The sequence below is a fragment of the Mytilus trossulus genome, unplaced genomic scaffold (genome assembly GCF_036588685.1).
Source record: "Mytilus trossulus isolate FHL-02 unplaced genomic scaffold, PNRI_Mtr1.1.1.hap1 h1tg000244l__unscaffolded, whole genome shotgun sequence".
Lineage (NCBI taxonomy): Eukaryota > Metazoa > Mollusca > Bivalvia > Mytilida > Mytilidae > Mytilus > Mytilus trossulus.
In genome coordinates, this window is record NW_026963317.1 from 2,665,468 (window position 1) to 2,939,266 (window position 273,799).

The 273,799-nt window shown below is 32.0% G+C and overlaps 17 protein-coding genes across 19 annotated transcripts; 6 read left to right on the top strand and 11 right to left on the bottom strand.

The window, feature by feature from the left end:
• Positions 1 to 5,635: 5,635 nt before the first annotated feature.
• On the bottom strand, positions 5,636 to 43,228 carry LOC134701354 (uncharacterized). Its single transcript, XM_063562490.1, has 7 exons — positions 43,145 to 43,228; positions 41,280 to 41,355; positions 40,700 to 40,801; positions 39,897 to 40,025; positions 38,839 to 38,925; positions 12,568 to 12,743; positions 5,636 to 7,274 (listed from the first exon to the last, which is right to left on the bottom strand). The coding sequence occupies exons 1-7, from the start codon at positions 43,223 to 43,225 to the stop codon at positions 7,140 to 7,142; spliced, it is 786 nt and encodes a 261-aa protein (XP_063418560.1). The 5' UTR covers positions 43,226 to 43,228; the 3' UTR covers positions 5,636 to 7,139.
• LOC134701355 (collagen alpha-2(VIII) chain-like) lies at positions 14,029 to 15,708 on the top strand. The gene is made up of 3 exons (XM_063562491.1): positions 14,029 to 14,141; positions 14,306 to 14,359; positions 15,274 to 15,708. The coding sequence occupies exons 1-3, from the start codon at positions 14,066 to 14,068 to the stop codon at positions 15,690 to 15,692; spliced, it is 549 nt and encodes a 182-aa protein (XP_063418561.1). The 5' UTR covers positions 14,029 to 14,065; the 3' UTR covers positions 15,693 to 15,708.
• Positions 16,970 to 18,249, top strand: LOC134701359 (collagen alpha-2(VIII) chain-like). Its single transcript, XM_063562494.1, has 3 exons — positions 16,970 to 17,129; positions 17,293 to 17,346; positions 17,834 to 18,249. Exons 1-3 carry the CDS (start codon positions 17,054 to 17,056, stop codon positions 18,247 to 18,249), a joined length of 546 nt encoding a protein of 181 aa, XP_063418564.1. The 5' UTR covers positions 16,970 to 17,053.
• Positions 30,234 to 31,748, top strand: LOC134701356 (collagen alpha-2(VIII) chain-like). Its single transcript, XM_063562492.1, has 3 exons — positions 30,234 to 30,319; positions 30,682 to 30,735; positions 31,324 to 31,748. The coding sequence occupies exons 1-3, from the start codon at positions 30,244 to 30,246 to the stop codon at positions 31,740 to 31,742; spliced, it is 549 nt and encodes a 182-aa protein (XP_063418562.1). The 5' UTR covers positions 30,234 to 30,243; the 3' UTR covers positions 31,743 to 31,748.
• Positions 33,128 to 34,589, top strand: LOC134701357 (complement C1q tumor necrosis factor-related protein 2-like). The gene is made up of 3 exons (XM_063562493.1): positions 33,128 to 33,211; positions 33,551 to 33,604; positions 34,174 to 34,589. The coding sequence occupies exons 1-3, from the start codon at positions 33,136 to 33,138 to the stop codon at positions 34,587 to 34,589; spliced, it is 546 nt and encodes a 181-aa protein (XP_063418563.1). The 5' UTR covers positions 33,128 to 33,135.
• Positions 43,229 to 43,236: 8 nt separating the features above from the next.
• Positions 43,237 to 54,884, bottom strand: LOC134701521 (uncharacterized). Its single transcript, XM_063562670.1, has 9 exons — positions 54,733 to 54,884; positions 51,853 to 51,966; positions 50,206 to 51,419; positions 49,567 to 49,697; positions 48,743 to 48,869; positions 45,683 to 45,782; positions 44,811 to 44,959; positions 44,157 to 44,394; positions 43,237 to 43,311 (listed from the first exon to the last, which is right to left on the bottom strand). The coding sequence occupies exons 1-9, from the start codon at positions 54,841 to 54,843 to the stop codon at positions 43,237 to 43,239; spliced, it is 2,259 nt and encodes a 752-aa protein (XP_063418740.1). The 5' UTR covers positions 54,844 to 54,884.
• Positions 54,885 to 55,150: 266 nt separating this feature from the next.
• On the top strand, positions 55,151 to 79,826 carry LOC134701425 (dihydroxyacetone phosphate acyltransferase-like). Its single transcript, XM_063562575.1, has 14 exons — positions 55,151 to 55,327; positions 58,256 to 58,452; positions 59,010 to 59,186; positions 60,004 to 60,133; positions 60,474 to 60,677; positions 62,353 to 62,504; positions 63,255 to 63,385; positions 63,753 to 63,973; positions 65,832 to 66,086; positions 66,353 to 66,432; positions 67,087 to 67,227; positions 78,394 to 78,605; positions 79,104 to 79,165; positions 79,633 to 79,826. Exons 1-14 carry the CDS (start codon positions 55,291 to 55,293, stop codon positions 79,713 to 79,715), a joined length of 2,082 nt encoding a protein of 693 aa, XP_063418645.1. The 5' UTR covers positions 55,151 to 55,290; the 3' UTR covers positions 79,716 to 79,826.
• Positions 70,710 to 72,429, bottom strand: LOC134701493 (uncharacterized). The gene has a single exon (XM_063562647.1). The coding sequence runs from the start codon at positions 72,411 to 72,413 to the stop codon at positions 70,710 to 70,712; it is 1,704 nt and encodes a 567-aa protein (XP_063418717.1). The 5' UTR covers positions 72,414 to 72,429.
• A 6,253-nt stretch (positions 79,827 to 86,079) lies between the features above and the next one.
• On the bottom strand, positions 86,080 to 86,904 carry LOC134701522 (uncharacterized). Its single transcript, XM_063562671.1, has one exon. It carries the CDS (start codon positions 86,902 to 86,904, stop codon positions 86,080 to 86,082), a length of 825 nt encoding a protein of 274 aa, XP_063418741.1.
• Positions 86,905 to 87,029: 125 nt separating this feature from the next.
• On the bottom strand, positions 87,030 to 87,841 carry LOC134701489 (E3 ubiquitin-protein ligase TRIM45-like). Its single transcript, XM_063562641.1, has one exon. The coding sequence runs from the start codon at positions 87,821 to 87,823 to the stop codon at positions 87,143 to 87,145; it is 681 nt and encodes a 226-aa protein (XP_063418711.1). The 5' UTR covers positions 87,824 to 87,841; the 3' UTR covers positions 87,030 to 87,142.
• A 14,911-nt stretch (positions 87,842 to 102,752) lies between these two features.
• On the bottom strand, positions 102,753 to 112,862 carry LOC134701439 (uncharacterized). Its single transcript, XM_063562593.1, has 5 exons — positions 112,453 to 112,862; positions 109,735 to 109,807; positions 108,183 to 108,248; positions 106,317 to 106,450; positions 102,753 to 104,127 (listed from the first exon to the last, which is right to left on the bottom strand). The coding sequence occupies exons 1-5, from the start codon at positions 112,559 to 112,561 to the stop codon at positions 103,919 to 103,921; spliced, it is 591 nt and encodes a 196-aa protein (XP_063418663.1). The 5' UTR covers positions 112,562 to 112,862; the 3' UTR covers positions 102,753 to 103,918.
• A 4,145-nt stretch (positions 112,863 to 117,007) lies between these two features.
• Positions 117,008 to 145,740, bottom strand: LOC134701527 (ethyl acetate hydrolase-like). Its single transcript, XM_063562675.1, has 8 exons — positions 145,414 to 145,740; positions 126,609 to 126,747; positions 123,590 to 123,711; positions 122,867 to 122,964; positions 122,061 to 122,155; positions 121,131 to 121,267; positions 120,660 to 120,746; positions 117,008 to 120,079 (listed from the first exon to the last, which is right to left on the bottom strand). Exons 1-8 carry the CDS (start codon positions 145,637 to 145,639, stop codon positions 120,012 to 120,014), a joined length of 972 nt encoding a protein of 323 aa, XP_063418745.1. The 5' UTR covers positions 145,640 to 145,740; the 3' UTR covers positions 117,008 to 120,011.
• Positions 145,741 to 148,711: 2,971 nt separating this feature from the next.
• On the bottom strand, positions 148,712 to 160,234 carry LOC134701453 (ethyl acetate hydrolase-like). The gene is made up of 8 exons (XM_063562609.1): positions 159,888 to 160,234; positions 157,140 to 157,272; positions 156,258 to 156,379; positions 155,499 to 155,596; positions 152,885 to 152,979; positions 151,986 to 152,131; positions 151,505 to 151,591; positions 148,712 to 148,917 (listed from the first exon to the last, which is right to left on the bottom strand). Exons 1-8 carry the CDS (start codon positions 160,114 to 160,116, stop codon positions 148,850 to 148,852), a joined length of 978 nt encoding a protein of 325 aa, XP_063418679.1. The 5' UTR covers positions 160,117 to 160,234; the 3' UTR covers positions 148,712 to 148,849.
• A 2,239-nt stretch (positions 160,235 to 162,473) lies between these two features.
• On the bottom strand, positions 162,474 to 171,456 carry LOC134701420 (JNK1/MAPK8-associated membrane protein-like). The gene is made up of 7 exons (XM_063562567.1): positions 171,361 to 171,456; positions 168,800 to 168,867; positions 168,210 to 168,373; positions 167,313 to 167,516; positions 165,743 to 165,912; positions 165,004 to 165,080; positions 162,474 to 163,236 (listed from the first exon to the last, which is right to left on the bottom strand). The coding sequence occupies exons 1-7, from the start codon at positions 171,416 to 171,418 to the stop codon at positions 162,949 to 162,951; spliced, it is 1,029 nt and encodes a 342-aa protein (XP_063418637.1). The 5' UTR covers positions 171,419 to 171,456; the 3' UTR covers positions 162,474 to 162,948.
• Positions 171,457 to 171,532: 76 nt separating this feature from the next.
• On the top strand, positions 171,533 to 213,842 carry LOC134701472 (transmembrane protein 62-like). The gene is made up of 14 exons (XM_063562627.1): positions 171,533 to 171,703; positions 176,257 to 176,368; positions 177,311 to 177,448; positions 177,955 to 178,000; positions 183,176 to 183,323; positions 184,505 to 184,635; positions 184,917 to 185,039; positions 185,895 to 186,047; positions 186,495 to 186,654; positions 187,677 to 187,787; positions 188,477 to 188,570; positions 210,951 to 211,076; positions 211,721 to 211,839; positions 212,728 to 213,842. Exons 1-14 carry the CDS (start codon positions 171,545 to 171,547, stop codon positions 213,031 to 213,033), a joined length of 1,926 nt encoding a protein of 641 aa, XP_063418697.1. The 5' UTR covers positions 171,533 to 171,544; the 3' UTR covers positions 213,034 to 213,842.
• Positions 213,843 to 217,588: 3,746 nt separating this feature from the next.
• Positions 217,589 to 225,526, bottom strand: LOC134701448 (D-aminoacyl-tRNA deacylase 2-like). The gene is made up of 3 exons (XM_063562605.1): positions 225,327 to 225,526; positions 218,974 to 219,043; positions 217,589 to 218,035 (listed from the first exon to the last, which is right to left on the bottom strand). The coding sequence occupies exons 1-3, from the start codon at positions 225,438 to 225,440 to the stop codon at positions 217,722 to 217,724; spliced, it is 498 nt and encodes a 165-aa protein (XP_063418675.1). The 5' UTR covers positions 225,441 to 225,526; the 3' UTR covers positions 217,589 to 217,721.
• Positions 225,527 to 237,863: 12,337 nt separating this feature from the next.
• Positions 237,864 to 256,044, bottom strand: LOC134701372 (protein phosphatase 1A-like). Of its 3 annotated transcripts, none has more exons than XM_063562511.1 (7): positions 255,923 to 256,044; positions 246,078 to 246,938; positions 243,333 to 243,450; positions 241,618 to 241,723; positions 239,948 to 240,002; positions 239,021 to 239,093; positions 237,864 to 237,961 (listed from the first exon to the last, which is right to left on the bottom strand). In XM_063562511.1, the coding sequence occupies exons 1-6, from the start codon at positions 255,992 to 255,994 to the stop codon at positions 239,040 to 239,042; spliced, it is 1,266 nt and encodes a 421-aa protein (XP_063418581.1). In that variant the 5' UTR covers positions 255,995 to 256,044; the 3' UTR covers positions 237,864 to 237,961; positions 239,021 to 239,039. The 3 variants fall into 3 exon arrangements, with proteins under 3 accessions (XP_063418581.1, XP_063418583.1, XP_063418582.1); XM_063562513.1 differs by lacking the exon at positions 255,923 to 256,044 and adding an exon at positions 249,463 to 249,802; XM_063562512.1 differs by lacking the exon at positions 239,021 to 239,093.
• Between the last annotated feature and the right edge of the window lie 17,755 nt (positions 256,045 to 273,799).

The window sequence follows — 273,799 nt, forward strand, 5'->3', positions numbered from 1 at the left end:
ATAGCTAGCTAAACCTCTCACTTGTATGACAGTCGTATCAAAATCCATTACATTGTCAACGATGTATGAACAAAACAAACATACTCAAAGAGTAAAAATGTCAAAAATAGGGGTACAGCAGTCATTATTGTGTTATCATCTTAATATCACTATAAAAACAACAAATGTAACGAAGAATCACTAAAAGGCATACATCAAATTTAACATACTCATTTTGCTTTTCTTGTACCACTTAATTTATGTATATAAAGTCTACCCGTCAAGGAAAGAAGGTTTTCATTGCTGGTGTAAAAATGCGCGTTTGCAATTCGTACAGGTAGACATAAAAATAATTTTGTCGTTAAAAGTATGAACAAAACAAACATACTTGCATCACTATAAAAACAACAAATGTAACGAAGAATCACAAAAAGGCATACATCAAATTTAACATACTCATTTTGCTTTTCTTGTACCACTTAATTTATGTATATAAAGTCTACCCGTAAAGGAAAGAAGGTTTTCATTGCTGGTGTAAAAATGCGCGTTTGAAATTCGTACAGGTAGACATAAAAATAATTTTGTCGTTAAAAGTATGAACAAAACAAACATACTTGCATCACTATAAAAACAACAAACGTAACGAAGAAGCACAAAAAGGCATACATCAAATTTAATATACTCATTTTGCTTTTCTTATACCACTTAATTTATCTATATAAAGTCTACCCGGAAAGAATAGAAGGTTTTCATTGCTGGTGTAAAATTGCGCGTTTGAAATTCGCACAGGTAGACATAAAAATAATTTTGTCGTTCAAAGTATGAAGTTATACATACATGCATAGTCAAGTTGATATAACAAACAACAGACTCAACAGTAAATGTAATAAAAATAAATAAATAAGATGTGGTTCAAAGTATGATGGGATACATACGTATAGTATCACGTCAAATGTATAAAATAAAAAAACAGACTTAACAGAAATTTAAAGTATATTAATGAATGAAATAATTTTATCATTCATAGTATGTAAAAATCCATAAGTAAGAGTAATTTAAGTAAATGAAATAATTTTGTCGGTCAAAGCATGATGTTTTTATATAACCACAGAGTCAATTCAAAAGAATATCTCAAAAATGTACAAGCAATATTAATAAAGACTAATAAAATAACACTATAACGCGTTATTAGGATGATAACCAACGTCAGTACGCAAAATCTATACTTCAAGACCATCTTGTATTATTTGTGAAGTTGATACGGAATATTTATCAACAAGTTCTGGGTATCTTCCGATGAACTTTTTTAGAAAAAGGACTAGACGTTCTTTGACATACCCCTGGTTCATCAACTTTCTGCTCAGACACTGGTGACGTTGTACAAAGTCTGAATAGGAGCTGCAAGCTCTTGAATACCTAATAAGTTGGGAAATGTATATTCCATATGCAGGTGAAGTTGGTATATTACTACTAAGGTGGGGGAAATTGATAATTTCAAAATTGAAATCGTCTCGTATGTCATAGATTCTGGTACTGAGATGACTGTGTATGTCAAATTCGAGGTATAAGTCTAAAAATGAGGCGGAGGAAGCCGTGTCTGTGGTCTCTTTAATTTCTAGTTCTGGTGGGTATATTAATGGAACCCAATCAGAAAAGTTCGGATTGTTAATGGAAAGAACATCATCAATATATCTGAAAGTGAAATTAAATAACCTGGCTTCTTTGATCTTCTTGTTTTTTACAAGTGTCTGAAAGAACTCCGATTCATATGAAAATAAGAAGAGATCGGCAAGGAGAGGCGCACAATTCGTTCCCATAGGAATGCCGACAATTTGTTGAAAAAGTCTACCTCCAAATTCAACAAATATATTGTCAATAAGAAACTCTAGCATACTGATCACTTGTTCCTCTGTGTAGCATGTTTTACCCTTTTGTTCCTTATTAACAAAATATGCCTTATGGTATCCCAACGTGATAAATTTATAGCGTATGCTACCATTTTTATGATGAAAAGCATTGTGGATTATTTCTTTTAGACGATTTTTCAATTTCACATGGGGATTTGTTGTATACAAGGTTGAAAAATCAAAAGTTTTAATAGATCTAATTTCAGAAAAAGATCGAGATTTAAAATTATCCAGAAGTTCTTTAGAGTTTTTAAGAATCCACATATGATTAATACCACTGCGTGAGTAAACAGTTTCACAGTATATCTGAAGTCCCTCTTTAACTGCTGACAGAATTTTAGTCAATCTTACGGACAATTCTTTAGTAGAACAAGCAGATGAGCCAGCAATGTACCGTTGTTTGTACGGAATTTTGTGAAGTTTAGGTATCCAATACAAACAAGGTAAGTCCTCCGATTTGTTGTTCAATGTAATGTTCATAGAAGCCATGAAGGACTTATGATTCGCTAAAATCTCATCCTTGTCAAATGATATGTTTTTGTATGTGGGATTACCTGAGTGCTCATTTATTCCTAATTCTTTTATAAGACATTCGTAGTAATACGATTTACATACAAAGACAATATTATTTGAAGCTTTGTCCGCAGGAACAACAACATACTTATCCTGAAGAGATGATAGACATTTTACAGCCTCTTTGTCACTAAAAATGGACTTGGGTCGATCATTCACACAGTTCTTCTTAAATTAGCCCAGTAGTTTCAGAGGAGAAGATTTTTGTAAAAGTTAACGACGCCGGACGCCGGACGCAAAGTGATGAGAAAAGCTCACTTGGCCCTTTGGGCCAGGTGAGCTAAAAACCAGACGAGAAATTGTTCTATGGCCTCATAAGAGGGTGAAGCGAATGGAACATCATATGACACTTATTTTGCTCATCTGGCCTTAAAAGTCCAAATGAGCTGTTCTCATCACTTATCGTCCGTAGTCGGTAACTCTTTACCGTGATTCTGAACTTTTTCTGGAGAACCTCTATATGGAATGAAACCAAACATTGCATGCATTATCCTTGTGATGTGCTGACCTAGTGTTGGTATTTTGAAGCTGATCTATCACCAAAGATTGCCTCCAGCAGGGACTTAGTTTAACACCATATGGGAAATACATACAAATGTCTTCTTTTAGAGAACCATGAAACCAAACATTGCATGAATAATCCTTGAGATGTGCTGAACAAGTGTTGGTACTTTGTAGCTGATCCATCATACACAATGGTCGCCAGCGGGGACCTCGTTTAACATATGACCAATATGGACAATACACACAAATGTCTTCTTTTCGAGAACCACTAAATGAAACGGAATGGAAACGTTGCAGGCATGTTTCTTTAGAGTTGCTGACCAAGTGTTGTATCTTTGTAGGCGATCAATCATCCAAGATGGCCCCCAGTGTGGACTTAGTAATAGTTAACATAGGACCCTATTGAAAATACATACAAATATTTTATTTTATAGAGAAGCTGAATGGAATGAAACCAAAAACGGCATTGACCTATAATGGTTTACTTTTTTAAATTGTTATTTGGATGGAGAGTTGTCTCATTGGCACTCACACCACATCTTCCTATATCTATGAATATCTTTAATGAGGTGCTGACCAAGTGCTGTTTCTTTTTAGGGAGCTACCATTTGATTTTTATGGGGGGGGGGGCAACGATTTAGGTAAAAAAAAGTCAGGACAAAATTTTTCATCCTAGCCCCCCCATAAAAATCAAATGGTAGCTCCCTTAGCCAATAAATTATCCAAGATGGCTGCCAGCAGGGAACTTAGCTGAACAAAGGAGCAACTAATATATTGAATATATACAAAGTCTTCTTTTGAAGAACCAATAAATGGAATGAAACAGAACAAGGCATGAATGTTCCGTATGTGGTGCTGATCAAGTGTTTTTACGTTGTAGCCAATCCATCATCCAAAATGACTTCCAATGTGGGACTTAGTTTCACAAAGGACCTTATGGGAAAACGTAAACAAATGTCTTCTTCCAAAGAACAGTCAACCTTTGAGTAGATTGAAACCAAACATGGCATAAATGTTTCTTTTGTTGTGCTGGCCAAGTGTTGTTACTTTGTAGTTCATCCATCCTCCAAGATGGCTGCCATCATTGAGATTAAAGTTTAACATAGGAACCTATGAGATACAATAAATGCTTCCTTCTAGAGGATCACTGAACGGAATGAAACCAAACATGGCATAAATTTACCTTATGAGGTGCTAATGACGTTTTGCTACTTTGTTGCTGATTTACTGTTCAAGATGTCCACCAGGAAGATATTAGTTTAACATATAACACTATGGGTAAATATGTAACCAATGTCTTCTTCTAAAGAACCTTTGAATGGATTGAAACCAAACATTGTATTAATGTTCCTTATGAGGTGCTTGCCCGGCACTAACCAAGTTTTGTAACTTGGTTACCGATTTGTCATCCAAGATGGCCACCAACGGCAAGCTTGTTATAAGGAATGACATAACAATGTTTTCTCATATGAACCATTGAATGGAATGAAATCAAATATGTTTTGGAAACCATGTAAAAATAGATGTTTACATGATTCGAAAAACGCAAGTAGAACCAGGTTAGCCACACATGCTCTTACAAGTCTCTTGTTCTGTTTTGCCTGAATCAGTTGTTTAGATTTTTAATGAACATTCACATTAAAAAAGTTTTACTGTCCATGTTGCTGTGTGTTTTTTTCTACATCGGCTAAAGGTGCAGGGGAGGGTTCAGATCTCAGTAAGAATGTTTAACCCCACCACATGTTTGTGCCTGTCCCAATTCAGGAGCCTCTGGCTTTTGTTAGTCTTGAAGGATTTTTTTTGGAAGTCTTAGATCACATTATGGTAGAAGCACATTGAAGCTATGAACAATATGCTTTAAGTTTATCCTTGTAGTTTGTTGATTTAACATTATATGTCTTGGATTTTATGGAATATTGATACCTGATGACCAACTACAGTCAATTTTGTTTGTACCTTGTTAGCTATCTAGCCTATATGTTGCTTCTTTCTGTTTTAGTTTAACATAGTTTTTCTTGTATTGGATGGTTGTTTGAGACACAAGTATCTATATTGAAGAAAATAAAGGCTGAAAATGCACTATTTACTTGTATTTCAATATGAATATGTACACTACTTCAGTTAACACATCAAATTCAATTATAAATGCTCCATGAAATTTGGAAAAGTCTCAACTGTATGACTTTCAACAATTTTGTAAGTGCAAGCAATTAAAATGCAGATTTATTTTAACTCTCATGTTAGTTAAATCATTCTTCATAATCATGGCAAATATTGAGAGTGCTTACAATGCAAATTTCCATACGATTGAATATTTTTCAGGGGGCATAACTCTTTTAAAAATAATTTATCAGCATTGATATTCATAGATTTTGAGAGATATGCTGATATAAATCTATTATATAAGTTTCATAAAAATCTTGCAACATTTGTACATGTGACAGGGTTAATAAGAACAGACAAACAAAAAGATGGAAGGGTGCCAAGTATTTTTTAGGTCTCCTGCAGCACAACATTAGGGGACAATTACTGAATAAATCAGACAGCATATAGATATTTTATTAAAGCAATAACAATGTATAACAATATAAAAATATATAATTAAAAAATAATTGAGAAAATCAACATATTCACATCAATTGTTTCAGAATGTAATTTTTTTCATCGTTAAATAATATCACAAATTAACATAATCAAGAAAATTAACACATTCACAATAATCATTTGATTTCATCATCTAATAATCTTAATCAGTTATCAATACAAATTTGTCCCTCTAAATAAATTATTGAATAAAAAAAGCAATCTGAACTATATTTAGTAAAATGACATCAACTTTGAGACAACAGTAACAAGAATGTGTCCACAGTACACGGATGCCCCACTCACACTATCATTTTCTATGTTTACTGGACCGTGAAATTGGAATAAATTCTCTAATTTGGCATTCAAATTAGAATGATCTTATCAAAGGGAACATGTATACTAAGTTTCAAGTTGATTGGACTTCAACTTCATCAAAAACTACCTTGACCAAAAACTTTAACCTGAAGTGTAACAGACGGACGAACGAACAGACGGACGGAGGAACGAACGCACAGACCAGAAAACATAATGCCCCTCTACTATCGTAGGTGGGGCATAAAAACTAAATGCTATAACCCAATTCAGATCATTCAATATATATTCTTAAAGTATTAGGGAGGATATAAATCGAGACTCTACACTCTTAAAATGTCCAAATATAGTTAAGTGTAGTAGTAACTGCTGAAGGGGTAGGGTTTTGTCAGACAATCCTGTAGATATCCTGTAAAATTTGCTATTTGTATGCTCTGTTGCAACCCCTTCCCCTACATCCATTAACAATATGTTTAAATCAACTATCGAAACTTTTACTTTTTTCAATCTAGGAGGAAAAAAATTTAAAAATAGACAGAGCTTATATACATGATGATGGCACTGAAAACCATGATGTATATATACAAACACAAATCAAAAACTGGACTAGAAAATATTTGACTACACAACAATTTACAAGTGATAATCATAACTTGTACGTGTATTTCTCGTTTCCATTCTCTATTTTCTGGTGAAATTATTTCTCCTATAAATTGAAGCTTGATAATGCCAAAAAAATGTATAAATGTAATAAAAAAAAGCTTGCTGTGCTTAGAAATAAAAGTATGTATCAAACCTACAAAACACAAAATACTCTGAAAGTTAAAATATTCAATGTCAATGAAAAAATTAAAAAGGTCAATAAACAGGACAATTGAAAAATGAAGAAAGGCAATATGAGGATTATATTAACAAGGATCCAAATATAAAATTTATTCTTGATTTGTGAAAGATGACTTTGGATGAAAAAGAAAAGGGGAAAAAAGATGGATAGTGGCTGAAATGTTTGAAAAATGGATTTCATTACAATAATATAAATCTTTCTGAATTATTAAAAAAGAAAATGGCCCACACAATGATACCCCCTGATCCTATATATAGGCTTGGCAAATTCCATGATATCTTTAGAACAAAAACTTAAACTGGTTTGATCAAACAAATTGGAGAAAGATTAAATTTATCATATATAATACATTTCTTAATGAGGATAAAAATCACAACTAATTATCTATTAATGGAACAGTAAATGACCCACCACCATCCTAAAATAAGTAAGTATTAACAAACACAAGATGAAATGTCCGTTCTGTACTCCCAACTGTTCCCCCAAAATCCAGTGCACAAAAATCCACCAGGACCTTTCAGACCATACTCTGGACCAGTCACTACATAATCTGGCAGCAGGTTAGAAAACTATAATAAAGAAAAAATCATCACAATACATTTAATCTGACAGAATTTGTATTCACATAATAGCAAACTGGTTGTTAAAATGAAATGAAAAAAAATAAAAAAATTTGATCTTGATACATCAACTGGAGGCTCTAAAGAGCCTGTGTCACTCACGTGCACCTTAGTCTATGTGCTGCAGTGCATATTAAACAAAGGACACTATATAACATTAAAGACATGACAAAATTCTCTGTTTTCACGACAGTGATTTGTTTGTAGATCTTACTTTATGGAACATTCTTGCTGTTTACAGTTATCTCTTAGTATCTATAATGAACTTGGTCCAGTTGTTTCAGAGGAAAAGATTTTTGTAAAAGATTACAAAAATTTACAGAAATTGTGGAAAATTGACTTTAAAAGGCAACCAGATGCTCCGCAGGGCGTAGCTTTATACGACCGCAGAGGTTGAACCCTGAACGGTTGGGGCAAGTATGGACACAACATTCAAGCTGGATTCCGCTCTAAATTTGGATTGTGATTAAATAGTTGACACAGCATAGGTTTCTGACACAGAATGAATGTATTCAAATGAACTTAAAATTTTTGTTTTCTCTTAGAGCAATTCACTATGCTGTTGAATATTAATCCTCTCAAAAAAATGTTTGAAGAAATTTTCTTTTTATTTATGAAATTTCAAATGAGAAAAATTGAACCCAATTTTTTATTCACATCCCCCTTTCCCTTATTCCAAAACTAATTTCAATTAAAATATTCTTATGGAGTTTGCAACAAATACTACTCATTTAAATACATCATAAAATATTAAGATGTAAAAAAACTGCTTGTTATCACTGAATGGTAAAGATTATTTAAATTTATCAGTTGGTAGTAAAAAGTGAATATACATTGTATATTGTATATATATAACAAAGATTTAAGTTGATTCTGGACAAAGAAAGATAACTCCAATTAAAAAAAATTCTTGCAGATATTTCTTGCTTACTATACTGGACAAAGAAAGATAACTCTTAATTAAAAAAAAAATTGCTATTTCACAATATTGTGAAATTAAATATTTCTTGCCATTGCACAATACTGTGCAATTGAAAAGACTTGCTATTGCACAATACTTAATATAATAATTTTAGATCCTGATTTGGACCAACTTGAAAACTGGGCCCATAATCAAAAATCTAAGTACATGTTTAGATTCAGCATATCAAAGAGGCCCAAGAATTTAATTTTTGTTAAAATCAAACTTAGTTTAATTTTGGACCCTTTGCACTTTAATTTAGACCAATTTTAAAACTGGGCCAAAGATTAAGAATCTACATACACAGTTAGATTTGGCATATCAAAGAACCCCAATTATTCAATTTTTGATGAAATCAAACAATGTTTAATTTTGGACCTCGATTTGGGCCAACTTGAAAACTGGGCCAATAATCAAAAATCTAAGTACATTTTTAGATTCAGCATATCAAAGAACCACAAGGTTTCAATTTTTGTTAAAATCAAACTAAGTTTAATTTTGGACCCTTTGGACCTTAATGTAGACCAATTTGAAAACGGGACCAAAAATTAAGAATCTACATACACAGTTAGATTCGGCATATTAAAGAACCCCAATTATTCAATTTTGATGAAATCAAACAAAGTTTAATTTTGGACCCTTTGGGCCCCTTTTTCCTTAACTGTTGGGACCAAAACTCCCAAAATCAATACCAACCTTCCTTTTATAGTCATAAACCTTATGTTTAAATTTCATAGATTTCTATTTACTTATACTAACGCTATGGTGCGAAAACCAAGAAAAATGCTTATTTGGGTCCCTTTTTGGCCCCTAATTCCTAAACTGTTGGGACCGAAACTCCCAAAATCAATACCAACCTTCCTTTTGTAGTCATAAACATTGTGTTTAAATTTCATTGATTTCTATTCACTTTAACTAAAGTTATTGTGCGAAAACCAAGAATAATGCTTATTTGGGCCCTTTTTTGGCCCCTAATTCCTAAACTGTTGAAACCAAAACTCCCAAAATCAATCCTAACCTTTCTTTTGTGGTCATAAACCTTGTGTCAAAATTTCATAGATTTCTATTAACTTAAACTAAAGTTATAGTGCGAAAACCAAGAAAATGCTTATTTGGGCCCTTTTTGGCCCTTAATTCCTAAAATGTTGGGACCAAAACTCCCAAAATCAATACCAGCCTTCCTTTTATGGTCATAAACCTTGTGTTAAAATTTCATAGATTTCTATTCACTTTTACTAAAGTTAGAGTGCGAAAACTAAAAGTATTCGGACGACGACGACGACGACGACGACGACGCCAATGTGATAGCAATATACGACGAAAATTTTTTCAAAATTTGCGGTCGTATAATAATTCCTGAAGGGGTCAACTGACCATTTTGATCATGTGACTTATTAGTAGAGCTTACTTTGATGAACATTTTAGCTGTTTACAATTTATCTCTATCTATTAAAATAGTCAAGAAAATAACCCAAAACTGTAAATTTCCTTGAATAACCAATTCAGGGGCAGTGACCCAGGGATCGAATTTAAGCTTTTTTGTGTACTGGCCAGCCGGACCAGTGGCCTAAAAATCTACTTGTCCGGCTCCAAATCTACTGGTCCTGCAAAAAATGACATTCCTGTAGATTTTTTGTGCATTCTGATTGTTCATGAGTAAGTACAGAATCTAACTTAAAATTTGAAGATCCCATTACAAAAATACATTTCTTTTATAGGTCTGTCACTGCAAATTTTTCATATACAATTCATGACATTGTGATGCAGTATATAATTTAACCATTCAAGATCTGTTTCCCAGGATTTTTAATATTAGTGTTTCCTATGTGTCAATTTTATAAACTTTATTCTGATCTTCCTTTTGAATGTCCCTTGTTTTATTTTTTTTGTTTCAAAGATATAAGCTGAACTGCATTTAACTCCACATGTTCTATATTTAGCCATGGCGGCAATCTTGGTTGATGGGCAGGGTAATAAGATACATTTTGTAAAGCAAGATACCCCAAGGATGATTTAGGCCAAGTTTGGTTTAATATGGCTGAGTAGTTTCAGAGGAGAAGATTTTTGGAAAAGTTCATGGACGACAATGACTACAGACACCAAGTGACGACAAAAGCTCACTTGGCCCTTCTGGGGCAGGTGTGCTAAAAAGTACTTTTTTTCGTGCTTTTACCCTCCTTTTGCATTTGCAACAGTGAATTCAGCAAGAAACCTTCTTTTTATAAGGTTGATTAAGGCATAGATAAAGTTTGGTGTTGTTTCTTTTTGCAAAATATTCTACAACTGGAAACAAAGCCAGTATTTTATGTAACTAGTACTACACCAAGTAAAATAATGATTAAGTCATTATGCATTGTTTATCTCCCAAGGCTGTAAAATTCTCTAATTGCTCCTAAGCATGATACTCATACATGACCTAAAAATTGGCAAGACAAAGTATTTTTATTTATAGGAATACTTACAGGTGACCTTGTCATTGGTGGTATAGTGGGAGTGGCCAGTGATATGTCATCATATAGTCCTTCATAAGAGTTTGACATCAATATCAATACAATATAATGATACTTACAGGTGACCTTGTCATAGGTGGTATAGTGGGCGTGGCCAGTGATATGACATCATATAGTCCTTCATAAGAGTTTGACATCAATATCAATACAATATAATGATACTTACAGGTGACCTTGTCATAGGTGGTATAGTGGGCGTGGCCAGTGATATGACATCATATAGTCCTTCATAAGAGTTTGACATCAATATCAATACAATATAATGATACTTACAGGTGACCTTGTCATAGGTGGTATAGTGGGCGTGGCCAGTGATATGTCATCATATAGTCCTTCATAAGAGTTTGACATCAAAATCAATACAATATAATGATACTTACAGGTGACCTTGTCATAGGTGGTATAGTGGGCGTGGCCAGTGATATGACATCATATAGTCCTTCATAAGAGTTTGACATCAATATCAATACAATATAATGATACTTACAGGTGACCTTGTCATAGGTGGTATAGTGGGCGTGGCCAGTGATATGTCATCATATAGTCCTTCATAAGAGTTTGACATCAATATCAATACAATATAATGATACTTACAGGTGACCTTGTCATAGGTGATATAGTGGGAGTGGCCAGTGATATGACATCATATAGTCCTTCATAAGAGTTTGACATCAATATCAATACAATATAATGATACTTACAGGTGACCTTGTCATAGGTGGTATAGTGGGCGTGGCCAGTGATATGACATCATATAGTCCTTCATAAGAGTTTGACATCAACATCAATACAATATAATGATACTTACAGGTGACCTTGTCATTGGTGGTATAGTGGGCGTGGCCAGTGATATGTCATCACATAGTCCTTCATAAGAGTTTGACATCAATATCAATACAATATAATGATACTTACAGGTGACCTTGTCATAGGTGATATAGTGGGAGTGGCCAGTGATATGACATCATATAGTCCTTCATAAGAGTTTGACATCAATATCAATACAATATAATGATACTTACAGGTGACCTTGTCATAGGTGGTATAGTGGGCGTGGCCAGTGATATGTCATCATATAGTCCTTCATAATAGTTTGACATCAATATCAATACAATATAATGATACTTACAGGTGACCTTGTCATAGGTGGTATAGTGGGCGTGGCCAGTGATATGACATCATATAGTCCTTCATAAGAGTTTGACATCAATATCAATACAATATAATGATACTTACAGGTGACCTTGTCATAGGTGATATAGTGGGCGTGGCCAGTGATATGACATCACATAGTCCTTCATAAGAGTTTGACATCAATATCAATACAATATTATGATACTTACAGGTGACCTTGTCATAGGTGGTATAGTGGGCGTGGCCAGTGATATGTCATCATATAGTCCTTCATAAGAGTTTGACATCAATATCAATACAGTATAATGATACTTACAGGTGACCTTGTCATAGGTGGTATAATGGGCGTGGCCAGTGATATGTCATCATATAGTCCTTCATAAGAGTTTGACATCAATATCAATACAATATAATGATACTTACAGGTGACCTTGTCATAGGTGGTATAATGGGCGTGGCCAGTGATATGTCATCATATAGTCCTTCATAAGAGTTTGACATCAATATCAATACAATATAATGATACTTACAGGTGACCTTGTCATAGGTGGTATAGTGGGAGTGGCCAGTGATATGACATCATATAGTCCTTCATAAGAGTTTGACATCAATATCAATACAATATAATGATACTTACAGGTGACCTTGTCATAGGTGGTATAGTGGGCGTTGCCAGTGATATGACATCATACAATCCTTCATAAGAGTTTGACATCAATATCAATGCTAGATTGTCTTTACTGTTCGGTGCTAATGTAAGAAGGCCTGATCGAGGATGACTGAATTTACATTTTGATAATGAAAATGAAGAATCTGCAAAAAACAAAAAGAAATATATTATAAGAAAAAACAATTGTCTAGTGATATTTCAAGCTCTGTTAACTGGACAATATATGCATTTTTTTCTTACTATACACTTCAGCTTATCAGGAATATTTAAAAAAAAAATAAATATAGACATTAAAAAGGATCAAAAACATTATTGCTCTACTTTTATGCAGGTGTTTACATAATTTTTTTAAAGGGAGAAATCTTAATTAATATGATCCAAACAAGGACTATAAGATAGAGCTCCTCCTAAGTTTCTAGTCCTTTAATTTTAAACTCTTAGCTTTGAGCATTCCTGATTAAGGTTAACCTATACATGACGCTCTTTAAAGCATGTATTAGTCCCAAAGAATTTGTTTGTAAATCTTGCATAAATTGTTATTTTTGTTTTTTACAATTTACTCCATCTATCATTGTTCTTAAATTATTGGCAAAACATGGAAACATTTAATACTGTTAATTTAGGACAATAATTGTTTTAGCAGTTATCCAATGGTTTCAGTCAACCACTATTTAGAAAGGAAATCATGCATGTTTTCTTATAAAATCATCATTTAAGGATAATAACTCAAAAAGGGAGACAATTCTGAAATAAATGGAAACATTGGAAGGCATGTTGATTGTTTTCAATCATTTTTTCCCCTTAATCTCTTAATTTTTTTTTTCAATACCTATATCTATCTATAAAAATTTGGTGATGGAACAAAATGTAACAAACAAGATACTCAAATGAACAGGCAAGCCCAGCAGTTTGTTAAGTTAACGCATGACAAAGATTACAGAGCAGGGCAAATAGGTATAAAGTGATGGCAAAAGCTCACATGTACTTTGTGTTCCCTATATCACCTAGAAGTCAAGTAGAAGTAGTCTGTAGAAGTAATTTATAATATAAGTATATAATAATATAATAATATATCTATTTAGAAATATATCTATTTATAATCTATTTTATAATATAAGTATACAATAATATATCTATTTAGAAATATATCTATTTATAATCTATTTTATAATATATAAATATTGGTAGATTTTATTCATACATTATTTAATGTATTCTAAAACCTTTTGTCATATTTAATTTGAACATACCATGAAAATTTCAGCAAAAAATGTAATCTAAGCTGTTAAAACCGTTGTCATGTTAGAGTGCATGATAAAAACTCATTAACCATATCCATTACATATTAATTGACAGCTGGTTTTCTTCAAGTCAGGCAATGGTACTATTACTAACACTATATAATAGAGTCACACCACAGAAACAATCAGTCTGTTCTTAGTCATCATCCAGCATCCAGATCAAGATGAGTTACTACACCACAGTATTGACACTATTGTTCTTGGCAGAAATAGTTATGGGATCATGTGACACAAAATTAGGTAAATAAAATTATATTTTTTTTTACTTTATAAAATAATTAAAATAAAGAATTATTGAAATGAAATCAAAATATTACGCATACATGTTGGATTATGAACTTGCAAAAAGAATGTTATCAAAGATACTCAAATAAAACATTTCATAATGCAATATTTATTTTCAGGGTGTTCGCTTCTTAGTGATCTCCTCGAAATGGCAATGAAACATAAGAGTCCAGGTAAGTTTCATATAATTACATTAGATGTATGTTTCATTATAATTAATGATTCTGATTGGCTACTCTGATATCTTGCCATATCTTTCAGCAACTTCATTACACAATAAAATTTTATCATTCATGATGACACTAGGTTCCACAATGAAGTGCACAGGTAAATTAAATTAAAACTTGATAAAAAACATGTTTTCATGATCATAGCTAAAAAAGTAATTATAAGTATTGAATGCTTCTTTTTGTAACTTCATAGGGTTGCAAAAGCTTTGACCGTGTGCACATTTTTAGAATGAAATGCAGAAGCGCTTCATACAAAATGTACTTCGGTCAACGCTTTTACACCCCAATGAAGTTACAAAAAGAAGCATTAAATTCTTCAATATATTTACTTTTAGGCTAAAACTGTGTTATTTGTACATTCAAAATGCTGCAAAACATAAACTTTGGTTTTATATTTAATCTATACATATATTTTCTTCTTTTATTTAACAAGTTTACAAAAAATGTAGTAAAACCTTTTTACCACAACAAACATGAATAACTGTATACTGGTGAATTCAATCATTATAACTGCATTAAAGGAGATGTTATGTATTTGTCAATGAGAGCCAATGACAGAATAAACTGAGTTGACTGCATTGAAAAAAAAGTAACTTGATGATTGATAACATTTCCCTCATTCTGAGGCTGGTACAAATATCATGCGAACATTTACAATAAAATCACATTCTATGTTTCATTACACCTTTTATTTCATGTCCTTCCATGTATATTTTCAGTTTTTACACTAGCAATCATAATCCATTAAAGTTGACTTATAAAAAATGAAACACTATAAGGCTTACAAACAGCAATTTTGATAGCTTTCAAGTTTCGTACATACATTTTATTTTTATGTTCTCATACTTTCATTTTAGATAAAGGCTGTCAGTGTCTGAGTAGAACCACAATCCCAGCCTTTCAATCAATGCTGACTCAACCACAAACCCCTGGAGACAAAGGTGTTATCAAGTTTGATAAAGTTGTCACCAATATACGAAAAGGCTATAACCCAACCACTGGTATTTTTACCGCTCCAATTGCTGGAGTTTATCAGTTTTCTTATACTGTAATGACTCAGCCTGGAAAGCATCTGATTGTCTACCTTTCTCATAATAATATAAAGCAACAAACCACATGGCTGAAAGGTACTAGTCATGAGACTGGAACAGCAATTACTATTTTAAACCTGAAGAAAGGGGATCAAGTTGATGTAAAGGTCCTGGGCAGGGACACTATTAACAGTAATAGTGCTGACATACTTAGCTGGTTTTCTGGCTATCTCATAGCACAATAAAATATAATATACCTTGTTTTTTTCCATTTTAACTAGACTCTTTGAAGAGTCTGAGTCTATGACAGATATTACTTTAACATCTTATCGATTGCATTACAATAACTTTTCTAATTTAATGTAATCGATTACATTACAATTACACCTAATTTCAAATGTAATTGTTTACATTAGATATTTTCTTTAGATAACTAATGAATACATTATATACTGTGGTATAGACTCTATGTACAACAATAAACATCAGTCAACCACTATTTAGAAAGAAAATTATTCATGTATTTCTTATTAAATCATCATTTAAGGATGATAACTCAAAAATGGAGTCAATTGATTATTATTCTGAAATAACTTGAAACATTGGAACAGCATGCTGATCCTTTTGATCGAATTTCTTTTTTTCTCTTCCATCTCTCATAATTTTTTAACATAACCTGTAAACCAAAAATGAATCCTGACACAATCTTTTCTATATCTATCTATGACAGTTTGGTGATGGAACAAAATGTAACAAACTAGAAAGCAAAATTGAGATGATGAGGCCCAGCAGCTTCAGAGCAGACAAATTTTAATAAAGCAGGGGGAGATTACAGAGAAGAAAAGATATAAACAGATGAAAAGTGATGGCAAAAACTCATATGGACCTTTTGATTCATATAATCTTTAAAGTCAAGGGTTCAATCAACTAAAAATAGTTAAGTGACACTTTCATTTTGTGATTCATCTGGGTATTTTTGTCTCTGGGCTGCTGTCACATTGACATAGAATCCACATCTAAATAAAATGTATTCCAGCATCATTTATCAAGGACAAAACTTGTATACTTCCAAAGTAAGTTCTGTAATCATACTAAAAACAAGAATGTGTCCCCAGTACACGAATGCCCCGCTCGCACTATCATTTTCCATGTTCAGTGGACCGTGACATTGGGGTAAAAACTCTAATTTGGCATTAAAATTAAAAAGATCATATCATAGGGAACATGTGTACCAAGTTTGAAGTCGATTGGACTTCAACTTCATCAAAAACTACCTTGACCAAAAACTTTAACCTGAAGAGGGACAGACGGACGGACGAATGCACGGACGAACAGACGAATGGACGCACAGACCAGAAAATATAATGCCCCCCCTACTATCGTAGATGGGGCATAAAAATCAGCAGAAAGTAATGTAATCTCAACTGTTAATATTGCTGCCATGTTATAGTGCATGACAGAAACTCATTAACCATATCCATTTCATATTAGTTGATAGCTTGTTTTCATCAAGTCAGGCGATTCTACCATTACTAACACTATATAAAAGAGTCACATCACAGAAACAATCAGTCTGTTCTTAGTCACCATCAGCATCCAGATTAAGATGAGTTACTACACCACAGTATTGACACTGTTGTTCTTGGCAGAAATAGTTATGGGATCATGTGACACAAAATTAGGTAAATAAATTTATATTTTTTTTTGCTTTATAAAATAATGAAAATATAGAATTATTGAAATGAAATCAAAATATTAAGCAGACATGTTGAATTATAAACTTGCAAAAAGACATTATCAAAGATACTCAAATCAAACATTTTATAATGCATTATTTATTTTCAGAGTGTTCACTTCTTGGTGATCTCCTAGAAATGGCAATGAAACAAAAAAGTCCAGGTTAGTTCATATATAATTACTTTTAGGCTAAAAATGTGGTATTTGAAGTCAAAATGCTGCAAATGCGTAAACTTTGGTTTTATAATTAATCTTTACATAATTTATAACATAATTTATTCTTTTATATTACAAGTTTACAAAAAATGTAGTTTAAACCTTTTTACCACGACAAACATGAATAATTTGTTGCTGCTGAAAAATGAATTAAAGGAGATGTTATGTTTTTTGTCAATGAGATAGCAACCCAAATGACAAAAAAAACCTGAGTAGACTGCATTGAAAAAACAGTAACTTGATGATTTATTAAATTAAATTTCATTTTGAGGCTGGAACAATTATAATGTGAATGTTTACAATAAAATCCCTTTCATTACACATTTTATTTGCTATATTCTATGTACATTCTTTACAATAGCAATTTGAATATTTTTCAAGTTTTATTCATAACTGTTATTTTCATTTTCATTTTCTCTTTCTTACATTTTAGATAAAGGCTGTCAGTGTCTGAGTAGAACCACAATCCCAGCCTTTCAATCAATGCTGACTCAACCACAAACCCCTGGAGACAAAGGTGTTATCAAGTTTGATAAAGTTGTCACCAATACACAAAAAGGCTATAACCCAACTACTGGTATTTTTACTGCACCTGTAGCTGGAGTTTATCAGTTTTCTTATACAGTAATGACTCTAAAAGGAAAACATCTGGTTGTCTACCTTTCTCATAATAATATCAGGCAACAAACTACATGGCTGAAAGGTTCTAGTTATGAGACTGGAACAGCAAATATTATATTAAATCTGAAGAAAGGAGACCAAGTTGCAGTGAAGTCTGAAGGCAGTTATACCATTCACACTGATAAAAATTACCCATATAGCTGGTTTTCTGGCTATCTCATAGCATAATAAAAGATATTATACTGCTACTTTTCTTTTTTATTATCACAAGATGCTAGAAAGAACCTTTGTCGCTCACCTAGGTCTATTTACATCTTCAACAATGGATACTCTTCAACCTCGTCCACAAGGAAAATAAACAGCTGTGCCATGAGCGCATGATACGCCCGACGTCTGGTACGGAAGTTTAATGCAATAATCATAAATAGTTTCTGAGAAAAATTTAAGCAATAACCATATATTGTTTTTGAGATAAGGCGGGAAATGTGAAACCCCCCCCTTTTTTTTTTTTTTTTACAAAAAACTAAATATCACTAAAATAAAATTTTGAAACATCACCAAAAAGTATACAGATCTTAAGATTGATATAACAAAGAAGTGTGTAGGTGTAATGCCACCATTGATTTTCCCCTATTAGTCTTTATTAAATTTGCACTTTTCAAAAAAATGTGCAGAATTTATCTTTGTTTCAAATAAAGAAATACTTGGCATGAGTAAAGTTTTATCCTGTCCAGTACTATAGAAAAAAATTCACATAACATTTCATTGCATATAAGAAAATAACCATCATTGGAAGTTAACCAATCAAATGTCTCCCCTTATTTTATCTGTGTACAAGGTTTAGTCACCACGTAACCTCAAGATTACAAAATTTTCTATAGAAATCCCAAATAAAAAATAATGGTGTTTTGAAATACCCAAGACATATATGTTTATGACACAGAAATGTTTTTACTGCAATAAAATGTAGGATTAATTACCAACAACTGTCAAATTCAAGGGAATATATTTTTAGACCTACTTTCGTATACAACAGTATGTGACGTACCATGATTTGGTTGTATTACATCTAAAGAAGACATTATTGTTCAATAAACTGAATGTAATTTTTTCCTTTGTTATACTGGTTATTTCAAGCATTTCTGTCAAGTTTTGACATAATCAGTTCAATAGTTTGAGAAAAAATCTAGTATAATGAAAGACGACATCTACAGCGATTCAAGCAAAATTCTTCAATAAATCCAAACCAAGCCGCATCAAGATAGAATAAAGGGTGGACCAATAAATGATCAAATATCTATCTTATCAGCCTACAAACAGTTAAATATGAAACACAAGATGATTTTAGGAAGATAATTACCACTAATGTGTTTTGGAGACTCGATCCACTCAGAATATTTCATTTTTTGTAATATTTCACTTAAATAGCAAGAAATTTTAACACATGAGATTACTCACAAGGTCAAAGGTGTATGTACAGCTTCCCATATTAAAGACATTATTGTTCAATAAACTGAATATAACTTTTTTCCTTTGTTATACTGGTTATTTCAAGCATTTCTGTCAAGTTTTGACATAACCAGTTCAATAGTTTGAGAAAAATCTAGTATAATGAAAGACGACATCTACAGCGATTCAATCAAAATTTCTTCGATAAATCCAAACCAAGCCGCATCAAGATAGAATAAAGGGTGGACCAATAAATGATCAAATATCTATCTTATCAGCCTACAAACAGTTAAATATGAAACACAAGATGATTTTAGGAAGATAAATACCACTAATATGTTTTGGAGACTCGATCCACTGAAAATATTTCATTTTTTGTAATATTTCACTTAAATAGCAAGAAATTTTAACACATGAGATTACTCACAAGGTCAAAGGTGCATGTACAGCTTCCCATATTAGGTGTAATACCACCATTGATTTTCCCCTATTAGTCTTTGTTAAATTTGCACTTTTCAAAAAAATGTGCAGAATTTATCTTTGTTTCAAATAAAGAAATAATTGGCATGAGTAAAGTTTTATCCTGTCCAGTACTATAAAAAAAATTCACATAACATTTCATTGCATATAAGAAAATAACCATCATTGGAAGTTAACCAATCAAATGTCTCCCCTTATTTTATCTGTGTACAAGGTTAAGTCACCACGTAACCTCAAGATTACAAAATTTTCTATAGAAATCCGAAATAAAAAATAATGGTGTTTTGAAATACCCAAGACATATGTTTATGACACAGAAATGTTTTTACTGCAATAAAATGTAGGATTAATTACCTACAACTGTCAAATTCAAGGGAATATTTTTTAGACCTACTTTCGTATACAACCGGATGTGACGTACCATGATTTGGTGGTATAACACCTAAAGAAGACATTATTGTTCAATAAACTGAATGCAACTTTTTTCCTTTGTTATAATGGTTATTTCGAGCATTTCTGTCAAGTTTTGACATAATCAGTTCAATAGTTTGAGAAAAATCTAGTATAATGAAAGACGACATCTACAGCGATTCAAGCAAAATTTCTTCAATAAATCCAAACCAAGCCGCATCAAGATAGAATAAAGGGTGGACCAATGAATGATCAAATATCTATCTTATCAGCCTACAAACAGTTAAATATGATACACAAGATGATTTTAGGAAGATAAATACCACTAACGGACCTCTTTGTCTTCTTTATAAGGTCTCTTTTGGTCTATTTATACCTCATATTTCCTCAAATTTCAAATTTTCAGGCCAATAAATAAAAATAATGGGGTAACTTTCACTCATTTATGGTAGAAATGTTATAAGAAATGAGTAATTGAAGCATTTTAGCAGAATGAACAATCCATATAAAAGTTTACTGTCTCTGCCGCGTTCCAGACAGCGACATAAAAGGCTTCTCTGTTAGTGAATAATTTGTTGTTACAGCTTTAAAAATAATTTCATGTACTTATAACTATATATTTATTTAAGTATTTCCAAGGATAATGTTCTATCATAGCAGAATATAAGAAATAAGGAGAAAAAGCCCCCCCCCCCCCCCAAAAAAAAAAAAAAAAAAAAAAAAAAAGACTATCAACTTAATATTCATGGTAGAGTCCTATTTCAAGACAATTTTCTCATAAAATGTGTTTTGGAGACTCGATCCACTGAGAATATTTCATTTTTTGTAATATTTCACTTAAATAGCAAGAAATTTTAACAGATTACTCATAAGGTCAAAGGTGCATGTACGGCTTCCCACATTAGGTGTAATACCACCATTGATTTTCCCCTATTAGTCTTTGTTAAATTTGCACTTTTCAAAAAAAATGTGCAGAATTTATCTTTGTTTCAAATAAAGAAATAATTGGCATGAGTAAAGTTTATCCTGTCCAGTAGTCTAGAAAAAAAATTCACATAACATTTCATTGCATATAAGAAAATAACCATCATTGGAAGTTAACCAATCAAATGTCTCCCCTTATTTTATCTGTGTACAAGGTTTAGTCACCATGTAACCTCAAGATTACAAAATTTTCTATAGAAATCCCAAATAAAAAATAATGGTGTTTTGAAATACCCAAGACATATATGTTTATGACACAGAAATGTTTTTACTGCAATAAAATGTAGGATTAATTACCAACAACTGTCAAATTCAAGGGAATATATTTTTAGACCTACTTTCGTATACAACAGTATGTGACGTACCATGATTTGGTGGTATTACATCTAAAGAAGACATTATTGTTCAATAAACTGAATGTAATTTTTTCCTTTGTTATACTGGTTATTTCAAGCATTTCTGTCAAGTTTTGACATAATCAGTTCAATAGTTTGAGAAATATCTAGTATAATGAAAAACGACATCTACAGTGATTCAAGCAAAATTTCTTCAATAAATCCAAACCAAGCCGCATCAAGATAGAATAAAGGGTGGACCAATAAATGATCAAATATCTATCTTATCAGCCTACAAACAGTTTAATATGATACACAAGATGATTTTAGGAAGATAATTACCACTAATGTGTTTTGGAGACTCGATCCACTCAGAATATTTCATTTTTTGTAATATTTCACTTAAATAGCAAGAAATTTTAACACATCAGATTACTCACACGGTCAAAGGTGCATGTACAGCTTCCCATATTAAAGACATTATTGTTCAATAAACTGAATGTAACTTTTTTCCTTTGTTATACTGGTTATTTCAAGCATTTCTGTCAAGTTTTGACATAACCAGTTCAATAGTTTGAGAAAAATCTAGTATAATGAAAGACGACATCTACAGCGATTCAATCAAAATTTCTTCGATAAATCCAAACCAAGCCGCATCAAGATAGAATAAAGGGTGGACCAATAAATGATCAAATATCTATCTTATCAGCCTACAAACAGTTAAATATGAAACACAAGATGATTTTAGGAAGATAAATACCACTAATATGTTTTGGAGACTCGATCCACTGAAAATATTTCATTTTTTGTAATATTTCACTTAAATAGCAAGAAATTTTAACACATGAGATTACTCACAAGGTCAAAGGTGCATGTACAGCTTCCCATATTAGGTGTAATACCACCATTGATTTTCCCCTATTAGTCTTTGTTAAATTTGCACTTTTCAAAAAAATGTGCAGAATTTATCTTTGTTTCAAATAAAGAAATAATTGGCATGAGTAAAGTTTTATCCTGTCCAGTACTATAAAAAAAATTCACATAACATTTCATTGCATATAAGAAAATAACCATCATTGGAAGTTAACCAATCAAATGTCTCCCCTTATTTTATCTGTGTACAAGGTTAAGTCACCACGTAACCTCAAGATTACAAAATTTTCTATAGAAATCCGAAATAAAAAATAATGGTGTTTTGAAATACCCAAGACATATGTTTATGACACAGAAATGTTTTTACTGCAATAAAATGTAGGATTAATTACCTACAACTGTCAAATTCAAGGGAATATTTTTTAGACCTACTTTCGTATACAACCGGATGTGACGTACCATGATTTGGTGGTATAACACCTAAAGAAGACATTATTGTTCAATAAACTGAATGTAACTTTTTTCCTTTGTTATAATGGTTATTTCGAGCATTTCTGTCAAGTTTTGACATAATCAGTTCAATAGTTTGAGAAAAATCTAGTATAATGAAAGACGACATCTACAGCGATTCAAGCAAAATTTCTTCAATAAATCCAAACCAAGCCGCATCAAGATAGAATAAAGGGTGGACCAATGAATGATCAAATATCTATCTTATCAGCCTACAAACAGTTAAATATGATACACAAGATGATTTTAGGAAGATAAATACCACTAACGGACCTCTTTGTCTTCTTTATAAGGTCTCTTTTGGTCTATTTATACCTCATATTTCCTCAAATTTCAAATTTTCAGGCCAATAAATAAAAATAATGGGGTAACTTTCACTCATTTATGGTAGAAATGTTATAAGAAATGAGTAATTGAAGCATTTTAGCAGAATGAACAATCCATATAAAAGTTTACTGTCTCTGTCGCGTTCTAGACAGCGACATAAAAGGCTTCTCTGTTAGTGAATAATTTGTTGTTACAGCTTTAAAAATAATTTCATGTACTTATAACTATATATTTATTTAAGTATTTCCAAGGATAATGTTCTATCATAGCAGAATATAAGAAATAAGGAGAAAAAGCCCCCCCCCCCCCCCCCCCCCCCCCCAAAAAAAAAAAAAAAAAAAAAAAAAAGACTATCAACTTAATATTCATGGTAGAGTCCTATTTCAAGACAATTTTCTCATAAAATGTGTTTTGGAGACTCGATCCACTGAGAATATTTCATTTTTTGTAATATTTCACTTAAATAGCAAGAAATTTTAACAGATTACTCATAAGGTCAAAGGTGCATGTACGGCTTCCCACATTAGGTGTAATACCACCATTGATTTTCCCCTATTAGTCTTTGTTAAATTTGCACTTTTCAAAAAAAATGTGCAGAATTTATCTTTGTTTCAAATAAAGAAATAATTGGCATGAGTAAAGTTTATCCTGTCCAGTAGTCTAGAAAAAAAATTCACATAACATTTCATTGCATATAAGAAAATAACCATCATTGGAAGTTAACCAATCAAATGTCTCCCCTTATTTTATCTGTGTACAAGGTTTAGTCACCATGTAACCTCAAGATTACAAAATTTTCTATAGAAATCCCAAATAAAAAATAATGGTGTTTTGAAATACCCAAGACATATATGTTTATGACACAGAAATGTTTTTACTGCAATAAAATGTAGGATTAATTACCAACAACTGTCAAATTCAAGGGAATATATTTTTAGACCTACTTTCGTATACAACAGTATGTGACGTACCATGATTTGGTGGTATTACATCTAAAGAAGACATTATTGTTCAATAAACTGAATGTAATTTTTTCCTTTGTTATACTGGTTATTTCAAGCATTTCTGTCAAGTTTTGACATAATCAGTTCAATAGTTTGAGAAATATCTAGTATAATGAAAAACGACATCTACAGTGATTCAAGCAAAATTTCTTCAATAAATCCAAACCAAGCCGCATCAAGATAGAATAAAGGGTGGACCAATAAATGATCAAATATCTATCTTATCAGCCTACAAACAGTTTAATATGATACACAAGATGATTTTAGGAAGATAATTACCACTAATGTGTTTTGGAGACTCGATCCACTCAGAATATTTCATTTTTTGTAATATTTCACTTAAATAGCAAGAAATTTTAACACATCAGATTACTCACACGGTCAAAGGTGCATGTACAGCTTCCCATATTAAAGACATTATTGTTCAATAAACTGAATGTAACTTTTTTCCTTTGTTATACTGGTTATTTCAAGCATTTCTGTCAAGTTTTGACATAACCAGTTCAATAGTTTGAGAAAAATCTAGTATAATGAAAGACGACATCTACAGCGATTCAATCAAAATTTCTTCGATAAATCCAAACCAAGCCGCATCAAGATAGAATAAAGGGTGGACCAATAAATGATCAAATATCTATCTTATCAGCCTACAAACAGTTAAATATGAAACACAAGATGATTTTAGGAAGATAAATACTACTAATGTGTTTTGGAGACTCGATCCACTGAGAATATTTCATTTTTTGTAATATTTCACTTAAATAGCAAGAAATTTTAACACATGAGATTACTCACAAGGTCAAAGGTGCATGTACAGCTTCCCATATTAGGTGTAATACCACCATTGATTTTCCCCTATTAGTCTTTGTTAAATTTGCACTTTTCAAAAAAATGTGCAGAACTTATCTTTGTTTCAAATAAAGAAATAATTGGCATGAGTAAAGTTTTATCCTGTCCAGTACTATAAAAAAAATTCACATAACATTTCATTGCATATAAGAAAATAACCATCATTGGAAGTTAAGCAATCAAATGTCTCCCCTTATTTTATCTGTGTACAAGGTTTAGTCACCACGTAACCTCAAGATTACAAAATTTTCTTTAGAAATCCTAAATAAAAAATAATGGTGTTTTGAAATACCCAAGACATATGTTTATGACACAGAAATGTTTTTACTGCAATAAAATGTCGGATTTATTACCTACAACTGTCAAATTCAAGGGAATATTTTTTAGACCTACTTTCGTATACAACCGGATGAGACGTACCATGATTTGGTGGTATTACACCTAAAGAAGACATTATTGTTCAATAAACTGAATGTAACTTTTTTCCTTTGTTATACTGGTTATTTCAAGCATTTCTGTCAAGTTTTGACATAATCAGTTCAATAGTTTGAGAAAAATCTAGTATAATGAAAGACGACATCTACAGCGATTCGAGCAGAATTTCTTCGATAAATCCAAACCAAGCCACATCAAGATAGAATAAAGGGTGGACCAATAAATGATCAAATATCTATCTTATCAGCCTACAAACAGTTAAATATGATACACAAGATGATTTTAGGAAGATAAATACCACTAATGGACCTCTTTGTCTTCTTTATAAGGTCTGTTTTGGTCTATTTATACCTCATATTTCCTCAAATTTCAACTTTTCAGGCCAATAAATAAAAATAATGAGGTAACTTTCACTCATTTATGGTAGAAATGTTATAAGAAATAAGTAATTGAAGCATTTTAGCAGAATGAAGAATCCATATAAAAGTTTACTGTCTCCGCCACGTTCCAGACAGCGACATAAAAGGCTTCTCTTTTAGTGAATAATTTGTTGTTACAGCATTAAAAATAATTTCATGTACTTATAACTATATATTTATTTAAGTATTTCCAAGGATAATGTTCTATCATAGCAGAATATAAGAAATAATATATTTATTTACGTCAGGCGTATGAATTTTCCAGTTCAGGTAGCGGGCTAATTGTAATAACAATAGAGTAAGAAGTTCCGTTAGTATTTAAAGTCGTGCGTGCACGAGAAAAGTTATCGACAAGGGTGGAGACCATCTGACGAGTAGTGTATTTGTGTATAGGAAGATTAATCTTCAGTATAACAGTTCATGCCTTATATATATGTAGAGTTCATATTTTAATTATGCGCATTTCTTTTGTAGATCGTATGTTAATTGAATGAACTGATGCCATTGTGTATTATTTGAATGAACTGAAACCATAGTGGTGAAAACTATTTGAGGACATTTGTCTTGTGTTTTATTTGTTTAATAAATTATGAAGATGGTCACCGCACCTGACAGTCCCCCCCCCCCCCCCAAAAAAAAAAAAAAAAAAAAGAAAAAAAAAGACTATCAACTGAATATTCATAGTAGAGTCCTATTTCAAGACAATTTACTCATAAAATGTGTTTTGGAGACTAGATCCATTGAGAATATTTCATTTTTTTGTAATATTTCACTTAAATAGCAAGAAATTTTAACACATGAGATTACTCACAAGGTCAAAGGTGCATGTACAGCTTCCCATATTAGGTGTAATACCACCATTGATTTTCCCCTATTATTGTCTTTGTTAAATTTGCACTTTTCAAAAAAATGTGCAGAATTTATCTTTGTTTCAAATAAAGAAATAATTGGCATGAGTAAAGTTTTATCCTGTCCAGTACTATAGAAAAAAATTCACATAACATTTCATTGCATATAAGAAAATAACCATCATTGGAAGTTAACAAATCAAATGTCTCCCCTTATTTTATCTGTGTACAAGGTTTAGTCACCAAGTAACCTCAAGATTACAAAACTTTCTATAGAATTCCCAAATAAAAAATAATGGTGTTTTGAAATACCCAAGACATATGTTTATGACACAGAAATGTTTTTACTGCAATAAAATGTCGGATTAATTACTTACAACTGTCAAATTCAAGGGAATATTTTTTTAGACCTACTTTCGTATACAACAGTATGTGACGTACCATGATTTGGTGGTATTACACCTGTAAAGTTTTAAGCAATAACCATAAATTGTTTTTGAGATACGGCGCGACATGTAAAAAAAAACTCCCCCTTTTTTTACAAAATACTCAATAACTCAAAAATAAAATTTTGAATCATCACCAAAAAGTATACAGATCTTAAGATTGATATAACAAAGAAGTCTGTAAAGTTTTAAGCAATAACCATAAATCATTTTTGAGATATGGCGCGACATGTAAAAAAAACCTCCCCCTTTTTTACAAATACTCAATAACTCAAAAATAAAATTTTGAATCATCACCAAAAAGTATGCAGATCTTAAGATTAATATAACTAAGAAGTGTGTAAAGTTTTAAGCAATAATCAAAAATCGTTTTTGAGATACAGTGCAACATGTAAAAGAAAAAAAAAAACCTGTTTTAGTTACAAAGTGCCATAACTCAAAAAGTTTTAATTTTATTTTCACTAAAAAGTATACAGATCATTTGACCATCATAAGAAACAACTATATTAAGTTTCATTAAATTTGGATAAGTCATTCTCAAGTTACGGTGCGACATGTTTACGCCAGACAGACAGACAGACAGACAGCAGACAGACAGCAGACAGACAGACAGACAGACAGACAGACAGACAGACAGACAGACAGACAGACAGACAGACAGAAAGACAGACAGACAGACAGACGGATGGACACCGGACATTTGTATACCATAATACGTCCCGTCAAAATTTTGACAGGCGTATAAAAATTGTGACACATTTTTTTTTTTTTATCTTGTAAGGCACTTTTTTTTTTACAGTTAGTTCCTCTCTATCTTCTTTAGCTTTTGTCCAAAACACAAAAAATAAAAGGTTAAAAAAGTCATTTGAAGGCAATTATTCCTAGAAAGATTCAACAAAATTAGACTCATTTGTAGATCTTGTCTAACTGATAATTTTTGCTATCTAAAGTGTCTTTTTATCTATTATAAGGTTCAGGAAAATGGACAAAACACTAGAAATAGATAAACATCATCATTATAGAGCAATAACTCTAATAAAGATAAAGAGTCTTTCTGCCATTACCTATTTATAGTAGGTTTTGCTGAATATTTTTGCTAATTCAAGTTTCTATCTATCCACTGGTATTATAGTTTTAGATAACACCTAACAGACAAAAACACAAAGAAAATGGTAAAAATCAGTATAAAAGGGTAAGAACTCCAATAAGGAAGCATCAGACATTTTAAGCAATTGTGACATCAATATCAATGTGAGATTGTCTTTACCATTTGGTGCTAATGTAAGAAGACCTGATCGAGGACCACTAAATGTACATTTTGATACTGAAAATGAAGAATCTGCAAAAAACAAGAAATATGTTATAAGAAAATATAATCATCTAGTAATATTTTTAGGATCATTTATTGGGGAATATATGTAACAGTTTTTTTTCACTATTTCATGCCTGCCTGCCAACTGTCACTATTTGCGGGGGATTTCCCCCATGGAGGCTCCCAAATTGAAATTTTGAAAGAGCAATTTTGTCCACAATTTTAAACAAAACAATTAATTTTACAATGACTTTAGGCTTACAAAAGTATGAAGAAGCCAAACAATAAAATTAAAATGTATTTAAAGGCCCCCTTGAAGTTTTTTTAGGACTATGACAGCCATCTTGCACGTAAAACCCCCATGGGCATTTTGAAAAGTTGGCAGGTATGCAGTGAGTAATTACCTAAAAAAAAGGTGACCAAAAACATTGTTTCTCTACTTATATGCAGGTGTTTACAATTTTTGTTTTTATGGAAGAAATCAGTCCACACACATATTCCTCAACAATCAAGGACTATGAGATAGATTTCTGCACAAGTTTCAGGCCCATACATACTTCACTTTTAAACTATTTGTATCTGAGCAATCTTGAGGAAGAATAATCCAAACAAGAGGCTCCTAAAGGCCTGAAAGGCACACTTACACATTTTTATGCAGGTCTTGCATTAATGATATTTTTTGTTGTCACAGTTTACACCATCTTTTCAAAATTAATTGGCAAACAACATGATTATGTGAATACTGTCAAAAAAGAAAATAATAACTTTAGCAGTAGTCCAATTATTTCAGTCAACCACTTTTTTGAAAGAAAATTATTCATGTATTCCTTAAAAAATTCATCATTTAAGGATAATAACTCAAAAATGGAGTCAATTGATTATTCTGAAATAACTTCAAAACATTGGAAGGCATGCTGATCATTATGTTTGATTTCTCTTTTTCTCTTCCATCTCTCATAATTTTTTAATATACCTGTAAACATAAAATGAATCCTGACACAACCTTTTCTATATCTATATCTATAACAGTTTGGTGATGGAAAAAATGTGACAAATTAGATACTCTAAAGAACATACAAGTTAAGTTTACATGATTAGGACCATCAGTTCAAAGTAGAAGAATTTACGGTAGGTAATGCATGGCAAAGATAACAGAGCATTGCAAACAGACATAAAGTGATGGCAAAACCTCATATGGACCTTTCGATCAATATGAGTTCAATCAACTAGTTTGTAGAAGATATTGGTCTATTTTATTCATTTGTAAAGCAATGTATTCCAGGACCTTTTGTCAAGGACAAAATTTGTATATACATCTAAAGTAAGTTCTTTAATCATACATAAAAATTTCAGCAGGAAGTAATGTATTCTAGGCCGTCATGTTATATAGCATGATAAACACTCATTAACCATATCCATTTCATATGAATTGACAGCTTGTTTTCATCAAGTCAGGCAATTCTACCATTACTAACACTATATAAAAGAGTCATATCACATATATACAATCATTCTTGCCAAAGTCAGCATTGATATCAAGATGAATTTCTACACCACAGTATTGACACTATTGTTATCTGCAGAGATAGTTATGGGGTCATGTGACACAAAATTAGGTAAATAAAATTATTTTATTTTCAACTTTATAAAATAATAAAAATAAAGAATTATTGAAATGAAATTAAATTAAAATGAACTAATAACTGGCTAGAAGCTATTGTTTTGAAGAAACTTTTTTGGCTTATAAGATAACAAACATATGTTTTCTTCTTATTTTGTTACATGCAATACAGTGGGTAAAAGATATTGCTTCAAATTATTTTTTTCAAATTAAAAGAAAAAAAATCTTTTACTAGTAGTTGGTTCACTACAAGAGTAAGGGAAAATATTAAGCATACATGTTGAATTATGGAGTTGCAAAAAGAACATATTAAATATACTTAAATCAAATATTTCATGATGCAATATTTATTTTCAGAGTGTTCACTTCTTGGTGATCTGCTTGAAATGTCAATGAAACAAAAAAGGCCAGGTTAGTTCATATTTGATTACTTTTATGCTTCTAATGGGTTTGCACAGTCAAAATGCTGCAAATGCATAAACTTTGATTTTATATAGACAAATACTAAAATATTTTATTTGTTACAGTTTTCAGAGATGCAGTATAAAGAGAAGAACCATACATTTTCTCAAAATATATTATTTTTTACTTGGTTTGAAACAGGATAGAAATTTAAAAGCTTGATAATCAATTTCACTCCCTGTCAGATTTCCTCTAAATGCTTTGGTTTCAGAGTTATAAGCCAAAACCTATATTTTACCACAGTTCAATCTTTAGCCATGACAGTCATCATGGTTCGTTGACCGGGTCACATTTCAAAGCTCGATACCCAAATGATGATTGTGGTCAAGTTTAGTTAAATTTGGCCGAGTAGTTTCAGAGGAGAAGATTTTTGTAAAAGTTAACGATGAAGCCTGATGCCAAGTGATGAGAAAAGCTCACTTGGCCCTTTGGGCTAGGTGAGCTAAACATGACACACTACAAGGCTTATAAACAGCAATTTTAATAGTTTTCAAGTTTCCTACATTTTATTTTTATGTTTTCTTACTTTCATTTTAGATAAAGGCTGTCAGTGTTTGAGTAGAACCACAATCCCAGCCTTTCAATCAATGCTGACTAAAGCACAAACCCCTGGAAACAATGGTGCTATCAAATTTGACAAAGTTGTCATCAATACACAAAAGGGCTATAACCCTACCACTGGTATTTTTACCACACCACTTGCTGGAATTTATCAGTTCTCTTATACAGTAATGAGTCTAAGTGGAAAACATCTGGTTGTCTACATTTCTCATAATAATGTCAAGCAACAAATGACATGGCTGAAAGGTTCTAGTTTTGAGACTGGAACAGCTAATAATATATTAAATCTGAAGAAAGGAGACCAAGTTGCAGTGAAGTCCGAAGGCAGTTATACTATTCACAGTGATAGTACTAATCTGTACAGCTCATTTTCTGGCTATCTCATAGCAAAATAAAATATATAATACCATAAGTTTGGTGTTTTTCTTTTTCACTTAAACTAGAGGCTCTGGAAAGTCTGAGTTGCATTCCTAGGTCTATGACCGAGATGGAGTTGATTACTTTAAAATGTTATTGATTACATTACAATTACTATGGTACTTTAATGTAATCGATTACATTACAATTACATCTAATTCAAATGTAATTGATAACTGCTACATTAGATTACTTTTTTTAATAGATAACTTTAAAATGATTACAATATATACTGTGGAATACTCTATGTACATCTTCAACAATGGACACTCTAAAATATTGTGGTCAAGAATTGAATTAAATACAAAAATATTTGTTTTCATGATCTTCTTTTGATATTTTTTTCTGTATTAAGTTTCTTTCTAACTTCTTTACTTATTTTCGAAAACACAAAAAAAAAAAGGATGAAAATAAGATGTGGAGGAACAACACAAATGGTCCTGCTCGCAAAATTACAAAGACCAAAGCTAATAATAAATAAAATTAAAAAAATGTCACTTGAGCATTCCCGATTAAGGTTAACCCATACATGAAGCTCTTTAAAGCATAAATTACTCCCAAAGAATTTGTTTGTAAATCTTGCATAAATGATTATTTTTGTTTTTTTACAATTTACTCCATCTATCATTGTTTCTTAAATTATTGGCAAAACATGAAAACATTTAATACTGTTAATTTAGGCCAATAATTGTTTTAGCAGTTATCCAATGGTTTCAGTCAACCACTATTTAGAAAGAAAATTATTCATGTTTTATTTATAAAATCATCATTTAAGGATAATAACTCAAAAAGGGAGACAATTCTTAAGTAAATGGAAACATTGGAAGACATGTTGATTGATTTTAATCATTTTTTTCCCTTGATCTCTTTTTTTTTCAAAATCTGTTCATCTATACACAATTTGGTGATGGATCAAAATGTTACTAACAAGATACTCAAATGAACAGGCAAGCCCAGCAGTTTAATAAGTTAATGCATGACAAAAATTACAGAGCAGAGCAAATAGGTATAAAGTGATGGCAAAAGCTCACTTTTTGTTCCATATATCACATAGAAGTCAAGGGTTTAATCAACTAGTCTGTAGAAGTTAATTTTGGTAGATTTTATTCATACATTATGTATAAATGTATTCTAAAAACTTTTGTCAAATTTAATTTGAACATTCCATGAAAATTTCAGCAAAAAATGAAATCTAAGCTTTTGAAACTGTTGTCATGTTAGAGTGCATGATAAAAACTCATTAACCATATCCATTACATATTAACTGACAGCTGGTTTTCATTGTCAGGCAATTCTACCATTACTAATACTATATAAAATACTCGCATCACAGATACAATCTTTCTTGCCTAAGTCAGCATTGATATCAAGATGAATTTCTACACCACAGTATTGACACTATTGTTATCTGCAGAGATAGTTATGGGGTCATGTGACACAAAATTAGGTAAATACAATTATATTTATTTTTACTTTATAAAATAATACAAATATAGAATTATTGAAACGAGGCTAAAATGAACTAATAACTGGCTAAAAGCTATTGTTTTGAATAAAAATTTTTGGCTCATAAGATAGCAAACATATGTTTTTCTTATTATGTAACATACAATACATTGGGTAAAAGTTATTGAGACAAAATGAGAGGAGAAAAATGATTTTAGTGCGTTCACTATAACAGGTAATGGAAACAATTTTAAGCATACATGTTAAATTATGAACTTGCAAAAAGACATTATCAAAGATACATAAATCAAACATTTTATGATGCAATATTTATTTTCAGAGTGTTCTCTTCTTGGTGATCTTGTCGAAATGGCGTTGAAACATAAGAGTCCAGGTTAGATTCATATATAATTTATTTTTGGCTAAAAATGTGCTATTTGTGCAGTTAATATGCTGCAAATGCATAAACTTTTGGTTTTATAATTAATCTTTACATAATTTATGACAGAATTCATTCTTTCATATTACAAGTTTACACAATTGAAGTTTAATAAAATTGAGAAAGGAAATGGTGAATATGTCAAATCGACAACCACCTGACCATAGAGCAGACAACAGCCGAAGGCAACCAAAAACCTTTTTACCAAGACAAACATGAATAATTTGTTGCTGTTGAACAATGAATTAAAGGAGATGCCATGTTATTTGTCATTGAGACAGCAACCCAAATGACAAAAAAACTGAGTTGACTGCATTGTAAAACAGTAACTTGATGATTTATTAAATATTTTTTATTTTGAGGCTGGTTCAAACATAATGTGAATGTCTACAATAAAACCCCTTTCATTACACATTATTTTTGCTATCTTCTATGTACATTTTTTAAAATAGCAGTTTGAATATTTTTCAAGTTTTATTCATAACTGTCATTTTCATTTTCATTTTCTCTTACTTTCATTTTAGATAAAGGCTGTCAGTGTCTGAGTAGAACCACAATCCCAGCCTTTCAATCAATGCTGACTAAAGCACAAACCCCTGGAAACAATGGTGTTATCAAATTTGACAAAGTTATCATCAATACACAAAAAGGCTATAACCCAACTACTGTTATTTTTACTGCCCCTGTTGCTGGAGTTTATCAGTTTTCTTATACAGTCATGAGTCTAAGTGGAAAGCATCTGATTGTCTACATTTCTCATAATAATATCAGGCAACAAACTACATGGCTGAAAGGTTCTAGTTATGAGACTGGAACAGCCAATTTTATATTACATCTGAAGAAAGGAGACCAAGTTGCAGTAAAATCTGTAGACAATTATACTATTCACACTGATAAAAATTATCCATTTAGCTTGTTTTCTGGCTATCTCATAGCATAATAAAAGATATTATACTACTAGTTTTCCTTTTCATTATCACAAGATGCTAGAAAGAACCTTTGTCACTCACCTATGTCCATTTACATCTTGAACAATGGACATCTTCGACCTCGTCCACAAGGAAAAAATAAAAGGGACAACAACTCATTTGAAGGCAATTATTCCTAGAAAGATTCAACAAAATTAGACTCATTTGTAGATCTTGTCTAACTGATATTTTTTCCTTGTTTTCAAAATTCCAATAGGGAACATACTTTATATAATTGTTTAAATAAACCAATTTTTCAAGACGTTTCGGCCAATGGCCTTCTTTAGTTCTTTATTTTTCCTCTCAACTACATGGCTGACATTACATTCAATCATTGATAAGATGTTTTAGCTAAATGTCCTTGGAAACGTCATGACGTCATAATACTTTAACGTCACAATAACATGACGTCACAATACTTTAGCATGAATTAAAGTTAAATTTTATAAGTTTTGATCAATTAAAGTCATTCCTTTTTAACGTTAACTCCAAATGGTCTAATTGTATTAAGTTTTTGCATCCATTTTGCCTCAATATATCTCCTGTAATTTGATGATTTATCATAAATCTGTTGCAGAACCTGAACTGTGATGTCCTCTTTGCAATGATCCTCTTGGTTGAAATGTTCTGCCACAGCTGTTTCTCTATTATGTCTGATATCTGCAAGATGTTCTTTTATTCTTTCGTTGAGTGATCTTTCTGTAACTCCAACATAAACATAGTGGTTACATTTTTCACAGTGAAGTCCATAAATAAGATTTACTAGTTGACATCCATGAATGTTCTATTTGAGGTTGAATGTTTTATCTCTGAGTATAATTTTTTCTTCATTTCTTTCAATATCGCAAACTTCACATTCTTCTTTACATGTTTTGTTGTTGCTGTAGTTGGTACTTTTTTTGGTGATCTTATTTAGTTTTCCATGTACAATTATGTCTGCTAAGTTTCTATCTCTTCGATAAGCTACTAGTGGTGGTTCTGGAAATATTTCTTTCATCAAGTCACAGTTATGTAAAATATTAATTCTTTTTTTCACAATGTCATGAATATCAGGTAATAAATCTGTAAAGGTTACAACAAGAGGTATGCGTTCTGATGTTTTTTTAATTTTATTTTTTCTCTGTAATAGCTCTTTTCTATTTAAGTTGTCTGCTCTTTTTAGTTGGTTTTCAATAAATTTTCCGTTGTAGCCTCTTTTTCGCAGTTGTAATTTCAGTTCTTGTCTATGTTTTTGATAGTCATCTTCATTTTCACAAATTCTTCTTAATCGTAATGCTAAACCATATGGAATTGCCCTTTTTACATTTTTTGGATGGCATGATTTGCTGTGAACATATATATGTTTATCAGATGGCTTTGTATAAAGGTCTGTCGTTAATTTACCATTTTTTATTTTCACAAGTGTATCCAAGAATTCAATTTGATTGCTGTTGTACCTAAGTTCCACCTTTATTCTGTCATTTATTGAGTTTGCAAAGTCCATAAATTCCTTGAGTTTTTGTTCGCCATGAGTCCAAATTCCAAAACCATCATCAATGAAGCGTTTATAAAACAATGGTTTCTCTTTGAATTTTTCCAGTGCTTTATCCCATTGTCGCATATAAGTACATGCAAATTTTTTTCCTAGTTTTGACCCTATAGCCACACCTTCATTTTGCAGGAAATCTCTGTCAATTAATCTGAAGTTATTTCCCTCTAAAACTAATTTTATCATTTGTAGAATATCATTGGTTGGTATTTCTTTATTTTTCCTGGTGTCAAGAGCTTTTTTACATGCTTTTATTCCTTCTTCTCTAGGAATAGATGGGTATAATTTTACTACATCAAAACAAAACAATATGTTGTTTTTTGGTATTTGCTGTTTTACTTTTGAAAGTTTATCTAAAAAATCGGTAGTATCTCTAATATAACAGGCCTCTACATTATCATTTTTTCTTACTTGTCCCTTCGGACAAGTTGCAAGAAAATCAACTTGTCTGAACTCATGACTCACTTGTCCGAATTTATAATTGAAAATTCTCCATATTGATTATACATGTTATATGCAATAATAACACTTGCCCTTTGGTTGTACCTAATAAAGATCAATAAAGGGAGCATTTTGTTATGTTATATGAATACTACATCAAAATTCATTTTATTATTTCAGACTGAAGGCTTATTTGCAAGACTGAGCTCTCTAACACATTGTCACTATCATGTGTCGTTCATTAAATCATATCTCTTCCCATACCACCTAAGGTTCTCCTATTCATTGACCTATATTCATTCTGAAGTGGTGGTATGGTTTAAATATACCTGGCACCTTGTAAATAAACCTTTTTAATTTATTGATGGTGCCAAACAAGATTTTACAATTTGTCTTGATTTTTACATACATTGATATATGATCATGAAGTACATAAAACATTTTAGTAAAAAATCTGCCTTTTTAGATTTTATCTAATTTTTCCATCTTAACTTATTATTTTAACTTATAGATCTTATTAAATAATACCTTTTTTAATTTAATATTACTGTGGATTCATTAATATTCGTTGGATACCAATTTTCCTGGATTTCGTTGAAACAGGAGAACCACGAATCAAATGTTCAACAAATTACAAATTTTCTAAAGGAATGAGTGTAGACTTTGCCAAAAACCACGAATATGTAAGTTTTCTTCAAACCACGAAAATTGATACCCACGAAAATAAATGAATCCACAGTATGCCTAAAAGCAAAATCAAATGATACAAACTTTAATTTAAAATTTTAAAGTTAAGGTAAAAGAGGCTTATACTAAGAAGAAACATTTACATTTGATTTCCTTCCCCTTACTTATTTTCCCCTGGTCAATGGCTGCCAGCATGTTCAAATACGTTCAATCAGAGACATCATATACAAGTTTATATGTCTCTGGTTCAATCAATGAATATTTATTTCATTTTGTATGATCAATAAAACAATCATTCATATTTTTAGGAATGCATAAGTCTTGAATTTGATCTATTAACATCTGACATCGATTTTTTCACTTGTCCCATCGGACAAGTTACGTATGATTAATCTACTTGCCCGACACCTATTTCCACTTGTCCCGGACAATTGGACAAACGGTAATGTCGAGCCCTGTATAACTTGGTGAGTTGATAACATAGTTGTCTAGTTCCTTTTCTGCTATTTCTGCAATTTTTTCAGTGGCAGTACCTATCCCGTTAACTATTGTTCTGTATGGTTTGTTTTGTTTGTGGATTTTTTGGTTGCCTTTTAATTTTGCTGGATGTGGATGTTTTGGTATTAAATAAGTTTTCATTTCCCCAGAAATTGATCCCTCTTTTTTCATCCTATTTACTAACGATTTAACCTTTTTTGTAATTTGATGTGTCGTGTTTTGCTCTGTTTCAGAATAAGTATCATTGTTTGTTATTTCCTCTTCTAAGTTTCTTAAAATATTCTTCTTTGTTGATAACTACTATTCCTGATCCTTTATCTGCCGAATATTTTTGCTAATTTAAGTTTCTATCTATCCACTGGTATTATAGTTTTAGATAACAGACAAAAACACAAACAAAATGGTAAAAATCAGTATAAAAGGGTAAGAACTCTAAGAAGGAAGTGTCAGACATTTTAAGAAATTGTGACCTATTTGTATATCTTGCTGATAATTTTTGCAATTCAAATGTTCTCTTTATGTTACATTATTTTCAAGATAAAACAAATGTAATTGTTAAAAATGACAACAAATGGTTAAATATGTAATTTAAGGGCAATAACTCCTGTAAGAAATCGTCTGACAGTTTTGAAGAAAAAGGCAATAGGTAGATCTTAACATTCTAAACATGTGTACCCTATCAGATAGATTTTTCTACTTATAGCTGTTAGACAAATCTTGCATTACCCCTATGTTCTATTTGTAGCCAACTCTGCCATGTTGGTTGTAAAGTGGGTCATGACACAAAATATATATACCCTAATGATGATTGTGTCATGTTTGGCTAACTTTGGTCTCAGAGATTCAGAAGACAAGAGCATTATTCTACAAAAAAACAAGAAACAACGATGTTGACTGACGATAGGTGACAACAAAAGCTCACTTGGCCATTTGGAAAATTTGAGCTATAAAGTGCTTCTAACACACATTAGTCATTATTCATTAAGTGTTATTTCTATATTCTGCAGTCCAAAAAATCACATTTGTTTTATCGCTGGTATATTATATCTAAGTAGTGTTCTACTTACCTTGGACCTTTACAGGTATTTTCTTAAGGTACATCTCTGTCCTTGAATTCTGTTTTGGTGATCCAATAATTATCAAATTATAATTTTCTATAAAAAGGGAAAAAATACATTATTTAGGTGTTCTCAAAATAACCTATTTACATTTAACAATTGCTATCTAAATTTTGTTCATTTAAATATTTGCTATAGATACTAATATATACCGGTAAGCGATGGCTGTTCCATTATAAAAATATCAATAACATATCAGATGTCAGAAAGAAAAGGTCCGCTATGTAAACAGCAAGACCCTCCATACATATCTGATCATTCTCAAGGTACTCATTCCTTATTACTACAGTTGGTGTATCAGATGTTTAAAAGAAAAAGTTGGCTATTTGAACAGCACCTCACCGTCCCCATATGTGTAAACATTTATCTATCTGATCATTCTCAAGGTACTCGTTCCTTATAACTATAATTGGTGTATCAGATGATAAAAAGAACAAGTTGGCTATTGAACAGCACCTCACATACTCAATATGAAACATTTACCTATCTGATAATTCTCAAACTACTCGTTCCTCATTCTCAAGCTTGTCATCCTTTACAACTACAGCTGGTGTGTCAGATGTCAGAAAGAACAGGTTGGCTATGTAAACAGCAACCCCACCCACACCTATTTGTGAAAACAGTTACCTTTCTGACCATTATCAAGCTCGTCATCCTTTACAACTTAAACTGGTATATAAGGTGTCTAAAAGAACAAGTTGGCTATTTGAACAGCACCCCACCGTCCCCTTATGTGTAAACATTTACCTATCTGATAATTACATTGAATGTAATGTCAGCCATGTAGTTGAGAGGAAAAATAAAGAACTGAAGAAGGCATTGGCCGAAAGGTCTTGAAAAATTGGTTTATTTAAACAATTATATATCTGATAATTCTCAAACTACTTGTTCCTCATTCTCAAGCTCGTCATCCTTTTTAACTACAGTTGGTATATCAGCTGTCAAAAAGAACAAGTTGGCTATTTGAACAGCACCTTACTGTCCCCTCTATTTGTGTAAACATTTACCTATCTGATCATTCTCAAGCTCATCATCCTTTATAACTACAGCTGGTGTATCAGATGTCAGAAAGAACAGGTTGGCTATGTAAACAGCAAACTTCTGAATGTATACTGCTGCTTTAGGATCTTGTGTACCTTCAATATTAAATTATATTGTATCATTTTGTATCAACAATCTTTGTATTTCTGTTTATTTTGATGAAAAGCTAAAAAAAAAAAGACAAAATACATGCATATATATTTTCAAGGTTACACAGACACACTTTCTTTGTCCATATTCCATAATGATGCACTAATAACGAAAATGCAGCATTCACTATAAATTCTTCGGTTTGGCCATGCATGGGACTGAAGTCTTGATCACCTAATTCAAGGCAAGTACAATACTATGACATATTTTGTACCTAGGAAATGGTTGATGATATCTAGATATAATGTATTTTGGATTTAACGTGTCTACTGATGGGCTGAGGTTATTTTGTTATCAGCCCATAGACATAATTTAGTCATGTGACTGTGACCCTTCCTTAAATAATGTATATTTGAGTCATTAGGTTGCTCAATCATTTGTATAAACCCCTAAACTCTGTATTGATTCCCTTAAAGGAAGAAGCATCCTTTTTTTTAACACTTTATTTTTTATATATTTTTCTCAATAGTTAAGATATTAATTCACCCTTTCAGCACCAATAACTAACCTTTTCTGGTATCAATGTTATGATTTATAAAATAACAAGCCTCTGTAATCTTAGATCTAGTTTAAATATTATCAATTGACTGTCAAACTACTAATTTTCTAAAAAGCATACCAATAACAATATAGAATTTCTTTTCAGCTACTCTCCTAGCAGGACCATAAGATGAAGGTCCTCTTGAATCTCCCAAATCTTCTGTGCAGACTTCCCAAGCATCTATAATAAATTATAAACAGAAATATATCAAAAGCCAATACTTGATCATTTCAATCAATAATTACTTTGCGTCATAATATTATTTTGATAAATGCATGTCATCCAAGCAAATATACCACTTTTGAGTTATGTCCTTCAAAAATATGTGCCTTTGTGATGTCATTTACCAGATGGAGAGGGTTGTCTCATTCTTGCATGTTAATGTTCATCAAGTGTCTTCCTGATTGTCATTATGCATTATAAACTAAAAATAATGTTTGTTTTGTAGGTACTTAATCATAATTCCCTAATGCCAGCAGTGCTGATTATCAATTATAAGAATTTAATTTGGCGAATAAATAGTGCAATATACATGAATCATCAAACTTTTTCAACACTCGCTCATCATGGGAAGTGATGATATTCCTGAATGCACCAATGATGTTCTCTAAACACAAAATTTTTGATGCAAATGCAATAAACACAAAAGTGGTCATACCTGTATTTCTACAAAAGTAAACAGTAGAAGAAATTTTCAGTTTGTCTTCTAAATTCTTCACTGAAGATCCATCCACCTATAAAGAATCAAAACTCCATTACAGTACAAATAATATTTTATATACTTCTGTAAATAGGTTTACTTTGAATATCTTGATCAATGCTTTGATATCATACTGCAAATAGACTAAACAAAAATGTGTCCCTAGTACACGAATGACCAGAAAACATAATGCCCATAAATGGGGAATAAAAACATCCTAATTTTTCTACATAAAATACAACTGCTTGAGCAACATGAAAGGTGTGTAAACATGAATTGCTTCCACTTCCTGAGCAGATGAGGTCACCCTTGGCTTTTTGTATGGTTTGTGTTGCTCAGTCAAAAGTTGTCTGTGTAATTTTTTGCTATTACTGTTTTTATTAATTGTTTGTAGCCACTGTGTTATCTTTTTTTATGAAAATTAAACGAGCCAAATTAATTAATAAAGGTGCCACCTTAAAAAGTTAAGGACTAACAAAATAATATCCAAAATATTTTATTGAGGAAAACAGAACACTGCATATAAATGCACTCTTACTAGCAATTTGGAATAAAACTGTCAAAGCAGAAAAGGTAGTTGTAGTTTTAATGTGATTTATTTCATGGAAAAATTTCTCCACCAAATTAAAATCCCTACTAAATTTTAACCTACAAAGAATATTACTTTCTCATACTGGAATCTATGAAAATTAATAATCATGAAATTAAATGTAGAAAAACTAGAGGCTCTTAAGAGCCTGTGTTGCTCACCTTGGTCTAAGTGCATTTTAAACAAAGAACACAGTTGGATTTATGACAAAATTTTGTTTTGGTTATGGTGATGTGTTTGTAGATCTTACTTTACTGAACATTCTTGCTGCTTACAATTTTCTCTATTAATTATAAAGTTGGCCCTTTAGTTACATAAGAAAATGTGTTTTTTAAATTTACAAAAGTAAACCAAATTAATGAAAATTGTTAAAAGTTGACTATAAAGGGAAATAACTCCTTAAGGGGTCAACTGACCATTTTGGTCATGTTGACTCATTTGTTGCTCCTTCTTTGCTGAACATTATTGTTGTTAACAGTTTATCTCTATCTATAATAACATTCAAGATAATAACTAAAACAGCAAAATGTCCTTAAAATTACCAATTCAGGGGCAGCAACCAAACAACCAGTTGTCTTATTCATCTGAAAATATCAGGGCAGATAGATCTTGACTTGATAAACAATTTTAAAGTTTTCAAATTTGCTCTAAATGCTTTGGTTTCAGAGATTTAAGCCAAAAACTGCATTTTACCTCTTTGTTTTATTTTTAGCCATGTAGCCATCACAGTTGGTTTGCCAGGTCACTGGACACATTTTTTAAACTAGATACACCATTGATGACTGTGGCCATGTTTGGTTAAATTTGACCCAGTAGTTTTAGAGAAGAAGATTTTTATAAAGGTTACAAAATTTTACGAAAAATTGGTAAAAAATTACTATAAAGGACAATTACTCCTTAAGGGGTCAATTGACCATTTTGGTCATGTTGACTTATTTGTAGATCTTACTTTGCTGAACATTATTGTTGTTTACAGTTTATCTCTATCTATAATAATATTCAAGATAACTAAAAACTGAAAAATTTCCTTAAAATTACTAATTCAGGGGCAGCAACCCAACAACTGGTGTCCGATTCATAATAGGTAAAATAGGTAAAATTCTGTTCAGAAGAGAAAGCTTAAAAATTAATTTTCCTTTATCTTTATCAATAACATAGAGGAAGAAATTCTAACTGCAGATTAGGTGCTAACATTGCAAAAGATTTAAATGAAAGACTATTACTTCGTTTATACCTGTAATGATTTAAACTGGGGCAACCTCAAGTTATTCTTTTTATATGAAAATCTCAGTACATTGTTTGTATCAACTTTCATTGTATCTTCTTTCAAGGAACCCTGAAAAATAAATTCAAACTTGTTGTTATATTATTGCAGGTCACATTACCATATGTACACACAATCTTTAACAAAGGTCAAAGCATAAAATATAAAGAATCTAAATTACCAAATGCGAAGAATCTCATACCACTGGGTAATTCTCCAATTTATGACTCCAGACAAGGATTGTGATTTAAGAGATTTTATTTTTTTCTCTCTTGGAAGTGCTTTGCTTAAACATTTTATATCCTAATTTTAAACATTTTTTAAATGCATGAAAAATGAGTAGAACATAGTGTTTCTGTAACTTCATCAATTAATAATTAAGTTTTCATGAATCAAAATGTTTTTATCTATGAGAGAACCATTGAAATCTAAAGCATTTTCACATTGTTTTTATTTATTACATTGGGTGCAATGAATAATATTGATTTCCCAGTTAAATAAAACCGATAATTTCACATGTGAAATAAATGTGGTTATTTCACTCTCTGACGTCGTACAACAATAGGCGTTGTCAAGACGTTGAAAACGCGGATCAAAACAAATTGTGAATGCGTAGAAAAAAGATATAGTTCCTTACATGTTTTACATTAATTTCTTTAAAAAAAGCCATTTGCCAATCTAATAAAAAGAATAACTAATTAAAGAATTCACATATCGAAAAATATTCAAAACCTGACCGAACAACACTGATAATTAACTCATGCCCTATGCACATTCATGAATTAATGTGTTGGTCGGTCACTCGTTGAATATTTTTCTCTATTTGATTTTTTCAATTAGTCATTCTATAATTATCAAGTGTTTTGTTCCTTAACTTATTCATCTTGAAAAAAATTATGGAATAAAAATACAAAAGTTTTTGTTTCCTATGTTTAAAAAAAATATTGTAATAATAAAAATTCACTACACTGTTGGAAAATACCTTTATCTGACTGAGTCTGAAAGGTGTAACTTGCTGAATGATTTGAAATCCTTGCAGACCTTCTCCGAACGCTGGATTCACACATGTGTAAGTAAAACTGCCATCTTGTTTCCTGTATTTATTATCACTGGCTTGTTTACAGTTATCGTCATGACAGTAACCTAACTTCTGTTCCAGAGCTTTAGCTGTGAAATCTCTGATGTACTTGTCATTTACTACTCCTCCATCATTTGTCTCTCTGAAAAGTAGAAATCAGCATTAATCTGATTATGTCATACATTTAGTAGTGGGGGTACTTAAGAGTTTACAATAGGGAATAGTTTTTTTTCAACTAATCAAAACATGCATAGATTTATTTCAATTTTCAAAAATGACTAATGGTCATTAGTTTTCAATTTTTAAAATGTTTAACATTTATTGCCATGCTTGGTTAAGGTCTTTTATAGTTACTATAGGGTATGTGTTATGTTCATTGTTGAAGTATCTGTGACCTAAAACTTATTGACCAGAAAATCAAAAGGGCTCTCCCATACCTAAACCTTCTATTTAACATGTTATTCCATAAATAAAAAAACCTCAAATTGTCAAAACAAATTTTTGAAATGATTTGTTGTAACTGATTCATACTTAACACCAATAACTAATATATCCTACTTAGTATCCCACCACCAATGCTCCTTTCCTTCTGGTTCTGTATAATTAACCATAGCCCCTATCTCCCTTAATAGTCGATACATCCTTCTAAGGTAGAATGGAGGTACTGTCTTGTCAGCAGCACCTGTTCTGATCAACACAGGAACATGCTACAATATAATTGTAACATGACTTATAGATAACTAGGTTTCCTTATAAATCTTCTTTAATGATCAAAACCTTTTTCTAAGATGGTGGAAAAGACAATTTAATCAATCGTCAAGTTACCGCTTTCCATCATGGACAAAATTATATTACAGTCGATTCCACTTAATTGCTCATTAGTCATTTCGGATATAAGCATACTCCGCTTTATTGCATAATTTCGTCTGACAAATAGGCTATGCAAATAACCGGAATGTACTGTAAATTCTATTCAACCCAGGAGGTCAACAAAATGTAGATCTCTGTAGCCTAGATCTTGTGCATTGTCAGCATGGAATTTATAATTTGGTCACATCAGATCCTTATAGTGTTGGATTTGAATACATGTATTAAATAAGTAATATGGATATTTTAAGAAATGAAAATAATTTCCTGTAATTTTAAATGTACAATTATATTTGACAGAAGTCTGATTTTAGGAGTTAACTTAAAAGAACATTCTTCATAATAACTGATCAAATTTTAAAACTAATGCTCTTCTATTTAGGTAAATATTTATAAAATATTATTTTGTTAAGATAACATTGGCCTTTCTGTTTGACAAGTCAAAATCAAACACCAATTGTGCATTGTGTGAAATTTTGGTAATAATCTTATAATTTTGCATTTGAAACCAATATAATCTCTTTAACCCTTCCTCTTTACACCTATATTTTTATCATACTAACCTTCAAGTTAGAAACATGTCTATCAACATCATTTTCTGTGATAGAGGATTCCATGATAAACTTGACACCTGGGTCTACATGGCTTGCAGCTATGTCATGTCTGAAGACAAAAATACAAAATACTTCAATAATTATATATCATGAATCTGACAAATAGCAAAATGTTTCATATATTTTAAATAATTCTATTGGGTGAAACATTATTCACATGACATGAATAATTCAGTTGTTTTTCATTCAATTGCAAGGAAGGACAAATAACCTTAAAAAAATCCACCAGTGGTGAATAACCCTATTAATAACCCTATTATTCACCGGCGAATAACCCTATGAGTTTGTTGATTTGCACTTAAGTTACCTCCCATGAAAATGATGTCACAGACGTATATAAACAAAATGGCAGCGTTCACGTTTCCTGACTGGAAGCCCATTGCGACCCATCTGCACCCTTAATGAAATAACCTTCTAGTGTTGACAATTTTGGATATTCACCTCTTCAACGGGCCATAATTAAATATTATATCCAGTGCATTTGTATGATTGAATAACCATTTTAAACAAAAAATTAGCCCTCAAATTGTCAGCAAACTAGGTTTTCTGTTTATTAAAATTAACCAGATGCTCCGCAGGGCGTAGCTTTATACGACCGCAGAGGTTGAACCCTGAACGGTTGGGGCAAGTATGGACATAACATTCAAGCTGGATTCAGCTCTAAATTTGGATTGTGATTAAATAGTTGACACAGCATAGGTTTCTGACACAGAATGAATGTGTTCTAATGAACTTAAAATTTTTTGTTTTCTCTTAGAGCAATTCACTATGCTGTTGAATATTAATCCTCTCAAAAAAATGTTTGAAGAAATTTTCATTTTATTTATAGAATTTCATTTCAAATGAGAAAATTGAACCCATTTTTTTTAATCACATCCCCCTTTCCCTTATTCCAAATTAATCTCAATTAAATTTCTAATGGAGTTTGCAACAATAACTCATTTAAATACATCATAAAATATTAAGATGTAAAAAAAACTGCTTTTTATCACTGAATGGTAAAGATTATTTTAATTTATCAGTTGGTAGTAAAAAGTGAATATACATTGTATATAACAAAGATTTGAGTTGATTCTGGACAAAGAAAGATAACTCCAATTAAAAAAATATATTGCTATTTCACAATATTGTGCAATTAGATATTTCTTGCTTACTATTCTGGACAAAGAAAGATAACTCTTATTAAAAAAAAATATTGCTATTTCACAATATTGTGGAATTAGATATTTCTTGCCATTGTGCAATACTGTGCAATTGAAAAGACTTGCTATTGCACAATACTTAATATAATATTTTAGATCCTGATTTGGACCAACTTGAAAAACTGGGCCCATAATCAAAAATCTAAGTACATGTTTGGATTCAGCATATCAAACAACCCCAAGATTTCAATTTTTGTTAAAATCAAACTAAGTTTAATTTTGGACCCTTTGGACTTTAATGTAGACCAATTTGAAAACAGGACCAAAAATGAGGAATCTACATACACAGTTAGATTTGGCATATCAAAGAACCCCATTTATTCAATTTTTAATGAAATCAAACAAAGTTTAATTTTGGACCCCGATTTGGACCAACTTGAAAACTGGGCCAATAATCAAGAATCTAAATACATTTTTAGATTCAGCATATCAAAGAACCAAACCGATTAATTTTTTGTCAAAATCAAACTAAGTTTAATTTTGGACCCTTTGGACCTTAATGTAGACCAATTTGAAAATGGACCAAAAATTAAGAATCTACATACACAGTTAGATTCTGTATATCAAAGAACCCCAATTATTCAATGCTTGATGAAATCAAACAAAGTTTAATTTTGGACCCTTTGGGCCCCTTTTTCCTAAACGGTTAGGACCAAAACTCCCAAAATCAATACATACCTTCCTTTTAAGGTCATAAACCTTGTGTTTAAATTTCATAGATTTCTATTTACTTGTACTAAAGTTATGGTGCGAAAACCAAGAAAAATGCTTATTTGGGTCCCTTTTTGGCCCCTAATTCCTAAACTGTTGGGACCTAAACTCCCAAAATCTATACCAATCTTCCTTTTGTGGTCATAAACATTGTGTATAAATTTCATTGATTTCTATTAACTTAAACTAAAGTTATTGTGCGAAAACCAAGAATAATGTTTATTTGGGCCCTTTTTTGGCCCCTTATTCCTAAACTATTGAAACCAAAACTCCCAAAATCAATCCCAACCTTTCTTTTGTGGTCATAAACCTTTTGTCAAAATTTCATAGATTTCTATTAACTTAAACTAAAGTTATAGCGCGAAAACCAAGAAAATGCTCATTTGGGCCCTTTTTGGCCCCTAATTCCTAAAATGTTTGGACCAAAACTCCCAAAATCAATACCAACCTTCCTTTTGTGGTCATAAACCTTGTGTTAAAATTTCATAGATTTCTATTCACTTTTACTAAAGTTAGAGTGCGAAAACTAAAAGTATTCGGACGACGACGACGACGACGACGACGCCAACGTGATAGCAATATACGACGAAAAATTTTTCAAAATTTGCGGTCGTATAAAAACTTAAGGGGGCAGCTGCAACATATTATGATTGAAATTAATTTGTGTTATGTATGACATTTTCAGGCTAGTTTAACAATTTTCAATATCAAACTTGACCTCTATTTAATCACCAGTAATAATGTATGAATAAAATTTGAAAAGCATTGCTTTATAATGGTAAGTTATTGCACTAAAACAACAGAAAGTGCCATTTTCCAGCCCATAAAGGACCAGTGGACATATATTTCCTGAACAGTAAGAGTGAAAAATGTCAATTTCAAACTTGACCAATTCCAATTTTTATAAGTATCCACAAACTAAAACAAGAAAAGCAAGGATTAAAAGGTTAATAAGTTACTGCACAAAAATGTTGGCAGCCTTTTACAGTATGCCATTTCCCAACACTGGGAATTGAACCCAGCTGCAGAAACAGATATTTTAAGCTATAGAAATTACTTCCAAGTAGGGATTTAAATCATCCATAGATATAATTACCTAAAGAACAGGTTACTATCCCCATATTCTTCTTTTTTTATCCAACCAGCAAGAGAGATGAGTGCTAATGCTCTGTCTGGATAATGTGTAGCTAAGTTAAGTGCACCATGACCTCCCATGGAATGACCTTAAAAATATAAATGTATAATTTCTGAACCTAAATGCACCAGCATACTTCATATCACATCTTCATCAAAAATAATTTGTGTTAGGAACAAAAACTTTATCTTCACCATAATTCAAATCAGGTAAGTATTTAATGGATAACAGCAACTTTTGTACAATAATCAGTGCAATAACTATTACATAAAAGTCGTCATGAAAAAAATGCAAGAAATATTTTCACTGATTATTCATTCTTCCCCTATTAAGTGAAACATAATATCAGACAAGTGGCAAGTGAAATATATTTACAGTTACAAATGCGGAATTCAATTTACTTTTTCCTTTTTTTTCTTATTTACAATCCAGCAAGTAGGGTAGAATAAATAGGAAGGCAGAGCTTACTTATTCCTTATCCTTAAAAAATGATAAAATATCAAAATAAATGATTTAAGAAAACTTGTAGAAAAAATTTTAACAACAAAAAATACTGTAAACCAACTTATTTTCACGAGCAATTTATTTTCGCTATTTTTGCAAGTAAAAAACATTCGCGAATATAAATTGTCGGGAATATGTAAAACTTGATTATTTCTTAGTTAAGTTCCTCAGGTAAATTTGAGAATCGCGAATTTTAATAGCCGCGAAATGAACTAAAAATGGCTAAACCCGAAATAAAGTATCCACGAAAATAAGTTGGTTTACAATAAACTGGTAATTACCTGCAAAAATAACTCTTTCTTGATCAGCTTTCATTGTTAACCAAGAATACTCCTCTGTGAGTTTGGAGAGCGTGTCTAAAGCCGTCATAGCGGTCAGTACTCCTGGACCTTCCCAATTATGAGCGCCATGCCTAAAAAGCAAAATATGAAATATTAATTGTTATTTTCCATAATTTTATTGGTATCATTAACATATACCTACAAAGTATGAAAATTGCAAGTCTTATATAAATTTTTAATTTATTGGCCATATTTTTTCCAAACACTGTAATATTTTAACACTTGCAAGAACTTAAAATATATTTAAAAAAGAACAATCAAAATAAAGTTAAGATCAATCAAAAAAGCACTCAATAATCATTTGAATTGGTATAACAGTATACCATAGCACAAATTTAAAACAGTATTAAATTCATAACTAGAGTGATATAAAACATGATCCTGTGAAATACATAAATCTTCTAGAACTAAGTATTCACAATAGATTTCCCAAAGTGCACTGCACAATTTTTAACATAAAATACATCTAAGATATTTAACTCTATAAAGCGCCTTTTTTCTGATTCACTTCTAGATATCTTTCCTTTATAACATACCGTAGTTATCTTTCCAATTTTGTTTTTGTAAATATAATTATACCTTGTAGGAGCCAACAACCATGCACCGTTAACCCCATACACAAACTCTTTATCAACCATGTATTTATAGCTATCTGCCTGGTTCTGTGGTGGTACAGTTGTTCCATGTAGAGTCAACACAACAGGACAAGATTCTCCCATACAGTCACTCAGTGGATATATAGCGGCAGCATGCTGAACAGAACCATCGTGATCCAGGAACGTAAACAGAAAGGATTCTTTTAATTTTCTACACCTCAAATTCACTAGAAAATCTTTATTTCCTTCTGAAGTCATTAATTTTAGTTTTAATTGTATATTTTCACATGGCAATATCTCTGACGATTCGAAAACAATATTTATAGGTAAAATCTGACCTGGTGCTATATGAACTTGGTTCAACAGTTCAAAGTTCATATCATTGCCATCTGATTGGTCAACTAGTTTAATCTTTGATATTTTTATCCACTTTGAAAAATGGTAGTTGGCAACTGGTATAGCTATATGTTTACCAAATACATGCCCATCAACAATATCTGGTAGATAATGAGGATTCAAAATTTCAAAAGGGACTTGTTTAATCTGTAGGCTACACATCAAATTAGCACCAACTTTTCCTCTTAGTCTGACATAAATTGTATGTAAACCTCTATTGAGTTGAAGGCCGAAGAAAAACTGGTTCCTATGGTAAACATCTCCCGTGACTGGTATCCCATCAACATATATGGTGTGATGGCCAAGACATTGTAAAGCAACATTTTGTTTGTCGTCATTCAGAGAAAATTCTCCTACAACCCATCCTTGCCATTCTGTGATTCCCATAGAGCTTAATGTATTGATTAATTCATTCCAGTTCACGGTTGGGGCAATTTTCATCACATCTTTTGGCTGTCTTTGGTTATATACCTGCCATGTAATTTCCCCTCCCGGAGAAAATTCTGAGTAAAACTTTTGATTTTTGTGTTCCCTATACTTTGATACATTGTAGATTCCCCCAAATGCCTCTAAAGGGTCGCCATCAAATTCCGTCTTTCCTATGACAAAAGGACCCAAATAGTTCCATTGTTTGATAAACGGAGTTATCTTTCCTGTTATTCTGGCTGCTTGTTTGAAACAAAAGTTTGCATCTGTTGACTTATCTGCATTATCATACAAAGTGCCAAGTACTGACCATAGAAATCCATCATTCTTGTTGTCTGTAAGAAGCTTGATAGCACAAGGAATCACCTCCTTAGCCTACAATAGAACCAGTGGAACTATGAACATTTGCTTATTTATCATACCCTGCTAAAAAGAACAATGAAGTATGTCATGTATGTGGTAAAATAAGAATTTGATGACTGGTGAATCTAAAACTTCATCACACAGTATACATGGTATAGAATGATCAAATGAAGCTACATTCCAATTTTTAGGAAGCTCTGATTTTTATTTCCTAAAAAATGAAACTTTATGAAATGGACAAACTGATGAAAAGATGAAAGTTTAGAAGAATTTGGTTGTTTCATGAAACTAATATTATCAAACCATTTGTTAAAGAACTTTAAGAACAGTTATAAAGACCTGTTATGAGATTTCCACAACAAAATAGCATGCTTTGCCATATATATTGCAAAAATATTTTCTTTTTCAAAAATAAAAATAGGTAACATGTACATTATGTACTTACTGTTCTAGTCCATCTAATTTGGTTAACACTTTTCACATTTATCTTCTTCAGAGAACATTTACTGCCTTTAGTTTCTGCTTCCTTCAATTCATCTTCCAAGAAAATTTGAACATTCTAAAGAATATAAAAAATAAACTTAAAAAGTTATTGCTTACAAAAATATATAGTGTAAGGATGGATTTTAATCTTTTTTCCAAAAGGGGAACACTCGCACCATTCAGATACAAAAGGCAAATTCATATCTGTAAATAAAACAAACGTATAGAACCAGGTTTTTAAATGAATGCCTCGTGGTTTCTTTACTATATAATAATAAACAGTTTGGTTGATTTTGACAGCATAGACAACATTAAGGTTCACTGCCTTTAACCCTTTTGCTGCCAGAGGGACATTGATGTCCATGTTTTAATTCAAGAAAGCTTCTCCTCTTGCTGTATCTTTTTCAAATAAAAAACAAACAGGTCAACATTTTCTTCAATGCATCCCAAATTATGTAACAGTTATTTTGACATGACGTCATCTATCGAACAATCTAATTAAAATTAAATCCTTTAATTGCTCTCATCTATCAAACAATCTAATTAAAATAAAATCCTTTAACTGCTTCTGTTCTGATATGTCACGCATCAAGGTGGGCGACATATCAGAACAGGAGCAATTAAAGGATTTAATTCTAATTAGATTGTCTATCGAATGACATCATTGTTGGACATCTGACGTCAACCTGTCATATTTTCTGGCACACAAAATGCAACCTTGAAAAACAACTGGCAGCAAGAGGCTTAAAGAGCTACTCTGGTTTTCTCCTAAAAAGTCATTATTTCTGGTGAATTACTGAGTGCAATTCATTATTGAATTGTATTTAATTTCTTTTGTATAGTCTCAATAGCACATAGCATATTTGAAGATTGTATTGAAGGTACCTTTATGAAGAATTCCAAATAATGTAATTTTAGTGGATGACAATGAAATGTACATTTTCTCATTTTATTTTTTTCAAAAATAACTGCAATGAATAATAATTTGAAACTCTAAAGAAATTTTAAAATCACAGTAGCCAAAAATTACTATTTAACACCTAACAATGAAGGGATTCCTTCCCTCATGGTATTGTGAAGGGTAGGACCTTTAACAGGACTCCGGGATAATAAAATTGAGAATGGAAATGGGGAATGTGTCAAAGAGACAACAACCCGACCAAAATAAAAAAAAAAAAAAAAAAAAAAAAAAAAAAAAAAAAAAAAAAAAAAAAAAAACCACAACAGCAGAAGGTCACCAACAGGTCTTCAATGTAGCGAGAAATTCCCGCACCCGGAGGCGTCCTTCAGCTTGCCCCTAAACAAATATATACTAGTTCAGTGATAATGAACGCCATACTAATTTCCAAATTGTACACAAGAAACTAAAATTTAAATAATACAAGACTAACAAAGGCCAGAGGCTCCTGACTTGGGACAGGCGCAAAAATGCGGCGGGGTTAAACATGTTTGTGAGATCTCAACCCTCCCCCTATACCTCTAACCAGTGTAGAAAAGTAAAAGCATAACAATACGCACATTAAAATTCAGTTCAAGAGAAGTCCGAGTCTGATGTCAGAAGATGTAACCAAAGAAAATAAACAAAATGACAATAATACATAAATAACAACAGACTACTAGCAGTTAACTGACATGCCAGCTCCAGACTTCAATTAAACTGACTGAAAGATTATGATTTCATCATATGAACATCAGGCACAATCCTTCCCGTAAGGGGTTTAGTATCATACCATCATAACATATATGAGAAGAACATAACCCGTGTCATGCCAACAACTGTTTTTAGAATAAATGTGTTTAGTTCCCACGCAAAGACCTTATCAGTGACTCAATATTAACGCCAAAATATGCAATCTTTAATGACTTGACAACAGTATCGTAATTATATCCCTTCTTAATAAGTCTATTCAAAGGTTTTGTAAGTTTATGAGGTGAATTTAAAGCTTGAATTTCTGGATTGACCCTTTATCGGGACTCCGGGATCAGATGTTTTTAAGCTCAAGATTTCAAGATAGACCCTTTCAGGGAATTTGGGGATGTCGGGATTTAAATTTGGGACTACTGGATTTCATGTTTTAAGCCCAGGATTTGGGGATCAGGACCCCTCCTACCCCCTCCCTATACACCTAATCGCTATTTATTCCATTCCGGATAAGTTCTAAAATTACACAACTTTTTCATCCAGTTGAAGCTATCTGGGACCCTGTTTAAACAATTCACCATGCATGATACTTTTAAATGAGACCTTTTAAACTACCGTAAATACTTCAAACAAAATATTTTTTAACTTCAATTTTAATTTCGAAAAAAGTGGATCATACTATATCAAAGTTTCTTGATGATCACTTTCTAAAGTTTTTCCTCCCTCAGCTCACTGCTGATGACCTCCATTTTCGGCCCGTGTGACCTAAACAGGAAGTTGTATAAATGACTGTTTTTCCAGGAATGGACTAAATAGCGATAAGGTGTATTGTGAGGGAGGGTAGAAGGGGTCCTGATCCGGAAATCCCAAGCTTAAAAACATGAAATCCTGAAATCCCGGGATTAAAAAACACGAAATCCAGAGGTCCCAAAATTCGAAAAAGGAATTCCCGGATCCCGAAATCCTGATCTGAAAAACACTCGATCCTGGAGTCCTGATAAAGGTCCTATCCCCCCTTTATTGTGCTGTTGCGTTTGTGTCAATAACATAATTGTATTTGTTCGCATGAAACAATAGTTATTTAAAGCAGCGAGTTTCTATACTAACTAAGTAAGTATAGAAACTCCATGCATTGAATTTGAGGTATTAACAGACAAACAGTAAACTGCCCCTGGAACTGGCAAGTGTTTTCATTTATACATTTTCTTTTTTCTTTGAAAGTTTGCAGGATGTGATGTCCATTGTGATAAAGATTATTCCAACGAGTAGAAGCATTCTTTTAATGTCTGTTTCAGTGCAATCAAAGGCCATTTTATCATGCGGTGGTCAGTTTTTCAAGCACCTGTTCAGGTGCAGACGAATTTCATTTTTACGACATCACTCGGTACCACATTAATCAAGTTCAAACTTTTGATTAATATTATTTTAATGCTAGAGTCGTGTTTAAAACATAATCTAATGACAAAAACAGTATTTCCAGTAAATAGTTTGTAATAATTTTTATTTTATATAGTCGTAAATCACTTTTTAGTCATCCAAGTATTGATTGTGTTTTAAAGTTTTGCATTTCGATTACAGAAATAAGTAAAATATTAACCCTGATCGATCACGCCACCGGTATAACTGTATTCCGGTTTACTATTTGTCATAGTGTTATGCTGAAAGTTTATTTACAGAGAACCAGAAAAAGCACCAACAACATTTGCAGAACTTTGGAATTCGTACTGAAGGGTGCAAGACCATTAACTAACCTCAAATATGTCAGACCAGTCAAGGAATTCGTGGATTAAACAAGGTATCAAAGGAAAATTTAGTATTTCACATTCATCATGTTATTCTCTTATTTATTTTGGTCATAATTCATGTTTTTACAAGTTACATCCTACAAGTTATACATGTTGATGATGTACTGATGTAGTACTTCATGACATTTGAAGGACATTGACAGTTATCACAAGTCAAATGAATCCTGGTCTGTTTGCACCCAATCACGTTCGCACCCACTAACATTGCCCTCTTTCATTTTTGCTCCCTACAGGTTCGCACCCAAAGTCCATTCGCACCCATCACGTTTCCGTCCAATTTTTATTGGTTTTTTGTTTGATGGTTTCAGAGACATATAATACCATATGTCTCTGATGGTTTGTTATCGAGTTTTGGTAAGTCACTTAGTGTATTGCTATAAGTGTATTAATTGTTTTTATTGTTTCTAAATAAAGTGAGATTCTGATGGGGTTTTTTTTGTGTCATGGTAAGTGCATTGCTAAATCGTTTTTTTTTCTTTCTATTGTTTAATAAGGAATAAGGACTGACAAAAAAAAATAATGTTGTAAATAATTTGTAATCATGTTTTGGATAATGAAAATTTTTCTAAAATACATTTTTGTACCAATAGACAACTTTCTGGTTTGATGCATTTCCATCAAAAACTCTGGTTTTAGTGAACGTCATGTGTGCCTTTAGGGGAGCTGTCACTTCCATTCCAATGTTTAGTGAGTGGTTGGAAAACTATAATTCTATATTGTACAAATTATTTGGCAAATTGAATTTTCAAAATTGACAATCAGCATTGCTGTCAATAGGGAATTGTCATTAAGTACTTACAAAACAACCATTATTTCTAGTTTATTCTGCACAATGACAATCACTGAGATTTTAATAAGGGCCTTGTCTGTGAGTGATCCTTCTGTCTGTCCATCAGTCACAAATTGTGTCTGCTCAATATCTAGGCAACTGTTATCATTTCATACTATATACTTGATATGGATATTTACCAACTCCAGAGGCTGTGTCATAATATTTTTACAACTTACTAGGTCAAAGGGTAAGGTCAAAAACTGGTTTCAGTTGATATATGGTTGTGTCCACTTTATCTTGAGAATGGTTATGATTTTAAAGTTAATATTAACCTACACCAGAGAGTATGTTATAATTTATATACAAATTCCTAGGTCAATAACTTTGGTTTCAGTTGACAACCCCATATCCTAATGTAAAGATACAATTTTTTTTAGCACACATTATTCACAGAGGGCCCATATAGATGGCATCCATCTCAATAATTATAAAAAAAAAGTAGATGTAACAGTGGTATGATTGCCAATAAGACAACTCTCCACAAGAGAACATATTACACAAATTATCGACTATAGGTCACCATACAGCCTTTAACAATGAGCAAAGCCCATACTGCATAGTCGGCAATAAAAGGCCTCAAATGACAAATGTAACACAATTCAAACTAGAAAACCAACATTGAACCTAATTTATGTACAAAAAATATACGAAAAAAACAGATATGTAACACATTATCAAACAATAACCACTGATTTACAGGCTACTGACTTGGGATAAGCACATACATTTTGTACATTAAGAATGTGGTGGGTTTAAATATGTTTGTGGGATCCAAACCCTCCTCTAACCTGGCACCAGTAGTGCAAAAGTACAACAGAAGAAAGAACTAGTTCTTACAACATTCATCCTATTTAATGTTAGGTTATAAAGTTGAACAACAGCCCAACAATAGGTACTTAACCAGATTGGCCCACTTAGCCATTTCTGTATTGTAGACAACTTGATTGCACTTCTCTTCTTACATCTAACATTGTTAACTTATTATATTTAATTTGTCATTTAGTAATTAGACCTTTTTTCAGCCTTTTTCATAAACTAGTCTGCTATTTTGTTCTTGGCTATATTATCATGGCCTGAAATTTAAGACATTGTTGTTAATATGCAGTATCTTTCAAGAAACTAATGTACCAAATATGGTAAAACGGGACAGATTTAACATGGCAATGTAAAAAGGTCAGAAAAAACATTTATCGATAGATTATACCTCAATTTGAGATAGTCTATCATTTTATATTTATTATTAGTATTATGTTTTTTGAGATAGACCAATTTTTTCTGTTGAGTGTTAAGGATGTATTCTTCTGACATTTCAGTCTCGTTCAGTCTCGTTGAAATCTCGTTCTTGAAATATTTCAAAAAAATGCTATGCAGGTGGAAAATATCAATGAATTCTAAAAATATTATAATCAAACATAACTCTTTGAAAAAATTGTGTACGTACAATGCATGGTTTTTGAGTAATCCAGTTTTCAAATTTTATGCCCAATCAAGTCAGTATTTTTAGCCAAAATGTTGAGAAAATGGGTGAGGGATACAAAAAATGATTTTACTAGAATCATGTACATCCCATTTCATTTTGGTCTTTTCAAATTTCTTAGATATGTATTTTATCAATCATTTATAACAAAAAAGTTGAAATAATATGCATTTTGTTCTTTAAACTGAGAAAAATCACAAAAATAGAAAATTGACAGCATGGTAAATTTTACACAAAAAAGCGTCAAAATATGATAAAACTTTCTTATATTAACACCTACCTATAGTTTTTTTAAGTAAAATTTATTCAGATTGGTCCACTTAATCTTTATAGAAAGTATGAACAAAAGTTTAATTGTGGAACTGTAATTTTTTTCAAGATAATAGCCCAAAAATAGGTAAAATTCGATGAAAAATGGGAAATTCATCAAAATTGGGCATTTTCAAAGGGCCATAGCAAAAAAAGAAGTGCACCACCATATGATTTTTTCTTTGCCAATTATTTTGTTACAGTCTTTTAAACCCAAAAATCAGGCTAAGAAAAAAAGTTTAATTCTAGAAATGTTTGGCTCCTCAGAGGTGTACATCCTTAAATTGTCTTCATTTACAGATAATCCAAGGCTAGTGTCTGCTCGACAGAAAGACATTTATGAAGATATTTTGGAGGACAGAAGACATTCAAGTGATGTTGTTTGGTCATTTAGGACGAGAGAAGAACCAAAATATAAGTACAACAAACCAAGAACACCCGATGAGATCAGAAAACATGTTATGCATAGTGATCGTGTTAAATATGCCGTTGAAAAGGTATGTTTCTGTTTTAGTGTAATTGATTGAAACGTTTGTGTTACTATTACACAAAATTCAGACTCAGTACTTTTGGTTATATCGTGACAACCTGTTTTTCAGGGTGCATAAGAAGTTCCACCAACCTTCATCTGATCATTTTAGTCATTTAAGATTTGATTCAAACAGACCTGCCACATGCTGGGTACAAACTCAGTGCTGACTGGCAAATAAAGCAATTTAACTACTAAAATAGACTTGGCCACAGAGGCCCCTTATTGTGCATAATTTACATGTGAATAATTTTTGCTATGATAATTTATCAACAGTAGGCCTAGGGAAGCCATTTAAAAAGTGCAAAATTTACCCTTTACAAACATTTCACTGTATATTAAAATGCAATTGCAAGGTAAAAGGCTGTAAAACAATGAACATGTGAAGATGAAACTGACTTTTTTTTGCTAAACCCACAAAAAAGACCAGACAAATAATGTATAGATTGATATTTGTAATAATGTAAGAACTTCTTCAATTTAATGTTATTGTGGTCAACATGGTCAATCTATTTTATCTTCCAGGTTTGTTCAGAAAGTGGATTACCCATTGAAGAGGTATGGAAGCAGGCAGAAGAAGTTATGCAGGAAATGTCCCACAATCTGAGCATGGGAGCAATTCGAGGATTTGCAATGTTTCTCGTCAAAGTTTTAAAATCACTGTTCAAAAGAGTTTATGTCAATACAGAAGGAATACAAAAGGTAGAATACTATAAATTTAGAAATTATTGCAAGGTTTTAATTATTGTGAAAAAATGCGACAGAGTTGTGAAACGCAATAATTTAAACTCGCATTTTGACATATTTTTTATGGATTAAACAGGATTTTTCTCAAAATCGTAAAAATTAAAATCGCATTTAAGTCTAAACTGACAAAATCGCAATAATATTAAAATGCATGCAATAATTTCTGAATTTACAGTACTTGTTTTTCTATCACATAATCAGGAGAAAAATGTATTATTTTGTATGTGATAGGAAAGTAAAATTAGGAGATAACTGTATTGTATTTAAAGCTTGGCCCTCGTAAAAACTTAGATTTTATTGTCACAAATTGAGTTTACCTACAACGCAAAGTGAACTGGTAAAACGTGAAATTTACCCCTTCAAAACATTTATCAATGTCCAATGAAAATTGTTGTTACAAAAGAATTGCATTAGAATTTACCAAAAACATGCATGAAAACAATCAGAATATCATGAAAAAGAATGGGTTAATACCAATAACAATGAAACAGAAAGGATAGGCATCTATTATCATGTTATTTTAAAAATGAAACAAATAGTTGAGAACTTCTAAGTGCTGTATGTTGGAATCTTAAAAAAAAAGCGAAGGCTATTAAAAATAGATAAAAATGAATTGATGTTACTGTCAAAATAGTCTTATTAGATGTACATGTTACCTAGGTAAAAATAGAATGATTTATTTCTATTTTCGAGGGGGGGATGCTGAAAGAATACCCCCTATTACTGATGCCAGCCATAAAAGATATGTTAACATACTTTTCTTTATTATCAGGTCAGAGAGATGTTAGTAGAATACCCAGTTCTATTGATGCCTACCCATAGAAGTTATTTTGACTTTCTTTTGATGTCATATGTGTTCTATTCCTACGATCTTCCACTGCCTGTTATTGCTGCTGCTATGGGTTTGTAGATTTACATAGGGAAATATTTAAAAATTATTTTGTCACAAGGAAAAAAATTAAACACAATTTAAATGAGAAAAATAATAAAACAGCTTTAAGTTAATTGATAAATATACCACACTCTTTTAATTTACATGGCTAAAAACACTTGTATGATATCATGTAAAAATTATAACACAGCCTTAGCAAATATATTTATTTTATAAACTAACTTGAGATATTCATCATGGAATATAATTCAATATTCTTTTTCTTTTTCAATGTTCAACTAAAATATGTACTCAAATTTTCACTATAAATAAAATATACCAGTTTATACAAAATAGTGTATTTGTTTCAGATTTCATGGGTATGAAATTTTTTGGATGGCTTTTGAGAAACAGTGGTGCATTTTATATTCGGAGAAGTTTTGGAGATGACATGCTATACTGGGCAGTATTTACTGAATATGTCCAGTCACAGCTGGTCAATGGAGATCATCCTATAGAGTTCTATGTTGAGGGAACCAGAAGCAGAACTTCAAAGTCATATGCTCCAAAATTTGGTAGGTTTTGATTAACTTTTGAAAGAGGAACTATATGCCACTTTTTGCCATGGCATTGTCAGATGGTCTTTGAGTTTGAATATTTTTTTGTATCTTCCATCTCTTTTAAGAACAGTTAGTTGAATTCTTTGTGAATATGAGCAAAGATATGCAGTAAGCCAAGAGATGAGGAAATCATTTTGGTAAACTTAATTTGATCTTCTTTCACTTTCTATGTTTCAATTTTTGGGTAGTCAGTTGACTAATGAAGAAAATTGTAGTGTAAAGAGTCAACCATTAAATATTTGGTTAAGATATACTGATCTTTAAAGTCATAATAAACAAGTGACTGGTGAAAAATAATTTTATTCCAATTCTTAAATCAATGCATACAAACATCATAAACTTAGTCTTCTGTGCACGATTTTATCATTTTTTTCACATTAATTTCGTTTAAGGGGGCTCCGGGGTATAAATGATTTTTTTTTTCTAATATAGGATTTCGCTATATTTTTTCATAAATAAACTTTATCATATACTTAAAAGAAAAATGAAATAAAAAAATGGGGTCACCGTTCATTTAAGCTAAAATCTGCCTCTAAAGGAAGCATACATTTTGTTAATGTCCTTTTTTTCTGTTGAACTAATAGGAGAAAAAGAGGAAATATCAAAATAAAAAAATAACCTAATATAAGAAATCGCTTAAATTTTACAATTATTTAGTTTATGTTCAGCTTATTTGAAAACAATAATAAAAAATATAGGTCACCGATGAGTTAAAAAAGATATTTCAAATTTAAGGCCTAAAAATGGCATTTTTGCACCAAAGGGAGATAATTTGGAGCTTTTTCATTTTTTAAAGTCATCTGGGGCCAAACCAAATCATTTTTTGGGGTTGTTTTTTGTACCATATCATAAAGTAACAGCTAATAGTGTAATAAATAAAATTTGTAATGAAAAAATAAAGGTTTAATTTTTTGCTTAAATTATTGTACCCACAAGCCACCTTAATTGTCAATTTTAATTTTAATTGGTCAGTGTTGTTGTGAAAATATGGCAGGTAATTAAAGTTCATGTTTTGAAGCCGAAGTTTGACGAAAATTAACAAAAAAGCATGGATATTGAGCAGGTGTTAACATGTACAGTCAGATAATAGTTTATTTTAAGGATATCCATGGGTGTTGGGATCACCAGATTTTTATGAGATGGGTCACACAGAGGTCACTTTGCATATGGAAAATATGTTCGGGTATTGGTTCCTGGAAGGAAAGAAGCAATTAAAAATAGTTAACTTCTTCTTAATATAATATGAACAAGTTTAAGAATTTTTTTCACAAAAAAGTATATGTACATAAGTTTTATAATGAAAACTATCCATTGAGTATTAAAAAAACATATGCATTATTTTTTTTTTAATTTGAGGTTTCTTATGACTTTATAAGGTATATATTCTATTCAATCAATCATGTATATATATATATTAGTTTTGAATAACTCGTGAGTGGTTTTATTGGACTTCAAAACAAATTATATTTAAAAGTCATAAGTGTATATTACCACAATCATATATATTTCCTTATTTTTAGGAAAAGAAACATAGCACGACAGTAAATCTGAAGTATTTAGAGAATACCAAAAAGTATATCAACTATTTCATCATTAGAAAATTGACCAATTTTGTAAACTTTTATTTCAGGAATGTTATCTGCGTCACTAGAACCCTATTTTAAAGCCCACATTCCAGATATCATGGTTATACCTATAAGTATTAGTTATGACAAGATTTTAGAAGAAGCTTTGTATGCTTATGAAATATTAGGTGTACCTAAGCCTAAAGAGTCCACATCTGTAAGTACAAGATATACATGTATACAAATAACTGTACAAGGCAAATTACAAGATATATGCAGAATAACTGTACAAAAAGTCAAGTGATGTAAAATTAAATTCAAATAACCATAAGATTAAGAATGGAAATGGAGAATGTGTCAAAGTAACAAGATATATACAAAATAACTGTACAGGTCAATTAACAAGAGTTACAATATATAGAAAATAACTACAAATCAAGTGAAAAGTTGTATACCAAATAACTGTAGAAGTCAAGTAACAAGAAATATACATAATAACTGAACAAGACAAGTCACAAGATATATAAACAAAATAATCGTAGACATTTTGTATAAGTCAATAAGTTGGTCTAAAGCTAAAGTTTATTTGCTGCTCACAGTGGTCAGTGTTCTCTTTCCCACTCAAATTGCCTCAATTATTTTAGAAAGACTATAAGTTATGAAAGATGAATCTACTTTTAAAAGCAATTGTTTTTGATGTTGAAGATTTGAATGACCTATTTTCCTTTCCCCATAAAGTCAATGAAAAATAGTATCCTTCAAAGAAAATGAATCCTCATTAATGTCAAGATTTTTAATTGCTTTGAGTTTCAACATTTTGTAAATAGTTTTAATAGAAGTAAGTAATACAATTAAAATTGTCTATTAAATATGTCTTCAAACAAACAAAATTGTCAATCAACCAATAGCATGCGCTATCTTACTAACAAAATAAAGTTTTACTAATTCCACTTTTCAATATTTGTAGGGTTTATTCAAAGCTAGAAATTTACTTTCTGAAGATTTTGGAAATGTACATGTTCATTTTGGTGAGCCTCTGTCAATCAGAAAATATACAGATGGAAAAGTGGATAGGAGTGTTCATAGTCTAGCACCGAGGTAACTTGTTCACAGGAATGTTTAAAGTGTGATCGAAATTATTCGAACTAAAAAAATTAAAGTGAGGTGTGCATTAAATTATCTGTATACTTTTGAATTCATAGGTGAATGCATCAAGACATGTACTAAAATTTGATCTGAGAAGTGTAAGGATAAAACAACACATAGCTTGGTCATGATTGAACACTCATATTCAAATTGTTTCTTACTGTTTCATTTTGACCTACAGACAAAGTGGATTTAACTTAATATTGTTGTACTAGCTATTTCACACAGTTTGTGTTGTAAAAAATTTAAAGGAACAAATAATTATTAGGTGTATTTATCTTAAATTTTCACTGATTGTCTTTTTCCTTTATTTTTACAGGTATATTGCTAGTCTTTCAGATGAGGAAAATAAACTTATACAAAATTTAGGGTATAAAGTTCTGTTACTCCATCAAGAACATATGGTTATTTCCCCTTGGTCATTAATGGCTGCTGTCCTTGTACAGAATAAAGATGGTATTAAAATCAAACAGCTTGTCAAGGAAGTGGAATGGATTAAAAGGCAGGCTACTAATCTGGGAGCTTATATTGACTGGCCAGGTATTTAACTTCTCATTCATCCATGTAAAAATTACTCATCAAAGATACCAGGCTTATAATTTTGTATGCCAGATTTGTATTTCGTCATCTCGAAAGACCCATCAGTGACGCTATTATTAAATATGATGTCGAAGAGCATTCAGGACCCAAAATTCTGAAAGGTTTTACCAAATACACCTAAGGATTATGTATTCCTGGGTAGAAAATCCTCAATAATTTGAACAATTTAAAGTTTTGTAAAGGGTTATGTAAGTTGTCTTTTTCTGAGTGTTTAAATTAAAGTAGCAATCTAGCAAGTTACGTTTACAATTACTATTTAAACAGCATACTTTTTCCATTCTTTATATCAAAATAAGTTAATATGGTATGATTGCTAATAGACAGCTATCCATAAACTACAATGTTGGGAAAGTTTCAGGTCACTGTATGGCCTTCAATGAAACTTTATTAAAATGGTAACAAGGTCATAAATCATGGCATCATTTTTGATTCAAGTTGCAGTTAAATGTTGAAATATTCATGCTGATGTAGTAATTGCTTGTTACACATTTTTCAGAAATCTATAAATATGTCCTGCCACCAGAGCAATGTGTTTTGTATAAAATTTATCTTCGATGTAAAAGTTGCCTTTGAAAACAATTCAATAAAACATAAATGATGAAAACACCTTGTCTAAAATCTCCTAAACACCATGAATATATTTTCTCTAAAAAAAAATTTGTAAGATTATAAAACAAAAATATTTACTTCAGGACAGAATACTGGTGAGCTGCTTATTCCCAATAATTAAAGATTAACTTTCTTTTATGCTGTTGAACAAACTTAAGTTTTGAATATCCTACCAAGTCTGCTACACCATACAAGCTTAAAATGTATTGCACACAACACAACATGTAAATTTATACTTAGGATGAACTGGCACTTTTTATGCTTTTGCATCAGAACTCCATTTGTCTGTTATCATGGTTATATGTAACTTTTTCTAATGTTATCTCCCTTGAAACAATTAAAGACATTTTGGATACAGTATTTAAATTATTGTACAATAGACACTCAACACTGTCTTTATGATATATACTGTAAACCAACTAATTTTCGAGCGATTTATTTTCGCGAGTAGGAAAATATCGCGAATTTAAATCGTCTCGAATATGTAAAACTTCGATATTTCCTTATTTGACTACATAAAGTCATTAAAAAATCCGTAATTAAATTGGAAATGGACTCGAAAGGGCTAAACGTGAAATAAAGTGTTCACGAAAATAAGTTGGTTTACAGTACTAGGTCGAAAATAGTAAATTGGATGATTCACAAGTATAGTACCTTTTTATAGATTTTTCTGTTGTTGAGCCAGAACAATATCACATACACATGACTAGTTCTAGTACAATGCTATGCGTTAATTGACCCAAAGGAATCCATACAATTTCCACATCAGCGTGTTTTAGAAATTTTCCTTTGCAATATCAAAATGATACCAAAATCATCTGACTTGTTATTTTCTGTACAATTGGACAGAAAGGAATAGGGGGGGGTGTATACACACAGATCTTATTAATAAGTTATTCGGGTCTGAGGTATTGAGTCAGGAATAGGGATTGTGTATAATTTGGTATAAGAAGATATGGTATGAGTGCCAATGTCAGAGACAACTCTCCATTCAAGTCACAAATTGTCTACAATACAGAGCCTTGGCTCACACCTAACAGCAAGCTATAAAGGGCTTCAAAAAATACTAGTTTGTAAAATCTTTCAAACGAGAAAACCAACAGTCGAATCAATAGATAAACGAGAAAAGAGAAACACTTAGGAATCACATGGGGCAAAAGCATGTATCTTACTGTATCTATAATTGCAGGTAATGAGTCAGCTGATGCAGTCCTTAGAAGTACCTTAGCGTTACATAAAAACATTGCCGAAGTAGATAGTGAAGACGTAGTCCATCTTCTAGAGATTCAGCATCCAACCAGAGGCAGCCAAGATGAACTGATGCAAGCTGCCGCTCAACATTTAATAATAACACTTTATAAAAATCAATTAATGCATATATTTGTAAGAGTTTCTATGGTTACGTTATCTATCAATTCATGTACAGAGGAAACGATGTCTATGAGTAAGTATGATTTATTTCTAAGAATAGAAATAATTTTATATTTAAAAAAATTAACTTCAGCAGCCTAAGCTTGATTTCCAAAGAATATGAATCAGATTTGAAATATTTAATAATAATGATTCAAAGGTAAACGATAGTAGCAATATTTTTTTTTTATGATGATCTTCTTTTAAAAAAAGCTGTATAAACAAATTAGTTTAAAATAGAAACATTTTGTCAGACTTTTCTTGATTCTTTATGCTAACACTTTTTTATCTACATTTCAGATGAACTTTACAGTAAATATGAGTTTTTAGAACATCTTCTAAACAGAGATTTTATCTTTATGCCAGGCAGTACAAAACAAGTAAGTTAATTGAAAATGCACAATATCTATGTGTTGTAGAAATTAAGAAAGTGTAAATCTTAATTTCTACAACACATAGATATTGTATCCACAATACAAAGAGGTGAAGGGTTATTTAGTTTTTTAGATGTCCATCAATTTGTTAGTTATTTTGTCTGTGTGCTAACTTTGAATAATTTGTAAAAGATTGTTATATGATTGGCAATGAGACAATTCTCATCAAAAGACCAAATGACATAGAAAGTAACAGCTATAGGTCGCTCTACTACCTTTAGCAATGAGCAAAGCCCATACCACAGACAGCTACAATAAGCCATATAATCACAAATGTAAAACAACTCAAATCAGAAAACTAATGGCCAGATAAATGTATAAAGAATGAAAGAAAGACAAACAAATATGTTAATCAGGAACAAATGAAAACCACTGAATTATAGACTCCTGACTTGGGACAGACACAGAAATACAGAATGTGGCAGGGTTAAACATGTAAGCTTGATTCAACCCTTCCTCTGGCTCACACACAGAGAGAAAGAAGGATTTTGAAGTCTGTATTGGTATCTATATTGTGTTATTTATGGTATCCATGAGGCAATATCAAAATTGGTCAAATAAAGTTACTAAATATAAAACTTTTTTATGACTGTTTTGTAGGATTTTGAGAATGCCATGTTGACATTAACACATAACTGTGGAGTGGTGGTAGAAGATGATTTATTACAAGTTAAAAAATCTACAAATAAATATACAACGTTCTTTAGTCAGATGTTTGAACCATTCTTACTGGGATATTGGGTAAGTTTTTAGTCAGATGAAAATGGAATGTTAGTTGCTTGTATTTGATTGTTATGCCCCTCTTATGGGCATTTTGTTTTTTTCTGTATTTGTGTCCTTTCGTCCATTAGTCATTTATCTGTCTGTCCCGCTTCAGTTTAAAGTTTTTTGGACAAGGTAGTATTTGATGAAGTTGAAGTCCAATCAACTTCAAACTTAATACATATGTTACCTATGGTATGATCTTTCTAATTTAATGCCAAATTAGAGGTTTTACCTCAATTACAGGGTCAACTGAAAATCGAAAATGATAGTACAAGTTGGGTTTCCATGTACTATGGACGCATTCTTGTTTTCTTCACTTTTCTTCATGATTTTCTGTTGGTGTGTCCGTTTGACCATCTGTCCGGATCCAGGTTAAAGTTTATGAACAAGGTAGTTTTTAATGAAATTTAAGTCCAATCAACTTGAAAATTAGAACACATGAAATGATCTTTCTAATTTTAATGCTGAATTAGAGGTTTAACCCCAATTTCATGGTCTAGGGATCATATATAGAAAATGATAGTGTGAGTGGGGCATCCGTGTGCTATAAACACATTCTTGTTAGATCTATGTTATCACTCTGAATTAAAACATATCTTTGAACTAATCATATAAACTATATCATGTAAATGACTTTCAGAAAATAAGAAACTCTATTTTAGTTATCTGCTTCCAAGTTTAGACATGTAATTTGCCCTTAAATAATATAAAAAAAAGCAAAACAACTACTAAATTTAAATGTAGACTTGCATATATTTCCTTTGTTTATCAAAATTTATAGCATTTTACTATTTATGAATTATTGTGAAAGGGTTATATATCAAATTTAAGCAGTTTATGAAAGTATTTTATCCGTTTCTAAGATTCTTTTATAAGTGATTGAAAAAAATTGCTAAAAGATGTGTATTGATATCTAAGTGGATACCAACATTATTTTCAGTATTAAGTTGTACAATAACTTTTATGTTACTCAATTGAGCACAGTATTTAACGTATTGGTTCTTGTTTTTTTATGTCAAGTATGGAATATGACGATATATTAAATTGAAGTTGGAAAATCAATTGTTCATAATTTGTATTAAAGTGTCTCAAGTCTCTTCCTTCTTGTGCAGTTCTAAAGATTCTCTACTTGGCAATTTCTTAAAATGTCCTTATGAAAAAATTGGTTTCAACATTTTAATTGGTTGGAAATTAAAAAATATTTTGAAACACCTAACACACATATACCGATAATACTGAAAAACTATAGCAGGTTACTTTTGTGGGGTGTAAATTTTCGCTTATTTCTTCGTGGATAGAACACAATCCCCCAAATAAATTAAAATAAAAGTGTAAATGCATAGGTATTGATAAAAATTTCAAATCTGCCAAAATAATAACCACCAAAATATAACGTATACCTTATTCAATGAAAATCGTGAAATTTTACACCCACAAATATAACCCGCTATACTGTATTCAGGACGAATTCATGTTTATGAATATAAAACCTGCTATGTACAAGACCAACTCACTGAGCTGGATTTTTAACATGCAGTTTCAGAAAGTAGCAGTCCTCAGGAGGGCATGTAACCCTACCCAGACACATTTATCTGACTATGAGTTGAACAGTCTTTGCTATCTTATGAAGCTTTCTTAGCCAAGAGGCAGTAAATACCAGTTTTAAAATCTTTGGTTTTACCCATCCAGGGTTTAAATGCATGACCTCTTTCAAAGGATCGGAACATATTTTTTTGAAATCATTAGAATAAGATTGAGGGATTTTTTATGCCCCCGCTGTGACAGAGGGGGCATAAAGATTTACCCTTGTCCATCTGTGTGTCCCAACATTTTTTGTTCCTGTTCTCTTACTAAAGTTAGCGTCAACCAAATGTTATGAAACTTGTACACAATGCTTATTACCACAACACACAGATGAAGCTTGCAGGTGGTGTCACTTTTACCATTCTAGAGTTATATCCCTTTAAAAATGGAAAAATTGCTGAATTTTTCATTTCTGTTCTCTTTCAAATTTTATGAACTTATACACAATACTTATTACCATTAAAACAAAACCTCAATCTAGTACAAATATGGGTAGAGTGGCTTTCACTGTTCTTCAGTTATGTCCCTTTATAACTTCATATAATATGCAAATGGACACATTCTTCATTAATTTTTATAATTAAACAAGCATAGTCTGATACAATCAGTTTTGAAATGATAGATTGATCCCCAATACCCTATCAAATATTTTACACATTAGAATATATGACTGTATTAAAATAAATAGGTGTGTGTGTGATATGGAGAAATACTATGTATCAGAAAAAATAATGCAATCTTCATGATTTTGCCTATATCTGCATACAACCTGTATAGAAAATTTGCAGTTCATCGAATGTTTTGCTACTGTACCCACAAAATTCAAGAAGTTGGTATCCTACAAATAATAATGAACCCACAGTGTGTAAATTGATTATCTAAATAACGGGCTCGTCTAGATATATTCCACATGATATAGTCAGTGTCAAAAATGAAACTAAAATTGAGAAAGGAAATGGTGAATATGTCAAAGCGACAACCATCTGACCATAGAGCAGACACCAGCCGAAGGCAACTAATGGGTCTTCAATGTAGCGAGAATTCCCGCACCCGTAGGTGTCATTCAGCTGGCCCCTAAAAATATGCATAATAGAACAGTGATAATAGACGTCATACTAAACTCCGAATTATACACAAGAAACTAAAATTTTAAAATCAAACAAGACTAACAAAGGCCAGAGGCTCCTGACTTGGGACAGGCGCAAAATTGCAGCAGGGTTAAACATGTTTATGAGATCTCAACCCTCCCCCTATACCTCTAGCCAATGTAGAAAAGTAAACGCATAACTACCTTTTATTCTAAATGTATAAGTGCCAATGAAACAAGTCCAAGTCACAATTGGTAAAAAGGAAACCATTATAGGTCAAATTACAGCCTTCAACATAGAGCATTGGCTCACACCGAACAACAAGCTATAAAGGGCCCACAAATGATTAGTGTAAAACCATTCAAACTGGAAACAAACTGCCTAATCTACATAAAAAAACAGAAACGAGAAACACTTATGAACCACATCAACACACTACTGAACAACTGATTCCCGACAAAAAAATGCAGTGGGTTAAAACATTTTTACAGTAGTGTAACATCAATAATTAATCAGTTTAGAAAGACACACTATAAAATATCAATTTTAATGGCTTAACTCAAACAAAAGCACATATTAACTAGAACAAGTAAACACACACTGTACCACACATTTGATCTTTGACACAATATGAATACAATATTAATATAAAAAGAGGAAGGGAGATGTAAAATGACAACTATAACCTTGGACTAAGCAGTGTTAAATGAAATGAAGTATACAGGTAAATTGACATGTATTTCAAAACATTTCAAAACTGAAATGTGAATTATAAGAATCAGTAGTTCAGAATCCGGAAAAATGAACAGCATATAAATTGGTTTTATTTGTTTTAGTTGTATTGCAACCAATGTACAGTGTTCCTGTATTGTCAATGCCCACAGAGCATGGTAACACAATACCTAACTGATCCCTAGTATTTAGGTAATGAATACACTCTCCTGAAATGTTGAGGATATGAATCATGTCGCTACACATATCTGTAATGATAATATTGTTTAATTGTGTACTGATTAGATCTCGTGGTTTGAATGTTTCTTTGGTGATATCTGGATGACCACTATATATCCAGCTCACTCCAATGGTTTTATCTAAAGCCACTATCCTACCATTCCACTCTGTATTTAAAGTATCCAAAACATAAATGTTATTGTCAGTGTCTGTTGTTATTTTTTGCGGAGCAGTAAAGATAGGTTTCCCATTGTTGTCTGAATCATACACCTTCTCTATTTTTCCATCTATATCCATCAAAACAACATGTTGTGGACCTTTAACAGGGAAAACCGGTCCTTTCTTTCTGGCTCTAATTACAACCTTTTCATTCCCGATCAAATGGACCCCACCAGTGATTAAGGGTTCAACGCTATACTTTGAATTAGTTAATATTCCAGTGGTATGAGAAAGTATTTTAAGATTTGATTCTGCAGCAGATATAAGCAGGTCTCCTGTTTGTAATAATGCCATACCAGCACAATGTACCTGTATCTCCTGTACAATATTTAACATTCCATTTGATAGTTGTATTTTCTGTATGATTTTGTCTTTAGTATAACCTATCCACAATGTTCCAGCATTACCACAAACCAAAAATTCAACAAGTTTTAGTCCAGTTTCATACTGTTCTTTAACTTTAGCTTCAAATTGTTCATGTGCATAATCATCATCAGGCTCAGTTAGTTCTCCGTGTAGTGCCTTTTGGATCTTCAATTTTCCTGGTACAAACTGGGGCAGTCTTTTTACATAAGTACTTACAGGTTTTATGTTCTGTTTTCTTGCTGTTTTTTCCTCTTTAAATGCACTGAAAACATCACAAGCTTTGACAGAAGCTTCGGCTTTTGTTAAACTTTCTTTTCGGAATTCTAGATCTCTTTTTGTTTTGTGTGATTTAATTTCTTCATCATTTACTGATTTATTTAGATGTTCCTTTCTCTGATCAAATTCGTCTAAAAGTTTTTGTGTATGCTTTTCAACTTCTTCCTTCAAGACTTTTTCTCGACTCAGAATCTTTTGTTTCCCTGTCTCATATTTAACCCCTTCAAAATCTTTGATGGAATGCAGCTTAGATATTTCTTTTACATAGTCTGTTAATTTAACTTCAAGCTCAGAGTTAAAAGTTTGTATTGTCTTGAGAGTTAGTTTATATCCTTCTGCTAATTCAATCATGCTATGTTTATTATGAGTGTTCGCAATACACAAAGGACAGACAACTTCTTCACAGGTCTGACAAAATAAACAACAGAGTTGTCCACAATGAATTTCACAAGGAATGTGACTGAAATCTTGTTGATCCTTGACTTGATACACAGCAATGTCTTTAATATCAATTATAGTATGCTGGTCGGTAGATTTTACCTTTTTATGAATTTTCTGACATTTTGTACACAAGAGAAAGTCACACAGTAAACATTTCCATTTAATCTCACTTGATTCTTCGCATAACTGACAGAGCATTGGAATTTGTCCCATCTGGAAAGATTTAGATAATGCCATTATGCTGAACACACTTTACAAGGTGTTCAACAACAACGTTGTATATAAAACAAAAATTTGTATTATTTTTGAAGTGTTTTAACTTCCTGATATAATATGAATTTGATCAAAGATGTAGGTCAAGGTTATTCTCAACAGTGTATTGATTTTGACATTTTAATCTATTAATAAAATAATGTACAAATTGAGGTTGTATTTAACTGTACATTTAAAATTTTTGAATTTGGCAGACCATTGGAATTTGTCACTTCCAAAGAGATTAAGATAAAGCCATGATAATAGTGTTGCATGTTAAAATATAATATCATGTGATTATCAAAGTGTTCTTGATAAATTACAATTATGATGATCTATCCTGATATCTGTTTACATGTAACTGATAAAACAAATAAAAATGGATATAATTTTTATCATACTATAATATTTATAATCTATAGTCCTTGCATAATCTGTACAAACCTTGGCTTTTTATCAAGATACCCCCAATAGTAACAATTACTTTGCCATTTCTAAATTTTTGGGAATATAAAAATAATGAGATGTGGTATGATTGCCATTAAGACAACTATCCATCAATTAAATGAAGTGGATATTAGCAATAACAGGTCACCATACATGTATTCCTTTAACAAAAAACAAATATAGTCAGCTGATGTAGAAAATCTCTGAATTATTTACAAAACAGAATTTCATTTAACTTTAAATATAGGACATACTATGTTCATGTGCATATCCACTAGAAATTTTCAAGTTGACTTTTGTAGCAGTTATTAGTCTATAAACTTAAGGAATTTTGTGATATTTTGTATTCCCAGTGATAATGAGGGGGCATGGGGTATGTAAGCATGTTGGGTTGTCTATTATCAATTTCTTTTTCTCAATATTAAAATTTTCTCTGCACACAGTTTTCTATTGCTTTACGTGGCACGGTACTTGTCTATCCCAAATTCATGTATTTGGTTTCGATGTTATATTTGTTATTCTCGTGGTGTTTTGTCTGTTGCTAGGTCCGTTTCTGTGTTTGTTGCGTTCCGGTGTTGTGTCGTTGTTCTCCTCTTATATTTAATGCGTTTCCCTCGGTTTTAGTTTGTTACCCCGATTTTGTTTTTTGTCCGCGGATTTATGAGTTTTGAACAGCGGTATACTACTGTTGCCTTTATTTATTGAAGTTTAGGTCTATTTATATGTTTTGGGTTTAATGTGGAGTCCATTTCGCTGAACTAGTGTACATGTTTGTTAAGGGTCTAGCTGGAGGAGGCCTCCATATGTGAGATCTAACTAACAATTTGTGGCCTTAGGCTGTTTTCTGATCTTTGGTCGGGTTGTTGTCTTGTTAACATGTTCCAAATTTTCATTCTCTATTCTACCTTGAGAAGGGTCAATGAATCATCACAATAAAAATAAAGGAAAAATAGCAAAGAGACACAAAAATCTGCTTTAATTTGATTGGCTTATTGCGATGGAGTATCACAAGACAATATTATGGCATTTCCATTAGCTATTTGTTAGGTCATTGATGACTTTCAAAGGCTAAGATGATGGACATTTCATCCATGACAACATACATCTTTGTGATGTTTTTAATAACATACTAAATACACACATTTTTTACTTGACAATATTCTTTTTGTAAAATTTTATTACATTCTGAAGCATACAAAGAGTCTTGAAAGGTCTGATGTTATAGTTTGACACTAGAAAAGGATATATGACGTCATACTGGAATGCGCCAAAGACTTAATCAACATTTCGCAGAATTTCTGATTTAACGCATTAAAAGTGTTGACCATAATAGAAATAGGTTTAATAAACTTGTGAAAATTTGATATCGCTTGATATCAATAAATTATTATATTGAAATTAATTAATTAAATAACTGTAATTGATATCAAGCCATAACTTATTCTCACTTGTTATGAAGTTATAATTGGTGAAGAGAGCTATTTCAAATATTTTAACAATCCCTCTTGTATTTCATTTATATCATGTGAAGGGGCTTCAAATTTAATTTGTTGGTAGGGCTCTTAACAGAAATATTAAAATTGAAGCATGCATACAAATGTGTCTGATAAGGGAGGTATTAAAGACAACATGTGTTTACAGTATCACTTAAAAACATTATATATATAATGTACAAAAATGATATTGTGTGTTAATCCTGAATATTTTGTTCAAACATGACACCAGCTTTCAACATGCACATGACAAAAACCCAAGTATCTCAAAGTCATGTTAACCTCGAAAAGAAAACACACAAAGAAAATGCCTCTACCAAGTCAGGAATATGACAGTTGTTTTCCATTTGTTAGATTTGTCTGAGCTTTTTTTTTTCTTCATATTTTAGATCTATTTGTCTGAGCTTTTGTTTTTTCCATTTGTTTCATTTGTTTGAGCTTTTTTTTTTTTTCATTTTCTGATTGTTTATGAATTAATCAAATGGAAAATTCATTTTTTTTTACCAATTATCATCATATATGGTACATTCTTGTTGCAATTTAAAAAACAGAAAATTTAAAACTTATAATCAAGGTAATTAAATATTTAAATTGAAGCAGTTTGAAAAAGAGTGATGAATGATTATAATGATCACTTTAAAATCCTGAGATCTGAACTGTATATATTTTGGCTTCATCAGGTTCGCTATGATGTGTAAAACATCCTATGTACAGTGTGCCTCTATTGTCAATATCTAAAGAGTATGGACAATTGATACTTAATTGATCCTTAGTATTCATGTAATGAATACACTCTCCCGTAGTGTTCAGGATATGCATCATATGAGAATCTTTGTCTGTAATTATAACATTGTTAAAATTTGTAGCCACTAAATCTCTAGGTCTAAATGCATTGTTTATATCTGGATTCCCACTATATATCCATCTCACTCCATTAATTTTATCTAATGCCACTATCCTACCACTCCAGTCTTTATTGAGACAATCTAGAACATAAACGTTATTGTCACTGTCTGAAGTTATTCTTTGTGGAGCAGAAAAGAGGGGTTTTCCATTATTGTTTGGATCATACTCATTCTCTATTGTTCCATCTTGATCCATCACGATCACTTTTCTCGGTCCATTGATAGGGAAGAGGGGTCCTTTCTCTCCTACTCTGATTACGATCTTATCTTGCTTAGTGATGTGGATGGGACCAGTTATTAAGGGCGCTACACTATTTTTTGATTCAATCATTTTTCCAGTGGTATGGCAAAGCAGTTTCAGATAAGGTTCTGAAATAGAGAAAAATAAATCTCCTTGTAATGATAATGCCATGCCAGCTGTCACAAACTGTAACTGCTGAACAATATGTACCTGTTTATTTAAAAATTGTATTTTCTGTATTTTTTTAGTGTTATTGTCTCTTATCCACAATGTTTCATCATCACAGCAAACGATCTGTGCAATGCTTTTCAGTTCAGTTTTATACTGTTTTATTACTTTCAGATCATAATGGTCAAGTGCATACTCATAATCAGCATCAGACTCTTTAAGTTCTCCATGAAATGTCTGTTGAATTTGAAGTTTTCCTGGAATATATTGTGGCAGTTTTTTGAAACGAGCATTGACTGGTTCTATGTGTTGTTTTCTGGCTGTTTTCTCTTCTTTGTATGCTTGGAAAACATCAAAAGATTTGACAGAAGCTAAGGCATTGGTTAAACTCTCAGACCGAAATTCTAAATCTTTGTTTATCTTCTGTGTTGTGTTATCTACATCATTTACTGACTTCTTAAGAAGATCCCATCTTTGATCAAGTTCTTCTAGAAGATTTTTTGTGTGCATTTCAACTTCATCTTTTAAAACTTTTGCTCGACTCAGAATTATTTGCTTCTCTATTTCATATTTGAATTCCTCTGAAGATTTGAATGAAGACAGGGTTGATCTTCCATTTTCATAATTTGATAATTTCCTAACAAGCTCAGAACTAAAAGTTTTTATTTTCTTGATGATTAGTTTATATCCATCAGCTAATCCAATCGTATGATGTTTTCTATGAGTGTTAGTGATACACAAAGGGCAGACAACTTCATCACATGTCCGACAAAATGAGCAACAGTTTTGTCCACTATGGATTTCACATGGAATGTCATCTTTGGCTTGCTGCGACGCAATGTCTTTGATATTAATAATGGTATGTTGGTCATTGGATTTCACTTTCATATGAAGTTTCAGACATTTTGTACACAAGAGAAAGTCACATTGATAACATTTCCATTTGATCTCATTTGATTCTTCACACAACTGACAGGATAATGGAACTTGTCCTCTAAAAGATGAGTTTGAATATGCCATTAGGCCGAATTTAAGTCAACCTTAGTTTACCGATGATCATACTAGATATGATTTAATTCTTTAACAATAATTAACATGAATTTGATATAAATAAAATGTATCAATGGTTTAGATATTAAACTTCCCTGTTCAATCAAATTTTAAATCAGAGATGTATATCTAGATTATCTTTATACATATAGTATATTGATTTAAGTATTTACAACTAAATATAATGATGCCTGGTGTAAATTTCACTTTTTCATAAAGTTTCTGAAATTTTGTTTTGTCAAAGTTTTTTGGGAAAAAGTAAAATCACAAAATTACTGAACTCCAAAGAAAATTCAAAATGGAAAGTCCCTAATCAAATGACAAAATCAAATTTTAAAACACATCAAACCAATGGACAACAACTGTCATATTCCTGACAGGCATTTTCAAATGTAGAAAATGGTGGATTGAATGTGCTATTAACATCTCCTTTTTATTTTGTTACTAGATTCTTCTCACATTTGGCAGCCCACTGGACTTCTCCCTTTATATGAAGAAATATGGATTAAGCCATGATGATTAATTATTTGAAACAGTTTTATAATTTAATGATATATGCAAATATTGAATATCTTCTGATTATTGAAGTGTTAATGTGTCTAATTCAGGCCTAAGAATGACATTTTTAATGGGCCACCTATATAGCCTATTACAGTATAAATTGATATCTAGGGTAAAGCAGTGTTGCTAGTTGTTCCAGTATTAAAAGAAAATTTGTAGTGAGGATTCAATTTTGAATTTGAACCTACACAAATTATAGCTTTATTAAAAAAAAAGTATCTTAATATAGTTTATATCTTACATGTCTTAGAAAAAGTTAAAATATGCCTTAATCATCAAATAATGTAGGGAGTTGATAGTTAAGAGAAATACAGTTTTTGCTGATTTTAGATAATGTAAATTATTTCACTTTTCTATTTACTATAGATAAAATATTCAAATCACAAATAAACAATATCTCCCTGTTAGAAAACAAAGGAATTATTTATTGATCAACAAAACAATGTTAGGAAGTGTTTACTTGACAGAATAAAAACAAAGATGTGCGTTTCCTATTATCCTACCGTCCCTATTTTTTAAGCACAAAAAAGCATTTCCTAATGGGTGTGTTTGTCATTTTTCAATAAGCACTGTTAAAGTTGGAATGTCCTCCCCATAGACTCAATGGGAAAAAAATTAAGGAAAAAAAATCCATTTCTAAGATGTAATAGGAAACACACATATTATTTTTTTGTCTTATAAATGACATTATGGTTGAAGTTTTCATTAATAAGTTAAAAGTAAATATTTAAACAAATGTGGTGTGCAAAGATCATGAAGAGATATCTGGGTTTTGTACAATATCGTCATAAGGCAATACTATGTAAATGAATGCTTTTTAATGCTGCCTACAGATATTAGAATAACTTTCAATTTGTGATATACATGTTTATGGGACTTATTGATACTGATCCATTTAAGACATATTTCAATCATTTTGGTTTGACTGTTCCTTTTTACTGTACATCATTTATTTAAATTACTTTACATGAATTACCAACATTACTTAATTTTTCAGAATGCAAAATATTTCACATGATTTTAGACACATCCTTATTGTTTATGTAGACCACATTTTACAGATTGCCTGACTTAATGTTTGTGTTTTTAATATTTTACAGATTGCCTGCAAATATATGTTGTCAATGCACAATGATGCTCATGGGAAACCGTTAGCCAAGCCTCCAAAGTCAATCACCAAGGAATCACAGATCCTGGGGTCAAGGCTATTGAGGGAGGGACAGATCAGACATCTGGAAGTTCTGTCCTTAGATTTACTCAGTAATGGAATAAACTCCTTACATCAAATGGGTGCAGTCAGGAAAGAAAAAAGGTATATACCGTTAGTACAAATGTTTTGTAGCAAGGATGCAAATTTGAAAGTTTATACTATATTTTCACCACACAAAAAAAATACTACCTAAATGTAAACTGTGGTTGATGATCATATCAAATGACATCTGAAGTATCCTTAACATTTACCAGTTATATAAATGTTAAAGATTGATTCTGTTCATATAAAAATAAAGTGATGTTTATGAAAAGTGGCAGTCCTCAGGATTCTACCACAAAAATTTTGAATAGGACTGACACACTTTTAGTATTTTTCAATAGAATTAATAGTGAGGACCAGCAGATTTTCTTCAAGGACCACCAAGGAAAAAAAAGATTTTGCATACTCTGATTGCCAATTAGACAAATATTCATTCAAAGATGTGAAATATTACAGGTTACTGTACATGTACATGATACTAATTAAACTATTTACGATTAGAATAAAAAGTCTATCTTAATCACCTTTAATTTATATTTTAACTTATTCATATTTTAGAGATAACCAGACATACATGTTCCCTAACACAGTCAAACTTACAGCTGTTTGTTCAGAAATAGGTAAGATAGAATTTAATCACTGGAGATACTAGTATTCCAATTGTGCTTAACTTTTTCTACCCATGCTGCTTTAAAAAATTTCTAATCTTCAAAAAAGAATAGGGGAATGTGGTTTGGCAAGTTTGAGTAGCGGATAGTAGTTGGAAAACAAAAAGTTGGGATTAATGATTGCAAATAAGACAACTTCATTTAACTTGTCTCCAAAAGTTACACATATAGATTTAAGGATTTTGTCTTTTGCACCTACCAACTTGCAGAGGTTATTTGTCATATTGATAAAAGTTTTTAATGCATTTTTTTTTTGCAATTCAAATATTTCTTTGCAATTCTTAGCACTTAAAAAAAATTAAATCCCAAATTATTACCTGATAAGATCAGTATTTAATAATTATTATGAAGCTTAGTGTTTTATAGCATATTTCATATAATAATAAGTTTCTATATAAAAAGATAAATTTATATTTCAGAGAAATATATAGATGTTCCCCATATTCCAGAGGCCATCATCAATGTGTCATCAAAAACAGTCACTATCAATGCCAAGTTATAAATATACAAAAACTGTCTTCTTTCTGTTGTCCATTATTATCACCATCAATGCCATATTATAATCAGTATACGTGGATTGTCTGAACAGCTGCCATTAGAAGATATTAATAACTTATAATGATGTGAATATCCATAAACTGTGGTCATTTTTATATCACAATTATTAGCACAAGCACTGAAGAATCATCAGTTATGATACTGTGGATTCATTTAATTTAGTGGGTACCAATTTTGAGTGATTAAGGAAATCTTGCATGTATATAAATTTGTGGTTTTTCCAAAGACTGCATACAAGTTTATATGAAAAAAAATTTCAATGAATTTGGTGGTTCACCCATACCCACAAAATTGGTATCCCATGAATATAAATGAATCCACAGTAACATATTTCATACTTATATCTGGTGCTTATATTGTAACATTTCACCAAGTTTATGGGGATTATAGGGATTCTAGTCATTCGTCATGATTTGTAAGATATTATTAATAACTGCAACAAAAATTAAATGGTTTTTAGGTGTTGCATCCAATTTTAAATTTTGCAATTCTTACTTCAAACCTGTACATGAGGTTTTATTTTTGTGTGTTTCTTATCTTTTATTTTGATTTTTTTTAAAGAAAGTAAAGCAGGAATAAGTAAACCTCTGAATCCCGTAAGGTGAAAATGGTTGTGCATAAACTGATAATTGTAAATTAATGAAGAATGCTTTATAAGAAGGGGATTGATGTCAGATGAATATCACGTAGTATTATACTTCCTTTTCATGTGGCATTCAATGTAAATAAGGTAAAACACTTGTACATTTTTATTGAAGCTTGTCTGTGATAATTTATAATAAGTGTGTCTACATTTATTTCTTAACATAGTTATCTGTAGAAACTTCCTTGTTTATGATAGCTAATTATGTTTCAGTTGAGTTTTTGCTTTATAAAATTTACTTGTTGTCTTTAAGTTTTTTTCACAAATATTAGTTCAGTGCCAGTCAAGATTATTTTTTGTAAGTCCCTTTAATTACATTTTGAAGATAATGTTCATTGAAGATATATTTGAGTTTGTCTTGTAACTAAAAAAGCTAGTACATGTAATGGAATACAGCAATATTTTTGTATCAATGAAAATATATTAAAACTTCTAGAAATATGAACGGATCATGAAAATCTGTGTTAGTTATTTAAGATTCCACAATATATAATTAAACACTTTATATTCTTAATATTCTTTATTTTTAGGTAAAGATTGCATGTAATGCAATAAAAACCTTATGAGACTAACTTGACATTTAAATCTTCAAAGGCTGATCACTACCTTTTTGATATACAAAATATAGTGCATTGGTCATATCATTCTATACATCCTATCCATGAACATTTCCAGAAATTTATTGATGTAATATATCCAATGGAATATACTGATATATACTGATGTTACAAAATAACATGTCTAGAATAATTGAATTGCTGTTAAATCAACTACAACCAATGTAATTTTTAATTTTACTTCCCACAGATAAATTGAAGCAATCTTCACCCTCAGTGCTTACAAGCACTTTGAATCTAGTTATTGTATTGTATTAGACATGATCCAACGTGTACAAGAAAGAGATGGAGAATTCACATGTTGTCTCTCCTGAGATATCTTATTGTCATTTTTATGTATAGATATGGAGAAACAATAGTATAAGCTATCAAAAGAGTTGTTGGTGGTCATATCATTTTTGGTCTTTTGTGGATAGTTGTCTCATTGGCAATCATACCACATCTTCTTTTTTATATATCATATTTAATTACATTCATTATAACATCATTAAAAAAATTTATTGATATACCAAAACATTATTTTATAAAATCATATATGGAAAAAATATACTAATTTTTGCACTAATTTATGATATCTCAAATGTATTTGAAATCATTTTTGGTAACTTTAGTAACAGTCTTAATAGTATAAGTTCGGTAGATAAATTACAGAGATTTGTTTATGCTTTGAAAAAATCATGGACGCTTGTGCAACATCCCAAGTTGATTTGAAAACTGAAAAATCTTAAATAGAAATGCAGTTTTAAAATTAAAAACAGTTCATCAATGACCAGAAAAACAGGTTAAATCTTGAAATTTAGTGTTAACAATTATCTTAACTCATGTAGATCAGTACTGTTATACATATAATAAAGCTTTAAATTATTTGTTAAGATGTCATTTGACTGATATTCTAGTGTCTTAATTCATTAGTATTGTTAGTTGGTTTGTTATCTTACCTAGCTGTCATTTCATTAAAAGTTCGAGTATTTGAACACTTAATTTTAATATATGTATTTAGTATGAATTTGCAGCATTTTGATTTGATATTACAAATGTATTTGTGTTGAATTGCAAATGTTTTACCTGATAGATATACTAGTTCTTATTTTCTTGCAATACTTTGACAATCACTGAATGTAGTTGTAAAATGATATATTTGTTTATATTCTACAAATTTTTTTTTTTGGATGTGTCTGCATAGGTTTAGAAGAAGAAAAGTAATCACATTTAAATTTGATAGCATAATTTGTGTTTGGCTTTTCCTTAATTGTTCAGGTATGTTGTTCAAATATTGTTTAAATACATGTAGATATGCATATTGGCAATAGTAGTACTTCCATGAAAAATTATTGAAATCCATTTTATTTATTATCATTTGTACTTATTAACTTTTTAAAATAATGTAAATTGATTTCATGCAATGTTGCATGATAATATATTTGGATGATAAAATGCATTGACGGGCGTTAGTTGACCTTTAGTTGTAAATGTTTGTGTCATTTTGGTATTGTGTGGATAGTTGTCTCATTGGCAATCATACCACATCTTCTTTTTTATATTTCCTGAATGGAAATGATTGTTTTATTGTTTCACAAAATAAAGCTATGATATTTTGTATGAAAGGTTTGCATTTTACTTTTAATTAAATTTGGTTAATATGGATTTATATCGCAATGAGTTGATCTTATATGAACATTGACTTAGAAGATGCAGGCAGTGTGTGCCCTCAATTGATGATTCATAGAGAATTTGTTATTGTTGAAAAAAAAAAAAAATATCTTTTAAAATATAGATCACCCGACATTGACATACTTTATCAATGTTTTGCTGAAGAGTTCATTTAATTATTGGTGAGGACATACTTTTTTTACAGAATAACTTAATATTTGTGTTTGTTTATTTGTTTGTTTAAAATAGGACATGAAATTTTCCTTGTTTACTTTATACTTAATATTTTTGGAATACAATTAAAAATGGGAATTTTTATTTGATTCAGAGAAGAACTCTTTTTTAGTTGAGAAGATTGTTGATAATACCCCTTTTCAACTCTAGAATACATGTTCCAAAACCCACACTTATATAGTCAATGTTACTATTAATATTTTAATTTTTTTTGAAAAGTGAAATGCAAGACTTTCATGTAGAATTTCATAGCTGTACTTCGTGAAACAATATAAGGATCATATTCAGTGTCCCTGTTGTTCCTTTGCTTTCCTCTTATAGTTGATTTGTAACCCTCAGTTTTAGTTTGTAACTGGGATTTGTTTTCTCTCAATTGATTTATGACTTTTGAACACCAATATACTACTGTTGCCTTTATGTTTAAATCAAATTGGTTGTGTAATGTTTTTTAGTAAACACTCTTGATTAAATAATGACTGTTGCTTGGAACGATTCTAAGTATCCATGATGAGAGTGATTTCATTCAGATAAGGGTTACAAATTTGATTCTGAATAACCATATATCAATTTGTTATGTTAATTATATAATATAGTTTATTTCTTTATGCTCATTTAATGTCCATAAGACTGTGCAATAGGCATAATTCTTTTTACTTTTTTTTTTTTTTTATATATATGATACTATTTTATATTGATAAATATTATGTATTACACTATTGTAATAAATAGTAATTAATGATGTTTTCTTTTTCTTATTTAATCCAATTTGTCTGGCCTCCAACCAATGTGGTTGTTGTAAATGTTTTTAAATATACGGATACTGTTTAAATTACTTATTTCACAAATTTTGACGAAATAGTTCTTACAGCATTAAGATGAACCTCATTTAACAATAACTTACATTTAAAATAGCAAACAATCTTAAAGATTGGATCTTGCAGAAAACACACACTAAAAACAAGTTTCTTTTTTTATATCAAAGCTTGGAAATGTAACTACAAATAGTCATATTTCATATGCAGGTAATATAAAGGATGCTATTGCAGTGTTTTCCATTCGGCATTTAAGCCGGGTGTGCCGACCACCTTCTTTTCAAAGCCGACCACCTTTCCATTTAAGGAGGTGGTCGGCTTTTTTTTCAAATTCTGGCTTTTTTTCGGTTCCGCACCGTAAAAATTTAAATTCTAATAGCGCCTCGCAGTTTGTTTACATTGACAAAAATGGCGGATCGTCAAATTTCAATGTTTTCTTTTATTAATCGGGGGAATGGAAAGGCAGATGACGATGGTGATAAGGAAAATTCTAAGCCATATAAGTCAACTAAAACGGATAGTTGAATCGAAATTGTTGAAATTGAAAAAAAGTATCATAACAACAGAAAAGGCACGCAGGCGATCGCGAAGATAAACAGGTTGGGAACAATTCCAAAATGAGGGATATCCCTATATGAGGGGCTGTCCATCAGGCAAGGGGTCATATTACTGTTGAAGAAAAAAAAAGAAAAACTTTGATTTATTAGCTTAAAAGGGGTGAAATCGTTTTATTTGGTACAACTTTTCTAAAAGAGTGTCCACAATGATAAAAAGGCCAGAAACAAATATGTCCTCATTTGTTTCTCTTTAAATGTCACAGAAGGATATTACTGTTCTCTGTGCCAAAAATACAGCACTAAAGCGAGGAACAGGACAGAAACTTGGTTTCGATAGGCCATGCATTAGCAGACTTTGTAGGAGGAGGGAGTCCTGCAAAAGCCATTATGATCTGCTATCCGAGATGCACAAAACTAATTTGTCAAATCATTTAATGAAAGGCTAGCAGTGATAGCAGAAGAATGGTTCAATTCCATTAAATGTGAATACAATACTTATCCTTCTATTTGTGACCCCAACCCACAGTAAAAAATAAACCCGGTTGAAAATGTTAAAAAAATCACCCGGTTGCAAGTGTTGTTTTCAAAACACCCACCTTACCTTAGTGAAAAAAGGAGAACACTGTATTGGTATTTTTTCAGCATGTCATAATTATTTTGCTTTTAAGCTGTTTTAAAAGTGTTACCCTCGACTGTTCTCTGATTCTTCCATCTGTCTGTCCCATTTTAGTTATCCAACTAACTTTTGTTTCCCAACTAACTTATGTTTTCCTCATTCAAATTTTTTGAAATTCATACACAATGCTAATAACCAAGACTCTCAAAGTGAGTTTGAATATGTAGTGTTGTGCAAATTCTGTAAAAAATTGTGACCTAAGTCCAATGAAAACTGTCTTTATTTTTATGCCCCAACTAAGACAGAAGAGGGGCATAATGTTTTCTGGTCTGTGAGTACGTTCGTTTGTTTGTCTGTTTGTCCATCTGTCTGTTAGTCCCAGTTCAATTAAAGTTTTTGGTCAAGGTAGTTTTTGATGAAGCTGACTTGAAACTTAATACACTTGTTGCTTATGATATGATCTTTATAATTGTAAAGCCAAATTTGACTTTTGACCCCAATTTCACGGTCCACTGAACATAGAAAATGAAAGTGGGAATTTCAGGTTAAAGTTTTTGGTCAAGGTAGTTTTTGATAAAATTGAAGTCCAATCAACTTGAAACTAAGTACAAATGTTCCCTATAGTATAATCTATCTTATTTTAATTTCTATTTCAAATTAGATTATTACCCAATTTCACGGTTCATGGAATATGGAAAAGGATAGTGTGATTGGGGCATCCGTGTACTTTGGACACATTCTTGTTTTAAATCTAGACCTCTATGATTGTGGCATTGTGTTGAGTTGGGATCTGTTAAAAAATAACTACAACTTCAGTTTAATATTCTAGACCAACTTAAAATAACTAAAGACTTATAATCTATAAGCAATAAGTCAACTATATTTGTTGTATTGAAGAATTGTAAGCTGTACATGTCTGCCTGGCATGGTTCATCTGACCTTGACCTCATTTTCATGGTTCATTGATCAATGTTTCGTTTTCTTGGTTAATATTGAGTTTATGTGACAGTTGTAATAAAGCTTTATATTTAGGTCTATCAACATTAAATCAATGATGAGTAAAAGAGGCAAGACATTTCAGCGTGTGCACTCTTGTTTTATTTAAATTTAAATTGACTTCAATTGTCTAATAAACAGTCAGTAATTTATGTAAACGTGGAATCTTGTGAATTTCACAGTTTACTTAGATGTTAGAAACCCCGAAAACTTAACACTATATATTTTGGCCTCAGCAGGTCCACTTTCGTATGTACTACAACCTATGTACAATGTTCCTCTGTTGTCAATTTTTAAAGAAAATGGAAAAAGGATACCTAACTGATCATTAGTGTTTAAGTAATGAATGCACTGTCCTAAACTGTTTAAGATATAAATCATGTTACTTTCCATATCTGTAATGATAAGGTTTTTTAGTTTAGTAGCCGCCAAATCTCTTGGTTTGAATATGACTTGTCCTTTCCTGATATTTGGATTACCACTATATATCAACCTTACGCCGTTAGTTCTATCTAGTGCCACTATCCTACCACAGTTATCTCTATTCAGACGATCTAGAACATACATGTTATTGTCACTGTCTGTTGCTATGCTTTGTGGAGCAGAAAAGATAGGCTCTCCATTATTGTCGAGATCATACACCTTTTCAGTTCTTCCTTTTATATCCATAACAACAACTTGTCTTGTGCCTTCAACTGGGAAGACCGGTCCTTTCTTTCTGGTTCTGATCACAATCTTATCATCCAAGGTTACATGGATGGCACCTGTTATTAAGGGAGCTACACTATATTTTGATTTGGTCATTTTTTCAGTGGTATGGCAAATCATTTTAAGATTTGGTTCTGCATTAGATAATAGTAAGTCTCCAGATGATAAGAAGGCCATGCCAGTTAAATGTATAGATATTTCCTTTATAATATTCACTTGTCCGTCTGAAAATTGTATCTTCTGTAATATTTGGGTTTTATTGTGACCAATCCACAATGTTCCTTCATCACAGCAAACCATCTTTCCAACTGTTTTCAGTCCTGTTTTATACTGTTTTATCACTTTAGGGTCATATTGGTCGAGTGCATAGTGGAAATCATCACCAGACGCATTAAGTTGTCCATGTAGTGTCTGCTGATTGAGTATATTTCCTGGAACGTATTGTGGCAGCCTTTTAATACAAGTAGTGACTAGTGCTATATTTCGTTTCCTTGCTGCTGTTTCCCTTTTGCAAGCACTGAAAACATCACAAGCATTATTAAACAGAAGAAAATGCATTGGTTAAGCACTCTGTTCGATATTCTAAATCTTTGTTTATCTTCTTTGACTTGATATCTGCATCCTTTACTAATTTTGATTGCAGATCCCATCTCTGATCAAGTTCTTTCAGAAGTGATTTTGTGTGCATTTCAACTTCATCTTTTAAAAGTTTTTCTCGACTCATTATTTTTTGCTTCTCTCTCTCATATTTGATGTCTTCTGACGATTTGAAAGTAGACAGGTTAGATCTTCCTCTTTCATAATTTGCTAATTGTTTGTCAATTTCAGAATTAAAAGTTTTTAATTTCTTCACAGTTTGCTCGTATCCTTTAACCAATTCAATCATGTTGTGCTTTGTATGAGTGATAGTAATACAGGAAGGGCATATAACTTCATCACATGTCTGACAAAATATGCAGCAGTTTTGCCCACTATGAATTTCACATGGAATATTATGAAAGTCTTTGTTTTCTTTGGCTTGCTGTTGTTGTGAAGCAATGTCTTTGATATCAATAATGGTATGTTGGTACGTGGATTTGACTTTTTCATGAATTTTCTGGCATTTTGTACACAAGAGAAAATCACATTCTATACATTTCCATTTTATTTCATTAGATTCTTCGCACAACTGGCATGATATAGGAATTTGTCCTTCATGGAGAGGTTTGGATGAAGCCATTATGCTGAACACACTCTCACGGTGGTTACAATGAATAGGGTATACAAGATATTTAATTTTATATATGACTAATGTGAAGTGTTGAAACTTCCTTTTAAAATCTTCATCGTACGAGGAAGAATGTCAATATCATCCCACAGAATATTGATTTTTACATTCTAAACTATACATAAATCATAAGATTCCTCACATATTTGGCCAGCATAATTGAATGAATGTTTGAAACAATTGATAAAACAAAACCAAAATGAATACTAGTACTAGTACACATTGGTGTAATATGTTATGACCCTAATATCGATGAATATAAACTGAGAGAGATAGTTAAACTCAACATAAGTGCAATATTATTTTTATTATATCAAATTTATTTGATCTATCATGATGATAATTCTTCCAAGGGCTGAGGTTAAGACATGATGTCAAATTCCTAGCTGCTATTATGTGTTATTTCTCGTTTTGTTGGATTTATCGTTTACTCTTTTATATCTTGGCGGGGATGTATGTATTCGGGTTTAGTTTTCTGTAATAAGTTAATACTTAAGTTTCTTTATGTGAACTCTTTCAGATACATTTGATAAAATTTACTGTTTGCAATAGCATGAATTGTTCTATATAATAAGAATGTTCTTATCCCGGGCATAAAAACAATGCCGTATTTGGCGAAACCTTTTCAACTTTTGATCTTCAGTGCTGTACAACTTTGTACTTTTTTTTCACTTTCGATCTTTTATATCTGGGCGTCACTGTTGATTTTTGTGTGGACAAGGCGCGTTTTTGGCGTATTGAATTTTAAACCTGATGCTTTTTGTTATCTATTAATCATGTTTTTCTTTGTCTAATATGTTCTCCTATTTATTTGTATTGTAGTCCTGTAATATTATGTTGTCATCTCAATGTTATATTTAACTTTGCCATTAAAGTGCGAGGTTTGGCATGCCACAAAACCAGGTTCAACCCACCACTTTTATTCCCCTTTAAAAGTGTCCTGTACCAAGTCAGGAAGATGGCCATTGTTATATTATTGTTCGTTTATGTGTGTGTTGCATTTTAACGTTGAGTCGATTGTGTTTTCTCTTATTTTTGAGATATTGAGATAAGACGTGACACGGTACTTGTCTATCCCAAATTCATGTATTTGGTTTTCATGTTATATTTGTTATTCTCGTGGTGTTTTGTCTGATGCTTGGTCCGTTTCTGTGTGTGTTACGTTTTGGTGTTATGTCGTTGCTCTCCTCTTATATTTAATGCGTTTCCCTCGGTTTTAGTTTGTTACCCCGATTTTGTTTTTTGTCCATTGATTTATGAGTTTTGAACAGCGGTATACTACTGTTGCCTTTATTTACCCAAAACTTCTTTAAACAACCAGTGTAGAATGCAATATCATCATTCGCTAAGCCTATATCACCCTGATCAATCGGTCTGTAGTTTTCGTATCACGGCTTTGAGACGAGAGCAAGCATTATCAACGACGTCACAATGTTTGAAGAGAAGTTATCAGCGACATCACAACGTGTGAGGAGACGTTACCAAGCTCGCTGTCATCAAACCTAAAGGAAGGACAGGGGCGGGTCCAGGTAAGGGCGTAATGGGCGTATGGCCCCCCTTTAAAAAAAAAAAAAAAAAAAAAAACTCGTTATAATCTGCTAGTATTGTATTTAATAATGGCAAGTTATCATATTCATTAATTAAAAATGCTCCGTCGTTGTGCTAGACAGACACATCGTAACAATGTTCCCGCTTCATCAGGTAAAGAATATTTTAAACGGGCAATCTACTTACCTTATCTTGATGAGCTAATTCAGCAACTTTATATGCGTTTTGGTCAAGAGGCTGTCTCTGTTGTTCGTGCCCTGTCCATTTTGCCTTTCCGAGTTCACCTTATCTCCGAAGAGATGGAGAAGGATGTTTATGATTATTACAATACTGATATGCCTTCGCCTGAAACATTCAGGCAAGAGATGAGACTCTAGAAGTCGTTTAGGGAAAATCAACCGGACAAACCAGAGTCAATAACATCAACCTTAACTGATGTAAGGGCATGCTCGACTTTATTTTCAAACATCATGAAAGTTCTCTTCTTACATGCTTTGACGAGCGTCACGTCAAGCTCCACCGAAAGAGATAACTCATCCCTTAAGTTGATCAAAAATGATTTGAGAAGCACCATGAAGGAGGATCGCCTAAATGCTCTGCTTCTTTTATATGTTCACAAAGACATTAAACTTTATTTTGCTAAAATTATTGACGATTACGCCATGAGAAATCCACGTAACATGGTTCTAATGAATCCACTCTATTAATTGAAAATGAGAGTTCGTCAGTATTTTTCTGTGTTCATTTTGATTTTGCGTCAAGGTACATGTATACTAGAAATATGTATATTTCCACATTAAAGCAATACTCAGAACGAAAGAACTTTATTCTTCAGTGTTTATTTGTCTTATATCATGTGTGTCGTTCAACGAAACCCGAACTTAATCAAAAAAAGAGGGATTACTTCATAATTTGATGCTAAATTGTTGAAATTCAGGAGCTTCTGAGTTTCCCCATGGACCCTCAACCGTAATCACGCCTCTCGTTCATAAAATCCTGGCCTAGGAATTGAAATGTTAAGTAACTCCTTATATCCTTGAGTTTGGAATTTTTCGTTATTGGTCTTCTGCTGTTAAGATCCATCCAATCATTTTAATATACCATAGTCTAGACAATTAATGGATAGAACTCAACATAAAAAATGTCACACCCTGACACTTTAACTATAAAATATACATGCTCCAAGTCAGGAACCGTTACATTAGTGCATTTCTCTATTACTTTATGTTTTTAAGCCAAAAAAGGTCCAAAAATTTTTTCGCCTCGCTTTGCTCGGCGAAATATTTTATTCTACGCCCCCCTTTCAAATATCCTGGACACGCCCATGAAGGATGAAAAGACATGTAATAGAACTATCAACATACAATAACAAACTAAAAACAAGGGAAAAACATCAATCATATTAAAGAGGAAAACAATCAATTATAAGAGGAAAACAATCTATTATAAGAGGTAAACAACAAAACAACTTTAACAACAGAAAACAAACCCTAACCTACATAGAAACTTGATAACAACTGCTATGTTCCTAACTTAGTACATGAAATATTTACAAAAATAATGGTAGGTTGAACCTGATTTAATTACTAGTCAAACCTTCAGCTTATATGGCAATGCTAAAAATACTGCTAAAATGACAACGAGAGATACCATAGGGACAATCAAACTTATTAGTCGTAAGCTGAGTTGACGTCATGACAAAAGGTAAACCAATAGACCCATGACAGTCTGCAAACCCTATTTGGAAACATAGAGACTATATGCATAGGATTTAATTTTACCCCACCACAATTTTGGACTGATGTCAGGTGGTCTTGATGGGCATGTAAAATTTATTAATGTGCCAATGGTTTTGATTCGCAGGTACCACTTTTTGACATGCCACTCAAATCTGAAATACCAACACAACATCTATGAATCCATTTGAAAATTTATACTGCAACTACTTGTGTTTATTTCCTAAATATAGTAAAACAGGTTTATTTTGTGCAATGTCTATTTCTTCATGGAACTCTTTTTCAATAATCAGGGGTTCAATAAGGGATGAAAATAAGATTGAAATTTGTGTTACAATTTTAATAGTTCTCAATGTATTGATTATTCCATCATTTTCTACATTAAAAAATACCTGTACCAAATCAGGAATATGACAGTTGTTATCCATTCGTTTGATGTGTTTGGACTTTTGATTTTGCCTTTTGATTTTGGATTTTCCTTTTTGAATTTTCCTCGGAGTTCAGTATTTTTGTGTTTTTACTTTTTTCTACATTTGAAAATGTCTGTTCCAAGTCAGGTATATGACAGTTCTTGTTCATTCGTTTTTTATGTGTTTTGTTATTTGATTTTGCCATGTGATTATGGACTTTCCGAATTGTTTTTCTTCTAAGTTCAGTATTTTTGTTTTCAGCACAAAACTGGTACAGGGCTCAGTAAAATTCTGCAATTGACCTAATATTGTATATTTTTTTCTGTATTATTTTGACTGTATTATAGTGTATCCATCATCACAGCAAACAAATTGTTTAACAGCTATTGTAAATGTGTTTGATTGATATTATATAACAGACTCTGACAAATCGAGTAAAAGTGAACGTCAATGTTTTTGTTACCTTAATTTGAAGATTGGTAAACTTTTGTTGCCTAAATTATGCAGCTAGAGTCCGTATGTCGTGTAATTGAAAAGGAAGCGATATTCCAAGTCTGGAAACATTCTCCGGAAACTTCTTCTTATTATTCTTTCGTAAATCCCTCCGTATTAGAGCACCGCTGGAAATAAATATTGTTAAAATCACTAAAATATAATTGAATAATCATCCACCAGTAGAATCGTATACTAGTATTTACATCAACAAATAATAAGCAGAAACAATTTGACCTTCTCATCGGGGAGTTTATTTCAAAATTGTATTGTGCAAGCAGTCCCCTACCTAAAGAACAAATTTTATATCTAGAAGAACATTCCAAAATTCCATAAATAGTGAAATAATCAAGGTAAACAAAAACTGGGGAAATTGAAACAACTCCAAACGAGCCAGACCAGGTGCCTTGACAGCGTAAGCGTCTGCTACTTTATATGCGCCACCCCAGTCGAATTTACATTTGGTCAAAATAACAATCAAGAATAGGATACAATCTTAAATCTCATCAAAGATGTCAGCTTTATTATTTTATACGTCAGACGCGCGTTTCGTCTATATAAGCCTCAAGTGACGCTTGAATCAAAACAGTTGGTAGGACCAAATAAAATACGAAGAAGAAGAGCATTAAAACCGAACATTTCAAAAAGTTGTGCAAGAAATACTTAAATAACCTATACCCGGGGGTAATAACATTTGACTGTGTCGAAAAATAAGACCACGAAATCATGTCGGTGGACAGTTGAGATCCCGTCATATCGTATCGGTCAACCAATTTGTGATGGTGACCGTAACACATATGTAGTACCAATTCCTGTCTGCTAATGAAGTCCGTATAGTTTGAGTCTGCACGAGCGTAACGTGTCAATTTAGATATGTTAACGTGTAACCATGGAGTAGATGGTATGTTACTGATAAGAAGTTTGATGTTGAAATCATTACGTTTGTCTTCGATTCAAGTTTGAAATCGTCAACGTATGCCATTATTGCAGAGTTCAAAAACGATAGATGAAATGTAGAGTACCACGATATATAAAAAATAACAAATTTCAGAATACCTAGTTTGTAAGAAAAGGTAAATTAACAAAAATGAAAAAGTAAACTCCAATAGAAATTCAAAACAGAAAGTCCTTTATAAAATGACAAAAAGCTCAAACAAATCTATTAAATAGAGAACTGGTGTACTCCTGACTTGGTTTAGGTATTTCCTCATACAGACCATGGTGGATCAAACCTGGTTTATAGCTAGCTAAACCTTTCAATTGTATGAGAGTCGCATAAGATTGGACTTCATTGACACCAATGGGTGAGTTAACGAACGAGACAAAACAGGTAAAAATTTCAGAATTTAGGGTGCAGCAGTCAATATTGTAATATAATCTTAATGACTGTATAAAACAATAACTGTTTCAAAAAAGAAAATGACATATACACAAAGTAGAATAAGCGTAAATGAAAACCATGAGATCGAGAATCTTTGAATACTTGATCATAATACTTGAACCCAGGAAAATAACGAATCTACACCAATAGTGATAGGTTAAAAGAAATTAGACAGAAAAATTTGATATTGATAAACACAGTACATAAGAAAAAACAACTCAAATGAAAAAGGTAAATAACAAAAGAAAAAACCTCAATGGAAACTGTCTATAAAAAGAGAGGATAGAATAAATGTGACGCGACAAGATATAAACTATGTTCAACACGGTTCTCAAATTTGTCGCAAAAGTCCCGCTGAAAGCACTAAATTAATATTGAATTCGGTACATAAGATTGCAGTAGATCGTAATTATCTATAAGCATGAAAGAAAAAGAAAATCTGTTATTTGCTTCTTCTACTGTTAGCTAAGATTAAATACAATCAAGCATTAAGATGAAGGTGTGATTTTTTAACAATTCTCTATTTTTTGTTTTACAATATATTTCTATCGATGATTAAAAACCCGTTCACCCAAATTTAAAGGAGGGGAAACGTATTATTCAGTTTGTATTCTTGTCATCCTTTAGTAAAGCAAATTAATTTTTACTTATTCAATGACAATGGAAATATTTTTGAATGCATTTTATACGTCGGTCAGATTAAATAAGCGGATAATGTTTTTTTGAGATATCAAACATTTCAAGTTAATCAGATTATACTTTTTTTTTAATATAAACAAAAACATCCTCAAGTTAGTTCGCATTTAGTTTGACATATTTTCTTGTTTCCTGTTTTCGGTTAATAATGATAAAAATCTAATGGCTAATTACTCACAAACTTTTTTTCTTCATGTACATTTGTCAGTTTCCTTATACCATCATGTTTTTGATGTTTAGAATAAATTTATAATTGACACTTTTCCATTTTCTGGGAAAATACTAAGAAGTTATCTCAAAATACATATTTCTGGTCATAAAATTTTGTCAGTTTCCTGTAACAATCTTGTTACTGACTTTTCGATTAAAGTTACATTGTCATTCAAGAGGATGCTCCATTCATGACATAAACAATAATAATATTTCCCAGGCTTATTGAATTTTATTTGTAACAAAACTACTATTTTACCAAAGATTGATCAATTTTCACCACGTTCGTCTTGAAAATCTTTTAATGTAACATCCATCATAGCATCATCGACACTGACAATTCAGCTAGGTTTTTTTGCAATGTTTACGCATTTTCTGCATAGATGGACTAGGTAAGCTTAAAATAGTCCAGGGTTTACCGTTTAGTATCACATCTTCTCTCTTTAACATATTAAAACCAAAGTCAACTACATGTGCATCTTAATCTTATGAATAATACAATATGAATATAATAGTGTATTATATATACAATCAATTTTGTTCTACTTTTTTCTGTTGGTCAATTTAGAGGTTCCCTTGTGTAATTCATCTTTCTACCGATTACTTTTTATAATAGTTTAACGGTTTGTGTTATATAATGAAAAGCAAATCTGTTCTCCCATTTATTTGCATTGTAGTCCTGGCATGTAAGGTTGTAATTTAAATGTTATATTTAACATTGCGATAAACGCGGAAGGTTTGGCATGCCAGAAAACCAAGTTCAACCCACCATTTTTTTTCTTAAAATGTCCTATACCAAGTCAGGAAAATGGCTATGGTTATATTATAGTTTGTTTCTGTTGTGTCGTAGTTCTCTTATATTTCATGCGTTTCCCTAAGTTTTAGTATGTAACCCGGATTTGATTTTTTTTCTCAGTCGATTTAGGAATGAGTTCTACCACTGTCGCCTTTATATAGTTATTACTTAATGAAAAGTAACAGTATTTAGTCGTTTGTTTTAATTGTTTGTATTCAGTAAAAATTTCAAGTATTTTTATCTTATTCTTCAAATGTATTTCTGTTGAATTAGAAATAATTTACTTGATGGTATAAATTAGTTTTTAAATCTTGCAATACGTTGCCAATCACTGCATGTAGATGCTTTAATTTTTTCTGTATATTAATCAAGCTAAAAAAATTACACTATAAACAATTTCATAAACATTAGCTTTAATAATCTTCTTACGTAATCAAATCAAATGGCATTTAAAAAAAAAGAAAACAAAATAGCATATCGACACTCTAAAGACAAAGTAAGTAAGCGAAAATGAAAACCATGAGATCGATAATGTATGAAAACTTCATAAAAATTGAACCAATGAAAAAAGTGAAAGGTGAAATAAAATTTCGTCCACTCAGATTTAAGGGAGGGGAAACGGAGTTTTCATTTTACTTATTCAATGAGAATGTAAATATTGTTTAATATAATTTGTACGTCGGTCATCTTTTATTAGTGGACGAAGTTTTTGTCATGAGATATATCAAACATTTTAAGTTAATCAGAAAATACATTTTTTTAAAGTTAATTTCCCTCAGTTTTAGTTTGTAACCCGGATTTGTTTGTTTTTCTCAATCGATTTACGAATTTCAAACAGCGGTATACTACTGTTGCCTTTATTTTACATTTAGATCGACAAATATGGTTTCCTGTTTTCGTTTAGTAGGGATAAAAATCTTCCAGCTCATTACTCAAACACTTATATTATTTTTTTTTCTTGGAAATTTGTCAGTTTCCTTATACAATAATGGTGGTGATGTTTAGAATAAATTTTTAATTTCCTGTTTTGTGAGAAATACTAAGATGTTATCTTAAAATATATATTTCTGGTCATACAATTTTGTCAGTTTCCTAAAACAATCTTGTTTGTGATTTTTCGTTTAAAGTTCTATTGTCGTTTAAGTGGATGCTCCATTCATGACATACATTTTAATATTTCCCAGGCTTATTTTTTCCCCTTTATCAGAAAACAATTCTTTTACCAAAAATCAATCAATTTTATCATTTTCGTCTTGAAAAGCTTTTCATGACATAAGTATTTAAAATATTTCTCAGACTTATTGATTTTTTTTCTTTATTACAAAATGATTGTTTTACTAAAATCAATCAATTTCCACCCTTAATAATACAATTCCGTACGAATAGATAATAGAGTAGTATATTCAATCAATTTTGTTCTACTTTTCTGTCGGTCAATTCAGAGATTTCTACTTTTGCTGTTGGTCAATTCAGTGGTTTGCTAATGTTATTCACCTTTCTGTAGATTAATTTTATAGTTTAACGGTTTAAAAAAACAAGCTTAAAAATAGCAGAATTCAATAAGAGTATTGCTTAATCCCTATTTTAAAGATGAAACTTATGAGTAAAATAAACCAATTAATAATTTATTAATGAATGAGGTTGCCCATCAAGGTGCATTTTGTTGATTATGTGAAACTGAAACTAGGATTAAAATCTGAGTTATCCACCCCTTTTGAAGATTTCTTCTAAAGAAAATGATACAGAAATTAACAACTATATGTCACCGTACAGCCTTCAAAAATTAGCAAAGCCAATAGTCATTATTTGATTTAAAGTAACAGTTATTAGTCGTTTGTTTAAATTGATTGTATTCAGTAAGAATTTAAAGCATTTTTATCTTATTTTACAAATGTATATTTGTTGAATAAGAAATAATTTACTTGTTTGTATACATTAGTTTTTAATTCTTTGAAATGCGTTGTCAATTACTGCATGTAGATGTTAATGATATCAAAGTTATCATTATATACTGTAAATTCAATTTTTGTTTAGATTGGGATCGAGATCGATGTCAATATAGTTGAATGTTATGCGACTGTCATACAAGCGATATGTTTAGCTAGCTATCAGGTTTAAAATATTTTTCATAAGAAAATGGCTGTATCTAATCATGAATACAACAGATGTCGTCCATTCGTTTGATGTGTTTTGGCTATTGTTTTTGCCATTTAATTTTGGACTTTGCATTTTAAATTTTCTTCGGAATTCAGTTTTATTTTGATTTGACATTTTACCTGTTGCAAACATAGTGACTGGATCGGTTTCGTTAAAGAAGATGAAAAAAACATCTTCGTTAAAATAGTGTTTTAAGTCGTAATAATCAATATCAGGACTGTGTATATAGTTTAACAATTTAAATATCTAATGAATGTAGAAATATCTGAATTGACTATTATTGTATATAGTAATACCCGTACGTCATCTTGAATACTTCAAATTCATTATAATTTATTTACTATTGTATGCATAATTTACAATTATACTTTAAATAAACTCATCATAGATACCAAGACTAAAATTTGTATATACGCCAGACGCGCGTTTCGTCTACAAAAGACTCATCAGTGACGCTCGAATCCAAAAAAAAAATAAAACGGTAAAAAAAGTACGAAGTTGAATAGCTTTGAGGACCAAAATACCTAAAAGTGTTGCCAACACAGCTAGGGTAATCTATGCCTGAGGAAGAAAAGCCTTAGTATTTAAAAAAAAAATCAAAATTTTGTAAACAGTAAATTTATAAATATAACCACATCAATGACAATTCATGTCAGCACAAAAAGTGCTGACTACTGGGCTTGTGATACCCTCGGGGAAATAAATCTCCATCAGCAGTGGCATCGACCCAGTGGTTGTAAATAAACTCATTAAACCATGTTAGTGGATTTGAAACAAACTGTCATGATAATTGATATGGATGATAAATCTTCTTAATTATAATGATCATTATTATTGATTTGTAAAATATTAGAAATATCATTTTTAATTTGACGAGTCTGAAGCTTCCTCCAGTTTTTTCTCCCAAAAAAGCCTTGAAATCAGGATATTTTTTTTAGAAATAGGGGTTTTTACAATCAATGAAATTTCGAAGTTTTGCTGTCTATTATTTCAAAAGTATCTTGAAATGACATTAGCTATAAACATCTAGTGTGTACCCTGGTGAATTTCAGAGAATTTGCCAGGGTTGAAAAAAAAATGTGTTTTTTATAAGAGAGGGACGAAAGATACCAGAGGGACAGTCAAACTCATAAATCGCCATGGCTAAAAATGAAAACGACAAACAGACAAACGGTATTACACATGACACAACATAGAAAACTAAAGAATAAGCAACGCGAACCCCCACCCACCAGGGGTGATATCAGGTACTCCGGAAGGATAAGCAGATCCTGCTCCACATGTGGCACCCGTTGTGTTGCGTATTCAAAATTTACTAGACTGACTTTAATTTAATTTTCATATATGAAATGAGTGTTCTGATAGACTTGTACATGAAATGTAAACATTTTTTCTTACTCGGACTACGGTGGTTCAGTAGTCTTACAAGTTCGCCCTGTCAACTCTGAGGTTGTAAGTTTAATCAATAAAAGCAACGTTAGTGTACCGCTGTTCAAAAGTCGATTGAGAGAAAACAAATCCGGGTTATGAAATAAAACCGAGGGAAACACATCAACTGTAAGAGGAAAAGAAAGGACCAACAGGAACATTGAAGTGCAACAAAAACAAACGACATACTAGTACATAAAAACGAACTACTTGATATCGATTGCATTAATCCTTAGTTGGTACAGGAAATTTTTAAAAAACATAGTGGATTGCACCTGGTTGAATAGCTAGCCAAAACCTACCGCTTAAATTAGCTTAAATGACAGTTTAAAATATATCTCTAAGATGACCACACTAAGTGACATAAATACAGCACACACACGCAAAAACACTCATCACAGAGAAACTAAAAGTCGACACAATAAGCAAACCGCAGCACATCAACGAACATCTTACATCAACGACAGACAACATAGAACATCACGAACAGAGACGCACTAACGAAAAGAATATGCAATCTCGACCTTTATACATTTTACAAAATCTACTGTGGCAAGTAGTGTTATGAAGAGCAGTAAAAGTTCAGTCTTGCCTTTGAAGATTGTCAGATATTATAAAATTTCACAAAATACCCAGAGCTGCCTTTTATTTACCTAGACACTCTTGGTATACGGGTTGCTTTAATAGTTTTCTTCAGAGAAAGTTTCTACTCTAATTAAATTTTATATTGAGTACTTCAATGTTATTGTAAAAGATGGTTTATGGCTGTATGCTCATATTACATGTCAAATTAAAACTGTGCAATAGGCATCATTCCTTTCACTGTTTACATTTCTATATATATTTGATATGATTTTATATTGAAATATATGAATGTATTAAACTTTTGTTTTAGAGATTAATAAACATGATTTAATGGTTGTATAGTAGTATATATTACACAAACAAGTCAAAACATTTACTAAATTTTATCATCGGTATAAGGACATCATTCGTAAATATAGCTCAACGTGCAGACTTCTTATACGTTTCGGTATTTCATATCCAATTTTTTATGGAAATATTCTTTATAAAGCACAAAAATGTCAGTATTCACCGCAGAAACTAAGAAAACCTTTAAATAGACTTATTAAGAAGGGATATAGTTACGATACTGTTGTCAGGTCATTAAAGATTTCATATTTTGGCGTTAAATTCTTTGTATGAACGGGAAAGATTGTGCCTGATATTCATATGATGAAATCATAATCTTTCAATCAGTTTAATTGAAGTCTGGAGCTGGCATGTCAGTTATAACTGCTAGTAGTCTGTTGTTATTTATGTATAATTGTCATTTTGTTTATTTTCTTTGGTTACATCTGCTAACATCAGAATCGGACTTCTCCTGAATTGAATTTTAAATGTACGTATTGTTAAGGTCTTTCCTCTCCGTGAGGAAAGACCTTATTGTTTTTCGCATGTTTTTTTTTTTTTTTTTTTCATCCAGCATTTGTTTGACATGGCCTCCCCTCGTTTCTATTGGAGTTATCAAAACCAAATATGGACCATCGGTAGACCTCATTATGAAGTATTACCAGATGAGGCTGTGTAGGATTTCATCATCCCCTTGAGAAGTTATCTCCCTTTTATTGATTTTTTTCAACATGGCCCCCCCTCGTTGTTTTTAAAGATATCATGATCTTATTTGGACAATAGGTACATCTCATCATGATGTATTACCATATGAGGCTGCATAGAAATTCATCATCCTCTTTGAGAGTTATTTCCCCTTGAAACAATTTCTTTCCTTTGCTCATTTCTCAAAAAATGTTAGAGCTAGAATCGATTTGAAAACGGCAACATGTACAGGAACTGATGGCAATTTTAATGAACATATACAATCATTTTGTTGTTAACCCTTATAAGGAGTTATTCCCCTTGAAAAATTGTATACAATTTTAGAAAAAATCTATTTCAAGAACTGGAAGTCGTAGAGACTTGGGACCTTCACCAATAATCTTTAGTTCATGTGACCTTCAATATGCACCCAAGGTCAAAGGTCACAGAGTGCAAAAAAAAATTACGCTGCAATTTCAAGCTTACATATTAGGAAAACGATAAGACTTTGCTGCCTACATACAGCGTATAAAATGTTCCTCTCGACGAACTCTACATTTTATATAATAAGCCCAAAAATGTCCGACCGTCTGTTCAAAAGTTACAACGGGATGATTATTAAAAGTATAGTATTTTGTGTATATCTTTTTAAAGGTAACAGATATCAACCTACTATAAACTGAAAAGATGATCAGTAATTCAAGACCTTCAATTTGAGGTCAATGTCAGGTCATGATGAAATTTCACCTTGACCTTCACATTATACTATGACCTTGACCTTGTGATATTTGAAAGGTCAAGTGGTCTTGAGTTGAATGGTGATAGTCCGATGTCTCTACGGCTTCCGGTTCTCAAGTTTGGTATTGCATCATATATTTGATGATTAATTGTGACCTTGGTGAACATTGAAATTGTCCCAATTCTTTTTCTATGATGTTGTCCTTTAACTGTAGATCATTTACCATTTAACAGATTTGAGATATCTGCTGTCGTTTTAGAGATAATGCAGTTTGAAATTTTGCGAGCGGCGGCATGTATTTCTGAATCAACAACAGCTTACCACTTAAAATGTTTAAGAAATTGAAGAGGTTGGCATAGTTATATGTTTGACCAAATACCAAAAACATTCCATGGGAAAAAACACCAAAAAAATCATTTTGAAATTTTCATGTTTTGCATTAACTTTGTAAGTTTCATAACTTCTATTTATATCGTTGATATTGCATCATTTTTGACACTTTGCCAAATGGGGTCAACTGATATATCAAATTGAAGGTCTCAATAAACTCTGCTTAAAAATGAAAATTTTAAACCTCTTTTTCATCCCAGGGGGAAGGGTGGGGTCATTTAGTGCAAACATTCAAATTTTTCAGATGGTAATGTTGTCGCATATCAAATGAAAGAACATAAAGCGTACATTTCAAATTTCAAATTCACATCCCCCGAAAATTGGTTGGATGGGGTCTTTGAGTGCAAAAAAATTTTTTTTACAATTGGGTTGTTGTATATCAAGTAAAAGGTCATGATGTGTACATTTGAATTATCAAATTCCTGACCTCCAAAAATTAGTTGGATGGGGTTATTAAGTGCAAAAATCAAACTTTCTAGAACATGGCGTTGTCGCATATCAAATGATCATCTATCCTGTGTTACATACATCATACTTCCGATCTCGAAAAATGTAGGCTGATGAGGTCATTAAGTGTAAAAAGTGAAAAGTTTCAGAAGGTATGCTTGTCGTATATCAAACGAAAGGTCGTACAAAGTACATTTCGAAAACATCACTTTTACAGGAAAGACCTTTCAATTGTTTTACAAACAATTGAGATACTAGTTATGTGTTTACTTTTCTACATTGGCTAGAGGTATAGGGGGAGGGTTGAGATCTCATAAACATGTTTACCCCTCCGCATTTTTGCGCCAGTCCCAAATCAGGAGCCTCTGGTCTTTGTAAGTCTTGTATCATTTTAATCTTAGTATCTTGTGTACAATTTGGCAATTAGTATGGCGTTCATTATCACTGAACTAGTATATATTTGTTTTGGGTCCAGCTGAAGGACGCCTCCGGGTGCGGGAATTTCTAGTTACACTGAAGACCTGTTGGTGACCTTCTGCTGTTGTTTTATCTATGGTCGGGTTGTTGTCTCTTTGATACATTCCCCATTTCCATTCTCAATTTTATGTTATTCCAGAGGGTCGTAATTCATTTATTGTGTTGTATTTGATGGAGTTTATGGTAGATAGAATGGTTACTTACCCCAGAATCAGAGTCATCTATTGTCTTCAATGTAAAAAAATGAAGATATGGCATGATTGCCAATGAGACAAATTTCCTTCAGAATACAGATTGCATAGACGTTAGCTTGTTTTAGAAATAGAAGTAATCAAAAAGAATTGACCACTAAAATTCTGACAAACAAAAACAATTCAATATCGATAACAGAAATTTAATATTAATAATAAGTTGAGTAACAAGAATATTTGTACAACCCTAATTACCATGCAGTGAATGCGTATTATTATACCGTAGTTCATGGAAACCGATTAAAAAATATACATTAACTGTGGCTAAAATATTGCAGTATTGAAATATATTCTGATAATCTGGTATATTAAAGTAATTTAATAAACATTACCAGCAAAGGCTATAAAATGACTAAGAAATAAAAGAATCCGACAAAACAGATATGTTTTTAAACGTAAGTGAAGGGTAGACTATACCTATGGAAAATCGTAAAAAAAATCACTGAAATTATACTTTGAATGAAATAAATTGCACATACCATGACAGAGTTATATATTTTCTCCTTTTCAGGAAATGTTAATATGAATGAACCAATTAAAGTTAACATCGTCCATTTAGCCAACCCGATAAGATTTATTTTTAAAAAATGTTTATGAAATACTTTCAACAAATGTTATCCAGCGAACCCAAATTTTAATGTTTCCATTTGAAACCAAAATATTCATAATATTTTAGATTTTTTAGATGGTACAGCTATGATTTTCTATTTGTGTTTAATGGTGCTTCTTTCTAGTTAATTCATCCTGACTGGGCCGAATTAAGTTAGTTTCTCTATACATTATAAAAGCTGTATTCATTTAAACATAAAATACACAAACCATTTCATAATCATTAATTTGTTATCATGGCTAGTAAAAAATTATTTGTCACAGTAAAATCAAAGATAGATGTCCGCAAATGATAAAATACAATACTTCAATTTTAGAGATACTGTACAAATTATGAAAATAACGCAAAACGAGTGCAGAATATTTTGGAGGCACTTTCATAATCATCAATACAATATCTGCTTTGCCACTACATGTACTTTTGATAACTGCCGAAATAAAAACTGTATCAAGAATTCATCTTCTTCAAACTTTGTGTCTCATAAAGATGTATATTTTAACATGGCAATAAAGTAAATTTGATAAGTCTATATCAAATTAAGATCATAGATGATCTCCCATTTCTGTCATATATTCAATATCAGAGTCAATGTTAAAAACTCATGGATCACTTTCATGAATTACTTCCCTTGATTGTAAAATCCAAGCCTAAAAGTAATGTTTTCATGGAAAATTTGTACTAATTCATTTCCCCTGTCGGTAATATTTGTATCCAGCATTTGGTTCGAAGTCTTCATACGTTATTTTCTCCTCTTCAGTCTGTGTATGACATGATATTACATTTACTGGAGGTGTGTAGGTTTTTATGTAACGTGTTTCTCTGATTGTGTAAATAATCCCTTCTTTGAACGTCTTTAAAATGTATAAAAGTCCTGCTATAATTAATGCTAGTCCTGAAAGAAGATACAACATGTTAGTGTAAATCATAGAATTGTACATCAATTTAAAGAATAAAATAGGAAGAAATAAGAAAAAAAGCGTATAAAATTCATGCTATAGTTTAAGTTAGACCTTAAAGAAGATACAAAACATAAGTGAAAATCATTGAAATTATACAGCAATTTAACGAATAAAGAAGGAACAAATCTAGAGATCAACATATGAAGTAGTCTTCAGCTATAGTCAATCATCTCTACAATATATGTTTTGAAAAAGAAAAATATTTAGAATTGCAGGACTTCAAAAAAAGGCAGTCAATTTGTTAATTAAGAATAAATGCTCACTCTTTAAAAATTGAGACAGAAAGATATTCAAAAAATTCGTAAGGGTTCCGCGGAACCCAGTGTCTCGCCTACTTTTGCTGTTAATCACAGGCTCAACAAAAATGAGAAAAAAAATCAATAAAATTATTCCTGTTGATACTATCTTTTGATCGTAAAAAGCTTCTGTCCAGAATTGGTAAAAATCCAAGATAGTTTATGAATCTAATAAATGTTTTAAAACTTTAACTGCAGACTGTATGTAATGTTAACTGGAAGAAAAACTAAGTCCATTTATAAGTAAAATACAGATACAAAGGTACAAAATTTTAACAAAATTTCCTTCTCGATACTAGCTTTTGATCATAAAAAAGCTTCTGTCCAAGTTTGGTACAAATCCAAAATGGTATAGGAAAGAAGAAAGTTATTAAAAAAATTCAAACTTTAACTACAAAGTGCATGTGTTGTTTCCTGGCAGAAAATCTAAGTCCATTTAAAAGTAAAATACTGAAAAAATGGAATTTTATTTTTACAAAATTCACTTCTGGATACTATCTTATGATCATAAACAAGCTTCTGTCCAAGTTTGGTAGAAATCCAGTATAGTTTAAGAAAGTTATTAAAATTTTAAAAACTTTAACCACAGAGTGAATATTTGTGGACGCCGCCGCCGACGACGCCGACGCCGACGGAAAGTAGGATCGCTATGTCTCGCTTTTTCGACTAAAGTCGAAGGCTCGACAAAAAGCATATAGAAAGATCTGAGCGTCCTTGTACTTATTGCTCACTTGGTAAAGTTGAAGATGAGCTTCATTTTTTATTAGAATGCCCTCTTTATGATATTCAAAGGGACGATTTTTTTCAAGACATTTCTAACAATTGTTATAATTTTATAAACTTAAAAAAATCTTCTAAATTTTTATGGCTCTTGACCCAAGAAAATGTTATTCTTATGGAAAAACTGGGTTGTTATATTTGTGACTGTTTTGGATTAAGGAGATCAGGCATGAACACTGACATTTAGTCAAGTAAATAATTTGAAAATAAATCCATATGCATGTATAATGTAATTTTATTATTCTTTTATTCACAATATATATGTGGTTTTTAGCTTGATTCTGACCAATGCTTATATTCCAATTATATATGTATATGCCTCTATTATTGCTGTTGTTACTAATTAATATGTAAATCAATTGTATCTGATTTGATGCCCTTTATGGGCCCTGTAATTTGGGAAATAAAAATATATTCTATTCTATTCTATTCTATGCATTAGTTTGGGTCATTTCGGGGCAGTTTATCGCGGACTATGCGGTATGGGATTTGCTCATTGTTGAAGGCCGTACGGTGACCTATAGTTGTTATTTTCTGTGTTATGCTGGTCTCTTATTGAGAGTTGTCTCATTGACAATCGTACCACATCTTTTTTTTTTATACTTATGTAATATAGAAATAATGAGAGTATAAGTATGTAAGCATTTATTTAAGAATATGTTTAAAGGGAAAACTGCCTCCCCTTCTGTGAGCAGAAAATGCATATTAAACACAGATGACAAAAGTCTATTAGGAAGTTTTTCAATGATATCATGTTGCAGGAAGACTTTCTAGCCGTTTTGTTGTATTCTATTGTTTGTCAAACTCAATGATGTTTAAAAAAAAATCAGTTTTAAAATTGGTTGTACTATTTTTTGTCATATAAGAATTACAACTAATCATCTTAATTAATTTTCGTTAAGCAGCAAGAAAATGGTTTTTTTTTACAAAAGTAATGCGATCTAACTAGAATTAGATGACATTTTTTTTAAGAATGCAATTACGACTTCATGCAACAGCAAATACAACGAATAATTTATATATTTATGTTATTTAAAAAGGATTACCTGAAATAAAACCAAGAATAACTTTTGTACCAATCAGAAATATAGGTATAGTAAGTAATAAGTATAAAATGCCCTTCTTCCAGTTATCTATCCACATGATCACAGACCAACATCTACAGCAACATCCCTCTTTGCTGAAAAAGGGAAAAAAATAAGGGTATTTAAAATGGGGTTATTTTTGCAGAATAAAATTTTGCGCCGAGACTTCGGGTAAAATCTGTTTCTATACGCCCGCTACAAATTTTCAGGATGGGATATTGTTTTGCCCCTGTCTGTCAGCAGAGTTGTCTATCCTTCTGTCTTTCCATCCATTTGTATTACATATTACAGTTTGTCCCACAAAACCCTCCTATAAAAGCTGTTAAAGCTCGAACATTTTACTTGTTTAAATGTTGGTTATATTCTATATGTGATTATCAGTGTGCCACCTAGATCTTTTATAGTCTGTAGGATGGTATTTCATATTCTAAAGGCATGCTTGCTTTTATTTATGGAATTTAATTTTCTTTTAAATTTTCACAATAAACACAATGCTGCAAACTTCGGGATTTTATATGGAATTATAAAAGCAAAGTGCAAGGTTTTTTTCTTGCTGAGCCCTTCTACATTTTTTTTAGCCATTTCTTTTTCTTCGCAAATTACCTAAAATAAAATGTGCGAAAAATTCCCACTTTACACTACTTTTCGATGTCCCAAAAATGAACCACACATTAATTCTTGGATTTGTTGATGTTTAACACAGTGTGTCTAAGTTATCGTTCTCTATACAGGGTGTCTAAAGATACGGCTGCCACTTGTGGAGCAGGATTTGCTTACTGTTTTTAACACAGTGTGTCTAAGTTATCGTTCTCTATACAGGGTGTCTAAAGATACGGCTGCCACTTGTGGAGCAGGATTTGCTTACTGTTTCGAAGCACCTGAGATCTCCGCCAGTTGCTTTGTCCTTAGTTTTGTGTCTTGTGTACTTTTATTTGTCGGTTTGTCCTTTTCTTTTTTTTTTCTTTTTCATGGCGTTTTCAATCGATTTTCGATATACGAGTTTGAATGTTCCTCTGGTATCTTTCGTTCCTCTTTTTTCTTTCTTTTTTTTTTCTTTTTTTTTTTTAAATATTAGTGGTGAATAGTGTAATCAAACTGATGCTGATCTCTATATAAGAGTATTTTTAGTATGGTGTGACTATTGGTAGTTCTGAAAACATCTGCTATCATATCCGAGTGTTGAACACATATGAAAGTGACATTGTATGCCGCGTAGCACATTCAATCTTGGCAAATAATGTTTATAATTTAAATGAAACAATGATTATTTAACATATATCTAGTTATCTTTTTTGTGTAGTATATAGATAGCCTTTTGTGCTACATCAATCAATTATGTAGAGAAACCATCAGTATACAGTATATAAACAGCTAATATTTTTACTCATAACACCACTTTCACGTAACAGTCTGACTTGTATCTGTACAACTGATATACATGTAATAGTTGCAACTGGACCTTAACATGTATGTTTGAACAACGGACAATGTAAGTGTCTGTTCCAAATGAAGAGCTAGTAATTCCGACTGGAGTAGCTTTAGTTTATGTTTGTTTTTAATTTATCATTTTTTTCTTTAATTCATACATTTGCTTTTCTCTTTTGATTTATTCTACATTTAGTCATGTTTGGGTCTTTTAAATCTCTGTTTGTGCATTGGTGTTTCATTTACAAACGTACCGCATATTTTCAAATTTTTATACAAAGTTCAATAACATATCAACATACCGCATTTTTTCTAAACAAAAATTAAAAAGTTCAATAACATATCACAATGTCGCATATTTTCTATTTTTTTTTTTTTAAATTCAATAACATATCAACATACCTGCAGCATGAGCATTTATGTATCATCCAAGTTAGTTCTAATAGTGTTACTAAAATACTGGCTCCTCTGAAACAATGAAAATAACAATTAATACTTTTTACTATTCAAATACCACACTACTGCTAATTGAAAAAAATTGTAAGGGTTCCACGGAACCCAGTGTCTCGCCTACTTTTGCTGTTAATCACACACTCATCAAAAATGATGAAAAAAAGCATTAAATGATTCCTCTCGATACTATCTTTTGATTGTCAGAAGCTTCTGTCCAAGTTTTGTAAAAATCCAGGCTAGTTTAAGAATCTTAAAAATGTTTTAAATACTTTAACTGCAGACTGTATGTAATGTTAACTGTAGAAAAACTAAGTCCATTTATAAGTAAAATACGGGAAAAATGGAATTTTATTTTTACAAAATTTACTTCTGGATACTATCTTCTGATCATAAACAAGCTTCTGGCCAAGTTTCTTACAATTCAAGGATAGTTTAAGAAAGTTATTAAAATTTTAAAAACTTTAACCACAGAGTGAATGTAATGTTTCCTGGCAGAAAAAACTAAGTCCATTTATAAGTAAAATACGAAAAAAAAGGAATTTTATTTTTACAAAATTTACTTCTGGATACTATCTTATGAACATAAACAAGCTTCTGTCCAAGTTTCGTACAATTCAAGGATAGTTTAAGAAAGTTATTAAAATTTCAAAAACTTTAACCACAGAGTGAATATTTGTGGACGCCGCCGACGCCGACGCCGACGGAATGTAGGATCGCTATGTCTCGCTTTTTCGACTAAAGTCGAAGGCTCGACAAAAATGGAGAATAATTTGTTAATGTAATTGCGTGGAAACAAAATTCTTTCACATTGAAATTTAATTTGGCTATATCATTTTAGCCTCTTATACTAATTAAAACAGCATTTTTATATTTAATATTGGTCAAGTTTCTGTGTTTTTGTAAATATTGTCAAAATATATTAGTGAAAAAACTGAACGACTAGTTGTAAGTTAACGTTAAAGAATGTTTCTCATTTCGTTGATTGATATAGTTCAGCGTTATAGATTTTCTGGTGTTTATGGGTTCTCCGCCTTTTTTCATTGTCTTTGCAGTTCCGTATTTTTCCAATCTCTTGACATGTATACACACAAGGTCCTTGTAGAAGTCTCTCGTCGTATCTATCTCTCTGTCGCTTTTTGAATTTATGCATGTAATATTTGCCACTGAGAGTAAAGCATTCAACACCAACCGTACTGATTGTTTTATTTGTTAATTTGGATGCTCGATGTTCTCTCTTTCTGTCTGTTAGGTTTGTAATTTCGAAAACTATTAGTATTTTTCGTTCATATATCTGATAATTCTATCACTGGTAACAGAAAGAGATGAATAGTATATGTCATTGATACAGTAATCTTCGATCAGCAACCCAATGACACAAATAAAGGACATACTTAATAATAAAGGTCAATAGTAATATTGACAGGCGTCAAACGATGTGCAAAAATGTAACAGTGGCTATCAATGATGTTTACACAACACCAATATCTTATAGTTTACTTACAGTATGTACCAACCCCAGTATAATGGCGTTCCTGAAGCAAACTGAAGAGTTGTTATGCTTGTGGACCACATGACTGAAACAAAAGATTATCATCATAAGTTTCATAACTAAAACTGTTTTTACTCAGACTACAAACCTATATAAATCTATCAATATATGGCCTATATGTGTATTATGGTATGTATTAAAATTCAGTAAATCTAGAATCCATCTTGAAGATCCCGGGTTTGGAATTATATTTCTTTATAGTAATTTAAATTAGAAAAAATCTCAGTTGGAATACTTAGATTGTAATATTAAGTTGCTGGATAGTAAAGAAGATGAATACTTATCAAGACCTAAAATGTATCATGAACATTTAAAAATGAAAGAGAACTAGGAGAATTTTTATATCAATGACAGCAAGTTGACGGGATACATTTGGCAAAAACGCCAAAAGGAAACGAAAAAAAAAAAGACCAAACACAGCCAACAAAACTTAAGATTGAGGAAAACCAAAAACTAAAGATTGGGTACCAGAAAACTAAAGATTGGGCAACAGAAAAATAACGATAAAACCCCCCACAAAAAACATATATTGTTTTCTGCCATCAAAGCATTGTTCACCGTGATATTGTGAGCTTCCATCAGTGCTGTTCACATATTGTTCTCTCTCATCAAAGTGTTGTTCCTATATTGTTTGCTCCATTCAGAGTTTTGTTCATATATTGTTTGCTCCATTCAAAGTGTTGTTCCTATATCGTTTGCTCTCATCAAAGTGTTGTTCCTATATTGTTTGCTCCATTCAAAGTGTTGTTCCTATATCGTTTGCTTTCATCAAAGTGTTGTTCCTATATTGTTTGCTCTCATCAAAGTGTTGTTCCTATATTGTTTGCTCTCATCAAAGTGTTGTTCCTATATCGTTTGCTCTCATCAAAGTGTTGTTCTTATATTGTTTGCTCTCATCAAAGTGTTGTTCCTATATCGTTTGCTCTCATCAAAGTGTTGTTCCTATATTGTTTGCTCCATTAAAAGTGTTGTTCCTATATTGTTTGCTCAATTCAGAGTTTTGTTTCCGTATCGTTTGCTGTATTCAAAGTGTTGTTCGTATATTGTTCATATATTGACCGTCAAAATGCCATAAATAAAACACTAGCAAATATTCATACCAATAATAACTAAAATATTTATGATTAGATTTTTAATTTTACCAGATCTTTGTACTATAAAAAAAAATCAACATTCATTTCTATTGATTTAGTTCAGATACTTATCCAGAAAAATCTGGAATTTGAATGAATATGAAACGAATCCAGTTATATCCTGAATCATACTACCTATAGCTTTCGGTAATGTTTTGATTGTTCTTGATATTAAGGACTATTCATGATCCTCCAAGTTCACATCTAGATATGCTAACTTCTACTTCAAGTATACTGAGGTATTGGAAATTTGGTGTGTGCTTAATATATTTTTAGTTTTAGTATCATGTGACAAAATAGTATGATTTATTTGTTCATAGTATTTCACTTGAGGACTATTTTCTTCATTTACAGGCACTTGTTCAACAGTATAATAGTAAAAACAAAGTCAGGAACAATACTTAGTGCCTGTGTCTTCATTACTAAGAAACATTTTATTAAATTTGAATGATACATGTATATGATGCGACATTTATCATACTAGTGTAAGATAGAGTGGAAATATTATCTGACTTTAATTCTCGACATTCAAGAGGAAGAAAGAAAAAAAACCAGTAGAGAGTTAGAAGCAATGGCCCTTCCCCCGTCAAACCTTTATTCATAAATTTCGAAATTTTCAAGAAAATACATATGCACAAGACTACAAATCACGAAATACAATAGTATTTCTATTGAGTCAATATGCGAGCATCATCTGAAGCTTTTTCTATTGTAAAGCATATCATTATGTACTGCTTACTCTTTCAATGTATGCTGCTAATGAGTTGAAATTGAATGGTAAGTTTATAGCTCTTTATAATTTACTGTACAGTGGAAAATATGTATCAGCATTTTATGCAACTGTTGTTTATCGATGTTCAAAACTATATATATATATATATATATAACAATTAAGAAGATAAAAATCAAGGTCGCAAACAAAAAAACTTAGGTAACAAGTCAAGAATCCATAGCGGAGAAGCAGCAAACATCAAATGTAAGGTTCCGTCGGGGTAGCGTGTTTGTCTTGGGTACGGAAACCACAAGACTTGGAAATTAGTATTGGTTGTTTACGTGCAGTAGGATTATGTGTCTAGGTAGAATAAAATGTAACAATATTTCTATAAACAGTTTATACCTTGTAAAACATCGCGTTTAAATCAGGGTTCTAGTCTAGTATGATGCAGAATCATTTTTATGTGAAATCGATACGTTATGTTCATGTAATATATGCCACTGAACGTTAAACATGATGAGCAATAGATGCGTTCCTTTGACTTAAAACAGGGTTTTTTTGTAATCCAGAGTCAAGGAACATAAGACAACACCAAGGGCTGCGACTATACCGAGATCACCGGGTGGGCGTATATGGGTTGTCAGTTATCAACTCGGAAGGGAAACCCTTTTAATAAAATTCTAAAATTTGAGATAAAAAAAAATCCAAAGGACTAACGAAGAGTTTTTTGTAGTTTGTAAGAAAATTGCATTTCACTATGAACAGGCATATTCAATCTGTGGGTAGATCATGGTATAGTGGCAGACTCATTACAAAACTCACGTGCTAGAGTGGCCAATGTCCATAGTCTGGCTACTGCTGGTATATATGCTAAAAGCTTAGGTTGTGTTGGTGGTCCAGTTTCAGTCCGAATTATACGATCCTTTTCCATCACAAGCTAGCATTTTACAAACTAACACACATGGTAAACATATCTATATGTGTACACACACAAATGCCACGCAATGCTCAATTTAAACTATCAATTCTACTAAAGTTTATATATAATTGTGTATATGTATTTAAAAGTTTGTGTATATAAAAGGGTTTAAAAATCATTGCCCTCTCATGTAGAACGACATAAATAAAAGATTTTATCTATCCTGTTTATTCAGATTTGTTGCAAGCTGTTGTCATTGATTTTTTTCCACATCCAGTTTGTTGTAGATTTGGGCGAACTATTATTTGAGAGTTATTGATGCTTATAATTACAATAATAAAGATATGCGTATTTGTTTCATGCGCAGTCATCATAGTATAAGGTCGTTTTATCGGCATATTGCATGATTGTCCCTATTTGATGCTGGGTAAATGTGTGGATTAATAACCCGCAAATTCGGGCAAATCGGAAATGCTGTCACAGTAATACAGTTTTGTGGTAAATAATTCCGTTATCATAAAATTGAGAATGGAAACAGTGAATGTGTCAAAGAGACAACAACCCGACCATAGAGTATAGAAAACAGCCCTAGGCCACCAATGGGTCTTCAATATGTTTTTCAGAAGAATACAAACTAGGTGGTATTGACACTCCTTTCTATCGGTTCTTATGATCTCTTATCATTAGACAATTGGAAGTCTTGATATAAGCAAACAGAACTGTTTCAGGCTATACCACTTCGGCACTGTTTCACTTTGGTTTGATGCTTTGAATGTCATGATAAATTATATCAAAAACTTTTGTATGTCAGTTTCAAACCTATCTCGATTGTCTGTAGAAGTCGCCATAAAAACTACATGTCCGCTGCGTCAATTGAAGATACCAATTGGACATTCAAAAATTGAAAATCAAGTTCAAAACAAATATAAACCGACAACGCCATGGCTAGAAAAGAAAAGACCAACAGACATACAACAGTACACAATACACAGCATAGAAAAATAAAGGCGGGTAGATCTATCTGTTTAATACTTTCAGATAACCACTTTCTCGGATAGACTGGTTCTCTGTCCTTTATCTGTTTGGCTTTGACATCTGTGATACCCGTATGTTGAAAGGGAGAGGACCAGCCTATTTTTCGGATTGTGTCCCTTCATCATGTCCTTTAATTCATTCGGAAACTTTACAGTGAATGACTATGATGAAAAAATAATCTCTAGCCGTTGAAACTATCTTTAGAACTTTCTTATAATCTTATTAAATTTTAAGCTTAAAGCTTGAATAGAAAATTATCAGTACTAAGACGATTGTTATGATGAAAAATAAATAGACTTTTCTTAAAATAATATTATCTAAAGAGGTGACCAAAGACTTTAACAAAGTATATGTTGCTTATCCGCTATAGGCAGCGACATTTAAACGTTAGAGCAAAAATACAGAATAAAGATGACATGTCTTCCTTTTGACTACTACATGAACAATTCGGTAAAGGTAGTTGGTCTTTTACAAACCAAGGTTCATATATATATATATATATATATATATATATATATGATAAGGTCTGTTAAAGAGTGCCTGCTAATAAGGCTCCTTTTGTGGGCTCTTATAAAAACACCTGTTGACCTAAATAAGTGGACCAATAGATGTTTGGTTGCGTAACTACCAACATTTCCTTTCAACTAAAAATTCACTGAGAAAACTGCAGATTGTGTTATCAAAATTTTCTTTTGATTGAAAGTATAAATGATTGTTTGATGTACTTTGCATACCATCCAGTGGCAAATATTACAATCATATTCTGGAGGGTAACATGCAAGTAATAAGCAATAACTTTTAGGCACTGGCTACGGTTACATGGAAATGTAACAATAATAAAAATATTATTTTTACATTGGAGACTAATTGCCGGAATGCAAAGTTGGGTAACGAACTGATTAATTACGAATTTAACAATAATTATTGAGGCTACAGTTACAGTGCGTTATTGTTACATGAAAAACAGCAATGTACGCTAGATTTTTAAAACTTAAATCTTCTATAGTTTTGTTGCTTAATTATTTCATATGTACTAAATAATACTTGTTATAATGATAAATAATAAATATCATTATTCAACAAATAGTGTTTAAATAGTTTGACCTATTAATGGTTTTGATGTTCTTAAAGATATACTACTTCAGAGAAGTAGTGCCAAAGGCGAAAAATATAGTTCATGATGGTTTGTTGTTGAGAACTCGGGCTGAGAAAAGTGTGCCCTTCTAAGTATTTAACTGCACAGCTACTTTTATAACCATCATTATACTTTGAACAATGGACGAAGAGATTCCTATTACCAATTTCGTATTGGGTAAAAACATTAAAACTTGGGATGCGTTTGAAACGAAACTGAAACCATATCAAGACACAAACCTGCAACTTTTTATATACATCAAAAGCAAAGTTTGCTAACTGTGAACTTAAATACTATGAACTTCTGTATACATGTTACGATGATGTATCCATCCTCAATCTCGTCCATGGAGGGAGTAATTTCGTTTGAAAATCAGATGGAGCTCACCCAAACCAAAGGTATTTTTCCCCTTTTTTTAACCAATATACCTATATATACGAATATTGCTTGGAGTTGTTTCATCAAAATTTTGTCGGACTTGAACATGCTTCAAAACACACTTCAATGACTGGATATGTAGAAACTGTCATTGTAAATAAAAAAAATCAAGAAATTGTATGTTATAATTGTAAATATTGTATATAAAATAGATATTATCATTAGTACATATTACTAGCCCCATTGTACATTGCTGTTTTTCATGTAACAATAACCCCATGTAACCGTAGCCTCAATAATTATTGTTACATTCGTAATTAATCGGTTCCTTACCCAACAATGCATTCCGGCAATTAGTCTCCAATGCAACAATAATATTTTTATTATTGTTACATTTCCATGTAACCGTAGCCAGTGCCTAACTTTTATTTGTACACTAAGAATATCGTAACATTACCAAAATTTAAACTTGAACCGTATTTTGTAATTATATGCATTATGTATAAGTTTCATAACATTTGGTAAAGGCAAACTAAATTTATAATATGGAAAAGAAAAAAATCATAAATTTTTACATTTGTAAAGGGGCATAATTCTAGAACAGTTAAAGTAGCACCACCAAAATTCAAAAGGTTATCAGTTTGAACCCTGCTCGTAGAGATATATGTTTGACCTGAACCTTAGTTGAATAAGATTGACAATATTCCTGCATAATGTCAGGGATTCTCTTCAGGTACTACTTTTTCTTCAACAATAAAAATTGTCCCCAATCATAGGGCCAAGTGAGTTGCAAGTGGTTTAAAACCAGTACTTTTAATCAATAAATCTTCTGTCTCGATACATCATTGATATTTCAAGAATTTCTGTGGTAGCTTAAAATATTCATCTCTACATTTAAGCTTGGTATACATCAAAACATTTGCAGCTAGGCTACAAAATTAAAGCACAACATTAATAATATATAGTGCTAAAATTGAAAATCATTTTTATATTTTTTTTAAAACATATAAAGGTCAAGAAAGTTATTTAATATACATCTTAAACAAAAAATGGACTCAATATTGACAACAAAATAATAGATAGACTTTTGGTGGTTAATTCTATTTTTCGAAGCTATTGGCTTTGTTGTGGCAGCCAATTTGTATATTAGGTAGAGGAAACAAAAGTGCCCGGATAGAGATCTTCTACAGGTAAATCCACAATCCTAATTAACCAAGATTAGAGTCAAATCAACCTGCCATGTGCAGGGTTCAAACTAACAACCTCAGTGTTGACAGGCTAGTGATTCAGTTGGTGAACTTCTTATACCATTCAGCCACTTAGGCCAACCTAACAACAAAAAGAAAACTGTCAATTTCATTCTCTGTTTTGATTGTAAAATTTTGGAATCCGATATTTCAGACCAATGTCCAGTTGTGTCAGAGGAAATGACCAAAGGAAGATGGATCCAAGTGATGAGAAAAGGATGACTCTATCTTTCAATGTCCCATGAACTAAAGAGATAAGACACACAGCTCAATACCGTTAAAACAATATTATTCGTAGGATACCAGTTTTTCTTAGCCTTGTAAGCAGACTTTGACTTACATAAATAAGGCTGTTATAGCTGACTATGTGGTATGGGCTTTGCTCATTGTTGAAGGCTGTACGGTGACCTATAGTTGTTAATTTCTGTGTCATTTTGGTCTCTTGTGGAGAGTTGTCTTATTGGAAATCATATCACATGTTCTTTTTTTATATTTGGCAAAAACCATAAATTAATATCCTTGAAAAGACAAGTTTTGCTGAATCCATAGAAATTGTTAACTATGAAAGTAAATGAATCTACAGTATAACAAATCATTAAAGACAAATTCAAGACAATGTTTTTAGTAAAGGGGGATAATTCAAACCAACACATTTGTAGCATTAAAATTTATATTTAATCTGCAATAATTAACAAATAAAATTTTCCAAAAGAATTGCACAATACTGACAATTTCACAAAAAAGCAACCTAGAAGCCACTATAATATGTATAATTAACAAACTACAATATGACAATAAAATACAAAAGCTTAAATAACAAATAGGCACATGGTTGTTTGCATGTTTTGGCATATTTAATATGCTTGGTGAAAATAATGAATTGACAACAATTTGTTCTTTATTTCATTAAAATCATGTGATGCTAGAAAATTTCTATGCACATTACACTTAAAATATCTTTAAATCTCATTTTTACAATTTTAAGTTATGCCCTTAATATACATGTTAAATATCTTAAAATCAATTCCAAAAAAATTGCAATTTTGGTTCTCTTAACATCATTCTGAAATCAATGATGAAATTAACAATGGAACTAAATGCCTAAACGATACAACTTCAGACAGTAGTGTGCAGATCTTTAATAAAGAACAATAATGCTGAATCAATTTTCCTATCATTTCTTAAATCATTTTCAACAAAATGTGTTTAAAAATAAAAGAATGTTTCATCTTTTCTCAAGCATAACTTCTTCCTTAAATTGTTCTTTCACTCCATCATCACTAATTGTTGCTGCTAATTTATGGTAACTGATTAATGCAAGCAATGTACAGCTTGTTTCTGAAACCTGTGCTGTGTTCTATAAATAACTATGTGGCACCTTAGCTAAAATAATGGGAAAAGGTGTTTAAAATGGGGTATTATATACTATATATTAATTTTTAAAAGATGAAACTTGTAAAACATAATGGCACAATTTTAATAGGATTTCAGATTGAGACAGCTTGAAATTGGTTAATATTAATAAATTATTCAGATAAATGAAGGAAACTATGATTGAATATATTCATCCTTAGGCCTTTCAAAAACTATTTCAGAGTAATTTTTCAGTTTTAAAAATGATATTTAAAATATGGCAAGGGTGTTTTTTAACGACCTTGACTACCAATGAGGGTATTGCATGTGTCAGTTTAGAATATGTGCTTATTTCAATTGTAAATAATAAACCTACCGGTACTCATTTGTTTATGCAAAGATTTGTTATTTATAAAAGGACCAATTTCTTTTTTATAACTTCTAGTCACCCCTTCACTGATTACCTTTTTTAGATTTGCAAACCCATAAATCATGTGGAACCAAAAGACTACAAAATAAATAAATAAAGGGAAATAACTCCAGTTTGAATCATTTTTCTTTTTTCATCTTTAACTTTTTAATATGTCTGTCTTATAAAGTAAACAATCTTTTCCTGGAACAATCAATCTCTCCATGCTTACATCCATGTTTAACAGTTATTTTTCCATCAATTAAACTTCTAAATGTCACAGAATTCATGTAGAACTCTTTAAGTGATTGCACTATCATTAAAATTTACATGAATTTTCTATATATTTCTTAAATCATTGAATATAATAAAATTTAATACAAAATAGTACAATTACAATATATAGACTAGATTTTTACTACATTTCATATTAAATTATAATCCAAACTAGGCTAGATCTAATCACTACTTTATTTTCAATTACATGTATATCACTTTAGTTAATAAATCTGTCACTATTGTCATATTTAAATAATGCTTCATTCTATGAATAGATTATTTATATACTAAACATTTATGATTAATGTCATATTATGCAAACAATTATCAAAAGATTTCTAATGTTTTTGTTCTTAATATCCCATAATGGTTTTTCATAAAAATCAATTTAAAATAGGTCTTTTAGAAATTTGATACAAACTGCACTACAGCAAAATAACAGCAAATCTCAGTAAAAGAATTTGTTCTTCCGAAGTTTTCTTGATTTAGCAGTTTAGTGATTTAAAAAGGACACTTAGTTCTTAACTGCATAAAAAATTATTTATTTCCTAATTAAAGTTCAAGTTTTACTTTAAAACAATGCAATTAATTGAACTGCATATCAATCCAAAATAAAAAGTAGAATAGCTATAGCCATACTGCAAAATTGAGCCTTTCTTTTCTTTAGGTGTCCCAATCAATATAGGGCTATACTAAACTATTCTTTACACTCACCCATACCTAACCTTAAACACTAGCTATAAAACCTAATCCTTACTCAAAATAACCCAATACCTAAAATACCAATTAATGAACCCAACCCTCAAGTATATGGACCCTTAGAAGGCTCAAAATGCACAGAAGAATTTACAATGTAATATTTATTTATGTCTTAAAATCAAAATGACAAAAACTGTATCATGTAAAACAAATTCATCTGTACAATTTAAAACCTAGAGTAAAAAATATCAATTAAATTATTCCACTATGGACTTAAGTCTACATCAGGTAATAAGAAATAGTATAACATAAAATAAACAGTTAAAATATCTTGCATGTATTTGTTAATATAAATGCAAATAATTAAAAATACTTCACAAATTTGTAAATAACAGATTAAAAATAATATTAAAATGTATTAAAATTGTTTCTATAAGATATCTACTACATATTGGCAAGGACATAAAATTTAATTTTAAATATGAAATAAAAATTAAATTTCAGTGTTAAAATACTACACAAGATGGCTTCAATTTGTATGTCATGTGATAAAAGTCTTGATCATGATTGGATGTAAAATTTGATCAGTGTTTTGTGTATATTTTGATTTTAATGACTGGCAGAATACTCTTACATGAACATGCTTAATGGTTAAATCAAAATTCATATGAACATGTGGCATACATTCCTTATATTGTAAAATATCATGAAAACTTTTGCATGTATATCATGATTGAACTCTTAACTTCCATTATTTGCACTACTGCAATACGCTATATACTATTAAAACTTGTTAGAAAGGGATTATTAGAAGAGGTCTGTTTAGTAAGAAGAGAAAAATGAAATAAATGTGAAATGAACACATTGGTACACTGCTGTAGACAATGACTTAGCAACATCTGATTACAATCTGTCCATAGTTGTTCTTTAAGAGTTCGCTTTGATGAATTTGGAAACTTTTTCATGGGCTCGCTGACAACATTCTTTGAAATGTCCTGAAAAATAAACAAATATTGATTAATGTCTGATAACATCTTTAAATATTACAAGCTTATTCCGGAGGAAAATGTGTAAATGTAATATGAATACCTGTTTACAGTAATACCCTACGTTGTTCATTTAGTCATTAACATACATGTGATTCTTCCGGCGGAAGTCAAAATCTCCCCCTTTTCAGACCATCTTCTGTCTCTCCCGTTAAAATTTGAAATCTTCCACTGTATGAAAATGTCAATCCCCAAAAATTTTCAGTATACAATTTTTGTTTATAAAATAGATAGGGACAGGGGAAAAGTCTGAAAAACTGGAAAATGATATAGACACAGTCTAAGAAAACCGGAAGTCATCATTTCCTGTGTCAAAAGGTGTCTGTGTCATTGAAAGAATCATTGCAAGCAAAGCTAAGACACAGAATCTGTAATTAGATTGTGTTTACATCATCAACCTTTGATCACTATAGTCATTTTGGCAATCATCTCACATCACTTTATATCTATTACTATGGTCCACAAAATGTTCATAACTTCATACACTCGAAACATCCAGATCTACAATATGCTTGTTTATAGTACAAACCTGGCATAACAAAGAAACCATGTGTGACACCTTTAACTGTAAATGTTTGAGATTTTACTCCTGCCTCCTTTAACTTCTCATGGTAAGCTGAAAAACAATTAACCCATGTTTGATATATTGCATTTGTATGTTACTTATTTTATTGTTTTTCTGAAATGTGGATTTTGTTGAATTATCTCCCTTTGTATTGGATGTGCAAATGGTGTGTTCATGCCAGGCAATACTTAACTGTAATTTTAGCCATTTTAGGCCAAAAAAAATAATTTCCCTTTTGGGAATTTGAAAAATATTGATTGATTGATTGTTTGTTGGATGCTTATTTATACATATTTGCTTGACCTCAGTGATAATTTGTTTTGTATTTAAATCAAAGTAAAAAAATTGCACCTATAAATGTGACAGAACATTACAATTAATGTATGTGAAATTTACCTAATTTCACTCATATTTATCATTACATTACATTCTTACCATAACCATGGTCTCTATTCATATCTAATTCTGCCATAATAATCAACGCTGGTGGACATTTATTGAAACTTTTATACAACAGTGGGGATGCTCGGGGCTTTTCAAAATCAGCTTCATTTATATAGTTTCTGTTAAACCTGAAAATTGTAAAAAATATTGAAACCATATCTGGATTAGAAAAAAATAAAAAGTAGGCAGGTATGTTTTACATGAATTTTAATAATCAAATACATGATGTCTAAAAACAATGCATAAATACATATATATATTTACATATTTATCCACAAAATGAAACTCATTTTATATTTTATTTCAATTTTTCCATTATTGAAGAAAACTTGTATATTTATGGATTTGACAAAATTGTAATTTGAAGATGAAGGACAGTAATGAAAGAGCTGTTACTTGCTGTACTTTGTCCAATAGAATTAGATGTTTTGTTACATGGAATACTACACCATATTTGTTCTTTCATTCAGACAAACACCAATGTCTCTCTTTCATCAATATATAATATAATTTTGGATGAAACATGTCTTCTGATTGGCTAAGGTTATTTTGTTATTAGCCCATAGACATAATTTAGTCATGTAACCGTGACGTCATAAACGTTTTTTCATGTTTTTTTATGGTTTTGAATGGAATTTAGAATTAAGTTATAAGAAATGACTGTAATATTTTTTCTGTCTATTTGAAATACATTGTAACATAAAAAATGTGGTGCACACTATTAAATAACCCGCTACGGGCGTTATTCAGTGTGCACCAAATTTTTTATATGTTTTTTCTTCATAGTCAGAATTAATTGTAAATAAGCAGAATCCTACTGTAACAAAGAGAACAGGGCTGGCATGTTTGACGTCATTTGCTTCCTTCTTGCCCTTTATAAACAACAGATCATAAAATGTTAGTCATATACATAAAACCTACCATTGTAAAATCTCACTTGATAAGACAGGGCCTTTTTCAAACTCTTTATCTGAATTAAATTTTCTTCTATAGTCTAATGATGGATAAACTAGAACCTGAAATGAAGAAAAAAAATATGTAATCATAGTCAATTCTTAAACATTAAATCGATGTACATGATAGATACTATGAATTCAGAAATGTTGCCATGTATGGAACCTGATGTTCAGTAGTTTTTATCTGTTGATGTAGTTCATAAGTGTTGTTGTTTTTTTAAATTTTGATATAGATTAGACTGTTGGTTTCCCTGTTTGAATGGTTTTTGGTTTTTAACTAGTCATTGTTGGAGCTCTTTATAGCTTGAAGTTCGATAAGAGTCAAGGCTCAGTGTTGAAGATCGTACTTTGACCTATAATTGTTTTCTTAAATAACAAATTGTGACTTGGATGAGAGTTGTCTCATTGGCACTCAAACCACATCTTCTCATATCTTTATACATTGTATACATTGTTGTGAATTTCGATTATAGATTTCCAAAATATACTATCAAATTTTAGATGCAAGGTTCTAATTTTGCAGATCCCATCCAATCACAATTTTTTTCATAATAAAACACCATGAATGTTTATCAATTTACTGTGTTGTTTCCTTAAATTTTTGTATTAAACATTTTAAACAGTTTTATTTGCAGTATAAGTATGAAAAAGTTTATGTAAATGAACTTATTTTTGTAGTTATTTTCAATATATTTTTTTCAATAACATTTAACTTTTCCTAAGATGAATTGATAACCCATGTCCTTTGTTTATATATTATATATAACAAACCTGATAATTTATATTATATTCTTCATGACAGACAGAAGCTGCTAACCTCCCACCTGCGCTATCACCACCGACACCTACTGTACTCTCATTTACAGCACCTGAAGGAAAAAAGTTACTACATATTTGTCTTGTTTCTGTTTTGGTTCCTTGATTAATTGATTAAGAGAATTTCAAATCATGGCAAAAATCATTCATCAACCTAACCATCCTATTTTTAAGTTAACCTTATTTTGAGTTTAAACTGCTGTTCTTTCGTTTCTGTGTGTCTTGAAAAATTAAGACATTTCTTTTTTTTGTTAGAATGTTTCCAAATTATGGAATTATCTCCCCTTAATTGTTAATTTCCCGTGCATTTTAATCAAATTATATATTGAAATACCAGAACAGGAAAGGAAACAAATTAGGAGACAACTGTATGGTATTTTAAGCTTGGCCTTCTTGCTATCGCAAATTGATTTTAGCTAGCGACGTGTAGGTTAACAATATTTGTGACAGTGAAATCAAGTTTTTCAAAGGCCAAGCTTAAAATACATTTAACAATACAGTTAGCTCCATTCTAATGCCTCATATTAAAATAAATACCATTCAACAAATATTTTGGCATAAAATGACATCAATGAAAAAATCTGTGAACAGTTAGATGACAAATTTGAATGTAAATGCTATGGGTATTGTCTAGCTACCTTTCCTATGTTTGACAATAAACATAAAATCTAATCATACCTATTAATCCTTTGTTCATTTTGACCCATCGTACCACACAGACGGCATCTTCATGGTTGGCTGGATACTTAAATTCTGGTCCACATCGGTACTCTACATTTACTACAACACAAGGGGCATCCCTAAAAAAAAATTACATTTAAGTTATATAACAAGATTGCAAACATTGACATGGTAGGGTTATCCCTCTTGTAAATCAAAGCATATGAAAACAGAAAGTAGGTGACATACAGACCCAAAATGCACTCACTTGTTAGAAATTATTACATTCCAGCTGCTGACCATATACATACATGAAATCAATCGAAGAAATTGTGTTGAAAAAATAGTATGACAAACAGACAGCTGTATAGCAGCTCAACTCCTAGAATGTGGTTATCAAAATGATGAAATAACTACATTTGTAGGTACATCAGGTACAATAAAAACCAAAAGTTTTAAAAGAAATCATAAAATATGAACGTGAGAAGGGCTACACAGTCAAAATAGGTTAATGAAGACTCCATGAATCGATTAATCATAGTTCAATAAATGTCCAGTGGCTAATTTTTCATACAAATTCAGGATAAAAACAAATAAAACTATTGGGTTTTGCTTAGTAAATTTTGCCTTGTAACTGGTCAGGGAGTTATTGCAGGGGTTCCTGAAAGTTTTAAAATAATGAACTCGCAATGTTCAGGAAAAATATGATAAAATATCACAATTATGATTAAATAAGTCTAGTAATTTAGGATCAAATGTAATATAAGTAATGTATCCTTACTTTTATACCATTATAAAAATACAAAACCAGTAAAATAAAGACAATATATTTCTACGGTACATTGTGATATGATTATATGACAATTGCATTACAATTGCAATACAATTGCATTGCAAACTCATTGACCTTAAGAAGTTTTGTTTCCTGTACTGAAACTCAGCTACAATTATTTATGTATAAGTACTTAGTTACATCTTTTAACCAAGTTATTCTTATGAATTATTTAAACGTCTGCACCAAAGTTTTACAATCTTATCCAGTATAAATCTGTAATTGTTCTAAACATGCATTATGATTAACAAATTCCATTAACATTGCTAAAAGCAAGACAAACAATTCTTTCTTATACCATCTAAAAAGCAGATCACCAATATGTATGATGTAATATTTCAACAAGTAGTTAAGCATTTTCAATCAAGTAAACTTATTGATTATACAAATATCTTACAAATTTCAATCTATCAATTTTACAGCTAAGATGTTTGAAAGATTTTTGGTGTTTGTACAAAATAATTGATGAACCTAATAAAATTTGGAATACAGTATAAACTCTTTATAAAAATTTGTAATTAAGTTACACAGAAGAGCAATAATTATTTTTTACGACGGCGGCTATCTAACCTAGTATAGAGGGGTGTGAAATCTAACTCTCGTCAATTTGCTGTCAATTTCCTTACGGAAATAAAACCTGTCAAATTTTGCAAAGATACAAATAACTCATTCCAGATATTTTTACATAAATAAAAAAAATGTTGTGTAAGGAAATAGTGAATCTTATATAGTAATACTTTTATAGAAGCATTTAAAGAGATGTAGTGTTGAGTGAAAGAGACAGCAACTCATAGGAAAACAAGAATGTGTCCATAACACACCAACAAAAGTCTCTAACCTGAAGCAGTACTCACGGTGACACAGACCGAAAAACATAATACCCCTGAGTTGGCCATAAAAAAAGAAAACAGACATCTCCAGGTCAACAAACAACAAAGGTTTAAGTATCTTGAATGTTGACTGGTACCTATCCATATTCCAAGAAAACCTTGTTCATTGTTGAAGGCCTTGTGGCAACCTATAATTATTAATTTCTGTGTCATTTTGTCTCCTGTGGAGAGTTTTCTCATTGGCAATCATACCACATCTTCTTTTTTATACTTATATAATAATTCCTAAATTCAGACAGTACTAGGTACCATCTCTTAATAAATACCCTAGCTAATACATGGGTTAACATACTGATTGCTACTTTCAAAATTGCTTTTAATCAATTTTATCACAGTTTGGAAGAAAATGACAATAACTTCATTCATCTAAATGCATTTAATCATCCATCACTTCAAATACCAAAAACCCAAACACCCAAGATATGAAATAATTTCATTATTCACAATTTACTGCACAGCACATAACAAGTTAATGACTGCATTGCAATCTCTAATAATTCTGACGACTATGAACACAGCAGCAGAAGACAAGTTAATGCTGCATTGCAATCTCTAATAATTCTGACGACTCTGAACACAGCAGCAGAAGACATCACAAGTTAATGACTGCATTGCAATCTCTAATAATTCTGACGACTATGAACACAGCAGCAGGAGACAGATATTGATATTACACAAAAACCAAATCAGTTTCATTTGATCTGATGCTATATATATTTCATATTTATGTCTATGTTAACCTTCTGATATTTATAACATCCTTAAGTATACTTTGATGTTCCACTTAATGTAGATCTAATTGACCTGATATTAGTTTATCATTTCAATAACCCAATAAATGTAGAAAAAATTATACTTCCAATGTTTTTATGATGGTTTTTTTATGATATGAACTACATATCTTTTTTAAGGGTATTATAGATTTTCTATATATACATCCCATTTTTTCTTTTGAGGAGATGTACAAATGACTACTGAATATGTATTGAAAATCTAAATCCCCCTAAATACAGGAAAATTTGAATAAAACTAGAATACCTAACCAACTATCTGAAAGCTGAGTTCTCCTTTTTAGTCAAAAGGAAGGCAAGACATCTTGCCCATCCAGACATGTTTTTATTTGACAGAAACTTGCCTAGCACAGAAGATAAAAGCCAATTGCAACTTTCAAAGGGAAACGCATGACTTAGTATTCACCCCCTCCACCCAATTAAATACAATATTAAAAATAAATCCTGGGCTGTCAGAAAAAAAAGGGATGAGAGGCCTTCAAGGACCTTTAAAAGCATAGAGTTCATCCATTACATATCCATACCTTGAAAATATTTTACAGACAGTATCAACAGTTTTACGCGATCCCACCACATTTCCTCCACCATGGAAGTAAACAAACACAGATGGCGCTACAACTAATGCACAATTCTTTGATCTGTATACTGTTATACGAACTCCATCTACAATATAAAAATATGTTTCTGAATTAAAGAGTTTGAGTGAATTTTAAATATTTTATGAACTTTATCACGATTGTATGTCTTCCTTTTCTAAAAAAAACCCCAAACATTCATTGTGAATTTATTATGTTTGAAGGTTGTTGTCATTGAAATATGCCCCAAATCTTTTTTACTTGTATTTGAAATTTTTAAAAGTAAAATAAAAGCTATATTATTAAATATATATTAAATAAAATTGAGAAAGGAAATGGTGAATATGTCAAAGCGATAACCACCCGACCATAGAACAGACAAAAGCCGAAGGCAACCAATGGGTCTTCAATATAGCGAGAATTCCCGCACCCTTAGGTGTCCTTCAGCTGGCCCCTAAAAATATACATAATAGTACAGTGATAATGGACGTCATACTTAACTCCGAATTATACACAAGAAACTAAAATTTAAAATCATACAAGATACATGTATACATGTATGTATTTTAGAAAACTAACATTATAAGGGGAGATAAGCAAAGTTTACTAATGACATCAATGTGTCAATGAATTTATTATTTTATATACCAACATTAAAATGTGATAAAAATAACAGTGTTACATTTGAAAATCATCAATATTGTTAAAGTTTGAGTGAAAAGCACACAAACTTGGCTTTCTTTTGCTCACTCTTTTATTTAAGTAATCTGATATTGAGCATGGAAAAATTCTCCATTAGTTTCTTCAATCAAATATTCTGCATACTAAAGCTTAAAGAATATGAAATTCTTTTAAGCTTCTTTGATGATTTGGAATAAAATCAAGTTTTATTTAATAATATACATCTGCAATATTCATATTAAGCATTTAAGAAATCGTAAAATTAATTTTTACAGGCAGTAAATAAGACACTCACAGTACACAAGCACAATCATGTATGAACATAAAAATAAAATAGAATTTCTGGTATTCAGTTGTCCCACTGCTAGTTCAGATTAAATACAATCAAGCAAATAAGCTGTAACTGCAATTTTCTGACAATTCTCCAACTTTTTAAATAACTGCATGATTTCTTTAATATACACTATCTCTCTATCTGAAGGCTGAAAACCACTAGCAAAATAAATAATTATAATTGGATTTTCAGCCACCCAGACTTATAATAATTTTTAGATTTTCATATTATATCCCCATCATAAAAGACTCTGCTGAAGAGTGCAGTTAATTCTACTTCATCAAATAAGTATGTGCATGCAGAGTTTTTTTTAAATTTATGTTGTTTGTTGGTTTTCGTCAATTTTGGCTTCATCATGAAGGTCTGCAGGGGTAGATCCAGCCATTCTAAAAAGGGGGGTTCCCAACCCAGGATAAAGGGGGGTTCCAGCTATATGCCCCCATTCAAATGCATTGATTTGCCAAAAAAAGTGGGGGTTCCAACCCCCAGAACCTCACCTGGATCCGCTGCTGTTTTTATTGGCGATGGAAGCCAGAGTATTTATAGAGAACCATTGACCTTCAGCAGGAAAACTGGCTCGGAGGTGTCTAACACTCCTCACCATGAGGGTGGGGTTCAAACTGACTACGATACTGACCTGACTGTATATGAACATCTATGTTTAAAATTGTGTTGTTTGTATGACTTTTGTGTTACTGTGTGTGTATATATTTTGTTATTCAGTTGATTGGAAAAGCTCACTAGAGGTTCATTGAATATTCTTTGAATTGAATCTTAGACCAGCCTATACCTCTCAGCCATCAACATGATCAAAACACCTTTTATCATATGATAACATAATTTGTTACAAATGTATCTAATGTTAACGTTTTTCATTGATAAATCATCTGCAGTCTAATTTTCTAAGGAAGAGGATGGGAATCTATACTCTTGCATTCATATATCACTTTTTTTTTGCATTGGAAATCATCCTTGTATGTAATCTTGTTTCTTATAATTCACAGAAGCTGCTGAACTTGAAGCAGAACACTGTTATAGTAATAAATAATAATAGAACTTGATCATAATTGATATACATTTCATAGAATGTACTTTGGGAGTGATTGATCTGTGAAAAGTTTGTTAGATTGCACTATCCCCAGGGGACCAACCAAAAACATATTAGTTGTATAATTCTTTTATTCATAGATGCTTATTTTCATGGTTTTCAGAAAATACATGGTTCTAATCAAACTATGCTTCATATAAGTAAGAGACAGACATTTATATTAAGTTATATTTTGAAGCCAATTCGCTTATTTGTTTAGATGTTTCAGATATAAAGATAATGCATCCCTTTTAATGAGTCTTTTTGCAATTTTATTACATGAAGCTAAAACAAAATTCTTTAAGCTCTTGAATTTATCTAACAATGATTCATGTTAATTTCTTGTTACGAAATTCCAATGGGGAACAAATACAATGTATTACCATCAGAGGTGGATTTAGAGGGGGGCCCAGGCCCCCCCCCCCCCTTTTTTGGGAAAAAATGTGGTTGCTATATATGGAATCACTGAAGCCTGACTTGAGCGGGCCCCCTCTTAGGTCAGTCAGTGGGCCGCCACTGACCATATTGTAGTTATTAAACCATTTTTAAAGATTTTTGGACCTGGACTTCTTCTGTTTCTTTGTTGTCCTTCTAACCTACATGGTACATATGTTGTTTCCACAATTCAATTAGTGGTACAAGTAGTCCAACTACTGTTTCACTAGCTAGTCAACACTGAAGTTGTGAGTTCAAATCCCTCAGGAGTCAGGTGCACTCAACTCCAATCTTAATTGACTAGGATTTTCAGTTTTCTTGTAGATGGAAGGTGGTTCTCTCCAGGCACTCAATACAAAGTGACTACTAAGAAATCGCACAATAGTGTTGAAAGTGGTGTTTAACACCAATCAATCAATCAATCAAATAAAATTGAGAATGAAATGGGGAATGTGTCAAAGAGACAACAACCCGACCATAAAAAAAAAAACAGCAGAAGGTCACCAACAGGTCTTCAATGTAGCAAGAAATTCCTGCACCCGGAGGCGTCCTAAAAATACTTTTGGATAAATATTCCTAAAGTAATGAACTACCAGTAGAGAAGTTCTTGCTCAGACACACACTCCATAATCTAGTATATTATAAGAGCAAAAACCTGAAGCACAGGGAGGCACTGTACTGTCTCCACACGGCACTTAAGACAAACTCTGTAAAAAATAAAATTGAGAATGGAAATGGGGAAAGTGTCAAAGAGACAACAACCCGACCGTAGAAAAAACAACAGCAGAAGGTCACCAACAGGTCTTCAATGTAGCAAGAAATTCCCACAACCGGAGGCAATCCATCCACAATTCATATTTATTTTTCAGGTAACCAAAAGAAAGTTTCTAGCTCAGATGATGTCATGAAGTCATCTTCTCACTATGTAGCTAACACTCTCTTTACAAAAGTACAGCTTTTTACTCCATTAAATGTTAATTTAAATGTTCTATTATAACTTTCACAGAACAAGGCAATAAGCAGGTTGTTCAATACCAAAGAATAGTTGGTTTTTACAGCAACTTTCAAATTCAGGAAACATGGCAATATCATATGACTTCCAAGTTTTATTGATGAAGGAAGGCATAGTAACTAGTGAGAACCAAGACTTTCAACATCCTTGTCAAAGAAGATATGAATCAAAGACACTTATCAATGAGCAGGGTTCAGACTCATAATGTCAGAGTTACCTAGACTATTCATCAATGTGGGGAAAACTACTTACACCACTATGCTACAACCCATTCGGTGGCATAGTTGAAAAAATATGCAGTAAATGCCATATGATAGGGAAATACAGTGAAAGGTGGGTGTTAAAATCAATTGTACTGCAATTTGCAAAACATTACAAACCAGATGCTCCGCAGGGCGTAGCTTTATACAACCGCAGAGGTTGAACCCTGAACGGTTGGGGCAAGTATGGACACAACATTCAAGCTGGATTCAGCTCTAAATTTGGATTGTGATTAAATAGTTGACACAGCATAGGTTTCTGACACAGAATGAATGTGTTCTAATGAACTTAAAAGTTTTATTTTCTCTTAGAGCAATTCACTATGCTGTTGAATATTAATCCTCTCAAAAAAATGTTTGAAGAAATTTTCTTTTTATTTATGAAATTTCAAATGAGAAAAATTGAACCCAATTTTTTTAATCACATCCCCCTTTCCCTTATTCCAAAACTAATCTCAATTAAAATTTCTAATGGAGTTTGCAACAATAACTACTCATTTAAATACATCATAAAATATTAAGATGTAAAAAACTGCTTGTTATCACTGAATGGTAAAGATTATTTTAAATTATTAGTTGGTAGTAAAAAGTGAACATACATTGTATATTGTATATAACAAAGATTTAAGTTGATTCTGGACAAAGAAAGATAACTCCAATTAAAAAAAAAATCTTGCTATTGCACAATATTTTGCAATTAGATATTTCTTGCTTACTATTCTGGACAAAGAAAGATAACTCTAATTAAAAAAGAAATTTGCTATTTCACAATATTGTGCAATTAGATATTTCTTGCCATTGTGCAATACTTTGCAATTGAAAAGACTTGCTATTGCACAATACTTAATATAATAATTTTAGATCCTGATTTGGACCAACTTGAAAACTGGGCCCATAATCAAAAATCTAAGTACATGTTTGGATTCAGCATATCAAAGAACCCTAAGATTTCAATTTTTGTTATAATCAAACGAAGTTTAATTTTGGACCCTTTGGACTTTAATGTAGACCAATTAGAAAACAGGACCAAAAATTAAGAATCTACATACACAGTTAGATTTGGCATATCAAAGAACCCCATTTATTCAATTTTTGATGAAATCAAACAAAGTTTAATTTTGGACCCCGATTTGGACCAACTTGAAAACTGGGCCAATAATCAAGAATCTAAGTACATTTTTAGATTCAGCATATCAAAGAACCCAACCAATTCATTTTTTGTCAAAATCAAACTAAGTTTAACTTTGGACCCTTTCGACCTTAATGTAGACCAATAAGAAAACGGGACCAAAAGTTAAGAATCTACATACACAGTTAGATTTGGCATATCAAAGAACCCCTATTATTCAATTTTGATGAAATCAAACAAAGTTTAATTTTGGGCCCTTTGGGCCCCTTATTCCTAAACTGTTGGGACCAAAACTCCCAAAATCAATACCAACCTTCCTTTTATGGTCATAAACATTGTGTTTAAATTTCATAGATTTCTATTTACTTATACTAACCTTATGGTGCGAAAACCAAGAAAAATGCTTATTTGGGTCCCTTTTTGGCCCCTAATTCCTAAACTGTTGAAACCAAAACTCCCAAAATCAATCCCAACCTTTCTTTTGTGGTCATAAACCTTGTGTCAAAATTTCATAGATTTCTATAAACATAAACTAAAGTTATAGTGCGAAAACCAAGAAAATGCTTATTTGGGCCCTTTTTGGCCCCTAATTCCTAAAATGTTGGGACCAAAACTCCCAAAATCAATACCAACCTTCCTTTTGTGGTCATAAACCTTGTGTTAAAATTTCATAGATCTCTATTCACTTTTACTAAAGTTAGAGTGCGAAAACTAAAAGTATTCGGACGACGACGACGACGCCGCCAACGTGATAGCAATATACGACGAAAACATTTTTAAATTTTGCGGTCGTATAAAAATTAACCGATACAAACTTCTGCCTGAAAATTTCTTTTTTTCCAAATATTCTTTTTTCATGGAAGATAGAAGTACTTGAACAACAAACTTAGAAATCTTTAATTATCTTCAAAATTCAGTCAATCTTAGTCACGTGTGGCAATTTAAAAGATCAAAATATGCAAATGAGAATTTAATTGAATTTTCTCATCATAAAAAGCACATCCTACAAGTACATGTATAAATAATTGAATACCACTTGTAGTAAAATAACTTAAAATGCAGCTTATTTGGTACATTCCAAAATACTTGACACAGAAACTTGTTTTTAAATACTTGTGTAATTTGTTTTTTACCTGGGGGTATACCTTAAATAACATCATGAAATTCAATCAAAATTGTCATCTTAAATTAAATGGTATTATGTTAAGTAAAAGTCAACATACATTTTTATGTGGCCAGTCAAGTTCAAATATCAGACATTTATCTGCCTAAAACACTTTAACCACTTCTAGTGACTTTAAAATTCAGACAGTTATGTATTTTTTCACAATGTTTGAAATAAAGCCAATATAAAAACCAGATGCTCCGCAGGGCGTAGCTTTATACGACCGCAGAGGTTGAACCCTGAACGGTTGGGGCAAGTATGGACACAACATTCAAGCTGGATTCCGCTCTAAATTTGGATTGTGATTAAATAGTTGACACAGCATAGGTTTCTGACACAGAATGAATGTATTCAAATGAACTTAAAATTTTTGTTTTGTTTTCTTTTTATTTATGAAATTTCAAATTGAACCCAATTTTTTAATCACATCCCCCTTTCCCTTATTCCAAAACTAATTTCAATTAAAATATTCTAATGGAGTTTGCAACAATTACTACTCATTTAAATACATCATAAAATATTAAGATGTAAAAAAACTGCTTGTTATCACTGAATGGTAAAGATTATTTAAATTTATCAGTTGGTAGTAAAAAGTGAATATACATTGTATATTGTATATAACAAAGATTTAAGTTGATTCTGGACAAAGAAAGATAACTCCAATTAAAAAAAATTCTTGCAGATATTTCTTGCTTACTATACTGGACAAAGAAAGATAACTATTAATTAAAAAAAAATTTGCTATTTCACAATATTGTGAAATTAGATATTTCTTGCCATTGCACAATACTGTGAAAAGACTTGCTATTGCACAATACTTAATATAATAATTTTAGATCCTGATTTGGACAAACTTGAAAACGGGGCCCATAATCAAAAATCTAAGTACATGTTTAGATTCAGCATATCAAAGAGGCCCAAGAATTTAATTTTTGTTAAAATCAAACTTAGTTTAATTTTGGACCCTTTGCACTTTAATTTAGACCAATTTTAAAACTGGACCAAAAATTAAGAATCTACATACACAGTTAGATTTTGCATATCAAAGAACCCCAGTTATTCAATTTTTGATGAAATCAAACAATGTTTAATTTTGGACCTGGATTTGGGCCAACTTGAAAACTGGGCCAATAATCAAAAATCTAAGTACATTTTTAGATTCAGCATATCAAAGAACCCCAAGGTTTCAATTTTTGTTAAAATCAAACAAAGTTTAATTTTGGACCCTTTGGACCTTAATGTAGACCAATTTGAAAACGGGACCAAAAATTAAGAATCTACATACACAGTTAGATTCGGCATATTAAAGAACCCCAATTATTCAATTTTGATGAAATCAAACAAAGTTTAATTTTGGACCCTTTGGGCCCCTTTTTCCTTAACTGTTGGGACCAAAACTCCCAAAATCAATACCAACCTTCCTTTTATAGTCATAAACCTTGTGTTTAAATTTCATAGATTTCTATTTACTTATACTAACGCTATGGTGCGAAAACCAAGAAAAATGATTATTTGGGTCCCTTTTTGGCCCCTAATTCCTAAACTGTTGGGACCGAAACTCCCAAAATCAATACCAACCTTCCTTTTGTGGTCATAAACATTATGTTTAAATTTCATTGATTTCTATTTACTTTAACTAAAGTTATTGTGCGAAAACCAAGAATAATGCTTATTTGGGCCCTTTTTTGGCCCCTAATTCCTAAACTGTTCAAACCAAAACTCCCAAAATCAATCCCAACCTTTCTTTTGTGGTCATAAACCTTGTGTCAAAATTTCAATGATTTCTATTAACTTAAACTAAAGTTATAGTGCGAAAACCAAGAAAATGCTTATTTGGGCCCTTTTTGGCCCCTAATTCCTAAAATGTTGGGACCAAAACTCCCAAAATCAATACCAGTCTTCCTTTTATGGTCATAAACCTTGTGTTAAAATTTCATAGATTTCTATTCACTTTTACTAAAGTTAGAGTGCGAAAACTAAAAGTATTCGGACGACGACGACGACGACGACGACGACGACGACGACGACGACGACGACGACGACGCCAACGTGATAGCAATATACGACGAAAATTTTTTCAAAATTTGCGGTCGTATAATTATTCAAACATGTTTCATGAATATTTAACTTGTGACAGAAAAAGGTTGACAACTTTCATGAAACGAATCATTTAAAAACAAACAAAAGAGCACTGCATTAATTAACTGACTTAGTTTTTAGTTCAGATTTCCCATGGGAGATAACTCAAAATTACCTATTATTAAAATGCACTATCACGTGCAAAACTTTGATACTTATTAATCAGCGCACTGATCAGTAGATTAGCCAGCATGATCCAGCATGAGATCAAATTTATAAAACTTTTGTCTCCATCCTAATACCCGCCATAGTGGAAGTTCATTAGACTAATTAAGAACCAGTTTGATTGGAAAGCATGATTTTTTTTAGATTTTTTTTATTCATAACCTCAGACACATACTTGTGTACAAGAGGACAATATATACATACATATTCAGATAATACATAGCGAGACAGGACAAACGGAACACAAATACATAGTATATTTTAAAAGACAATTGGTATAATTAAATAAAGTATTTTATGATTTTCTTCACAAAAATTGATAAATTCCTTTGAACTTGTACGTTACAAATAGACAACAAGAAGAATAGGCCCGCACATTGGAAAAGAAAATCAGACAACTTGGCCATCTGAAACTTAAAGGTCAAGGCAATGTGTAAAAAAAAAACCCAACTTGTTTGAAACTCCTAAAAGATCAATGATAATTGGGTATTGCTTAATTGATGTCCATTGGCAAATATTTCATGTATCAAGAACAATAAAATGTTTAGATGTAATACTTTAAGAAGGTTTGGCAGGGCAGATTGTCTTGGGTCAGTTGTCAGAAAGTGAGCCTGCTACTAAAAAATAAGGTTTAGAACAGAACAATAGGCCATCTATAAACCAAAATGCATGTATAAATAAATATAATATACAGGTACATAGACATGTATTGGTCATCCACTATATGCATGGACTTATGGCACATGTAAATATATATTTCAACAATCCCAGATGTGAATATACGTTTGTTTATTTAACAACTCCATCTATTTCCTATGGGATATACACCTTATTATGATATTAATTAGTGTATATTATTATTATATTGGAGAAAATTAGAATATATTATAACAATGATAATCAGAGATGATATTGATATAATCCCCTCCCCCTACAGATTATCATGGCACATTCCCAGAAATTCCCCCAAGTAAACAAATCTTTATCATGCCAGAAATCTAATCTTATCAGATAATCTTGTTTCTGTTTGATGGAATTCTCAAACTCATCAACATGTCCAAGGCAACGCTACACAGGCAAAAATGTGCTCTATCTTTACAATATATACAAATCGCTTTTGATCAATTCTGACAGATATATACAATGTGTACATCTACATACAATAAGCTGATTTATAGTGCTTATTTTCACAACAATGAAGCTAAGGTTTCAGGTTTCAGCTACTGGTTTATTAAACCAGCTTAGCTTTATCATGTTTATGGTGAAAAAAAATTTGATCATTTCATCTTATTTTGAGAAAAGATCAAAATGTCTATATAGCTACAGTACAAGTTCCCCATTTAGTGTCTAGTATAGAACAAATAGCAATGCATAATTCCTATATTTTATTCTTATTTCCTGGGAAACATTGGCGGATCCAGAGGGTTCCTGGAGTTGGAACCCCCTTTTTTTTGGCCAATCAATGCATTTGAATGGGGCCATATAGCTGGAAACCCCTCTTTATCCTGGGTTGGGAACCCCCTTTTAAAATGGCTGGATTGGCCCCTGGGAAAAACAGTTAAGCTTGTAGTGATCTTCTTCAAATGATTTCTGGGAGGTGTAATATGTACATGTAAAGTTGTATCTAGTGTTTTCTTTTTTTCACTTGCTGCATGCAATACGTATTAAATCTGGCACTATGTAAAATATATCATCATTATAGTAAAATGGTATGCTTTATTTTTGCCCATCAATTTTCTTTAATAGAGTTGCTTTTAAAGTTCATAAAAAAAACATTGAACTTTGAAATTAAAAAAAAGACAATGAAAGAAAACAACTGAAATTCAACAAAACAAGATATTCCTTTTTTTAAGGGTTATGTATGAATTCAAACATACGCTAGGGATGCATAATAAGCCAAAATACAACATTTCCCTCAGGGGAAATAATTAAACATATTCAATACTGTAAAGATTCAAATTAAATGTAATCAATGGAGGAAATATTTAGGGTGATGATACTTCACTACTGTTTACACGGAGAAAATGAAATATTCAGATGAATCAATAAAGAAACTGAACCACTATCCATGGCAAATAAAATTTAAGACTAAGTGCCTGGATATTTTCAATGCAGCTGAAATTTTTACGCTTTAAATATATGAAATAAGAATATAAAGTGAGACCTTGTTTGAGTGATTGCACATTTAAAGGGAAATCACACTATTGTTTATACGCATCGCTCTCGGCGCCGCCATAGTGTCGTAATTATATTATGACGTCGCCGTTTTCGATTCCGTCGTAAAGGTTTCTAATTCATGAAAAAGCGAGCGCTCGAAGGGACGTCCACTAAAGCAGGAGAAATGATAATGGACATATCTTATTTTTTACAACTGATATGTTGTACTGGCAAGTTTCTAGATTGTATTGCGATTTACCTGCGGAATACAAAATAATTGGCAAATACTGCAGAATAAAAGGCAAAAAAAACAAAGTTTGAATGAAGAGTAAAAGTAATGAAATGACACAACTTTGGCAGCGTATCGCCGCAATGTGGTATGTAGGGTTCAGTGTATATTTTCGGAAAGGGAGGGGGGGGGGGGGGGGGGTGTTACAAACAGACAAAGAGTACCAGCATATTAGCGTATAGCTATCGGAATCTGTAGTTTTCCGTTCAAAAGAGGGTTGTAAATAAGAACAATGAGTTTCAACTTACAGTTTTCTCCAATCTGATTAAAATATTGATCTCTGATTACGTTATACTACATGTTTAAAATATTGATGCATGCAACATCATAAATATAGTCTCCTATCCTACATGTATAAATAATTCATCAAACATCTCATTTCATATAAGAATTTATTCGGCTCAGCCTGTCGAGCTTTTACAAAGCAGAGTCAAAATTCATATGTTCTAGTTCTGAATATGCATTTAACTTGCCACTGGACGTAAATGTGTGAAGTCCTATTTGATATCGTTATTATTTCAAATGTGACGACAGAAATGATATAAGGGTCGTCCATCTTTCCCACATGTTCCTTTAATATCTAACGCCTCTGAACTCTGAACAGTTAGGATCAGGTTGGGCAATTTTGGATACAATATTCAAGCTTGATACGATCCAAATTTGGATTGTGATAAAAAAAAAAATTGACATAATATAGGTTTCTGACACAAAATAAATGTGTTCAAAGATATTAAAAATCTATTATGCAATACTGTGCAATTGGAGATTTCTTCTTGAGATATTTCGAAAAATCTGCCCTGAAAAAATGAAACGCCACCCCTCCCCTCTGTAATACAATTTTAGATAGATCCATACACTTAAACACAAGTTATTGTAAAATAGTAAATTTAGTAGAATGCTTGTTTGTGGCCCCTATTGATTTTTGAACGTTTTGAGCAAGTACATGTACTCCTTAAATCAATTTCAGCCTTTTATTTGTGATGTGGAATTTTGTGGTACAATTTCAGAGAGATCCATTACTTCTCAATGTCATATTAGAAATTTATGAAAATCAAAAGAGTATTTACATTAACAGACATAAACAATTTATCAAAGTTGTATGAGGATTGATGAAAGCGTTATTGATTTATAATTGTCCGAAAACTGGGAAATCCCCCTTTTTAATGAATAAAACCCTATAACCCGGAAACGTCAAATCAAAATTCATTCAAAAAAGAAAGGGAGCGCTCACGTCAATAGATATAAACAATTCACCAGATTTATGACAATTGGTTAAAGCATTTTTGAGTCAATGTCCGAAATGTTGACGACGGGACGGACAGACAGATGTATACCATAATACGTCCCGTAACCGGGCGTATATATTATATATAATAATTCAACACGTACTATACATTTGGCTTTACCAGTCTCCAACAAGAGAAATATTTAACACACACACACACATGTATTTATGAAGAGATATATTCATGTCTCACAGAGTACTGCTAAACTGTAACAGACACACTTATGGTCCGTCTTGTGAAAGAATATTCCACTCATATAGACAAATGTTTGTGATGATGTTCATCTAATATTTGCCACTGAAAGTTTTGCAAAAATAAAGAAAAAAATAGTAAAAAAAATGAAAGAAAAATAGAAATAAAAGTTCAGATGTAGGTTCGGGTTTAGGTCACTCAATGTGATAACTGTCGACAGGATAAAGGGAGATTGTCGGATCCCTAACGTGACTGAAAAGGACATCCAGTTTTTTTTATACAAAAGTAGCTGATTAACTCTTTATTCTTAAGTTCTTAAAAAAAACCCAACATGATAAAGTAGAGAGTGCTTAAATATTGGCACACAAATTCAATCAATTATTTTCAAATTAACTATTATTAATGAGGGGGCCGGATCAGAGGGGTCCTGAACACGAGATCTCGGGCTTAAAAAAATGATATCCCGAGGTTCAGAATTTAAAAAAAAATCCCGACATCCGGAACATCGAAAAAAGAAATCCCGGATTAAAGTGCTGAGTTTGTGGCTTTTTAAACACGGCATTTCGGGTTTTATATTCCCGGTGCAATGGACTAGTTAGTGAATTTATTCTGTTTGTAGTCTAAATGGAACGTGTTACTTTTCAGCCCAGATACAACAAATGCAATAGAAAATTTAGATGGCTCCAACTTTGACAATTACTTTTTGATAAGCTGTTACTGTATGTTTAATAATGAATAATCAAAATGCCCCAAAAAATAATTACTATAAAAAAATATATATATATTATACATGTTATAATGGTTTAGTAAAAAGGTTTAACCCAATAGTTCAAAGCATTGCAAGAAATGCTGCTATGCTAGCAACGTCGTTCTGTAACGTTAAGAGAAAAAGTTATAATTCCCGCCAAAAATCGATTATAAGATTATTTCCATTGTAGCGGATTTAAAACATCGGTGACCCCCCTTTTTTATTTATGCTTTTAAAATCTCCCCCGAAGCTGCAACTAATGCAGAAGTTTGAAGGAAAAAACATTAGTAGATTTTTTTTATTTCAAGAAAAATCTATAATAAATGGCAATCAAAAATGGCGGGAAATTAAAAAGGGCCTTAAAAAATAAGGAAACTGAGAAAAATAAATGGGTATAAGATAAAATTTACAATTGACTGTTTTAGTTAAACCAGTTAAGCATAGTTTTTCGATAATTTTGCCTTCTTTTAGCATTTTTGAGCAATATTTCTATATTACGGTATAACGCGATTCTTTACTTTTTGATGACGTCATATCTCGAAAACAACATCGGTGACCCCAATTTTTTTTTCGCCTAAAATATTGTCATAAGTATGAGCTGTCTACATGCAAAATTTAAATGAATTATTATTAGTAGTTTAAATAGTGTGATTTCCCTTTAAGCTTCACTTATTGATATATTTCAAAATTCTAGAGGAAAAAAGGGGGATGTGCTTCTGAGACACTTCTTATTGCCATTCCTGAACTGTATTCATTTAATCTAAAGCTTTAAGTATAATCATAGACGTCGACCTGTAACTTTAATTCGTCAGAGCATACATGTATATGTACTAAAATTCATCAGCAATTGCAAATTTTTATCATAAAAAAGTGGAATCATAAAAAGTAATTACTCTTGCAAAACTGGATGGCAATAAAATGCTAGCAGCTAGACTCTTTGACAATTACAATATAATACTGGAGTCATATGACATAACTTGATGCTATATATATTGTCTAAATCAATAACTAGTTAGTCAACCAGAGCTATCATTACAATAAATTAGGTGGCTGATGTTTATCTAAAATAGTTTGTCTGGATGAGATGTCATATGACACCAGTGTATTTCATTGTATAGTAAAGCATACCAAATAGACTTAGGAAGCACAGAACTTCATTGAAGCATGAGTTACTGAGAAGTGCCACAATCAATAGTGTACAGTCCATTTTTTTGTATCAGCAGTTTTTTTGGATTAGCCTTGAATTGACCACTATATGATAGTTTGATTTTTTTTGCATTGAATGCATTATACATTTACATTGTACTTGTATGCTATTTTCAAAACTACAAAATTGATATGCATGCATGCAGTGTTCTCCCCAGGCTGTTATAGCGTCGCTATATTTTTTCACCGTGATGCTATAATAATTCCCGCGACGCTATAATTATTTTGAAGATGCTATTTTACTTGTCCTCAATTTTGAACTTTCATCTATTATCGATTATGATCATAAAAATTATATCACCTTTAAGTCGGACACTAAAGGCAATTAAGAGATTAAATAGCTAGGTGTTAATTACCCTCAGGGTGATAACTGTTTGGATGCGAATATCCCAAGCTGACACTTGTGGCATGACTAAAACCACGTGTCTGCAATCGCCAATTTCGACATGGAAAAATGCAATCACAAAACAATTCGAAATCTACGTTTTGTATTACGAAATTTCAAAGATTGAAACGATTTTTTTTCTTTTAAGAAGAGGTCGTTTATTTGTGCAACTCTCCAAAAATTACTTTCTTTCTCTTCCGGTAATACGAGAGCAAGAATTTTGGTTTAGAGCTAAAATGAGTTTAATACTTCTTTAAAAAGTTATCATAATTGGCTTAATTTTATGTTTAATCCATTTAATGCATTAAAAGCGTCTTATTCATTCACAATCTCTTGTCAAACAATGTTTATTGTCGGACTCATTTTCGTAAATTTTTCTACGGCAGACATTGCACATTTTTGTGTAAACTACGGATCGGAACCGGAACAGATATGACAAAAAACCGCATTTTCACGATAATGACAACAGATGGACAGTAGACAGAAAAAATATACCAAGAGAGAAAACTACGCATTAACAGACTATTTGTTAGATAACTTTGTTCAAAATACATATCATTTTGATGTAAAGATAAGAAAGAACTGGGACTAATTCATTGAGTGCCATGAAACAATGAATTTCATAAACATGATAAAAAAAAAATTTAAATTGATTTTTTTTTTTTGGTTACTTTATCTTTACTTGATATAATATAAAAAATAGTTAATTTTGTGTACTATATATTTAGTTTTGTATATATACAGGTTGATCTATAATGAACCATTCATTCATTTGACTTATTGTTGGGTAACTGAAACCACATATTTATTTTTATTTGGCACAAGAGGAAAAAAAAATTCTGTAACTATAAATGAATAAAGAAAACATATAAACTGAAACAACTGTTTTTGTGGTTATAGTTTAATTGTATTCTCAGTTATGAATTGAACAATATAAACTAAAACATATAAAGGAAATAGAGCATCAACACGACGCGACAAACGACATTAAAAAAAATACAGTTATTTTTTTTTACGCAAAATGTGATGCTATCCAAAATTTCTGGGGAGAACACTGATGCATGTACATGTCAGCTTAAGAGATTTTGAACAATAAAATATGTTTAAACTAACAGAACTGAAACCCGAAAATAATTAAAAAAACAATAAATGTAATAAATCCAGATAAAACCAAATTGATTATTGTAAAACCCATAAAATATTCACTTGAAGGCTATATTAACACCATTATGTTATAATTCATTGTCTTACAATGTGTTGGTATATGATTCAATAGTCTGGAACTTATAACTTAGTATGTTATAGACTATTACTAAGTTATGAGTGTCATTTTTACATTGAAGTAAGGAGAAAAAAAGATACAGGATATATATATAGCATTACAGAAACATCATCATGACAGTTGAATGCAATATAGTTTGACAAGTAAATAGAATACTGTATAGAGGGTTATTTTCACAGGGTATACCTTTTCACTTATTTATGGGGATAGCAAAAATTGCCAAAATTAATTCCACCAATTTAAAATTGGGCATGCAAAAGGTATTGATAAAAGTTTTGAATCCGCCAAAATAATTTGTAGAACTTATTCAATGGAAATGAACTGCTGTTGAACTGTATATATTTGACTGAATTTTATCCTCGTTCATGATCACTGCTCCATAAAAACAAAGCCAATTATTGGATAAAAAAAGGATAAAATATGTAGGTTAAAACTGCTCTCTAGATTTTAAATTGAGAATGGAAGCGAGGAATATGTCATAGAGTGAACAATCCCACCTAATAGCAGGAAACAGCCTACAGAGACCACTTGGTCTTCAACACAGAGAAAATCCTGCATTCAGCAGAGGACTTCTTTGTAAGTTAAATGTACTTAAAATTAAGCAGTTGGACTATTGAACTCTATCTTTTTGTAACAGCATATTTCTACTTGAAATTAACTAAAATTAATATTGACCTGCATGTATAATGGTTTTTCTTTTACATATTGTGACTTGGATGAAGAGTTGTCTCATTGACACTCATACCACATCTTCTTATTATTATATCTATGTAGTACTGGTACATGTACAATGTATGTATATATTTTGTAAATATGTACTTTTATTTCCTGTACAATGATTTCCTTAACTAGCAATCTTATTTTTTAGCAGAACTTTATTATAAATAATACACACACTGACTAGAATGACAACCAATTAACTAAAACCAGTTCCTGTCAAAATCTACAACAAGCCATCAGCCATTTACAATATTACAGATTCTTTAAAGATAACTTTTGCAGTAGAAACAAAATGTTATTGACTTTTCCTGTGCTGTGTTGAATTTTTCTTCAAATAGAGAGAACTAGGTCTTGGTCTAGGAGAGGAAATTGCATAAAATGTATATATGTACTTTATCAGTCTTTTTTCTGCAGTATATTGGCTTCAGATGGTGAAACTGGGTTGGGTACATGTACATGTAGATAAATGTTAATTAAAGTGGTCAAAACTGTCACATCCCAAGAAAGGTCGCCAAACTCTTCAAATTACAGTAAAACTTTCCTTATTTGCTCTACAACCCCTTCATTGGCTAAAGTTGGGTACATGTACATGTAGATAAATGTTAATTAAAGTGGTCAAAACTGTCACATCCCAAGAAAGGTCACCAAACTCTTCAAATTACAGTAAAACTTTCCTTATTTGCTCTACAACCCCTTCATTGGCTAAAGTTGGGTACATGAACATGTAGATAAATGCTAATTAAAGTGGTCAAAACAGTCACATCCCCAGACAGGTCACCAAACTCTTCAAATTACAGTAAGACTTTCCTTATTTGCTCTACAACCCCTTCATTGGCTAAAGTTAAATTTGGGTGTAAATCACAATTAACATGTTTTTATAATGTTTGCAACATCATCATTTAAATATAGACATGATATTAGATATTTCTTTAATTTTTGTTATCAATTGCAGGAAAGAAATTTACCGGGGTTCCTGTAAGACATGGTTCCTACAACTTGACCTGTGAAAATGAATATCATAACAATAGTTTCATATGTACAATGCATATAATGTACATGTACATGTATGTATAAAACTATATACATTTTGTATTGCCAGACCATAACATAACAGTTTACACAAAATATAGATTTAATTTATACTGTTGTTTTATAATTCAATAACTAAATTTTAGGCAGAATTTTAATAGAGCTCTGAGGTCTTGATGACAATACTGCAACAACACAAAATAAATAATTTAAAAAGTCTTTCCAATGACAAATGCATCATTGTTTAATCATATAACAATAGTGACGTGAAATAGATGTGACTATTAGATTTTAGATGAAATGAATAGTTTGGCAAACATGTGCATATACCTTTCTGCATGTACATGAACAAATGTATATAATTAAAGACATTCCATTGTTCATTTTTGCCATTCCCAAAGATGGAATGTTATAAGATAATCTACACCCTCAATCCTTCTAACTTGTTTATGTTTCATTATTGTCTGATTTCACATTATTAAAGTGCACATACATTGAGAACAAAAGAAATGTATGTCACCCTCTACACTAAAGATGAGTTTCCTATTTCCTTTTTATGACAGAATTGCCCTGGTTGACAAAAAGGATTAAGAAGACAAAGGACATTGTGACATTGAAGATATTTTTTTAATGTGAAGTAAAATTTTCAAGGATAATGCATGGACTGTAAGAGAAAGTATTGCTAATTTATATGAACTTGCTAAGTGGCGGATCTAGAAATTTGCATAAGTGGGGGCCTGCTCCCGTCACGCTTCAGTGTTTCCCTATATAATCAACCATTTTTTTTCTTTTAAAAAAAGGAAAAAGGGGGAAAGGGGCATGGCCCCTTGGGCCCCCACCTAAATCCGCCTCTGTTGCCCTCCTCATTAAAATCTTCACATGGATGTACCATCTTCTTCTATGAGCCAATATCTAATGGTTCATGTGTGTAATTTACAAACTAAATTCTAGAACAAAGACAACAGTACTGCTAAGGAGGTCTTAATTTGTCTGGAAACAATCCCCCTTTTTTCTATCTACTTAGCATAAATGACTTCAGCCAGATAAACATACCCTTGACATATGGTGATGGGACGGTAAAATCTTTTACACTTCCTTCGAATTCTACTTCTCCTCCAAATTGTTTTGCTATTTCTTCTTTTTGAACCCTTGCTTCATCATAATTTGACATTTCATAGTAAGGCTTGTTATTTCCATTTTCGGTTCTTAGCTTAAAATAGCTTTCTGTCTCTTCGTGCACTTTGTATTTCTTTTTTAAATCATTTAACGCTTCAGCCATGTCTATTGTTTGTAATCACATCACACCTTTAACATATTAATGAACCAAAATAATCTTATTTTGCTACCGGTGAGTTTCTTTCACTTCCGCTGAAATACAAAGTGGATTATTCCATTTTATTTTTATAGGGGAAAACCCACATCAAAGTGAAAGTGAAAGTCCATCAAAGCACTATCAGTGCTGCATTAATATTACAGATTTTCAAAGATTTTTGTTAATAATAACAAACTGAACTTAGAGTCCTTCTTAATATGTTTTTTTTGTAATTATGATAATCTATGTAGATAAATATACTTTTATTTCAATGAAATTACATGAAATTACATTACATTAATAATAAATAACTGAACTTGGAGTCCTTCTTAATATATTTTTTTGTAATTATGATAATGTATATAAATAAATATACTTTTATTTCAATGAAATTACATGAAATTTATTTGCTTTAAAGTTGGGTCATCAATGTTTAATTTTCACAGATTTGATGTAATCTTTTAATATTTATTTGTAGTTATAGTGTCCATATAATTTTTTTAAATCCACAGGATTCTTAGAATCATTTTCTAACAATGGATTTTATAAACTTTTTCTGAGGTTTTATAAGGCCAGTTGGGGAATATTTCGTCCCTCACATTTGAAAAAATAATATCCAGAAAGAGTAAATTGAAAATATTTGTGTCGCATTAATGATTTTTTGCAATAAATTTCTGAATTTACAGTACACAATTTATTTCTTACCTCATTAGCACAAGAACCTAACAAAATTTTACAAGACAAGAACCTCAGCTTTTATTAATTCTTAGTTTATATTATATTCTTCTCATATATGTTATGATGGTATGATACTAAACCCCTAACGGGAAGGATTGTGTCTGATATTCATATGATGAAGACATAATCTTTCAATCAGTTTAATTAAAGTCTGGAGCTGGCATGTCAGTTAACTGCTAGTAGTCTGTTGTTATTTATGTATTATTGTCATTTTGTTTATTTTCTTTGGTTACATCTTCTGACATCAGACTCGGACTTGTCTTGAACTGAATTTTAATGTGCGTATTGTTATGCGTTTACTTTTCAACATTGGCTAGAGGAATAGGGGGAGGGTTGAGATCTCATAAACATGTTTAACCCTGCTGCATTTTTGCGTCCGTCCCAAGTCAGGAGCCTCTGGCCTTTGTAAGTCTTGTATTATGTTAATTTTAGTTTCTTATGTAAACTTTGGAAATTAGTATGACGTTCATTATCACTGAACAAGTATATATTTGTATAGGGGCCAGCTAAAGGACGGCTCTGGGTGCAGGAATTTCTCGCTACATTGAAAACCTGTTGGTGACTTTCTGCTGTTGTTTTTTCTATGGTTGGGTTGTTGTCTCTTTGACACATTCCCAATTTCCATTCTCAATTTCATTAGGTATATCAGAGTTTTTTTTTGGTGTTGATCAGGTTTTAAAACAAAAATCTCCACATGGCAGACTATTTAGTTGGTAGATTTGATCCAAAGCAATAACATCTGACTTCTAGATTACCTTCTATATGAGTCTAATTTATGTCAAACTAAATAAATTTAACAGTATTTGAAAAAGAAAGGTTATTATATATATTTCCATAGGGCCAGCAAAGTTGGATCAATTTTTTTTTATAAGGGCCGCTGACTGACCTTAATGGGGGATCCAGTCATGCATCAGTGATTCCCTATATAATCAACCAAATATTTCTCATAAATGGGGGGGGGGGGGGAGGGGTTCTGGCCCCTGGATCTGCCTATTGTCAGGGCTTTGGAGGCTGAGTGGTCATTTTACACATATGTTGTAGAAGGAATTTATTAAATAAAAGGAACTGTTCTTCAATGATTATAGTTTGTTGGTGTGTCTTGGTTTTTGTATTTTATGTAGATAATTATCATTGGACTGTTGGTTTTCTTATTTAAATTGTTTTACTCTAGTAATTTTGGGCCTTTTTTATAGCTTGCTGTTCAGTGTGAGCCCAGGCTCCTGTTGAAGGCCTCACTATAATTATGCCCCATTTATGGACATTATTTTTTTTCTGGTCTGTGCGTCCATTCATCCATCCGTCCGTCCGTCCGTCCGTCCGTCCGTCCGTCCGTCCGTCCGTTCATCTGTCCAGTTTCAGGTTAATTTTGGTTAAAGTTTTTGGTCAAGGTAGATTTTGATGAAGATGAAGTCCAATCAATTTGAAACTTAAAAATGTCCCTATGATATGATCTTTCTAATTTTAATGCCAAATTTATGATTTTAAGTTTTTAACCCATTTTCACGGTCCACTGAACATAGAAAATGATATTGGGATAGGGCATCCGTGTACTTGGGACACTTTCTTGTTTTTAACTTTTTTTACAATGTGACTTGGAAGGAGAGTTGCCTCATTGTACTACATGTAATGACATACCACATCTTCTTATTTATATACGTTTGTAAACTATCAAACAATTGAACATGTAAAACAAACAAAAAAAATTATCAGAAGTTTTTTAAATATATCTTAAAAAGATTCCAACTGAATATGATGGCAGATGAACCAATTCAATAGTTTGAAAGTCATGTGTATCAAGTACTTTTGTGTTAAATTTTGTTTGCAAGTTTCATTACATGTAAGACAAAATTTCAATAATATAACTTTTTTCACATATATGAAAATGCAAATTTGTTGTATCAACTTAATATGCAGATTAAAAGTATTCTCAAAGTCTGATTTGGTAAATTTATATACCATTTGTGACATGTTAACCCCGCCACATTTTCGCTCTTGCCTTTTTGAGTCTTGTATGTTTTTTCATTTTTTTTTCAGTTATATGTTTTGAAATTTGGTATGAAGTCAATTTTCACTGAACTAGTACACATTGTTATCAAGGGTCAGCTGACGCCCACCTCAAGATGTTGGATTTTCTCACCCATTGGTGGCCATTGGCTGTTACCTATATTGATGTCTTATTGTGTTTGAAATTATAATTTGACTTATGTTTAAAACTGCATTTAAGAAGTGGGCTACACAAACAGCTAATATATTGGTATAAATGTTTTTATTTATCAAGAATAAATAATATGAGTTAAATATGTTCCATACAAAATGCATGTAAAATCAGCAAAACTATATGACATTATCAAATTTGCAAGTATGCACTTTTCACCAAATGTCTGTGAATTCCTAAAATTCAATGCTATATTTTTCACTTTAAATATCCAGTCGACACCATTAGGAATGATCTTTAATGAACTGTATACATCTGTCTATTGGTTTCTTACAACATTCTTTAAAATGGCCTACAAAAGAAATAAGAAAAAAATATATATGCATCAATGGGAGATAATCATGAAATATCTTAAATTTTGAAAGATCCCATTCAATTTGTATTATTCTATATTTTTGGGAAAAACAATTAGTTTTTTGGATACCTTATCTTGTCCTTTCAAACGATATGTTTAATTATCTCCTTCATGTCTTGGTCAATCTAAGACAAATAATCATGTTTCACTAGGGATGAATGCATTGGTATATTTTTTTAAATCCCCATTTCCATGTATTAAAATAACAATTTAAACAATGATTTTAAAGAACTGGAGATTCTGATCATATATGACAAGTGTTTAATTTACATTGGTAAAATTACCAAATAATATTCATGATAACATGAATTACAACAGTTCACTTTAAACAGGTTTATTGTTTACTCTATAATTCTATTGACATAAACAAGAATAAATTGTATGATTTAAGGTGGTACCCTACATCTTCATTAAAATTAATTTGGCCTGTTTAATTTTCATAAAATTTTGACATAGTATTTACTTTGACCCTTTCACAAAAATATAAGAATTTCAAAAAAATTGAATCAATCAATTTATCAGAAAAATTACACTGGTTATATAGCAGTTTGACAAACACTAATTTTGATTATATTCTCCCTCACTACGTTCGTCCGAATATAAAGTAATTAATATTCTATGGCCTTGATAAAGAACAAACGACATAAAGAAGGCGTGCTACTCGCTATAACCTTTAATTTTATATGATACAACAATGTATGTATCACATACAAACATAATAACAATAATATCATAATTCCAATTACAAATTCACATTAAATCAACCGTAAATACACATGTCTACTTTAGGCTATAGCGAGAGTCGATGGTCAGAAAGGTGACCGCACAGGTTTTAAGTGCGGACAAATGGTCACATGTCATGAATATTTATGAACTACTTACGTACGACGAACTAATAATTTTATTAATTGAGAAGCTTAATATTCCCTTAAAGGAGCACTAGCTACGATATATATAAAAAAATAAAGTATGATTTTTTTTAGATTAATCATTAATTAAATTGGAATAATGAAATAATAATTTGCTTTTAGCAATCAATTTGCTTTAATTTTGTTGAAATAAGCGATTATACACAATTTTTGACTGATTCACTTGCAAGTGAATACGTCATCATCATTCTAACCGGTATTCATGTGAACTTCAATTTAACCCTAGCTAGAGACTGACAACGCATGCATTGTACGTGAACTGGTTATTTAAAGAAAAAAAATGTCAACAATGAAATTGAAACTACGGTAAATCATTTGATTACTAATACGATCCACATAAATCATTCTTATACGGTTAAAAACAATGAGAAACTTATATTTTTAATCTATAAATTCAAATCAAACAGACCTATAAAAATCCAATTGCATGTGCTGGTTTAACCTATTCATATCTTTATTTGTGTTTACATCGCTTATATGGTCATCTGAGGTCAAATCGATAGTTAATTAGATGGCATCTGGATTTAAATACACACGAAACGAACCTACATATCATCTACCCCATGCTCTGTAAACTGTTTATTTTAAACGTTTGATAGATTGGATAAATGTTTTACATTGTTATTTATCAAATATGAGAATTTGAGTCAAATTGGTGACCATGAATTTGACAGCTAGTGCCCCTTTAACAACACAACATAATTAAAATGTTAAGCTGATTTTACAGAGTTATCTCCCTGTAGTGTTAGGTATTCCCTTCAGATTACTATAATATATCAAAGGACAAAAATGTGTACAAATACCAGTCACTGCATAGCCTTCAACAATTATCAAAACATTTATTACACTGTGGATTCATTTATTTTCATGGGTTTCAATTTTTTCATGGTTTTGGAAGTCTCTTACAGCACAAAAAGCCAAATGACAATTTGTAATTTGTTGAACATTTGAATTTGTGGTTCACCTACATCCACGACACCCACGAAAACAAGTGAAACTGCGAGCTACTGCTCACTGATGATACCCCCGCAGCAAGTTGATAATATTAATAGTGTAAAAATATGCAAGTGTTTGGTAAACAGGAAGTTGTCGAGTGATGAATCTGAAAACGCATCACACAGTATAGCTGACTTATATAAATCCTGAAACCAAATTTCAGAAATCCTTGTATTGTAGTTCCTGAGAAAAATGTGACGAAAATTTTCAACTTGGCTATCGTGTGTAAAATCATACAAGTGTTTGGTAAACCGGAAGTTGTCAAGTGATCAACATGAAAACGCATCACACGGTATAGCTGACTTAGATAAACCCTGAAACCAAATTTCAGAAATCCTTGTATGGTAGTTCCTGAGAAAAATGCGACGAAAAATATTCATGGGACGGACGGACTGACTGACGGAAGGACAGACAGAGGTAAAACAGTATACCCCCCTTTTTTTAAAGCAAGGGTGTAATTAGTATTCAACGAAAATAATGAATCCACAGTAATAGTATAAAGCTACAAAAGAACCTGTCATAAAAAAATAAAAACCAAAACAGAAAACTAATGACATTCTATGACAATTTACTTAGCAATCTGTTTACACATAACTTACCTGGCATAGTAAAGAAAGCGTGGACAACACCTTGGACAAGTAACAACTCACTGCTGGCACCACAAGATTTCATCCTCTCGTGGTACACTGTTAAATCAATAAGAAAATTTCAAATTTAGTAAACAACAATAAAAAAAACATGAAACAAGTTAGTTTCACATTTCAATATTACTCAGAACATTGTTTGCTGAATACTTACAAATTTTTAATAATAGGAATAGTGAAAACTCAGAAATTTTTGTTATTTTGCAATCATTAATATTTTTTTTTTTAATATGAGAGTAATCATTTTACTTTTAGAAATGCTGACTATAAATAATGCATGTCTTTATTTCTGCAAAACTTTTATCAGCCAAAGGAACATCTAAGAATCAACGTTTACTATGTGAGGAAAATGTTTACAAGACAACATTCTGTCACTAAAGTAAAATAAAATATAATCATTTCAAGATTATGTTCCCTATTTAAACATTTTACGTACTTATGGCATTATCTCTAAGTGGATCAATATCAGCCACAATAACTAAAGCTGGTGGTAACTTAGAAAAACTCTCTGTATTATTACGTAATGGTGAACCTCTCAAACTCACTTTGTCGGATTCATTTGAAAAATAATTTCCAATAAACCTGAAATATAGAAATAAACAACAATTAACATCAGATAACATACTAAGCAAGAATGCGTTCATATTAAACAGATACCCACTCAAACTATCATTTTCTATGTTTAGTTGACCATGAAATTGGGGTCAAAACTCTAATTTAGCATTAAAATTAGAAATATCATATCAAAGGGAATGTGTGTACTAAGTTTCAAGTTGATTGGACTTCAACTTCATCAAAAACTACCTTGACTAAAAACTTTAACCTGAAGCAGGACAGACGGACGAACAAATGGACTGACGCACAGACCACAAAACATTATGCCCCTCTACATAAGGTAACTAAAGATATCAATACAAACTGACAACACAAAATATTTGTCTAATATAACCAGAAATGCAAAAATATGAGTTGTTATTGTTCTCATTGAGTGCTTCAGTCCATATACAGTTTTGGCTTTCATTGTCATGAATTATTTGTTAAATAATGAAAAGCAACAATTAGTTCTTTTTTTCATATTTTTGTTAAGAAGTAAATTGACGGTGAATTTTGGAGGGATCAAAACCAATTTAATGAAAAGTTATGATTTCGAATTCATATTAATGCCTGGTACTTGAGTCAACCATTTTCATTAAATAATGTTAGCTTCTTAAACAACAAATGGATGTTAAAAATGCATTGATTTAACTGCCTTTTATAATTCCTAATACAAAGAGTTATCTCCCTTATCCTTAACTCTGATATTTTCCCCTTATGTGTGTAAAGAATCTAAAATACCAGTCTATCAACTTTTTAGTAAGAACAGGTCCTCTGATGAACTCTTGATGTGCTGGAGAAGAGTGTGTACTGTCAACACTGGGATACACAAGGATCTGAAAAAGAAATGTTTAAAATTGTGGCCTCCATTTTTTTGTGTGATAATGTGTGGTTTGTACTTTTGCCTCATGCAATAGACCACTGTCTTGTTTGTCCGTCCTGGAGAAAACTTGTCAATTATGTGCGCCTTTATGAAGTCATTTACCAGATATAGAGGGGATTAAGGGTCTTAGTGATCGACATTGTGGAGGATAAACTAGAAATAATATTTGTTCTGTAGGTACTTAATAACAAATTCTAAATGAATGCAGTGCTAGAAGACAATTAGGCTTAAATTAAAATATTGTTTGTTTGCAGTTTACCGACCGACTCTTGAAAATCCTCCCGACTGTGAAAATTTTATTGCTTAAAATTTGAAGAATTTTTTTTTAATACCTCTCTCTATTGACGCGATCCGGAACTTTGGGTCCTTTCCGGAAATGATTTAAAGTCTGGGTCAATTACGCATTTCAAGTTCGTTTTTTCTTAGCTTCCAGTCAAGCGTTCATGTGACCATTTAATGATAAAGCACATGGAAATATGTTTACAGGTATCCCTAAAGTCACGGAGGAGTACTTTACGCTGTTGTCTCCGTCTCGTGTCAATTTTAAGACAAATAACAAACAAAAAGGTTTATTAGTAAACTGGTTATACAGATTCAGGCACATGTAATGATGTGTGATGATATCATTGACGATGATGCAGCAGATATTCATAACTGACACGATAACCATTCTGTCTCAAACAAATCGGGTTCAGAATCTGTGGAGCCTGACTTTATGGAACCAATTTCAGTGGTTAAATAATTCGACAGCAGCTTGAAGTATGGCTTATTTTCTACAAATTGTTGTGAAGACGACAAAGATGAAACCACTCATCCATGACTTAAATCTTCATGGATACCTGTAAACACGCCTGTACGGAGGAAGGGCTCATTTGAAATGTTAATGGATATAGATCATGCCAAATCAATAAGAAGCAACCCAAACTACACAAAGATGTAGAGAAAATGAATGGTTAGCTTGAAAAATAAATATACTCTCTGTATTAAATCTATCTTCGATTGCAATGAGTATGCTCCTTTAGGATAAGGGGGGCTGCCCCACTTATTGCAATTATTCTCTTTCTTACAATATTAAATATACCCAAACTGTGTGGCCTGTGTGAATTCAATAAGAACATGTCCTTAGGAGCTATGCTGCCAATTTTTTTTTATGCATTAAAAACATTTCAGTACAGACCATTTACTTTTAATGGGGTGCTATGGATATCACCCCAAACTTTAGATTTCTTTGGTTTTCAATAAAGCCTGGCAAAAATATAACCTTATCACATATAATTAAATATTGTTAGAAATATGAAAACAGTCGGATGTCTTAGTACTTTTTTTCAAGTTGCCTTTTTTTCAATTGAGGAAGATTCAATGGTTGTTTTTTTTTAATTAAAAATACACTCTTTAATAATTGTCTTATAAATCTATAATATACATTTTTCTGATGAAAATACTCGACTCACGAAAACATTCTAGTCAAGAAGCATACATGTCTGAATATATTTCTTTAAAACAGTTCTAGTCATAATGACATTCCTTGTTTATAAGTGTTCCAGTATTTAATAATTATACCATATTTTATGTCATAAATTGGATAATGACACTATGTTCAAGTTTCAGTTTTGGTTAAAAAAATTTTTTATCTGAAAATGCCTGTTCATTTGATGTTGGTTTTCAGCATGTCCAGTGTTTGTTGTTTTGAAATGTTTTCTTTTTTCTTCACGAGAAACTAGGTTTAGTGTAACTGCTTGTTTAAACTGTATTTTGGCTTATAAAATAAAATATTTTTCCTACCTACCGACCCTTCAGTCTGAAAGTACAGTCGGAAAACTGCAAACAAACATATTTTTAAGGTAGGCCTTATGAGAATTCAATTTGAAGAATACATGTATGTTCAATATAGCTTTATAGTTTTCCAACCACTTGCTCAACATTATAACGGAAGTGACACCACCACCTAAATGTACAAATAATTTTCACTAAAACCAAAGTTTTTGATGGAAATGCATCGAATTCAAAAGTTGTCTATTAAAAAAAAATACAATAATGATGCAAGTAAATGTCTCCTGATCAGTAACACTGAGAATTACACATCAGACTCAGTCAATTACAAAATCCAGTGTATATAAAAAAGAAGATGTGGTATGATTGCCAATGAGACAACTGCCCACAAGCTGAGACAAATACATATCTTTTAATAGGAATAAATGTTTTATAAAAAAGAAGATGTGCTATGATTGCCAATGAGACAACTATCCACAAGAGACCAAAATGACACAGACATTAAGAACTATAGGTCGCCTTACTGCCTTCAACAATGAGCAAAGCCCATACCGCATTGTTTATGCACTAAACATCATACTGAACAAGGAAATTCTTATACCGCAACATAATGAAAAAGCCTTGACATCATATTGCTGTAGCTTACAATGAAATGATTTTCAAACCATGGTTTGATGATTCTGAAAACTTGTTTGGACTGACCTGATAATCTATACCTTGTTCTTCATGACATACAACAGCAGCCAATCTTCCACCAGCACTATCCCCACCTACTCCAATTCTACTTCTTGATGACCCACCTTTAAACAGATCACAGTTCACAAGTTTAAAACAGGTTGGTATAGCAAATGATTTGAAAAATAACATAAATCTTAAAAATATATGGTCAGTTACAATAAAAAGTTGCTGTGACAGATTTATACAAGAAATTTTATTACACAGCTAGAGAAAAATAAACTTTAACTGGAAATTGAAAAAACAACATTTATCTGTTTAACATGTTTATCATGATCTCATGAGAACTTAAGAATTCCTAAATTTCAGTTTGTTATTAATAGAATGGTAGTTTTATCTTTTGAAATGTTTCACGTTTTCCAAGTCAGGGCTGTTTAAAGTCAACTATACAATATGGGTTTTCTCCTTGTTAAATGCTATGCAGTTGCCTGTAATTGTGTACACTTCATTTGAACTTTGTTGGATAGTTGTCTCATTGGCAATCATACCACCTTTATTTTTGTTTTTATATTAGTTGTATAAATCATTCCAAGCCTATGTAAATTTCTTCATAACTGTATCCCTTTAATATTCCTTGCAATCTTTTTACTTTATTTTTTAAGGGATTTCAGAGTAACATTCATTTTCCTGTCTTTTACCCTTACTGTTACAACAACCCTGCTTTTGAGCATTAAACCCTATATCTAACCTTATGTAATTCCCAATTGTCACAGTTACAAAAAATACCTAATTCCTCCTTATGACCTTTAACCCATCGAACAACACACAGAACATCCTCATGGTTACTTGGAAATTTGAATTCTGGTGCCAGTCTATACTCTACATTGACAACAATACAACCAGAATCTCTGAAAGATAAAAGTTGACAAAATGGCATTTAAGATTATTGTAAAAAAATGTCAGTTGAAGAAAGTCTATTTTATTTTATTGGGTTTATTTAAGTTAGAAACCGTCCTAAATACAAATTTATCATTTCCAACTGATTTGTATTTAATCATTTTTTTCAGTTGTGCTAAAATTAACATCACACCGTCTCAGGTAGTAAGGGTTGAGTGCTCACTAACATGTTAAACCCTGCCATTTTTTTTTCTATGCATGTGTCTGTCCCAAGTGAGGAGGCCTAGAGTTCATTGGTTGGCATTGGTTGTTGCCTTTCATATTTATTTTTCTTTTTCATTTGTCATAAATCACATAATTTTGTTGTTTGCTTTTTTTTCTTTTCACATTTTTGCCATTTTTGTTGCAGACTATACAGTATTGTTTTTAGCTCAATGTTGAAGGTCAAACAGTTTTATTGATGTCATTTGATCTCTTTAGCAGCCAAACCATATCTTCTTAATGTTATAAATTTTCAGAGTTTTTACTAAAGAAACGTGGATAAGTAATTTTCATGAAATAAAAATTTGGTACATTGTATTGACATTCATGAATACTTTATCTCACAATCTAAAAAAATTATGCTTATAAAAACTTTTCTGAATATCTAAATTGATGTTTCACCTTTACCCACAAAATTAGAACTACAAGTAAAATATCGGTTAGAAAAAATATGCATTTCTAAACAAAAATGTTTGCGGAGACAAGCTGTTCCAGAAATTAAATTTATACCTTGACAAGATTTTACAGACTGTATCCACACCAGCTCTAGATCCAACACAATTGCCTCCTCCATGGAAATACACAAATATAGATGGATCATTTCTACAGGTAGCTGGCTTGTATATAGTCACTGGTATACCATCTGTTATCAAATTATTTTTTTATAAGATGTGATCATAAGGACAAACTTTAAAATTCAGTTTGTGGTCACATTAACTTGAAGTTTAGAATTGAGAATTGAAACAGGGAATGTGTCGAAGAGACAACAACCCAAACAAGAGAGAAAAACAGCCCAAGGCTACAATGGGTCTTCAATGAAGCAAGAAAATCACACACCAGAGGCCCACTTCAGCTGATGCCCAAACAATAATCTGTACAAGTTAAGTGAAATACATATGTTAGTACATGTTTTTTTATAAAGTGAACTTTTTACTGAAATATCATTATCTTTATAGTGTTTAATTTATAGGAGAGAGATTTTATGTTTGCAATTAACAAAGTCAATAAATTTGAGCACTAACTGAATTGTAAACACAGTGTTTCTGGTATGGATGTTACATAAGTTAAGTTTAATCAAAGTGATGGATATCACTCATGGAAAGATTAGAACAGTAGTTTGAATTATTTCATATTAAGGTATGGTGGGGAAAAATGAACATTTATAAAACACTATTGCTGAAAATTGCATTTACAGCAGGTCTTTAGAAGGAAACTTGCTTTTCCAGTACGAGGATAAAATGAGCTCAAATTAAATAATATGGGTCTCTAAATTTGCACAATTTTATTTAAACTGCAGTTTATATCTAATTGAAATTATGTTGCCAGTTCTGAACATGTTTCAAAAAAACAAAAAAATGCAAAAATTCTTCTAGTAAATGTTACCAAATATCCTTGTAAGACATAAATTTAGACCAACAGCTAAAAGCTTTAAAGTGTCAACAAAAATAATCTAAAAATGCTTGTTTTGGGGCATTTTGTAGGTTGAAACAGAGGTTATATGGCATTGAAAATTAAAAGTTTTAGAGTGCCTTTTGATCAAATTTTAATGTATTTTTCAACACAGGGCATTTTCAATTTTATTTTTTAACGTAAACTAATAAAAAAACTAATGTTATTGAAATGTGGATTCTTTCTTGATTGCAAAAATATATATTTACTTCTAATAAAAATTCAAATGACTAAAATAGAGATAATGATGGATGGGAAATAAACTAATTAGCAATGGTTTTTTATAATTAAAAGTTTATAAATTTTAAAACTGTTTCAAGCCAATTCCTGATAAAAAAAAAGTGAACTAATCTAAATTGTTGATTAATTACAGATGATTATTGGAAATTTATCAAGTAAAGTATAGGCCATACATGAATACCTTTTATATATATTCATATTTATATTCATATTTCATTTGTTTAAGATCTTGCTAATCCATTAATCATTTATCTTTCAGATATAATTTACAGAATTACTTTATGTAATGTAGATCAAAAGTAATTGGCAATAAATAAATCTATCATCCTTATAAATATCAAACAAATAATACACACATTTGTGTAATCAATTATGAGGTCAAATACTTGTGTATTAAGAATTAGATGCATATTGGAGTGGTCTGTACAATTATGTAAGACTGATGTAGATAGGTAATGTGGTCAATTTGATTGGCAGTTTAGGAGGTGGGGCATTGTAATTAAAAGTCCACCTTGTCTCCGATTGTTTAGTGATAATGACAGTTGTCAATCATACTAGTTGAATCAATACCCACTTACCTAATCCAAATGTTTTTAAAAAAAAGCCTGCACATCAACACACATTAATGACATACACTCTTGAATGAACTGCTCCAATAATATACCCAGTTTTTCCAGTTTATTTGTGTATTATGTGCACATACATGAGAACTATAGGGAACTATATTTTAGTGTGAATACATTTAGTAACAGTAGCTAACCTGTCCTGTTGTTAGGGAGGGGGGTAGTGCCTAAGTAAAGATTTAGAACAAGTTCTAATCTTTCCAAAAATTAAAGATAACAGAAACTTGACACAGATCTTGCTATATATTATTCAGTGATCATGCCTTTGCATAAATAAATCATTTATATTTTAATACCTTTGAAACATAAAACGTTAACAAGTTTTGGGGTTTGAATAGATAAAATGCAACAGATTCTGTCAAAATCTTTTTTTTCATTATAGGTTTAAAAAAAATTATCATAGGTTTTTGCTAGAAAAAGCAAAAGAAAATGTTTTTTTTTTAATTGAACTAGAAATTTTCAAAATACAACCAAACCTTGAGGCAATTCAAATTTAAGTCCAGTTTTAACCTAAAGGATATGACAATAATTTATAGATATTTTAGTGCCTTACAGTATTAATAAATCACATTTATCAACTGTGTGCACTTAAACTTTTAAAATTCATAAATTCATAAAGATGTGGTATGATTGCCAATGAGACAACTTTCCACAAGAGACCAAAATGACAAATGACACAGAAATTGACAACTAAAGGTTACTGTATGGCCTTCAACAATAAGCAAAGCCCATAACGCATAGTCAGCTGTAAAAACCAAAAATGAATATTCAAAACAATTCAAACAAGAAAACTAATGGGCATATCTTTTTTTTAAATGAACAAAAACAAATATGTAACACATAAACAAGCAACAACCATTGAATAACAGGCTCCTGAAATGTCCTTTTTTAAATGTCTTGAAGATAAAATTGTTTATTTTATACATACTTATCTTAGCTAACTTACCTTTAATATCTTTAGATGGAATGTTTAATTCCTTTGTTGTACCATCAAAATCAACACTACCCGAGAATAACTTTGATGACCTCAAATTTGATTCCCTTGCCTCTGATATTGGTACATCAAAATAAGCCTTGGTGAATCCATGCTCTGTACGTTTTTTGAAAAAGTCAAAAGTTTCAGGATGAACAAAATACTTTGATTGCAATTCTTCTAATATCTCTAGTGTTGTCATAATTCCAGGATAGTCTTATATTGCTATATCAATATCTTACTTCTTAAAGTTTAAAATTTATCTTGTTCTGGATATTAACCTTTGAAGATTTTATCTACTTCGATGGAGAGATAATCATCTTCTGTTTACTTTCTTTATGGGTGGACACAGTCTAGTTTTTCAAAATTTTATGAAAATAAAATTTGATTTTAGTGTTTTTGTAAACAAAATTACCAAAAATGTTCAGTGAATTAGTTTTAATCTAATATCTATAATACTAAAGTTTGCTGTATTTTCAAGAACAAAACTTTGCATCAAACTTGAATAGTTAAAGTATATATATTATACAAGTTGAATTAAAAACTCAATAAAATTGGTAAAGTTTATATTATTACCATCACTTTGTTGATATAACTTCTCATGGTGGATTGCAGGTCCCCTATAGTGTATCACCAGCTCAGCAGCAAAATGGGGATATTGCTTGATTAAAATTTACTGATAATCACTTTAATTTCAGGAATGAATCTTCCTCCTGCAAATTTATGATTTCTTATCCAGCTTTAGCTATACATTAGGTATTTTCTGGTTTGATCAATGAAATGCACATTTGGTACAGTAAAATTGACCCTTTAATGTTATCACAAGCATAAACTGTTTTATTTACAAATGAATTTTGTATGCAGTTTTGAAAATTAAATTATCCAAAACAAAGAATTTCCAGAACCCTTGACATTACAAATACTTATACTATGTACTTGTTGCAAGGAAGTATCCAGTTGTGTTGGACCATTGTTTGAACAATGAACCATACAAATGAGATTAAGGTCAGATTATACCTGAAAGACAGGCATATACACCTCACAACCATCACATTCACCAAATATAGTTGTCTTATTGCTTATAGTACTTGAAAAACCAACCAAACCACAAAAACTTAACATTGACCAATGAACCCTGAAAATGAGGTCAAGGTAACATGAAACCTGCTAGACTGACATTTACCAGTACCTATTTTAGTCATTCCATACACCAAATATTGTCACCCTATTACTCATAACAGTGAGAAATTGATATGACAAATTTTTTTTTTTTTTTAAGCAATGGCTGAAACATGAAAATGAGGTTAGGACACTGAACATTAGACAAATGGAAACTTTGTTACATAAGGTACAATATATGAAGCATCCTGGTCTTTGACCTTCTGAAATATACAGCTTTAGACAAATAGTTTACGTCGCCCCAACCAAATAGTAATACATATGTCTGACATACTACACCTGTTGTCACAGGGCAAGCCAAAAGCCATAACAGGATGTATATGGTGAGCGTCTATTTCAAATGTACTAAAAACATGTCACAGTATACAGTATAACGAGAAGAAACTTCGTCTATGACTTTTAGTTTGCTGAGAAATATATTACAAACAGACAGATTTCAGTGTTGAAGGCTGTACCTTGACCTATGATGGTGTACTTTTACAGTTTGTGACTTGGATAGAGAGTTGTTTCATTGGCACTTATACCACATGTTCCTATATCTTGATGTAATCTTATATACCCTCTCTTTTGGAACAGGGAATAAACTACTGAAGGTACTTGAGTTTAAGTCGATCCGCTAATAAGTTGGATGCCCTTTTAAGTTTTTAAATCTAAGGATTCAGTCTTGACCCCCCTGGACTTTTTTTGCAGCAGACAGTAAGTGATCATCGGTAAATCAAGAAATTAAATTGCGTTTCATGCGTTTACTTTTCTGCATTGGCTAGAGGTATAGGGGGACGGTTGAGATCTCACAAACATGTTCAACCCTGCCACATTTTTGTGCCTGTCCTAAGTCAGGAGCCTCTGGCCTTTGTTTAAGTCTTGTATTATTTTAACTTTTAGTTTCTTGTGTACAATTTGGAGTTTAGTATGGCATTCATTATCACTAAACAAGTATATATTTGTTTAGGGGCCAGCTGAAGGATTCCTCTGGTTACGGGAATTTCTAGCTGCATTGAAGACCTGTTGGTGACCTTCTGCTGTTGTCTGGGCTATGGTCTGATTGTTGTCTCTTTGATACATTCCCCATTTCCATTCTTAATTTTATTGAATGCATGTTTGTTTCTTTAATAGGTAGATGAAAGTCAAAAAGAAGAAAAACAAAAAGTCCACAAAATACTGCACAGAAAACTTATGAATCAGCTCATGAACCCCACATAAAACCCAGTTTCTTCTCCATCAGTGACATAGATTGAGATATGTCAAAGTTGGTAATGAACTTACAAGTCAAAGTAGAGGGCATAAAGACTTCAATAAATGGGACATATAAATGTTTGTATGAAAAAGTTGATTTATTTGTTCTTTATACACAACAATAAAAATAAGACTAATAATTAAAATTTAAAAGGTTGATGATGTCATTGAAAATTATGGATGTAATCCATAAATAAAAGTTCCATTCTTCCCTTTACGTAGAGTTTGTGTCATGAATAAATAAACCTTGTTGATGTTTCCAATTGAATCTTAAAAATAATTCACAGTGTTTAACTGTTCTTTTTAAAAGTTAAAAAAGTAACATACTTTACATCAATCATAGAACATAATTAAACAATAAAGAACAATATTAGTTCACATTCATCCACATTTATCACAAATTATGAAACAGTTAAAATTAAGGTACCATAAATAAAAGCTTTGGTAAATATAAGGAAGGCTGCCGTGGCCATATCTCTGCAAGATAATCTTGGCTTCCTAAACCAGTTTAAAGTCTTAAAACCAGTATGAGTTGTATAGAACTTCTACCACTTCATAAAATGGAATATTATCATATGAAATGATTTTACAGTAATAGTTTTCACTCTCAACAGCCTTGACATCAAGTATTCCAAAACTGAAGATTTGTCCCCCTTGCTTCAGCTGAGTATCTATTGGTCGAAATGTCTACATGTGATACTCTTTCCACATAATCTGGATCTGTGAATTTTACTGTACATATATAGAAGAACACAGGCAGGGGAACAGTAGCCAGAAGTGAGAGATGGAATGTAAGATTGGTCAGCTGGGTCATGGAGATGATGGCATATGCATGAAGTATCCAATGACCAACAAGAATGATTAAGTTCCTTGCATCACAGAAGTTATTTTTAAACAATTGTTTCACCTCCTGTAATAAACAAAAAAATAATTTACATAAATGAGATGCATACATGTTTTACAACTATTATACTTCTTTATTTTTGCTCAAATTTGAATGCATGTACATGTACTCTTCATTTCCTGGTAAAAAAATTCTTATTTTCGTAACATTTTGTGAAAGCGGTGACAAACAATCATGAGGAAAACATGCATTATTTTACCCCTGGAGGTTAATAATAATCAAAATACTAGTACAAGAAATATTGCAATAAAAATAAGAAAATATAAATAAAATGCATCACTGAGCACAGCCTATTACGACCTCAGAGGTAGAACCCTGAACAGTTGGTGCATTAGTTTGGACAGAATATTCAAGCTTGATACTGTCTTTATTTGGATTGTGATCAAATTTATGACATAATTTAGGTGTTGACATGAATATCAATTGTATGGTCATTTTTATAAATTTCCTGTTACAAAACTTTAAATTTTTTGAAAAAACTAAGGATTTTCTTATCCCAGGAATAAGATTACCTTAGCCGTATTTGGCACAACTTTTTGGAAATTTGGGTTCTCAATACTCTTCAACTTTGTACTTGTTTGGCTTTATATTAACTATTTTGATCTGAGCTTCACATGTGAGTATTAAATTAAAATCCTGGTAACAATTAATTTTCTGAAACAAAATAAATGTGGTCAAAGAAAAATCTTTTTGGTCCCCAATTCCTTAATTTGTTGGTACCATAACCCCCAAAATCAATCCCAATCTTCCTTTTGTGGTATTGAACTTTCTTTGAAAATTTGACAAAAGTGATAGTCTGGAAACCAAATGTCTTAATTTGACGAGGATTATTAGGACACAGAGGATGACGCTGACGACAATATCATAGCATTATACGAACCCAAAAAATGTTTGTGGTCATATAAAAAGAAGATGTAGTATGATTGCAAATGATACAACTCTCTAAAAGAGACCAAATGACACAGACATTAACAGATATGGGTCATTGTATGGCCTGCAATTATGAGCAAAACCTATACTGCATAGTCAGCTACAAAAACACAGAAATCGCAAATGTAAAACAATTCAAACAAAAAACTAACAGTCCAACTGATTTAACTCTTGTCTCTATTTCTTACCAGTTTAATCCTTTTGCTGACCTGTTAATAAATATTAATTAATCAACCCTGTGGCTTGTTTAATTTGATCTCAATTTATCATAGGTCAAATTCAATTGTGACATCAAATTTTCTTGCTTTCCTTTTAATTTCCTGTTATGATGTCACAAATAATACAACCTTGACCATGTCTGATGATATTTAATAGAAAGAATACATCTGTTTGAAGAATTTTGGAAAAGGAAGTATTAAGTTTGCCTGCATATCATCTATAAAATCATTAAAGAAAAAGCTAAATCTACCACCAAATTTGATATTTTTCAACAGTTTAATTCTAAATATTTAAAATGCAAGACTGTCTTGAGTGGAGAAATATTGTATTAACTCTACATATATTTATTGTATGTTGTAAGAGGGTCTCATTGGGGGGTTCCGATCCCGGATCCTGCTTACCGTTTTGTCAGATTCCCTTATACTGTTTACACTATGTAACTAAGCAATTTTCATTTTTTTGTCATTTCCAGGGTCCCGCAAGACCTCATTTCCCGTTTTCATGACACAATAATCTGACTTTCACGTGTCAGGCTTACAAAAGAATTGGCCTACCCGCGTTACGCTGAGACCCTAATGAGATCCACTTGTAAAACTTGACATTTTTATGAAAATCAAGACTTACCAGTACATTAGTACTTGCTAAATGAGCTGCACTTGTAACCAGTGATATTACCAACATTATGTATGGAAAGGCATAATCTGAAAATATAAAATATAGACTTGTAACCAGTGATATTACCAACATTATGTATAGAAAGGCATAATCTGAAAATATAAAATATAGTACAGTATAAAATCAATAAAATCAATGTAAATATCTGATATAGCCAAATCAATTCAATCTTAAGTTCTTTTCATAAATGTGGGGCAACTGACCCTATTTGTGTGAAAATTAATGACATTATTAAATGTTCAAACTAACTTTCTTTCACCAAGGTGATAGTTGAGATAAGGCCTTGAAGGCATAAAACTTTGCTCAGTGCTCGGAGCACAAAAATCATGCTCGAAACATGAAATCCAGCTTTTTGATTGTTTGATTCTTGAGTCTGAGAACAAAACTTGTGCTCGAAAGTTTTATGACTGTGAGGCCAGCTATTTGATTGGTTGATTTTCGAGTCTGAGTACAAAAATCATGCTCGAAAGTTTTATGACCGTGAGGCCAGATAGTAAGATCACTACTTTTTTACTTACCACTACTGCAACTGGAAACGTAGCACATAAGTTTCCTCTTTCATTACTTTGGTATTTTAAACTGGTAAAAAGTATGCCTTTTCATAAATATGATCTGTGCTTGTCTATGGTTACTGAATATATTATCCAAGCATTTAAAGCACACGATATTATAAATAAACCTGACTTACACAATAGTCCACCAAACATGGCCTGCAGGACAATTAATATTGGATGGAAATACAAAGCAGCATAAATGGATTTAGTCCCTTTGGTATCTACACATCTGTATGATATTAGTGGTCTAAACAACATCATAAACAGCAAAGAAAAGGCATAGTATATCATACATATCGTGTATCTGAAAAAGAAATTCAAACCCTTGCAATTTTCTGCAATAAAATTCAAGAAATACGGGTAAATTGGTAACAACATCTTTTTGTAATGAGTTTTTAAAGATTTACAGCTAAAATTTAATAAAAAGACATTTGGGCTGGCTATATGGTAGGTATGGCTAAGTTTATATCAGAATCCTCTATTGGCCTGGATTAGGTACTACAATTTCTTAGGAAAACAGGGATTTTTTTAGTAGTGTGTGTTTTTGTATTTAGTCCTTACATGTACGTTCATTTAGAAACTGAAATGAAGAATGCATTTAACCAATAGCATCAGGAGCCTGTAATTTAGTGGTTGTCATTTGTTTATGTGTTACATATTTGTTTTTCGTTCATTTTTTTTACCTAAATAAGGCCATTAGTTTTCTCTTTTGAATTGTTTTACATTGTCTTATCGGGGCCTTTTATAGCTGACTATGCGGTATGGCAATTTGCTCATTGTTGAAGGCCGTACGGTGACCTATAGTTGTTAATGTTTGTGTTATTTTGGTCTTTTGTGGATAGTTGTCTCATTGGCAATCATTCATCTTCTTTTTTATATGTAACTAATATGAGTGCATATTGCACGCATGCAACAGTATTTAAAATATAAAATTCCTATTTTCCTACTGTTGTTTGTTGATATGGTTCACAAGTGTTTCTAGTTTCTTGTTTTTTATATAGAGTTGACCATTACTTTTCTTATTTGAAAGGTATTTCATGATCACTTGTCATATTTGGAGCCCTTTATAGCTTACTGTTAGGTGTAAGCAAAGGCTTTGTATTGAATGGTGTACTTTGATCTGAAATGGTTTACTTTTTACAAATTATGACTTGGATGGATTGGAGTGTTATCTTATTGGCACTATTGTCACATCTATTAGCTTAATTTCCTGTACAATGATGATTTGTGTAGTTATACGGACTAGGGTTGCAGAATAAACATGTAGAATACTTACAGCGGATACACAATTTCTTGTGTACAGTGTAGAGTTGTTGTGTAGTTTGGACTTGGGTTGGAGAATATACATGTAGAATACTTACAGTGGATACACAATTTCTTGTGTACAGTGTAGAGTTGTTGTGTAGTTAGGACTTGGGTTGCAGAATATACATGTAAAATACTTACAGCGGATACACAATTTCTTGTGTACAGTGTACTGTGTAGAGTTGTGTAGTTTGGACTTGGTTGCAGAATATACATGTAAAATATTTACAGCGGATACACAATTTCTTGTGTACATTGTAAAGTTGTTGTGTAGTTTGGACTAGGGTTGCAAAATATACTTGTAGAATACTTACAGCGGATACACAATTTCTTGTGTACAGTGTAGAGTTGTTGTGTAGTTAGGACTTGGGTTGCAGAATATACATGTAGAATACTTACAGTGGATACACAATTTCTTGTGTACAGTGTAGAGTTGTTGTGTAGTTTGGACTTGGGTTGTACAACATGGAATACCAATCTGAGAGTTGTTTGACTTTACACGATCGTATGTTAAATGTACCAATCGGGTCCACCAATAATATTGTAACGATACCAGACAAAACACTTTCAATAAATGCTGATACATGAAGGATGATTAAATTACTGTAAAAAACAAATTGTATTATTCTCAAGTCACATCTGGGATAAGGCATATTATATAGAAACAGGAAATCAATTATGAGCAAATCAAGTTCCATAACTCCATAACTAGTTAGCACATAAGGGTAAAGATTGCGTTAATTTATCAGTGGGAAGTAAAATTCAGTATTGCATTGTAAATAAAGCATTTGTTGTAGTTATAAATTAGGACGTTAATTTTCTCATTTGATTTATTTCACATTATTCATGTTGAGGATTTTATAGCTGACTATACAGAATGTGTTTTCACATTAGTCATTTTGACATTTATCTCTAATTGCTTATATCCATTTACATGTATACCATAATGATTTCATAATGTCTTTTGATAAAAAGAAACAAGTGGTACTTTTTTTGTACTACCCTCAATCACAACATTTCTCAATTCACTCAAAACCAACAAGAATAATGTCTAAGTTAATTGGAATTACATTTAAAAGTCATATTGTACATATTTTCATAATAAAAGAAAATACTATATCAGAATGAGTACCAATTTTCTTGAACTTTTGTCATTAGATTCTTGGAATGATTAATTTCCATTGTTTTTCTCTCGTCTATTTGTAAAATCAATTAAAGGTTTTTATTTACTACAAATACCTACAAAGGAAGTTTTTAGATTTTTTACATGAACTTTTAAATACTTAATTTACTTACTTTTTTCTTCTATTTGTAAAATCTATGAAGAACCAATGAAGTAATAAAGACAACAAGGCCATGAATCCCAGAAAAAGCCAGTCATAAAATGAAGGTTCTTCTTCACATCTCTTACAAATAGAGTTTTCAGAACTATCATCAGGCTGGTAGCCTCTCACACAAGCCTGTCAGAAAAAATAAATACATTGTAAATAGATTCATTCCAAAAATTGTTTACACAATTGTCAAAATTTCTGAAGATTGCTGATGACTGTATTGTGATAAAATTGAGAAAGGAAATGGTGAATATGTCAAAGCCACAACCACCCGACCATAGAGCAGACAACATGTATCTTTGATGAAAAATTTATTGTATGTGTTTATAGGTTTAGTTGTTTATGTATCGTAAAGCCATTTTTCACTTATTTATCATGTATGCCAATCTAGAACAAAGTAGTGTTATAATTCATATAGCATTAACATGTTCTTGTCTTGAATATGCAATTAATTTGCAGTTGGACATTAAATATTATAGCCATCCATCTTCATCATCATCAATTTATACCAATGAATGATATAGACTCAAAAGTTATTAATAAAACTATAAATACCCCACAATTACTGAGTGTTCCATTCTGTAGTGTTCTTCCACAGTAAAGACCAGGACATTTTTCTGAAACTGAAAAAAATTGAAAATATCAGTAAGCTGGTAAATTCTACTACATGTACATAATGTACATTGTACCAGTAATCTACCAGAATGCAGGACAGACAACAAGTCATAGTAAACGTAAAAGTTTTATCAAATTTTGTGAGGAGCGACATAATGGAACACAGCAGAGTTCACCAACTGGTTTTTTTTTATCATGTTGAATCTTCGGTTTTCTATACAGTGTTTAGTGATTTCCATTAGTCTTTGAACAAGACAAATCAGGATAGAGTTGCACATTTATTATTCATCTTATCAAATTTATACATATTCATATGAACTACTACATTTTGACAATTTGGGATGAATAGATACGCAGGAACGTTTACATAGGACTGAATTTTGTTTTTGTTTTATGAGGTTTAAGATTTCCAATCATATAGATCATGTAGAAAGTTCAAAATTTACCTGATAACTGAGCTAATTTTTAAACATAACAACATATTAAACTATGGTACTTCATATAAATTAACAATTGTAACATGGAAAGACTGTTATTTAACTATAAAATATGAAGGTTTCCATATGTGTAATCAATGTAATCACGTCCATGGTATCAGGTTGTTCGTAGTGATCGAACATAAAACACTTTTCACACACTTCATGTTGCACCCCACACTTTCACCCCTGGTTCTGAATCATTCGACTTTTATTCAAATAATGGTTGAATTATTTGATGTTGTTTATATCATAATATTCATATTTTCATGGAATTTTTTAAATGAAAAATGTTTGTTTGTCAGTTTGTTATTAGAAGCTTTGATTATTATAAATTGTGATTTATTCAGTATTAGTATAAATAATTAAAGATTTATTGAAAATTGAAAATGAAAGATAATTATAATTTTACAGCTACTGTTAGCATCTAATTGGTTAAAATCATACTGTGATTCGTCAAAATATCCTTATTGTGATTCGTCAGAGGTCTGAAATAATTATATCGTCAAAATATCCTTATGGTGATTTGTCAGAAGTCTCAAATAATTATATCATCAAAATATCCTTATTGTGATTCGTCAGAAGTCTCAAATAATTACCGCTTCCATCATTTAAAGAAAAAAATAAACGTCAAAATCAGTCGATGTTTTATTGTCTGAAAGAATGTCAATTTTATTGCCATACAAAAAAAATTAGCATTAACGTCATTTGGCAAGACTTTTTACCATTATTTGTCATGAAGGGACCCGCCATTACGACCCTAACCAGCCTTAACAGAAGTCTAGTCTATCGCTTATAAGTCCAATTGATGACGGCAGAGGAAACAATACCTAGACACCTTTATTATAGTTTTTCTCTCAAAATAACCCAAACAATAATCATAAGAGAGGATAACAAATGCAACTATGAAAAGATGATTAATTTAAGGAAGAGAGGCAACACACAAAATGAGGTCTTCATGTTTAATAGTATAGTAAGATAAAAAAAAACTTATTTTCTTTAACTTCATTTACTGAACCTGGGAACAGTACATGTATATCTAACGGGAAATGAATCTGATCATGCTGATAGGCTTTTCAGTATAAAATTGATGAAATCTTGTACCTCCCGAGACTTCCGAGATTTATAGATTTTGGTAGCGTCTGACTGAAAAAATATCGGAACTGCTCAATAAATTAACCACATAAATCTAATCATAAATAAATACAAGTTTTATCATAAAGTAAATACATTTTGTCATATAAAATTACCAAAATAAGTTTGATTTATTTAATGTAAAGTGATTTATTATTTGTTGGGAAATTTGAGAATTATCGCGGCAATCACCGCCATTTTTTCATTATCCTGTTTACATTGTGTATCATTCTGTGATGAAATGAATGCAATTTTAACAAATTTGCTGTGACAGAATACAAGATTTATTCTCTTGCATTACTATAAAACTAGTTTGAATGACATTCTATGGATATTATTAGAAATTATTAGGATAAAAGCAAGTCCGTATTTTACACATGTCTGTTTCCGTATCGAATCTTTATTACCTATGACCCGACGATAAAATCGACTACAATTAGTTAGTGTCAAGTCCCGTCAATATATATGTTCCTGACTGAACTTATAGCAATACACAAACTTAAAACATTTTTAAGAACCTGTTTTAAACACAAAACCTTTTAAACAGAACCAGGAATAGGCAGGATGTGGACGTGAGGGATGCATTCATGCAAAAGTAAGGGGCTTGCAACGTGAATGGGAGCGAATATGATTTTAGATGCATGGCCGAGGATTCTTCAACTATTCTTTAACTAACACCTCAATGGATGTTTCAAAACAAGATCCTTATCATAGTTATGTTGCAAATGTTGTTATACATTTACATGTGTAGTGTCAGTGTAGGTGGTTATGTTTTTGCAGGTTTTTTTCTAATTTTAGGGTAAAGTGAAGAAAAAGCTGGAGGTTAAAGAGTCTATCAGTTGTGCTAATTGTCTGACAATCAGACATTGATTTTGGGTCTTTCAATATAACCTTTCTGTCCTAATGATACACCATAGATTACAGGAAATAATAAGAGAAACTTCAGCATATTTTGTTTGACATTTGATCTGGTCCTTGTGTTTTTGTTTGTCATACGGACAAAGGGTTATTTCTGAATCCGGTAACCAGTGTTGAAAAACTCTTTTTAGTGGAGATACGGAAGTCGAATCAGCCAATGCAGCCGAAACAAAAAATGTTGTCGTTTTTGATAAAATCGACAATATTTCTGTGGTATTCAGTAGCGATAACTTCCAGTAAAAGTCACGAGACTAAGCATAGTTTACAACTGACAGATCCAACATCTGAATTGACGAATCTTTTCTGGTTTGTTCAGGTATATCAACCGGCGTTGCAAAAATTATCATGATTCATGAAACATGTGAAATCAAATTATGTGAAATTCTAAATGAAAATTGCATCAGAAAAAGTATATTTCAAAGATAAAATGTTCACAGGAAATTTATTTCAACCACGTTCTGAACCTTTATGTTCTGAACACAGGCACTTGTCTCAGAAAAAAATTTACCTATATACCTTGTTATATTAAGGTATATAGGTATTTTTTTTTTCTGAGACAAGTGCCTGTGGTTCTGAACCTTTACGTATTTAATTTCTTTTACTGTCCTACAATTAATGATAATTTATCATGCTTTATCATCGTGTAATGTGTTTTCGTACTAATAACAATTTTCACTGCTTACAGTTTTCACTGTTGAGTTTTTATTCCGGTGTTTACTCAAATTTAAAAAGCATGTCCTGTAGATTGATTTAAGGTATCTAGATTTTTTTTCAATGCTTACTACGATTTTTTACTGTTTCCGATTACTTTGCGATTTTTGTATGTCAAAAAAACGGCGTCATATGTTTTCGTATGAAATAAAAATTGGATCAGTATACGGACAGGAAATGACTACAAAATCCGGAAATTAATATTTTCTAAAGTCGTGGCTCTAATGATCGCTTGAATCATAAAAAAAGTAAATAAATACTTTTCAGTACTAAACATTACTAGTAAATAGTTTTAGGTTGGTAAATTGTGTGCTGAAATTTTAAGATTTTGATTAATTTCAGATTGGCACCTGGTTTGTACAAAATACATTATTTTTTCTAAAATAAAATGCAGTTTTCAAAATTTAGGATTAAATATAAAAAGTCAAGACGGTTTCATCTTCATGAATCAAGGATGTATACAAAAAAATTATAAATGAAATATTGAATAATTAGATTTTGAACAACCATTTTATATAAGAACCCTACTAATTTTAACTCGCTGGTTTGTAATTAAAACGGTCCAAAAAACACATGACAGTCATATGTCTTGAAGATCCGGTATCTGACTTGCAAAAAACATATCTGGACTTTATTTTAACCCTTCAGAATTTTTTTCTATAGCTATTCTAGTGATGCATATTTTTGACATTAAATAAAAATGGCTAAATAGGTCAGTTTTATTTAATTTGTTCTAACGTCTTTAAAAAGCGACGTTGAATATGTTTTAAATATGTCAAGTTGTAGTGGTGTTGTTGTTCTAAATATAGAAACCGAAAAACACGCCACAATGTACGCGTATGCAGCCGAAACCGACGAAATGTGGTTGATACGAAAACATATGACATACGAAAACATATGACACGACGATATATTTTTGCATCAGATCATAAACCATTTATATCTTTAATATACCTTTATCTTTGGGTCGTTACATAAGCCACCTTTATACCTTTATCTTCAGGTCGTTACAGAAGCTTATAAGCATACCTGTCAACCTCTGAAAATGAAAAGTCAGGTCATGACCTGCATTGAGAAAAAAAATCTCAGGTCATAACGCGTACGACATTTTGCGGGCTTAATTGAAGAACAAAAATATGTTTACATATAATTTATATAGTCAATATGTATATGAAACAGTTAGAACATGTATACAAGTTTATTTCAGACTATTGTTATATTCCATAGTAGCAGACTTGGCATTCTTTAAAAGAACTGCACTTGGTTTCAGTTCATAGCAATGCAAATGTGTATTCATTTTACAAGGAAGAAGAGCACACAGTGTATCCTTATTAAGATCAGCCCTAAACTCTGTAGCTATTTTCTTTACTAAAGAAAATGCCCTCTCACTGTCTGCATGCTGTTTGGCAAAACCAGTAATGTTTTAGCAAGTTTTGACAAAACAAAAAATCTTGGCTTGTTAAGAAAAATGTCATGCAACTTGGACATTTCGCCCCAAAATGTACCAATGTCAGTTTCAGGGGAAGTGCAAAGTGGAAGTTCATCTAATGGGGTCAACTGATAGTCACTGAACTCATCTTGTAGCTTGTTGAAAATATCGTTACGTAGCTCAGGTAAACAGTCCTACATTTTGACTTTTGGTTACATTGAAAAAGACCGATAAAACCGAAGGTCGTATTACTTCTAAATACCGGAAACAATTCCGGTCAGAAATCCGGGTGAAACGGGTAATGTTAGAAATTCCCGGGACCCGCCGGGTAAAGAAAAACTCCCGGGTGAGAGGTGAAAATAACGGGTGTCACCCGCAAAAAACGGGTGAGTTGACAGGTATGTTATAAGTCTAACAACTTTTCGTCAGGTTTTGAAACTCCTTAATAAAATAAGGGGTATCAGGTCCGTTCGCGCCCAATATACTTTCACACCCTTCACGTTCACACATTGCACGTTCACACCCAAGGTCTGTTCGCACACTACACTTTTGCGCCCAATTTTAATTCAAATTCCTGTTGAATAATTTGAAAATCATGACTGATGTTTTTAATTGCTATCGTGGAAATACTGAATGTATTTATAGCTTGGTATGAGTAAAAGATTGAAGATTTTAAATGAAAAACACAAAAGATAATTGTTTTTAACAGCTTGGTCCCTTTGATCTGTAACAATGAAACAATAAAATATAGCAATACACTATTACGTATAACCAAAACATGATCAAACAGATGATAAAATTTATTCAACACACAAAAAAAACGTAGTCAGAATCTCACTCCATTTTGAAACAAGTCAATGAAACAAAGTTATAGCAATACACTAACCAAAACATGATTTAGAGTTATTCAACACAAAATAAAACTTTGACAGAATCCCACTTTATTTACAAAGGAATATTATTTTTTTTAACAATACACTATCCAAAACATAATTAAGATTTATTCAACACAATAAAAAATGCTGAGACAACAGAAACAATTACACTTATATACTTACTTGCCAAAACTTGATTACAAAACCAATAGACCACTTTCGAGTTCATCCGTCACCGGCAAAAACTCGTCAATTATACACGCCTTTATGACGTCATTTACCAGATAGAGGGGCTCGCCTGTATCCCTGCACTATTTACGTTCATCAAGCGTCTTAGTGATCGTTTTTGTGCAGGATAAACTAGAAATAATGGTTGCTCTGTAGGTACTTCCTGACAATTCCCTAATGACAGCAGTGTTGATTGTCTATTTTCAGAATTCAATTTGCCGAATAATTCGTACAATATAGAATTATAATTTTCCAACCACTCGCTCAACCTTGTAAGGAAGTGACGACGCCCCTAAACGCACAGATGACTGCGATAAAGGCGCGTATAATTGACGAGTTTTTCCAGTGACGGATGAACTCGAAAGTGGTCTATTAAAATTGGGTGCGAACATGTAGGGTGCGAACAGACTTTGGGTGCGAACATGTACATGTAGGGTGCAAAAGTGAAAAGGGGCAAACATGAGTGGGTGCGAACATGAATGGGCAGGAACGGATCCTGATTCAAATAAGGGCATGCCAAAATAAGAACCAATTATGCATGTCAAATAAATTGGAAATGATGCTAGTAATAAGTCAGTTTTGGGCAAAGAAAATTTCCAATATTATACATGTACATGTACCTTAATAAAACACAAGGTGCTGTACTAAACTAGATCTTGCATTTTAGAAAAATGTCAGACAGTAGCCAAATTCTGTTATATCGCCCCTGTTATATGCCAATTTCTCGGTTGTTGAAATTACCAGTTTTAGTGGGGTTGACAGCTGAGAAATCGGCTTATAACAGAAGTTGTTCCCCAGCTGACATTTTTCTAAAATGCGAGTTAAGTATCTTGTGTTATATTAAGGTATACAGGACATTTTTTTCTGAGATAAATGCCTGTGGTTTTAGTTTGTCATATCTGTTGAGACTCACATGGTACCATATGACAAATTTTCTAGTACATGTATGTATCAACAGTATCATTACTTCTGACATCACTGTTGAGCGAATGGGAGAAAAAGTTTGATGCTATATTGCACAAATTTGTATCTGGAAATAAAAATCTACTTAGTTAGTCACCCTCCCTTTAGGGTCACCCTCCCTTTAGTTGTGGGGACCTTGAGATTATGGCTAAATTATGCACCTTACTGAACATAAATTATTTCTAGATTATCCTGCAGAATAACTATCCTGAATCTTGATGCTTAAAACTGAAGTAGGTGCTGTCATAAGGGATTGAATAATCTACGTTCTTTTCAACTAAAGACATGATTTGAGAAAATTAGCCTATTGCAAAGACATAAAGAAATAGCATATTGCTTAACATAGAAAGCAATTTTACTATGAATTATAGTCATATTATTCCTGAATGTTTTCATTTGTTTATAATTGTCATTTTTGTGATTGGTTTTGTTGTTTTATTGCCTACATGTATGTTCAGACTCAAGATTTTGAAACAGTTTTACTTCTGATATGACTGAATGTATAAAGTACATTGTACATCAGATATTTATACTCAAATGAGTTCCTTACTTTGATTGCAATCAAGTGAATTTTATAAATTTATTTACTTGTCCTGAATTTTAGTTTTGCCATGTAATGTGTCATTCATAGGTGTTTACTAACTTGTATTGGTTCTATTTCAGGTTACAGATATCCACATCAGTAAATTCTCAGCTTTTAGTAGAGCTCCTGATTTGAAAAAGTTTTGTCTCACACATATAACAAATATACGGCCAGATTTTGTTATAGTTTCAGGTATGTAACTGTAGAAATACTAAATGTCTCATCTACAGCTGAGTAAAAAGTATCTTTTTTAGTTACCCATATTGTCCAGTTTTATTCGGAAGGTTGATTTCTTCATTTAGTGGTTGAACTATGAAAAAAACTGTTAGTAATTCAGTTTTAAATTTAATAATACCTTAAGACGTGAAAGATCCGCAATTGTGAAGAGTGAATAATTATTATAAAATCAACCAAAGAAATACTAACCAGACACATCATCCGCCATCTTTGCACATTAAATAATGGCAGATCACTTTTACAAACCATTTCCAATAATGAAATGGAATAAAAAAACATTTCCAATAATGAAATGGAATTTTGCATTAGTACTTTACCTTTGCTATACATTTGTGTAATGTTTTTTTCCTTGATAGTGTTCTTTTATTAACAGAAAATGTACCTCAATATTATTGGTCACCACTTTTTAAAATAAGTTACATATATACATTTGTACTTATATAAAAAAAAAAAGAAGATGTGGTATGGTTGCCAATGAGACAACTATCCACAAAAGACCAAAATGACACAAACATTAACAACTATAGGTCACCGTACAGCCTTCAACAATGAGCAAATCCCATACCGCATAGTCAGCTATAAATGGCCCTGATAAGACAATGTAAAACAATTAAAACGAGAAAACTAAAGGCCTTATTTACATGTATGTAAAAAAAATGAACGAAAAACAAATATGTAACACATAAACAAACGACAACCACTGAATTACAGGCTCCTCACTTGGGACAGGCACATCCATAAATAATGTGGCGGGGTTAAACATGTTAGCGGGATCCTAACCCTCCCCTAACCAGGGAAAGTGGTATAACAGTACAACATGAGAACAAACTATAATAACGAACTATATTAGTTTTGTGAAGATAAAGTAAATTCAATAATTAAAATGAACATTTTTAGGAGATTTAACTGATGCAAAGTATGCAGATAAACGAGGATCTAAACAGTTTATAGAAGAGTGGAAGCTCTATCAGAAAACTGTCAATGATTGTAAACAAGCATATGACACAACATGGTATGATATCAAAGGAAACCATGGTATGTATAATGAAAAATAACTCCACAGATGTATTCCTGTTGGTACAAAAATTTTAAACCTCTCAGAGCTGTAGAATTATAAACATGCACATTCAAAATGAGGTTATTATATTGCACCTTAGAGGCAAATTTACAATTTCACTTACATTTTCACTATACTTGAAAACCACTTAAACTTGAGATTTCAAAGTGTCTTCCAGGGTTCTATAACAGCCCTGAGAGTGATTTTTAGTTTACCTTTGCTCTCTGTATAACCCCATCATTTTTCTATTTATGAAATTAAATTAATTGATTATGCATACTCTTTATAGTAAAAAGATATGTTTCTACAACTATAAAAATGTATTGAATTATCTCAAAATCTATTACAGAAAAGAAAGAATTTTACTACATTTTTGTAATATCAAATTTGATTCATATAATTAGACAAACATGAATAATATTTTTTTCATGAATACAAAAAGAATCATTGAATGAAAAATGTCAGCCGTTTTCCTTAATTGTAGATGCATTTGATGTGCCAGGAGATTTTGACAAGAGGAACTTGTTTAGGTATGTCAGTACAGCAGTGACCCCTGTAGAAAAAGTATTTATTAGATAGGGCCCATAAATTTGAGTTTCAGTTATTTCCCTTGTTCATCAGTTGTAGCAGATTTTTTTTTACCCTTTTCTGTCAGTCTGTAGGTCCCAAAATTGGTTTCTGTTCTCTAACTGTAGTTTGCCTCAACCAAAAATTATAAAACTTATACATACTGCTTATTACTACAGAACTCAGATCAAGATCCAAACAAGTTGGCATCACTTTTACCATTCTTGAGTTACACCCCTTTATAATGTTATATGCAAGTGGGGGCTCCATCTTTGTCCCTTAAACACATTCTGCATTTATTTATTTTAACATCCATCCTTTAATATTATGATTTATCCCAATGTTTTTTAAGATTCTTAAGCTGAAAATTTCTGTTTATGTATTTATGTTTCCAGTGAAATGGGGAAATGAGTGTCAGTTTTCACATATGATATATTGACCCATAAATCTGTCTGTATAACAGAACATAAATAATTTGAAAACAAATGCAACATCGCCAGTCAATAGGATGAAATAAAACACCAGTCATTCGATGAAGCCTAAATACTGTAATAATCCGTTGTTTAAATAATTTTAAATGAAACCTTAGTAACTGTTGTCAGCAAATAAATGAACATGTTACAGTGACTTAACTGTTAGTGTTGCTCTTCACCAATTGCAACTCATTCAAATTTTGACCAAATTGCAATTTGTTTTATAAAATCAAATTGTTCAACTGGTCAGAAATTTGAACCAACTGCTGTAGAAAACCACAGCCAAGTCATGAAAGTGCAAGGTGATAAAATCAAATATACTTACAATCCTATAAGACTTTAACTCCACTGTAATGATGTTGTGACAAAATTAGTTTATCAGTTTGTATTGGTATATTATAGTCATTTCCATGCTGAAGGGGAAATGTTTATTTTGAATTGCTATAAAATTGTCCAAACTAAGCTTTCATATAGTTTTTCTTTCTAAAAGTAGTCTATATTTATAAGAATCAGACATTATGTGAATTAAAAAATTTCATATTCAGTAAAATATGTGTAAAATTGCAATATATGTTTGTAGGAAGTTTCCATGGGGAGATAATATTTTTTTCTTTCAAAAAGTCTTTATTCAAAAGAATAATATTTTAGGTTATCTCCCCATGAAAACTTATCAATAGCATATTGTTATTTCACACATATTTACTGAATATATGATGTTTTATTTAAAATGATATCTGATTCTTGTAAATAAAGAATACTTTTAGAAAGAAAAACTATATGAAAGCTTATAGTTTGGACAATTTTATAGCAATTCAAAATAAACATTTCCCCTTCAGCATGGAAATGACTATAATATAACTATACAAACTGATAAACTAATCTTGTCACATCATCATTAAAGTGGAGTTAAAGTCTTATAGGATTGTAAGTATGTTTTATTTTATCACATTGCACTTTCACATTTTGACTGAACAGTTTGTTCAATATTCTGACCAGTTGAACAATTTGGTTTAATAAAACAAATTGCAATTTGGTCAAAATTTTGAATGAGTTGCAATTGGTGGATAACAACATTTGCACAAGTCATGTCTTCTTTGACTATTAATGACGTTAAAATACTAAATCCCTGTGATGTGTTTTAGTCGATTTTAGTCTCTGATGCATGATTTTTTACTATTAATTGGTTTTGGCTTTTAACTAGCTGTCAGTAAATGCGAGTACTCTCAAATCGTATTTTCTTGTTAATTCGACCTGTTGATACTGTTTATAATGCTTTTTTGTCATTTTTTATTTATATGGATCTTGGCTGTATACCAGCTTTGATTATTTGTAATATCTTCAATTTTTCACTTATTCTTACAACATTTGTATAAACTTCAAGATTATAAAAAAACGTTTTTTTTCTAAAGTGAACATTGATTGGTTAAATATTTCTCAGTGTGTTTGAATTTATTTGATAGCCTTTTGGTCATGACTGTTTGTCTCTAATATTTAATTAACTGTGCATTTGTATTCAGATATCGCAGATCAAATTTATTCGTTCTTTGTGTAATCATACGTTTTTTGATTGAGTTAAGTCTGCTAATTGATATTTTATCGTATGTTTTTATATGTTGTGATGTTATGCTATTGTTTCAGAAAAAGGGAGAAGGTTTGGGCCCATTAAAACGTTTAATCCCGCTGCAAATGTTTGCACCTGTCCTAAGTCAGGAATCTGATGTACAGTAGTTGTCGTTTGTTTATGTAATATATACGTGTTTCTCGTTTCTCGTTTTGTTTATATAGATTAGACCGTTGGTTTTCCCGTTTGAATGGTTTTAAACTAGTAATTTTGGGGCCCTTTATAGCTTGTTGTTCGGTGTGAGCCAAGGCTCTGTGTTGAAGGCCGTACTTTAACCTATAATGGTTTAATTTTTAAATTGTTATTTGGATGGAGAGTTGTCTCATTGGCACTCACACCACATCTTCCTATATCTACTAACAGTCAAGTCACTGTAAAGTTATTAATGTGAAAACACAACTTTGAAAATTTAAGTCAAAATACAATGAGTCAAAACATGATGGTTCAGAAACTAGTTTGGGTCAAACACTACATCAACAGTCAGTTTATTTAACTGTTAAATCTGTATAATGTGTCAAACACAATCTCTGTCAAATGGTTAAAATTAAACAATTAATTGTCTAAATAAGTCAGCATATAAGATTCAACTGTATCAAAGTTGTTATAATATAATATTTATTGTCAGTCCTTATAAAGTTTTTTTGTCGAGCCTTCGACTTTAGTCGAAAAAGCGAGACTAAGCGATCCTACTTTCCGTCGTCGTCGTCGGCGGCGTCCACAAATATTCACTCTGTGGTTAAAGTTTTTGAAATTTTAATAACTTTCTTAAACTATACTGGATTTCTACCAAACTTGGATAGAAGCTTGTTTATGATCATAAGATAGTATCCAGAAGTAAATTTTGTAAAAATAAAATTCCATTTTTTTCGTATTTAACTTTTAAATGGACTTAGTTTTTTCTGCGGGGAAACATTACATTCACTCTGTGGTTAAAGTTTTTAGAATTTTAATAACTTTCTTAAACTACCCTGGGTTTGTACCAAACTTGGACAGAAGCTTGTTTATGATCATAAGATAGTATCCAGAAGTAAATTTTGTAAAAATAAAATTCCATTTTTTCCGTATTTATCTTTTAAATGGACTTAGTTTTTTCTGCGGGGAAACATAACATTCACTCTGTGGATAAAGTTTTTAGAATTTTAATAACTTTCTTAAACTATCCTTGTTTTGTACCAAACTATGATAGAAGCTTGTTTATGATCATAAGATAGTATTCAGAAGCAAATTTTACAAAAAATAAATCCATTTTTTCCGTATTTTACTTTTTAATGGACTTAGTTTTTCTGCAGTGAAACATTACATTCACTCTGTGGTAAAAGTTTTTTTTAAATTTAAATAACTTTCTTAAACTATCCTGGGTTGTACCAAACTTGAACAGAAGCTTATTTATAATCATAAGATAGTATCCAGAAGTAAATTTGAAAAAAAAAAATCCACTTTTTCGTATTTTACTTTTGTAAATTGACTTAGATTTTCTTCCAGTTAACATTACATACCTGTAAAGTCTGCAGTTAAAGTTTTTAAAGCATTTATTAGATTCATAAACTATGCTGGATTTTTACCAAACTTGGACAGTACATGGTAGCTTCTTACAATCAAAAGATTGTATCAAGAGGAATATTTTTATTGATTTGTTTCCTCATTAGCTCACCTGGCCCAAAGGGCCAAGTGAGCTTTTCTCATCACTTGGCGTCCGGCGTCCGGCGTCCGTCGTCCGTCGTCCGTCGTCCGTCGTCCGGCGTTAGCTTTTACAAAAATCTTCTCCTCTGAAACTACTGGGCCAAATCAAACCAAACTTGGCCACAAACATCATTGGGGTATCTAGTTTAAAAAATGTGTGGCGTGACCCAGTCATCCAACCAAGATGGCCGCCACGGCTAAAAATAGAACATAGGGGTAAAATGCAGTTTTTGGCTTATAACTCAAAAACCAAAGCATTTAGAGGAAATCTGACATGGGGTAAAAATGTTTATCAGGTCATGATCTATCTGCCCTGAAATTTTCAGATGAATCGGTTAACCTGTTGTTGGGTTGCTGCCCCTAAATTGGTAATTATGAGGAAATTTTGCTGTTTTTGGTTATTATCTTGAATATTATTATAGATAGAGATAAACTGTAAACAGTAATAATGTTCAGCAAAGTTAGATTTACAAATAAGTCAACATGACCGAAATGGTCAGTTGACCCCTTTAGGAGTTATTGCCCTTTATAGTCAATTTTTAACCATTTTTCATAAATCTAAGTAATCTTTTACAAAAATCTTCTCCTCTGAAACTGCTGAGCCAAATTAATCCAAACTTGGCCACAATCATCTTTGGGGTATCTAGTTTAAAAAATGTGTGGCGTGACCCGGTCAACCAACCAAGATGGCCGCCACGGCTAAAAATAGAACATAGGGGTAAAATGCAGTTTTTGGCTTATAACTCAAAAACCAAAGCATTTTGAGGAAATTTGACAGGGATAAAAATGTTTATCAGGTCAATATCTATCTGCCCTGAAATTTTCAGATGAATTGGACAATCGGTTGTTGGCTTGCTGCCCTCCAATTGGTAATTTTTAAAGAAATTTTGCCGTTTTTGGTTATTATCTTGATTACTATTATAGATAGAGATAAACTGTAAACAGCAATAATGTTCAGCAAAGTAAGATCTACAAATAAGTCAACATGACCTAAATGGTCAATTGACCCCTTAAGGAGTTATTGCCCTTTATAGTCAATTTTTTACAATTTTCATTAATTCGGTAAATTTATGTAAATTTTTACCAAATATTTTTCTCTGTTACTAATGGGCAAGGTTCATTATAGATATAATTGTAAGAAGCAAGAACGTTCAGTAAAGTAAGAACTTCAAACACATCACCATCACCAAAATACAATTTTGTCATGAATCCATTTGTGTCTTTTGTTTAATATGCACATAGACCAAGGTGAGCGACACAGGCTCTTTAGAGCCTCTAGTTTTTGTTGAGCCTGCGATTTACAGCAAAAGTAGGCGAGACACTGGGTTCCGAGGAACCCTTACAAATTTTTTATATATTAACAGGAAGTATTCTGAACAAGGTTGGACACATCCTTCATCCTATTCCTTTACCCATGTGAAGCCTTATGGGAACTATTCAGTAATAGCAATGGATGCAGCGCCCATTCCTGGACCTCGTAGACCATTCAATTTCTTTGGATATATGAATAAGGTAAGTACAAATAAATATTCTGCAAAGAACCGTATAGGGGTTATTTTTGCGGGTGTAAAATTTCATGATTTTTCATTGAGAAAGGTGTACAAATATTTCGGGTTATATCCTTCGGCAGTCTTCAGAGATAACATCAATGGTTAAACAGAAGGCATCTAGACTAAACTACACACGAAGTATTGATACAGATTATCAAGTTCATGCATTGTAAATTGTTTATTTTAGACTTTTTTTAAATTTGGATATTAGTTTTAAGTATGTTGTAAATCAAATATGGCAATTTGAATCAAATCGATGAACATGAATTTGACGGCTATTACTGTGAAAGTACTTTAATTCGTGGGTATCAATTTTCGTGGTTTGAGAAATATTTACATGTTCGTGGGTTTTTAAATTCGTGGATTTTATTTTTCTAAAAAACATATTAAAAATTAAAGCCTTTAGAAACGAAGGTTACAAACAGTCTGGATTGAAAGTAATTGCAAAGTAAACATTGACCCGTGTAAATTGCAGTGATAACACTTATTAACCCATGATAAAGTGATTAACAGATGAAAGACCACCAAAGGTGTTAATTAGGCCATAAACATGTCATCTTAAGAAAACAGTGACATAAACAAATGCTATAAACTTATCTTGAATTGTCAAATAATTCTTATCAAAATCAAGCCCAGCATGGAATTATGATTTCCCATATGTACGAGAACTAGGAGGATATAAAATGAACATTTTATCATACTAGCATATCAAGTCCGGAAATCTGACTTTCATCAATCAAAAATATTTTTTATGAGAATTTTAAGATCAAAAATTGTACAGTTTAGGTTATTAGAGATTAAATGGGTATAATTCTGCATATTGTTGTAGTTCTGTGACTGCTTGTGAAGTATTCTCAGATTTGGCGTTATTCAATATATTCTCTTCGACTAGATCATATTGATCAGTAGTCAAACCTACAGATGGGGATCTTTCCATGTCGTGATTAGGACAATGGTTGTTTTATTTCGTTGGACACTTAAATTCGTGGATGAAGTCATCCACGAAAACCATGAAAATTGGTACCCCACGAATAAAAGTACTTTCACAGTATTATGTTCCTTTAATTTTTTTTTTTATATTAAAATGTAGTATTCTGTATTTTTTGCCATTAAAATCTGCCTTTTACATATTTATTTTGACAGGAAAGGAGGACAAAGTTGCAAGATTTATCACAACAGGCAATGAATTCTAGCAATATGACTCTATGGTTTGGCCATTATACTACATCACTTATTGTAGATGCTGAGGAAAGCAATGTCAGAAATTTAATGAAGTAAGCAAACTCTTGTGTTAAGACATTTAAAGTAATTCAAGAGCATTAAAAAAGTAAAAGGATGTTAAACAATTAAATAAAAAATGAAAACCTTGCCAATCAATTTTTTAAAAAATCATGAAATTTTCAAAGTCAATGCAAAGCCTGTAATTTTTGTAAAAATCACAGAGCTTCTCCAAGCTGATGCACACATTTGCTCAACTTCTAAAGACTTGTGCGCAAATAATTAATTTTAGAATCAAAGTTCAAAATGTTTTAAGGATCATGGAATTTATTAACAGGGATGCAGCTTATTACCTTTGTGGCCATCTTCATACCCTGAATGGTTTACTGACCAGGATGTACACAAGACATAATACAGGGACAATAGAACTAGAACTCGGTGATTGGAGGGATAACAGATTGTAAGTAGGGAGAATTTACACACTAAATTTGTAACAGATTTGATGTATCATACAGGGGGCAGCTGAATGAGCTAGAACTCTGTGTTTGGAGAGATAACAGATTGTAAGTAGGGAGAATTTATACTCATAATGTAGAATGGATTTGAAATATCATACAGGGGGCAGCTGAAAGAGCTAGAACTCTGTGATTGGAGGGATAACAGATTGTAAGTAGGGAGAATTTATACTCCTAATGTAGAATGGTTTTGATATATCATACAGGGGGCAGCTGAAAGAGCTAAAACTCTGTGATTGGAGGGATGACAGATTGTAAGTAGGGAGAATTTACACACTTAAGTAGCTGAATTAAATTTGTTGATTGAAACTTAAATTGGCTCTAAGCAGGGATTCTATACTTGTACTCTAGATCTTATTTAAGGTATTGCAAATTCATTATTATTCATGGCATACCGAATATTGTGCATTTCTCGGCTACTAATGAAACACAAATTTATATGTTCAGCGAGGTACACTATTTTTATAGACACCAAAGAGACTACAGGGTAATAAGTCAACAAAATGCAAGTTTTCTTCAATCCGCCAAAAAAATAATGAATTCACAGTAGTATTATATATGCCTGAACATTACCCATCAAAAGTGCAAAATATAAACAGATTTATATGTCTTACAACAAAACAAAAATAAATAGACCTTTCTTCAACCTTAATAAAATATGTTTTATTTTTTAATAATATTGCAACCAAGGAAACAAATACACTAAACTGCAAGGTATAAAATCATTTCTATCCTGCATGGGCAATTTTTGGGAAAACTATCATCACTGGAATGTAATGGTTTTGTTTGAAATGTTTCAGATACAGAGTTCTAGCTATAGATAATGATATGTTGTCATTTACTGATGTAAAGTATGGAGAATGGCCTGTTGTCCTAATTACTAACCCCAAAGATGCTTTGTTTACGTCCTCTAAAGAACCAACTTATAGAATGAAAAACTCAACTTATATAAGGTAATGTTTGTGTTATGTTGGGGTGTGGTATCTTTTGAAGAGCTTAACACAATAGTTGAAATGCTCTTAAGATCTTTTATCTGTTTTATTTTTTAGCCATTTTCTTCTTTCAAGCATCATAGAAAGCATATAAAATTTTGTTGTAATAATTTTTGTAATAACTTTGTTGCTTCAAATCAGTTTTCAAATTTCCAATGAAATCTCGCCTATACAAATATTTGTAAGATTCAGATAAATATGATATCATAACCAAAGTATTGTATTTGCAAATATTTCACTTCTAACCATGAAAACATAATGTGTACTATAAAGTATATTGATACTGAGTAGGATTTAAAAAAGATTGAAAAATAAAGTATAATGATACTATATTTAGTTTTACTTTTTTTTTTTTTTTATGTTTTTATATTTACTCTCTTTTTTCTTATACATTTATTTCGTTTTTAGAATACTGGTATTTTCTACAGCTAAGATCCAGTCAGTTGATGTATACATTGATGACAAATGGATTGGACTAGCACACCATGTGAGGGGACCTCTGTATGCACTTAAATGGAATCCAGCTAGCTATCTCCATGGATTAAATACCATTAAAGTCACAGTACAGGTATAATTGATAAATAGACTTGGATGGATGGGAAATGATTCATAGACTGTTCCTATGATACTTTGGTTTTTTAATTGATATAATATTTATGATAATCCATCTAATTTGGTAATATAATTTCAAAGTTAAGATTGTGATTATAATCTTCACAGCTAACTGGTATACTAACCTTTATATTTATTGTTGGAAACCTGTTATACAGTTTTTGTTTTGCTTGCCAGGCTTTGTCTGAGGTTGACCCCAATTTAATTGTTCGTTGGACAATGTTTAATGTTTGGTGTTTGGTCTATTTCTCAGATACTATAATCAATAGGGCCACTCCAATTGGTTTATGAAATAATTGGGAGATGTACCTGGCAGGTTTCATCTGACCTGCACCTCATTTTCATGGTTCATAGGACAATATTTATTTTTGTTTTTTGGTCTAATTCTGAGATATTACAAATGTTTAAGCTACAGGTCAATTATATTTGTTGTATGATATGATTGTAAAATGTCTGTCTGGCATGGTTCATCTGACCTTTACCTATTTTTTATCAAACATTTGTGGTATTTTAAAGGTATGTGTGATACTTGTGGTAAAACTTTTTATAACATACAACATGAATTTAATTATAATAAGTAAATGAGACATTTCAGCATGTGCACTCTTGTCTATAAGTTTAATCATAAAATCACTTTATTTTTTATAACACATGATCTTATTTACAATCATACACTAGAAATTACAAATTGAAATCAACTTCTCAAACATTGTTGTCCCCCAGGGTCCTTTAGAAAAGCACCTGTCTTACTGTATACCTGAGTTCATCTCAGGCATCTGACCTTGACCTCATTTTCATAGTTCATAAGTAAATGTTAAGTTTTCATTGTTATGTCTGTTTCTGTGTCTGTTATGTCTGTTATGCAGATAGCATTACCGGGGTAAATTTAATGTTTCAGCAAGTCCTCCACTTTGGTTGAAATATTATATTCTCTAATCACTACCTCTTTCTCTGAGATTAATTGTTCTATATTTTCAGGATTCAGTCAACATATTGAAGACTGTAAAACAAGACTTTTCATTGGATGGTACAGTGACATCTTTTTCTTTTCTAGCCAGAATGGTTCTTACAAACAATATATACTACTTTGTAAGTTAGTTAGTTAAAGAATTAAAATAAAATTTGCTTAAATTAACTCATTAAAATTGAAATTTAATTAATAGATTATGTGTCTCTATCAAGTTTTTTTTAAGGGAAAAATGAAGAGGATTATAGCAGACATGTACACTCATACAAACTAAAAAAATTCAAATGATGAAAAGCAATTTTTTTATTGTAAGATACATCTGGCCCATTGCAACATTTTCAATATTTTTCTTATTATAAGACACATTAACATTGCCCTCTCTGAAAATTCTAGACTTGTGTAGGCAGAAAATGGAAACATATAATTCAATTTATACAAGTGCAATATAAAGTTGTCCCATTGTTAAAAGCTTTATTGTTGTCTATAATGGCTTAGATCAACTTCATTTGAACTTGGGTGGAAAGTTGTTTCAGTGGCAATCATTACCACATATAATATTTAGGTTGTTATCCTGCAATCAGCTGTTATTACAAATATATATTGTATGTGTTACTCCCTATGAAACAGGTAGCTGGTTTAAAGTTTTTAATGTAGGTGAAGTCCTATCAACTTAAAACTTATTAACACCAATTTCACCGTCTACTGAACATTGAAAATGATTAGAGTCAGGCGTCTGTGTACTATGGACACGCTCTTGTTTTAAAATTTAGTAAATAAATGTTGCACATACATGCATTTATATATCTTTCAGACCCAGTGTATATTCTGGATGTTGATACTGATTTATATTGTCCTACTTCTTATGCTGAGGTTATTACAAAACATTCAGGTCATGTTTATACAAGGTAAGTCAAACAGTTATCTTCCTTGATAATTAAAGATGGGTAAAATATGTTGCTTATTAGTCTCCTACTAACAACGTCAAAGTCTTTCTGTCTATCAATCCATCTGTCAGTCGGACTGTTAGATACTCCTGTTCTTTATCTGGTTTTTTTCTTCGTGATTGAAAAAAAAATTGAGGATATTTTGTGTATGATGTTTCATTATGACAAGTTACAGAATTAGTTTGAGTTTTATAGCTATAAATACGTTACCATCATAAATTCTGAGTGTAACCCCAATTGCGTCATAGGTCAGATGGAAAATCCCAACTAAAAACAAACGTATTCTCACTGGTCCGGACATATACCCCTGTTTGTCCATATTCTTCCATTCAATTTCCATCTGCGACATCGGTCACACGTGCACAGCAAACAGATTCAACAGAGAAGTGTTTAGTTTTTTGAATAGCTTAATTGCTTTTCATATATATTGTGTATTTTATTGGAAATATATTCCCTTGTTTTGTTTAAATTTCTAAACAAATTATTTGTGTTTTTTTGACTAAAGTAAAATTTATTATGGACTTTAATTTGAATAGTCCGTATGTAAGTATTCCTGGTTCGGACTATCTCTTAGATGGGTCACTACCTTTAAGTCCCCCCCAAACTACCAGTACATTGACCGGAGTTTCGACAACGGTGTCTGGTAATGCTACCTATCCGACCCTTTCACAAGGTTCGGCCATGCATTTTGGGGGGGTACCTACGTCAACTTCGGTGACTCATACTTTATCTAGGTCTGTTAATTCAGCGGGTACTATTAGTTCTGTCCCAGGTACAGCTATGGGCTTGAACTTGCCAGGTTCTAGACCCCCATTATCCTATTGTGGGTATATGCTTCCCAACACGGGCACACAACCTTTACCCTCATGGTCTCAGCCACCTTGGCCACAGTCTTACCCTTATGGTGGGTTTATGCCAAACCAACCTGGTTTTTGGCCTTATAGGGACAATTTCTATGGTCCCCCTTCTGGGGTAGCTACTGCACCACCTTTAGCTCCTGCTCTACCCGTAGCAGTATCTTTGACTTCTGCAGTAGCTCCTACCACCGTACCTGACTCTCAAGCTTCTAGTTCTTCACATGGTACTCAGGTTTCTGATCATGCATCACCTTTGGATGGTTTACAGAAGTTACTTTTAGACTTTGGTGAGTCTTTCAAGGCAGAATTCCATACTCTATCCAGTCGTATGACTCTACTGGAAAATAGAGTTTCTTCTCATCAACCTTCTCCAGCTAAGTCTGTAGAATGTGATGAGAGGGAGGATGACGAGCTTTCTGTTTCCCCTGGGAGTCATGAAAGGGCTTTCCTCACTGATGAGGATGTTGAAAGTTCTTCTTCTCCCAAGGTATCGAAGACGGCCCCTGAGCCTTCTTCTAAGTCAGCTCAACAACCTCCCACCAAGGAGACTGAGGATCCTCCTTCCTTGAAGGATCTTAGGGATAAGGTGTATACCTTGATGAGGGATGAAGCACATATCCCTTTTCTCTCTCCTTCCAAGCCGAAGAAACCTTCTTCAACTTTTGAGGCTTCCTGTGGTATTTCTCAGGATACTGTGACTTCTCACAATTCTTTTCCTGAATCTGGCCATATGGCTTTTGCTTTACAATTTATTAATGAAGGTATCGCTAATTCTGCTAGTGAAAAGGTTTCTAATAACAATATCTCAGGATTTGGAATGTCATCCTTTACTGATCAGGTTAAGTACAAGGATTTTGATATCTTTGATTCTTCACTGGGTAGACTTGTTCCCAGTTGTGACAAATCTATGTCATCTTTATTGGGAAAAAAGCCAGTAGATGGTCTTCGTCTCACTCAACCTGTTTGGTCAAAGACTGAGAATCTCCTTCGTAGTGCTTCTCAAGTTCTTGGCACAGCCGAACATTTTCTAGCTGCAACTGGACATTTGCTTAACAGCGAAGATTCGGTTGTTCCAGCAGAAGTACGATCCTTCTTACTTCAACTGGATAAAGCTTTAGGTTCATCTCAGTTGCTTTTAATGGGTTCTATTGCTAATTGCACCCTATCTAAAAGAGCAGAGTTTCTTGAAAACATTTCTATAGCTGAGCCTTTGAAAGATTCTTTACTGAAATCTCCACTCTCTGACAAGATGTTTGGTTTACCCTTACAGCGGGTTCAAGAGGAACTCAGCAAAAACCCTCCTCCAGTCAAAGTTAGTGTACAAGTTACTAATGGCAAGAGGTCGGTTAATACTACATCTAGTTCTAATAGTACTTCTGCTTCAGGTGGTCCTCCTTCTTCTGCTAAGAAAAGGAAGAATAACTAGAATTGCCATTGCAAGCAATAGCGGATGTCACCCTTCCCCCATTGCCACTAAGCGGTAGCCATTTCAAAATAATAAAACAGTGACTACAGAATTTTGAGTTCATTTAGAGGATTGTCAAAAGTTTCACATTTCTTCTGTTTCCATGGCAACGGCAGCCATTTTGGAAATTCCAAAGTCAAAAGTCTCATCTGTACATGCCAGTTAACAATAATACTAAATTTCATTAAGTTTGGAGCATTTTGAAAATATTTGACATTTCTGCAGTTTCCATGGCAACGGTAGCCATTTTGGAAATTCCAACTTCAAAAATCTCATGCAGACCTGACAGTCAACAATCCTATTAGGTTTCATCAATTTTGGAGCATTTTGAAATTTTGGAAATTTTTGACATTTTGGTTGGTTACTATGGTAACAAAGACTTTTCCAAAATTTAAGTGGCAGATACCACATTGGTTCATGAGAGGGAATATACCATCAGAGTTTCAATGGATTTGACCTACCATTTTAAGAGAGTAAATGCCACTTTTTAAGGTTTTTGAAGCATTTTTACCATTTTTGCATTGTTTCCATGGTAACGGTAGACATTTTCGAAATTCCAACGCCAAATTTCACCTCTTCCCATGTTGCTCATCATTACTGTGAAGTTTCATAAAATTTGGAGCATTTTGATATTTTGGAAATTTTTGGAACAGTTTCCATGGCAACATAGTAGTTCCAATGAGTGCCAAAAATCATCCAAAAGAAGTATATAGTGGGCACCTACAATGTATCAAAATATAATGATTCTAAGTATAAGCATCTCCAAATAATTAACCAAAACCAAAAAGTGGAATTTTTCACATTTGTTCCGTTTCCATGGTAACGGCAGCCATTTTTAATGGTCTTCAGACCCACTGCAACCCGAAATTTTTTGTTCCTCATTATAGTTTACTATAATCAAGAGTCAGGTTTCATTGTCTCCAAAAAAGCTGCCGGACAAAAATCATTGGAAGAATAAGAATAATAACTAGAATTGCCATTGCAAGCAATAGCGGATGTCACCCTTCCCCCATTGCCACTAAGCGGTAGCCATTTCAAAATAATAAAACAGTGAATACAGATCTATGAATTGCGATATATCTTTTGGTAAATTTTAAGTTCATTTAGAGGATTGTCAAAAGTTTCACATTTCTTCTGTTTCCATGGCAACGGCAGCCATTTTGAAAATTCCAAAGTCAAAAGTCTCATCTGTACATGCCAGTTAACAATAATACTAAATTTCATTAAGTTTGGAGCATTTTGAAAATATTTGACATTTCTGCAGTTTCCATGGCAACGGTAGCCATTTTGGAAATTCCAACTTTAAAAATCTCATGCAGACCTGACAGTCAACAAACATATTAGGTTTCATCAATTTTGGAGCATTTTGAAATTTTGGAAATTTTTGACATTTTGGTTGGTTACTATGGTAACAAAGACTTTTCCAAAATTTTAGTGGCAGATACCACATTGGTTCATGGGAGGGAATATACCATCAGAGTTTCAATGGATTTGACCTACCATTTTAAGAGAGTAAATGCCACTTTTTAAGGTTTTTGAAGCATTTTTACCATTTTTGCATTGTTTCCATGGTAACGGTAGACATTTTCGAAATTCCAACGCCAAATTTCACATCTTCCCATGTTGCTCATCATTACTGTGAAGTTTCATAAAATTTGGAGCATTTTGATATTTTGGAAATTTTTGGTGTGGTTTCCATGGCAACATAGTAGTTCCAATGAGTGCCAAAAATCATCCAAAAGAAGTATATAGTGGGCACCTACAATGTATCAAAATATAATGATTCTAAGTATAAGCATCTCCAAATAATTAACCAAAACCAAAAAGTGGAATTTTTCACATTTGTTCCGTTTCCATGGTAACGGCAGCCATTTTTAATGGTCTTCAGACCCACTGCAACCCGAAATTTTTTGTTCCTCATTATAGTTTACTATAATCAAGAGTCAGGTTTCATTGTCTCCAAAAAAGCTGCCGGACAAAAATCATTGGAAGAATAAGAATAACTAGAATTGCCATTGCAAGCAATAGCGGATGTCACCCTTCCCCCATTGCCACTAAGCGGTAGCCATTTCAAAATAATAAAACAGTGAATACAGATCTATGAATTGCGATATATCTTTTTGTAAATTTTGAGTTCATTTTGAGGATTGTCAAAAGTTTCACATTTCTTCTGTTTCCATGGCAACGGCAGCCATTTTGGAAATTCCAAAGTCAAAAGTCTCATCTGTACTTGCCAGTTAACAATAATACTAAATTTCATTAAGTTTGGAGCATTTTGAAAATATTTGACATTTCTGCAGTTTCCATGGCAACGGTAGCCATTTTGGAAATTCCAACTTCAAAAATCTCATGCAGACTTGACAGTCAACATATATATTAAGTTTCACCAATTTTGGAGCATTTTGAAATTTTTGAAATTTTTGACATTTTGGCTGGTTTCTATGGTAACAGATACCATTCCAAATTTCTAATGGCAGATACCAAATTGGTACATGGGAGGGAACATACCATCAGAGTTTCAATAGATTTGACCTACCATTTTAATGAAGTAAATGCCACTTTTAATGGTTTTTAAAGCGTTTTTACCATTTTTGCCCTGTTTCCATGGAAACGGCAGACATTTTTGAAATTCCAACACCAATTTCCACATCTACTCAAGTTGCTCATCGTTATGCTAAAGTTTCAAATGAATTGGAGCATTTTCATATTTTTGAAATTTTTGGTGTAGTTTCCATGGCAACATAGTAGTTCCAATAATGACCAAAATCACCCAAAACCAGTATATGCCTGGCACCTTCATTGTATCAAAATATAATGATTCTGAGTTTAAGCATCTCCAAATTATTCACCAAAAACAAAAACTGGAATTTTTCACAATTGTTCCGTTTCCATGGTAACGGCAGCCATTTTTTTTGGTCTTGAGACCCACTGCAACCCGAAATTTTTTGTTCCTCATTATAGTTCACTATCATCAAGAGTCAGGTTCCATTGTCTCCAAAAAAGCTGCCGGACAAAAATCATTGGAAGAATAAGAATAATAATAACAAAGAAACGGAGGAATAACAATATGTCACCCGACATTGTCGATCGGGTGACATAATAACTAGATTTGCGATTGCAAGCAATAGCGGATGGCACCCTTCCCCTATTGCCAGGTGAGCGGTAGCCATGGTAACGGCGGCCATTTTGGAAATTCCAAACTCAAAAGTCAAGTCTACATTAGCTGAGCAACATGTGTTATAAGTTTCAATAAATTTGAAGCATTTTGAAGTTTTTTGTATTTTTGCTGTTTCCATGGTAACGGCGGCCATTTTGAATATTCTAAAGTCAAACTCCCGCTGCAATTTTTTCCCTCCACAATCATATACCATTTAATGTCTCTAGAATAAATTAAACATCGATGTTCTAGAATGTTCTGTGAAAATTCAAAGTTTTGACCTTTTTGCATTGTTTCCATGGTAACAAGAGCGATTTTGGAAATTCCAACGCCAAATTCCACATCTTCCAATGTTGCTCATCGTTCCTGTGAAGTTTCCTGAAGTTTGGAGCATTTTGAGAATTTAGAAATTTTTGGTGTTGTTCCCATGGCAACATAGTAGTTCCAATGAGTGCCAAAATCATCCAACACCTGTATATAGTGGGCACCTACATTGTATTAAAATATAATGATTCTGAGTTCAAGCATATCCAAACAGTTCACCAAAACAAAAACCTGGATTTTTTCACATTTGTTCCGTTTCCATGGTAACGGCAGCCATCTTGAACCATTCCATGCTTCATGCACAACCTGACATGGGGGTCCTTAATATAGTAGAGTTCCATCAATATTGGTTCATTGGATTTCGAGAAATCGCCTGGACAAAATGTGTGGAAGAAAAATAATAAAAACTAGAATTGCCATTGCAAGCAATAGCGGATGTCACCCTTCCCCTATTGCCACTAAGCGGCATCCATTCGAAAACAATTTAACAGTGAATGCAGGTCAACGCATTACAATATATCTTTCTGTAACTGTTCAGTTCATTTTGAGCAATGTCAAAAGTTTCACATTTCTTCTGTTTCCATGGCAACGGCAGCCATTTTGAAAATTCCAAAGTCAAAAGTCTCATCTATATATGCCAGTCAACAATAATATTAAGTTTCATTAAGTTTGGAGCATTTTGAAAATATTTGACATTTCTTCAGTTTCCATGGCAACGGTGGCCATTTTGGAAATTCCAACTCCAAAAGTCTCATTCAGACTTGCCAGTCAACAATCATATTAAGTTTCATCAATTTTGGAGCATTTTGAAATTTTAGAAATATTTGATCCTGTTTCCATGGTAACATAGTAGTTCCAATGATTGTCAAAATCATACAAAACCTGTATATAGTGGACAACTTTATTGCATGAAAATTTGATGATTTTAAGTTCAAGCATACCAAAGTTATTTACCAAACCCAGACATTTTTTGAGCATTTTGACGTTTTTGCATTGTTTCCATGGAAACGGCTGACATTTTGGAAATTCCAACGCCAAATTCCACATCTACCAAAGTTGCTCATCGTTATGTTAAAGTTTTCAAAAAATTTGAGCATTTTCATATTTTTGACATTTTTGGTGTAGTTTCCATGGCAACATAGTAGTTCCAATGATTGCCAAAATTCTCCAAAAGCAGTATATGGCTGCCACCTACATTGTATTAAAATATAATGATTCTGAGTTTAAGCATCTCCAAAATATTCACTAAAACCAAAAAGTGGAATTTTTCACATTTGTTCCGTTTCCATGGTAACGGCGGCCATTTTTTACCATTCCATAGCAAGGTGCACAACTTCAGATTGGGGTCCTCATTATAGTAGAGTTCCATCAACATTGGTTCCATTTTACTACAAAAAACCTGACGGACAAAAAAAGGTGGAAGAATAATAATAACTAGATTTGTAATTGCTAGCAATAACGGATGGCACCCTTCCCCAATTGCCAGGACAACAGCAGCCATTTTTGAAATTCCAAAGTCAAAGAGCACATCAGCACATGCCATTTACCATTCTTGTAAAGTTTGAGAAAGATTGGAGCATTTTGAAAATTTTGAAAATTTTCACATTTTACCCGTTTCCATGGCAACGGCAGCCATCTTGACCATTCCAAAGTCAGAGGGACAACTTCACATGGTGGTCAACATTATAGCATAGTTCCATCAACTTTGGTCAATTCAATTCCGAGAACTGCTCCGGACAAAAAATAGTGGAAGAAAAATAATAATAAAAATAAAAACAAAAAGAAACGTAGAATAACAATATGTCACCCCAACTCCGTTGAGGGTGCCATAATAACTAGAATTGCCATTGCAAGCAATAGCGGATGTCACCCTTCCCCCCATTGCCACTAAGTGGCAGCCAATTAGAAACATCTAAACTGTGAATGCAGATCTATGAATTGCGATATATCTTTCTGTAAATTTTCAGTACAATAAGTGCGTTAACAAAAGTGTCACATTTCTGCTGTTTCCATGGCAACGGCAGCCATTTTGAAAATTCTAAAGTCAAAAGTCTCATCTATACATGTCAGTTGACAATAATATTAAGTTTCATTAAGTTTGGAGCATTTTGAACATTTTTGACATTTCTGCAGTTTCCATGGCAACGGTGGCCATTTTGGAAATTCCAACTTCAAAAGTCTCATGCAGACTTGAAAGTCAACAATCCTATTAAGTTTCATTACTTTTTGAGCATTTAGAAATTTTTGAAATTTTTGACATTTTTGCTGGTTTCTATGGTAACAGATACCATTCCAAATTTCTAATGGCAGATACCACATTGGTACATGGGAGGGAACATTCCATCAGAGTTTCAATGGATTTGACCTACCATTTTAAGGAAGTAAATGCCACTTTTAATGGTTTTTAAAGCGTTTTTACCATTTTTGCCCTGTTTCCATGGAAACGGCAGACATTTTGGAAATTCCAACGCCAAATTTCACATCGTCCCATGTTGCTCATCATTACTGTGAAGTTTCATAAAATTTGGAGCATTTTGATATTTTGGAAATTTTTAGTGTGGTTTCCATGGCAACATAGTAGTTCCAATGAGTGCCAAAAATCATCCAAAAGAAGTATATAGTGGGCACCTACAATGTATCAAAATATAATGATTCTAAGTATAAGCATCTCCAAATAATTAACCAAAACCAAAAAGTGGAATTTTTCACATTTGTTCCGTTTCCATGGTAACGGCAGCCATTTTTAATGGTCTTCAGACCCACTGCAACCCGAAATTTTTTGTTCCTCATTATAGTTTACTATAATCAAGAGTCAGGTTTCATTGTCTCCAAAAAAGCTGCCGGACAAAAATCATTGGAAGAATAAGAATAATAATAACAAAGAAACGGAGGAATAACAATATGTCACCCGACATTGTCGATCGGGTGACATAACTAGAATTGCCATTGCAAGCAATAGCGGATGTCACCCTTCCCCTAATTGCCACTAAGCGGCAGCCATTTCAAAATTGTTGAACAGTGAATGCATATATATTCATGGCAATACACGTTTCTGTAAATTTTCAGTACATTCAGAGCATTTTGAATCATTTAAAATTCTGCTGTTTCCATGGCAACGGCAGCCATTTTGAAAATTTCAAAGTCAAAAGTCTCATCTTTACCTGCCAGTTAACACAAATATCAAGTTTCATTAAGTTTGGAGGATTTTGAAAATTTTTGACATTTCTGCAGTTTCCATGGCAACGGTGCCCATTTTGGAAATTCCAACTCCAAAAGTCTCATCCAGACTTGCCATTTACCAATCATATTAAGTTTCATCAATTTTGGAGCATTTTGAAATTTTTGAAATATTTGACATATCTGCAGTTTCCATGGCAACGGTGGCCATTTTGAAAATTCCAACTCCAAAAGTCTCATCCAGACTTGCCAGTCACCAATCCTATTAAGTTTCATCAATTTTGGAGCATTTTGAAATTTTTGAAATATTTGATCCTGTATCCATGGTAACATAGTAGTTCCAATGATTGTCAAAATCATACAAAACCTGTATATAGTGGACAACTATATTGTGTACAAATTTTATGATTTCAAGTTCAAGCATATCAAAGTTATTTACCAAACCTCGAAGTTTTTGGAGCATTTTGACCTTTTTGCATTGTTTCCATGGAAACGGCAGACATTTTGGAAATTCCAACGCCAAATTCCACATCTACCAAAGTTGCTCATCGTTATGCTACAGTTTCCAAAAAATTGGAGCATTTTCATATTTTGGAAATTTTTGGAGTAGTTTCCATGGCAACATAGTGGTTCCAATGATTGCCAAAATCATCCAAAACCAGTGTATGGCTGGCACCTACATTGTATTAAAATATGATGATTCTGAGTTCAAGCATCTCCAAATTATTCACAAAAACCAAAAACTGGAATTTTTCACAATTGTTCTGTTTCCATGGAAACGGCAGCCATTTTTTATGGTCTTAGACCCACCTGCAACCCGAAATTTTTAGTTCCTCCCTATGATGAACTATCATTAACATTGGTTCCATTTTACTCCAAAAAAGCTGACGGACAAAAAAAGGTGGAAGAATAATAATAATAACAAAGAAACATAAGAAAAGCAATATGTCACCCGACATTGTCGATCGGGTGACATAATAATAATAAGAAAAAAAAGAAACGTAGAATAACAATACGACACCCCAACTCCGTTGAGGGTGCCATAATAACAAAGAAACGGAGGAATAACAATATGTCACCCGACATTGTCGATCGGGTGACATACCTAGAATTGCCATTGCAAGCAATAGCGGATGTCACCCTTCCCCCAATTGCCCCTAAGCAGCAGCCATTCCAAAATAGTTGAACAGTGAATGCACATGGCAATACCTTTTTTGAAAATTTTCAGTACATTCAGAACGTTTTGAAAAATTTCACATTTCTGCTGTTTCCATGGCAACGGCAGCCATTTTGAAAATTTCAAAAGTCAAAAGTCTCATCTTTACTTGCCAGTTAACAATAATATCAAGTTTCATGAAGTTCAAAGCATTTTGAGAATTTTTGACTTTTTTGCAGTTTCCATGGCAACGGTGGCCATTTTGGAAATTCCAAAGTCAAAAGTTTCATCCAGACTTGCCAGTCTACAATCAAATAAAGTTTCATCAATTTTGGAGCATTTTGAAATTTTTGAAATATTTGATCCTGTATCCATGGTAACATAGTAGTTCCAATGATTGTCAAAATCATACAAAACCTGTATAAAGTGGACAACTATATTGCATGGAAATTTGATGATTCTAAGTTCAAGCATACCAAAGTTATTCACCAAAGCCGGGTGTTTTAGGAGCATTTTGACGTTTTTTCATTGTTTCCATGGAAACGGCAGACATTTTGGAAATTCCAACGCCAAATTCCACATCTACCAAAGTTGCTCATCGTTATGTTAAAGTTTCCAAAAATTTGGAGCATTTTCATATTTTTGAAATTTTTGGGGTAGTATCCATGGCAACGTACTGGTCCCAATGATTGCCAAAATCATCCAAAACCAATGTATGGCTGGCACCTTCATTGTATTAAAATATGATGATTCTGAGTTCAAGCATCTCCAAATTATTCACCAAAACCAAAAACTGGAATTTTTCACAATTGTTCTGTTTCCATGGAAACGGCAGCCATTTTTTATGGTCTTAGACCCACCTGCAACCCGAAATTTTTAGTTCCTCCATATAGTGAACTATTATTAAGATTGGTTCCATTTCACTCCAAAAAAGCTGACGGACAAAAAAAGGTGGAAGAATAATAATAACTAGATTTGTAATTGCTAGCAATAACGGATGGCACCCTTCCCCCATTGCCAGGTGAGCGGCAGCCATTTTGAAAATTCCAAACTCAAATAGTGTATCTACAGATGTCTAGTAACATTTTTGCAAAGTTTCATTAAGTTTGAAGCAATTTGAAATTTTGGACAATTTGCTGTTTCCATGGTAACGGCGGCCATTTTGAAAATTTAAAACTCAAAAGTCAAGTATACATAAGCTAGGCAACATTTGTTATAAGTTTCATTAAATTTAAAGCATTTTGAAATTTTTCATATTTTTGCTGTTTCCATGGTAACGGCGGCCATTTTGAATATTCCAAAGTCAAATCCCCGCTGCAATTTTTTCCCTCCATAATCATATACCATTTAATGTCTCTAGAATAAATTTAACATTGATGTTCTAGAATGTTCTGTGAAAATTCAAAGTTTTGACCTTTTAGCATTGTTTCCATGGTAACAAGAGATATTTTGGAAATTCCAACGCCAAATTCCACATCTTCCAATGTTGCTCATCGTTACTGTTAAGTTTCCTGAAGTTTGGAGTATTTTGAGAATTTTGAAATTTTTGGTGTAGTTTCCATGGCAACATAGTAGTTCCAATGATCACCAAAATCATCCAACACCTGTATATAGTGGGCACCTACATTGTATCAAAATATAATGATTCTGAGATAAAGCATGTCCAAACAGTTCACCCAAACAAAAAACTGGATTTTTTCACATTTGTTCTGTTTCCATGGAAACGGTAGCCATCTTGAACCATTCCATGCTTCCTGCAACTCTGCAACTGGGGGTCCTTACTATAGTAGAGTTCCATCAACATTGGTCCATTGGATTTCGAGAAATCACCTGGACAAAATTTGTTGCAAGAAAAAAAATAATAACTAGAATTGCCATTGCAAGCAATAGCGGATGTCACCCTTCCCCCCATTGCCACTAAGTGGCAGCCATTTTGAAACATCTAAACAGTGAATGCAGATCTATGAATTGCGATAAATCTTTCTGTAAATTTTCAGTACAATAAGTGTGTTGACAAAAGTGTCACATTTCTGCTGTTTCCATGGCAACGGCAGCCATTTTGAAAATTCTAAAGTCAAAAGTCTCATCTATACATGTCAGTTGACAATAATATTAAGTTTCATTAAGTTTGGAGCATTTTGAACATTTTTGACATTTCTGCAGTTTCCATGGCAACAGTGGCCATTTTGGAAATTCCAACTTCAAAAGTCTCATGCAGACTTGAAAGTCAACAATCCTTTTAAGTTTCATTACTTTTTGAGCATTTTGAAATTTTTAAAATTTTTGACATTTTGGCTGGTTTCTATGGTAACAGATACCATTCCAAATTTCTAATGGCAGATATCACATTGGTACATGGGAGGGAACATACCATCAGAGTTTCAATGGATTTGACCTACCATTTTAAGGAAGTAAATGCAACTTTTAATGGTTTTTAAAGCGTTTTTACCATTTTTGCCCTGTTTCCATGGAAACGGCAGACATTTTGGAAATTCTAACGCCAATTTCCACATCTACTAAAGTTGCTCATCGTTATGCTAAAGTTTCAAATGAATTGGAGCATTTTCATATTTTTGAAATTTTTGGTGTAGTTTCCATGGCAACATAGTAGTTCCAATAATGACCAAAATCACCCAAAACCAGTATATGCCTGGCACCTTCATTGTATCAAAATATAATGATTCTGAGTTTAAGCATCTCCAAATTATTCACCAAAAACAAAAACTGGAATTTTTCACAATTGTTCCGTTTCCATGGTAACGGCAGCCATTTTTTTGGGTCTTGAGACCCACTGCAACCCGAAATTTTTTGTTCCTCATTATAGTTCACTATCATCAAGAGTCAGGTTCCATTGTCTCCAAAAAAGCTGCCGGACAAAAATCATTGGAAGAATAAGAATAATAATAACAAAGAAACGGAGGAATAACAATATGTCACCCGACATTGTCGATCGGGTGACATAATAACTAGATTTGCAATTGCAAGCAATAGCGGATGGCACCCTTCCCCCATTGTGAGGTGAGCAGCAGCCATTTTGAAAATTCCAAAGTCAAAGACCGTATATACAGATGTGTATTAACTATGTTGTAAAGTTTCATTAATTTTGGAACATTTTGAAATTTTTGAAATGTTTGCTATTTCCATGGTAACGGGTACCATTTCTAAAATTCCAAAGACAGGTGCCACATTGATACATGCCATGTTACATGTCTATAAAGTTTCATTGGGATTGATGCTTTATTCTTCAAGAAAATGCAGCTTTTATGTATTTTCCCATAAGGCTAATGTTAAACTTTCGCCCTGTTTCCATGACAATGGCAGCCATTTTGGAATTTCTAAATATTGTTGGTACATCAGGGCCTACCAAGGAACATTTCCATAAAGTTTCATCAAGTAGGGTCTTACAATGAAAGATTTAGAATTTTGATTTTTTTTTACATTTTTTTAGTTTCCATGGTAACGGTGCACATCATGCACATCAAAAAGTCCACTGCACAACTTATTATGGTGGTCCTTATTATAGTAGAGTTTAACCAACATTGGTCCATTGGATTCCGAGAAATAAGCTGGACAAAATCGGTGGAAGAAAAATAATAAGAAAAACTAGATTTGTAATTGCTAGCAATAACGGATGGCACCCTTCCCCCATTGCCAGGTGAGCGGAAGCCAGTTTGAAAATTCCAAAGTCAAATAGTGCATCTACAGATGTCTAGTGACATTTTTGCAAAGTTTCATTAAGTTTGAAGCATTTTGAAATTTTGGATATTTTTGGTGTTTCCATGGTAACGGCGGCCATTTTGAAAATACCAAACTCAAAAGTCAATTCTACATAAGCTAGGCAACATTGCAAAGTTTCATTAAGTTTGAAGCATTTTGAAATTTTGGATATTTTTGCTGTTTCCATGGTAACGGCGGCCATTTTGAAAATTCCAAACTCAAAAGTCAATTCTACACAAGCTGGGCAACATTTGTTATAAGTTTCATTAATTTTAAAGCATTTTGAAGTTTTTCATATTTTTGCTGTTTCCATGGTAACGGCGGCCATTTTGAATATTCCAAAGTCAAACCCCTGCTGCAATTGTTTCCCTCCATAATCATATACCATTTTATGTCTCTAGAATAAATTTAACATTGATGTTCTGGAATGTTCTGTGAAAATTCAAAGTTTTGACCTTTTTGCATTGTTTCCATGGTAACAAGAGATATTTTGGAAATTCCAACGCCAAATTCCACATCTTCCAATGTTGCTCATCATTACTGTGAAGTTTCCCGAAGTTTGGAGCATTTTGAGAATTTTGAAATTTTTGGTGTTGTTCCCATGGCAACATAGTAGTTCCAATGAGTGCCAAAATCACCCAACACCTGTGTATAGTGGGCACCTACATTGTATTAAAATATACTGATTCTGAGTTCAAGCATATCCAAACAGTTCACCAAAACAAAAAACTGTATTTTTTTACATTTGTTCTGTTTCCATGGAAACGGTAGCCATCTTGAACCATTCCATGCTTACTGCAACTCTGCAAGTGGGGGTCCTTACTATAGTAGAGTTCCATCAACATTGGTCCATTGGATTTCGAAAAATCGCCTGGACAAAATTGGTTGCAAGAAAAATAATAATAATAAGAAAAAAAAGAAACGTAGAATAACAATATGTCACCCCAACTCCGTTGAGGGTGCCATAAAAAAAGAAACGTAGAATAACAATACGTCACCCCAACTCCGTTGAGGGTGCCATAACTAGAATTGCCATTGCAAGCAATAGCGGATGTCACCCTTCCCTTATTGCCCCTAAGCGGCAGCCATCTCAAAACAATTTAACAGTAAATTAAGCAGATCTATAAATTGCAATATATCTTTCTGTAAATTTTCAGTACATTTAGAGCATTGTTAAAAGTTTCATATTTCTACTGTTTCCATGGCAACGGCAGCCATTTTGAAAATTCCAAAGTCGAAAGTCTCATCTGTACATGTTAGTTAACAATAATATTAAGTTTCATTAAGTTTGGAGGATTTTGAAAATATTTGACATTTCTGCAGTTTCCATGGCAACGGTGGCCATTTTGGAAATTCCAACTCCAAAAGTCTTATCCAGACTTGCCAGTCAACAATCCTATTAAGTTTCATCAATTTTGGACCATTTTACAATTTTTGAAATTTTTGATCCTGTATCCATGGTAACATAGTAGTTCCAATGATTGTCAAAATCATACAAAACCTGTATATAGTGGACAACTACATTGCATAGAAATTTTATGATTTTAGGTTCAAGGATAACAAAGTTATTCACCAAACCCAGACTTTTTTGGAGCATTTTGACCTTTTTGCATTGTTTCCATGGTAACGGCAGCCATTTTGGAAATTCCAACGCCAAATTCCTTATCTATCAAAGTTGCTCATCGTTATGTTAAAGTTTCAAAACAATTGGAGCATTTTCATATTTTTGAAATTTTTGGTGTGGTTTCCATGGCAACATAGTAGTTCCAATGATTGCCAAAATCATCCCAAACCAGTATATGGCCGGCACCTCCATTGTATTAAAATATTATGATTCCGAGTTCAAGCATCTCCAAAATATTCACCAAAACCAAAAATTGGAATTTTTCACAATTGTTATGTTTCCATGGAAACGGCAGCCATTTTTTATGGTTTTAGACCCTACAGCAATCCGAAATTTTGTGTTCTACCTTATAGTGGACTATCATTAAGATTGGTTCCATTTCACTCCAAAAAACATGCCGGACAAAATAGGTGGAAGTATAATAATAACTAGAATTGCCATTGCAAGCAATAGCGGATGTCACCCTTCCCCCATTGCCACTAAGCTGTAGCCATTTCAAAATAATAAAACAGTGAATACAGATCTATGAATTGCGATATATCTTTTTGTAAATTGTGAGTTCATTTAAAACAGTGAATACAGATCTATGAATTGCGATATATCTTTCTGTAAATTTTCAGTACAATAAGTGCGTTAACAAAAGTGTCACATTTCTGCTGTTTCCATGGCAACGGCAGCCATTTTGAAAATTCTAAAGTCAAAAGTCTCATCTATACATGTCAGTTGACAATAATATTAAGTTTCATTAAGTTTGGAGCATTTTGAACATTTTTGACATTTCTGCAGTTTCCATGGCAACGGTGGCCATTTTGGAAATTGCAACTTCAAAAGTCTCATGCAGACTTGAGAGTCAACAATCCTATTAAGTTTCATTACTTTTTGAGCATTTTGAAATTTTTGAAATTTTTGACATTTTGGCTGGTTTCTATGGTAACAGATACCATTCCAAATTTCTAATGGCAGATACCACATTGGTACATGGGAGGGAACATTCCATCAGAGTTTCAATGGATTTGACCTACCATTTTAAGGAAGTAAATGCCACTTTTAATGGTTTTTAAAGCGTTTTTACCATTTTTGCCCTGTTTCCATGGAAACGGCAGACATTTTGGAAATTCCAACGCCAATTTCCACATCGTCCCATGTTGCTCATCATTACTGTGAAGTTTCATAAAATTTGGAGCATTTTGATATTTTGGAAATTTTTGGTGTGGTTTCCATGGCAACATAGTAGTTCCAATGAGTGCCAAAAATCATCCAAAAGAAGTATATAGTGGGCACCTACAATGTATCAAAATATAATGATTCTAAGTATAAGCATCTCCAAATAATTAACCAAAACCAAAAAGTGGAATTTTTCACATTTGTTCCGTTTCCATGGTAACGGCAGCCATTTTTAATGGTCTTCAGACCCACTGCAACCCGAAATTTTTTGTTCCTCATTATAGTTTACTATAATCAAGAGTCAGGTTTCATTGTCTCCAAAAAAGCTGCCGGACAAAAATCATTGGAAGAATAAGAATAATAATAACAAAGAAACGGAGGAATAACAATATGTCACCCGACATTGTCGATCGGGTGACATAACTAGAATTGCCATTGCAAGCAATAGCGGATGTCACCCTTCCCCCATTGCCACTAAGCGGCAGCAATTTCAAAACAAGTAAACAGTGAATGCAGATCTATGAATTGCGATATATCTTTTTCTAAATTTTCATTAAAATAAGTGCATCGTGAAAAGTTTCACATTTCTGCTGTTTCCATGGCAACGGCAGCCATTTTGAAAATTCCAAAGTCAAAAGTCTCATCTATACATGCCAGCTGACAATAATATTAATTTAAATTAAGTTTGGAGCATTTTGAAAATTTTTGACATTTTTGCAGTTTCCATGGCAACGGTGGCCATTTTTGAAATTCCAACTTCAAAAATCTCATGCAGACTTGACAGTCAGCAATCATAGTAAGTTTCATTACTTTTTGAGCATTTTGAAATTTTTGAAATTTTTTACATTTTGGCTGGTTTCTATGGTAACACAGACCATTCCAAATTTCTAATGGCAGATACCACATTGGTACATGGGAGGGAACATACCATCAGAGTTTCATTGGATTTGACCTACCATTTAAAGGAAGTAAATGCCACTTTTTAAGGTTTTTTAAGCATTTTGACCATTTTTGCCTTGTTTCCATGGTAACACAAGACATTTTGGAAATTCCAACGCCAAATTGCACATCTTCCAATGTTGCTCATCGTTACTGTGAAGTTTCATTGAATTTGGAGCATTTTGATAATTTTGAAATTTTTGGTGTGGTATCCATGGCAACATAGTAGTTCCAATGAATGCCAAAAAGCATCCAAAACCAGTATATAGTGGGCACCTACATTGTACCAAAATATAATGATTCTAAGTTAAAGCATCTCCAAATAATTCACCAAAACCAAAAAGTGGAATTTTTCACATTTGTTCCGTTTCCATGGAAACGGTGGCCATTTTTAACCATTCCATAGCAAGGTGCACAACTTCAGATGGGGGTCCTCATTATAGTAGAGTTCCATCAACATTGGTTCCATTTTACTCCTAAAAAGCTGACGGACAAAAAAAGGTGGAAGAATAATAATAATAACAAAGAAACATAAGAAAAGCAATATGTCACCCGACATTGTCGATCGGGTGACATAATAATAATAATACAGAAAAAGAAACAGAGGAAAAGCAATATGTCACCCGACATTGTCGATCGGGTGACATAATAACAAAGAAACATAAGAAAAGCAATATGTCACCCGACATTGTCGATCGGGTGACATAACTACGGCAAACCGCAGAACAAACCCAATAACTCAGGAAAAAGCTCAGGTAAGCCTTCTGGTGGTTTTAAGGGTTCCAAGAAACCTGGGTCTAGTACCTAGGTTCTTGCCCCCTCGTACGTTATTGACAGCTTCCCCAGGGGAAAATTTACAACAAGTTCCTCAAAAATCAATACCAGTAGGGGGGAGGTTAAGTTTTTTCCTAAATCAGTGGAAGAAAATTACCTCAGACTGTTATGTGCTGTCAATAATTCGAGGGGGATTAACACTTCAGTTCAAGAACCCACCTCCTCTATCTGCAGTTCCAATAAGTTTGTCTCATACACAAGACCCAGTCAAGTGTCAACTTCTATCAGTAGAAGTGGACACTATGTTACAAAAAGCTGCAATAGAGGAGGTGTCGATCTTAACTCTGTCTCCGGGATTTTATTCCCGTCTTTTTCTGGTTCCAAAGAAGACTGGAGGAATGAGGCCAGTCATAGACCTATCTATTCTGAACAAATTTCTTATTGTTCCCCACTTCAAAATGGAAACAAACAGATCCATCAGGGCTTCAATCCTTCCGGGAATGTGGACTACTTCTCTGGATCTTTCAGACGCGTATTTCCACATTCCCATTTCCAAAACTTACAGGAAATACCTTCGCTTCGTTTGGAACAACAAAGTTTTCCAGTTCAAGGCTCTCCCTTTTGGCCTGTCTACAGCCCCTTTGGCTTTTACAAAAATCATGCAGGCTGCTATAGCTCACCTACATTCCCTGTCTATTCAGATTCATTCCTATCTGGACGATTCCCTTCTCAAGGAATTTTGCCCAATCAAATTGAGGGTTCAGACAGATTTGGTCATCAATTGTTTTCTGTCCCTAGGCTTCCTTATCTCTTGGAAAAAGTCAGAGATAATTCCTTCTCAAGACTTTGTTTTCCTGGGAGAACATTTCCTAACCAGTGTAGGCCTAGTCCTCCCACCAGAGGAGAAATTTACAAAACTATGTCAGAAAATACATTTATTCCTGACGGTTCAATCAGTCACAGCACGTCAATTCTTGCAACTTCTGGGTCTATTGAACTCTCTGGCAGATGTAATTCCATTGGGACGACTTCACATTCGTCCGCTTCAGTTTTATCTGCACAAGTTATGGATTGCAGCTTCACAAGAATGGGAAGCATTGATTCCAATCACTCAGCCTTTATTTCCACACCTTCAATGGTGGTTAGTACGGGAAAATGTAATGAGGGGCCTATGTCTGTCCCCTCAAGTTCCCAGTCTAACATTATTCACAGATGCCTCCACCCTCGGTTGGGGAGCATATCTGGAGGGGCTTACAATCTCGGGAGTCTGGAGTCCAGATCTTTTGGAAGAGCATATCAATGTATTGGAAATGAAAGCAGTTCTGTTTGCACTGAATCATTTCCAAATGTCTCTAAAGAATCAGTCTGTCATTCTGGCCACGGACAACACAACAGTTGTAGCTTATCTCAAGAATCAGGGAGGAACTCATTCACCTTCTCTTTATCAGATAGCCAGAGACATTCTCCTTCTGTGTTTTCAACTCCAGGTTCATCTAGTGGTGAGACATATTGCGGGGCACCTCAATATTCTAGCCGACACTCTATCCAGATCCCTTGCTCCAGTAAACACGGAGTGGGAACTACTTCAAGTAGTTTTCAAAGCTGTGACTCTTCATTGGGGGTCACCTCAGATAGATCTGTTTGCGACCAGTCTCAATCACAAACTTCTAACATTTGTGTCTCCGGTTCCAGATCCAAAATCTTTTGCAGTAGACGCAATGAGCCTATCTTGGAAAGGAATGTTCGGGTACGCCTTCCCTCCTTTCAGGTTTCTCTCCCCAGTACTTCAGAAAATAGCAGGGGAAAATTGCAAGATCATAGTTATTGCTCCAGCATGGCCAAAACAGTCTTGGTTTCCAGACCTTCTGCGCCTATCATGTGCTTGTCCTCTAGTTCTACCTCTGAGACCAGACCTTCTGTCTCAAATCAAGGGCAAGGTTCTTTATCAAAATCCAGAAAAACTTCATCTACACGCCTGGCTTCTCTCAGGGTTAGCCTCAGAAAGAGAGGTTTTTCTGAAGGAGCAACCAAGCATCTCACAAAGTCTGTCAGAGACTCCACTAGCATTGTCTATGATGCAAAATGGTCAATCTTCTCAGATTGGTGTAGTGAGCGGGAAATTGATCCTTTCCAAGTCACTGTACAACAATTAGCAGACTTTCTAGTTTTTCTTTTTGAATCCAAAGGATTATGTCCCTCTACTATTAAGGGATATAGATCAGCTATCTCAAGAACTATTCATATTTCTGGTGGCCCAGATTTTGGAATCAATGAACATATTTCTCTTTTGGTTCGTAGTTTTAGTCTTGAAAGACCAAGACAAAAAACTTTAGTTCCTAAGTGGGACCTTGGACTAGTTTTATCCTTTTTAAAACTTCCTCCTTTTGAACCAGCAGAAACAATAGATTTAAGGTTTCTTTCCTATAAATGCTGTTTTCTTTTAGCTTTGGCTTCTGGACGGAGAAGGAGTGAAATCCATGCCTTCTCTATTTCTGATGCTTGCCTTCGATTTAACAGGGATAAATCTTCGGTTACTCTTTTAACGGATCCTGCTTTTTTGGCAAAGAATCAGATTCCAGATAAGGGTGCAGAACCAGTTGTGATTCCTGCACTCCCTAGCGATTCTATTTCTGTACTTTTATGTCCAGTAAGAATCCTTTCTATTTATCTGGAAAGAACGTGTAGTTTACGTTCTGTTTCTAACTCAAGACTCTTTATTCCTATTAAAAAAGGAATCTCAGATCTTTCTGTTAAAACTATTTCTACTTGGATATGCAAATGCATATCTTTAGCTTATGGTTCTTCTAAGGCAGAACTTTTAAATAGTTTTAATGTTAAAGCTCATGATGTTAGGGGTATCTCTACATCCTGGGCTCTGTTTAACAGTGCATCTTTGGAAGAGGTACTGTCTGCAGGTTTCTGGAGAAATGAGAACTCTTTTATATCTCACTACCTCCAATCTATGGCTACTTTTGCCGAGAGTTTATACTCTCTTGGACCTATAGTTTCAGCACAAAGATTGAACTTTCCTCCTGTTTCTTCTGTTACAGGGGATTCAGCTTTACGTTAGATTCTGTTACTCAGAATTTATGATGGTAACGTATTTATAGCTATAAAATATTCAAATTTTAAAGTAAATTTGGATTTTATTAGATAAATACTTACCATCATAAATTATAGGTCCCACCCACCTCCCCTTCATCCCCTTTCCTTATGTTTTCTGTCTTGAGGAAATTGAATGGAAGAATATGGGCAAACAGGGGTATATGTCCGGACCAGTGAGAATACGTTTATTTTTAGTTGGGATTTTCCATCTGACCTATGACACAATTGGGGTTACACTCAGAATTTATGATGGTAAGTATTTATCTAATAAAATCCAAATTTACTTTAAAATTTGAATATTTTGTTCAAGTCTGATGACTTTGTGCAGAGTTGTGTTCCTTGAACTTAAAAAATTCACTCATGCTTGAATTAAGATACTGATTTGATGATTAGTTCTGTATATAGTATTATTTATTTGGTTTCAGTCTTGATTTTATGCAGTTTTTGTCCATGGATTTAGAAAAAATAATCAATTTACCACATTTTGTTTTCATCATTTTTGAAGATATTGACTTGATACAAATAAACGTATTTGTTATATAATTTAAACCATGGCAAATTAGAGATTAAGTGAGCATATTGTTTCAGTACAAAGAATGCTTGTTATTTGAAATATTTTTGTTAGGTGAAGTGTGGATAGAGGAAAACTTCATGAAAACATCAAAAATAATTATTTTTGAACAAGAACAAAAGTTAGAAACAAAATGGTTATGCGTATGCATAAACATTGGTTTTGATTGAACAGTGTCATATATTTTGAAGGGGTAAAATCATTCAACTGTTTTTAAACAAAAAAAATGATTTACAAAGATACTTGGAATTGAGTATATGCCTGTTGAAAGTCAAAGTAATTCTAAGCATTTGATGATTTATATTTTACAGGTCAGAATGTTATAACTAGAAATGTAGGACACTTTATCAATATCTGGTTATTGAGGTTATGGCTGGTTACTAAAGTCAAGTCTTTATACTGGCTGTTTACACTTTTTACATTGTATGTAGCAATAGGTATGTAATTTTAACATGAAACTTTAAGCTGACCTTACAGAGTAAATTCTTTATGCCCCACCAACAATAGTTGAGGGGCATTATGTTTTCTGGTCTGTGGGTCTGTTCATTTGTTTGTCCCGCTTCAGGAAAAAGTTTTTGATGAAGTTGAAGTCCAATCAACTTGAAACTTGAAACACATGTTACCTATAATATGATCTTTCTTATTTTAATGCCAAATTAGGGTTTTTACCCCAATTTCATGGTCCACTGAACATAGAAAATGATAGTGTGTGTGGGGCATCCATGTACTTGGGACACATTCTTGTTTGGTATATAGTTCTATGGCAATTGTAATATTGGAGAAGCATTTAAATTAAGTTTTAGTAAAAGTATACCAAAAAATGTTATTTCTCACTAAAGGGTATTGGAGAACATTCAATTTGACTGAAATTATGAATTTCATTACAGTCATTTGAAATTAAGTCTGACAGTCTGGTCCTGCAAATATGACTGTAGCCAGAACCTTGAAAGAGAATTTCAAATAAAAATATGTTTATCATACATTTATATTTATGCCAAAATTAATAAATGTTAAACATACATGTAAGTTCAGAAATATGAAGTTTTGAGATATAGTAAAAAGTTTTCAATTTCTTTTGAAGGTCCCTGGTTTATAGCAGATGTTTTAGAAGGAGAAGTAGGAGTTTTATTTGTCTGGGGATTATATGTCAAAGGGACGCTACTACCAGGCTGTCTAGCATATCTGTATGGTACATTTCATGTAAGTAAAGTAATCATATGGAAATAACATGAAAACTTCATAGCAAAAACAAATTTGCAAGTTGTAATTAGTTTAATTTTTAAGCTTCTACATGCGAGAAATAAAACTAAGATGATGTCTAAAATGTTTGTAGAGTAAAAAGATTTTTTCATCTTTTTTGCCTAGTTTACATATTAAAAGTATGGTGGTTCGGTAAGTTCAGAATGAACCACCAGTTGTAAGTCTATATTTTTTATGCAGTTGTATAAGCACTAGTAGATCTCTTTCAATGGAGTTATCGTAGAGTGGTTCTATTGGACTCAAGTAAAGGCTTAGTCATATGAAAACATCTACTTGCAATGATACTTGTATTGGAACTCTGATAAGCTAACGTTACAATATGGGTGACCTCATGTACATAGAGAGCAGTAGCGGGAATACCTCATGTGCAATTCTTAACAGGAGTTTATATAGCCTCCTTTGATAGAGGGTTGTGCTCACAAGGAAGCTATTAAACTAAGAGTTTGTAAACTTGTAAATGTTATGGAGGACATTACAAATTGGTTGACCTTTGTGGAATATCTGTTTCACATAATGAGATGGCAACTGATATCTTCCAACTACAATCCTGTCCCTCCTTTTCTACCTGAATGTGAACTTCTGAATTATTATCAGGTTTCATTTGTACTAATATGAACAACACGACGGGTGCCACATGTGGAGCAGGATCTGCCTACCCTTCCAGAGCACATGAGACAACCCACATTTTTGGTTAGGTATTGTTTCTTAGTCTTAATTTTTCTTGTGTTGTGCTTTGTGTACTGTTGTTTGTCTTTTACTTTTTTTTAACCAATCTTGATTATTTTATACTTCCTGTTATTTCTCATCTTCAATTTTTCTATTTTTCAGATTGTGTTGTTTAACATTCCACTACTCTTAATGACTGGATACATTATACATTATACAAGACAGATGTCTCAGAAACACCATATACCAAGGTTCCACAAACTTAAACATATATATATACCATTTCTGTCTCTAGTCATTGTTAATACTTTAATAGCTATTACTGAGTTTCCAGCAGCTTATGGAAGCAAAGCAATGATACTGGGTCCTGTTCGTACTGGATCTATATTTCTGTCCTTTGTAGCATACCATTTAGCTCAGAAACATGCATTAGCCATCCCAGCATTTCATAAAGTCGATAAGGATTAGTTTCAGAAGCATATTCATGTACTACATATACTGTGGATTCATTGTTTCATTGGATACCAATTTTCGTGGATTTCGTGGTTACGGGTGAACCACAAAATTTAATGTTCAACGTCAAAGCAAATTTTCTAAAGGCTTTTATGTAGACTTTGGCAAAACTATGAAATTACATATCCTTGAACATGAAAGTTTTCCTAAATCCATGAAAATAGGTACCCACGAAAATAAATGAATCCACATTAAAGTTCCGGTGAATGATTTATTACTCAGGATTTATCTTACAAAAGCATGTACCGTTATTTATTTATTTATTTATGACTTTTTATATGTATGCCAATTGTCGGAGCCATAGAGTTATTGCCCTTCTGAGATTTAAGAATTTTTTACTCAGTTTTTTATCCAACTTTGTGATAATGTCTCTTTTAATGATTCATTAGCAGTAAATTTTTAAATCCTTGTATACAAATGTCACCATGCATGTGTTTAGTCAAGGAAATATTTAGTGATTTAAAGCTTCACATTATAATTGTCTATTGGTAAAAACTGAATATTGTCATTGACCTGGAGATAAACTCATCACAGATACCAGAATTAAAACTGTTACATACGTCAGATGCATGTTTTGTCTACAAAAAAGTATAAAAGGCCAAATTAGGTACAAATTTGAAGAGCATTAAGGACCCTACATTCCAATCTCTTTATTTTTCTGATTTGCTACCTCACTGATTAATTATTAATACCTCATATCTCTTTGTATTCAAATATGTATATTGGAATTTCCAGTTCACTTGAGTTTTCCAGAAATGAAGGTACATGTTGATATAAAAACTAACATGGACGTTATAAGGGACAGATAGAACCCTAATAGGGTAAACTCATTGGTCAATTTTAGGGACAGATAGAACCCTAATAGGGTAAACTCATTGGTCAATTTTAGGGACAGATAGAACCCTAATAGGGTAAACTCATTGGTCAATTTTAGGGACAGATAGAACCCTAATAGGGTAAACTCATTGGTCAATTTTAGGGACAGATAGAACCCTAATAGGGTAAACTCATTGGTCAATTTTAAAACAGTCATTATATTATCAAAATTTGAGAATTAGATTTAATCCTTGTTTTCAAAATTCCAATAGGGAACATACTTTATATAATTGTGTATAAACAATTATAATTAGATTTAAGTATTTAGTTATTCTAATTTTCATCTGAGTTGAGGTATTTGTGATTATCATTAAGTAAAAATTGTGATTCTTTTGGTTTCTAGTATATTTGTTTATGAGTATGTAAATACTTCTTCTAGACAGAACAGAATTTTATCTGTCAGATTTCACAGCATTATGATACATTACATTTTATACCTTTAAGTGTTCAAATATAATTTTGAGCATTTCAAACAAATATTTAAAATTCGTATAAATATTATTTAAAGACTATTTATTATTGTACTGCCACAAGATTCACTTTAGACGGCTATTTTACAACTGGATGTTAAGTTTCCATTAACTAGTCATCATCTGTGATATTTGTTATTGTAAATGTTATGTAATTTATGGATATTTTAATAAAATGGTTGAAGGTAGTGTTTTTATGTTTTAGTAGTCAGAACAGTTTAAACAGAACAGGAGAGAATCCAGTCATTTGTAAAAGGGGGTTTTCAACTTTCGTCCCCATTCAAATGCATTGATTGACAAAAAAAAGGGGTTCTAACCCGAAAGCCCTCCTCTCTGGATTCTGGATCTGCCACTGTTGTAAATAGAGTAACGTTCAGTAACTAGTACTATAACTTTATGAACTTTGTTGATATTTGATTTTCAATCTAAATAACTTTGGTAAGCAATTTACAAACGGTGGAAAGATAAAAGGACATTTTCTACAATACTTCTGACTAAGAAAAATATCTTTCAGGATTGTCTAAAACAAATAGTGTTTGCACCCGGGGTTTGCACTAAAAGTCAGCCCTGTCATTGTTTCATTGGTTTAAAATGAATCAAAAGGGTATAAAAATGCTGTAAAAGTCCATATACAAATAAAATATCTGAATATAAATTTAAAGGATTTTCAAGGATTTTTATACGACCGCAAAATTTTTTGCAGTCGTATATTGGTATCACATCTCTAGCCGCAGTGGCGTCAGCATTGTTCGAAGACGGATGGTTTCTGGATAATAACTTTAGTTTCAGTAAATAGAAATCAATAAAATTTTAACACAATGTTTATAACCACAAAAGGAAGGTTGGGATTGATTTTGGGGGTTATGGTCCCTTCAGTTTAGGAATAAGTGGCCCAAAGGGTCCCAAAACATACATTTATCTAGTATCAGGACAATTAGCTGTGTATAAGTGTTTCAATAACTCTGAAATTGTACCAAAATGTTCATACCATGAAGTAGTAGGTTGGAATTCATTTTAAGGGTTATGTGGCAAACAGTCTAGGAATTAAGGGCCAAAAACAAGCAATTTTGAAGTTTCAGGACAATAACTTATGTTTAACTGGATGGTTCTGTCCGACATTGTACCACAACGTTCCATATAATGAAGGGAAGGCTTGGTGTCAGTTTGGGGTTAATATCCCTGAACATTTAGGAATAAGGGGCCAAAAAGAATCATTTTTTTTGTAGTTTTCAGTAAATAACAGTGTTTGAGTGTATAAATCTCTCTGAAATTATACCACAAGTTTCCATACTACAAAGGGATGGTTATAGAGGTAATGGATCAAACCATTAACCAATTAGGTGTAATAAAGGGGAAAACAAGGTTTTTTTCTGGTGAAGGACAATTTAGACAATTTAAAAACAGTGTAATGGAGGTAATCCAATTAAAATTTAAATAATAGTGTTATATATATATGTTTGATTACTTGATAACTTCCCTTACACTGCTTCAAAATTATGTTAATGGGAGTTATAATTGTCTGGAGATGTATAGCTGTAAATTTATTTTTAAATTTTGTTGTTGAGGGGATTTATATTCAACAGCATAGTGTGTTGCTCAAAAGCAAAGAAAAATTGGACCACATTCATTCTGTGTCGGAAACCTTTGCTGTGTCCAATATTTAATCACAATCCAAATTCAGAGCTGTATCAAGCTTGAATGTTGTGTCAATACTTGTCCCAACTGTTAAGGGTTCGACATCTGCGGTCATATAAAGCTGCAAGCTGCAGAGCATCTGGTTCTTGTTGCAAACCAGTTTGGTAAACTGTTTCAAAATCAAACACTAGTTTAACAATGTTTAATGCTGAATGAAAAAACAACACATCTTAAAACTATACATTCTCTTACACCTCCACTCTTGTCCTTAAAAAATCTGATTTAATGAAGTTTACTGTCTGCTAGAATGTTAACTTCATAAAATTCTATTCTAATCACCATTGAAAAAAATTCCACTGACACTTCAGTATGATTTTTAGCTCACCTGACCTGAAAGGTCAAGTGAGCTTTTCTCATCACTTGGCGTCCGTCGTCCGTAAACTTTTACAAAAATCTTCTCCTCTGAAACTACTGGGCCAAATTTTACCAAACTTGGCCACAATCATCCTTGGGGTATCTAGTTTAAAAAATGTGTCCGGTGACCTGGCCATCCAAACAAGATGGCCGCCATGGCTAAAAATAGAACACAGGGGTAAAATGTATATTTTGGCTTATATCTTTGAAACCAAAACATTTAGAGCAAATCTGACATGGGGTAAAATTGTAAATCAGGCTCAGATGAATCGGACAACCCGTTGTTAGGTTGCTGCCCCTGAATTGGTTATTTTAAGGAAATTTTGCAGTTTTTGGTTATTATCTTGAATACTATTATAGATAGAGATAAACTGTAAACAGCAATAATGTTCAGCAAAGTAAAACCTACAAATAAGTCAACATGACCAAAATTGTCAGTCAACCCCTTAAGGAGTTATTGCCCTTTAAAGTCAATTTTTAACAAATTTTCGTCAGTTTTTGTAACTTGTACAAAAATCTTCTTCTCTGAAACTACATGGCCAAATTAAACCAAACTTGGTGATTATAACCATTGTGGTATATAGTTTGAAAAATGTGTACGATGACACCGCCTACCAAACAAAATGGCCGACATGGCTAAAATTAGAACATAGTGGTAAAGTGCAGTTTTTGATTTATATCTTTAAAACTAAGACATTGACAACTCGTTATTGGGTTGCTGCCCTAAAATTGGTAATTTTAAGGAAATTTTGCAGTTTTTGGTTATTATCTTGAATACTATTGTAGATAGAGATAAACTGTAAACAGCAATTTTGTTCAGCAAAGTAGGATCTACAAATAAGTCAACATGATAAAAATTGTAAGAGTACCCCTTAAGGAGTTATTGCCCTTTATAGTCAATTTTGAACAAATTTTCGTCATTTTTGTAACTTGTACAAAAAAATCTTCTTTTCTAAAACCATGGGCCATATTAAACTAAACGTGGCCACAATCATCACTATGGTATCTATTTAACAAAAAGTGTCTAATGACCCCACCTACCAACCAAGATGGCCGACATCAGTAAATACAGTAACAGGTGAGCGACACAGGCTCTTGAGAGCCTCTAGTTTTCTTATTCCATGAAAATTAATGTTAAATTCAAATGTTCAATCAAAATTCTACAGAGAATATGTTGCTAATTTGTTTTTGTTTCAGCATCTATCATAAATATTCGACTATGCATATATATTCAATTCAAAAGAATAATTAGAATTCGATCATGTGAGTATATGGTCCATTGGTGTCTGTTCTAAACACTTGTCTGTTTCCATATGTACCACTTTGTACAGACACATTGGGATTGTTTTGTTTAACTATGTCATTACATGATTGCACAAATTCATCGTACAGTTTTTTGCCTTCCTCTTTGTCAATGTTTTTATGATACTGCATCAACTTTCCCTTCAGTGAACCTCCTAGTGTTGCTTGTGGTACAATCAACACATCTCCTGGAAGTTCTAGTATGGATACTAATTTCCCTTCATCATTTGCACTAAGTCTGGTATTTAATGCTGCTTTAACTGAAATTATTATCAGACAAATGCATAATCTAGTATCTGTTCTAAAAATATCAATGACGTAATTGTTAAAAATATTTTTTTATATTTAAGTTATCTTCCTTTGTCCATAATTGTAGTTGCTTGAGATTTAAATACACTTTTTAAATAAATGGTCCACACTACGTAAGGACTTTATAACTATAATCTAATGATAGTACCCCGGGCCGGCGACAACCTTATAATTGTGTACAATGTAAAAATCTCAGTCAACACCTTCTGCAAAGAAAGGTAGACATCATGCATAGTAACAACGGTTGTGCAACATGTGCAATACTCAACAAGTAACACATCAATAAAATACTTTTACTTCAATGATCTTCACTTTCAAAAAGAGTCCTCAGTATAGGTAAAATTCAGACCAAAGAAGTATGCTATTGACCTTTTATTTTTACTTCCATGCATCATCAGACTAAGACCGACGTATTTTTATTTTTAAAGCATGTGTATGCCTAATTGCACTCTCTAATTTCAACTGTACCATTACATGTTATTCATGAATAAACGAAAGTTTCATATAGACGATGACAGGCAAGGCTGAGGGATGGGCCTCATAATATATGGCTGTGCATCAAAGATTTGTATAGTAAGAAGGTCTTGCTATACAAATCCTTGTGTGCATTAATAAAATATATGGGAAACTTTAAGTGTGACCATGTATGAACAAACTCTAAATATGAATATGTTTTTAATAGTCAAATTTACCTAAGAAATCTACCTGTCTCTACTTTAATCATTTTATATTACAACGACAAAACTCTTTGAAATAAAGTCGACAAAGCCATGATAGTCTCGTATATTTTTTTTCTGTTTCTGGTACACTATGTACATTTAGAGAATTCTATTTTTCAGGTTTTTCCACAGCATGTCAACCATTTTTTATGCTAAATGATTATATTTACCCATTTTGGACACTGTGTCGGATGTTGAACCTTTCAGGAAGCATATATACACTATCAAACCTCTTCCAATCTAACGAAATAATAAATAAAAAAATTACAAGGTATTAAAACTAGAGGCTCTATACAGGCCTGTGAGGCTCACCTATGTATATATATGTGCATATTCATCAAAGAGCACTCTCCAACATTGCAAACGAGATTAGAATTCATGAAAAAAAATCTATTTTGATCTTGTATCGCTGATCATTTGGCTGTTTAGTTTCTCTCCACTTTTTTAGTTTTCACTCAAAATCCGAAAAAGGATAAAATAAAAATCATCAGTTATGGACAATCACTCTGATAAAGAGTGACGGTATACTAGCTATTTATATATATGTATCTGTAAAACTTGACTTGTTAGTAGAAATTACATTGCTGACTGATAAAAAAAAAATGTGATTCAAGATATGTTTTTTTAACGTAAAAGTCAAAATGCAAAAAAAAAAAAAGTAAAAGCAAAAATCGCCGATAGGGAGTTGTTGGACGATCACCCTCCATATTGTAGATCTTGCCTAGCTGATAGGGGTAACCGGTGGCCATGTGTTCTAAGTAGTTCTACTACTGTAATAACTAGCCAGTCAACACTGAGGTTGTAAGTTCAAATCCGCTCGTGCAGTGCACCCGACTCCATCTTAATTGACTAGGATTATCAGTTTTCCTATCGAAGGTAAGTGGTTTTCTCCGGGCACTCCGGTAGCCCAAAAGTGGCGCTTATCCACCAACAATCAACCTTAAATTCTTGGCTATAGCTACTGAGGACTTTATTGACTGAAAAAAATAAGGCTCCCATAATTCGATTTTATTTTTTATTCCTTGAGTGTAGATTCCAATATGGGCAGCATTTCCGTGATACAGATTTCCCCTTGATTTAAATTGAATCACACATGAAACGGTTTTTTTTAGACACAAGTGACAACTATATATATAAATACCCTTGACGTACAAAATGTATAATCAGTATATGTCAGGTTGTCAATGCAGCTATTAAAGGTTGACTAGAACTTTTCGTATGGAATATCGGTCTCATTTACTAGTATTACCTTAAGTATGGCATAAATTTATTACTTTAAAACACAGGCACTTCAAAAAATATAAGAAATCAAATTCTGAGACAAGTGCCTGTGCTTTAAAATAACAATCAGAGCTTGTGTACAGGCTGCGTAATACAGATTTTTTTGTACATTGAATAGATTGACAAGATAGAGATATTTATAGCAGAATTTGGAATACAAGACGATACATCAGCCAACAAAATTCATTATGATATCGTTTTAAATGAAGAGTATTTATTGCATGTCAAGTCCATTAATTTACAGTTCCTCTACAACAGCATCTGTTTTACTTCATGATCCCCATCAAAATTTTGACACAATTTCATTTTGCCACTGCCACCCACCCCCTTTTTCAGGTACTTTATTTATGAAACAAATTTTATATAGTTGTTATAACATTAACGATACCAATTTTCCTGCACCAGATGCGCATTTCGACAATACATGCCTCTTCAGTGATGCTCGTGGCCAAAATATTTGAAATCCAAACGGCTTATATAAAAGATGAAGAGCTATAATCCAAAAGGTCTAAAAAGTATATCCCAATCTGTTAAAGGAATCAGAGCTTTGCATGAAGGAGATACATTCGTTAATTTATAATAATTTTCTAACATTTTGAAACAGCAAATTTTAATAACACAAAAAATTCCGTATTTTCATGCCAGTACCTAGTCCGAGATTATTCTGACGTCCAACGGCTGTTTCGCCAGACAAGATGGGGCCGTAATTTCGGACTAGCCAGTCTGCCCGAGGTAATGCCTATTGGGCTGGTGATAACCTCGGGGACTAACAGTCCACCAGCAGAGGCATCGACCCAGTTATGTTACCTGTCTGAGACTGGGAATTTCAAAGATTTAATCCAACTTAGTTTATTATCACACTTTCTGCAGGAACGAAAACAAAAATCAAACTCCTATTTGTTTTTCTAAATATATCCCAGACTGATGCCAAACCTTAAAACTTTTTCAACTGCACAGACGAGAAATACTTTGGTGAAAACACAGCCATGTATACTGTCCATTTGTAACATAAGGTATTGGATCCGCTCGCTGGTCGATCATTTTATGAAACTGAAAACATGCAAAAGGGGTATAAACCAAAAGACAATGTTCAACCCATTGGTACATGAGAATTTTGCTATTGTCCAAATTTTATTACTTTTTTAAGCAGTGTTTTTGCTTTTCTTATTTTGCTGTGGTCCTTTAATATTGACAGAGTGTATATCGGTCATCCCGAAAATGTGATTTCGAACCCTGCACGTGACAGGTGCGTTCGACTGTTACTGGTAATTTCCTCCTCTCTCAGGAGCACTCCCAAAGGGATACATCAATGTATAACTTTATTGCGTAAACCCCTGAGGGTTTACGCAGTATATATTGGACGAGTGATGTAGTCTTTCGGAACACCGGATGTTATTCGGAACACTTCTGTTCTTTCTATGACCACCTTTCAAATACATGCGCAAAAGCTATGACCACCTTTCAAATGCATGCGCAATAGCTTACTAATCTGTTGAATATGCATTAGCATCTTAAGTTGCTATAGAGATATTTTACGTATGATCTGAAATTTATTATGATATAATATTTTCTTGCACACGATTACAAGCTGCTCATATTAACCTACATGCGTAGTATTTTAATTAGTCAAACGATGTAACCAGCTGTGTTTAGATATGAGATAAGATTTCATGTAAACAATGCGCTTTATATTCTGAACGAGAATAATTAAAAATAAAATCTTTAGAAAGAGTTTTAGTAGCATTTTATTTTATATTTTACGTTTAGTGAAGATGTACATGTTGTAAAAAGCAAGCTATTTATTTTTTTATACTGAAATTAAAGGGAAGTCTTTCTTGCATATGATTAAATTACAGTTATTTTTTTTTGGTTAAATATTGCAACTTTAATAAAAAAAAATGGTTATTAAAAATAAAATTAAATAGATATTGAATATGAAAAAATTAAATATTTTGAACTATAACAATTAAAAATAAAATCTTTAAAAAAAGTATTAGCACTTTTTGAAATTTTACGTCTAGGATAGACCAAGGACATGGCAATATCATCATAAACACGTGCCTCAAATAGGTGTCAAAACGAGGATTTTAAAAAAAAATCGTTTATTGAAAATAACGTTAAAATTAATTATGAAAGTTATGTCCGTATTTATTTTCATTAATTTTGCAAATTTAAAGTTATTTTCTTTGTTTAAATATTGCAACATTATTTACTTTTTTTTAAAACAAGAAGGTCACATAATAACCTCTGAATCCTTTTTGTCATTAAAATGCGACTGATAAGTATAGATATTCAATATGAAGGGGGAAAGAATAACCGTTACTGAAATCTAAATCTAAATTTATTTTTAAAAAAAATACACATTTGACCATGCAGATGTTAGAAATGATACTTCAAGCAATGCAACAACGAATTAAATGTGCCACTTGAATTACGACTGATAACCTAAAAATGAATCATGCATACATTTTTAGCAGACTTAACCAGGTCGGCGATAAGATATCGAATATAAAAAAAGAAGATATGGTTTGGTGTCAATGAGACAACTATCTACAAGAAACCAAAATAACACAGAAATACAAACTACTGGTCACCGTACGGCCTTCAACAACAGGCAAAGCACGTACCGCATAGTCGGCTATAAAAGTCCCCGAATTGACAATGTAAAACAATCAGTCAAAAACGAAAATTAACAAAGTCCGTATCATCGTATGCGTAACTTAGTTGCTCACCAGAGGAACGCTACGCAAGCGTTTAAACCCGCGTTCCATAAGTTTGAAGTACGTCGAAATACAAAGGTATACGCTTGGTGAACGCTTTTACTTCAGGAAAATTTTAATTGAACATAAAAAAGTTCATTCAGCTCAAGCGTTTGTCAAGCGTATACCTATAAACTGCACACACATAATATAAACGCTACACGAGCGTTGAAAACGCTACAGATACGTTTGAGACACGTTAAGAGCACATTGCATACAAAAATACTCGTCGCCTTAAAGCTTTTATTCAGGAGAAGAAGTCCGATACGGGTGAAACTTCATCAAACCTACAGAAGATATTACACCCTCTCCAACCATGCAACATGGTACTAGACATAGAAGTACAGGAACTACTCCCATTAGTTTCAGCTGTACAAGATCTACAAAAATATCCCGCCTGCCTTAAAGGTGCATAGGATCGACCATGGTACAGCACTAATGATACAAGTACCAACCAGAGATACAATGACGTGGTAGTAAGTCTTTAAAGGCCACCGAGTGGCCTCCAAAAATGGAAAAAAAAACTTTTAGTCGGCTATTAAATGCCCCGACCATTAAGATTTAAAAACAAAAATCAAACAAAACTAAACTAAACAGCCTTATTGATAACAAAATAATTTACGAAAAAAACTTGACCGACATGAATTATGAACAACAGCCACTGTACTACATGTTCCTGGCTTTAGAATGGACATTGGCACATAAACAATGTGGTGGCCATAAACCCAACCCTCCCAAATGGACCAAACCTTAAGAACAACACATCGCAAGAAAAAACTGTAAAATATCAGTTGCAATTCGCGTTCCTCAAAAGATGGGTACGGTGCACAATAATCACTTACCTAAAAACAATAGACACAAATCACTGAAATAATCGCACTTTCCGAAAGCTATTTCAAAGCTAGTATACATGTATAGACGAACCAGTGGACAAAGACGGACTGGTAAATATGTAAACAGACGGGCGAATGTGACAGACTTATTGACAAACATTCACATATATAGACAGACCTGCAGTTGGGAATGTAGAAAGACTAGGTGAAACGCTTAGGTACGCTTTACGCACACCCAATACACGCTTTAAGCTCGTTGTGCACACGATACAGATATGATTGACAGGTTGAATGCATCAAAATTACTAGCGTATTGGTAGCGTGCATGATTTTTTTTACCACGGCCGACGTACGTCGGATCTATACGTTGATATGTGAAGCCGGTATTACAAAAGTAATATAAGACAATACATCTTTATTAAACAATTATCTAACATATATATAATGCCAAACAAGCATTTGGGTTTACGATTGCATTTCTTTTTTTAAAGAAAGCAACTTGTTTCCTCTATTTATAGAGATTTGGTGTACATGAAATATATAAATTACAAAATTACAAAAAAAAACAACAAAGAATTAAAGTCACTGTTTAAAGTTAATATGAGAAAAAATTAGCACTGTTTATAATATCGATAACGGACACATCTTCTACCGATTGTAGAAATCTCTGCAGATTTTTTCAACGTGACGAACACAAGTCTTAGAGAAAAAAGTTAATTCATCATTTTCTAATTCATATGACGTATTGCAAGAGAGAATTGTTGTTGTGAATTCATATACCGAAAGACTGTCCATAAAAACACTGAACTGAATGGGATTTTGCTAATAATGTCTTACCATAAATCATCTCTTTTGTCTTGAATAAAATCACAGGATACTAGTAAGTGTTCAACGATATTCAGGAAGAACTTTCCAAATCGAATCTTAATTTCTATGATTGTTTAGTTCCTGCCAAAATTCTATTTTAATTTGGTTTCTTCTGGCACTCCGAGTTCCTCAATCAATAAACTAAAAGAGTGACCGCAACACGGAAAGCCAATTAATAGTGCTAACGGCAGTAATCATTCAATCATATATATTCATATAATATATAGTGCAACGTTTCATGTCACGGGTTGTACTAGTCCAAATAATTATGACGTCTGGCAAGGTTATTTTATTATTTTTCTGCGACAGGAAGGCGTCCCAGAAAAAAATTAAAATAGCCTTGCCAGACGTCATAATTATTTGGACTAGGGTTGTACAAAACTTCCTTGTAACCACAGGAAATTTATAATTCTTCCATACCTTAACCAAAAAATAAAATAACAAAAATACCGAACTTCGAGAAAATTGAAAACGAAAAGTCCATAAACAAATGGTAAAATCAAAGGCAAAAACACATCAAACTAATGGATAACAACTGTCACATTCCCGCATGACTTGGTATTAAATATTAATTTTATTTGTATATGTAGGTAAAAAAAATCAGAGACAATGATGCTTATAACAACACTGTCAATTAAGCACCAAACAGCTTGTACTAAGCTTTCAAACTAGACTAAATCATAGCAAAGCACTGAGTTTAAACGGTCCGGCGTACTGGAACAATGTTGAAACTATAAAAAAAAACAAAAACAATTATAGTAAGCCTAATCTTATTTGGCTCACCTCAACAAACTGTGCTTCTTCTGTGTCGGATTTTGGTTGAACTTGAAGTCGTGCTGACAAGCATTGTTGCAGTACAATTCTGGCTTTTCTGTCCTCAGACTTTTCAATACTCATTTCGCGATAAGACGGTTTGGGATTTGCGAAATTATGGAACTTGCGGTACAATTTGACTTTCAGTACACAAATAAGCGAAAACCCCATTTGAATGTACACCCGTGAACTTTTCGGCTAATCTAATATTCAACAGAAGTCAAGATAAGAACGTTAAGCGATGTGTTTGATATCTTTAAATACTGAAATCGGAAAAAATAATATCGGAGCTGAATATTTAATTTTGGTATCCAAAATGTCTGCGCCCATGGGACACGATCGGTCACGACCAAAGCCAAAAGAAGACGACGAGGAAGAAGATCCAGTGGACAAGATGCTTACGAAAACTGGATGCAAAGAATTACATTATCTTGTACAGGTAACTCATAACTTTTACAGTTATGAAATTGGCGCTAAGTTTACTAATCTTAACTTCGTATGTTTTGTTTATGTAACAGGTGTTACCAAACCCCAACATTTAATTTAAATAAAGCTACACTGCGATGTACTGGTTATGTATATAATAGTGTATGCGATGTACTAAGAAAATATGTTTTGTGCTGTCCCTCTTTTTGTTTTCCACTTAAGATTATTACCACGATCAAACAATCGTTAACAACTTGTTTACTGTCAACGGTTTCTGCTCAACTTCCAAGCAAGAACTGAAGCTCCTAAACTCGGCAATCAATTAAGTTAAACGCAGGACTTCGGGAATGTCCGTAGAGCTGACAACCTTGCTTCGGAAGTTGGGTTTCTGCTATGTATAGAAAACAAATATCTCTGAGTGTTCAATTCATGATTTTGCTCTCACCATGCTTAATTTTTTAGACATGCTCTCATCGAGTTAGTCATTAGTTCAATCATAGAAATATTATATTCAATTTATCAGAAACGTACAAACACATGAAACTTAATTATCTTAGAAACTCTGGTTCAGATACTGTCTTTTTGTCAAATTTTTTAAATCTCAGTGTAAGCTTGACAAAGATATTGATATTTGAAATATATATTAAAAAACACTTTAAAGTATACACATAGATATAGGAAGATGTGGTGTGAGTGCCAATGAGACAACTCTCCATCCAAATAACAATTTAAAAAGTAAACCGTTATAGGTTAAAGTACGGCCTTCAACACGGAGCCTTGGCTCACACCGAACAACAAGCTATAAAGGGCCCCAAAATTACTAGTGTAAAACCATTCAAACGGGAAAACCAACGGTCTAATCTATATAAAACATACACATTTATGTTGACAACTACGACGATTTAATCGTTTAAAAAAAAAAGAAAGGGGCAAGTCATTCCGGTTTCCTAAAAGACTTCAAAGTAATTAAAATTCAAGGTTTATTTTATGTATTTCAATGATATACTTACAGGATTGTATGGGAGAACATAATGATTGGAGGAAATGTCAAAAAGAGGTCACAGAATTCAGGAAATGTATGGAAAAGAAATCATCTTAATACATTTGAGAAAGGATGTGTCTTTGCAAGTGAACAGTAAATCCTCTGAAATATACAATGAAGATTAAAATATCTGTGATATTCAAGATACTTTATAACTTAGAAGAACCATATCTACCTTTTGTGTATCATGTGTAATGACAAATAAACGACACCTTTCACTGTTGTTAAATGAATAAAGTTTTTTATTAATGAATTTCAATTTGTTATGATTCGCCTTTGTTTTGATTATACATGTGCAAGACAGTAAAAAGGATTGCAGTTGTTGTATTTGTTGTGTACTATCATGTATCTGCATTAGCCCTCTATCAATTAACACAGTAACAAAGGTGTTGTTATTCGTTCATTTTTGATAATTGTCAATTGTGTTAGGCCAAAAACAAATTTACAGTAGACACAAAGGTAGGTCCAATAATAAAGGCCGTCCTGGCATGAAGGTCGGTGTATACTATTTTTATTAGACTACCACTGGACTAGAGAATGAGGGATATTAGAAAGGGACAGACATTAAGCTTTGCAACGTATCCCTCAAAGAATTGATTCAAGGATTCTAAACATGCAGAGAGCATGGTTCTCTTTCTACACCAGGCATCGGAATTATCGTCCCCATTCTGACTAGACTTGAACTCATAATTATACTTCCTGCACAGCCAAATTGACGCCCACTTTGGCAAGGGTATCTATTGCCAGTTAGACGAAGATCTGTAGTAACCATATTTCTATTCCCCGGTTACCCTTGAAGGGGGACACTTTGACGTATAAAAGCTTTTTTTTTTTAATTTTCATTATAAAATTCTAACAGGCGTCTTGACACGACAACAAAAAGATATGTTAATTCATTTATATGCAATAAGACACCCCGGATTTAACATCTTCCTATTCACTGGAGTATGCAATATGAAACCTTTTCCCAAGTATAAAACCCTGTTGTCCACTGAAGTATACAATATGACATCTCTCCCCCAGGATTTTACATCTTCCTATTCTCTGGAGTATGCAATATGACATATTTCCCAAGGATTGAACCTCTGTCGTCCACTGGAGTATACAATAAGTCATCTGTCCCACAGGATTTAACATCTTCCTATTCAATGGAGTATGATATATGAAATATTTTACCCATAATTTAAGTCTGTCGTTCACTGGACGACCAGTCTAAGTATCTAATACTGTAATCACTAGCAAGAATTTCTATTGCTAGTTGGAAGAAGACTTGTAGTAAAAATATTTCTATTCCACGGTCACCCTAAAAGGGAGATACTTTGACGTCTTACCATCTTTTTGGGACTTGTTTTATTGAATAGATATAAGGAGATGTGGTATAGTGCCAATGAGACAACTCTCCATCCAGGTCAAGTACCATATGTAAAAAGCAAACAGGCTGGGGTTTACGACTATGGTGTTCCTCATTGACACATCGAGGCCATACCCGCCGCTTCTTTGAAGTACGCCCATACTTTAACTCGTTCGTGTTGTTTATTCTTTAGTTTTCTATGTTGTGTCATGTGTACTATTGTTTTTCTGTTTGTCTTTTTCATTTTTAGCCATGGCGTTGTCAGTTTGTTTTAGATTTATGAGTTTGACTGTCCCTTTGGTATCTTTCGTCCCTCTTTTACACCAATGATGGAATCAATTTACTGGTTGTTGTTTGTTTAATGCCTAGTTACAAAATTAACTGTAATTTCAGGACCATTGAACACATTACACTTGAAGAAACTGCTGTACAGGCATGGCCGGCGGTTTTATTAAAAAAATCATCCCTAGCAAAATGCTTAAACATCTAGTATCCGTAAACCGAGTAGAAACATTTTACTATCAAAATCATTCTTATCCAGTATCTCATCAATTACACATCATGCAGTAACAATAAGTTTTCATGACTTAGAACAAACTGGTGACTTTATTTCTGGCATCCTATAAAAACATTATTTCCTACTTTATGAAGAGTGTCTGTTTTTTTATTTATACGAAAACACAAAGATATGTTAATCATTTCTTGTTGTTGCGAATACGGAATATCGTCTTCAGACTTATAACAAAACGTCCCTAAAAATGTCCGGTTTGGGGACGTTTGTGATGATCAATCATGATTTTTTTCGTGACTTAACTGTCTTTGCAGCAGATATTAAGAAAATATGACATCTTTCCACAGGATTTAACATCTACCTTATCAGTAGTTTATACACTATAACATCGTTTCCACTGGATTATAACCTGTGCCTTTCATTGTTGTATACAATATGACATCTTTCCCACAAGATTTAACATCAGCCGTTTACTGGATTATATATCTTTCCAAGGATTCAACCTCTGAACAACCTCTGTCGTTCACTTGAATATATGATACGACATCTTTTCCCAGGATTCCACCTTTGCCTTTCAAGGGAGTATACGATATAACATTCCCCCGGATTCAACCACGCCCTTTCACTGGAATACACACTATGACATCGTTCCCCCAGGATTCCACCTTTGCTTTCAAGGGAGTATACAACGTGACATGTTTCCCCCAGGATCCAACCTCTGCCTTCTAAGCATGGTACCTTTGATAAATATATATTCCCCAGAATTCAACCTTCCCTTTTACTGGAGTACACAATATGCAATCTTTCCCTAAGGATTCAACCTCTGTCGTTCATTGGAGTGTACAGATTTCTTTTCCCCAGTATACAACCTCTGCCTTTATTTGGAGTATACAATACGACTGCTTTCCCCCCAACGGTCCAACCTCTGCCTTTCCCTGTAGTTAACAATATCACACTTTTCTGCAAGGATTCAACATCTACCTCTTCAATATAGTATGCAATATGACATTTTTCTAATACTATAAATTCAACCACTGCCGTCCATTAGAGTAAACAATTTGACATCTTTTCCCAAGGATTCTATCTCTGCCGTCCATTGGTGTATACAGTATTAAATGAATACAAAATAATGTATTTTGTCAAATATAAAAAGCTATGCAACAAGGTGTAAAATGATAATTTTGTGAGAGGAAAAAATGAATAGTGACATAGAACACATTATAAATAAACAATTATGGTCCCTTCAAATTATTTTGTAGATTACATTTCAGTACTTTTTAATCTTTCTGATATTCAGCCATTTAGTTGACAAATCTGCATGGTACTAGAGTTTACAATTAAAAAAATCCAATATTTCACAATTCTTTATTTCCAGGATTTAACGTCGACTTTCCACTGGATTATTCAATATGACATCTGTTTCCATGATTCAACATCTCCCTTTTCGCTGGAGTATACATTTTGACATCTCCCCCAAAAGGATTCAGCATCTCCCTTATACTGTGGCATACAACAATTCCACCCTCCCCAAAATTCATTTTCTGCCTTACAGTGGATCATACAAAATAAAATCCTTTCGCACAGGATTCATCCACTGTTTTGTACTTTAGTTTACAATATGACATATTATCCCAAGAATCAAGCTATTATCTTTCACATGAATTAAGTGACATCTTTATCCCAGAATTAAGTCATGTATTCAGAAAAGTTAACTTAAATGAACCATGAAAACTGACAGGTTGTCTAGATGCAAAATATAAATGGAAAACATTTGTATTTCAATACTAAAGAACATAACATTTTTAAAACTAGGAACCATAAATGAGGTCATCCTTTGCAAGTTTCTAAGATAATATATTATTTAGTCACAAATTCCTGACCTGAATCATCCAATAACCAGAAAGTGTCATTTCTTACATTTTCATTCATGTCATTTAGACGATACCGAATCTCAATTCTTAAAGGGTGGAGATGGTAGGTTAATGTAGTTGGTTAGTACTGATTTGATCGGTTTGGTAAATTTAGAGTTAAGTCACTAAAAAGTTGATTTACCACGACACTTAGTATGGTGCAAATTATATAGGTCGTTACCATGTCTCAATAAAAACTTGCTAAATATATATTTCAGTCATGTAGTTAAAACTTTGGCATCCTTTTTCACATTTTATGCTTCTTTGGTTCTTTTTAGATATTCATAGGTTTTCCGAGATTTAATGTTCATGAATGGTGTATTTATTGATTTTAACATTTGATGTGTTTTATAATTTGATTTCCCCATTTGATAACGGACTTTCTGTTTAGAATTTTCCTCAAGAGTTCAGTATTTTTATGATTTTACATTTTACCAGTGTATGATCTGAACCTTCCCATGTAGCTAATTTTATCGTTTGCTCTCCAAAACAGAATAAATATCTGCTTGATATAATGAGAAGTCCACATTTTAAATGAAAACTTTATAAGTGGCTCATCATATTTAAGTGATTGGTGGTTTTGCTATTTCAGAGATTTTATTTGGAGTGGTGGTTTTGCTGTTTCACTCATGAATACCCATATCTTCATTTTTTCCCAAAAAAAATTGCACGAACCAGATGATAAAACAGTTGTTCAAAATTCATTTTTATTCTTCAAATTATATAGAACAATGATTTAGTGCCATCACCTACTGGGGCAATGTGACTCTAAATACATAATAACACTGGATGACATGATCACTGTTAGGACAATATTATACAGTAAGTAATGCTAATTTGTTATTCCCCTGAAAATATCTAATTAAAATGGGGTTCAAGCTTGTTGTTGAGGATAAAAGACCTTATTATAACATGTATTTATATGTTTTCATTTATAAAATATGGATTTTTTTAATATACAGTTTAATTTGAATTCAATAGTTTAATGGGCTTCTGTATTTGGGCTTTCTATTATAAACAGATTTTTACCAAAGATATATTCAAAACAATTAAGTTGAAATCAGATAAAATTAAAACACCTGGAAGTTGAACATATAAAGTTTTCATGTAGAAAACTAATTCCTTTTGCTAAAAGCCTCTACTCATATCTTCTGTATTTTCATATACCCATCCAGGTTCTCGTACACACGTACATCATATATATGACTAAAACACAAAACTTTATAACAACAAATCAGATTAGAATGTATCTTAACTAGACTAAAGTAAGTATATATACTTTCTTTCAAGAAAGAGATTGGGTCAATTTCCATTGTATTTATTTCACACTAAGACATTTTTTAATATTTTTACAAAATCCCAGCTTCATTGAACTTCGAGGTTCTGTCATAACATAATGGCGCATTTCTGGACATTTGATATGGAAATATCTAATGATGGTTTGTTAGTCAAAACTAATATTTTGGCAAACTTTGTCTATCTATTCAGAAAATGATGGACAACAAGATCTGAACCATAACCAATATTCTGTCAGAACATGAAAGTAAATATCTATAATTTAAAAAAAGTTTAGGCCTATTTTTTTTAGGTGCCTTTCAAAAATGTCCATATCTAACAATAACATTTCAACTTTAAGGATATACTAAAGATGAATTTAAAAAAAAAGTTAAGTTTCAAATCCCAAATTGTGTGAAAAAAATACAGTGGAAACGGGCAATTCATCTTTTCTTCATTTACGTATCATAAACTGTTCACAGTTTTAACATAACTTGGCAACATTAATTTCACATTTAACATACTGGAATATGTCAGCATGTTGTTTTCAAAATTAAAGGACTATACTATAGAAATGAACCTTAAATAATCAAAACTTTTATTCATTGTTTGTTGTCTGAAATTGTCCATTTGTATTCCTTTTGACATCAAATTAAATTGCAAAAAAACATTCTGTCCTAGGAAAAATGAATTAGTTTTTAGTTACAAATTCTCAAGTAAAATTTTCCCATTTTCAAAATTAACATCCCACATTTCCATGTTCAGTATATCAAACATATTATCCGAACAATAACCAATAAAATAAATGAACATTGTAGAAAAAAGTATACATTTTTAGATTCCAACAGAAAACCAAGCTCGCCAAGCTTTCCCCCACGTTTGAAAGTTAGTATAAATATTTTTTTATTCTCTATCAACGTACATATCTTGTTTTTATCATGTAGCTTAAATGTTTTAATATGTTTCATGTAAAGTCGTTGCCTTCTTTTTGAAGGAGACCAACATTATTGGACAAGGACCCCAATATGAACTCAAATTTTGAGTCTGTATAGTAAAATGGTTTTTCAGAGTATAAAATGATATACTGAAACAGTTAATTTTTCAGACATTGCCAATATTAACAAGTACAAATGAATACAAAATAATGTATTTTGTCAAATATAAAAAGCTATGCAACAAGGTGTAAAATGATAATTTTGTGAGAGGAAAAATGAATAGTGACATAGCAAACATTATAAATAAACAATTATGGTCACTTCAAATTATTTTGTAGATTACATTTCAGTACTTTTCAATCTTTTTGATATTCAGCCATTTGTTTAACAAATCTTCATTCTTTGATTTAACAATTAAAAAAATTCAAATCATTTGTCCAATTTATTGGAACATTTAACTTTCACCATGAATTTAACTATGATATGTTTTACTTAATTTCACTCCTCAAATTCAAATGTCTATGATATTATTTTTTTTATATTTCCCTGAAACGTCAAAAAAGTCTCTCATACTTATAATCCCCTGAATGAAAATCTACATATTAACTTGACGTGTCCAAACAGTAAATACCTAGCTAGCTGTATAACAACAATTATATAACAGGTATTGTTTTGAGGCAGATAGTTCAATTTATCAATGTCATCACACACATCTGGATTAGTACTGTCGACAAACACTTTAATGTTGAAAATTTACACTTTACACCCATACATTGTATACATTTTTCTATTTTTCCTCTCCCTTTTGGTACCAATGTATTTTAAGGGTAAATTATGAGAGAGCACACAATTCGGAATTGACATGAAAACTAGTTTGTTTTTTCCCCATACAGTCGTTTATCCATACAAAAAACATAAACTGCAAACCCATTAGTAACCTTCAAACACATTTTATCATATAACAGAGAGGAAAGCTAGTCTGTGCCTTGGGCTACCACATTTTTTAGCTTTGAGGAACATTAATTCCCCAAATGAAGCCTCAACTTATAGCACACTTTTAAGTCAATTTGGGAAGCATAAATGATAAAACCACTATATAAGATATTGACATCAGCAAATTTACAAATCACAAAAAAATTGATAGTAATGATATTTAAAGAACCCACAGTATGTTATACTCCATAAATAATTCAATTTACTCAGAAAAAGACAAAAATTACAGTAATTTGAGTCTGCAAACATTTATGCTCAAATATTACAATTAAAAAATATTTAAAAGCCCAGTCTTATATGTGAATATTTATTCTGTGAATTCTATTGGTTTGATTTTGCAGTTTAATAGAAAATCAGTAGTTCAGACTAAAAGACAGTTGTAGATAGGAAGAGTTCACTTACCGATTTTTACCAAAGTTAAAAAAAATCTTTTGTATGAAAAAAGAGTTATCTTTAAAAACCTAGTTCCCTAAAACCATCTTTACTTGTACCAAACAAATGTATATCAAACATATATTTAAGGGGTTTATGACCCCCTAAAAAAACTTGATTTCCATGGGATTTTTCTTCAATTTGAAAAGAAAAATGATATTTAACAACATTAGCAATTCTTTTATCTTGAGGCTACAAGTCTTTTAAAAAATACATATTGTGGTACTGTCAATTTTATAAAGGAGGCTACTGTCAAAAAAACACAATGCATGATTCAACAGAAAGATTAAGACTTTAAATATTGCCCTATTAAATGGTATTACATTCTCCCTTGTTATATAAAGCCAAGTGTGACAATTTTAATCATACAACTATCAACAATTACACATATTATCAACTACATTTGTACTTCATTAGAACTTAACAGACAATATTCAACACAGCAGAAAGGAACACACAGAAAACTAAATTATAATCAGCTACCGAAACATAATTTTATATAACATGTATGCAATTATAATTTGTTTACAAACTCCTAAATCTATGTCTAATTTTTGTTATAAATTTTCATGACATGAATCTACTTGTAGGACACGTTTACAACAAACATCCCTCTGTTTTTAAATGTTGCACCAAATTGTGTCCAATCTGTCTTCAAGCAAAGTATCAAATTCCATATTATTTTGATCTGAAAGTCTTCAATTTTAACAATATCTTTATGCTTTTGTTGTTTAGAAACAACTTTGATCGTGCTCAAGCGGAAAGTTTTTGTACCCCTGATGCAAAGAATTCATTTTGATGACATCTTAATAATGGCGTTAGGATTCCATCTGTTTTATTTCTAAGTAAGATAATAATCACTTGTTTGGAATGCATCAAAATATAAAAAGATACAAACTGTGAATGTTGAAAAACTTATTTTTAGAGTTATCTGCAGTGATGACATTAATAACCTGAATAAACTTTCAACTATGAAATCTAAATATCTTAAAATAGCACTGAACATTCTGCTTATTGTCATTATGTTGGATTTCTTTTCAAACATTCATCTCTTTACTTAAATCTGTTTATGTGGTTGTAAATGAGCGTGAAAATGATACAAGACTAGAAAAAGGACAAAACAAAAATCGTAAAATACAAAACAAATAGTATCTAATATTGAAGTAACAATTTTTAAACATTTCTAAATAATGAATTAAAACGAAAACAATACAATATTTAGCATTGTCATATTTCTATAACCATTTTGAGAATATTTTTGCTTCTTTTACCATCATATCAGTTAAAATCAGTCTAACATAAACTGTAATACTGTATATGATATGAAAAAGTTAACCATTCATGCAGAATATGATCAAATATTTGAAAAAGACGAGAGGTGGTAATGATTAATAACATACATACATTATGCAGACTCATACAGTATCTGCTTGTCATCTGATCTGCCAATAATAGGTTATACCACAAAGCTAAGTAACATATCTACATAGTAATTGTTTACGAATTAAAGAATCAAAACTACAAAAAAAATCAAAATACAAAATAAAAGCCGTTTCTGTTTGTCTGCTTATTCGGTTAATTCTCAATGTGTCATTCAGTTTTATTCTGCGTAAATATCAGAATCAATAATAATATAGGTATAAACTGGAAGATTACAATTCTCCTGACAATAATTATCTAAAGGTCCATCCATGTCAATAGACAGCATAAGCAGGTTAACTATATTAAATTTGTATTTAGCGTTCCAATTATTCAACCCTTATAAAGGAAAAATGTCAGCACTGTGATGACAATCAGTATAAAACAGACCAAACATTTAATGCTATATCTAAATCAAATAAATAAGTGGTATTCACTGAGCACAAGCATGATTTCAAATCTTTCAAAGCTGCTTTTTCAATATATTGTGGAACAAAAATTAATACAAAGTGTATATAAATATATGGACCATAGGTAAAAAAGAATTAACGGACCCAATAAATTAGCCGAAATGATATTTTAATAACTTCATTCAGTCCAATATATCTGTTTAATTGAAAAATAATTTTCCGTTTCTTGTACTCTAATAAATGTGCCCTATTAATTCTTAATCATAAAACTTTCTTACCCTGGAATTCTAATGATATCAATTCTTTTTTATATTTAAATATTGATTTCAAGGTAAACAGCACAAAACTTACGGGTTACTGAACAGTTTCTGAAGTAATTTTTATGCCATTATTTTATTAGTATTTGAGAAAAACTTCCCAATTCAATTAAACAAATAATTATTTTTTCTTTGACATTGAGCAAATAATTTTACAAAATATATCTAATATATTTCATATTTAACAGAAGATGCAATGTGTGTCGAAATATTTAAATTTTATTCTATGCTGTAAGAACATTATATTTATATGAGCACTATATATCATGTTATAAATTTTTGTTTCATTCATAACATCGCAGAAAAAAACAGAAGCATTGCAAACAATCAAACACTACACAATATTATAAATCATAAAAATGTAGACAACAAATAAAAGAACAAGCGTGTTCACACAAACAATGTGAACATATTATTGTGGATTCATTATTATTCGTTGGGTACCAATTGTCATGGGTTTTCATGGGAACAGGTGAACCACGAATTCAAATATTCATAGAACGAAGATGAGTCTTTTACGCAGAAATTTGCAAAACCATGAAATAAAATATCCACAAAATATATAATTTTTCGTGAATCCACGAAAATTGATCCACACGAAAATAAGTGAATCCACAATAACTGAGGTCAATCATTTCATCACAGTATTATTTCTGGTTATTAATGTGTATTTATAAGAACTAACTTAGCACTAAAATAAATGTAGTCAGGTCACAAAATTGTCAATTATGTTAATTTATTCTGGAAAAGTTTTAATAAAGTAATCTGAATTTGAAAAAGCCACATCAAATAGATTTCTAGTTCTTTAGCCACTACCCCAAGGACTTGAAACATTCAACTGATAAAAGTGCTTACATTTTTTTAAAGTCCCTAAAGGTTGATTTTGACATATGCATCAGGTTTTTTTTTATTTAAAAGCCTCTCTTTACAACGAAATTTAAGTGAGAGATTTTCTAAAGTGATAGAAAAGTGGGTAACTGAAATTTGTGCTCTAACCATAAAAACTCATTAAACATGAGAAAAAATTCAAAATATCTTGTTGGAATCCAATTGGTGAATAATATTTTTTTCATATTTTAAGCAACTTTGTGAGCCAACCCTGGAGAATTAAATTAAAATCTGGTGTGACATATTCAGTATTCTTTACTAATACATAATGCAATTTCATGAAAACTTATTTTAGAGGGAAAGAAATAACCTTCCGAGAGCTAACTGACTGACTGATCTACAATGAAAACTTTTCTACAAATATTTTGATACTGCCATTCACAAGGAATAACAAAAATCGTCCAATCTTATCCCTTTGATTGATAACAACTGTTTTCTGTAAACAGAGGCTGTACTGTCCCACTCATAGGAATATTTCATTTCAAAAAGCAAATATAACATCATAGAATATATATATATAATTATAGATTTAACAAAACAACTGAACAGGTGCTCAGTGGCCATTTTCTGCCACATTTTTTGAGCCATAAATCTGCTCTTTATTGATTTGGAATCTAACAGTTTTGTGTTTATATAAAATTCTGCCAGACAAAACTATCGCCAATCATCTTCTACTGTTGCTGAACCATCTTCTTCCTAAAACAAACATGAAATAACGTTAAAAGACATTAACAAGTAAAAGTAGGACATTACCAAGACAAAACAATAACAATAAGCAAATCATGACTTTAAGAAATTGTCCCTGCTCCCCCCCAAAAAAAATAAACTCCACAAGGGTCGTCTATGTAAGGAACACCATAAAGTGTTGATTTTAAATAATAAATAAATTCCTATCTGTACTTTCAACAGCTACATGTATATTTTTTTTAATGCAGCGTTGGTACAACTAGGATCTATATAGAGGTTGATAAACAATCAAACTTAAAGCAGCACACAGTAGACATTGTTTACATGAAGTATAGACAACAAATTTCTGGAAGCTCTTATTTGCAGTACCCGGGGAAAGGTGTCATAAATATTTTATACAAGACAACTTTGAATTATAATTATTCAGTAAAGGATATTGATGAGACATCATGATCAATCTGAAAACTATCACATAGTAGCGCATATTCACATGTTGATTGAAAATAAATTCCAAGAGCTCTTAGGGGATGGACTTTAAAAGACAGACAGACATAGAGAGATAAAACAGTTTACAATCAAGGGGTTTAAAAATCTATAACAGTTTGATCCTTTAAATCCTAAACTGCATTTAAATCTATGAATAAAAGAAAAGAAAAAATATCAACATCTTATTAGATTCTGTCTTTTTATCATGAAAATCTTTTATAATGTTGTTTAATAATGTCTGAACAAATATTAACTACATGATGACACTGCAACAGTGGAATTAGGCTTTGCTTTGTCTTGTTTATCCAACACTTATTTGCAGGCTATACAAAAAGTGTCAATTGGTTTGCAAAAGACCAAATTTTCCAAAGACGCTTATAATTTATTTAAATACATACCATTTGTTAATGAAAGGAAACATGTGATGTTAAGAAAGATTCAAATAAACCAGCTGACAACATAGATATGATCATAGTATTGAAAAAAATCAGAATAAAAGCTAAATCTAATGAGTAAAAGAGGAGTGTACATTTTTTTGGTTAGATACAAATGACCAATCAAAACTCACTGCAGAAAACTAACCTAGTAACAAAGGATAAACTCAGTATTTTCTCAATAACTGTTTATAGAAGGGCTCATCAGTGCTAGTTTCTTGCTGAAATTAAAGGCAACTTAGAAATTTCAAAAAAATCATATTGAAAAATGTCAAATATTTGAACAATCAGACCATCCTTCAGACATTTTGTAAAATTCTTTGATTAGTGTAAAGCTTTCTTCAGATGACTTAAAAAATATTCATTTCTTTATGCTTAGAACAATGTAGAAATTGCATTTCTAACCCTACTCATTTCATTGTTTGGATCCATTAACTATAAAAATCATCTCAATTTATTTAAGGAGGATTTTTATAACCATCTTCACAATTTGAAGGAGGATTGAAAGAGGAGACTATCAGAAATTTCCCAGACGTATATTGATCTTTCTTGCTTCAAAGGATTATATTGGTCATTTTCTAATCTACAATATATATATAATTAGCCTGAAAATCAGTATTGAATTTAGATGGTTCAGTCAATTCTATGTACCGAAACCTTGGAGTTGGTAGGTTAATATAATAAGGAATAAGCAAAATAAATGGCTCGATGTCACATAAACTACATACACAGGATAAAAAGCAAATGACATTCAGATCTGACGACATAGTAATGTTATAATGCAATGAAAATGCATCCAGCTCCTATTACCCTTGTGTTAAGCAAATACATCTCACTTTTAATACGGCTTTCCCCAAATTTAATGATTTAGGACAAAGAGGATCATTTATTTATCCAACAAGACTGATGGTATGCATGGTGGTGTCGGAAAGACTACTTAAATTGTCAGTTTATTTAAAACATTATGGAATTATTGCATAATTTAGTGGTCATAAGCTGTAAAACATTTGTAGGAGTTAATTGTTACAAACACAAATCATGCCACTGAAGCTTTCAAAATAATTCCTGTACTTACTTCTGCTGTTTTCTTTGGTCGCAGTCGATTAAGTATACTTTCAACTGTATTTTTTCTGTAAAATAATGAACAGATATATGTATATCAATCATTCTTCTTTTCTATTAGTCAAGGTTTCTACAACCCTTTATCAAACTATACTTTTCTGATCAAAACTTCCTGTCATTCACTATATTACTTTCAAGAAAGAGCAAAAAGAAATGTGTATAATAAATACACAATTCATGTATTTTAATTTATTGAGCATCAATTCAGTGCAATAATTTTAATTACCATAATGATTATACTTTAAACCCTTAAAAAAAATAAAAATTACAACAAATTTCAATACATTTGCTGTCAGTGTTAGATTCATTGCATATGATGATCTTGAAATTTTGGTACGAGTTGAGTTGAATTCATTGGTTTTTTTTTAAATTTTAAGTATGTTAACTTATTCAAAGTACACAAGTAGTGGGGTTGGGGAGGGATTTTCCTACCCTCAAATGTCCTTCTTTCTAGAATCACAGTTTTGTCTTTGTACTGTTTCATAACTCAATATTAGGGTTATGGCTGCCAATATTTTTTAATACTTTACAAACCCTTTCTATAATTCAGCCACATTTGGTTTATAAATTCTTCCTTGTTTTGAAGTGTAATGACAGAACATCAATATCAAGAATATTGAAAACTTGGTCCTTTGAAATTTTAAAATCAATACTCTCATCTCATCTGATGCATAATAAGTTTCATAAGTCTTACTGTCAACATTTCATAATTAGTAGCAAAGTAGCTAAGGAGATTTACGGCAGATTCTATTGAGTGTGTAGCAAAGGGTAATATCTTTGGTTAGCTTGCTGGTTAGATGAACCGTGAAGGCATTGTTAGGTTATTAAAGTAAACTACCCTACTTTAAGAATAGACTACTCTGACAGAAAACCAATCGATCTAGCTTTTGGACTTTGCTACTTCGAAAGTAGGGTAGTTTACTTAACCTAACAATGCCTTCATGGTTCAGCTAACAAGCAAGCTAACAAAAGATATTACCTTTCGCTACACACTCAATGTAATCTGCTGTAATAAAAGTGAAAAGACCATGTTTGCCAGATGCATTTAAACTATGTATGACTGATACTCAAATACAACTTAAACAAAGTGAATATTTGACAGAAGATTGGGAAAAAATAAGAGGAAATGATGTTTAAATTCTTAGAAAATAGTGGAAAAATTAATAATAAACTGTATCTGTCATATGAGAGTCAACATCTTCCTAGGATTATTGCTATGTTTTTATCCTTGCGATAAATGAAAAGGATTATAACCGAAATAATGTAAACTCATGTCACATTCAGAAGTTTTTTATAAGATTAAAACTGGATTTTTCTTAATATTGCAATAAATTAGAACAGTATTTTAGTTTAAAACTGCAATAAGTGCATGTAATGATATCTGAATTTACAGTTAGACAACTGATATGTAAAGTGTATATTAACACTGCAGTCTTCACACTGAGTGGCAGTCCAGGCTTGTAAAATTGCTCTCGGACCTGTAAAAATCATATCTTGAGGCCAACAGAATCTAACTAAAAAAATTCAAAAATTGAGCTCTGGGCCTGTAGATTTAACTGTTCATCGTGGAGACTGTAATAACACTGTACATCAGTAAATAATTAGTTTTCTAACGAGTCTTACTTTGAACTTAATCCGCCTCCAGGTGGAAGACCATCTATATCTTCACTTATTGTATGCATTACATATGGTAAATCAACGTCTCGCACATCAACATCAGCTAAAATTTCTGTAAAATGAAATGGCATTAAATATTAGAAACAGATCTAAATTCCAACTAAATGTAACACATGCAGCCAATTTGATATTGTTCCACTGAAATAAGCAGTAATCAGTAAACATGGAAAAGTGTCCCTTGTTTTTCTCCTCTTCATAGATTTCGGAAGACAAGAAAAATATTGGCTGCCCAAAAAACTTATTAGAAGTCCTAACAATGTTCTTTACTTTTCTTGGCAGAGCTGTTGAGTTTGTATTTTTGTGTGTAGTCATTAAATATTTGAAGATGAATGTTTAATATAAGAAATAATAAATCAAAATTAACTTAAAAAACAGTTAAACACAAACTTTAAAATAAAGAAGTCTGTTCCTGTTTTAACTAAACTTCTGCAAATAAAAATGGTTTTGTGTGATTTTTACTTATTCTGGTAGTCGTAATTTCTCATTGTTTCAATGTTGGTGCTTCTAATGTCATGAAAATACATCTTTCCGTGGGTTCTTTGGTTCTTCTGTCAATTTATACAGATAAAAGTTGTTTTTTTGTTAAACGATAATTTTACAGTATCACCTGGACCAGTGACTTGTGATTGTTGTATGTTTAAGTGCATGTTTTTTTCTTGAAAAGACTGCTTCCATCTAACTGTGCCTGTCCCAATGTCAGGAGCCTGTAGTTAAATGGTCGTCATTGGTTCATGTCACTTCAAGTGACTCACTTGTGTTATATTTGTTTATGGTACAATGTATTATCTTTATATATTGTATCGGTAAATAAATGTTGCCACTGCTCACTGCTGTGAAAGCAGTTGGATTGCGATTGGTGACGTAAAGTCCAATTGAGACTCTTGCATGTCTTGAGAGAAGGGAAATTCTTGTGTTCAATTGGATAGCTGCAAGTCAAAACACATTTTGACTTCTGTATGTCCAAGAATTTGGAGTGGATGTGACATCTGTAATATTATCGTTTTTTCTTTAAAATACGAGTAGATTTAGAGTCAGTTCCTGATTTTTTATTCATGTTGTTGGGTTGCAATCTTATTGACTAGCATGTATATTTACTCCACCTCATTTCATTCATATACCATGTATACAGGAAAAACTCACAACTTTAATAATTTGAGAAAATTTTCTCATTTTAAAGATTCTTTCACTTAACCCTTTCCTCCATGGAATTCTTGATTTTACATACTTGATTCCCATAGGATTTTTTCAATAAAAAATAATCATCAGGTTAAAAGTTTTAATGTATTGCGATAACAAATTTTTCATCAATGAAATTCAAGTCAGATGTTCTCATGAATATCTTTTTTACATTAGATACATTTTTTTTAAAGTCTGATGAAGTTTTATCCTAAGTAATACGTTTCAACTGAGGCACTACAGAGGCGTCGAAAGGTGTCATTATGGAGTAAAGGGGGTGGCATCAAAAGGTGTCATTATGGAGGAAAGGGTTAAATACAGCATGTAGAGTAAAGAAATCAGAATTTTTGATTGTTTCTTTAGGAAGTTACTTATGATGATGATTATTATGAATTATTTGTTTTCTCTTTCTATCTGTCTGTATGCATGATAAAAATATTAAATATTGAGTTTCCCATTTAATCAAGAATGCATATTCTCCTTGCCTTTAATTTTTGCCTCTATTCTTTCATCTAATTCCTGTTCCTTTTTCATAGCTTCATCAGAAACTTTAGGTGATCCTGTCAAAGCAACTATCACAATACTCATGTTGTCCCTGCTGCCCTGAAATAATCAACAACCAAAAAAATACAGATTTTAGACATAAGAAATATGGTACATGCACATGATACACATACATGTATAGACATAATTAAGAGTTTTAACCTAAAATAAAACGAGACTAGCAGTAAATATTTGGTTTTTTTTTGTCTGACTAATTTAGTGTAAAATTATTTGAAATAATTATCCTGTTAAATCGTAACATGTGGTATCGGTGCATATATACATGTACATGTATAATATAAACATTATACATGTACACATATGTATTCAAAATAATGTACTTGAGAATCAACATTTCTCAGCTGAATTTTATGTACAACATGTAGTACATGTATTTTGATATACGTGTATATACATGTATATACAAGTAGATATATCTAAACATGGATTTGTTCCTGGTTTATATCATATTTCATATATTTGAACAGAAACAAATAAATGATAACTATAGCTTATCAACAAATAATGCTCCTTATTTTTTTAGGCTGATGGGAAAACATGTTAAAGATATTTGAACTATAAAAGAACATGAAGTATCTAATAATTTCCTTGTGTACAATGTACACGTACAAAACTATATATGATATTATCATTGATTAGTTTGTTTAAATCTGTAAACACTTTTAGAACACCCACACGTTTACGCTAGTTAACACACAGGGTATGACTCACATACATTTAACAAGTATTGAATCATACATGTATTCAATTCAACATATTATGTTATTCTTCCTTAAAAATATATTTTTTTAAAGGTTAAGATTTAAATTTTTATAAAATTATAATGGGTTTTTTTATGTGTCCATTTAATCTTTATATAATTTAACGAACTTCAAAGACTGGGTGTAGATATCAAATGACTTTATAAAGACCTAACACAATTATTTTTAAATAAAGCTAAAAGGTATATTGTTGTACACAACCCTCCAGACATTATCACAAGCAGTGACGGATCCAGACATTTACATATGTGGGGGCCCACTGACTGACCTAAGAGGGGGCCCGCTCCAGTCATGTTTCAATGATTTCCTATATAAGCAACCAAATTTTTTCCCAAAAAGGGGGGCCTGGCCCTCTGGGCCCCCCCCTAAATCCGCCTCTGACAAGGACTTCATAAACATGAAGGGTCAAACAAACAGAGCTGTTGAAAAATGTTCAACCTGAAAATGCTTAGTCTGCTTTTCTGATCATGATTCAATTTTACTTTAAAAACCTGTAGAAGATTATTTTTTTAAACTACATGTATCATATAATGACATTCATTAACATGATTAAAGTAACATAAAATAATCAATGAATCATGAAAATGAGGTGAAGGTCAGAAGATAAAAATATGTACATAACAATTATTCCATGGGTGTACAAATGTACATGTACCATCAAGTTGACCTATCATTTAAACAATGCAGTTATCTGAGAAATAACCACCCAAACCGTATGTTGATGATCACCGATAAATGAAACAAGGTCAAGGTCAGGTAAACTCTGTCTGACAGACATGTTAACTTTGCAATGATATTAAATACATGTATATATACAAGTATACAATGTTCAAATAATGTTGGTCTAGAGAATTTATCGTAATTAGTGAGCAGTTATGCACATTAGATTTTTTTTTAAAGCAGTTGTTTCACCATGACAATTAGGTCAAGGACAATGTCAAAGTCATGACTCATGTACATGCATGACAGAAAGCAAGTTCAGACCATTAGGCATCTGTATACAATATATGAAGTATCCAGGGCTTGTACCTTTAGAGAAATACAATGTATTAAGCTTTTAATAAATAGTTTTAATATATTATGTAAGTAATTATTTTGGAGAGTTGTCTAATTGACAATCATACCACATCTTCATTTTGTAATCGTTGCCAAACAAGCATCCCTCACTTATTCTTACAACATTTGTATAAACTTCAAGATTATAAAAAAAACGGTTTTTTTCTAAAGTGAACATTGATTGGTTAAATATTTCTCAGTGTGTTTGAATTTGTTTGATAGCCTTTTGGTCATGACTGTTTGTCTCTAATATTTAATTAACTGTGCATTTGTATTCAGATATCGCAGATCAAATTTATTCGTTCTTTGTGTAATCATACGTTTTTTGATTGAGTTAAGTCTGCTAATTGATATTTTATCGTATGTTTTTATATGTTGTGATGTTATGCTATTGTTTCAGAAAAAGGGAGAAGGTTTGGGCCCATTAAAACGTTTAATCCCGCTGCAAATGTTTGCACCTGTCCTAAGTCAGGAATCTGATGTACAGTAGTTGTCGTTTGTTTATGTAATATATACGTGTTTCTCGTTTCTCGTTTTGTTTATATAGATTAGACCGTTGGTTTTCCCGTTTGAATGGTTTTACACTAGTAATTTTGGGGCCCTTTATAGCTTGTTGTTCGGTGTGAGCCAAGGCTCCGTGTTGAAGGCCGTACTTTAACCTATAATGGTTTAATTTTTAAATTGTTATTTGGATGGAGAGTTGTCTCATTGGCACTCACACCACATCTTCCTATATCTATCCCTACATACATGTTTGAATTGCATTTTTTTTCGAATTTGGTAAAAAGTCCTTCTTTCTTTAAGACATTCAAAACACACAATTACTAAAACCTTGAATTGATACCATACCTTATATAAGCAAGTATCCACTACTTGATTGCAAATCAGCTCAAGACTACTGGTCAGTCGCATTCTACTTCTGACAAAGTCACAGAGTTCATCATTAGACATAACATCCCATATCCCATCACAGGCTAGCACTATGAATTCATCTTCTTGTTGGTTTCTATCTTCCATAAATATTTCTGGTTCTGGTGAGACCAGTTGTTCGCAAGGTCCCATACCTTGTACATTTTTATATTCAAAATCCCCGAGAGCTCTTGATACGGCAAGCGAACCGTTGACTCTCTGAATCATTACACTCCCTCCCGCTTTTTGAATTCTTTCTTTTTCAGTGGGATTCACAGGTTTATGATCCTGTGTTGAAAATACACATTTACCTGCACGTGATAGTACAGCCCTAGAGTCCCCACAATTTCCAAAGAAAATGTGATTTGGCGATACAATTGTACAAACTGCCGTGGAACCACTCTTATCCTCGCCACTTGCCATTTCTGGCATTGACCTCATCTTTTCATCTAATTTCAGAAAACCTGTTTTCACACCTTTAATTACATCCTCAAAAGAAGGCTGAATTTCAGTTCCTTCTTTCATTTCAATTTTACCTCTAAAATCTTCATTAGTTATGATATGATCAAGTAATTGTTCGGCACAATGTGCTGAAACACGAGCACCAGCATGGCCATCAAAGACAGCAAAAAATGACCAATCTTTTAATCCATTTGGCAGTCCAATAACTGCTGTGTGGGCATCTTCCATTTCCACCCTCCATCCCTGCATACTGCTGAGACCGAATCGTAGCCCATTTCCAACTCCACCCTCATTATGCTTCTCAGTTTTTGGTTTGTCAAGAAAGGCTCCCATTGTTAGCTGCAGAAAATTTAGTAAATTGTTTTTATCAGATGTTACAACATGTACAAGAATGGCAAATGAGAAGTTATTCTTTTATAACTACTTGCATTTAGGGCAGGTAATACAGTTACAGAGTTTCACCGTTTGTAATGTTGTTGAGAATGTAAATGTTATTTTTTTGCTATGTCAAACTGTGAAATATTGAGGAAAAGATGCATATTTGACTGATTTCTGTTTTAAGCGTTTTTTTTAAATGAACAATATCATATTTTTTTCTTGAATAGAATAATATTTGAAAGAATTCCAGTAAAAAAAACCACCTAAAACATATTCAACAATAATTAAGGGAGTTTATACAGACATGACAGAGTTTCAAGGAATAACAAATGTATGTACATGCAACCCCAATTGAAACAAATTATGGCGGCGGTCAGGATAGTGAAAGTAAATAAAAATGCTTTATTACAGTCATCTTTAAAAGATCATAACATACATGTACACTACTGCTAAGACATCAATATTTTATTTGATCACAACCTAAGAGAACCATGAGAGTTGTTAAGTTCGTGCCTTAACACTGCCAAGTCTTGGTTGATGAAGCCATAAAGGTGTTAAATTATATTGTATGTGATGCAGTAAAAAAAGTTGGGTTGAGTGTGAAGACTGGGTCAACACTTGATATTCGCAGCTCTATTCAAAGATTTGAGCAGAATTCAGCAGAAATTAGATTTGTAGACAAACAAGTCAACTCACACACTTTTTCTTGAGTGATATATAAGTTTAACAATAAAATATTTGATGGTTATCTATCAAACATTGGGTTGAGACATAAAACACATGTCTTTTTAGCTTTTTTTTATAGTTTGTTCGTCTTTATTTACTATTACAAAACTGTCCCAGGTTACAAAAAATGTATGTGAGGGTTGGCGCTATCAAACTAGTGGTTTAATTATGCCACATTCTATATGTGCTTTTCCTGTCCCAAGTCAGGAGCCTGTAATTTAGTGGTGGTTGTTTGCTTGCTTGCTGTAATTATACCACATCTTTATTATTATTTTTGTTCCCAAAGACTAGTTTGCCTCCAAACTTTTCCAACCATGAGACAATACAAAAATGTATCTTCTTCTTCTTCTTATCCACTACCAACCAAGAAAATAATGACAGACCTTGGTGGCAAAGTGCTTATACAATGCAGCATACGATAGTCAGCTTAAATATTGCATATAGATATAGGAAGATTTGGTGTGAGTGCCAATGAGACAACTCTCTATCCAAATAACAATTTAAAAAGTCAACCATTATAGGTCAATCAATGTACAGTCCTCAACACGGAGTCTTGGCTCACACCGATCAACAAGCTATAAAGGGTCCCAAAATTACTAGGATATTGTATATATAGAACACATGGTCTCAAATGTTATGTTTATTAGTACAAGCCTAAAACAGGTGAATATTATTTAATCATGCATTGCTTCCTGGTTTCTGTCATCAGCAACTAAAATTTCAATGTTCTATTTCAAATAAAATGTTTTTATTGTGATATAAAATGTAGCACCCGTTAAAAACGGTTCAGCCATATTATTTGGGAAATGAGTTCAGCGGTGTGGTAACTGTATTTGAAAAGCATTGACCAAGGATAAAAAAATGGAGCCGACGTGGATAATCAATGCTTTTACAACTGAATTCTTATAAATTTACAATAATGTACTACAATATATGTCAAAATATCAAATCTACTGGTTTGAATTGTGACAGGAAGCATGTGCAGTCAAAGATGTTGGAATTTTTATTAAATAAAATATAACTTTCAAGACTAAAGTGTTGTCAGCCAATCAAATTGTTGATTCTTATGAAACAAACATGTTTTAATTGTTTTACATTTGTGATTTCAGGGCCTAATATCATAAATAGCTGACTGTAGTATGAGCCTTGATCATTCATCGTAGAAGGCAGTATTGCGACCTACAGCTGTTAATTTCTGTGTCATTTTGTCTCTTGTGGAGAATTGTCTTATCTGCAATCATACCTGACGGCATCTCCTTTTTTGATATGTCGTAATGTAATTGTAATATAATATTGCCTTTATTTAATTATAACTAAGCGGTCTTTGGCAAAATAAAAACGGTTAAACCACAACTACATGCAACTTTTGAACACCACTGTTGATCCAAAATGCACACGACACACACAAGTGTGGATTCAGTAGGGAATTTAATATACAAAATTTTATAACACATGTGTAACAATGTGTAATGTCAGTAAATAAATATCTTCTGCAAGGAATGCATACATTTTCTACAATGAAAAATTAATTGAAAAAACATTGTTAAAATAAGCACTTAATTTTGTAGATTTGGTACTGGATTAACATTGATTATATATTCATGTGAAGTTGTCGAGTTCATGTATTACAATAAGACAATTCTCGGCACATGCACGCAGAAAAAATGTTACAATTGTACATAAAATGGAGGGGACTGAATTTGGCGATTGTAACCTAAACTCATCAATATTTTGACATGACACTTGCAGCTGATCTCACCTATTATTTCTCATAAACCGAATCTTTTCAGGAATTTCTATTTGTCACGAAACATTCAATGTAAAACACCAACAGCGGTTCCGTAGCATACCAAAATGGGACGCCAAACCAAATGTAACCAGTTTTCTACTTGCACTTTTCTCAAGTGTCAGTGAAGTGTGAGAGTGCATTTATAGGTAACTTTACATTTGCTTGTCGTTATTTTTGTGAAACTAAGAAAGATTTGGCACAAATCATAACGAATTCTCGTGCCAAACCGTTTGCTTTCTCAAGAGACCACTAACAACCAAAGGTCAACATGGCTTCTACCACTAATGGGCATGCGTAATTAGCGAGCACTGCCGATGAATCACCGTCTCGATTAGTCAAAAGCTTCATTGTCAAATTCGTGTCCTCATCGTTTAAAGCGCTTTGACAACTTGAAGAGAACATGATATGACGTCACTTACTTTTTTTGTAATGCTATTTATAACTAATTTCAAGTTATAATATTCAAAAAATTCAGAAAGAAACATGAATATTTTATATCTATTTTGAGATTTAAAAATCAGTTAATAATCAAAACATGTTACGTCAGCTTTTTCCAAAGAGATTTAAAAAATATTCTTCAACGATTTACGCAAGTTTCCAATACGTTGGGACACAGGGAAAATGGGGAGGGGAAGTGTTCAACCTTTAATTTGCAAACGTTCGGCTGGTGGGTTTGAAAAAATAAATCAATTCGTATAATTTCTAAACATCGACAGACCCGTCACCTGATAGAGGCTATATTCAGACTCTAAAAGGAAATTAATCTCATTACTTGAAATCCGAACGGTTCTGCCGGATAAGCTACCATGATGGCAATACCCTCCACTACGAAATAAACCACTGAGTATATATTAAACCTGTACAGTGGCTGACCCAGAACTTTTAATAAGGGGGCCTGCTGACTGACCTAAAGGAGGGCCCGCTCCAGTCATTTCCTATATAATCAACCAAAATCTACCCACAAAAAGGGGGTTCCCCTGGATCCGCCTATGCTGTATATATACTAGTTTTAATTGTAATTTGGTAAACATTTTAAATGTATTAAATACCCTTGAGAAGACTGTCTGGGTTGCCTGACATATGGTGCAAAGTTTTCGCCGAACCATACCGATTCAGTTATAAATTCGTTTTCTTACGTGGATGACTTGATCGAGAAGACAGTCACAAAAAGTAAATTAAAAAAAAAGTACCCGCCAACTCCAGGGAAAATTATGAACGGTTGTAACCAAGTGGCAAAATCAAAAGCTCAAACACATCAAGACAAATGAATAGCATGCTGCATATTCCTGGCTTGGTACAGGCATTTTCTTATGTAGAAAACGAGGATTAAACCTGCTTTTATAGCTAGATAAACCTCTCACTTGTATGACAATCGCATAACATTACTTTATATTGACAACGATGTGTAAACAGTTAGACATTATAGCAGGTAAAAATGTAAAGAATAAGAATATAGCACTCACCATTGTGTTATAATTATAAGGACTATAAAAACAAGCAAAGGCCAAATGAAATAATATTTGTTTTTTTTACATTGAGTCTATATTGAAGAGAAATTCGAACTTATTAAACAGTGCTTATTGAAAAATGACAAAAAGACTTTAATATTGGCTATTTATAAGCTTGACATATATTATAGGATAGGTAGCCCAGGGAAATAGAGAAAGATAAACAAAATCGCATATAAGGACAAAGCCGAGAAAGGCAACCCATCTAATATTTGCATATACCATATATAAGAGCAAAGACATATGTAACTATAAATTATATATCTCTGATAAGAGTGAAAGTCCAAACCGGCAAGAGAAACCAAAGAAAAGGCTTTATAGCATATATGTCATTACCCGAAGCACTGGTGCCTGCCAAAGTGAATGCTTTATTTAATACAGGACACGCAATAAATTACTGATTTGTCCAATATAAGAGCTCATACCATAAAGGAGCAACATTTTCATTAAGTTTTTTGACTCAATGATTATAAATCAAACTTTTATTTCTTTTTAAAATTTAACACTAGAAGGTATATAGGGGCAATCAGGATTCAGAGTACTTTTTTCTTCTTCATCAAATTGGGGATCAGATAACCTATCCCAGGTTAGGGGAGGGTTGGGATCCCGCTTACATGTTTAACCCCGCAACATTATGTATGTATGTGTCTGTCCCAAGTCAGGAGCCTGTAATTCAGAGGTTGTCGCTTGTTTGTTATGTGTTGCATATTTGTTTTTCTTTCATTTTTTTTTATAGAAATAAGCCCGTTAGTATTCTCGATTGAATTTGTTTAACATTGTCATTTTGGGGCCTTTTAAAGCTGACTATATATGTGATATGGGCTTTGCTCATTGTTGAAGGCCATCATACCACATCTTCGCTTTTATATGTAGACAGATTGATGGACACATAAAAAGACGGGTGGACATGTTGTCAGACTGTTCGAAAAGTACACTGACTGGAAAACTTGTGAATAGACTATTTAACACGGAGAAGAACTGGTGGGCATGACGACAATATAGTAGACAAAACAACGGACTGATGAAGAAAACTAATGGATACATAGACAGAATGTAGACAGATTAGTGGATAAAGACTAGTAACCATGAAGACAGACTTGTGGACACATAGTCAGAATGTAGAGAATGTAGACAGAATAGGGGACTATTAGAAAGACTGGTGAAAATAAAGACTTGTAGACACATGTCTTGGCATTGCCCAAGGTCATGTTTTTCTCTGACTGTTTAAATGACGTCTTTACACTAAATTCGTTGGATGTTGGATGTGTACGGATTGATGCTTTAGTCTTAATAGTTGCATGATTTTTCTATTAGTTGTTAGTGGCTTTTTACTAGCTGTCAGTTAACTGTGAGTACTCTCAGATCTGTACCTTGTGTCTTTTTGTTGTTGGGCCATGTCCACTTGTATGTTTGTCCCTCTGATGAGTTGAGCCTTTTTCAACGGATTTTTTTTGTTCGTTCTTATGTTGTACTGTTATATCACATGTGGGATTCCACTAACATGCTTAATCCTGCCACACTATGTATGCTTTGCTCATTGTTGAAGGCCGTACGGTGACCTATAGTTGTTAATTGCTGTGTCATTTTGGTCTCTTGCGGAGAATGGTCCCATTGGCAATCTTATCACGTCTTCTTTTTTATACATATAGAAAGGACAGACTAGTAGACACACATAGACAGACTGGCGAACAATTGTGTAATTTAAATGTAAATTGACAGAAATATTTAGCAGCATTAAAACTTATTCTAGCTCTGTTGGATTTAATTTTCAGACTTAAATAATATAATGAAATACATATGGGGGAACGATTGGCATGGGGAAAAGTGACTATATGTACAGTATACGTATTGCCTAATTTCCGAGGGGAACGAACTGCAATGATCCAAAATTTTCCATTGGGAAAAATTGGCGCATGCATAATAGCTGTCAGTATAACACCGCCATTGTGAAGTAATTTTGTATACAGAGAGGTGAAGCCATCATATAAAGGGAGCAATCCAGCTTCATCAATAAGTCAAAGGCATAAAACTGTACAATAAAAGATTAAATCATGATATTTGAACAGACAGTGAACTTATGTCGTTTGTTTATGTGTCACATATTTTTTTTTTTCGTTCACCTACATAAATAAGGCCGTTAGTTTTCTCGTTTGAATTGTTTTACAATGTCATTTCGGGGCTTTTTATAGCTGACTATGCGGTTTAAGCTTTGCTTATTGTTGAAGTTCGTACGATGATCTATAGTTGTTAATTTCTGTGTCATTTGATCTTGTGGAGAGGTGTCTCATTGGCAATCATACCACATCTTCTTTTTATATTAACATCCAAGACACACTGTTAAGCATGCAGAATACAAAAACCTGAGCAACAGCGAGGAACCCAATCACTCAAATAATTTGGGAGTACTTATGTGAGCTGATAGTATTACTAAATAGTTCCTGCTTCGATAATTGCGTTATAATCGCAAGCAAAGTAAGTCGCATATAAGTTCTTTTGGTAATGGCAAAATATATTTTAGTTTCAAAAGTTAAATAAAGGATGGTCTTTGAGTTGATTACTTCACCCAAAACAAGATAATATAAGCATATCAGTGTAGCGTGTGGTATACAAATAGTAAATAAAATAGTCAGTGAAAACATTTGTAAAAATACTAATCATGTTCCCAGGCACATGTGTTATTGTAACATAACGTCGGTGACGGGTCGTCGCGATTATACCTGACCGCACAAGCCGATGGAGGAATGACTTCAACTTAAGTCTTTACTACAATAAACTTATGAATAACTAGTTCAATGGGTTCCATGTATTATACAGACTCCTCTACCAAAGGAGAACATGCTTTGTGACATCTTATTAACCGGGAGATTCATAACTCACAGTATATGCAGTCGCTTGTTGCAACGTTTTAATAGAAATGAGAAGTTCACAATGAGAAAATTGCTAATCAAAATTAGTTCTCATCAAAAAAATATTACAGAGAACGATTTATGAAGTTTTCTAGACAAAATAATGGTTCAAATGTTGAAATTGGAGTGTTATTAAAAGCATCAATCACATCAATCATAGCCTCATTCCAAAATTCTACCAGACATTGGCAAATGATTTTGACCGGTGAAGTTTGGTTTGGTAAGGGCAAGTTGTTGCTCAACTTGACCAGTCATCAGTCAGTGTCTAATTTATCTTCAGAATTTTAAGTGAAATATCCAGTAAAACTGGTATTTGGTCTAATGTCAATGAAGTCCTTACATTATAATCTGATCTTATCTGGGTCGAATGTCTGGAAATCAATCGGAGAAGAGTTTACATGCACTTTTGCACTAAATAATCTTACTATATTCGTTAATACTATAAGACCAAAGGAATTTTCTTGTTATAATGTCTATATATGCTGAGAAAACACTAGCAGCTGAACCGAATCCTTCAAGTTATGGTGACGACTGAGAACATTCATTAGAGATAAGACCTAGGTATTATGGTAAAAGAGGGTAACCAAAAGGTCAGTCAAACTCACAAATCGAAAATAAACGCCATGGCTAAAAATGAAAAAAAAGACAAACAGACAAACAAAAGTACATATGACACAACATAGAAAACTAAGGAATAGGCAACACGAACCCCACAAAAAAAAACTAGGGGTGATCTCAGGTTCCGAAAGGGTACGCAGATCCTGCTCCACATGTGGCACCCGTCGTGTTGCTTAAGTGATAACAAATCCGATAAAAAGGATCAAATAGTCTAATTCGGTAAGTCACATTCATAAAGGAAGGGGAATGTAGAACTTTACGACGTAAGGCACATATATATCCGAAATCATTTGTGAAACGGTTATTCCATAACGGTAAGGCCACACTTGAAAATATCTTGGTTTGCCCAAACCCTACCCAAAGGTTGAGACAGTGGGTAGGTAGGTAGGCATTTTCTTTCTTTTTTTTTCAAAAAAAGAAATTGAAGTATCAGATGTTTATTAGTCTTCATGCCTATTTGATTAAAAAAAAACTTCTTCAAATCAGGACAATAAAAGAATTTGAGTAGGCAGCTTTTTTCTGGGTAGGTAGCGTTTGGGCAAACAAACCTAATTTTTATTATGGCCCAAAGATGGCGAAAATTGGACAACGCATTTGCGGCGATTTAGGAAAACGTCTGAACTTCTGCATGTTTACCCTATAGGCCTATTTGTTCACATGGAAACTCGTACACATTTTTTTACAATATGAATATGTATTATTTTTTGTACATTTACAATAACGAAAATTAAAGGGGATCGTTGAAAACCCGTTTAATAAATAATCTAAATAATAAGTAAATATATTCAAATATGCACGAAAAGTCCACAGGTTACATCAACTGATGAAGTATAGATCTAACCATGATGACTGTAAAAGAATGTACAGAAACGTCGACTTATCAACATAGCTGGAAAGATTAGTGTTCAATTGTTCTAAATATTTGAAGAAATAAAACAAATGATCCGTAATCCGTTTTGCAAGGCTGCGAACTTGAGCATGGATGCAATTTGGATTCAATTTGGGTACTTATTTAAGAATCTTGTATCGTTTGGAGGTCCAGACATAGATTTCTTCATAGTCAGAACACACAGAAATCTCTGAGACAAAAATAAACAAAAACAGGTTTAAAAAAAAGCACAGGAGTTTGAAATCGTATCAATAACGGGGTAAAAATATACAAAAGTCGACTATAATAGTAGAGCTTCTCTCGAAGAGAGCGATAAAATATACCAAAGTCGACTATCATAGTAAAGCTTCTCTCGAAGAGAGCGAGAGAAGCTACTATGATAGTCGACTGGTTATTGATAGGATTTCAAACTCCTGTGAAACAAAGTAACGTTTGATCTTGTTTTTTTGTGTGTGAAGCATAATTTCTTCATGGGGGAAATGGATGAACACACAATACTAGAAACAAACCAGTTGCGAGAGCTTTTGAACACCGTACAAGTATAATAACTTAAAATCTTGGGAATAAGGAACATTCATCATTCATCATTCACCACAATCTCCGGAGGTAAGACTTTAGAAAGGGAATTACCCTTTTCACGACAGACGACGTTTTCATTGGGTTTGACGTTATCTGGTCTCTTTTCACTTTGCAATGAATATTGAGAACCAGTATCAATATGGAGCGATACGGTCTTGAAAATTTTCAAAAAAAAGTTACAAGTCCCAAACAGGGTCCTGCCTCCCCCTCCATTATATCCCAATCCGACTGAAATCAGCTATTAGTATCTATTAGGTTCGTTCTGTTGCTAAGGTTGAAGAACAGAACTTAGGAACAAAAAGAAACGAAACAATGTTCATCTCTCTAACGTTATCTTGCGGAAGAGTAACAGTGAAAAAGGGGGGCAAAAAATACCAGAAGACATTCATAAATCGAAAATTAAAGAAAAAGACAAATAATGATACACAAGACGCAACATTTTTTTTATATTTCACTTTAAATCAAACTGTAGAGTGGGGTGCTCATTTTCGCCACATCTTTCCATGTTTTCTTCAGTTTATGTTCAGGTCTTTACGTTTTTGAAGTAGTGATATTTATGGCAAGCCAAAGTGGACAAAAAGAGCTATTTTCTAATATTAAAAAATGATTTTCTAATATTAAAAAATGATTTTCTAATATTAAAAAATCATTTTCTAATATTAGAAAATCATTTTTTAATATTAGAAAATCATTTTTTAATATTAGAAAATCATTTTCTAATATTAAAAAATAAGGTACTTTTTAATATTAGAAAAGCTTTTTTTAATATTAAAAAATCATTTCTTAATATTAGAAAATCATTTTTTAATATTAGAAAATCCTTTTTTAATATTAGAAAATCATTTTTTAATATTAGAAAACCATTTTTTAATATTAGAAAATCATTTTCTAATATTAAAAAGTACCTTATTTTTTAATATTAGAAAATGATTTTCTAATATTAAAAAATGATTTTCTAATATTAAAAAAGGATTTTCTAATATTAGAAAATGATTTTTTAATATTAGGAAATGATTTATTAATATTAGAAAATGAATTTCTAATATAAGAAATTACTTTTGATTTTCTAATATTAGAAAATGAATTTCTAATATTAAAAAATGATTTTCTAATATTAGAAAATGATTTTCTAATATTAAAAAATGAATTTCTAATATTAAAAAATGAATTTCTAATATTAAAAAATCATTTATTAATATAAGAAAATGAATTTCTAATATAAGAAATTACTTTTGATTTTCTAATATTAGAAAATGAATTTCTAATATTAAAAAATGATTTTCTAATATTAGAAAATGATTTTCTAATATTAAGAAATGATTTTTTAATATTAAAAAAGCATTTTCTAATATTAAGAAATCATTTTCTAATATTAAGAAATCATTTTCTAATATTAATAAATAGACTTTTTCTTTTTTAATATTAGAAAATGATTTTTTAATCTTAGAAAATGATTTTCTAATATTAGAAAATGATTTTCTTATATTAGAAAATAGCTCTTTTTGTCCACTTTGGCTTGCCATAGATATTTCTATATGAAGTTAACTTCGAATGCAAAATATTCTTAGCTTGTAAACGTATTTGTTTTGAGTAAAATCATCTGAAAAGTTGGATTAAAGGGTGTTTGAAATTTCCTATTTTTTTGTCAACGGGGGACACATATTCGCCGTTTTTACATATCTATTTAAAACCAAATAACTGCAGCTGTAAACAATATTCATCAAATAAATTTCATTATAGACGAATAGCAGACATTTGAAAGGTGTAAAATACTGAAATTAAGGGCAATTAGTCAAAGAATTACTAAGAAATGCTTCTTTGATTTTTTTTTGTCATTCAGGAAATTGGCTGAAAATCGTCGTCCATTTTTCGGTCCTTTGCTGTAAGTGCCGAAATTTAGTCTCATTTTCAAAAATAATCATATTTGTTATAAAAATATAATTTAACGGCATATTTCTCCCATTTCAACCGCCATCCTTTGAAGTTATTACACCTCAAAATCATAAAACGGCGAAATTGTGTCCACGGCGAATATGAGCGCCCCACTCTAGTATTATTTCTCTACATTAAAAACTGATTTTTTTTTCAGACAGAAACATGCCGGTGTACAACCATAGGAAAACACACACCATGTACTTCAAATCACTAACAATGAATACTAGTTCGTTCTTATGTTGTACTGTTAAAGTAGTGTCCAAGGCTAGGGGAGGATTCATGTTTAACCCCACCACATTCTGTATGACTGCATGTCTGTATGTGTCTGTCTCAAGCCAGGAGCCTGTTATTCAGTGATTGTCGTTTGTTGCTATTATTAATTTGTTTTTCGCTCATTTCTTTTGTACATTAATTAGGCCTCAAGTTCAGTTTTCTTGCTTGACTTGTGTTACATTTGTGATTTCGGGGCCTTTTATACTGAGCTGAACATGCGGTATGGGCGTTGCTTAGGGGCACTGCTCAGTGCTCATTATCAAAGGCTACACGGTTACATATATACTAGTATAGCTGTTAATTGCTGTGTCATTTGTCCTCTTGTGGATCGAAAGTTAATTGTCTCATTGGCAACCATACCACATCTGTTTTTGTTTGTTATATTTGTTCACATTATATTTAATGGCACAATATGCATGAGATAACAATTCCTTGTACATTATTAATTATCTTTTAAGCATATTGTTAATTAAAATGCATTTATATCAGGCGCGTATAATATGATTCGAGAAAAACGGGATTTGGGATTGGGGTGACGGTTTAAAAAGGAGTACTTCAATTTTTTTTGGGCGATTAAAAAAAAATCCTTTGGTAGATCACACCTGTAGTTTACACACCGACGTGTCTGCAATGTGAGTAGACGGCCATTTTGTGAATGTACATGTACATGCATTAAGTATGTTTAAAGAAAAATATGCTTTGCTTGCTGCTCTCCATCTTGATTGATACTCTCTTGAAAGTCAAGTATGGACCGAAGTAAAGAACAATTTGAAATAAACTAAAAACAAGTTAGAAATGTAATTATGGTCTTAAGCATTCTTAAAAAATGCAAGATTTTTCTAACAACCTTTTGATTTATTTAATACAACTAAAATAAAAAAATCACAAAATTGCGACAAATTTAAAAAACTTTTGAAAGAAAAACAACATACCCCTCCCTGTTAATTAACTATTTCGAATTTCAGGATCCTTTCCAATTCAAATACGCAAATGCTTTGATATGTTGAACCGGTTCCGCAGAGAGAGCCGTGGTGTAGTGGTTAGTGCATCGGACTACTAACACAAAGGTTCCTGGTTCGATTCCCGTTTGGGATGAAAATTTCAGAAACTCAATTTTCGGCTCTCCCTTGACACCATCTGCGAGTATGGTCTTGAGGAAACGATGATAGTCCGTCGGAAAGGGACGATAAATGGCTGACCCGTGTTAAGAGAGAGCCACATCTCTTGCACGTTAAAGACACCCTTGTAGATTTCGAAAAAGAGTAGGCTAATGCCGCTACAAGGCAGCACTCGCACCCGCAAAGTGGAAAGGGATTAATATAAGTTGCAAAACTTGTTTCCCAATCCACTATAAATAAATATGTTTAAACTAAACTAAACCGGTTCCGCAGTATAGTTTTAATGATACATGCAGTTATTAAAAACTAAATAATGTACATAGTCTTCTTCAGATACTCATAATCTGACAAAACAGTAAGCGGGATCCGGGATCTGAACTCCCCAATGAGACCCCCATCAGACTTTGCAGTATGGGCTTTATTTGTTGTTGAAGGCCGTAGTGTGATCAATATCTGTTAATTTCTGTGTCATTTGGTCTCTTTTGGACCGGTCTCTTTTGGAGGGATGTCTCAATGGCAATCATATATTATATACCATATCTTCTTTTTTATATTTGTTTAATACTATCATTTATTGTAGTTCAGTATAACCATTAAATCATAAAGTAAGGCCGGTAGAGCCTACTAGTTTTTTTATGACTGTTTTGTTTAAGGGAACAGTCATTATTTATCAGCTGAGGGGGTCGGTGCATTTTAGGGGGGGGGGGGTGTGTCATTACAAAAAAAATCACACAGCTTGGGGGGGGGGGGGGGGGGGTTGCCATCAAAATTTTTGTTTTACTGGGGGGGGGGGGATGTCACACAATGAAAGTTTGTATGTCTGTCAAGTGTATAAATTGTTGACGATATTGTAAGTAAGTGTGCAATCTCTTTGATGATATCTGTCATTTTAAAACCTTTGATAGCACCAGCAGGATGCCCAATCTTATGGAAAGCCAACGGGGTCAAAATTCTTACTTCGTATCTTGTCAATGTGTAACTTGTAACTGTGTGATTTGTCAATTTGTATATTGATGTTTTGTAACTTGTCGATTCGTAAATTGTCAATTTGTATATTGATGTTTTGTAACTTGTCGATTCGTAAATTGTCAATTTGTATATTGATGTTTTGTAACTTGTCGATTCGTAAATTGTCAATTTGTATATGGTTTTGTTACTTGTCGATTCGTTAAATGTCGATTTGCAAATTGTCAATTTGCATATTGATGTTTGCCGATTTGTAAATTGCATATTGATGTTTTGTAACTTGTCGATTCGTAAATTGTCAATTTGTATATATGGATGTTTTTCAACTTGCCGATTTGTAAATTGTCAATGTGTATATTGATGATTTGTAAATTGTCGATTCGTGAAATGTCAATGTGTGAAATGTCAATGTGTGAAATGTCAATGTGTGAAATGTCAATGTGTGAAATGTCATCTTTGTATTATGATAACGATCATTATGACGACAGATGGCGCTCGGTCAAGTTATTCTTCGGTGTATAAGCCTCCCGTAAGTAGGAGCACCTCAATATGAAATATAAACCTAAGTAATTTTAATTTATTAATTACAGCAAATGCCTCTTAAAGAAAACAATACAAAAATTGCATGTTTACAGGATCCCAGTTTTATTTTGTTAACTGAGTCAGACGTGGACTTTCGTTCGAGAACGGATTAACTTTATAAAAATGCATCCGGACTAGTTTAGTCCCTCGACGTTATCGATCTATCCAAATTGCGAGTTTAATGAAATAGTCGTTGGTCAGTGGAATACAACGACTGGATTTTTCAGGTAAATACAATAGGAAGATGTGGTAATAAACCGTATGATTGCTAATGAGACAAATATTCCCTAATGCGAAGTTCAAATAAAGACGATTTAAGCAAATATAGGCAATCTACGGCCTTCAACAATGAGAATACCATATAGTCGGCTATAAAAGGCTATATCATTACTGGAAAAACAGGTACTAGTAATAAACGATTTCTATTAATCATAAAATGCTATTATCGGACCATTTTATTCTGACAGGAGGGGAAAGGGCTGACATATATATATATATATATTAATAAACATGCCTACATTGTACTGAATAGTTCTGGTCAAAAAGCTTAAAAATTGTCGCTATATTTTCTTTCTATAAAAATTTACAACCAAAAAGACCAAAATATTCACTAGTCCCTCGATCTCAACAGCTGCTTAACGCCCAGTCCTCCCGATATGAACCCCACCCGGTGCCACACCTCCATATAGCCCGGCAACCTTACCAAATTTAATATTTTGTCGATCGGATGGTTAACTAACCGAAATGATTGACGATGTTAATCAATAAAGTTATTTGTTTTGAAATTTGCATGTCATATTAAATAAAAAATAAATCATTTGCAATGAATTTGTAACAATATAATCATAATATCTAATTCACAAACCATGTTGTATTCCGCCTGCCTCTTCTGTCGAGCAGTCATTTAGGATCCCTGGCTACCATTTTACTCAAAAAATTACTCAATAGATACCCCAGGGCCAAACCCCAAATCCTGTGCAAATATTTTCATGGAGAAATAAAATAAGTGTAAGCATATTTGAGATAATTGTCTTTTTCATGCAAATGGCGAGATGGCGAGATCTTTTCTCTGACAAGTTAAAGGGATAGGACGTCACTTTGGTTAAAAGTGGGTGTATAAAAAGGGGGGGGGGCGGTTGAGATCTAACAAAAAATGTTTAACCCGTCAGCCGTATTTTAGCGTCTGTCCAACGTCAGGAGCCACTGGCCTTTGTAAGTCTTGTATGATTTTAAATTGTAGTTTCTTGTACATGTACATATAATTCGGAGTTTAGTATGACGTCCGTTATCACTGAACTACTAGTATTCAAATTTGTTAAGGGCCAGTTGAAGGACTCCTCCGGGTGCGGGAGTGTCTCGCTGCATTGAAGACCCATATTGGTGGCCTTCGGTTGTTGTCTGCTCTATGGTCGGGTTGTTGTCTCTTTGACACATTCTCAATTTTATGATAATTGTTAAATCGGGCCCTTGCCAGCAATAAGGGTTCTTTTTGAACGAGCTTTTTTTAATTGTTTGGTTCTATAACCCTGAGAAACTAGACCCTGGACCACCTCGTATAGAAATATTAGTTTCTGGCTTAAACGTCTTGTATGTTTGTCTTGTAGTTTCAGTTTGGTGAGCGTGTTTGAGATGCAACCAACTTCTCTGGATTTGTCTCCTGTTATAAATCTCGCAGGTTGTAGCTGTATTCTTTCAAGCTTATTGATGTTTGTGGTCCCATACTATTGACCATATGATATCCCATTATTGACCTGACCATTGAAATATATGCGGCCCCCGGTTTTCTTGCATTCCGATAAACACTATCTCAAATTTCTTAGTGTTAATTTGCCTTCTTGGCTACGTTGGAAATATTGGTAGTCCATTTAAGGTCCTCGTTTAGTTTTCTGGTGCCTTCAGATTTTATTTCAAAATAGTGCATATTTAATACAGTTTTGATATATAGTATACATTAACTAAGTGATTCATTTAAAATAATTGTTCACTTCAGTTTGTTTTGTAAAGTACAAATATGATATGCGGATAAAACATTTTTCATCTTCATTACTCATGCAGGAACCAAATATATAAAGATTGTTCTTCCATTTACTTCTTGTATTAAAAAATCATTAGTTAATTACATTCTTTTCTGAAATTTTCATATTGAGATCATAATATTAAGGAATAATGGGTGTCAAACCATTTCCCCCACTATACATTTAGTCCAAAATTTGCGGCCCAGGATAATATTAGTATAAATTTTAAAGTCCCGTCTTATTTAGTCTTATTTTGACCCGGTTAAATATTAAGTAGAAATTTCCTGCCAAGTGACAGTGATATATTTGCGAAGTTGATAAGGAAGCCCGTTCCAGCGACACATCTATGTATACCTTAATCACAGTGTACAAGCGGACAGTGACACAAAACGGAAGTTGCTGATCTGTCCGACGGCGATCGGCTCGTTGTTTTTCAAAAAAATATAGAATATCAACACAAAGTGTCCCATAATGGATTGTTCAGCAGCTCAAGGTAAGTGAATAACTACAATGATGTATTTTTGACCATTTAAAGCTTATTTTATGCTTTTAGCATCAACCGTCTTTTTAAAATAACTCCTGATCATGAAGAGGGGTCAAAATTTTGCGATTTTTCGAGTCATAAATCTTAACAAAACTCCGAAAATTCAAACATTTTCAAGATTTTTAATCGATACATAGTTGAATAATCATATTCCGCATACACACACAAAAGTTTGGTTCATTTTTTTTTTATTATATTGTCAATTGAATCTTTTCTATTCAAAGTGTACTGTCCGCCTCGTTGCCACCGTATGTTTTCATACTGTCCGATTCGTTGGTCATATTCATGATCGATATCTTAAGCAAAAGTAAGATTGAAACATGCAATTTCCTCGTCTGTCTGTTCCTTGAGGTCATGAGAAATATCAGATTTGCGGGGTGTTGATGTGGAGATTTTTTGTCTTTTTGCAACTGGGCTTCCAATTTCATGCGAGTTATCATTTTCAATTTCAAAAAGAGTGCTTGCTGTTTCCAAAAGATCACATGTTTTTCCTATATTAAGAGTTTCCTTATAATTGTCACTATGTATGTAATAACCATCCTTTTGTAGTTGGTTTGGTATAACACAAAAGTTTTTCGTCTGAAGAATGCATTTATTTTGAATATAAACCTTTATTTTAAGTGTTTGTTCCGGATGGCGAATTATATTGTGGTCTATTATTTCGGAAAATATTTTGCACGAAAACAAGCATGTTGTACAACTATAAGGATTACTAGTACTCATCATGTATATCTGAAAATATAAGCAAAACATTATTTAATTGATGTTCTTAAGTGCGCTGCATCACTCACTATCATCTACTGTTGTTTTAAAATAACTTTTAAACAAGAATGTGACCATAGTACACGGATGCCCCACTCGCACTATCGTTTTCTATGTTCATTAGGCCGTAAAATTGGATCAAAACTCTAATTTTGCATTAAATTAGAAAGATCATGTCATAGGGAACATGTGTACTGAATTCACCATGCATTTATTAGAATATTATATCGGTAGAGAATCTAACAACAAGGTCCGCAAACGATGAATACGAGCAGCAGACATGAGTAAAGGTTCTGGAAGAGTGACCAATGTCCCCCTTTAATTGACACGAGATCCAAGCTGAATATATAATCTATAAATATTTTCCATATATAATCATAGACAGTATCTGTGTTGAATAAAGTTAAAATGTGGATAAATTGCATGTTTCAATCTTACTTTTGCTTAAGATATCGATCATGAATATGACCAACGAATCGGACAGTATGAAAACATACGGTGGCAACGAGGCGGACAGTACACTTTGAATAGAAAAGATTCAATTGTGACAATATAATAAAAAAAAATGAACCAAACTTTTGTGTGTGTATGCGGAATATGATTATTCAACTATGTATCGATTAAAAATCTTGAAAATGTTTGAATTTTCGGAGTTTTGTTAAGATTTATGACTCGAAAAATCGCAAAATTTTGACCCCTCTTCATGATCAGGAGTTATTTTAAAAAGACGGTTGATGCTAAAAGCATAAAATAAGCTTTAAATGGTCAAAAATACATCATTGTAGTTATTCACTTACCTTGAGCTGCTGAACAATCCATTATGGGACACATTGTGTTGATATTCTATATTTTTTTGAAAAACAACGAGCCGATCGCCGTCGGACAGATCAGCAACTTCCGTTTTGTGTCACTGTCCGCTTGTACACTGTGTTAATACAGGAAGTGACAAACCCCATCCCAGGTTTGGTGACCAGTACATTAGTAAACAAACATGCTTATTTGAGGTAAACCTCTATATAAAACCGAGTCCCTGGTATACATGCCATATAAAACAAACAAATGCATTTATCTATTTGTTTCTTTTATATGTATGTGGTGGTGCACAGAACTGATTTAAATGACTTTGGTATATATGTTACAGTAAATAGGTGAAATTAGGAATTACACGTAATTACTAAACGTTTCAGTAAATATCTGTATTTACTAGCCAATTTAGTAATTACATGTATTTACTAGTTGTTTCAGTGATTACTGGTAATCACTGATTTTTTTTGTCATTTTTACAGCTATTTACTAACTTGATGGTTTTGTTTTAAAATTAAAAACATAATTCAAGATACCAAATAAGAAAGTAAAGGGATAGGGATTTTAAGGGAGCTTACTTAAGGATGAAGGAATATAAGGCACATCAAAAGTGCATATTACTCTTTAGTGTTTGTGAATTGAAACTGGAAAATGGTTGTTTTATAGGTTTTGAAACTCTGTAAATATATGCATGCAAGACAATAATATCTATCTCAAATTGATTTTCATAATTTGGTTGAACTAAAATCTCCATCATGCACTGTGTTTTAAAACTTTAAAATAACTTTCTCCAAATATCCTGGATTTCTACAGAAGCAAAATTTTTAAGAGTAAAATGTTAATATCCAAAAGTAGAGTTTGTAAAAAGAATCCTTTTTTTTTTGTATATTACTTATAAATGGACTAGTCTAAGACTGTTTTCCCAGTTAACGTTTCATACACTATGCAGTTAAAGTTTTTTAAACATTAGGTTTAATAAACCATCCTAGGTTTTTACCTTATTTTGACAGAAGCTTCTCACAGTACTAGTCAAAAGATATTATCTAGAGGAAAATTTTAATATTTTTTCCTCATTTTTGTTGAGCCTGCGATTAACAGCAAAAGTAGGCTATTTGTTCTGCAAAATCCTTACAACTTTAATAGCTTAATACATCATACTGGCGCATCTTCAGCTAGAGGTTGAATTGAAGGTCACATGAATACGTATTCAATGAGGTCCAAATATTCACTCGCAAGTGCACAACTCATCAACCTTGTTTCTCAGCTATTTTAACAAATTATAACCAGATTGGCTGCTAACAGTGAATTATAATTTCACTATATCATTGTTATTAATGATTTAACAATAAAAAATATATATTAAATTTTTTTTATATCTCGAAGCTTATGCACATAACAGTTCATACCAGTTCTTAAACTACATAACGTTGTCTTATCTGTATAAGGTAGTAAGTCTAAATATTCTTAAAATTCAAAGTTTTTTTCCAAAAATTTTAACATTATGCTTTAGGAGAATTTTCCATTTCTGATTTCCATGTCTGCTGAAATTGGTCAAAAATTATCTGTTTAATGCTCAACTTGAACCATTTTGGATTAAAACTAAAGTTACTCGGATTTTACCAAATATTTGAAAGTCCATATATATTCAAGATATTTTTTATAGAAATCAACCATTCAAAATTTACTGTTCTGTACTATAACTGATCTTTTAGTTAGTATTACCATAACTTTTGATCACCTGACCATAATACAACATTGTTTTAGCAGTCAGTAAATAGTTGTAAAAATTCATTTTAAAATTAGTAATTACTGGTAATAACTGGGCCGTTTCAGGAATTACTTGTATTAACTAAGTGCATCAGGGATTACATGTAATTCCTAAATTTTAGTAATTACATGTAATTCCTAATTTCACCTATTTACTGTAACATATATATTCCATATGGCGGTACACATACTCAAAGGAGGCTTATAAAATTGAGAATGGAAATGGGGAATGTGTCAAAGAGACAACAACCCGACCAAATAAAAAACAACAGCAGAAGGTCACCAACAGGTCTTCAATGTAGCGAGAAATTCCCGCACCCGGAGGCGTCCTTCAGCTGGCCCCTAAACAAATATATATAATAGTTCAGTGATAATGAATACATAAGAAGAGACCGAGCGCCATCTGTCGTCATAATGATCGTTAGCATTATACAACGATGACATTTCACACATTGACATTTAACGAATCGACAAGTTACAAATCATCAATATACAAATTAAAAACTTACGAATCGACAAGTACAAAACATCTATATACAAATAGACAATTTACAAATCGACATTTAACGAATCACAAGTAACAAAACATTAATATACAAATTGACAAATCACACAGTTACAAGTTACAAATTGACAAGTCACGAATTAAGAATTTTGACCCTGTTGGCTTTCCATACAAATGAAATGCCAATCGGCGCAAAAGCAAAGCACCGACCTGTCCAAATTTAGTGGTTGACGTTTTTTGCTGTATATCATATTTTTTTTATTATTGTTTTGTACTCAAATCAGGCCGATAACTTTACATTTGTTATATACTGAGTGCCAATGAAAACGCAACACTTGGTTTTTCAAAAATAAAATTTATATTAGAAATGATAATCTTTCAAAATAAATTTTTCTTGAAAATAAACAATTCTTACAATAGATCGATATCAAACAAAAATGTTTCATTGTCATCTTTCAGACACTATAGGTAAACGAAACATCCAATGTCGAATCATCAACTCACAGTCCTAACAAAACATGTTACAACCCCGTTGTACAGCGCAATCTCGACAGCGCCGTGGAAAAAATCATCCCGGATGTTTAATGTGATCTCGAGGAATGTTGTTCCGCGTGTCCCGCTTATCAAACTCTAGCTGACTTTATGATATTGGTGGTGGTTTTCATCGTCTAAACCATGTCCAATTTGATGCAAAATTTGCTCGATCGGACCAAAATCGGGCGAAACACATGACTTTTGGCCAAAATGGATGCCAAATGTCTATGTAACCACCCCTGACCGTTTTTGGTACACAATGAATGATTTTTGGTCTACAAAATTCGATAATTACGCCTTACGGCCGTTTTGATGTCACTAAGGAAAGACTTTGGTGCTTTTTAACAATTTCTGCGCAAATGGTGCTTTACTGAAATTGCTCCAAAGGATCTACCGTGACCACCATCGAACTCTCGTGACATTTGTACACCCATCAGAGTCAATATCGAATATGTTTAAGACCAAATGTATCGGTCTGGCTGAGCGTTTCTTGCTTTTTGTACCCTGGGATGTCGCTTATCATTAAATGATCCATTTTGGTTGAATTTTAGAATGATTTGGGTTATTGTAGAGGCTACAACTTCAGTCTTCTCGTAATTGTTTGCAGTGAAAGGCTTCATTGGATCATGCCCAAAACTGCATGTCGCTGCTTGTCAGAAAGTCGTGGCATTTACTTAGATGTTTATTGCAGTTTCCTTACAATAAGGGCGGGAAAATTCATGACATTAGCCAAGCTTTACATGACAAAATCGTGAAAAATGGTGCGTATGTTGAAAAGCGGTGAACTCGGTTTATGTCCCTTCAAAATAGCCCTTACTTCGCATTTGTTCCAAAAATCATTCAACCGTAAAGTTGTCGTCAATTGTCTTAAAGTCATTTTAAACCAACTATACAAAGTTCTAATATAAATAAAATAAAAATTATATGATTTTTCTGAAAAACAAAAGTGTTGCGTTTTCATTGGCACTCAGTATATATGGTCCTTTTATTGCTTACTATGTGGTATAGGTTTTGCCATTCTTTTACGGTCCTAGGGGACTTGTAGTTGTTAACTTTTGTGTAATTTATTCTCTAGTGGAGAGTTCTCTTATTGACATTCATACCACATCTCCTCATTGACATATATAACGAAAACTTTAGTAGAAGCGCAAACCTCGGGTTATGTTCTTCTCATATATTTTATTATGGAATGATACTAAACCCCAAACGGGAGGGAATGTGCTTGATTTGCATATGATGACGACATAATATTTAATCAGTTTAATTGAGGCCTGGAACTGGCATGTCAGTAACTGGTAGTATTTCTTTGTTAATATGTGTTTATTGTCATTTTGCTTAGTTTCCTTTGTTAAATGTACATATTCTGACATCGGACTCGGGTTTCTTTTGAACTGAGTTTTACAGTACGTATTGCTGTTAGGGGCCCGCGAAAGTCTACCTCAGGATGCTGTGTTGATGACCTTTTGGTGGACTTCGGCTATCTTCTGCCCTTTGGCCGGGTTGTTGTTTCTTTGATACATTTCCTATTTCCATTCTCAATTTTACTCATAAACTCATTACTCATTTAAGAAGAACTACAATTTTCCTCATAAACTCATTACTCATTTAAGAAGAACTACAATTTTCCTCATAAACAAATTACTCATTTAAGAAGAACTACAATTTTCCTCATAAACAAATTACTCATTTAAGAAGAACTACAGAAGGGAAATAATTTCGTGCTCTTAACTGCTTGGTTAAGAAGGACGATTGTAACAATTGATACTATGATACAAACGGATTGTTCGGAGATCAATATTCAATGGCAAATATTCCATGTAATTCAGGCCGGATTAATGCGTTAGGAATAGAACCCCTGCTTTCTGTTTCTAACTGAATCGTCGATAGTGAAATGACACGTGTTTAGTTAAAATGCAGCACATACTAATTTTGAAGTGTTTCGTTAAACCCAAAGGAGATCAGTCCAATGACCTCAACACAGACAAAAAAGCTACCAAAATATTAAGTTCTGAAGCAAAATTTTATTACATTAAAGTCTCACCTCTTTTAAACATTTAATATAAAAAAAAAAAAAACAATATAATATTAACAATTTATAAAATAGCCACTCTAAAAAGAGTTATGAGAGACTAAAAACACAGATTAAAACACATGTATATAACATCTATAACATATATCATTATATCTTAGCATAACTTGAACACCATACTATTAAAACAATTATACAAAAGAAAACCAACAACATTATATACACTTGTAACCGGGGAGCACGTATCTACTCAACAAATTCATATCGTCACCACCGGGATACAGTCAGTGCGTTAACCCACTGAGCCAAAGAATCGATTTCCTAACTCAGTTGATTATTTAGAATGGCTATATATGTTCTACCTGTACTAAGGAGAAGCAACCCCGCTACACACTTATTACGAGTATAAAATACACTTTCTCTTAAGGTTCATCATAAGGAATTGAAAAATATGGCCATGTTTACATTACAATTTTTTCTCTGAGTACAGACAAACCTATGTGTAACGGTTTATTTCTTCCTCTGTGATATTTTATCATGAGGATAATTCGTCCCGGTAATATTTTTCCAGACATGGTATTTCACAGGTTGATTTTTTTCCATAGGAGAGAAAATCTATCTGTGTTATGCGGATAGCATGTACCGGTATATATTTGCCGTATTATATTTCACAGAACCGTGTGAAATAGAATCCCATTAACTACTATGGAAGATACTCACAATCAATATATACCTGTCTATAATTATAATAATATATTTCTGAATCTATTTCATAGTGAATTTTTTCTTTGAATCTTATTTATTATATATTCATTTATATAAAAAGATGACTTACAACTTGATTTAATAAGACAGATAACATTTTACAGGTAAATACTATCCAGCTGTTAAACATGCTTTTGTTAAATATATATCGTTATGCTATAATATATCTGATTTCCATATAATAAACAACTACACCTTTGTCCCCAGACAAAACTATTTATATAGTTAAAAATATCATCATACTCAAATTCTGCTGTTACTGTTAACAGTAGTAATGCAACTATATTTCTACCTTACTTATAAATTGTTTATATTTTTACTGAGATCTGAAAACAACTCACTTTTACATATATGATCATATATTTCACTAACCTTATTTAATCATGATATTTTTTTTTCACAATTACGATCTTTGAAATTACTTCTGGTTTTGTTCCCTATGTTTAATGATAAATTTATTTTTAAAAAGAATGATACTGTCGTCATTATTTCAGGACTTTTTTTCAATGATAATTTGTGAAATTATCATTTCCCATTATATACATTTTTTTTAACTATTTCGCTTTAATTCAAATATACTAAATATTATTATTTCATAGTTTTTTTTAAAGGATAAGTTTTTTCTAATAACTATATATTCAATAAGTTAACTACACAGATAGAATTTCACGGCAAAGAAAAAAATATCCAAGGGAAGTATTTTCCTCCGGATAAAAAAATGACAACAACTACTGTGACATTTTTACCTCCGGATCAAATTTCACCCGGATATAATATAACATATGCACCTGCAAAAGTTTTAAGGGATGACAGGAATTATATATATAAATTTTAAAAGCATTTTATGTTTTAGAAAATTATAAACTTTACTAGATTTTGCTATCAAGTTTTTTTCGTTCCTGCAGAAGGTGCCAAAAATAAACTAAGTTGGGAAAGTGGTTTGAGAATCTCCCCTGGTATAATACATGTTGTGAGTAGTATTGATTTAAATGGACAATAGATGGACAAGAGACATCTGCAGAAAATAGGTCACGGATTTAAACTGTGTAACTGAGTGGACCGTATCACATGAATCTCGGGTGTTTGTTTATTTTGCTATCTTCTGCAGACTGGAAAAAACTGGACATCAAAATCCAGGTAAGTTTTTAATTATCTGAAACGTAGACTTCATATAACTTATATATATCTTGTTCCTGCCATGCATTAAAACTTTCCTAGATGTGCCAGTTTGTCTGTACTCATAGTAAATTTTGAGGTGTAAACACGGCCATATTTTTAAATTCCTTATGATGAACCTTAAAAAGTACTTCATGGCAGATTTTGGCGGTAAAATAACAAATTCTATCATCATGAAACATAAATAAAAACTTTTCTTCATTACTTGAATTACTAAAACTTCGTTCTATATTAAAAACACTGTTAAAAAATATCGTTCGCAAATCTGCATATTTTGGGCATTTTATAAAAAAAAACCATGTTTTTCATCTTCAATTATATTCAAATAATTTTTTCTACAATTAAAACAAAACCTTTTATTTACATCTTTACCTTCATATCTGCCAGTTTCAATTTTAATCGGAGCAACACCTGCTCTAAATTTAGCATATATGCACTTCTATATTTACCGGGCATAGTAATACTTAAATATTTTTCTGTACAATAGTTTGAATTAAATAACCTGTAAGTACGCGATTTACTGCTCTCATTAGCTAGTCAATTTATATGCCAATTATTTTGGTACATAATAAATAGTTTGTTGTCAATATCTTTAATAACAGACTTGCTCAAAATACATTCAATATTACAATACTGATTAAGATCAAGTTCTTTAAACTTTGTATTCACTCTACAGTTCCAATTTTTTACTTTATTAAAACTGATATTTTTACTCCAAAGAAAAATGTTCTTATTAAGTCTACAATTAGACATCTTATTAAATCGCGACCATGTCCTAAATATGGAAGATCATTGTTTAACAATACATGGTTTCCATCCCATATCTCCATAAAGTGCTAAGTTAGGGGTATATCTACCCACTCCTATAAAAAATCTCATAGCCTTATGTTTAACAGCGTTTATACATGAAAATTATTTAGTACCCCAAATAGAGGCACCATAGTCAATCACTGACAATACAATTGAATTGAACAGTTTTGTAAATACATCATATTGAAAACCACCATGAGCTTTACATTTTGCTATTAGTAACCATAATGTCCTACTGGCAGATTTGGTAACTGCTTTTGCTATATCCCCATAACTCAAATGTTCGGTTAATAATAAACCTAAATATGTATGATTTGATACTTTATCAACACATTTTCCATTAAAAGCAAAAGGAAAAATAGTACATGGCACAGAAGGTGTTCTAAAATGCACAACTTTTGATTTTTTTTAGATTAACCTTTATCATGTTTCTATCACACCAACATTCTAAAGTATTCAAAATGATTTGTAATTCACTTCCACTTTCTGTTAAGAAAACTACATCGTCTGCATATAACAGTATACACACTCTTTCTTCACCTATGCTAATACCGACATTTAACTTTTTGACTTCATCAATTAAATCATTAATGAAAAAAATAAACAAAAATGGCTAAATTATACAGGGAACCAGTCAGATAAAATACTATTTAACTTAATACAACACTGAAAATTATTATACAATAATACAAGTAAAACATATGGCAAGTCTTTTAACTATTTAATCGAATCTCAAGATATCTCATATAATAGATAAGATATCTTATATAATATATAAGATATCTCCTTCAATATATAATATATCTTATATAATTTCATTTTATAAGATATCTCATTAAGTTTATAAAATATCTCATTAAGTTTATAAAATATCTCATTAAGTTTATAAAATATCTTTTATACTTTATAAAATATCTTTTATACTTTATAACATATCTTCTAAAGTTAAAATTTGTTTTATATAAGATATCTTCTAGAGTTTATAAGATATATTATATAGTTTATAAGATATCTCATTTACTTTATAAGCTATCTGATATAATTCATGAGATATCTAATAAAGGAAATTATATCAGATGAGATATCAAATACACTATATAATATATCTTATATGTTATATATGTTATATAATATATCTAATATAACATATAAGATATCTTATATAATATATAAGATATCTCATATACTATATAAGATATCTTATATAATATATAAGTTACTG

Excerpts from the sequence above, each read along its gene's own strand:
- LOC134701493 (XM_063562647.1), bottom strand. The coding sequence starts at position 72,413 with ATGGCATTATCTAAATCTTTCCAGATGGGACAAATTCCAATGCTCTGT.
- LOC134701453 (XM_063562609.1), bottom strand. The coding sequence starts at position 160,116 with ATGACAACACTAGAGATATTAGAAGAATTGCAATCAAAGTATTTTGTT. Across the intron at positions 152,132-152,884 it reads ACTAAAAAGTTGATAGACTG|GTTTATTGGAAATTATTTTT; the intron begins GTATTTTAGATT and ends TCTATATTTCAG. Across the intron at positions 151,592-151,985 it reads ACTTAGAGATAATGCCATAA|TGTACCACGAGAGGATGAAA; the intron begins GTACGTAAAATG and ends TTGATTTAACAG.
- LOC134701522 (XM_063562671.1), bottom strand. The coding sequence starts at position 86,904 with ATGGTTTGCTGTGATGAAGGAACATTGTGGATTGGTCACAATAAAACC.
- LOC134701420 (XM_063562567.1), bottom strand. The coding sequence starts at position 171,418 with ATGCTGAAGTTTCTCTTATTATTTCCTGTAATCTATGGTGTATCATTA. Across the intron at positions 168,374-168,799 it reads GAACACTCAGTAATTGTGGG|GCTTGTGTGAGAGGCTACCA; the intron begins GTATTTATAGTT and ends TTTTTCTGACAG. Across the intron at positions 165,913-167,312 it reads CAAGAAATTGTGTATCCACT|ATACACGATATGTATGATAT; the intron begins GTAAGTATTCTA and ends TTTCTTTTTCAG.
- LOC134701472 (XM_063562627.1), top strand. The coding sequence starts at position 171,545 with ATGCAGCCGAAACAAAAAATGTTGTCGTTTTTGATAAAATCGACAATA. Across the intron at positions 184,636-184,916 it reads AATGTCAGAAATTTAATGAA|GGATGCAGCTTATTACCTTT; the intron begins GTAAGCAAACTC and ends ATTTATTAACAG. Across the intron at positions 187,788-188,476 it reads CAAACAATATATACTACTTT|ACCCAGTGTATATTCTGGAT; the intron begins GTAAGTTAGTTA and ends TATATCTTTCAG.
- LOC134701439 (XM_063562593.1), bottom strand. The coding sequence starts at position 112,561 with ATGGAAAAGGATCGTATAATTCGGACTGAAACTGGACCACCAACACAA. Across the intron at positions 108,249-109,734 it reads TACTGGGGTTGGTACATACT|AGGAGCCAGTATTTTAGTAA; the intron begins GTAAGTAAACTA and ends TCATTGTTTCAG. Across the intron at positions 104,128-106,316 it reads TATTCTTGGTTTTATTTCAG|GACTAGCATTAATTATAGCA; the intron begins GTAATCCTTTTT and ends ATCTTCTTTCAG.
- LOC134701521 (XM_063562670.1), bottom strand. The coding sequence starts at position 54,843 with ATGGCCTTTGATTGCACTGAAACAGACATTAAAAGAATGCTTCTACTC. Across the intron at positions 45,783-48,742 it reads GATAGTAACCTGTTCTTTAG|ACATGACATAGCTGCAAGCC; the intron begins GTAATTATATCT and ends TTTTGTCTTCAG. Across the intron at positions 44,395-44,810 it reads CATTGGTGGTGGGATACTAA|AGAGACAAATGATGGAGGAG; the intron begins GTAGGATATATT and ends TCTACTTTTCAG.
- LOC134701372 (XM_063562511.1), bottom strand. The coding sequence starts at position 255,994 with ATGATGAATGTTCCTTATTCCCAAGATTTTAAGTTATTATACTTGTAC. Across the intron at positions 241,724-243,332 it reads AATAGAGGCAAAAATTAAAG|AAATTTTAGCTGATGTTGAT; the intron begins GCAAGGAGAATA and ends TTCATTTTACAG. Across the intron at positions 239,094-239,947 it reads GACCAAAGAAAACAGCAGAA|CAAGAAACTAGCACTGATGA; the intron begins GTAAGTACAGGA and ends CTTTAATTTCAG.
- LOC134701355 (XM_063562491.1), top strand. The coding sequence starts at position 14,066 with ATGAGTTACTACACCACAGTATTGACACTATTGTTCTTGGCAGAAATA. Across the intron at positions 14,142-14,305 it reads ATCATGTGACACAAAATTAG|GGTGTTCGCTTCTTAGTGAT; the intron begins GTAAATAAAATT and ends ATTTATTTTCAG. Across the intron at positions 14,360-15,273 it reads AATGAAACATAAGAGTCCAG|ATAAAGGCTGTCAGTGTCTG; the intron begins GTAAGTTTCATA and ends CTTTCATTTTAG.
- LOC134701425 (XM_063562575.1), top strand. The coding sequence starts at position 55,291 with ATGTCAGACCAGTCAAGGAATTCGTGGATTAAACAAG. Across the intron at positions 55,328-58,255 it reads GAATTCGTGGATTAAACAAG|ATAATCCAAGGCTAGTGTCT; the intron begins GTATCAAAGGAA and ends CTTCATTTACAG. Across the intron at positions 66,433-67,086 it reads TGCCAGGCAGTACAAAACAA|GATTTTGAGAATGCCATGTT; the intron begins GTAAGTTAATTG and ends ACTGTTTTGTAG.
- LOC134701489 (XM_063562641.1), bottom strand. The coding sequence starts at position 87,823 with ATGGCTTCATCCAAACCTCTCCATGAAGGACAAATTCCTATATCATGC.
- LOC134701354 (XM_063562490.1), bottom strand. The coding sequence starts at position 43,225 with ATGAAAGTTGATACAAACAATGTACTGAGATTTTCATATAAAAAGAAT. Across the intron at positions 41,356-43,144 it reads CCCAGTTTAAATCATTACAG|GTGGATGGATCTTCAGTGAA; the intron begins GTATAAACGAAG and ends GATTCTTTATAG. Across the intron at positions 12,744-38,838 it reads AATACCTGTAAAGGTCCAAG|ATTCTTCATTTTCATTATCA; the intron begins GTAAGTAGAACA and ends TGTTTTTTGCAG.
- LOC134701359 (XM_063562494.1), top strand. The coding sequence starts at position 17,054 with ATGAGTTACTACACCACAGTATTGACACTGTTGTTCTTGGCAGAAATA. Across the intron at positions 17,130-17,292 it reads ATCATGTGACACAAAATTAG|AGTGTTCACTTCTTGGTGAT; the intron begins GTAAATAAATTT and ends ATTTATTTTCAG. Across the intron at positions 17,347-17,833 it reads AATGAAACAAAAAAGTCCAG|ATAAAGGCTGTCAGTGTCTG; the intron begins GTTAGTTCATAT and ends CTTACATTTTAG.
- LOC134701356 (XM_063562492.1), top strand. The coding sequence starts at position 30,244 with ATGAATTTCTACACCACAGTATTGACACTATTGTTATCTGCAGAGATA. Across the intron at positions 30,320-30,681 it reads GTCATGTGACACAAAATTAG|AGTGTTCACTTCTTGGTGAT; the intron begins GTAAATAAAATT and ends ATTTATTTTCAG. Across the intron at positions 30,736-31,323 it reads AATGAAACAAAAAAGGCCAG|ATAAAGGCTGTCAGTGTTTG; the intron begins GTTAGTTCATAT and ends CTTTCATTTTAG.
- LOC134701527 (XM_063562675.1), bottom strand. The coding sequence starts at position 145,639 with ATGGCTGAAGCGTTAAATGATTTAAAAAAGAAATACAAAGTGCACGAA. Across the intron at positions 126,748-145,413 it reads CCCATCACCATATGTCAAGG|ATGGAGTTCGTATAACAGTA; the intron begins GTATGTTTATCT and ends TTTATATTGTAG. Across the intron at positions 122,156-122,866 it reads AATATAATATAAATTATCAG|GTTCTAGTTTATCCATCATT; the intron begins GTTTGTTATATA and ends TCTTCATTTCAG.
- LOC134701357 (XM_063562493.1), top strand. The coding sequence starts at position 33,136 with ATGAATTTCTACACCACAGTATTGACACTATTGTTATCTGCAGAGATA. Across the intron at positions 33,212-33,550 it reads GTCATGTGACACAAAATTAG|AGTGTTCTCTTCTTGGTGAT; the intron begins GTAAATACAATT and ends ATTTATTTTCAG. Across the intron at positions 33,605-34,173 it reads GTTGAAACATAAGAGTCCAG|ATAAAGGCTGTCAGTGTCTG; the intron begins GTTAGATTCATA and ends CTTTCATTTTAG.
- LOC134701448 (XM_063562605.1), bottom strand. The coding sequence starts at position 225,440 with ATGAGTATTGAAAAGTCTGAGGACAGAAAAGCCAGAATTGTACTGCAA. Across the intron at positions 219,044-225,326 it reads AAGAAGCACAGTTTGTTGAG|ATTGGAAGAGGTTTGATAGT; the intron begins GTGAGCCAAATA and ends TTATTTCGTTAG. Across the intron at positions 218,036-218,973 it reads CGACACAGTGTCCAAAATGG|TTAAAGCAGCATTAAATACC; the intron begins GTAAATATAATC and ends TAATAATTTCAG.